The sequence below is a fragment of the Lepisma saccharinum genome, chromosome 2 (assembly GCF_977018435.1).
Source record: "Lepisma saccharinum chromosome 2, izLepSacc3.1, whole genome shotgun sequence".
NCBI classification, from domain to species: domain Eukaryota; kingdom Metazoa; phylum Arthropoda; class Insecta; order Zygentoma; family Lepismatidae; genus Lepisma; species Lepisma saccharinum.
Genome location: NC_139230.1, coordinates 134,020,685 through 134,266,117, shown reverse-complemented (window position 1 = coordinate 134,266,117; position 245,433 = coordinate 134,020,685). Strand labels below are relative to the sequence as shown.

Sequence of the window (245,433 nt, the reverse complement as noted above, 5' to 3'; positions counted from 1 at the left end):
CTACTGTAATTAATCATTAATCAATTTGTTAATAATTGAAGAATGTATTTTACAGTCTCCATTTTATTAGTTACATCAAAAACGAACACACCTTTAATTATAATAAAGATAATTACATTATACATATATTTACTTACACCCCATATTCTAAAGTTACACATTTTTTTGTATAATTAGATCCAGCCACTATAATAGCAGTAACTGGGGGCCCCCCACTAAAGTACTCTGCCCCGGGGCCCCCAGGTGTCTCGTTACACCAGAGGTCTTCTGGTTATATTTTTCAACAATTGGTGCAGTTATATCTATTTTTTTCGGAAGTAGATTATGTTTAATAAACGCAACGGGATATAATTTATTTAATGTTTCTGAAAATAATTAATTTAATTTCAAAAATAAAATATCGTAATTATTTGCAATATGAGTAAAGCTAGATAAACTGTGAATAAAGTATGCGAACATTCCAATTGATTGATTTAGTTTATTTTACTTCGCGTTTTGTGCCTCTTGGCTGATTTGCGAAGATGGGTATGAGTGATGAAATGATGAAATTGATGAATGGACATTCACAAACAACCAAGCCCGACCGGGATTCGAACCCGGGACCCTTGGCGTCGCAGCGCGATGTGCTAACCACTCGGCCACAGGGTCGGGCGCGAACATTCCAAGTTGTTAGAGGGAGCCTTGGGGCTAGCTGCGGATGTTCCTATAGTTTAACATGGGAATGGTGTGACAGTTGGGGGATGCTTTACGAGAGATTTGCTAACTTGGAGGATACCATCCCACTCACTTCGAGCACTGAATATTCCAATATCAAACAATAGAATGATTACTTAATATATTATTCCTATTGGTTAATAGAAGTTTCAGATAATCAGGTCGGGAAATAAGGGTTCGTTCTGAAATATATGTGACCACCTCCGTAGCGGCGGATTGGTTAGCACAGCGATGTAAAGCGCCTGGGGTCTGGATTCGAATCCACGTCTGAGCAAGAGTGTTTTTGTGAGTGTACCTTGATCAGTTTCATCATATCATCATTCATCATATATAGAGGCATGCATATTTCATTTTTGAGGAAAACACGAAATGTGAAACAAAACATTCTAATGTTATCTTCAATGTTTCTGAAAGTTGTGAGGTGCATTTTCCTACATTGTTTTGTCACGAAATGATCCTCAAAATGCGAAATAGACTCTTAAACACGAAATTTAGAGTTTATTCACCGAAGCACACTTTCTGAAGTTTCTAATATCATGTGAGTTATGCAATTCACGAAAAATTGATTAAATCTGCTGTGAATATTTGAGAAGCAAGCATGGGCTCCTATATACAGGAACTAACTTAATACTCTGGTAACTACATAAATGTGCTATTAGAAGAGATATCTTTATTTTGTCATAAGTGCAGTTTTTAAATCAAATTTAGGATTATATTCACAAGTTTCAAACCAAAATGTCATTATATATATATATTCCTTTTGATCCGTTTTTTCACCGCAATAACACTGAAATTGTATTTCATTTACAGCTTTTGAACCCGAAATTTACTGCTTTTGTACCAAAATTTTGATTTGTTTTTACCAAAAATATGTTCCTCTGATCATGTAATATTCGCGATTAGCAAAAAGTGGCAGAACGGTGAAGTAAAATCAGCAAAATCAATCTCAATCAATCAAATATGTATGTATGTGTAAAACAATAAACGTAGTAGTTATATGTAGTTGCTACTCCCGGGTGCAGAAACGAATAGAAAAATATGAAGAGAAAATACAATTTATATTTACTATGCTGCTCGCAATTTAAATTTTGTTATTAATGACACAATTAAGAATGTCAATGGGGTGATAACATGTTTCTGCATTCTTCCCGACTTGTATTTCTTTATTCATTAAATGCCGATTTCAAGGTGACTCGGAAAAAACTTTGTAGCACTGGATAGGCATCAAGGTACTAACCGACACTTGCTTTAAGGCTCACGTTTTCAGATATAATGAAATGTCTCAGAAAAATCAGTATTTGTAGTTTCAGAGTAATGGGATTATAGAGGTAAACCGTCCTGCAAAGGCAATAGAGTGCTTGATTAGCGTATATAATTTTTTTTCAGAGGGGATTGCGTTCATTGGGGAGCAAGATAGGCCTACACAATAAAATATTTATTCATTACCACTTTGAACCTTCCTTTTGAATGTTATTCAAAGGCAGATATGTTAATTAGCAGTCATTTTAAGGAGGGTTTGCATACCCTCGGAAATTTTCTGGACTACAACACTGCATCCAAAGCGGCCCGCAGGATTTTTCTCAGATGGAACAGCAGTGCTCAAGTAGCGGAACGTGTAAAGGTCCGGTCCCCTTCAAAAAATTCTCATAAAGCCTCATCCACTAAGATAATTTACATAGGCATCCATCTACCTACTACATTTTCTCCATGTTGATCTTCCCAGGCATCTCCCCATCTTTTTCCGAAATGGGCAAGGCATCCCTCAGCTACACCAAAAGAGCTTTTTCTTGCAGCTAATTACTTCTGCTCTAAGGAAGCGCTAAGAAAATAGTTAACAGTGGTTTAGAACACTGACTAAGCACTAATGAATGGAACTATTAGATTCGTTAATGGTCTATGTGGGAGGCAACGTGAACTTAACCCAAATTTTTATTTTCTAATTACTCTTGGTCTAATAAAGCACTAATGAAATGGTTAACAGTAGATTGGAGCGCACGGAACAGTCGTACTGTCAAAACCATTAGTGTTCTATGCCAGGATGCCAACGTGAACGGAGCCCCAACATATCTTTTTAAATTACTCTTGCACTAATGAAGCACTAGCAAAATGTTTAACAGAAATTTAGATCACTAACGAATACTATTACATTCGTTAGTGCTCTATGTGGGGGGGGGGCAACGTGAAACTATCACACAGTAGCTTTTTGTTTTTATTTTTATTTCTAGCGAAGTGGCACTAACGAAATGGTTAACAGTACGTTGGAGCACTAATCAATGGCACTGTTAGATTCGTTAGCACTCTATATGGTGGTCAACGTGAACTTAACCCCAGAATTTTTTTTTGGTAATTACTCTTGTTTTAATGATGCACTAACAAAGTGATGAATAGTGGTTTTGATCATTAACGAATGGAAACACTAGCGACTCTGGCAATATTTTTTCACCTATGTATTCTATGTATGCATGCCAACTCGCCTCTTGTAAAAATAATGTTTTGCTATCTTCCACAGGCTAAATTAACCTACAGGGATAAACACACAGTAGCGGCTCTGGCAACAAAAAAAAATAATAGACGATGCATATTAATACTTAAGTGTCATCTATCGCTCTCCGTTATGCAACTTTTAAACCTACTTGTCATTTCTCCCACTCCCTTTATACATATGTATTTTCTAACTCGTGATAATTAAGATTTTACATTTTGAGTTCCCTTTCGCGATAGAAACTAACCTCGAGGGTTCGAAGACAAGGAGATAAAGTGATCAGCTTTTGTAACATTTCTTTTTCTATCATATAACCCATCCGCAATATCCCCCCTTACCATCCTCGGCTGGAGTACAAAAATTTTAGATTGATGAGAAAGGGCATCCATGTTAATTTGCAGTTGTCAAAAATACAACGGATTGCGTGAGCGCCGACGGATGTATAACGGTACTCTCTTTCTCTTTTTCGCTATTCAGTGACAACCGACAGCCAAGCGTTAGTACAGGATTCTCGCGTATTTTTGTAATGTAGAAATCTTCGATAACTGTTGAAGGTGCACGTCACTATAAAAACTGTGTGTCCAGAATCAATCTATCAATTCAAGGATGCAACTTTGTGCAGGGGTACACTCTCAGCCTCCCTTTGTTAAGCCTGTGCGTTCTTGTTAGAACCCAACGCAATTTCTTGAAAACAACAATGTACTTACTTTCGCATCACGCCAAGGGCGCGTTTGACAACATACTTATCTTCACTTTCGCTAACTGCAGCTATTTAAACCTGACGCAAAATTAGTTTGGTATTGAGAGCTGAAGGAACACGCGTCACGATGTTGTTTTATCGTGTGGTATGGTACGCAGTGCAGCCGTCTGACGCTGTGTCGAGGAAAACGTGTTATGAAAAGGAAAAAAACAAGGATGAAATGTGTTATTGTTTTCTCTCTTTATTTCCATCTCCCTTAGAACATGAACGAATTAACGAAACGAGCATTGTTTACAGGTTTCCTTTTCAATCCATTCTGAAAATATTAAATATATACACTTGCAATAACCATTTCGTTCCGAAGTCGCCGTTAAAGTCTGCCCATCTTTCAATTATACTGCAACTGAAGTGCACAAAAGTGCAGTTGGTGGGGCGTTTGACTTTCAAGCGGGAGACTAACGGTGGTTTGTGGAACTTTTTCAAACATCCCGAGCGGCTCCGGGGTCGACTCAGCCCAAGTGAGTACCTGGGGCAAACCTGGCCTAGGTCGAGAGTAGAGATAATGGTTCGTTTGTAAACATTTATTTGCTATTTATTTATTTTATCCTGATTTCAGCTAATTTTCTAAGGGGGGAAAGATCCAAAAAATCCAATTTTTTACTATTTTATAGTATAAAAAATAATTATGTTTTTTTTTATCAAAGCTCACTCATAGGGGACAAAATTTACTTTTGAGCTTATAGTAGTATATTTTAAGAATATATTTACAATTATTAGTCCTCCTCCGTAGTCGAGCGGGTTAAGGCGTTCACTCGTCTTGAGATCGTTCGCTGCGGGACGGCGTAGGTTCGAATCCGGCTCTGGTCGGAATTTATTCGGCCTACGTATAGGGCCGGTGGCCACCCACCATCGTGAGGAAATTGGGGAGCTCCGAGTGAGTGAGCGTAATCCGGTCGAGAAGACCTACTATAACGGCTGGGGATACGTCGGGCTGACCCCCCGACTATTCCAATACTGGTTGAAGATCTCCACGCTTAGAGGTGACGAAGGAAAGCGTGGGAGGGAGATCGGCAGTCGGTAGGTATGCCTAGGCCCTTCATGGGCTGTTGCGCAACGGATTATTATTATTTACAATTATTATATTTTTTAAGAGAAATAGATATATTGATAGTGATTTTCAATTATTTTACAATGCTGTACAGTGCTGCGTATATAATTATTTTTCAAATGTGTGTATTCTGATTAAGTTTTATGTTTGAAAATGTGTAGAAATGTTGCAGGAATTCTCATGTAACCTGTTTTATTTTTTTTTTTTTGCTCAGACAAAATCAATAGTTTTGTCGAGAGAATTCTTTGCTTTCTAAACATTCCTGAGTGTATGTGTGAAGATTGACGTACTTACGGGGCATTGAGGCATTGACCTGTTAAGAAGGAAATGAATCTATACCGCGTTTGTTACAACCTGTCCCGGTTCCCGCGCTAGCTGGTCGCTGGCTTTTCTCCGTGCTGGGGAAAGTCAAAGCCAGGCAGCCAATTAAAATACGCAACGTTTCAACAGTGTCTACGTAAGCGCCTCTCTTCTGGCTTCCATTCGCTCCTCGCTGCCCAGCAGACGATTTTTTCCTCGTTTCTCATTGGCACCGAAACTGTCGAGCGATCGCTAACGCGGGAAACGGGACAGGTTCTAACAAACGCGGTATAAGTAAGGTCATAGGTTTTCGTAGTGTTTCTTTTTCTAATTAAAAAAAAAGTTTTCCTTAACCAGTAACTTTAACCAAATTGAATACTAACAGAAATATTGGCAAGAATTCTCATGTAACTTAGTTGTTTCTACTCAGACAAAATCAATAGTTTTGCATTCCAAACATTCCCCGAGTGTGCGTGCATGTGTGTAGACGTGACGTCGACCTGTTAAGAATGTCACGTCAATAATACTAGCTTGGATATGTCATGACCTTATTTTATCTCTATAAAAGAGAGAGAGAGAGAGAGGGTCATGTAACTTGCTTGGCAAGAATTCTCATGTAACCTAGTTGTTTTACTCAGACAAAATCAATAGTTTTGCATTCCAAACATTCCCCGAGTGTGCGTCAGTGTGTGTAGATGTGACGTCGACTTGTTAAGAATGTCACGTCAATAATACTAACTTGGATATGTCATGACCTTCTCTTTTATCTATAAAAAAGAGAGAGAGCTTTATGTAACTGGTGATTTGCTTGGCTAAGGGGAATTTCCTGAGAATTCTTTCCATTCCAAATATTCATGTATGTGTATGTGTGTGTGTGTGTGTGTGTGTGTGTGTAGAGATTGATGCGCTTATGTATGTGTGTAAACATTAAGGCATTGACTTGTTAAGAATGTTACATCAATAATACTGTCTCGGGAATGTTATGTCCTTCCTTTTTCTCCATAAAAAAGATAGATTTGTGTTGATTGCTTGGTTAAAAAGAATTTCCCGATTACTTGTTTTGTCACGAGAATTCTTTGCATTCCAACCATTCCTAAGTGTTTGCTTAAAGATTGATGCACTTACAGTTATATGTGGGCATTAAAATGTTAAGAATGTCACATCAATAATAACGGCTCGGAAATGTCATGCCCCCCCCTTCCTCTATAGAAGGTCATGTAAATGTGCTGATTGGTTGACTAAGGGGGAATTTCCCGATTAGTAAATTGAGGTTATAAATATAAAGGTTTTGCTAATGTGGATTGCAAAAGCTCAGTACTTGGTTCCCTCAGGGATTCGAATCCTGTTAAGTTAAACATCATAAAAATTTCACAGCAAGAATTCTCATATGGACTGACGATTTTTTTAACAGATCTAATAATGAGTTATAACCTGTGTTGTGATTCCACTATAAACTGTATACAAAATATGCAGTCTCTGGAATGAGATAGACGAGGCTTATGAACCTCGACCTATACAGTTGTACAATCTGGCAATGAATGGATGTTTCTCTTTATTAAGCATAGCAGTGTGTTTTCGCTTATTTTAATATCAGGCGACAATGTTAGAAAGTGTGTGCATGGCCCCAAGAATACAATTTAAAATTACTAATGTAATATGAACTTTTTTCACTTGTGTGTATTTGAATATGAAAGTGAGATACTTTGAATAATTGAGGAGAACAATCACAAATAAGCTTGAAACGGTATTGGGAGGGGTCACGAGTTCAAACTTCAGACGATTTCTGTTAATCTGCTAAGGCCCAGGGTGTACGGATATCAGTACGAAAATTTGTAAAAAAGAAGAGGCAATTTTGGCTAATGGCAACGATGAGGATGAATAATGATAATTATGATGAAATTGATGTGTAGGCACTTAGAAAACAAAACTTCAAAGTGTATTGTACCAACAGCTAAAATTCCCCCCTCCCCCCACACAAGGTAGTTAACAGAGGTGTACTTTTGTTGGTTTACGACTCTGAGGGCTTAAGTTACTATGTTCACCTATAGCTGTACATATTAAAAAAAGAAATGAACTGAGCAATAAAATATAACAATACCGATTCTGGCTTTTTGTCGGATGACGTAGTGGTAACGTTGTTGCAATCACACTTCTGATGGTGTATACACTTAAATATTTTGCATAACATGAAATACTGTTAATGGAAATGTGTTGTTTCTAATATTCTATATAGAAAGCAGATAACAAGAAAAAGAAGAAAAGAAATGTTTCGGTCAGATACGAAGCTTCAACCCAAAGACATATATGATCAGACAGGATGTCAACGATGCGTTTATAACTAACATGTGATTATTCAAAATTCAAATAGTGCAGTGGGAAACAACTAACTAACTAACTCTCTAGACTTCTTAAACCCGAAGAGAGCAAATACAAGCACAAGTGTAAATAATTAAATAAGTTACAAGGGGTTGAGACATGGTTCGAATCTTTTGATCTAGGTATGGATGCAGATAGGTACTAAGTTTTGTGTGTGGACACAATTGATAATGGAAAAATCCCCTTCAACACAATAACATAGTGGTAATGTTGGTCTTGCCTTGTTCCCATCGATAACATAGTAGTTACATGAAAGAAAGAAAGATAAAAAAAAGAAAAACACTGTCCACTATTAAGAAATACTTCTCGAAATTATTCAACTACTATTTTTTTCTCTTTCTATCTTCGTAACTAAAAAAATGTTTTGTCAAACGTTTGGATGACTATGAAAATATTGAAACATATGATGTAATAATAAAACGTTGTTGCATTGTAATCAAATGAATTTGTTGAATATGTAGAATATGGTAGGATATATTTTAAAATTTCAGAAGCTATTTGTTATGGTATTCTCTCTCTCTCTCTCTCTCTCTCTCTCTCTCTCTCTCTCTCTCTCTCTCTCTCTCTCTCTCTCTCTCTCTACTTTTTCTTAAATTCTCATCCTCATAGTTACAATTAATCCAAGAGAAAATATATATTTTGTGTAAATATGAAAATCGCTTTTGGGATGAAGACAAAAGGAAATGTAATATGTTTAGTAGTCCAGGCAATTTACACTTTTCACTGGGCAAAAGTGCTTCAGAAGGTTTTTAAAGAGTTTGTAGCTCAAATATCATTGCTGAATAACATATCCAAAATCAGACAAAATCGGACAAATGAAAAAAAAGGATTTAAAAATGGCGGACTGGCTGTTTTCTATTGAGGCAAAAATAAAGTAATTTACGCATTATAGAGAAGGATAACGCTTTTGCTTACATTTAATAATATTTAAATTAAAACTATCTTTCAACAGTATACGATTTATTATATAATTTTGATATTAAGAGTTATTTTAATAATTTAGAAATCGACAAAATAACCATTACTTCAAATAAAATTATTTTTTAAGTTCTCTTAAATATAATGTCAACTTCTAAGTATGGACAAAGCTCAATTAATCGTCTTCATCACTGTAAACACTGGCGAACACATGGAGGGGGGTAAGCGGATGATGCTACGGTCCCTCCCGAAATTTTGAAAATAATCAAAATTTTTAAATGAAAGCAGCAAAGAACTTGAGAAAACCAAAGTGCTAAATTCAAATCCCTCTAAAATTAATCCTCAGATTACAATTCTGAGTGAAAGTTCCAATATACGAAATATTTTATTGTGTTCCTCCCAATAGATCATAGGTAACGCGCATTTTTACAATTCCAAACCCCGCCAAAGAAATACAATCCTGCGTACGCTAGTGACTGTCACCTTAATATTTTTGGAACCACTCGCCACGAGTGGTTGAAGAGGACAATCAATTACGCTTGCATCCACAATGTGAAGTATCATTTAGGTTCGTCGTGGAGGAAAAGCAAATCATCTTAAGTAGAAAATCTGCATTTAGTGGATTTGCAGCCATAGCAGAAATTATTCTTCACATACCAACCGTGACAAACACTCAGATGTAACAAACTATATATCTGCAGCTATGTTTTTAATTAACATTCGACCATATACGTAGTTGTTTTGTGGATTCCTACGGTTCGCAGTCATACAACAGAGGTATTTTTTTCTTCCAACGGCTTCAATATCTGAATGTTGATAGAATAACGTAAACAAAATGAATTTGCAGCTGAACGGAGCTCAGGTACCTTCATCAGTTTGTCTAATGCTGAGGATTTCCCAATTGAACTCATTCTGGAAGTTGTTTTGAGTTCATGTTTTAGGTCCACTTTATTCACAGATACGCTGATCAGAACTGGACATGCAGTTTTAAGTGGGATCCTAATCACTACGTGCCTCCACCAGGTAACGAACCATGAGCCCATTCAATACAAGATGGCGAACGTTATCACTACCACATCGGGGGGCCAGAAAAAATGTGGCTGTAATATTATAGCCCGTGTAAACATAGAGGAAAAGGAGCAGCTTGCGGATGTCTCGACCCAACAATGATTGAGTTCCGAGGATCTCGTACAGAGTATTGGAAATGCTCCCTGTCTTGAAATCATTGTCCTTGACATGGTACAGAAGCAAGTCGGCCTCTTCCTTCTATTACTGTTGTACAAATAACCTACATGCATTTTGTGATGATGAGATTGCAGCACGAACTATGTGGGCATCCTCACCTGCTGTACAGTGGTAGAAAAAAGTTCTTCCCCATAAGACTTTAATGGCAGTAAATAATGCCGGAAGGGTAGGCAACACACATTGCACCATTAGGTGATCGGGTGATTCTGTCTGTCTCAAGAGCAACTCGTCTTTCATGCAAAAGCCAACAGGCACAGGAAATGTATGAAAGTCACGTGACTTGTCAGATGGAATGTTGTTCGTAAGAAAATCGCCTTTTCTCAACCCAGGTCGCAGAACCGACAAGAGCTACCCGTTATATCTCCGAAAATGATTCCCCTAAAAACGTTGAACGAAACGCTAAAACAATTCTTGCCTTAATTACTGTATGTGCCGCAGTAGCACAGTCGTTAGGGCGTTTTATTACCATGCGAGAGATCTGGGTTCGATCCTCGACGGGGGATAATCGGGATTTTGTCCACCTGTTCAAGCTGCTTCGGTGCCCACCCAGCGTCGTATAAAGTCGGTACCTGGAGGAAACTCTGGGGAAGGGGTGGGGGGTATGGCGGCCAGGGGTGTGGTACTGATCACATCATTCCCACCTTCCGCCTGATGAAGAAAGCGTGGGGCCCTAACTCCACTAACTCCACACCCCCTATACGCCTTCATGGCTTGGTGCAAAGCACAAGGTAGGACTTTGCATTTTAATTTACTATACATCCCAATTTTGTCGTAACAAAACTTCCCAATCTCTAGGTGGGCTTTCTTCCAAGTTCCGTAGGGATGTGAATAGGCTCCAATATTTCTTGAGACAATTCATACATGTTATATTTCCTTATAAGAACAACACCCGATATATATTTTGTGTCTTTTTTTTGGCGGGGAGGTATAATCCAAACATGTGAGGTGATCCTTTTCCCACTACTTACTCCATTCTCAGAAATAAATCACAATTACAAACACTGAAAATGCAACACTTTCTACATCTTAGCATGCAAATATCTACATAGTAGCAAAGTAATGTGTGGAAAGAGAAAAATTAACGATTTGTAACGGCACTCTCGAAATCTTTTACAAGTAGTTTATTTTTTTCAATTTGAACTGCCATTCATAACAATCATTAACAATTCCAATATTGACAAAATAATAGCTTAGGCGTTCTGCTACTTTCAATTCTTCATTATCGTAGTCACCGCCGTAACTCTCTCTCTCTTTCTCTCTCTCTCTCATCCTTACCGATGGCGCTGTAGTAGAGGAGTCGCATTGTAATCAAGGAGTCCCCTGTTCGATACCCGGTGGAGACACAGTGGTTAGGATCCCACTTTAAACTGTAGATGCAGTCTCGATTAGCCTTTGTGTGCATAAAGTGGACTTAAAATACCAAATGAAAATAAAAATAAAAATCACCGTAACTCTCTACAAAGCCAGAGGATCCATTTTTGAAACCTGTTGAGGCTTAGATGTAGCATTGCATTCGTATCATTACCCATCATCTTCGTCGTCGCGATTATCGCAAGAGGTAAAAATGCGACACAAAATAACCCAAACAGAAGCTTGGAATCAATCTGAATATTGGTTACGTCGGATACGTGGTAGAATTATTTTAAATATCACTTCCTGTGATATAATAGGGTTTTTGATTAAGGACCATTTGTATAATGCATATCGTTGATGCGAACAATAAGTAGTTTCACGTTCACCACACTCTTCGGTTGTTTAGAAATCGTAAGGAAGAAGGATCTCTAAATTTCCGCTTTCACATGTCAATGAAACTTTAAAATAAGTTCAGTGTAGGTCACAAAAGAGATTTACATATTGTTATGATATCTTTTAAACACCACGAAATCTAATTCCAATAGAATACGATACTACTCCTTACGTTTCTGTAAATGTTCACCATTAGTCTGGCGAAAGAAAGTAAGTAAGATTTCCGTGTTTCCTTGAGGAAAGATAAGGCGCCTGCTTGTAGTAAGCATGCACCAACTGCTTCGATCAGTGACCTTCACTGCCAGAATGACTCACAGCAGGCCTGCGCTCGTTCCAGTGTGCGTATAAAACAGTATTTTATTTCGTTCGTTCCAACCCACAGTTATATCAAGCTAACATTCTAATATTTTCGTAATATATGTAGTAAACAAGTTGTATACATTATGGTCTTCCAGAGTGTTGTTGCCTGCTATTTACATGCGGGAGATGGGGGTGTTGTAAACATTTCTCTGAACCCAAAGGTCGAGCACGAAGGAAAAGTTGTGTAATCATTGGAGGTAATAACAAGGTAATAGAAGTTGAAGGAAATGCTGGAATAAATTATATCAGAAATTGAGTAAAAACAGTTCTCATCACACATAGGGCTATCAGATCACTCGTCAGCGGAAAGTAGGACAAATTGTCTCAAAATGTTGAACACGATCGTATTTGCAGTAACTATAATAGGTTACTAGGACATCTTAGCATATAACGAGAATAGGACACATCTTCAGCTGAAAAATTAATGTTGAAGTGAACGGTTGACTTCAAAATTCCTCAACTGCTAATTAATAGCACGGCTGTATGTGATTTCAACTTGTGTATGTAAGACAGAACGTTTTTCGTCGATGTGGGGCCAGGAAGAGAAAACAATCCATGAATTCGGGAAGGAAAAAAAATCACAATTTCGTAAACAAAGTCTGAAAGTTCTTGTTTATTAATATGTAAAAAAACTACTATACACTGGGAAAAAAATATTGTGTGTCTTATTTCTCCAATAACGAGAAAAATTACTTGTTACTTCGAACAAATTACCGACACTTATATCGCTAAAACTTCACAAAGTAAGCATTTTTATACATATATCCGGACTTTTTCGGATCTAGAAAATCGTAAAGTAATTTCTGAGCTGGGATTGTAATTGTTTTTCCGAACATCCAGTAGCAACCATGCACACTCTTTGATTTAAGCATACTTCTCCAAGGAACCACGTTATCTTAGACTTCCCTCAGTTTTTCTGTTTCTCCATCTAATTTGAAGTTACGTGATGCTCAAAATACGTATAAGACATTTGAGATTTCTTTCAAATTCCTTCCGGAGGCCAGACACAACTATAAAATGTAGGACACGTCCGGAAGTAAGATTGATTCTTATAAGTCTTTTTATTTTCTTATTTAGCGTCGTTTTTCTTTCACTTCTTGCTAATCGCGACGACGAGGATGAGTGATATGATGAAATTGATGAAGGGGCACTCACAAAGAACACCCATACGCACGACGGGATTCGAACCCAGGACATCAGACATCGTAGCGCACTGTGCTAACCACTCCGTCACGGACGGAATTCTTATAGCCCTAATCGTTCCTCAAGCATATTTCCTACCTTTAACTACACACGAAACATAATGAACAATCTAAATAAACAGGTGCCAGTTCACACTCTAACCGTAAAAATACATATGCATGTGAAAATGCAAAATAATATTTATTTTTAGGTAGTTGTGACTTATTATTGTATATTAAAGAAATATATTAGTGATAAAATGACGGAAGTAGAGGAACATCTCCAATGAAACACTCATACCTTATGGATATTTTATTTCTTGCCGAAAAAGGTTTCGAGTTGGAGTTCCGACCAAAATGGATTCATTGTGTATGTTCATTCATGTCTTTAATGTAATCATAAATCGTCGTCATGAATAATTTAACTTCAGAGGAAGAAAACTGAGGTAATTACTAAAAAAAACAATAACAAAACAAATTTGATCTTAAAGCCCTGGCTTTGCGCTACATATTCCATCACGGGGATCATAGGCGTGCGCCCATAGGGCCAGGGGGAGGGCAAATGCACCCCTAATCATGGACGTCTGCAGATTTTTTCCACGAAGAGACAAGCAAGGTATTTTTCCATGGGGCATATTACCCCGATAATAGTGTTACTTTATCGCATTCCTGCATCCTAATTATAATAATTAATGTAAATTATTATGATTGAAATCAAATTATACATGTGAAAACGTACTTTTTGGTTGACATTCGTTTTCTAAGGGGAAGATGTGGCAATCCTTGCCTCCCTTTCAGACATCTATGCCCCTATATTATTAGTATATTTTCACCTAGAAATTTAGGATAGATGAATCCTATCGCCGTTATTAAACTATATTATACTCTTAAAGAAAATTAAGTATTTTCAAGCCGATGAAAGTTCAAGGCAACTAGCGTTGCCCACGGGACGAGACGGGACAGGCTTTTAAAAATTCGAGACGAGACGAGATTGATCATGTGTCCCGAGACAGGCGAATATTTTCGAGACGAGACAGCATTTGACAGCATTTCCACGAGACGAGACAGGCCAAAGTCTCGTCTCGTGGGAAACACTAAAGGCAACTACGGGGGAAGGGGGTGCAGTGGCGAAACCACAGCCCCACCTTGAACGAAAATCAATTTTAGGGGGCAAACATGGAAGTAAAGGAAAGCAAGAGTAGCAGAATCTAAGAGTAGCAGGACAAAAGGATACTCAAGATGGATTTTGTTTTCACGTCTTTCTTGCATTATTTCTTCCTGACTGCCAAGAGCACCTGCGGGGGGAGGGGAGGGACAGAGCTGCAATTGCCCCCTTGATTTCAAATTTTATACAAATATAAATACCTTTTGTAAAATGTTCTTGCTCGCTTCGCTCGCAATGTCTGCTTTTCTTGCAGTCTAGTCAAGTTCAGACCCGTAGCTAGGGGTCGGCGGGAGTTAACCCTGGACGCCAAACGATCTAAATGAAAAAAATTGTAAAAGAGAATAATATGGCGCTCCATGAATTTTTTCCCCATATTAAATCGACATTGTTTTCATTTTGCAAAAATTTGGATGTGAAAATTTATTGGTCGCTTTGCTCGCAATTTGTTTTCTGTAATGCATTTTATATTACCGAGGAGAGAAGTACTGCTGCTAAAAGATTTTCTCTTAAGTGCATGAACAATTGTTGGGAGGAAAAGGAACGCACAGATTTGAGAGACAATTTATATGATTTTTACTGTTGGTATATATATATATATATATATATATATATATATATGTGTGTGTGTGTGTGTGTGTGTGTGTGTGTGTGTGTGTGTGTGTGTGTGTTGTATATATATATATGTATGTATGTATTTATATGTGTGTGTGGGGCGGGGGGAGGGGTGTATATATAAACACACCCATCAATGCACTAAAATTTAAACAAGTGAGATTAAATTACGTTATTCTTTTCCGGCCTGAAATATAATCAAGGCTATCCCCCTCTAATCAGAGGGTCTGCGCACGTCTATGGCGGAGACTAACACTTAACGTAGGTGTAGACACGCTTCGTACAATTTGATGATATCGCGATTACGTAATGGATGTGCAGCCACTTAACTGAAGTCCCCAAAATTCACATTTTATTACTAAATTGTAAATTAGCATAATATCACATAGTTTACCTATTCATAATATGCGCCGCTTTGGTGCACTTTGCGGATTGTGAATTAATCAACATCAGGTTAATCGCGACAGGCGAAGTGGAGGAAAAATGTCAATGAAGCACAACGAGGGGGCCCTTGCTTCCCGATTAATGAAACTTTGTCTACATGCAACTGAGTCGCGGCGTGAAATCGCTGAAAATGTCATTTATTAATTTCTTAATTTTGCTTATTTTATATTGCTTTTCTAGCACTTGGCGTCAACAAAGGCGATGAGGATGATTAATGAAGTTATGAAATGGATGATAGGACATGATGATCCATGTCTTACACAAAATTCTAAGTTGGGACTAATGAATATCGATTCGTCTTATCATTTGTCAAGTAGTTGTTTTTAACTCCAATCTTTTTCAAGGACTTCTGAGTTGACAGCATGTGTGTTGCGCGATGATGATTCGACTAAAACCACCATTTCAGTGAACTTTCTTGACAATGACTCTAATATCAGTAAAGAGAACATTTTCTTACGAATAGCTGTTGTTAAGAAACCAATTCCTGAAACTTTCTCTGGTGGTCTCACGGCACCCAGCTGTTGTTTGTTATGGCTGGGCCTGGGGGTATGACTCACGCTGCTGTCAATACTCAATCATTCCCGAGAATCCAGGTCCGCCAGGCAAACCCAAGCGACAATTTTGTTATTTGGGTTGCATAGACAACAGGCTTTAAGATGTTACGATATCGTAGGTCTCGTGGCCCAAGAACTATTTTCCATGACTGTACACAGCACATCGGCGCTTCTTCAACATCTCGCCTGCAAGGTAAATGCTTCCTTCTTTGTTGTTTTCACTAGCTAGCAAGTGTTCTTTCTTGCCAGCACTTAAATAACATTTCTACTAGTCTTGATGCAGAATCTTCTGAGGGTTCTGCCCTTGATCATAGGATAGCCACTGTCGCAATCAGAAACAACTATATCCTTTCAATCGGTTTTCAGAATGAAATCTACACAAGAGATTGCAATGTTCTTCTATGTTTCTTTGTTATGCGGAACTCAATGTACGAGAGATCCAGCAACCCAAACGCACTGGCTTGTACACAGAACTTTCTCCATTCGTAACTTGTTGGTGTATTTGAGTACTGCATGAACTGAGAGTATATAGATCTTGCTCAAGATAGGGACAGATGGAAGGCCTGTGTTGCTGCAGCCATGAACCTTCGGGTTTAAGAAGGCTAGAGAGTTAGTTAGTTAGTTAGTTATGAACTGAGACCTGTCGGTTCTCCTTAACATACTTTATCATTCGAATAATGAACGAGAATACGCAAAGCTCGTAAGACATGGCATCTTCCAGTAGCACCACCAGTGGCAAAAGACGTCATTCTCTGAAAAAGTGATGCATATACTCGTATATCGTATTTGACAGGGTCACAACAGCAGCAGCAGAAGTAGAACATCGTATAGTTTTCACTTTGTCAACCTTTTGGTAGAGTATTTGAACACCTCTTTCTCAATTTTTTTGAAGACGATGTCCGTACCGATGTAATGCAATTCATCAAGATTAACTCTTGAATCAGCTGTGACTTACTGCTGTACTAATGTTGCTCAAGCGTGAGTCAAAATAGAATGGAGATATGGATTTCAGTCGTTAGATTGCTTACTTAATATCATTAATGTTCCCCCGTTTGTATACTTTCTCGCATCTCATTGTGTTGTTCACTACTCTTCAACAAAACTCTGACATATTCTTGCATTTGCTACGTGGAACCCAGGTGTATGGAAAACAGCCATGTTGCCTTATGGATTTCTGTAAATCAGCTTCCTCGTGTCAATCCTCCACTGCTTTGCAAGAAATGCATTAGTACTTGTTCTATTAAGAAGTCCCGTATTCGATAGCTTGTGGAGAAACACAGTGGTTCGGATCCCACTTTAAACTGTAGGACTAACCCTAATTAGCCTTTCTGTGCATAAATTGGACTAAAATCAAAAGCTCAAAACTCAACCCGAGTCCGGTCCATAATTTTTCACTTCATCTTGTCACAAATTTACCTCCCAGGAACATTTTCTCTACAGTTGGATTTTCAGACGACAGACCAAGTTTTCTGCAAATACAGGTATAGGAGCTTGAGATAATTGTGATATATGGCTGCTGCAATGATGAAGAGAATCTTCGGCATAGTTGGCAACTGCAACTCGTCGACGAGCCGGTTCTATCGGCGATTATCAAGTTACATGCAATGCGGGTCATCCGTGGTGATCATATTTTAACTACCTCTTGTTCATTGTCCAATTTCTTCTAACAAATCGCTCCAAATTTAGGGATTTTCATTCTTGAAAGGCAAAATATAATTTGACACAACAAGAAATCACAAATTATAAGTAATAATATACAAATTATTAAAATTTATTCACAAATAAACAATTTATTCACAATAGTCAGTCTGCCATTTTGAAATATGGTTTGAGGTGTTTTCCGGTGGTCCGATTTTGTCTGATTTTTTATATGTTATTCTGCAATGATTCTGAGTTTCTGAGTTAGAAACTCTTCAAAAACCTTCTGAAGCAATTTTGCCCGAGTTTGAAGGGAAATTGCTTTAGTTTGCCTGGACTATACTGTAAACACACTTAAATTTATCTTGATTTAAAATTCAATACTTTTATACGAAAAAATAACAAACATTTTGTGTGGAATAATGTACAAAAATACTAATCTTGTTGAACCGTAAATAGTGTCATTATCATTAAACTGTAAATAAACATGTCAGATGATATTTTGCAAACTACCGTAAAAAAATCACCAAAATTCAGTTCAGTACACCCATAATGTTTTACTTTCACTGGAAGAAAAGTTACTGAAAGTATTATAGTTTCTTTAACACATTTAACAAACTTTTCCATAGTACGTTCACATACATAGTATCTGAAACAGAAATATGTATATTTACATATGTATCTTTATTTGCTTTAATCAAGCTGTTCAAATATTTTACAGGGCCGTTTACCACAAATAGCATTTCTGGGAAAAAAACAAACAAAAAAAAACATATCTACAGCTCACCGCTCAGGAGAAGATCCCCAAGCGAGGGTAGATGGGGAGCGGGGGTGAAGGGGAGGAGCAGTCCATTTGCAGATTTTAGGGGTAGCAGAAAGCCTCCCGCTGCGGTCTAGTATCCTTTTCGAAGTGCGTGGGAGTTGATTTGCGTCAATTACGCAGAGCGTGTGTCCGCAGCAACAGCTTGCTGCTTTTCTTCCAGTGGCAAGAATACTTTTGTATTGCTTATCCTGTGCATTATTTAGACTGCATTTCAAAGAATTTTGAAAAGAATATACGGCATTTGGTGAGCTTATAGATCACACACCCCTGTAGAACAATGTCATACCGTTTCCATATAACTAATAATAGGTCTCATTATAGGCATATGTCTGAATATTCTAATATTTATTCACTATGCCCGCAATATTATACGGTTGTGAAACTCGGTCTCTTACTTTAAAATAATAACATAATTTGACATTCTGCAAGACATTCTGCCTTGGAGTTGTTTCTTCCAGGCCTAAAGTCAGGAAACCGTTTTTGTAAGGTAAGCCGTTACTAAAATCACATTTGCATTTCGGCATGGTTCAGATCACTGATCCACAGAACTTCACTTCTCCACTGCCATGTAAAAACTAAGAGAACAGCAGTTAAAAACTATTGTTTATTTCTGAATTCTGATGTCCTGAAACTCAAACAAAACCGCGGCGTATTGCACGCATATTCTTACCTATTGTTAGAAACTTGCTGACCACCATGAGGCGCGGTAGATATCACAATTCTTTGAAATCAAAACCTTACGCAACAAGCGGCGACAACAGAAGTGACGCAAGAGTCTAACATTTTTTTTTATTTTTTGGAAGAAAAATTTCTTGGCTTTGCGCTTGCAACTGAGAATGTTGTATTTCTTTACTTCGAAATTGAAGACGGAAATAATATTAACAATTATTATTAAATAACATTTTGTTACCAATCTTGAAGTTAAGCAGTTGTCTTTATCTCAGAAAAGAGAACTTTTCCAAATTTTGCTACAAATCTGGCCAGACCATTTTTAGGACTCGAAAGCAGGATTAGTGCAGGTAACCCTAAACGACTTGTATCACTACATCGGTTACAGCGAGCCCACATATGTTTCTCACTCAGGATGCACTCCCCTAACCCTAATAGTGGAGTCGCCTGTCGCTACGTCACTGCACTTCCGTTGGGGATCATCTCCTGAGCGGTGAGCTGTAGTTGTATGGTGCCAAAATCCATAAATGCAATTTTAAGTGTTTTGTTTAATAAATACATCGATTTAAGTAAAAAATCTGATTTAATTTTAGAAAATCATCAAAAATGATTTTTTTATAATATCAAACATGCTTTTTATCCACCCTTTATGTATATATACATATACAGATAAAAGAACACCCAGAAAGTAATGCTTCACCTTTATAACTTTTTGTAATTTGCAATTGATTTTAATGAAACTTTGCTGACATAAATAGGGTATGCATTTTTTTTCAGATTCGCAAATAAACAAAATGGATGACAAAGGAAAGTAAGAGACCATGCTTGAAATATTAGTCAAATAGCTTCCTAGAGAGTGTAAGTTCCTTGTCGAATAAACAACGGGAGTGAGAGACACACAACTGAAGTGAAAGATATGAACAGGCAAGGACTGAATTACCTTTTTAGAGCGGATCGTCGTGTAACCATACAGGAGTTGTGTAATGGAATTAATTGTGATCATAGTGCTATGAAATATTAATTAATGCCCTCGGATAGAGAAAAAATGTTTTCAAAGTTTATCCCCAATTCACATAACCGAGTGGACAAAATGTGCAAATAGTGGACGTGTGCCAGAACCTTTTGGACTGTTATGAGATGGAGATGGAGGGTTCTTTTCTCCAATGTTGTTGTGGTGGAAGATGAAACCTAGGTGTTTCTACTTGACTCAGAAACAAAACATGAGTCAATTAAATGTTCAAGTCGACAGAAAAAGGTGAAAACGATGGAAAGTGATGGAGACAATATTCTGGAACAGGCGAGGTGTCATGTTGTCTGATTTCCTTTAAAGGGGAACAACAATAAACAGACACTGAAGAAGCTGAAGACATCTATTAGAAAGAAATGAAGTGGTATTTCACTTGATAATATTGCTTTAACGCCATGATAATGCATGCCGCAACACCTCATCGCAGACTTCACAGCCTATGTGAAAAGGGTTAGACTGTGATGTCTCAAGCCGCCTTTAACAGTCCCAATTTGATTCCCTCAGACGTTTCACTATTTCCCCTTTGAAAAATACTCGTCGTCAGGAACATTTCGACCATGTGGAAAATGTCAAAGCAGCTATGAAATCGTTGGTGAAACGACAATCACAACTTTTTTTGTCCATAATGGATTTGAACATTGGGTTGAAAGATGGCGGACATGGATGCAATCTCATGGACATTACTTCGAATAGGCTTAAGTTATTCACAAAATTTGTAGGTATTTTGACATCATGTTTTACATCTTTGCTGCTATAAATAAAAGTTTTATGAAGGAGAAGACTTTAGTTACTGGACGCCCATTGTGTGTGGGGGGGAGGGAAGGGGTATACATAAAGCAGTTTCGCTGATGAAAAGGGCTAAAGATCAACACTGTATACATTCTACCCAACATACTGTAGCAAATAACAGCACTGATCGAACTTCGAGGGCTGCATTACAGTTGTGTCACTTTGCGGTCATTATTATGAGAGACGACTTGAAAACAACAAATGCGAACGAAGCCTTAGCTAAGCAAAAGCCTAAAGAAAAATGATACTTGCAATGTTTTAGAATACAAATTGAACCCAAAAAAATGATTTCGAAAAATTTGGACAGAAATCCAAGAAAGACGATGGCGTTTCTAGCGTCAACCTTCCTCGGTTTTGGAGTGTTCTGAGTTCCGTGCTGCGATGCCATGGTGGAACCTTGGTAAAAACACATGGACGTATCATGTGCTGAGCCTATCATCAGATTCATCTATTCATCATTGCTGCGATTAACGCAAAAAGGTAGAAAAGATACATTAAATAACAAAAAAAAAGATTGTTTACAAAACTCCACACAAGATTGCCTGTGATAGATGTTGACAAACTGGATAAACGAGTAAATAGCACACCGTTTCAATCACCTCTTTTCACACAAACAAATTTTAAATGCCTCCTAAAATCTTTGCAATTTATATAACTTTATTTATTTTAAAGGTATAGCCATCCTCTGTTGCGGAGTGGACAGCATTGCGCACTACGACGCCAGGGGTTCTGAGACCGAATCCCGGACTGGGCATGGCTTGGGTGTTCTTTGTGAGTGTCCCTTCATCAATTTCATCATATCATCACTCATCCTCATCTTCGCGATTAGCCAAAACTGGCAAAAAACGAAGTAAAATAAACCAAATCAAGTAATCAATATTTTAAATTTATAGGTATGAGAGCAGAATGGCCTTTTGATCGGGTCATATAATACATGAGCAAAGCTTTAATGAAATCCAAATAAATGTAACGACCCCTGCAATAATATGAATTAAAGTAGTTTAAAATTTCATTAATACGCTGTTAACACCATGCTAGTGAGCTGAAAGTGTATTAATCTCATATGCAATGCTACATGACTACGAAAAATCGTCTGTAAACTTACCTAATCTTCAATTATAGTTTTCTCTTTGCAGATACTGATAAAAGCATAAACACGTAATCAAACAAACAAATCCAAACATTAGTAGACCATAGAGGATAATACAGGCCGAGCATATTAATAGTAGTAGTGCAGCTGACATCATTATGGAGTAATATACTACTTCAGAGAACGTGATGATTCTGGGATGTTGGCTCTCTAAAAGTACAGACATGGAAACAATTATTGAAATACGATCCAAAGTAATTGGTAATATTTTTTCAGTGATATCATAATTTCCAGAGAAACAGTTACAATTGATTCCTTATATTGTCACAAGCTTACAATTTGCCATTATTTATGCCACATATTTTTGTATTGGTTTTGTTCTCATTATTAATAATCAGGGTGCTTCTTGTGGAGGATGAAAGGAATTTATTACTGTAGATATTGTGTGGATGCTATATATATATATATATATATATATATATATATATATATATATATATATATATATATATATATATATATATATATATATATATACAGGGTGTCTCAAAAGTAATAGCGCAAACTGACACAGGTGAAAGTCCACGATAATTGAAGCAAGAAAGTCTCAGTAAACATGGGTCTGCAAACGAACCGTTTTCGAGATAATCGCGAATGTGTGATTACAAGCCTCCACTGACTTCATTGTTTGTAAACGTCGTCCTAGTTGGTAAAATGCTAATAATGTGTGCGAATGTGTGGTTACAAGCCGTCATTGATTGCATTTTGTAAATACCAAGGTTTGCTCTTTGTTTACAAAACAGAAGATTTCCGAGAGGTGGCGTTGTAATCAAACAGGATTGATACAATCAGTACACAGTCTAATCGTACTGTGGGAGTCACTTTCTTTACTGTATTTTTAGCATTTTACTAACTAGGACGACGTTTACAAACAATGAAGTCAGTGGCGGCTTGTAATCACACATTCGCGAATATCTCGAAAACGGCTCGTTTGATTGATTGATTGATTTAGTTTATTTTACTTCGCGTTTTGTGCCTCTTGGCTAATTTGCGAAGATGGGGATGAGTGATGAAATGATGAAATTGATGAATGGACATTCAGAAACAACCAAGCCCGACCGGGATTCGAACCCGGGACCCTTGGCGTCGCAGCGCGATGTGCTAACCACTCGGCCACAGGGTCGGGCTCGGCTCGTTTGCAGACCCATGTTTACTGAGACTTTTTTGCTTCTATTATCGTGTAATTTCACCTGTGTCAGTTTGCGATATTACTTATGAGACACCCTGTAGATATATTGAAATTAAAATGTATTTTTTTTAAGTGTTGTGAACATATTTACAACACCATGTATTTAACATACATGCACAAAGGCGTGCGCAGATCCTCTGATCAAGGCTGCAAAACCCTTGATGAGTTGTCAGCGGGGGAAAGAGAAACCCCATTCCATCTCATTGTTTTATTATATTTGTGAGTACGAAACATGAAGAGAGGCATATAGTGTGTGTGTCCGAATCCGTCTAAAATCCCGTAAGTGGAACTTTAGGTTTAATTTAATTTATATGTAGCTACCATACCCCTAACGTAGATCTGTAACTCTTATTTATTTACTAAGTAGAGGAAAGCCGAATCTAAACAAAATACAAATATTGGACAGTGTAAACAATATTGGTCCAACATTAGAATGAACTCCTGGAGTCTTACTAAGATATCCTATAAAGGCTAAATCACAAAAGGCTAGATTTGCTGCTTGGGCTTGGAATGCACTCGGACTCGGAAATCTCTGGAGCAAGTGAACGAATGCAAGTCTCTGCGTAAGTAGTGACTAGTATTTTCTGTCACTTTCGTTTAATAGCAGCAATGAGGATGAGTGATGATGATTATGTGAGCTGAAACAACGAATCTGAATATAGTCTAAAATCCCACGTTCAAAGAAAGTTAAAAGTAACAACCTTCGAAGGTCGATCACTTAACGCACTTTCGTTTAATTAAAGAAAATCCCCAATCAGCAGATTCCCCTGTCATTCTCTTTCACAGGTCAATTTGATTTCTCCGCTCCTTTTCTCATTTAAGACAGACAAACACAGTTATCTCTGGCGTCTTGCAGTGATGTGATCATTTTTAAAACCTTTTCTTTATTGATCATATAACAAATTTAAAAAATAATACATTCATTTGTTGCTTTGTTGACTTTTCATATTGAGGTACATAATGCAGTTAAGAAATTAGCATAGAATTTGTTCCTGTCTATTGAATGAAATCTCTCGAAGTTTTCTTTGAGAACTAGTGGCCACCAAGCGGCCGCGGTGGCTCAGTCGGTCGTCGACCTCCGTGGCGAAGTGGTTAGCAGAGCGCGCTACAACGCCAGGGGTTCCGGGTTCGAGTCCCGGGTAAGGCATGGGTATTTGTGAATGTCTGTCCTGAAAAAGTCCTGAAATAGAAATGTGAATGAAATGATATGAGTGAATGTGATGGGTGAAGCTTCCGCTTAGGGGGCTTTCCTTTTTATAAAAAGAAAAAAAAAAAAAAAAAAAAAAAAAGTCGGTAACGCGTCTGACTACCATGCTAAAGGTCCCGGGTTCGATCCCCGGCCGGTTCAAATCCGGGAACTTTTCTAACGGTGGAAGCGGCCCCGGCGCCTACCCAGCGTCGAATAACATGGGTACCTGGGGGAAACCCTGGGGGGTAAAGGCGGTCAGGGGCGTGATGCTGATCACATCACCCCCACTCACGACCGGATCAAGAAAGTGTGGGGCGTTACCCCCACACCCCCTATACGCCTTCATGGCGTGGTGCTAAGCACAGGGGAACACTTTACCTTTTTACCTTTACTAGTCAGAAGTCTCTTTGGTCATTACAGTGTATTTTAGAAAAGTAACATAATATATAACCAAAATAAATCTCGCCGTTTGTGATCGTCAGAAACACAAAGGTATACAGCAAATGTCACATACTGTTAGTCCTCAAAGTAATCGCCTTCGGCATCCAGCACCTTTTACCTACGTACCTCCAGCTGTGCAATGTTCTAGCAGTAAATCTTGGGGTTTTGGAAGCAAAGAAGTCCGGGAGTGCTTGCAGCAAGTCTGCCTCATTTGCGATGGATTTCCCACGAACGAAAGTGGTTGTCCATGGAATGGAAGAGGTGATAATCTGTTGGCGGAAGTTCCAGGGAGTACGGTGCATGGCACAGTGTCTTCCAGCCAAGTCGCTGTATGGTATCCCTGGCCACCCATGCCGCATGAGGCCTGGCATTGTCATGAAAGAGCAGTACACACTTGCGATTAACCAATGCTGGCTCCTTCTGCTTCAGTGCCTGTTGCACACGTTCCAACATCTGCGAGTAGAGGTCCCCAATGATGGTTTGGCCCGTTGGTAGCAGCTCGTAGTGCACCACTTGGCGACTAAGAGCATGATCTTGCGTTGGTTTAGAGGTGGTCTTGGGCTGTGAGGCACAGGGTACTGCGTTGAACAACGAATGTCTGGCACGCTTGGAAGTGTCATACATGACGTAATTTTCGTCACTGGTGAGCCCTCGATCGAATATGGGTGTGTTGTGATACCAAGAAAGCAACGAAAAACATGTTGTCACTACGGTCAGGCAGAATTAACTTGAGAGAAATGGCCGCTCTGTGAGTGATGCAACTGCGCTTGAATTGGCTAGAGCGGGGGACTCCCCGCTGTAACGGGCCAACGGAAACTCTAATGTTCGAGCACGCGAAATGTTACCAACTGTTGAAAGGACTCACGTGCAGTGACTGGTGAAGCAAGCGAAGCGGTAGTGCATAGAGTCTCGGTGTTTTCAAATTACGGATTAAAGGTAAAGAATAAACTTTTTATCCGTTTATTGTGAAAGATAGTATATATATATATATATATATATAATTTTCTTAGCATGTCCTCTTAATACAGTGATATTTCCGTTACACAATGCAATTATTTTTCAAATCTTCCATCTCCCGTTGTCAGCTGATTGCCCGTGATTCGCGTGAGAATCAAGCGTTCGCTGTAAGTTGGTACTCCTGCAGCGGCGCCGGCAGCCATTTGTCTCAAGTTTATTCTACAGAAATGTAGTTGTTGCTTGTTGGCTTCCGAAAGTGTATGGGGTACCCACTTGCTCAACTTGAACGTCTTCCCTATGCTGTGCAGGTGCAGTCTGGCTGTTTCATCGGAAACTTGGAAGTGGTTGGCAAGCTCACAACAATGCCATGTGATTTCATAACTAACTAACTAACTAACTCTCTAGTCTTCTTAAACCCAAAGGTTCGTAGCTGCAGCAACACAAGCCTTCCATCTTTCCATCTATATATTCTTAACCATCCCTAGCAATTTCCTTTAAATCCATCTCAATATTGTCCTTCCATCTTCGTCTAGGTCTCCTCTTACCATCAGGTCTCCCAACAAGAATCTTGTAAATTCCTCTTTCTTCTCCCATTCGGGTTTTGTACCACATAGTCTGTCCACTTAAGTCTTCTTTATTTAATTGTTCTAATAATATCTGGACATAAATATCAATTATGTAATTCTAAATTATGTAACCTTCTCCACTAACCTATTTTCTCATCCCTTTTAGGTCCAAATATTTTTCCCTTTCCTTCGGCCACGTTCCAGAATCTCGGAGGCAGCGTGTTGATAATTTTGATCAAGTAACCTATGCCCTTGTCGTCGTTCACGATGAAGTTGGAAAGTTTGGTGCTGATCATGTCCACGATGCCAACCTTCTCGTTGTAAAAATTACGATTGCCTGCATTCTCTTCACCGGCTATCACTAAGAATCTGTCGATGAGTTTTCTCACGTCGTCCACCCAAACGAGTTCTTTGGGTAACGTGTTGTAGCGTTTGACGCCGCTTCCACTTTTCACCTTTCACATCCATATAATACTACAGGCAGAATTACTGTTTTGTATATTTTAACTTTTAATTTCTTAGAGAGAAGTAACATGCATTTCCTGAATTAAGCCTACTTTTTTGTTTTATTTCCTCTTTAATATAATTTTCATTTGTTAATATCTTTTATCAATATTCCATAAGATTTGGTTGCCTGCAAAAGTTAATCCGTTTATCTCCTTGTTAGTAATACTATTTTATTTATATATCATGTCAGGTTAGAAAAAAAAAAGTTCGCGCCTCAGTCAGTGCAATGAGTTGTGAAATAATATTGTCTGTTTCAGCGTTTGACTCATACCAATTTCAAGATATTTTAGCGAATTACGCCGGCTTAAGCTAAGTTCGTATTGCTAGAAGGCCTTCGTCGTTGCAAGTCACCTAGCCCATTCACTAAGAAATAAGAGAAATAAGAGAAAAAAATGTTGACGTACTGAAAAAAGTTGACTTGTTCACCGAGTTCAGATGTTTACTCATTGATGACTCCGTCGTTGTCGTCTATCAAAAACCTAAGTACCTTGGAAACAGTGAGAGTTATCGAAAAATCTCCCCTTGTCGATTTTTTTTTTTGGTGACGTAGAGTACGCGTAGAGAGGTCGGGTTTAGTGTGTCGGTCGAGTCTCGGTGTCCTCTGTCCTCCCATACCAAAATAAACATAGGTCGTCATGGAACCAATTTTTCATCAATCGAAAATTTTCCAAGTCCACAGCGTTAAAAAAATCTTAAATTGCAAATATCTCGAAAATGGTAAGAGTTATCGAAAAAATATATCGAAAAACAGCCCCATCCGGTATCGTTAGATACCCCCTGTCGATTTTGGAGGTGTAGAATACGTATACCAAGTTTTGGTGGACCTGGGGTCAAGGGGTAAGAAGTTAGCCCACCCCCCTCCCAAAACTTTGATCACTCGTAACTTTTGAACGAATAGTCGTAGAAAGGTCGGGTTTAGTGCGTCGGTCGAGTCTCGGTGTCCTTTTTGATCTTCTAACAAAATAAACATAGGTCGTCATGGAACCAAATTTGACCCCTCTGTCGAAAAATTTTCCAAGTCCAGCGTTAAATTGCAAATGTCTCGAAAAACAGTGAGAGATAGCGCAAAAATCCTCCCGTTGACCCTTTTGTCGATATTGGTGATGCAGAGTACGTGTACAAAGTTTTTAGAGGTCCTGGGTCAAGGGTGGGCCAATTGCCAAAATATTTTTCGTAACTTTCGAAAGGATGATCATAGAGAGCTGGGATTTCTTGCGTTAGCATCGTCTAGGTGTCCTCTGTCCTCCCATACCAAAATAACCATAGGTCGTCATGGAACCAATTTTTCATCAATCGAAAATTTTCCAAGTCCACAGCGTTAAAAAAATCTTAAATTGCAAATATCTCGGAAATGGTAAGAGTTATCGAAAAAATATATCGAAAAACAGCCCCATCCGGTATCGTTAGATACCCCCTGTCGATTTTGGAGGTGTAGAATACGTATACCAAGTTTTGGTGGTCCTGGGGTCAAGGGGTAAGAAGTTAGCCCACCCCCCTCCCAAAACTTTGATCACTCGTAACTTTTGAACGAAGAGTCGTAGAGAGGTCGGGTTTAGTGCGTTGGTCGAGTCTCGGTGTCCTCTGTCCTCCCATACCAGAATTGGCATAGGTCGTCATAGAACCAATTTTTCATCAATCGAAAATTTTCCAAGTCCAGCGTTAAAAAATCTTAAATTGCAAATATCTCGAATTTTTGACAAACAGGGTCATAGAACCCTCCAATTCATGACTTGGGAAAAATATGTTTGCGGATTCATCATGTACACCTATACGTGAGAAAAAGTATGAATAGAATGTATGTTCGGAAATCCAAAATGGCGACCGGAAGTGGGGTTATCTTGGAAACGGTAAGACTTGGGAAAAATCTGTTTGCGGATTCATCACGTGCACCTATACGTGAGAAAAAGTATGAATATAACCTATGTTCGGAAATTGAAAATGGCGACCGGAAGTGGGGTTATCTTGGAAACGGTAAGACTTAGGAAAAATCTGTTTGGGGATTCATCATGTACACCTATACGTGAGAAAAAGTATGAATAGAATCTATATTCGGAAATCCAAAATGGCGACCGGAAGTGGGGTTATCTTGGAAACGGTAAGACTTGGGAAAAATTTGTTTGCGGATTCATCATGTACACCTATACGTGAGAAAAAGTATGAATATAACCTATGTTCGGAAATTAAAAATGGCGACCGGAAGTGGGGTTATCTTGGAAACGGTAAGACTTGGGAAAAATCTGTTTGCGGATTCATCACGTACACCTATACGTGAGAAAAAGTATGAATATATCCTATGTTCGGAAATTGAAAATGGCGACCGGAAGTGGGGTTATCTTGGAAACGGTAAGACTTAGGAAAAATCTGTTTGGGGATTCATCACGTACACCTATACGTGAGAAAAAGTATGAATAGAATGTATGTTCGGAAATCCAAAATGGCGACCGGAAGTGGGGTTATCTTGGAAACGGTAAGACTTGGGAAAAATCTGTTTGCGGATTCATCACGTGCACCTATACGTGAGAAAAAGTATGAATATAACCTATGTTCGGAAATTGAAAATGGCGACCGGAAGTGGGGTTATCTTGGAAACGGTAAGACTTAGGAAAAATCTGTTTGGGGATTCATCATGTACACCTATACGTGAGAAAAAGTATGAATAGAATCTATATTCGGAAATCCAAAATGGCGACCGGAAGTGGGGTTATCTTGGAAACGGTAAGACTTGGGAAAAATTTGTTTGCGGATTCATCATGTACACCTATACGTGAGAAAAAGTATGAATATAACCTATGTTCGGAAATTAAAAATGGCGACCGGAAGTGGGGTTATCTTGGAAACGGTAAGACTTGGGAAAAATCTGTTTGCGGATTCATCACGTACACCTATACGTGAGAAAAAGTATGAATATATCCTATGTTCGGAAATTGAAAATGGCGACCGGAAGTGGGGTTATCTTGGAAACGGTAAGACTTAGGAAAAATCTGTTTGGGGATTCATCACGTACACCTATACGTGAGAAAAAGTATGAATATAACCTATGTTCGGAAATTGAAAATGGCAACCGGAAGTGGGATTATCTTGGAAACGGTAAGACTTAGGAAAAATCTATTTTCGGATTCATCATGTACACCTATACGTGAGTAAAATATGAATAGAACCTATATTCGGAAATCCAAAATAGCGACCGGAAGTGGGGTTATCTTGGAAACGATAAGACTTAGGACAAATATATTTGCGGATTCATCATGTACACCTATACGTGAGTAAGATATGAATAAAACCAATAGTCGGAAATCCTCACAGAGCGGACCTTTACCTTCAATTCGAGGTGGTGAAGAAAGAAAGCGGAGACGCCTTTCCCCCAGCAGCAGCAAATTTGATACTCGTGGACAACTTCGTGCCTCACCTGTTCTCGCAGGTGGAGGTGAGGAAACACAACACCGTCATCGACAGAATAGATTATCCAGGCATCACGTCGACGGCAGTGGGAACATTGAAATTATCCAAAACGGACGCAGCATACTATCAAGCGGGAGGATTCGAAGCCGGGACGAAAATATCGACGAGAAGTCACACGGTGCTCTTTCCCATGCGTCTGCTTCCGGGATTCTTCTCGGACTACAAGGAGATCATGTGGAAGGGAGGACTGAGGATCACGTTTCGAAGAGCGGCCAACGACAACGACGCACTGATGCGATACACCAACTTAAACGCGGACGGCACGCCGATAGCCAACACTTTACCCGAAGCAGCCAAGTGCGTCATCCGGAGCATGGAATTGAGAATGCCGATCGTGGAATACGAGACGAACTACGCCCTCAAGTACAAAGCCGAGATATTGAAAAGTCCGCAGGTACAGATTCACTTTCACGGTTACCAGTGCGTGCAGAAGATAGCGTCGGGAAGTCACATGGAATTCGACGTGACGACGCAGTTCAACAACATACAGTTCGACATGCCAGATTTCGTCGTAGTGCTCTTTCAGACCGGACGCGATAAGAATCAGGAAAAAGATTCCAGCAAATTCGACGACTGCAAGATCAAGAACGTTTATCTCAAGAACGGTAGGAACGAAGTGTTCCCGCGCGAGAATTACAACCTCAACATGACCAAAGACGATTACCTCAAACTTTACGAAGCTTACACCGCTTACAAAAGGGTAACAGAGGGAAACGTGGACATGTACTACACGCCCAGCGAATTCAAAACCCACAGGCCGATGTTCGTCATCAATACCACGAAGCGGAAGCAGGTGGTGGTCAACGATCGAACCAACATCAAGATCGTCTGCGAGTTCCACGACGCGCTGCCTGCCGATACTCTATGCAGCGTCATCCTGATCGCAGAGAAGTCCTTCGCGTACGACGTGAAGAACGAGAGGGTGACGGAACAGTTTTAAAATTCATAAAAAAATTGCCACATACTAAAAAAAAATCAACAAGGTTATATAAAATATAATGTAAGTTAGTTCGGTGTGCAAATAAAAGAAAATGATAGATCACTGAAGATCGTAAAAAAAAATCGTAAGATAGGTTAAGTTATATCACGTAAGATCGTGATCGAGTAAGATGTTGGCAACATTGCGAGAAAATAAGGCTTGTGTATTACAAGAGCAAACCATTAAGTCGAGCCCCACTTTCGGTTGGTGAACTCTCTCTCCATTTGGGTCTACTACAGTTCGGTGTGCAAATAAAAAGAATAAATGATAGGTTAAGTTATATCACTGAAGATCGTAAAAAAAATCGTAAGATAGGTTAAGTTATATCACGTAAGATCGTGATCGAGTGAGGTGTTGGCAACACTGCGAGAAAATGAGGCTTATGCCTTACAAGAAAAAACCATTAAGGCGAACCTCACCGAGCCTCACTTTCGGTTGGTGAACTCTCTCCATTTGGGTCTACTAAAAAAAAACAATTATTATTTTTGTTTGTTTGCTTGCATCACAATACAGGCACGCGCGCATATGTGTGTGTGCGACAGAGAGGTTTACAAAGGTCACGATATATAAACATTGGTCCCGGACTTGGAAAAAAATTATGATAAGGTGCATTCATCCTTCAAGGATGAGAGAGTGCATTTACTCATCACGCTGTGTCAGCGCAATAAATGAGGAGCGGAACGTGGAAAGAAAATGAGTTTTTTTTAAAGTTTTTTGATGCTGTTTTCATCGCTGTGAAACATCGTCAGCGCAATAAATGAGGCGCGGAACGTGGAGAGAAGGCGAGTTTTTTTTTGAGGTTTTGGTGAACCCCAAATGAGTAAAGTGAGTTTTTGATGTTTTGGTGCTGTTTTCTACGCTGTGAAACATCGTCAGCGCAATAAATGAGGCGCGGAACGTGGAGAGAAAGTGAGTTTTTGAGGTATTTTTGAACCCCAATTGATGATCTTCAACCCGTGCACCTACACTACTGTAAAGTAGGTCAAAGCATGTAGAGGCTCTCGTGTAGTTTAGCACGTAATAATAAAAAAAAGGATAGGTTAAGTTATATCACGTAAGATCGTGATATACCTACCAAGTGTGAGTGGGAAAAAAGGGAAATTTTACTAAAACATCGCTAAACGCTAAAACATCAACAAAAAATTGTCAAAATATGTTAAAAACTGATATTCAATTGATAAAAAAAGAGGCTACAAATGCATACCTACCAAGTACGAGTGGGAAAAAAGGGAAATTTTACTAAAACATCGCTAAACGCAAAAACATCGACAAAAAATTGTCAAAATATGTCAAAAACTGATATTTGATTGGTAAAAAACAGAGGCTACAAATGCATACCTACAAAGTACTGCGTAGAAACGATACACTTACACTACTATAACTATTGGCATGATAGGTGTGAACCTTCAGTTAAAACGTGATAGCACATAGTATGCAAGCAACATCTGTCTCAAAATAGTCTGATCAATCCCCGGATGCGGCAGTGTCCGTTTACCCCGCACGTTCGGGGCAGAAGGACATTTGATCGGGACAGATAGACACGTGATGATTTATGCACTATCATCACTCTCACAATAACAACACACATAATATGTGTCATTTCCTTTTGCAACACAATTTACATGGAACCAGAGAGAACACTCTAGGCACTGAACCCAAATTTGACCCTGGTTGTACACATCTTTGCATTTACGGCACTCATCACATGTGGTGCGTTTAAACTTCTTTGATTTTTTGCTGCAGGTTTCAGTTTTTTGTACTTGAGGCAAGAAATTAAGGAAGGATCCCTCAATACATGTGATTGCCCAGTTTTGCGTTTCCTGCTGCAGGTCCCAGAAGTTGATGGCAAAGGGTTTAGCTCCTCAAAACTTTCACGAGATGACACATTCTCTTCTCTTGCTGTAGGCTCTGATGATCGCTCATCTTGAACATGGACAGTTGCAGGAACAAAGACATGCCCAGGCAGTCGTTCTGGATTGCAGGGATATATTCCACAAGCATTGAACCCACTTACAGAATTGTTCGTTCTGGATGTCTCACCATCCTGTAATAAGGGCACATTGTATTAGAAACACAAACATTTGAAGTGTACAAAATGCATTCTATACAGTTCACACTTGCCATTTCCATTACTGAGTCAAATATACATTAGTATCTCAATCAAAAAGTACCTGACGATAGTCAAATGCAATACAAGTCGTGGGGCCTCCCCGATGGCGCAGTGGTTGCGTCATTGCCTTGTAATCAAGGGGTCCCGGGTACGATACCCGGTGGAGGCACAAGTGGTTCGGATTCCACTTTAAACTGTAGGTCCAGTCCCGATTAGCCTTACTGCACATAAAGTGGACTTAAAACACCAAATCAAACCAAACCAATACAAGTCGTCTACGTCCGTTTGCCACAACGGCAACCTGTCCATCTGCCCCACTTGTAGCCTCTGACTTTACATTCCGAAAAAGTCCACCAGATGGCAGCACAATGTTGTCAACACGTGTGTATATATAGAGGAATCACTGATTCACCACACTTCGAATCACAACTTCGGCGGTTCCATAGTAACCTATGCAATCCTTGTGTTCGCAACACATTGTTTTAGTATTCAAGGTTGTACGTACATTATCTGCTTACCTGATCAGGTTTTTATGCTGGATTCGCGTTTCTTCTTTACGATTTCTTCCGCAGCTCAACACAACTGCTCGCAAACGTTGAGGTTCGTACACAACTCCAACTGCTGCACTGTTGCTAACTTCAAACCAAAAAAATATTCGTATTTTTCTTAGGGGATGTCCGTTTGCCCCAGTGTCCGTTTGCCCCGTCCTTACCCTACCCATATGTGTAGCATCTATCCTCTGTGGCTATAACTTGCTGCATTACTTTGTTCAAAATATATTGTCCTTTATCCTAGAGGTGTTTTGCTGTTACATTATCACACTTACGTTTCCAGTTGTGATTTCTATGCTCCCTTACAAAACTTTCATCTGTATTAATTGCACTGCTGAACTCAGTATATAACACTTTAACCGACGGTACTATGATTACATTTTGTAGTAGTCAGTAGATTATATATAAAAGACAAGTCCTCTATAAAACAGAAATTTCCTGCTTAGTAATTGAATTCCATGGGAGCTATTAATGGGATTTTTCGTGGAAAAATAAGATCAGTTCCTAGGATATAGTATCCTGTAGTGAGAATGTTATGTGAAGTGCCTTTTTTGGTGAAGATCGTATCGTGTCACAAAAACATACCAACGGCTTTTTTAACTTTCGCTAGGTGCGTAATTCCAATGCCAGGAGTTTCACGACGTAAGTACCTTAGTTTAGATAAGACAAAAATATCGATAAGCGCACTCTTAATTTTAAACTCAAAAAGTGCAGTGTTATTCACCCTGATGACGTAATCGCTCTACTAAACATGAGCTTACTGAGTTTACTGTCGCTTCAATAGTGATATAGAAATATACTCCCAAAATGATAGTTTCGTAGCAAGTGGCATTTCGACGAATTCACTGGATAAATTTTCTTCCTCTAGGGGTATTAGAAAGGATTTCCTTTGGGTGAGTTTTGAGCCTGAAAAACTTTCGACAATGGGCACACAGAAGATCACTTCCACCTTTCAGAAAAACAGCCACGTTATCCATTATTCGCGTACTTTTGTCGATGATTACGTCAGTGAAATGCCCCGGAGATAGTGTTAGAAGTTGCATAGAGGATAAGCCATCGTGAGCACATGCAAGGTGCTACTCAGAGGGCTTCCTTGGAGCACTCGCAGCGCACTCGGGACTATTAATTTGAGTTTCAGAAAAGTGTTGCCATGCATCGTGCGGCTCCACTTTATTTCCACTGTCACGGAGGTCGACAACAGAAAGTTTTCTGACTTGAACGTCTTACCAAATGCTCCATACGATTACTGCAGTGATCTCGGCCACCTATTCCAACTTAACTTCCTTACGTGCGAGTTAGCACTTCTTTCATAAGAAATTGTGTTTGTCAACCTATGTTCTGTTCTTTTACGAACAGTAGGCCTATATTTGTCAACTAACTTTCCTTGTTTTATTTGCAAGGTAATTTAGTTACTAAATCAGAGGCGACGAGATTTTATGTGTGTGTTTAGATCAACGAGGCTTGAACACTTGAGTACAGGGGTAGATTGCTAGGAACAGACAGTCTTTTGCTGAGGCAAATTGAAGGAGAAGTGTCCAAATAAATATATTTCTACTAACAAGAAGACATACAGTTTGATTTAAATTAATGTTACTTCTCGAAAGCTTGATTGCAGCCTTTAATTGCAAAGTATGCACCGTATTTTTAGCAGAAGCATACCAAAAAGTGGATGAAAAGACTTCAAAGAAGTTTTTGGTTCATAACTCAGTCATTTCATTGCATATATGTTTCTAAATATTTTGTAACGTTTTTTAGTGGACGTTTCGTACAGCCTATCTATTGGGAATACAGAAGTTATGCTGCCGACTCCATTGTTGGCAAAGGAAACAGTGACGTTGAAACCGACTGTACAAGTGGTGCATCGCACAAGGGGACCCCATAGAGCACGGCCACCCTAAGTGGTTCTCGGGGGAGAACTTGCCCTCTTGAGATATCTGAGAAGAGACAATGTAATTCGAATGGTGAAATTTTATTATAAATTATACTGTTCTCTGTGATTTGCACACTGTAAGTTATAGCAATTAGTGCCATGTCGATCAAAATCGGGAAAGAACGTTTTCTTCACAGGCATTAGAATCATCTTGACTGCCATATCTACAGGTGTGAAGGACGACAATTTGTGGTTGGCACGGGATTGGAAAGGAAAACTTTTATAATCCCGTCGTTCCGAAATGAAAAAAAAATCGAAATTTCCAGAGCAGTATCCGGAAGGGAAACTTTCAGAATTTACGGATGCGGTGAAAATCTCGAATTCTACATACTATTCCCTCCTCCCTTAAGTGTTTGGTTTTGCACTTCTGGAATAAAAACCGTTTATTTCAAGAAATGTTTGACTTTTTTAGCGCAAGAAAATCAATAATTAATAATCCCTGTTCGGAATCTAGAAAAGTCAAAAATAATTTCCCCAAGTCGGTATCTGACTTCGATAATTCATGCACCGTCGTTTTTAATTACTTTCATTATACAGTAGCTAGCCCTTGACACGTAAAACATGGATCATAGGTGCCATGATAGTGATTAAGTAGCCTGTATTTGATATCTATGGATCGTGAAAATGTACAAAAGATGAGTTGTTCATAACAAATGTGATAGATGCTTATGGAAAGGAAGCAAGGTGAATGCAGTCAACAGCGCCAAAGTATTCTCACTCAATTTCAATTTAATGATTGATAACATAATAATAATAATAAATATAATGATAATAATAATAAAATGTAAAACAAATGTTCTATGATTGAGGGGCAAGATGTGAAATCTTACTCTCATCCCTTGAGAAAAATCCTTCGGACGCACTTGCCATAGAGTAAATCTGAGAAACAATATTCTACTTTTGTGCTACAGCTAATAAAGATGAAAGTGGGGAACGATAGTATATCGCTTATCATCTGCAGTGCGTTCATTTGGGAATTGTGCATGCAACTTGACCGCGCGCCGTGTGGCAGCTGGAACAATGCCGCTTTCCGGTGTCACAGTGTAGATGTTCCTTGGTAAATGTTCCCCAGAAAAAATAAAATATCCCCAATGATGAAATACAATAGATTAAGTGCACTGTAAACTTTTCCCCCGCATCGCAGATTTTTCTTCCCTTCAAAACACAAGAGAGACAAAAACAATTAGCCTTATTATCACGCTCCGGAGGTACTTTTACATTGATAGCACAAACAATTATTGTTATCCCTCTTCGCCAGGGTAAGTGCCTAAAGGTCGGAGCCCAAGAGATTCATATAGGGTAGACTATTGCCTACCGTTGTAAATTACACAACCAACAGGATTAGTTTAATATATCTTATATAATTGATATATTAAGACAACATGAAAAACACTTACATGAATGCCCCTTGCATTCATACATCCACACTCTCATGCTTCGGCAATTGAAACACATTATAAGAAATACAACTTCGGCTTCCTGCTTTGATTAATTAATGTAGTCCTGGTTATATTTTATGCATTCGTGTTTCCTTTATAGATATCTAGTAATCAGGTAGGAGTTTATATATGGACGAAATTTTATTCTACTATTCTATGCAACCATAATTGAACATTACTTATTATAGCATAACATTATATTCCTATATTTCAAAATTTCTCACAAATACTCTGATTACATTGGCGGTTGATGGTGCCGGACAATTCTGAAAGTTCTTTTATGAAATACTATTTTACTGAAATTGGTGCTCTGAGTAAGATAATAATCTCATCACAAGTAAGATACTAATTGTCGTAATAAGCAATGTCAATTAAAAACTGGTAATGAACGTATCTCAGCGAGTTACTGCGGGTGAACGAAGCTTCTTCATTTTAATCAGATCACACTTGGTCACTAGAGACATTCCGTGGCTTAGTTTGCCGGATCTAGTTGACGTATCTTTTCTGGGCTCTTTTGGGCTGCTGGCGGCGTGATGAATCAGGGTGGCTTTTTGTTGTTACAGCTTCAGCATCCAAGATATAAGCATCCTCCGAATAGGTAAGGGGGGAACGAAATCCACGGACCTCTTTCTCTTCTCTACTCCATGGCGACTTGATACACTCCCGGGTGATAACTATAAACAACACGGATCGGTATACGCGGAAGATACGCGTCCTTGTGACGTAGCGTATGGTCGTGAGAGATAAACTGTGTCTTCTTACTGCTCAAATTCCCTATTTATGTTGTATTAAAAATTGTCGTTATCCTAGCCTCCTGGTTTAGGCCTTGCTAAATTTTTCTGCAACCGTGTCTTCAAACCCTTCTATCATCGTCTGTTCCGTTCGAGCTCCTTGACCCCTTGGAGTCCGTATCCATTGTCAATCACTCATATTATTTATCCTTTGATATCTCGCTTGATTCGCCTCCTCCTACGAAGTTCTGCTTTTGGAATCTTGACGATTACAATGTGATAAGGTGCTCTATAAAATTTCATTCAAATCCGATCAGTGGTTCTTAAGTTCATATTTTGGTAGTTTACGTCCGTAGACTGGCCTCTTCGAACGTGAAATGCTTCTTTAAACCCTGTGAACAGCGTATCTCTTGTGACTTTTCTGAATTTTAATTGTAATTTCCATTGCTTATTACGGTGAAATTAATTTATGACGTTAAAATTATTTAATGATACCTGATCAGCTTAAGCAAGATTTGATCGTTATATTATGTATGGTATAATATCCACCGATCATTCTACACTGGTTAACTTTATGTTATTTTGCCACCTTACCCCCTCAAATTTCAACATAGGTGTTTCTATCAGTAGAGGGGCGTCTAGAATTAGTGTACTTTGTCCCACCGATATTCTCCCTTACGTGACTCTTGGTAAATCGCCCCTTCAAATCTTTAGATAGGTTTCTCTATCATTCTACCATAGTTGACCATGGTATTTCACCTACATTAAAATTCTTAGATAGAACGATGGGAATTTTTTACATTTCTTTGCTCTCCGGACTTTCTACGACAGGTGTAATACCCTCTTAAATTTGTACATGTGGGCTTAGGTCTCCAGAGAAACTGTTTCTTTATTCGATTACTATTTGTCAATTTACACAAGTTTTTGTGTCAAATTTATTGAAAATACACAAAGTACAGGGTGGTCGAAAAGTCGCAGTACAGCCTATCTGATTCCAGAAATGAATTCCTGGCAAAATTTTAATGTGTTTTGATACTCCACATGACCCCCTTCGCATTTAAAATAATGGACGGCAATTCAAAATTGCGCATTTCAAAATGGCGGCCATTGTTGTGTTTTACCCCAAAAGGTGGGCCCTCATACCCAATTTACATTGGTGTATTCAAATGTATCATTTCCCTTACAACTTCTGAAATAATAGGCTGTACTTCGACTTTTGGACCACCCTGTATATTCTAACTTTGTGTAGTTCTTCAAAAGGATCAGGAAGAATTCTAGAGCATTTACGTATTTCTGTTACGACAAGATCTAAACACCGACAAAGCATTTATGTATCGGATGTTGAGAGGTGTGTTTTTCATTACCTAATCCATCCGTTAAAACAAAATCTTGTAATTTCGTATTTCGTTTCCTCTTCTTTGTGTGGTGTTCAACAATCTCCTCCTGAATCTCATCCTCTTCAAGCAGTGCATTACATTCTTGCAGAACGCCATCTTACACATCATTCTGATAACTAGCGTACGCAATTTTTTTTTTTTCGGAGAGAGATGGAATTGTAAAGGTGGATATTACACACCTGTCTTCTAGGTGTAGCTCCTTGATGCACAATAAAATATTTCGAAATTAAAATTTCGTTCTAAAAGTTCTTGAAAGTTTCTTATCTGGGGTCATTTAAAGGGGGTTTGCATTTACCACTTCGGATTTTCCCTAGATCATCCCTGTTTTCCATTGAAATAAAGGGATTTTCTCATTTCGGGAAGGGTTGTATCCCCTATCAGCTCCCTCTGCTTACGCCAATAATGATGGCTCATGCTTCTTATAATGTTTCTGTAACAGGTTTCATCATCTTCTACCAGCATTCATATGAACATAATGTTAATTTTATCAACTGGTCTTAGTGTTCCAAAATCTTTTTAATTAATATTAATTAAAACTGAAACTACGGTTTTCTATTATACCACCACCAACCCAACACTGCCTGCTACATCGCCTTCATATAAACGTCATTTTGCACCAACTGAAGCGCGTGAATTTTTTCTCTGTAGTATTCAAATATTGCCCCACCCACTTTTAAATATCCTAACCAACGTTGTTTTAAAAGTCACAAAATACACCCTCTCTCCTGAAATTTGGCAACTTTCCTCCTTTTTTTAATATCTGCACAACATAAAACTGTACAACGTTGTTAAAGCAGTGAACATATGGAATTGGGCGTACAAGTCGTTGCTGGATTAGAGCTTCCACCCCCCCCCCCCATAACGGAAGCCGTTCATAAAAAAAATGAACGAATGTAATCGCTGCTCTTCATGCTCTGTGAATTTATCATTCATGACGTTATGAGCATCTGCCTACATTTTCACTCGCCACTACAAATTTTACAAAATAGTTTTAACAAACGTCGGGGGGCTGAGGAAGTTCCAGGAGAGTCAAACCCTGGCCCCTGCCTGGCTACGGCCCTGGTCTAGTGTTATTAATACAGAGACTGCAATTATTGAAAGTGAAGTTCCATGATAAAAAAAAAAATAATAATAATAATAATAAATGTTGCCGGCAGAGTTCAAAACAAATAATAGCTTAGAAGCTCAAATTTTATAAATATTCTCCTGGAAGCAACCAAAAATTATATCCCTTGGTTTCATTACTCATACTTACCAACCCCATGATCAGAAATTCAAATTTAAATTCAAATTCAAATTCAAATTTTCTTTATTAAGCTGATACTGGATGTTGAAAGAAATCTAAATTTCGAGGTTGTCGTTAGTTCCGTTCTAACAACAGTACCAAAGGAACACGAGGGAGTCGCTGGCGTCGCTTCTAAGAAATTTCACTTTTTCCCAGCCATGCACCTTCCCATATTATCTTACCATAGGCTACTCAGTTTCGCCAACCCGACCTCGCGGCTTTTACGATCTGGCAGGGAGGAGAAGAAGGGAATGGTCGTGCCCACTGGCCATTGACAGATGTGCCTGAACCCTGAAATATAACTGTTTTCCTTTCCTGAGTTGAAAGAAAGCTTTCACATCACCCTCTGAGATCACCAGCCTATCCACTGTGATGCTGCATTTTTCTTCGTTTCTTGCGAGTTTTTGTTTCTGTCGTACATTCATTTCGTTACACCAAGTAAAATGGCAAAGTAACATAGATTATGTAGTAAAATAACTAAAACATAAATTTTCCGCTTTGTAATCAGGTTTCTGTTGTTACTATCCTCGTGCAAAAAGCTACACACTTTGTGCTTTCAGGGTCTAGTGGCGTAGTGATGACGTCGTCACCTTGTAATCAAGGGATCGATACCCGATGGAGGCACGTAGAAGTTCAGATCCAACTTTAAACTCCAGGTCCAGTCCCGATTTGCCTTTCTGTGCATAAATTCGTCTTAAAACAACAGTTTAAACAAACAAACAAACTTTTTCTATCAGTTGACAATTATTTTTGGTTGTGCTCTAGTAGTTGGAGATATTGGTGAGTGTCTAAAATGGATAGATGCACGTAAGAGTGTGGTACTTGCAAAATCCCCTGTAACTACGCTTGAATCATCGACATATTATAAGTTGTACATATAGTCTCCCCACAATAACCAAATATTAGCAACCAGATGGGAGGACTTCCCCTCCCTTTCAACTACCATTCCGTACATAACAGCCGAATCGGGACATCAATTACTCAAGATTAGTCAAAAGTAGGCACATATCAAGAAATATATTTCGGGGGCGGGTTCCGAACGAAGTCTCAGAAATAATAATAGTAAAAGTGATGAAATTAAAGTATTCTCATTAAATTAATGACACTGATTAAATATGTAAATTAATTAATAATGTATTATTATTATTATTATTATTACTTAAATAGGTAAAAGGACGGTGTAAGAACAGGGATATAACAGCACGTATTCATTGTCTAGCTTAGGTGTAGTTAATATCGCAAAAAAATGTGTAGAAAGAACTGGCCTGGCTAGGAAATCAATGTCAAGAATCGAATATTTATTGAATAACAAAAAGGCATGTTAAATCTAGTAGACGAAAAGTGAAGTTCTTGGTTAGTTCCGGATGCATAAATCTTATTTGATACTGACCTTCACACCTGTATGATCCCAATATAATCTCTGCCTTCCAATAAGTTCGGCGGAAATAAATAATCTTCGATTATACAACAAATACTAAAAAAAGTGTATTTTTATTATTTAATTTCAGTACTGGATAAGTCTTTCGGGGGGGGAGATGTCAGGACCCTCTGGATCCCCCCTAAATAGTCCTCTACTCGAAAGTGACAGAAAAGCCAAGGTGAATTACTTTTTATAATCTCTAATTCTCTGAAACTATTATTTTTGGGATAACACACATATATGACGTCACTATATCCTAGTTCAGAACACAATTTTTCGAGTCGGACCCACCTCCAACAATTTGAGCGCATCGGTATTAGATAATCTGAATTGTACATCTGTACAACAATATGCCGACAATAGATAATGATATAAGCATTCCTCATGTTTTCATCAGTGTAAAAATAATTTGGAGCTACGCTTACAATGGGGCACCGCGATGGTCTAGTCAAGTAGACCTCCGTTTCTGAATGGTTAGTATAGAGTGCTACGATGGCAAGGTTCCCGGGTAAGACATAGATGTTTGTGTTTGTCCTAAATGAGAAAATAGATAATTGATTAAAGTTGATTTTTTTAAAAAAGTATTGAAGGAGAATGACACGGAAGATTTATTTTTATAGAAAAAGAAATCTACTGGGCGTCTCACTGGCCTGCGGGAGACTAGGATTCGATTCCTGGGCGGGTTATTTAAGGTGGGATTTTTCCGTCCTTCTCTCTGCATAAAGCGGCTCTGGTGTTCGCCCATTCTCAAATAAATAAGTACCAGTGGAGGACGACACCCATGGGGGCGGTTGGAGGCTAAAGGGGGCTGGAGCTTGGTGCTTCCTGATTAAATCTAAAATGAAAAGAAAGGATAGAGAATGAAAGTGAAAATCAAGAGGCAAGACAAATTAAAAGAGAGGGAAATAGAGAGCAGAACTAAGACAGAGTAACAGAGAGAGAGAGGGAGGGGGAGGCGATTGACATAAATGAAGATAAACATTTCTCACGATAAAGTGAGAAAAGGAACAAGGAAAAGAAACACAGTACAGAATGATAAAGAGATAAAGTAAAGAATAGAATCTAAAAGATAGGCATACAGAGACATCTAGAGAAAGGAAGACAAAAAAATGCAAAAGGGATAAAGCGAAATAGAATTGAATTGTTGTTGAAAGCCCCTTCCGAAATAAAATTCTGACTACCGGCCTGACCACCAGCGATCGAACCTTGAACCTTTCGATTGACTGATTAATTGAACTAGTGTTTTAAGTCCACTCTATGCACAGAAAGGCTAATCGGCACTGGACCTACAGTTTAAAGTGGATCCAAACCACTGTGCAATGCACCTCCACCGGGTATCAAACCCGGAACGCCTTGATTACAAGGAGTCGACGTTACCACTACGCCATCGGGCAGGTCAGAAAGCGAAATAGAGAAGGAGGATGTTCAGGGAGAGAGAGAAAGACAAGGGCAAGAAATGAAGGAAGATCTGAAGAGCCAGGGAGCAAAGAAGAACGCAGGAGGGAAAGAAACAAAACCTAATCGCAAAAAAAAAGGATACTATGATTAAGAATAGAAATCGGAAAGATTTTACACACACAGAAAAATAAAAGAGTTATAAATAAAAAGGAGTTTTCTGTATTACTCATACAAGTTCTAGGGACTCCCAAGTCTCATTCCGGATCAAATGATGCGATAAACTGGAAAAGAAAATCGCCCTAGTTTCGAGCAAAAGCGAAATTTTACAATTCTACTCGCTAAACTGCTGGAAAACTAATAGAATTCAATTGTATTAAAATATTATGCACCATTACCAAGGAGGGCCTACCAGATGGCTTAATGGTAACACCTTAAAATCAGAGGGGCCCCTGGTTCGATAGCCGGTGAAGGCACACTGCTCCCGAAGAGGTGGTTTGGATCCCACTTAAAACTGAATATTAAGATTTCGCCAGATTTCTGATTGAGATGCACTGCAAAGTCATAAGTCCTACAGGCTCGAATGTCAGTTAATGAGAGAATGCTTCCTTAGTTAATGTTACGTATGTGTTGTCACTGTTCGAATTGAAAGGGATTCCAGGTAATTGTCTTCTGTCTCATTTTTCCCAGCCTCTATATCTTCCAACCAGTAAAATAAATTTTCGCCCTCGTAAATTTTATGTTATTTTTGTAATTATTAATTTGTCCTTTAATTTTTAGGTTCATGTAATGCCGATACGTCAGTCAAAATTGTTAATTTTTACATAAAATCTTACATTGATTTTTTGTATTAAGTCCAATTTTATGCACAGATAGGCTAATTGGGATTGGACCTACAGTTTTAAAGTGGGACACGAAATACTATGTGCGTCCATTGGGCATCGAGTCCGGGACCACTTGATTACAAGGCGGAGACGTTACCAATATGCCATCGGATAGATCATGAATTTCAGATGAAATTATGGTTTGGAAATAAATTTATTATAATTTTCTTACTGCACACCAAATTTATACAGAGCATTGTCCTCCTATTAGATTTTGCGCATTATAAGTTTCATAATAATAATAATAACAATACATTTGATGATGATGATAATAATAATAATATAATGAACTTAAATTGAAATTTTTCTGTTATTACTTACTTTGAGCATCAAGAAATGAAAAAAATCAGCTCTTTGCAGTCGAGCTTGGCAATCTCAAGAGATTTAGTAAGTTTTTTTTAATGGTATTCCATAAGAAAAAAACAAAATAAGAATCTCCGATTCTACATTTTCTTCAATTCCCATTATGATGCATAACCTAGATATGTATAAAAAACCGGAGAGCATCACATAATAAGTGAACGAAATAACTGGCTTTCATATTTCCGATCAGACTTGTAAACCGACGTATTTTGTGTAAACTATAATAATGCCCAGAAGCGACATCAGCGCCATAGGTGGAAAATCCTCGAATTTTCAGAACCCGTGAGAACAGGTCTTACATCAAATTATTTTATTCTTTGTCGCAAAATTATGTAACTTCTATGGAAAATATTGTCAAAACGCTTGGGTTTATCTATATAAATTCACGACAGCATAATTCACAATATTGAACCTAATTGAAAACAAAATTAAAACTCTTCAAACGCCCCATTTTAAGCTGCTTTTCACACCCCGTAAATGCTATTTTACTATTTTTTGTACGCTTAAAAAGAACCCCAAATTAAATGTTCATAACTTACATCACCTTGTGGATCCCTCTAGAAAAGTCCTGCAGAGTATCACATAAATTGGATTCATATGTTGGGAGATTTTTTCAATTGAAGGAGGGGCTGTTTTCAGCTGTTGAAAGAAAGGTCCAGCCGAGGCTTAACGGGCAAGGTTCAGCCTGTGGCTGTTCTCCCACCTAACCCAGTATATACATTATCTCGTGTACATAAATAAACCAAAGAGAAAAGAAAAATTGTTACAAAGAAAAGAACAAAGAAAAATTTTAAAAATGAAGAAGACATACGAAAAGAAAAAAGAAAAGAAAACATTTACACACACACGCACGCAGGCACACAGACATACATACATACATACATACATACATACATACATACATACACAATGAACATTTCTGAGCAGGAGATTCACGCAAGCATATTGATATATGAACCTACTACAGAAATGTTGTGGAATGTGTTAATGAAACTATAATAATTTCAGTAGTTTTTCTTCCAGTGAAAATGAAACATTCTGGATTAACTTTATAATTGTAACTTATAAAGTCTTTTTATCTTAATTATGGCAATTTTTTAAAACGATAGTTAAAAAAATATTAGTTTCCATGTATATTTACAGTTTAATGATAATGGCACTATTTATGGTTTAACAAAATTAGTATTTTGTATATTTTTCAACACAGAATGCTTGCTATTTTTGCCTATAAAAATATTGAATTTTAAATCAAGATAAATATGTATTTACATTTCCTTTCGTATGAGGTTCACGTACAGTTTTCTTTCTATTATTTACCTTTCTTATAACCTAATTACCACCATTAAATGATTACAAGATTAATGTACTTTCACGAAAAGTGATTCTGATATCTATAAAATCCTTATCTACCAGTACATTATTCTATAAATTATTTATTTAAAGTAATTTAAATCAATCCAACTTGATCACCATTGTATAGAAACTTTACACACACTCAATATAAAATTATACTCATATTTTCTATAATTGATTCACTGGGACTAAAAGACAAAAGCAACAGAATATAGCAATTAGTGACTTACGTACTTTTTCCCGAACACCATAGAATTCAAAATTATTGCAACTGGAAAGAGGAGGGGGGGGGGGATAGTAATGTAAGTCTCGAATCATATTTCCACGTGACATCCTATCGTCATAGTTCCGTAAAATGGATTATCATTTTCTATGAATCCTTCATCGTCTGTTGCTGTTGTGGACTAGCAACAGTGCTCACGTTACCTGGGAATGAGTAGTCTGTGTCGGAATATGGCGGTCTCAAGTCGTAGACGCTAATAAAATGTACAAGGGTCGTTCAAGGTTGACCGGGATTTTCGTACCTAAAAAATCGATGAATAGCCGGATCATGCTGAAACGTGCGGGTGACGTAATGTATTCCTTCGCGAGTAACTAGCGCCCGGCATGACGTATTTCGCGCATGCGCAGCAGCTGCAGCGAACATGGCGGCAAGCAGTGTGTCTGTGCCTGTGGAGCAGCGGTGTGTAATCAAATTTCTCGTGAAGGAGAAAGTGAAACCAGCTGAGATTTTCAGACGATTGCAAGCACAGTATGGTGAACAAACGTTGTCGCGGACAAGAGTGTACGAATGGTGTGAGCAGTTTCGCGAAGGACGGGAGCTGGTGACAAATGAAGCGCATGGACACATTCGTCCGACTGCAGTCACACCAGTGAATATCGCACGTGTTGAGCAAATGGTTCTTGAGAACCGGCGAGTAACAGTGCGGGATATTGCTGCCGAGGTGAATATCAGTGTCGGGAGTGTTGAGACAATCATTCACGACCACTTACGCTTCCTCAAAATCTGTGCAAGGTGGGTTCCCTGCCAGCTGACATTCAATCAGAAGTGGACAAGCAGGACGGTCTGTGAACAGCTTCTGAATCGGTTTCGAGCAGAAGGTGATGAATTGTTGCAATCCATCATCACGTGTGATGAAACATGGTTGCACAATTCAACCCCAGAGACCAAAACACGCAGCATGGAGTGGGGGCATAAAGGTTCCCCGCCCCCCAAGAAAAGCAAAACGCAGCCGTCCGCTGGAAAGATCATGGCAAGTGTCTTCTGGGACATGAAGGGCGTTATCCATGTGGATTTTCTGGACAAAGGGAGCACGATTAATGCCCAGTATTACTCCACATTATTGAGTGGTGCTGTACGAAAGTCCATTCTCAAGAAAAGACCTGGAATGTTGTCTGGAAATGTCATTCTTCTCCATGACAATGCCCGCCCTCACACGGCCAATGTGACAACAACAACTCTGGCCGACATGCGCTGGGAAGTTCTGCCCCATCCCCCCTACAGTCCAGATTTAGCCCCCAGAGATTATCATTTGTTTGCACCTCTTAAAGACCATCTAGGAGGGAAGAAATTCACGACAGACGAAGCACTGCGGAGCGATGTCCTCCAGTGGCTACGACAACAACCAAGTTCTTTCTACGCCAAAGGAATTCGGGAGCTGCCATAACGATTTAAACGGTGCCTCGGCGCGCACGGAGAATACTTTGAAAAACTGATATAGTTTGGTGTTTCTTCTGCTACCTTTTTCCTCTGCAGAAATAAAAGTCCCGGTCAACCTTGAACGACCCTTGTAATCCTTGTATATTACAAATAACGATAATAAATAGTTATTGTTGTTCATCTATGCGTCGCTGTTTCTGTTAAGGACCCTGAAAAACAGAATTACAGTGATAGCAGGCCCATGGTTGGCAGAATGGTGGACGTGAGCAAGATTGAATTACTGAACAATAGGTACTATCATGCATGGGCACTAAAGGTAAGTGCAGTGCTGCGAAGCAAAGGATTGTAGAGAGATGTAATATTGAACGATGAACCAGAACAAGAAAAGGCAAAAATAATGTTGGAAAAGAAAAATGATGAATCTTTCGGTGTCATAGTGGTAACTCTATCACCCGACCAGGCTGGTCTGTTCATCAACGAGACTAGGGCAAAATCAGTGTGAGGTGAACTTAAACGCATCCACACGGGAAACACACAGGATAAAACCATAGATACGAAGATGGGAATGAATGATGATATAATGAAATTGATGAATCAACACTTAAAAACATCCATGCCTAGATCTGGATTCGAACCCGGACCCCTGGTGTCGTAGCGCTAATCACTCCGCCACGGGGACAGGCTCGTCTTGAAAAAAGAAGAGGTTAGGTTACAAACAATGGACTACATTGAAAAATCTGAATAAGCATATAATGCAAGAGACAAGAAATATTGGAAAAGAAAGAATCTGTGCGAAGGTGCTGGACATGTGGAAAAGTAGGACATTTTTCGAAAGAATGTTTTCACAATATAGAAGGTGGGAAAGATCAGGCTAGGAGACTTTCTATATCTACTTCTACATCTCCTAAAACATCGAAGGTAGAAACGACACAGACAAGATGCACATGCGAGAACAACATGGAAGCTGCTTTCAGTGTGTATAACATGCAGGAAGAAAAAAGAGAAGTGCAGATATGGTGTACAGACTCTGGCTGTACATCTCACATGACACATAAATAAGACTGGTTGATAAGTAAAAGACAAGTGCAGAGTGAAGCGTAAAGAACTCTGAGGTTCGTGGGATCGAACCAAGAACCATTAATCATTTAGGTGGGTGATGCACTCAATTATCATTCATCCTCTTCATATGAGCACTCGCCCCAGGTAGATAACTTAATGGTAATGGGCAAGAGGTACTAACTACACACTTAGAAATGGCAAAACACAAGCATTTGGATTTATACCTTCGAGTCTAGATCAACATGGTTGGAAAGGACTATACCTGTCTGTCTCTGATGATAAAGTTCTGCTGGTGGCTGATCGAATTGAATCGTGATCGACCGCTAAATCTCCTCAGTTGCTACTTCTTCGACGACTCCAGGAAAAAAGACCCCACACCGCCCGTTGCTCTCAGTTCTCTTCCCTGTAACCCTGGTCATTGTTCTGCAAATGCCAGTTGCTCAGCACCTTAACTCTAGTAAATCAGGAAGTTTTGTTAATATCTGACATGGCATTCTTTTAATGCATGATAGAGCAACGGCCGATGACTGAGGGTTAGAATTCTGGCTTGATATGATTCTCTATTTAGAGGAGATTGAAACGGAAGTGCAAATTGGGGAGGAAGGAATGTCAGTGGTGTCCAAAGTGCAAGGTGACATTAAAGTATCAACAATCACGAATGATGGTCAACAGTGCGATGTGTGTATTTCCGATGTGTTGTATGTACCAGATTTACGTTTAAATTTATTATCTGTCAGGGATTTAGTAAATCATGGCAATGAGGAGTTTGTAAAAATAAATGTGCAAGGGTAATTGACAAAAATGACACGTTAGTAGGGGAAGTGAAAGAAAAGAATAGAATTTATACTTTAGAAACATATGTAAGATCATATGTAAATCAAACTAATGATGCATGTTTAACTATTAAAAGTAATGTAGTACAAAATGAAAAATACGGGTTGCACAGAATGTTAGGTCACTTAAATGAAAAGTACTTAAAATAGACTGAGAGACAGTAATATGGTAAGATATCTAGATTTTAAGCACACTTTAGAAAAACTAGAACTATGTAAAGCACGTACATACAAGGGAAAAAATTATGCAACTTCCCTTTAAATAATGTAATGATGGTAGTGAAAAAACATTAGATTTGATACACATGGATTTATGTGGACCTATGAAAATGAGTCATTAGATGGTGCCAAGTATATATATGTTATTGTAGATTCATAGTAGAAGGGTGTTTGTATACTTTCTGAAAACAAAAGATGAAGCATTTGATTATTATGTAAAATTTAAAAACCAATATGAAAAGAAGTTAATAATTGTATAAAAGGTGTAAGATCAGAAGGTGTAAGATCAAACAATGGTACTGAATTTGTTAACAATAGGTTTCAAAGTCTGTTTAATAAGGAAGGTATATACCACGAGTTAACTGTTTCATATGGTCCACAAAGTAATGATATTGCAGAGAGAGCAAACAGGTCACTATTAGATATGGGAAGGGCAATGTTAATTGATGCAAGGTTACCCATGAAATGTTTGGCTGAAGCAGTGGCAACGGCAGCATGCATAAAAACTTGTATCCCTACTAACACAAAACAGCAATGGAAAGGTGAACGGGAAGAAAGCCTACGATAAAACATATGAAATATGGATGTGTTGCAGACAAATACATTCCGAAGAAGTATCGAAGCAAATTAGAATCGAGAGGGGTAAAAGGAAATATTTGTTGAATATTCTAGAAAGAGAAAAGCACACAGACTGTACAACCCAAAACAAAGCAAATACATGAAGCTAGGAGCGTTGTGTTTGATAAAAGAAACTTGGGAGGTTTATTTCTGAATTGTAATTTGGAAGAGCAACTAGAATTCAACAACTTGAAGTATAAACATGAGGAAGACAGTGAAAGTAAGCAATGTGACAACAGTAGTGTCCATTTACATGAATCGAAGGTAGAAAAAAGGGAACAGGATATATTTCTTGACTTAACACCTGAAGATGCACCACAAGAAGTACAAACTGATGAATTAACCGAAGAAAACAGTAGAACCAAAAGGAGAGGAAGGAAGAAAGGAGAAACAAATGATGTGTTAAGAACAAGGGGCAATGAAAAATGAAAAGGAATGAAGATCAACTTAAAAGTCTGTGTGGGAGAAGATCTGAGAGAAAAAAATCAAGAGAACAAACAAATGTAGCACAATAAAGTATCTTGTTTGTTTTTGAAAGACGCCCTCTGCTGACAGTAATCATCTCGATGATTCCGATGGAACCCTTATGTGTCAAACACAGGTAAATCTGTGATGTCAGCAGACAACGAAGATAGTGAAATTGACGTTGAATGAATGTCCCTTACCTACTTGGTAAAGTTCACCGTGATCAAAGAAAAAAAAAAAAATCAGAAAAATGCATTAAAGTGCATTAAATTTTTCCGAAGGTGCCATGCAGTGTGTTCCTCCGGAAGTGCTAAGAACTTTATCTTGACATTTGCTTTGAAGGTTATATATTTTGGAATGTTTGTTGATAAGACTCTACGTTGTTGCCAAGAAAAGTGATACTTTAACGCTTAAAGAATCAAGATATTTTAAATATTATGAGTTCTATTACTAAGCTAATTACAATGTTCGCATTGTTTCTCTTTGTTTTTAGTGTAATTTTATTTGAATTTTCATTAAGGCGTTACAGAAATTGTAGGAAATAGAACGCTTGTGTTAAAAACTTTAAATTGCACTTTTTTATACTTTTGTGTCTAACATTTTGTAATCAGTATTTCATAATGTGTTGATATAGCTGTTGGAATACATATTGAAGCTAATTGTTTAGAGTTTCTGCTTTTTTGGTCCCAACCACCCTATTGTTTAACAAATCACGAAAAGCTTAAAGGGAGAGGACGAAAAGGCAACTTAAGTTTTGAATGAACGGTGCCGTTTTAACAGTTGGTTTATTTGTCTTGTAAACATTTTAAATTGTAATCAAGGGGAACTAGGTTCCATAGCTTGTGAAAGCACATAGTAGTTTGACAACATCTTCAATCTGCGTATCTGAGCATAAAAGTGGACCTAAAAGAAACTTTAAATAAAAGAACATATCTACTTATGTAACAGTTGCCAGATAAGCAACAAAATATTAAATTAATATCCTCCTTTTGATAAGGAGGGGAGGTACTAAAAACGTATTGCTTCGAGCAAGTAAAGGAGTGTGTAGGTAAGACTGCGCCTCGCGTAAGACTTCGCCCGTATTTTTATGGCTACTATCATACACAATTAGCACCACTTCTCCTCTGTAACTTCATTCAAGATGTGAATTTTAGTGAAGACACAATGGAAGTTCATGTTGTTGAGAGAAATAAGTGAGAAGAACATGAAGGTATTTGTTGTTAAGTTTACTGGAAATTTCTTCACTCTGAATATAGGCAATAGCGCGATGTTTGTATGGCATTGTGTAAAACTCAATATCATCACATGATTATTTTTGCATGGGTACTATACACAGTTTTGCACCACAAAAGTAGTGCTTAAAACAAACTAATTCATGTGGCCATTTACTTCTTTGATTTCAGGAATAAGTTATATCCCGTCAAATGCAGATGAAATGGATGAATATTTAATAATTTCACCAGAAAGTTATTACCAAGGGGAATAAGTGTATTTATGCACGAAAATTCACTTCACATGAAAGTGAAACTTCCATTCATGATTCTCATTTGTATTATCAGGTTATTTCAAAGTTTTTCATAGATGATGTAGCATTAATAGTATTGGTATATATTTTCTTACTCGAAGATGTGAGAGGGCCTCCCCGATGGCGCAGTGGTAGCGTCGCCACCTTGTAATCAAGGGGTCCCGGGTTCGATACCTGGTTGAGGCACATAGTGGTTCGGATCCCACTTGAAACTGTAGCTCCAATCCCAAATAGACTACTGTGTATAAAGTGGACTTAAAACACCAAATCATTCATTCATTCGAAGATGTGAGCAAACTTACCCCAAGACTGCATTTTTGCAGGGCTATGAATTTTGATTCTTTTCAGCTCAAACATTCTTTGCTAAGTTATCAGAATGTAACTGTATGTTTAGAAAGGGTAGTATACCATGTTCTGTATTGTTAATTTATTCCTGTACACTTATAGCTGAATAGATGAAGATTGAACTCAAAGGGGGCACAATTGCTCAACATTACTTTACATCAGTATAATGGATGAAAATACATTAATACATGTTGGGAATGTTCTGTACTCGTCAGACTGATTCCTTCCCTTTACACAACTTTCTCACTGTCTGATAGCCGACCCCCCATGGCGGAGTGATTTCCACATAGCGCTACGAAGCCAGGGGTCCCGGGTTCGAATCCTCCCCTGGGCATGGATGTTTGTGTCTATTCATCAATTTCATCATATCATCACTCATCCCCATCTTCGCAAATTAGCCAAGAGGCACAAAACACGAAGTAAAATAAACTAAATCAATCAACCAAATGTGACACAAAAAGCGAAGTAAAATAAAGCAAATCAAACCAAACCCTGTTTAGAAACTGGTTCAAACGAGTTGTTGTCAATAATTAGATTTTGATTATTACCTAACACTTGGTTTCGGCCTGTAAGCATATATTTAGTTTTATCTTTGCTAACTTCCAAACCTATCTCTTTAGCTGCTTTGAAAATTATTTTAGCATTATTCTTAATTGTATTTATATCATCCCCTAATAAGTCTACATCAACTGCATATGCTAACAACTTACTCACGCCATTTAATTTTAGTCCTTCGTTAGTTTCTTTTACCTGAGCATGTGTGTTTGTGAGTGTCCATTTATCAATTTCATCATCATCAATCCCCCATCTTCCCAAATTAGCTAAAAGTGGCACAAGAAGCGAAGTAAAATAAAGCAAATCAATCAATTCAAATCAAATCACTCATTGATATTTTGTGAAATGTTCTAAATTATCCACATTCAAGACAATAGACTTTTCTCTTCTTACCTTAGCCGACCTCCCGTGACATATTGGTTGATCTCAACCAGGAATTTTTCAAACCATTTCCCTGTTTCTGGCCGGCTCCGAGGCTCACCCAGCCTCGTATCAATGGGTACCTGGGGGCAACCATGGGGGGTAAAGACGGCCGGGCATGATGCTGATCATATCATCCCAAGTATGGCCGAGATGGCATTACTAATGTGTTCTTCGTTCATGGACGTCCGGAAGGGGGGCAAGGGAAGGCCATGCCCCCCCCTGGAAAATGAAAGTCAACCAAAAAATATGCATTTCACACATATAATTTCATTTTAGCCACAATAATATGTGTTAATTATTGCATGAACAGCATAAATTCAAATTTAAGCAATGTTTTTTAGGGAAGAACACTATTTTTGGGGAAAATTTGTCTTCCTTGGCCCCCCCTGGAAAAAAATACCTTCCTTGCCCCTCCCTGGAAAAAATCCTGCGGACGTCCATGTGTTCGTTAATAATATAATTGAGAACTAGGTGTTACTATTTAATTACTTCAAGTACACACACACATTAATGTAATTTGGTAATTTAACAAAATGCTTTCTGATTAATCTCACATGTATTGTACTCTCTTGTTGTGAGAAATATCTATATTTCTCTCGTGATAACTACGAATACAATATTTTCATACATCATAGCAAGGAGTAACTATACATTTCTAAGCAAATAAGATACTCAATTGGAAATAATTAACGCTTTAGTGCAAATCTGATGGCATTCAGTAGTGAGAAGAGCACAACCAAAAATTTGCGAATTACTCTTACCCGTGCAGTACATTTCGCTATCCATTGTGTATAGCCTGCAAGGTGAGTCTCGTTCAACTTCTGTTCCTGAGAACTGGTAACAATCAGTAGAATCACAATAGATTACATGAATATAAACCCAGATAAGTGTACCTGGAACGTGAGTTAACGCGTTTTCAAAATACGATCCCATTTTATGTTCTCTAGCAATGAAATCAGAACGTTCCTAACAATACTCCACCGTTGATTAAAAAAGAACAACAAAAAAATAAAATCCCTATTGTTTTATGTGAAGCTGAATACCATGGCCAATTATAATGGTTTATGTATCTCAAACGTTAGGCGCTTGTAAATCGACAGTTCTGTATTCGAATTATTAAATGTTTGTCATTACATTCATTTACACAATAATAATCAGCGCTTTATTGCAACCGTTATAACCTAATTTGAATGCAAATATAGTGTGGGGCTGTTCATGGGTGTATGGATTTACTTCAGGTGGAGCGGTTGCTTCTCCCCTCGGAGCAAGGGAGACTGGTGATAATTATGACAGTGTGGATGGTAATGATTCGCACGTTAATTAGTCAAAGACTAACTGATTAGTCTGATAGGCTTTAGACTCATATTTTCATATGTGAAAATTAAAAGTTTACTACTTTTATACATACTTATTTTACTTGTAACTAGTGGTCCGCTATTACTTGGCGAGGTGGATTTGAATCTTCATGTAATCGCGCGGGAACACTCTAAAAATTTAGGATAAAACAGGGATATGCTGAACAGATCATTGAAAACAATAACTGTTTTTGTTATTTTATACAGTTGCTAGAGAAAATATTTCGAATGGTGAAGTGTTGTAATTTTTGCATTCCACGGAAGGTAGAGAAACTCTCAGCTGTAATATTTTTTAGTTAGGTATTTAGCTTATTAAAATTGCAGTTTATGTTGCTAATTTATTAATATTATTCCTTTAGTTTAGTTTCAGTTAGAATAAGTTCTTAATTGGGAATACAATTATATACACCTCATATTCATCATAGTTTATTTTGTATGGTCATGATTTGGAAGAAATTAGAAGGTATTAATTGAACAAGTATGGGCATTTGTTGATACTATAATAATGAAAAAACAAAATTTGAAATATGTTTTTCTACTGTCATAGGCCTCATACTAAGAGATAATATCAAAATGAAAACACAAAACAATAACAGTAATAATGAAAAACAAATATTAATAACAATCACTGTTTAAACCAATTTATCGATTTTTATCCACGAAAATATGATTTATATTATGTCTTACAAAACTTTGTATCAGATAAATTTATGGAATATTTTACTTGATATAGTTTAAAATGTAGAAATCGTAGTTCTTTGACCTAATGTAAAGACGTATAATGTTTCAATTATTTCAGCATGTTTCTTATTTCTGTTGCTGTTGCATAATTGTTATTACTTAACGGATATTTAAGCTCCAACAGAATACAGATTTTTTTTTAAAATTATAAACATTTATTTTACATTATTTTCTTATTGAACAATACATAAGCTGAATTAATAATATTTAATTATAAAATGATTACAAAACAGACATATAAAAATAACAAAATCCGTTCATACGAATAAAACAAGGTGTTCTGTATATTGCTGTGGAAATCAGGGAATGTCCTCTTCCTTGCCTGTTCCATTATTGCATTCAGCAATCTCCTTCTTCTCGCAGCAAAATGGATTGTTGTCGGACATGCCAGTGTACTCCCAACCAATTCGACAAACTTTTACGAACAACATAGCCTGTAAATACTGATAAGAAAGCATCATCATTTCTTTTTACAAATTGTTGAAAAATTATTATTACAAAGTTATATTTCCTAGAGATAGTAGTCATTAAATGATAAATCAATCCCTATTTTAAAGTGTACAATATAAATGTGCCATTTAATTGCAAAAGCTTGCGGCATATAATATGTATCACTTATGTTTGGATGATTTATTTTAGAAAACATATCTAGCAATGATGTGTATAGCATGAAAAGTTAATGCATGCAGACAGTGTGAATATCTTAAAAATTAAAATTTCCAGAATGAAAAATTATATTCGTGTGATCCCTAATTTTCGTGACTTAAAGGTGGAAAAGCGACTAAAAATACTCCAAATTAAAGAAACAAAATTACTAGGGATGATCAGATAAGGGGTTACAAGTTTCATAAATTTCAGTGTAATTGTAGTAGGGTCAAGTACATATGTGTGTATAACGAAATCATGAATATCTCGTTGCACGTGTAGGCTTGTCCCGCTCAGAACGGAAGTAGCTGAGTAGTGACTCTTCAAAATAGCAGTAGGTTTGAAAAATTGGTCAAGGGCGGAAGAGTGAATTGTGATTCTTATTATCTTGTGGGACACAAATGTTTCTGCAGCACAGATTTATAGCAAACTGATGGAAGTTTATTGTGAAGGCGTGATGTTAAGGCAGAATGTAGCGAAGTTGAATCGTGCCTTTAAAGCACCGCTTTAACAAGTTTAAAGATCCCATCAGCCAGAATAGTCTTAAATATTGTTTTCTGAGACCTGTCTCACATCCTGCTGGTGAAATACCCATCACCTGTCTCCTCATATCTTTTAGGTCCAAATATTTTCCTAAGGATCTTATTTTCAAATACTCTCAATTTATGTTCCTCTTTCAATGTAAGGGGCCAAGTTTCGCATCCATATAATAATACAGGCAAAATTACTATTTTGTATATTATAGCTTTTAGTTTCTTAGATATTAAACAAGAACACAAAATTTTATGACGAGAAAAGTAACATGCATTTCCTGAATTAAGCCTATATTTTATTTCCTCTTTCATATCATTTTCATTTGTTGGTATTACTCCTAAGTACTTGAGCCGGCCCGTGGCGAAGTGGTTAGTACATTGCGCTACAACGCCTGGGGTCCCGGGTTCGAATCCTCCCCTGGGCATGGATGTTTGTGTCTATTCACCAATTTCATCATATCATCACTCATCCCCATCTTCGCAAATTAGCCAAGAGGCACAAAACACGAAGTAAAATAAACTAAATCAATCAACCAAATGTGACACAAAAAGCGAAGTAAAATAAAGCAAATCAAACCAAACCCTGTTTAGAAACTGGTTCAAACGAGTTGTTGTCAATAATTAGATTTTGATTATTACCCAACACTTGGTTTCGGCCTGTAAGCATATATTTAGTTTTATCTTTGCTAACTTCCAAACCTATCTCTTTAGCTGCTTTGAAAATTATTTTAGCATTATTCTTAATTGTATTTATATCATCCCCTAATAAGTCTACATCAACTGCATATGCTAACAACTTACTCACGCCATTTAATTTTAGTCCTTCGTTAGTTTCTTTTACCTTTCTAACAGCATATTCTAAGGCAAAATTAAAGAGCAATGGAGATAATGTTTTAACCCATCATGAATTGTAAATTTGTCAGACACATTAATACCCACACGAAATTTACTTTCTGTTTCACTGGTGCATACTTGTATCATATTAACAAGCTTCTTAGGTATTCCAAATTCGACTAATATATTATATAATTTATCTGTTTTAACTGAATCATATGCTGTTTTGAAATCAATGAATAACTGATAGACACTTTGATTATATTCCCACTTTTTCTCAGGTGTTTGTCTGATGGGAAAAATTTGATCTGTAGTTGATCTGTTACTTTTAAATCCACATTGATAATCACCTATAATTTCATTAGCATATGGGGTTAGTCTTGTTAAAAGAATGTTAGATAATAGTTTATATGTTGTTGAGAGTAGAGAAATTCCATGGTACTTATTGCAGTTCATTTTATCACCTTCTTTAAACACAGGAACAATTATGGATTCTTTCCACCGTTGAGGGATTTATTGTTTATTCCATATTAAACAAATTAATTTATGAATTGACATATTAACGAATTCCCACCATATTTAATTAACTCAGCTGGTATTAAATTAATGCCAGGCCCTTTCGGGTGTAAATGTAGTGAAGCAGGAAAATTAATTTGTGAAAATTACAAATGTATTGAGCGTTGCTTATACACTTAATTCTTAATGTAAAATGACAATATTTATCACGTTTTCCAATTTCTCCTTGTTAGTCTGAATTCTTAAAGCCATTCAAGGACATGTGAATATCAAATTAGTAACTATTTAGCGTTCCGCACTAAACTAATGCTAAGGTTTTAGTTTAATACTGTTTAAAGAGTATTTGGACTAATTTTACTTTTTAAGTGGTAGGATCACTTTGTCATGGATTGGCCCATTTATCAAATTATATAGAATTGCACGACCAACTACTCAATGTAAAGAAATATTCTAACTAATAGAATTATTTTGATAAGATACCAACCAGGCACACCTTCCGGTACGACAGGCTTTGGAACCCGTTTATCTCATCACCTCTCGTATATTCGCAGAGTTTTATATGGGGAAGTATGACTTCTTTATTCTTTATGTTGTCTGTATGATTTACATCTAACACAGAGAAAACTGCCGCCTATGTAACATGTTCGTTTCCATATCTCCCATCTATGCGCCATTCTAGTCACATGTGGAAAGTAGGACAAAATGGGGATGCTAGTGTCTTTTTTTTTTAATTACGAACATTTGAAACATCCCGGAATGAACTTGCATTTTCTGCAATTCGAACACTGCCTCTGCCTGAAATCGAACCCTGAATCTTTGATAACAAGGCCAGAGATATTACCGCCACGCCATTAGGGAGCACCGGTACTTTATTCAAGTGCAAGATATCCAATATTTCAAGTTACTTTATTTACCTTCGCCACCTTCCTCGCGTCGGTAGTATGTGCACACATCTCCACCTGGACAATTCGAAACAGAAAATAGTTTTCCTGAAAGGAAAATAAAAATAGCTAAAATAACTGAAAATATATCGCCAGTGTATTTTCTGAAGGTAAGAAGGTAACTACATAGAAGTGCATTCATTCATTATGTGTGCAAACGAATCTAAGAGATCGATCGCCACATGTGGAACTTATTTACTTTGAATTGTGATCATGACTACCTGATCAAATTCTTTAAAAAAATGTGAACAAACTCCAAATTTCTTTGTAGGAATAAGACTAGACCTTCGTGTCATAGTACTACACGAAAATTGCTGTGCGTGAATGATCGATTTCGTTTAATTTTACTTCGTCTCTCTGTCACTTTTGGCTAATCGCGAAGATGTGAGTGAATGGTGCTAAGATGAACTGGATGAAAGGACAATCACAAGCACAAATGGACAGAACACAATACCAACGCCAAAGAGGATTATTATGCTAGTCTTGGGTCTAGGCGTCAGAGCCTGGTTGGCCTGCAATGGCGTTTTGCAAAATGCGTTTGCATTTTATTTTACTTTTATACACTCGCAATTGAAAGAAATATGAATGCTTTACCACATTCAAAGTTATTTAGTGTCCATGGGATTGATACGAAAATAGAAGTGAGAAAAGAATATGGAAAAGGCTAATTTTTGTGGCCAATAAAATTAAAACATTTTGTTTTAAACTGGTTTAAAATTCAAGTTAAACGTTACAATTTGAATGAATACGTCAAATCAGGTACGTGCAGGCAGGACCTATACCCAAGGGGGTTCGAAAGAAGTAAAAATTATCGTCGTATTTCTCATGTCAAATATTTACGCAAAAATTCACGATAACTTGCTTGGACATTTTTTCAATTTAATATTTTCTTGAATAAAAACACTTTGTCTTGTATTTTCTTCTTTCATTTGAACTTGCACTCCCGATTTTAGTAAGTTAACAATAAAGCACCTCCAAGTGCCACGAAGCAAGTATAAGGCAGGCTAAATGCCTCACAATCCGATAATTTTTCCTTTTTTTTTAAAAAAAAAAAAAAATACCTTATGCTAAGGGCCCGCCTGCACATCCCTGATGTGACGTATTCTTTCAAATTATAACATCTAACTATAATTTTAAACCAGATAAAAACAGAATGTTTCAATTTTATGGAGGAGGAGGAGGAGGCAGATCCAAAAAATATGTGAATCAAAAGAAATATTGCTGTTGGATTGATTATGTTAGGTAATTTAAAATCGATTTTCTGACACGTTTGGCTAATCGCGACGATAAGGATGAGTGATGATATGATTAAATTGATAAAGGAACACACATAGAACTCCAATGCGCATCCCGGGATTCGAACCCGCGACCCATGGAGTCGTTGCGCGCTGGGCTAATCACTCCGCCACGGTGGTCGGTGAAATGCTGTTGGAGTATTACATGTGACCACCAATGTTATGGTAGTATTACATCTAGTGTTAAGTGTACAATCAACAGCAAAAGTAATATGTCCATTACTAGTTTCATTCTGTGTTTTTCACAGTTTGATAATAATGGGTTGAAATAAAAGCACCACTAAGCAGGTGTCAACATCTACTTCGCATCAACATAATTCTATCTCTTAGAACAACACAATATATAGAGTAAAAACATAATGAAAATACAGATGAGCAATTTGCGTACTATTTTCTTTGCTATTGGCTGTACTATTGTAGAGTTGCAATGCTATGGTCTAGAGTAACCGAAAAAATCAACTCACCGATAGACCCCTCCCCCTGTCCACCGATCCGACAATCACCAACACAGACAAAGATGGCGTACAGCTTGGTTCTTATTGTTTACATTCAATTTTCAGAAGTATTCGAGTTGTACTGTGTTTTTCAAATTAACATTGTTTTCAGTCTTTAAAAATGTTCATATTCCAGCACCAGCACCATTGCACAGCCATGATAATTCCATGGTCAGATAATAATATATTTATAAATTAAATGATACGTATTAGCAATGATTATTAAAATGAAGAACATGTCTAAATGTGAGTTAATCAAAAAAAAGAAACATTTAGTTATCCATGAAGATTTTGTATCGATTGACATTTAGATTTCAAATTTTTAAAAAAAACGGATGGAGGCCTCGCATTCTAATCTTGACCAGGGCCTCGTCATATGTTGCTACGCCACTGTTCACACTTAGCCCACGGGAGGTGAGCAGGCAGCTAGGAATTCCAAGGTCGACTGTTCACTAAGTCGTGCACAAAAGGTGCAGTTGTTGCACGAAATTAAGCTAGATGACAGCCGACAAGACGTTCATTTGCGATTGACATTCTGTAGAAGATTGATTTGCCCAACTTTTCTATCGAGGATTGCTTTCTCAGATGAGGCAACTTTCCACTTGTCAGGTTGTTGTAGCAGACACAATGTTAGAAGAATATGGGGCTCAGAGAAGACACATACTCATTTGGAACACATCCGAAACAGTTCAATATTGAATGTTTGTTGTGCTTTGACGCATGATGACGTCATATGTCATTCTCTTTAAAGGAGCAAATGGTAACAGGATAGACGTTCTCACATATGACATTGCGGTTCCCCAATTGCATCATTTATAACCGAGGGCGATAGATATTACAACTGGATGGGTCCCTGCCACATTGGAGCCGTCAGGTGATGGAGTATCTTCCTAGAAAATTTCCTGAATGTTGGATCGGACATGGTGTGCCAATTCCCTGGTCACCCCATTCTCCAAATGTTATCCCTCTAGACTTCTTTCTTTGGGGTACATCAAAAACATTGTGCATTCTGGCCATAAGATAGATGATCTACAAGAACTGCAAGACTTTATTCGGAATGCTCTTGCTTCTGTAACCCCTCAGATGCTACTGAACACGTGAAGGCAGATTGAATACAGGCTGGACATTTTCCGTGCAACACACGGAGCTCATTTGGAACTATACTGAGCTGTAACTGCTTACAATAAAACTTTTTGTTTCTAGCTATTCTTTACCATATTAAAATAATAACACACTCTTAAAAACTGTCAGTCGCACTCCGACAGTGGTGTGCCCAAGTGGGTTGTGTTGGTGGGGTCATACCCCCCTTTGAAACCAATATTCAAAAGAAAATAACGTCAAGGCAAAATGGCAAAATAAAGGCAAACTACTATGAAAAATGTAAGTAACGTCTCCCTTTCGAAAATCTATGGCACGCCACTGAACGTCGGACACCCAATATTGTATGAATATTCTTCTTGTGTATAACATAACATTGTGAAAACCAGCAAGCAGTGAAACTTAATTAAACCAGAGTTTTCTGTGATGTTCCAAAAAATAAACCAATACATGGGCCTTGTACGTACAGCAAATGATCTCTAAGGCGTGTAAAATTGCCCTCTTTCCAAGTATATTTTCTATTATGCCCGAAAACAGTTTCCACATGTAAAAAATTAAATGCAAATATTGTAGAATTGTGTGTGTTTGCTTTCACTACTCTTATGTGCAGTGATTTATATGGAGTGCAGCATAAATACATTTCTGCATACCGGGTTTTCCTAAAGTTCTTCCCACATTTAAATTCACTATAACTTCATAAGGAACAAAGATATTTCAATGAAATAAACTTTGTACTTCACAGCAGTCTTTAAAATTTTACCTGGCAATACTGCCTTGCTTAATGCATTCCTGCAATCTTGTCCCGAACCCCACAATGACTTTCCGGCGCTGCTCATCCGAATGTCCCGCCATGACTGCAGATATCTTTGCTTTGAGGTCATCCAGGTTTCTTGGCTTCTCCGAGTACACATCCATCTTGACATATTCCTACAGTCAAAAGTCACACTGAGTCAGATCTGGCAACCTTGCGGGTCATGATATGGGTACTCTGCAGCCAATCCACCTGCTTCTGAATTCTTGACCAAGGAAGTTTCTGACTGTAAGAGCGAAATGGGGAGGTGTCTTGTCTTGTCTTGCTGGAAATGTACGTCATCCTTGATACCAAGTGTAATCAGCTGGGGAAGGAAGACGTCTGCAGCATGTTGAGGTCGGTAGCACCCGTCATGATATCTTCCTCTCAGAAGAAAGTCCCGAATAGGTGATCTGTCGACACAGATCAATTATGTGCCATTGGAATTCCTGCTCTGCCTACCACAAAACGCACTGACTTCTCCTGAATCCACGTCATCTTATTAACACCTGATTGCTCGCAGTCACGTGATTTTCTCAACGTGCAGTTTTGCCACTTAACATTTTAAAGACTGCTGTGCAGTACAACATTTATTTCACTTAGATATCGCTGTAAGTTACAAAGTTATGGTGAATTTAAATGTGAGAAGGACTTTGGGAAAACCCTGTAGAATTTAAATATGTGTTAATTTTGCCTAATATTTCTTACAATGAGATGCACACAATATGGTAACTTGTAGTCCGTCCTCCCCTTCAGAGACCCTACCAGTCATACCATGTTATTATGGTAAATTAAGATACAAGGCTCCATATGAGGATATGTACTATCGTTGTTCACATTCACATTACACATCACTACCTTGGCGACCAGTAGCTCGAGATCTACTGTGGGAAAACACATGGAAGTACTAACTCAATGGAAGAATTGCAGATTGGTCTAAGTAACTAACTCCCTAGCCTTTTTAAATCCGAAGGTTCATGGCTGCAGCAACACAGGCCTTCCACCTGTCCCTATCCTGAACAAGATCTATATATTGTTTTCCATCTCTACCGATCTCACCATTATCCCTTCATCTTAGTTTTGACCTTCCTACTGGTCACTTACCATCGGGTTTTCCAACAAGAATCCTGTAAATTCATCTTTTCTCTCCCATTCGTGCCACATGACCTGCCCACCTAAGTCTTTTTGATTTAATAATTCTAATAATATCTGGACATGAATACAAATTATGTAGTTCTAAATTGTGTAATCTTCTCCACTCACCTGTCTCCTCACCCCTTGTAGGTCCAAATATTTTCCTAAGAATCATATTTTCATACACTCTCAATTTATGTTCTTCTTTCAATGTAAGGGGCCAAATTTCTGTTATTATTACAATTTTATATTTTAACGTTTAGTTTCTTAGATATTAAACGAGAAGACAAAAGTTTATGAAGAGAAAAGTAACATGCATTTCCTGAACTGAGCCGGCTTTTTATTTCCTCTTTAATATCATTTTCATGTGTTACTATTACTCCTAAGTACTTGAATTTGGAAACTGGTTCAAACGAGTTGTTATCAATAATTAGATTTTGATTATTACCTAATACTTGGTTTCGACCTGTAAGCATATATTTAGTTTTATCTTTGCCAACTTCCAAACATATCTCTATAGCTGCTTCGAAAAATATTTTAGCATTATTCTTAATTGTATTTATATCCTCCCCTAATAAGTCTACATCATCTGCATATGCTAACAACTTACTCACGCCATTTAATTTTAGTCCTTCGTTAGTTTCTTTTACCTTTCTAACAGCATATTCTAAGGCAAAATTAAAGAGCAATGGAGATAATGTTTTAACCCATCATGAATTGTAAATTTGTCAGACACATTAATACCCACACGAAATTTACTTTCTGTTTCACTGGTGCATACTTGTATCATATTAACAAGCTTCTTAGGTATTCCAAATTCGACTAATATATTATATAATTTATCTGTTTTAACTGAATCATATGCTGTTTTGAAATCAATGAATAACTGATAGACACTTTGATTATATTCCCACTTTTTCTCAGGTGTTTGTCTGATGGGAAAAATTTGATCTGTAGTTGATCTGTTACTTTTAAATCCACATTGATAATCACCTATAATTTCATTAGCATATGGGGTTAGTCTTGTTAAAAGAATGTTAGATAATAGTTTATATGTTGTTGAGAGTAGAGAAATTCCATGGTACTTATTGCAGTTCATTTTATCACCTTCTTTAAACACAGGAACAATTATGGATTCTTTCCACCGTTGAGGGATTTATTGTTTATTCCATATTAAACAAATTTATTTATGAATTTGATGTATTAACGAATTCCCACCATATTTAATTAACTCAGCTGATATTAAGTATTCTTCCGGAAAATATCAATTTACCGGTTCTGCCAGTGCCATTGCAAGCTGGGGGCCGTTCCTCACATACCATCACTCGAATCATTAGTCAAAGCGTCATTCAAAAGAAATGCTCACAGCTGCATCCTCAGCGCCCATTGACGGGAAACCCCCGGAAAAGATATTCCGGCGGCACATCCGCTCGATAGATTTCCGACTCCACGCACTTTTCTCCTCTTCTTTTCATTCTTCTCTTTTTCTCTCCTTTACTCTACTCTCCACTCTTCTCTCATCTCGTTTTCCTTCTCTTTTCTCTTCTCTCCTCTACTTTAATTTTGTTTTTTATATTTAAAAGGTTAATCCAGAAAATATTTACTCCTTTGCATATTTAGAACCAGATGCAGAGCACGCCATTTTTGACAGAAATTGAAGGGGGAATTACGAAAATGAACGTCAAGTTGTAAGATAGAATAGATCTAGTTTCTCAAAACTTGAAAATTTCACAGAAATTGGCAAATTTTCTGTGAAGCCTTGCGTATACAGAACAGTTGGTATAAGTTAGTGCTGAACGTGAATATATATGGCAAAGGAATTCCACGTCTAAAAATGTGTTGATGTCCCATTTTCATTTCTAGCACAGGGGATATGGTCCTGCCTTTAAACATTACTGGATAACGTGTGAAGGGAAGGAAATAAGAGTTCAACGCAACTCGTGTAGTTGAACCCAAGATGAACATTTTGATGTGTGTGAATGAGAAAAAATTGTTTTTATCTTTTTAGTGTGTTAATTACTGAAATATTTAGAAGTGAAAATGTAATGGTATTCTTATGTTATAGTAGTAATTATATTTTGTTTGTTTTAGTGTACTAGATTTTGCGGGTTAAGTGGTAGAGCAGCCACAGGCTGAACTTCTCCCATGAATAAGTAATTTGTAATTTCTAATTTCTAATTTTCAATTTCCTGGATCGGTAAGCATCACGAAAAATATCGGTAGGCGCAAATATCCCTGCGCAACTTTCACGACACCGTTTATTTGCGTTGCACGTAATGACCGTTGGAATGTGTTCGTATCTAACACTATAACACTAGCTTGTCCAAGGTAAAAATATTCATTTCAGTGAACGACGACTTCAATTTCCAAAAACAAAATGTTTATCTTGCTTGTCGAACAAACAAATATTTATTTTTAAGGCTACCCTAACATAAAAAGAAAAATATGTCACAGCAAAGAGAAAATAATTGTTTACCCGAACAAAGTAAGTTGTATAAAATAAAACAAATTGATAGCCTACGCGTACCAACGACAGAATACCATGTCAGCAAAATTTCGTAATTTGTTAACATGTATTTCCACTTACACACACACACACACACACACACACACACAAACACACAAACACATATGTATATATGTAAATTATAAATAATTCCTCTTGTTAAAAATGCTTACCTCCTCCACGCAGCTGTCAGAGCAATTCTTCACACCAATTACACCGCATGGGACTTTGTGACGAAGTCTCGTTGTAACTAATGGTGGTCCTCTTGTGTTGTATCGACTGTCCACCTGACTTCTTCCGAAGATACCGCAAATGCAAGTGGACTGCTTCTTACTGAAGAAATAACAATAGTAAACTCACATCAAGCAAATCTTATTGGGACACATTAATATATTCTACTTCCATGTTTGATATTTTACGTCAAATTTCTACCTCCATAGAATAATTGCGATGATGAAAATGTATGATGAACTAATGTTATAGCTACATGATGAGGCAAACATACATCCATGTCTTAACTAGATATAAAATCTGGAACCTCTAGCATCAAAGCGCGCTACGCCTAGCATACCTCGGGGAATGAGCTATCTTACTTATAATATTGCAATTGTATCAAATATTTCCGTAACTTGATGCCAGGATCCCTGGGCTTGATTGCTGGTGTGTACATATGCAGGGTGATTCATGAATACTTCCAGATTTCTACTACAATATTTGAATCTGTTACACGAACAACGTTTAAACAAAAAAATTGGAGGAGACAAAAATAATTTATCAATTGCTTATTTAATATTATTTGAAGTAAATCCTTTAATTCTCTCTTTTTGACACTATCGTACACTGACCAAAACATTTTCCCTTGTTATTGAGGTGGTATGTATTTATAAGAAACATATAGTAAAAAGATGTTCTTTACAGAGAGAACAACGTTGTAACTACCTGCCAGAGTATTAATTACAACGTTATTCTTGATACAGCAAACAGGCTAAAGAAAAGCTTCTTAAGGTATCTTTGCTTTATTTAAGGTAACAGAAAATAAGAAAATAAGTTGAAAGCAAAATGTGTAGTGAATAAACGGAGGGAAATGTTTAGCTTCTTATTTTTAGTTTGTCGCCCATCAGTATCGTAACGCAATCTTAATACTTCGTTTGGATCGAACTAGAGATCTTAAGATTGTATTGGGTGGTGTAGTTATTCATCATTCATCTTTCAGATGGTTATCACTCGCTTGGCCTAAATGTGATGTATGCAAGAGGTTACATTCAAAGTTATGGCAAAAGAACTTACATGTACAATAATTGGATTTCTGTACTCTCCGTGACTGAACCGATATAGATTTGTCTCGAAAAGGATATTACTTGCCTCACAATTACATGAAGGTTATTTCCACACTTGTCCTCTCAATTGTCACATGTCTGACCTCCCTGTCAGAATTCACTCTGTTCACACACCATTGTCTAATAATCGTCCCCCACTTCCATTCTCTCTCACCATCCGCGATTTTTACTCTGTCTCGTATCCTGGCCAACTGTCCTCGGTCCCTCTCGATTCCAATGCTCATTCCATACCCGTATCTCAAGTCAATAACCTAATGTTTGCCTAATTGCTTATTCCGCATTCTTTTCTCTGTTTCCTGCTATGCTAAGAATGACAGAAGACTTGTCACTTCTACCCAAAACCTCGTGTACGATACGGTACTGACAGTTTTGCATAGTTTCACACACAGAAACACAATAAAAACAAACAAAATGGAAGCACTTAGACTCTCATTATCTATTGAACACTTTCACAATATATCAGTGGTAAATTTAATTAAATTTAGCTCAAATAGAAAACAAAAATGGTAAACTTATTCACTCTACATAGACGTGAAATGTACATATATCAAGCAGATGCCGTTACTCAGCTCTCTTCGCAGGTATGAATTTCTTTTATACGTTGATTACGTTCACGATGTTTGCTGGCGAGCAATTATATGTTTCCAGATCCTCGCTGTTCTTTTGCCACACTGTGTCAAAGGCACAGAGTAATGGGGATAAAAATAGTGAAGATACAAAGTTGATCTACTCACCACTTTTGGGGTAATTTCTCACGCACTGGCTTGTTTCAATTCGATATAAAATACAAACATTTCCACTATTCCTGAAGGATATCTTCATTCACTTTTTTATGCTTTCTGCCCTTACTAGGTTCTTTTCTCTCAGAAGACGTCAACTATACTTCACTAAAGTCAGCAATATTGTGTTCTGTTGTTTCCAACACATTTGCAGTGTCACAGAAAGTGGTGTTATTTGTGAAGCAAATTTAATACTAATATCACTATTGGATTCAGCATGTTTAATACAGTGTTGTGCCGACCTCCGTGGAGGAGTGGCTATCGCAGCACTCTACGACTCCAGGGGTCTAGGGTTCGAATCTTGGGCTGGGCATGGATGTTCATTGTGAATGACACTTCATGAATTCCATCATATCATCACTCATCCATCATCTAATCATTAGCCAAAAGTGACAGAAGAGCAAAGTAAAATAAACCAAATCAATTAAAGAAAAATAATGCAATGTCCTTCCATTTTTACATAATTTTCACCAAAAGACGTTGCTTCCAACGTTGTTCGCGTGACCGCTCCAATCCAGCTGTGCGCACGCTGGCGGTCGGTGACACACGTGCACCAGTGCACAGTGATCCATAATGCCGAAAAAAGCGGAAAAAATCTGGAGCTTCCTACTTGACCTCTAAATCAATACAAATTCGTAAGATTAGCAACTTTAAGGAAAAGTTTACACTTTGGGTCCACAGATTTGACGCAAGATTGATAATTAAGATTCTTACACAAATGACTATAATTTATAGCATATTTAAATAAACACTTAGAAGCACAGTAATACTAATCAACACACGAGAAGACTGAACTATATTCCCAAAAATAATTAAATAATAATAATAATGATAATAATAATATTAATAATAATAATGATAATGAAAGTTATCATTAAAATTCATTTGTGCACAATAAATGTTCCACGTCAGGAAAACAAAGATTTGTTATCAAATCACTTTCACGATAACTTAATATTTTTTTAAGGAACATATTTATTCACTATTTCCGATGCCTTTGCTTCTCCTTTAAATTTATTTTGGTTGCGAATGTGAGTTCCTTGGACGTATTTTCCCTGACGAAGTTCTTCAGTTTATCACTTTATATTTCTCTCGCTTCTATATTCAAAACTGACACTACTTTTCAGAGTGCATAGCGTAACGATCCGTAGTATCTTTTAATTATTATGAACAACGAACTCCAACTTCCAGTCATTCAACCATCGTTTTCCAATCAGGAAATATTCAGTAACATCACAGGAATGCAGTGTCAGACAGCACTGAAGCTCTTCCTGTTCATCAGCGGTATAAACATGTAAACGGACGAAATCCAGGAAGAGGCTACAGTCCTGACTGTGCATTTGTTTAGTAAATTGAATTTTAATAAATGTCTGGGAGGCAGAGATTTCGGGGTCAGTTCTAATTCAGTTATTAGGAGCAAGTTACGATTGAATAGAGAGAGAGAGGAGGAGGTTCTAGGGAGAGTGTGTTAACGCTAGTCGCAAGTCAGACTCTACGTACAGTCACAGGCATAACCTCTCACGGCAGATCTTCAGTTGCAGTACAGAGACAGGTATATCCTTACATTACCCATGCTTATCCAGTCTTTATGGGTGTGAAACTCAAGTGTCATGCGTTGCCATTCATGTGTGTAAATTTAGTACCTCTAGCGCCTTACCATCAAGCTCACCACGAGCAGAGAGTGCTTTACCATCAAGGATGAATGATGATTAGTGAGCTACATTCCCAAAAGATCCCCCCATACCTAAGGGTATGAGACGATAGGTTAACAAGAACAAGCAACACTTCATTCTCTTCAAACAACCTGAAATTATTTTTAAAGAAAATTATCTTCAATTTGTCGACAATTTTCATATCTATATAATATTCTGCTGCAGAACCGAGTAGTGTTATTTGTGATATTACTATCTCGATAAATGATGAGCCCCCCTCAGGCAGATTTGGCTACACTTAAAACTAGCTCAAGATGTGCATATGAGCTTATTGCTCAAGTGTGGTACTCTGTCTAACCCAAGATTTTTGTAAAAATGCCCTCGGGAATTTCCCGTGAAATGATGAGCCCCCTCAGATTGATTTGCCTACACTTACAAAAGCTACATCTGTGAGATTGTTGTCCATAAGCTTGTTAAAAATATGCTCTTCTTGATATTGCTATGGCTACACTTAAAACTAAGCCAAAAATGCTCATAAGAGCCACCCACATACACCCACACCCACCCACGCCCACACATATTTACTTCCGGTCCAATTCCGGTCCACTTCCGGTTTAAGTTCACACACACACACACACCCATACGTGTAAACGTGGTCTTATAAGGCCCGAGTGAGTGTACATATGTTGTTGGAACCACTATAATTTGATAAATTAGCATAATCAAATTCATTTTAAAATGTCGAGACCATGCATGTGATCACAAATACCACCGTGGTTTTTGAAAATTATCATTTATGCAGTTTCCCTCACGAAAAAATGGTTACTATTCTTGTTGGAACCTGGTGCCAATATCACCTGTCTAAATTACGTGTTGTAATTTTAATAGAATTGCATCCGTTGTGGGTACCAATCAATATTGCACAAACCGTCCAACCAATCACAATTCTTGAAGGTCACAGGATTTCTTCCTGTGTGTAAGCAGCTACGTGCCATACCGAATTGGGCAAATAGTTGTGAAATGCGCTTTACGGCGTCAATTGAGAGCGCGTAGCTTGGACGTATCTGTCTCGCCGCAGAGCATTCGGAAGGGGAGGGGGAAAAGAAAAGTTCCTCTCGCGGCGGTCGGAAGGGGAGGGGGAAAAGAAGAGTTCCTCTCGCGGCGGAGTTAGGAAGGGATTAACTGTTGTGCAGTCAGTGCCGTACTTAAGGAGTTTTTGCCCCACTGTGGAATTGAGAAAATAATCACATTTACCTTAATCGCTGAATCTTAATTTTTACTTTGCATACTTTTATGTGTTGTTTGAAGATTTCAGAAATCAAAGCAGGCTTGTGCGGCCTATCATGCCGCAACTGTGTGAAACGGAGCTCTTTATTGGCATGCTACCAAGCGAAATGCAATAGGTAACAAGCGACAAGAGATACGTATCGCTTGGAAGTGAACCCTTAGTAATCAATTCGACCTTTCGAATTGCTGCACATGTCGCTTGCGGGTTGATGCATTAGGTTTTTCGCGCATGAGCGGTGAATTTCTTGCTTTAGATTGAAGTCGCCAGTGTTCATGTGCGTCCGGAAGGGGGGCAAGGGGGGACGTGTCCCCCCTGGAAAATGAAAGTCAACCAAAAATTATATATTTCACACATATGATTTCATTTCAGCCACAATAAAATGTGTTAATTAATGCACGAACATGATAAATTCAAATTTAAGCAATGTTTTTTGAGGGAACATTGGGGAAATTGTGGCTTATTTGCCCCCCTGGAAAAAATACCTTCCTTTCCCCTCCCTGGAAAAAGTCCTGCTGACGTCCATGTCAATGTTGCCTGTCGATTGTCGCCTGCCACTTGTCGCTTCAATCTGAAGTCTCCTTGAAGGGGTCAGGGGAAGAATTCTGACGGAGGCGACAAGCGACAGTGTGCTTCCACATCGACCAGAGACATGGGTTCCTTTTGTCTTGTAGACTAAAACATTCACCGCCCGTGCACGACAACAAGTTGAGGCGTCACGATGCACAACATTGATGAAATAGCCAGTTTGAATGACACAACCAAGCGACATGAAATATTTGCAGCTTACTGTGCTGTATCAGTTCGAAACGTTTCATTGATTACCGAGGCTTGTCGCTTGTCGCGTTACGCTTCGGTCTAGAAGCTGCTTAAACGGCATAAACGGCAGGCGACTAGCGACATGGAGATTTTATACCAAAGCGACAAGCGACATTAGACCATTCAATATAAGGCAAAACATTCACCGCGCATGCGCGAACAAAAGTACGAAGCGGCATGATGCACGGTATTAACAAAACTGGCAATCGGAGACACGCAAGCTTCAAGCGACACCTGCATCTTGTCGTGTCGCTTCTGTTCGAAAGGTTCAATTCATCACTGCGGGTTCGCTTCCAAGGGACACGTGGTGGTTGTCGCTTTCGTGTGAAATATCCCTTACAAATCCAAAAAGCTACAAATGACAGGCGACAAGCGACACGGAGAATTCACACAGAAGCTGCAAGCGGCAAGCGACACTAGCACAGTTAGTTTAAATTCAAATATTCACAGCACATGAGCTAACAAGAGCACGAGGTGACAGGATGCACGGTATTGAGAAAATTGCCTAATCAGAGCGACACGTGCAGCTTGTCCTGTCGCTTTGATACGAAAGGTTGCATTTATTTCTGAATACTGGTTTCCAAGTTAAGCGTGTCGCGTGCCGCTTGTTTTATTGAATTCTTCTCAGGAAAGGAAGAGATGTTTTTACAAACAGAGTTTCCCGCATAATTGTAATAATGAATGATCGACGTATAAACTTGATGTGAAGCGTGTTTGTTTCGCGAATGGAGCGAACAATAAAACGTTTTATAAATCTTATTCCTTGCAACAACCCAATCACAGTAACTGTTCATCCCCTGACCTCTACTTCCACGTCACCCATGAAGTCTGCTGGTGTTTCTTTGCACCTGGGCCACAAGCGTTTCGTTCTCGCGCCTTTTTTACCGGACAACCCGGTCCTTTCTTACTTCGGTAGTTCTTCTCGCAGTGAAGTGGGAGGGGTAAGTTCCACTTAAAGCCTCCCCGATGGAGCTGTCGACCTCCGTGGAGGATTGGTTAGCACAGAGAGCTACGACGCCACAGGTTCCGGGTTCGAGTCCCAGGTAAGGCATAGGTATTTGTGTTTGTCCAAATGAGAAAAACTGAAAATTGAGATTAACCGAGAAATGAATATCTTGAGAATAAAGTGAATAACTTCCGCTTGGGGGTATTCCTTTAAAAAAAAATGGCGTAGTAGTAGCTTCGTCGCCTTGTAATCAAGGGATACCGGTCTGATACCCGGTGGAGGTACTTAGTGGTTAGGATTCCACTTCAAACTGTAGGTCCAGTTCCGATTAGCCTTACTGTGCATAAAGTGGACTTAAAACACCAACTCAAACAAACGAGTTCCACCTGCACCAAGAGCAAGCATACAGTCAATAAGTTTAAATATCGTATGTCTTCATGTCGATAAAAATAACCCATTTCACCACCTTGCTACCTGGATATCACAAACACTTCACCCTTGCAATACGCAACCACGATTAAGAAAGAGAAATGAAGCAACGTTCTCGAGGCAGATTTGGGAGGAGTATATTATTGGTAAATAAGCATATCGTACAGTCACGGACACTTCTGTGTTGTAGCAACATTATTGACGTTCAATGGGATCATTACTACTGTGCGTCCATTTCGATCTGCAGCCGAGAGATCGGGAGAAGCGTGGCGGGCGGCGCTGACGGAGAAGCCGACATTTGCGGCCAGTAATGCCCGCTTATTTTTATAGACATATGCAGACATTTATATAAATATTGCAAAACGATCACTAACCTGTGTTATAACACGCAAAAGTTCTTCTGTAATTCATCCAAGTTCTGCTCTTATATACACAAATAAATACGCTTTAGAAACGATGTTAAGAGCCACAGATAAAAAAGCATTTTAATCATGGTTTTGATCAGTAACGTCCTGCTTAAGTTTATATCCTTGAAAGAGTTTTGTGGCGATGGGAATCGTTTGGAGGTTTCGAATGTGCAACACTGTATCAGGATTACACTGCAGACGAAACCGATAAAAGTGAATGGTTTTCGTGAGCTTCCTCGCAATCCGAAATATCCGAGCTCGAGTTTTTTGTTCCTTCGCGACTAGATGAAGACAGAGTTGTAAATATAGTGGCGAGCAATGTAAACCAAGAGCGTGTTAATTTCGTACTGTGCGCAAGAGTGTTATTCTTGGTTACTTGCAGTTACTTGTTTGTGTTATTGTAGTGTGTATGTGTGACGTGTCAGTGAGACGATTGGAATGCCAGCCGCAAGATTCACGTTAGAACAAAGATTTTTTATGTATGACACGTACCTACGTGAAAACAAACTCGTGTAGAGACGTGTGTAGGTAATTTGTACAGAAATTCCCATGCTTTTCAACTCCACATAGAGATACGGTTAGATATCTTGTCCTTAAACTACGAGAAACTGTATCGTTAAATTTTAAAACACCTAAGCAAAAACGACGGATTCTAACCGAAGCAAAACTCGATGATATTGGTGCAGCTTTAGAACGTTCTCCAAACAAACCTCTACGCCGTGTTTCACAAGAGGTGGGCGTGTCAAAATCATCGGCACATACAGTCACTAAGCTAATAAAATTCAAACCATACTCTTATAACACAGGTTAGTGCTCGTTTTGCAATATTTATATAAATGTCTGCATATATCCATAAAAATAAGCGGGCATTTCAGGCCGCAAATGTCGGCATCTCCGTCAGTGCCGCCCGCCACGCTTCTCCCGATCTCTCGGCTGCAGATCGAAATGGACGCACGGTACCCCGACTGTACAACCCTAAACTGATGTTGCGTTATATTTTCTTGCAATGTCGGCTGTAATAACTCTCATACATGTCGCAATAAAACAAGTGGCTACACCAAAGTGAGGTAGAGGCGAACACACTATTATTCTGCACTGTTATCTCAAGAATCCGATATTAGCAACAGAGGTAGACATTTCTTAGTCACAAGAAATGCTTTCAATTCACTACTTATAAAAAGTAGATGGTGTCGTCTAGGCAGAACAAACTGACTCGACTAGAAAAGCACAAGAAGCTAAATGTCTCGATCATTGCGATCATACGGTCTAGTTTCATTATTGTGTGTAGTTTTATCAACTAACCTTGAAAGAAACAGTTTGCATCGACGTACACACGAATCATTTCCAACCATTGACAGCACAAAACATGTCGCTACTAATACACAGAGACGTAGTGCAACAAGCCTACGAGCGCAAAATGAACAATCTCTATTTTATGGTGGTATTTTAAGACTTTAGATTTGAATGTCGTTGGAGGGAAAATGGATTGTGCACTTAAGCATATGCCGTGTTTCAGGATATCTTTTACGGAAATGAAGCATTACAGCCGTAATCCATCGTTAACAATAACTAAATTCCATCAGGTTTCCTCACTTTGTCCTACATTGCGCAAATCTTTGTAACATTTAATTACATCGATGAAACTTTTATTTCTGTTATTTATTTTTCTAAATAAGCATTCAAACCAGAGACCTAAACCAATACGTACATGTGGGCATGTTAGAGATTTATCCTATAAAGAAATATTCTTCGTAATAAAGGAGTTAGTTAACACGAACAGTTTTCTTTCTCTTCGTCGTATACGGTGCACAGTTCACTTTTCCCTTCAACGGTTTCTCATGAGCAGACCTGTCATAAAAAACTGCAAATAGCTAAATATTGATTCGAAGTATTGAATTAATTAATAATAAAATCCTAGGTAGGTCACCCCGTGATAGTCAGACACCATACCACGTTCATTATTGCACTTCAGATATTGCATTATAATATTAATTGTCAGGAAGGTGTGGAATATTTATTGATGATTATAATGTGAATCATGTAAAGGTAAAATAAAATTTATTAAATCGTTGCACGAATGTAGCTGTTAGAGCCAACACTTCCTATCTCACTTAATGTCCACTATTTTGGACAATTACTTGATTTAGGAATATTTGAATAATACTGGCCAACGACGAAGCTGCTATGCCTGCGGTCGTTTGTAGAAACCACAGAAAATCTCAGTCCGGGTACGAGTGCATCAGCTTAATCTATGGCGTAAACTTGATCTGACATTTTGTAATTGTTATTTGAAAGCACCACTGATGAGTGAGCGTGTCATCCGTTTCTGTTCCTCAAATCCTAACTTATGTTGACGGGATCTCACCTCACGTAAAAGTGTATAATTTTAAAGAGTGGGAAGTTGCATGAACGTTTACTATACCCTAGCTAAGAATTGCTGATTACAATGACAGAAATATATTAATGTTGTAACAAAGTTATCGTTGAGAAATCACATCTTGTAACTTGGATATCTAGAAAAGTAATACAAGAAAGTTTGAACATTGTAATTTTTGACTTCATTGAAACGTGATGAAAAATGTGGGAAGATTTTTATTAGATTCTTGTGTTTACAGTCAAAAATACAATTAACACCTGTTATTGTAAAATATTCTGGCTGCGAATATGAGAGTTGTTGAAAGGTTCCCTATATAGCTATATCGTTCTTTGATTTATTGAGCTGCTTTAAATAGAATTCGTGAAGGCAACGAGAGCAAGTGAAATATTCATTCGAGAATTAGACTGCAACAATCACTAGCAGAGTTGTCTGTTTCCATTCGAATCGTGCCCGCGACAAAAGCAAGTTCCGAGCGACGCAGCTGTCCGCTGGCGCCAAAGTGTCGAGAATCGTCTCAAGCAGACCTTCAGTGAGCACAAGGCAATGAATTCGGTTTCTAACTGACACGTATACATACAAGACCAGGGACGTGAGTGGGGTTGGAGGATTGGGACAAAATATACTTTGTTCAATTTGGACCAAATTGTCTGTTTTTACCATGTATTTAGTAACAATTGATTTGCTCGCTCACACTCTAAACATTAGTTTTTATGACCCGAAACTCAAGATTATGCTTATTACTTAAAAATTGCTATTACAAAATTGTTAATTTGACTTCACGTAATGGAAATTTTCAGTTTTCAATATAACGCAGGTGCTCTGCATAGCCAACAGCCTTATGAAGACCAAAGCCTATCAATGGGTTCTTCGTTGAGAGCATTGAGTCCCATCGCCGCTGTTATCAGACTTTTTCAATAGCAGCCAGATCGTCCTTATTAAGTTTTCCGAACTATATTCATTCTTTCGAGTCATCACCCAAATTTTGGAGCTCTGACCAGAGTTCGAACCCGGGACCGCGGATAATAAGCGGGAGACCTTTCATGGTAAGAGTATGATAATTACAATGGAATGAGAGCCCCGGAGCTAGATATTTTGGCGCCCTAGTAGTAGGGTGACCATAATATTTTGGCCCAAAAACGGGACATTCCAAGGAGATCAGTTTACCTCCTCCCCTCCTGAAAAATAAGTTAGGCCTAATTATAAAATTATTTTTATAATTATACTATCGTTATTATTATTTGAAATATGAACTGTCGTTTTTATAATCTCGGTGTGACTTACACGGTATTTCTGGTTCCTTCTGATCAACCTTTGATGTTAGCGCTACGCTAAAGTTGAGGAGTGCAAGAAGTATTTATCAGAACAATCAATCTTCTTGAGAGCAGCTATATTTTTTCATCAACCTTTTATAAATCTCCTTGAAAACCTTACCCCACACATCTGACGCGAGATTTACCATTTGAGTTTTTGGTTTGTGTCTTGTACCAAGTCCCTATTGAAACTGCAAGTACGCTTCTTGGACATGCTTATGCACTGCTCTACAAATAACGGAACACACGCAAAACAATACAAATTTTTTTACCATGAAATGTCTCAACTTTATACTTCGTTTTCAAGCTAACACCTAGACTTTTATAAAACGGGACAAATAGTGTTTTTAAATAATATCGAAGGGACGACCGGGACACGCCTCTCAAAGGGGACTGTCCCGGTCAAAACGGGACGTACGGTCACCCTATATAAATGACAACATCAATAAGGACCTAATGAGTGAACTGTTGAAATGAAGAGCGTGTCAGGGCCTCCCCCCATGGCGCAGTGGTAGCGTCTTTGCCTTGTAATCAAGGGGTCCCGGGTTCGATACCCGGTGGAGGCACAAGTGGTTCGGATCCCACTTTAAACTGTAGGTCCAGTCCCGATTAGCCTTACTGTGCATAAAGTGGACTTAAAAAACACCAAATCAAATGAAGAGCGTTTCAAACAGCACGGTGTATTGAAATCGAGAGGTTAGGTTACGATGAAATGTTGCACGCAGAATGAAGCAACAACTGTCTACAATTTATCACAACCGAAACTAAGTCTTGATGGTTATTTATATTTCGAGGGTAGCAGCTTTGATGACGTCAGTGTTCATATAATGACGAGTAGATAAATGGTTACTACGAAGTCAACGTTTGTGAACTCGATTTACTTGTCGCCCGGCGTCCAATGTTCCGAATTCTGGACTGGGCATGGATGCGAGTGTCACTTCATCAACTTCATCCTCATCGTCGCGATTAGTCAAAAGTGTCCGAAAAGTGAAGTAAAATAATAAAAATGAATAAAAGTTGAGTCAGGTATAACGACCTGAGCGTTTCTGTGTGTGTTGAATCCATGTATCATTGAACTCCTCCTTTAAGAGGCAGATCTTCAAAGTAATCACCTAGGATCTTTCAAAAGTTCAATACCTGTTCAGGAAAAGAAGACCGTTCTAAATCATACTTTGGATGGAAAGTCACAGCAGTAACAATCCTTCTCATAGGAGTGCGCACGGAGGGCAAGGGAGACATTACAATATGTGTGTATTGTCCATCATGAGAAAAAATCACATAAGCACAAGAAGACCAATACAATTCACAGAAAGAAAAAAAAACAATTTCGTGGTTGGTCGACACGTGAGCGCCAAGTTAACATAGAAAATGTGTTTACAAGATAACGGCACAGCTCCGAATGACGATAGGAAATGCTTCACCCCAGTGGCGGCGATTGGGTTCCAAAACCGCGGGGCAAAGACAATATTTCCCTTTGAAGATAAGGTTTAGCACAGTGCAAGGACAAAAGTGACGAAGAACAGGGGGCAAGTACCCCCTCGCACCCCTAATCGCCACCACCGCTCCACCATATTATGACCCCCCTTCGGCCCGTGACAAAAGAAAAGACTTTCGAATTTTACAACAGATATACAAGCACATAAATTTCAATGTTAGAGCAACGCTAACAAGTAGACCAACGTCGGGTTGACAAACATGAAGCAATTTTTAATGTTTTGGTTGCTCCGTCACTCGGCCCTTGCATACGCGGACTATGCATTCGGTGATTTATTTACATACGAAATTTAATATTTTGAAACTTGTTTCGTTCTTGATAAGTCGGCCCCCGTGGTGGAGTGGTTAGCACATCGCGCTACGACACCAGGGGCCCCGGGTTCAATCCCGGCCTTGGTCTGGATGTTTGTGAGTGTCCATTCATCAATTTCATGATATCATCACTCATCTCCATCTTCGCAAATTAGCAAAAAGTGGCACAAGAAGCGAATTAAAATAAAGCAAATAAATCAATCAATGGTTCCCTATAATTAGACATTAATTTCAGCAATATCAATTTCGAACGATGTGGTTTGTCCTGCAATTATCAGGCAAGTTATATTCACGATATCTATTGTTTCTAGATGTTACAGTCACCTAATGCTTCCAAATTAGTTTGTGTGAGATAATTTCTCCCCCAATTTCTGTTATTAAAGCTTTTACATTCCTGTGATTTGGCATAAGCAACTGGACAAACTTAAAAAAAAAGAGAAACTACGAAAAAAAAGTCACATTTTAAAATTAATATACGATAGGTAAAATGGCTTTTTCTAGCATCGTTACAACACTGTATGGTATAACCAAATAATTTTGATTGTAAACTACAATAATGTCTTCAGCAATGTATGAACTTTGTTCGGCAACACATAACGAAGTGTTTTTCGCAAGGTTTTTTAGTAAGGCCGTATAAACAGCATTTGGATAAATTTTCAGAAGAATGATAAAAGGCATCTGTCTGTACTATATGTCTCTAAATTTGCACTGAAAGACCTCCAGGGACTTCACCTGCACCCTGACGCTGACTCTAACTGACTCATCTTGAAACGAGCAAAGGGGCAATGTGTTTTCAAGCCGTTTATATTGATGGTGCACTGGTAATGCTGTCAACTTTTTATCAAGGGTCCCGAATTCATGTCCGGTGGAGGCACATATTTGCTTTGATTCCGTTCAAACCCGATTAGGTTTGAACGAATTCTCTTCATTCTCGGGACTTAAATCAACTCTTTAATTATTATCATTAGTATTCAGAAAACGTCACCCACCATTCACTTACTCTGTACGCATTTCTGTGCGGAATTTACTTCCAATTCCAAGTTTTCTTTAGGGCACCGCCCTGCGTAACGAAGTGGGTAGTACGCCACGAGTTCTTAGTTCGATTCCCGACCTGGGAATTGGGGTTATTTGAGAGAGTCTCTTCTTCAATTTCATTTCTCATTCTTTTCTTCGCGATTAGCCAGAAGTAGCAGAAAAGCGAAGTAAAATAAACTCAATCAATCAGTGAATCGAATCAAACTTTTCAAGGGCCTCTAATCAGGTAGTTCTCAACCTTTTTCAGTACGGGACCCCCCTGAAGAATATTACTCTTCACGGGACCCACAAGTATGGGTGCCGGCAGAATTACTTGAAGGGGTGTGCACCCAGTTTATAATAGTACGTGTTTTTGCTAACATCGAGTAATTTACGAAGCCCTCTTTTACGCTTGCTTAAACAAATTTCACATACTTCAGTCTAGAAAAGTGCCATACATATATAATTTTAAAAGCTGAAATTGAGAGATGCCGGTGAAAAGCAATGGTAGGGTGCGCATAACAGAAATGTAAAGCTTAGACTACGGACAACACGGGTTGAATTTAAAATATTGAAACAATATATACTAGTATTTTAAATGTAATAGTTTTGTAAGACAGTAAGTAAATTCTCAAGCTCGACTTCGCTACCCATAAAACACCCTCTCGGGACCCAGCTGCGGGTCGCGCCCCATAGGTTGAGAAACGATACGATCCAATGCTTTATTCGCCCTAGCACTTGAGTCGGACAGAAACAAGTTTGGGAAGAATGCTTCTGCAAGTTGTGTCAGTGTATGACGCCTCGAAGTCTGGAGAAGGGTCGGTGAAGGGTAGAAATGAAGGAAGGAAAAAGATAACGTTTGCTTCCACAAATTAAACCTGCAATAGCATAATTTTACTTGGATTCTCTTATTTTAAGTTTGCAGCTGAAGCAGCAGGCAAGTTGTCCATCACTATGTTTATAACTATGCCACATGCAATACAAAATTTGAGGATTGAAAGAAAATCGCTAAGGAGACCGAGGACAACGGTAAACTATAAAATAACACGACGTACTTCGCGACAACATCAAGGGGGTAAGGTGTATACAACCTCTCGCCTCACAGAAAGCAATTTCAAGAGAAGTACAATCAATAAACGATTTTTCAAACCCATATATTTTATCTTCCTATGGTTTTTATGGGTATGTCCAATGATATTTTGTCCCTAAAATACACACCCTTCTGTCTTCCTATTTTTCCTGTTGTATTTTCAGGTTAGTGTTGCCCACGGGACGAGACAGGACAGGCTTTCAAAAATTCGAGACGAGACGAGATTGACCATGTGTCATAAGACAAACGAATATTTTCGAGACGAGACAGCATTTCCACGAGACGAGACAGGGCAAAGTCTCGTCTCGTGGGCAACACTATTTCTGGTACAATGGAAATATTACGGGACGGTTTCCTTAACTTCATATTTACCATGGACCCTGCAGTACGTGCTCAAGACACTCGATCCAAATAATCTTTGCGATTAACTGAAAGTAAGCGAATGAAATATATCTAATCAAACCTATCATTATAAACAATTGTATTGGCATACGTACATTCACTAAAGTTCCAACCAACCACGGTTAAGTGGTGAGATTAACAGCCTCCAGAGGTAAGCGGGTTCAACGCTGGTTAGGCACAAACGATTCATTGTGTTTGTGCGATTTTAATGCCATTACTTCATCTTTCTACGGTGAAAAGCAACGTAAAATATCCAAAATGGGACACAAAAAATGAAGAAACTCTCCCCATTAAGCGTAAAATAGCCTATGCAATTTAAATTTAGTCATGGGCGGATTAACTGGGAAATGAGATACTCTCGCCCGAAACGTCTCAAAATATTATTATAAATTGGATGGCCGAGTGACATTAAGAAAGTATCAGCCCTTGTACCTCCATCGGAGTAGAGGTCGGCGATCCTCTATGACTAGGGATCAGCATTATTCTATATAGTTCACTTTGTTCACAGATAGGTTGTTCGAGACTGGATCACGAGGAGAGGGGAATGCTGCCACTCCTACAATATCTTGTTATCAAATTTTTAACTGTAAATATTTTAATGAAAAATGAAAATAAATTACACTGTTCTCTAGGGATGTTACCTGCCAATGTTTCTAAATTTCTTTTGTTCATAAAATGATTTAATGTAACGTGTATGGAAGGGAAATTCACTTAGTAGGCTTAGCAGTAAGGCACAGTTCTTGCAGTAATAATAAAATATTACTAATTGCCAGAGCTTAACCGTGATCGATTGCGTCGCCATCGATGTGGCAACAGATGGGAACGAGTAATACAATTCGACAAGAAGTGAATTTTGACGTGAACCAAGTTTCAGCACCGTTCAACGTGAAAGCTTTATGGGTTATTTTCAATGAACGCCGTTTCAAAGTACGCGAGCTATATTTCCGCATTTCTATTCGTAATGTCACTGATTGGGAATGACATTCTAAGAACGTGGATTTTCATGAATCATTAGGTGAGTGAGTGTGTGAAGAAACGCGTCTCCTCTGACTAAAAGCGCAAAGTTAGAGTACAGACCCGTGGTAGCAGCGTGCCAAAGATTTATTGGCGGTAGAGGAGAGGGGGTTGCACGAAATTTTTAATATATCCCATAGGAAACTTCAAGTCCGTGCTTCTTATGTACATGGATACAATACGATATCTCCACCCTTTCCCTTGCAGGAATAATGCGGCGAATTCAGCAGTCCTTCAAAAGCCGCCCCTTCGCACTCTGTGATGTCTCAAACTGAAAATACTAATATCTAGGTATATTACCTTTAAATAAATGGTTCTCAACCTTTTTCAGTTCGGGACCCACCTTGAAGGATATTACACTTCACGGGACACACAAGTATGGGCGCCGGCAAAATTACTTGAAGGGGTGTGCACCCAGTTTAAAATCATACTTTTGCTAACATCGAGTACTTTAAGAAGCCCTCTTTTACATTTCCGTAATGAAATTACGTATACTTACTTCAAGAAAAGTAAATATGTGATTTAAAAGACTAATTTACTCTAGTCTAACTAAACACGCATGATGAAATTGAGAGATGCCGGCAAAAAGCGATGGTAGAGCGCGCAAATAATCGACATGAAGAGCTTAGACTTCGTACAACAAGAGTTGAATTTAAATTGTTAAACAATGTATCTTAGTAATTAAAATGTAATAAGTGTTTGAGACACAAAAAATACATTTTCGAGCCCGACTACGCGACACACCAAACGCCTTCTCGGGACCCTGCAGTGGGTCGCGCTCCATACGTTGAGAAACGACGCGTTTAAATACATTATTAGCTATTGGTATGAAGATATTTTACCAAGAGTTTTACTTAACTACAAAGATTTAAATTTCCATACATGTAATTGTGACAGTCAGTTAACAAACAACACCCTTAATCCACCATAATGCACTTATCATTTCTATTATTTTAACGGTTATCCCAACGTTAGCATTTTTCACATGTCCCTGCGCATTAACACTATGTTACACACGCATATCTCTAATTTGGACGACAGAAACAGACAGAATGACCGGAAGTATGGGCTTGCTTACTATTCACCCTGAAACCACAAAATCAAGTTGGGTGATTGATACTGATATGGTTGAATGCTCTGCCCAGACTTGAAGGCGCCAATGCAACAGTCTCTTTTTATCTTCCGAGTTGTATCGTTTACGTGTCGGGAATCACTCGCCCAAATAAAAAGTATTTCAGTTCGGCTCTGTTTTTGTATTTTTTATTTTGTTTTGATTTGATTTAGTTTATTTTACTTCGCGTTTTGTGCCTCTTGGCTAATTTGCGAAGATGGGGATGAGTGATGAAATGATGAAATTGATGAATGGACATTCACAAACAACCAAGCCCGACCGGGATTTGAACCCGGGACCCTTAGTTCGGCTCTGTGACTGAATGGTTAGCGTAACGTGCAAAAAAAACCTTGGTGTCCTAGTTTCGCATCCTGGATAGAACCTGGACATGAAACTGTTTCATTATTCATCCTAACCTTCATATTATATGCGAGACTTGCCATATGAATCCTCAATATGGGAAAGGCACATCCATTTGCTGCTCTTTTCTTCTGATTGATTTGATTTATTTTATTTCTTCCTTCTGTCTCTTTTGGCCAATCGCGAAGATTAGGATGAAATTAATGCAAGGGCAATGACAAATACGCATGGGCAGTGCGGAACAGACAGACTGACTGCGAGTCTAGAAGCCAAAGCCCCGTTTGTCGTCCAGGCAGAGCGGGATTGATAACATTTGGTCTCGTTGACTATTCCTTGTTTTGGGCAGTATCGACATTATCATTATTATTATTATTATTATTATTATTATTATTATTATTATTATTATTATTATTAAGAGTTTTCTTATCATGAAACTTCACTTCCACTAATTGCATGATCTGTGTTAATAGCACTTGTAATCTTTAAGATATAGACATCTGATTAAAAATTATTCTGTAAATTTAGTTTCTTTTAAAAAAAACTGCGACTTGCAAAATGCATTTCACCATACCACACAAATACCGCACACGCACTAAAGGGAAATAAATGAAAACTACTGGTAAAATTCTAGCCAATTTTGATATGTCGCACGACCTCCTTCCCATTTAAATTTCTGAAGTTCAATTCAAGATGGCGGACATCAGGGTGGCTGCCGACCATGCGGGTGACGTCAATATGGTTCCCCCTTGGCCAGTCAACGATTGGTCATTGCCATTTTCACGTTCCACGCCGCAGTGGCCTTGTACTGGCGGTGTTAAGTGACTTATTGAGCCATAACTTTGTGGTATTGTTAACTCTGCAACAATTAAGTTAGGTGAAAACAAATGTCGCAGTTGTTTTCCTGGTGAAATCTAGCCCATTTTGATATGTCGCATGACCCTCTTCCAATTTTAATTTCTGAAGTTGAATTCAAGATGGCGGACATCAATATGGCTGCCGACCATGCGTGATACATCAATGTGGTTCCCCCTTGGCCAGGCAACGATTGGTCATCGCCATTTTCACGTTCCATGTCTCAGTGGTCTTATACCGGGGGTGTTAAGTGACTTATTGAGCCACCCTGTATGTATATTTATACATATAAATTTAAATATAAAAATCCACGGTCAGTTTTATTTATTTTTTTGCTTTTGACGTCAGTCCACAATAAAACTTCAACTTAGATTCTATTTTGTATAACCTTACTTGGTGCCTTGTACCCAGGATATCCTTCTGGTTATTTGTTGAGATAATACATTCAACTTAAGAAATCGTATTAATAATAAGTTGAGATAGGATTATTTGTGTGTAAAATATTTGTGCCCTACGTAAGAAAGTGACAAAGAACTGTACTGTTTGATCGGGTGAGCAGACTTTTTCGTTGCAGCTGTACGGGATTAAGGGATTAGCGAGCTAGCGACAAGTAGGTCAGTGGTACAGTCATGTTCAAAAAATCTGTCGAATGGATTTCTTCTAAGTCCAACGTCTTACGAAATTATGTTGGTAGCTCTGAAACAATGAAGTGTTGTGAAATATACGATCCTCCAATCAGAGTGAAGTTCGATTCGGAGGAACAGGAGGCGTGACTCACGGTCTTGTCCACAGGAAGTTCAACCAATGCAGCATTTCCAAATACGAGATAACGTCCCCATTGGTTAAATATTGTTTCAATAATGCGAATCGGCAGAAAGATTGCGCAAAAGTTTACTTTGTCGTTTTAATTGCCTTTAATCGTTTCAAATTAGTATTAAATTTTCCCAATTATAGTTCACGAGCTTAATATAATGTATTCATGTATGTGTTTGACAATCATATATCACTCATTAGAACAATTTTCACATTGTTTTCACTACGTGAGATGACATTTCATTTACATTTAAAATAAAATAGTGGTTTGGGTGCAATAACAGTTTTCATTAATTAATTTAGAGATGCATTTTTATTTGTTGAGTTAATGATTAGGTTAATTCGTTATTTCTCGCGAAAAGAGGGAACCACAGCTGAAAGAAAATACACAACTTGTATTATTGAGGTCAAGAGTTCCTTTTAACATCACTTTTTGCACACATAGGCTAATCACGACTCGGGATACATTTAAATTGGAATCTGAAACATTATGCGACCTGACTGGAACTCGGAAAAGGACACACTGATTACAAGACGTCGATACATTACCACTTGGTCTGGCGAACGACAATAATAATGAGGGGTTGTGGGAGTGGGAGAGGGGTGACGGAAAGTAGAAAATAAATAGTATTTTGGGGGGTATTTAATGTTATATTTATACACATACAAACCTAAGAAAATATTTATTTTGATACATGTGTGTGGGGGGTGAGGAAGGGGGAAAAGAGAGGGACAGAAAGATATTGGGAGAGATGGGATGAAAAGGTGATTGTGGAAAATGTTTTATTTGACGTTCAGTAATAAAAACAATCAAATCAATGATGATTATCTTATAAATACCATATTTAATGTAAATTTGTTTTAAAAATGGGGGCGGGGAGCTGTTTGTTTTACGTTCAGTGCAGGATAACAAGTGGAAACACATAGTGGTTCGTATCTCACTTTAAACTGTAGGTCCAGGCCCCATTAGCCTATCTGTGTATAACGTGGATTTAGAATTCAGTAGAAAATAACGTCGATCTAGTATTTTGGATTTTAGATGCGTTGAGACCACTAAAATTTCCAATTCTTATAATAAGAAACCTGTCCTCATATTACCATTTTGAAAGAGAGAGAGAGTTAATTGTATAATCTTTCGTTTTTAGTTTCAAAGAAGACTAATTCAAATAGTAACAATGGGATTGAATAAAGCTTACGAAAAGTTTTTGCCATCGTGAGGATTTGAACCTACGACCATTAGAGTGACAACTCAGTGCGATAACCACTACCCCACGAGTTCGTTCCTTCTTACGGCATGATTATGAGATAAGACCAATCGTTCTATATGCATTAGAAATATAATCCCCACCCGCCTCTTTATAAACAACACACCCAAACGCTCCTTTGTAGCAAATGAAATAAAGGTGGTATGAATGTCGCAAAACATTTAAGCAAAATCTACTATATTTACGACGCAATCGTTTTACATGGAGAGGCTACAGCTTCGAAAATTGAGGTTGTGACGTGGCTTCTTATAGTGGTAGGGTAGATATTCGTATGGCAAGGTTCCAGCGTGCACTAGCCAGTAATTTCCGAGAGAAAAACTTCAATTATTTTTATGATGGTAAATTGGTTCGGTGATAGGCTATCAGTATTACACGCCGAAGATTATAGGTTTGACTTCTGTTCGATTACCCCTATTATTATTATTATATAGCAACTAAGTATTGTATTTAATTAATAATTTAAAGAAATAAAAATGTTATATATATTTTTAAAAAAATAACACTCCTTTCTAATGATTTGTCAATGTTATTTTTGAAAATAATTTTTCAGAATATGTTTTTGAATTTCTCATCATTTTACTAGGATTTGCATAAAAATGATCCATGTGTCATATTCGACGAAATGTCATGTACAGCGAAAGTTATACATTTTTATTTTAGGGAGAATTATCAAGAAACGAAACAAATAAATACTATTGACATGTGAATAGTATTTATTTTACATTATTTTTTGTTCACCATGCATAGTTGTATTCTTGTAAAAAGCATGAAAAACAATATATTCTCTACATTTCGCAAAGCAAATAATATACGAATTTTCGTAATAAGTAAAATGCAATAAATAATTTTTCGGTTTAATAAGAAATAAAAATCGCAGAGTTAACCGAACGGTGAATCGAACACAGAATTTTTCAACCCATAAAATGCCTTGTAGCCTTTGCAATGAAGTGATGTAGATTCAAGTAATAAAATTTCATGCAAAATCGCACGTTATAAGATTGTTGAAATATATTAAATTAATGTGTCCATAAGTTATTATACTGTCAGCCATTTGCCACATCTCGTTACAAAATCTCAGCACATCACCATTCACTAGTTAATCGAATTGAATATTGATTCACTTCACAGTTCAATGTGCAACAATAGTTTCGACTCATATCACGTGAGATGTAAACTCAATTCAATTCTCTCATTGTATTTAACTTGTATGTTGAGCTCATGTAGAAATATCAATTATGAGCTCTAAGCTAAATTTGATGCTACAATCGCTTGATCAACTCTTGCGTCTCGCTGCCAGACATTCTACGTTCCTGTTTGCTCCAGGTCGCTTCTGCATTTCATTATCATTGTTTTTACCTCTGTTTCATTCTCATCGTCGTTATAAACCTACGTAATTTCTACTGTTTACAGTAGACAGAATCTACTGTTATCAATTGTAGTACTCTACTGTGTCTCTCGGAAATCTACTCAAAATCAATGATTTCCTACTGAACACTTTCAGTAGGCCTAATGTGTAATTACAGTTGAGGAACTACAAGTACTCTTCAGTACTACATGTAATATTACATGTAGTGTGTTTGAATTTGAATTTGAATTCAAAATTTTGGGTGCGTCAGCACTTAGGCTATTTTGCACCTGTCACTTTATACGGGGTCCAGCCCCTTACCAGAACTAAAATAACATAACTGTAACGTCGTGTTGTAACTAACATATTAAAATATTCTGAATTCGGTTAAAAGCTGAGGCTGTAAAGAGGCACTCAGCACCCACAAGGAACAAATACAGGACAACACAGAAAATTATACTGGCCATGGGGTCAGTCGCCAGAGCCTCGTTCGTCTGCAAACTGAAGTCCAGGGTGTACTATGTGGAAGCAACAGTTGGGTGTACTTCGTGGAAGGTCATCCCTTACACCCTTGTAGTGTGTTTAGCTCAGCATGTTAGCTGTAAATATAACTTTTTATTCCTCCTCACTAACAATTTGTTTTTATATCTATTTAAAATTTAAACCAACCTTACTTCCATGTAGTACACCCTGAACTGCATTTTGCAGACTAACGAGGCTCTGGTGACTGGACCTACTGTTAGTATAATCTTTGTAGGACTACGTGTGTGTTGTCCTTGTTTGTGCTGACTGTCTGTCGCTTTACAGGCTCAGCTTTTAACCCAGGTAAGGATATTTTAGTTTTCAGACACGCTTTTATTTTTGTCATAAGGGGCTGGACCCCGTATAGCGTGACGAGTGTAAAATACCCTAAGTTTTCAGGCACACAAATTGTAATTCAAATGTAAAAAATATTAACATAGATGTTTCAAAACACCTATTGATCTACTGAAACCAGTACAGTAGAGAAACTGCAAGTGAAATTAATTTATTCAGTATAGTGTATAATATGTTAAGTGTAATATTTTGGCTGTAAATATTAATTTCATACCGCCTTATTATTTTTTGTATTTATATCTTTTTGAAAATCTGAACACAGTAGATGTTTCAAAACACCTATTGATCTACTGAAAACAGTAGACAAAAGTTTCATTGGAGTAAGTAGAAAAGAGTCATGAAATAATACCCAAAGAAGTCAACCATTATGAATTAATGTTACATACTTTTTTTTATTTCACTTTCCAAAACCTAGGAGCTCGAAATAATACATGGCATGCGATTTACCAGACAGTCTGCTTTTCTGTGATTGATTCGTCGTGCCCAGTCGGGGATTACTACCGTTCAAGGTAAAAGGGGAAAAGGGGAAATCCACCACAGTACCATGACGTATGAAGTAACATGTTCACAGGCATCCAATACAACTGATAAGGGTTCACCTGACCTTGGAAGTGTGGGAAACACGTTTCACGCTGGTTTCCAGAATGCTGTCGCTAAATCTGGAACTAACGGTAGAATAAGAAATAGTTTGTAACATTTAACAATGACATTTCGCATTTACAAAATATGAGATATGTAGACTTTGATTTATTTATTATAGTAGACGGTAGAGAATTACTTACCACGAAAGTCAAGTTCTAAATTGCAGACATCAAAATCTACTCCAGGTTGTAAAATACATTTGTGATAGACAGCAGATAGGTTAATAAGGTTTACAAGATTGCTAACGACTCTTAAGACAAACGTTCAACGAAGGTTATTGAGTGAGAAAATGGGAAATTGTTAAAAATATCGGCCTAGTTGAGTGATGATCGAAGGTTCGAATCTCTTATAGAACCGGCTATTTTTGGACACTAATTTTTGGTGCGTAATATATTTAATGTATTGTCGACATTTATAAGAAACAAAATATGAAAAATCTCCTCCTCCGGTGCGGTCTAAGACTCTGTGCTTTGGACTCCGACTGCAGCGGGACGGCATGGATTCAAGTCGTCCTGGGTTCTCGGCCTGTTATCTGTATAGGACCGGTGGCAACCCACCATCGTGAGGAAATTGGGGAGCTACGAGTGACTGGTGTAACCTGGTTTCAGATATCTTCTATAACGGCTGAGGGTTCGACTTGCTGACCAACGTCACCTCGCTGCCAGTTGAAGATAACTCTAGGTAGGATTGTGGAAGGGAGACTGACAGTCGGGAGATAGAACAAGGCCCTTCGAGGTTTTAAAATATGAAAACTATTACTTCCTTAAATCTAATTTCTCGTCATTGTCACGTGAGATTTCTTTTCAGTATGACTCCTGCAATACTAATTAGTTCCTAAGTAGGATAATGAGATGGACAGAGAGATATTAATTATGAGTTCACTGCTTAAAAAATAAGCATTAACACATTATTATATTCACATACCTCCTTACAAATTCCTGAGCACGTCACTAAAAATGAACCAATCTAGTGCACACTAGAGCCTTGGCTTATCGATACCTATGGGGTATCCTACAATTACAGTCAAACCACAACCTCAATTCTCGAAGCTGTAGCCTCTCCATGTAAAACGATTGCGTCGTAAATATAGTAGATTTTGCTTAAATGTTTTGTGACATTCATACCACCTTTATTTCATTTGCTACAAAGGAGCGTTTGGGTGTGTTGTTTATAAAGAGGCGGGTGGGGATTATATTTCTAATGCATATAGAACGATTGGTCTTATCTCATAATCATGGCGTAAGAAGGAACGAACTCGTGGGGTGGTGGTTATCGCACTGAGTTGTCACTCTAATGGTCGTAAATTCAAATCTCCACGGTGGCAAAAACTTTTCGTAAGCTTTATTCATTCCCATTGTTACTATTTGAATTAGTCTTCTTTGAAACTAAAAACGAAAGATTATACAATTAACTCTCTCTCTCTTTCAAAATGGTAATATGAGGACAGGTTTCTTAATATAAGAATTGGAAATTTTAGTGGTCTCAACGCATCTAAAATCCAAAATACTAGATCGACGTTATTTTCTACTGAATTCTAAATCCACGTTATACACAGATAGGCTAATGGGGCCTGGACCTACAGTTTAAAGTGAGATACGAACCACTATGTGTTTCCACTTGTTATCCTGCACTGAACGTAAAACAAACACCTCCCCGCCCCCATTTTTAAAACAAATTTACATTAAATATGGTATTTATAAGATAATCATCATTGATTTGATTGTTTTTATTACTGAACGTCAAATAAAACATTTTCCACAATCACCTCTTCGTCCCATCTCTCCCAATATCTTTCTGTCCCTCTCTTTTCCCCCTTCCCCACCCCCCACACACATGCATCAAAATAAATATTTTCTTAGGTTTGTATGTGTATAAATATAACATTAAATACCCCCCAAAATACTATTTATTTTCTACTTTCCGTCACCCCTCTCCCACTCCCACAACCCCTCTTTATTATTGGCGTTCGCCAGACCAAGTGGTAATGTATCGACGTCTTGTAATCAGTGTGTAATCAGTCAGGTCGCATAATGTTTCAGATTCCAATTTAAATGTATCCCGAGTCGTGATTAGCCTATGTGTGCAAAAAGTGATGTTAAAAGGAACTCTTGACCTCAATAATACAAGTTGTGTATTTTCTTTCAGCTGTGGTTCCCTCTTTTCGCGAGAAATAACGAATTAACCTAATCATTAACTCAACAAATAAAAATGCATCTCTAAATTAATTAATGAAAACTGTTATTACACCCAAACCACTATTTTATCGTAAATGTAAATGAAATGTCATCTCACGTAGTGAAAACAATGTGAAAATTGTTCTAATGAGTGATATATGATTGTCAAACACATACATGAATACATTATATTAAGCTCGTGAACTATAATTGGGAAAATTTAATACTAATTTGAAACGATTAAAGGCAATTAAAACGACAAAGTAAACTTTTGCGCAATCTTTCTGCCGATTCGCATTATTGAAACAATATTTAACCAATGGGGACGTTATCTCGTATTTGGAAATGCTGCATTGGTTGAACTTTCTGTGGACAAGACCGTGAGTCACGCCTCCTGTTCCTCCGAATCGAACTTCACTCTGATTGGAGGATCGTATATTTCACAACACTTCCTTGTTTCAGAGCTACCAACATAATTTTGTAAGACGTTGGACTTAGAAAAAATCCATGCGACAGAATTTTTGAACATGACTGTACAAACATGGTTCGAACGTCGATCTCGCCGTCTCAGAACGAAGCAGCCGAAATAGGCTGGAATAAAACACTTGAATGCTGGGGCAATAGAATGTAGTTTTGTAAAAAGTGGTACCATAAATCTTGCGCGAGAATGAGCGAAGACGAATTTGCGAAATTTGAGTTGCATTTAGAAGATATTTTCTTGCACGATATGCTGCGCAGTGTCAGAAAGGAAAATATCAAGGATGGAAAAGTGAAAGTGCACAGGGTGTTCAAAAATTAACTGACGAAAATGAAAAGAGCATTAGCCTCACGACACTTTCCTTATTTACGAAGCAGAGTAGAGAAGAGGATAGGGAAGAGCAGCTTAAATATAGGGAAGAGGATATCTTTGGCTGCAAGTCGTTTCACTCTTCTAGCTTTAACTTTAGAAAGGTCCGACCAATAAAATTCGAATTTCAAGACAGCAGGGGATACGATATTTTCATTATTGTAATGGTTGTTTCTACATTCTTAATTTTTTGAGGACGCATTTGGAGTCATGCACCACGGGCAACCCCCGTGAACACTATTATGCCCTCACATATCAATTTTAATTTGCTTCATATGTACAAGCTGTTTTTTGAAGGTGTGTTAATATCGGTTGTTTTATAGACCAAAAGAAAGTAAATTGTACACTGTTACTCTTCTGTGTACTTATATAGGCTATATACACTCTCTCTCCATTATTAGAGTTTATCCGCCCTTGTGGCACTCTTTTTCATCCCATTACTGTGTTTATATATATATTGGTTACTGGGACTCCTTGTTGGCGTAGTGGTAACGTCGCCGCCTTGTAATCAAAGGCTCCTGGGTTCGAATAACCAGTTGAGGCATAACATGGTTAGGTTTCCAGTTCAAACTGTAGGTCTAGACCGGTCCATACTGTATGTAAAGTGGACTTAAAACACGAACTCGATCAATCTATAATTTCTTTTTACTGAAAGGTGCTATTCGGAAACGAGCAAAGCGTTTTCGTTACTTACGAAAAATTATCCAACTTTAACCCACAGAATTATAATCGAAACGTTCTTTTATATATCTCGGCTATGACTGCCTGGAAAAGTTAAAGGATGTAACGATTGTTAAATGTCGGTTGACTCATTATCTTAGCACAATAAATTCTGGTTTCGAATTCCTATGTCAGTTTCATCTGTATTACGTGGCAATAAATAATTCATTAGAGCCAGAGATATATAAAGAGACAGTAAACATATCATTTTGGGGGAAGGGGTACTGACTGCATTTACGTACAGTATCGGACAGTATTAAAAAAAAAGTCGGTAATTGCTTTGGTAATATATCAAAAGGTTGATTTCTGGTTAAATATTTTTTTTATTATTTCGTTGTTGTTAATTTTATCGGAAGAAAAAATTCTTACACTCTGCAGAAGATAAATCATGTATTAATTTCCGAATAATAATTAATCACCATTATATATCATATGCATATCATTAACATTCTTCTGTTAAGCCTTGCATGTATCCTGCAGCGAACGACGGAAACCTGTCAAAATACTTCATCGCAACCAAAGCAGTGACACAAAGGCCACGACTGTAGAAACGCAGGATCCAACGAAAGTCTGTTTCAGGCGCCAAAGCGTCTGGATTTGTGTCGCTGAGAGCTCGAGTTTCGGTTTCGCTTGTAAGTGAGTGAACACTTATATACACAAGCAACAGTGGCGTGTGCATGGGGGCAATTGGTTGAGAATACAGTACTCCCCATATGGTTCAAGCTCGCTGTACAATTAACTTCAACTGCAAATAAAGATGGCGAAATGGTGTGAACGTTGTCTGCTATCGCAATTGTCCCCAATGGCGTAGTGGTAACGGTATCACATGTAATGATGCGGTCCGGCGTTCGATCACCATTAGAGCCTTAGCGGCTGTTTCCATTGGATGATATTCAGCCAACAACTTCCCCCACAAGTGTTAGCGCGAAATCACACCCATTGAAATGATTCCGGCAAACGTTTTGGAGCGTGTTGTAAACACACTTTATACGCATTGCTCCTACAGTGCCTGTGGCAGTGATTAAAGGTGCAAATATAACGATTATATTCTAAATGTAGTCCTGCATTTTGTTCAGTCTCTTAACAATGACCAGACTATCTATCAGAATATATAAAACGATGTGCAGGGCCTCACACAACCTTCAATCGCCGCTAATTTGGAGGTGATTTGATGTGAACAAGAAAAAGCATAGATTCAATATTAACATATTACTTTGAGGTTTAGAAAATGATAAAATATGTGTGTAACAATGGTGCAATAATTGGTTCCCTTTTAATTAATGATTATAATTTTGCAATTATTATAATTATTATATAACTGCACTAATATAAACAACAAAGGAAGAAATGATTCATTAGAAAATAGTTTCTTGAATTTTAAGGTTAAAAAATATCAATATCTATTCATGTCACTGCTTGGGAATGACCTACTAAAAGCGCGGATTTTCATGAAAGACTAGCATGCGAGTCAATATGTGCAGAAAATCGTCTCCTCGAATTAATAGCGCGGAGTTAGAGTAGAACCCAGAGAACCCTGGTAGCAGCAGATTTTCCATTTATCCTTTAGGAAAGTTCAATTTGCTGCTTCTCATGTAGTACATGCATGTGAAATATTGAGTTCAGAGTGCTGAAAACATTTCTCCCCTACTTCTCTGTTGTTACTAGCGTTTTAGATGAGAGTATTTACGTTTTGAACGTAGTTTCCCCCTTTCGCTGTAAGTAGGGTTGCGAGATTTCTAAAATAAAAAAACGGGACATATAGACATGGATATAGTTAAATTTATTTTTATAACATTTTGAACATTACAAAATCAATTGCAATTTAGAGCGGGCGTGTTTCGGCCGTCTCTATCGCAAAGATAACAATGAGTCGAAGTGGTTGGTAGATGAGAGCAAATAAATACAGACGCGCAAAAATATTCTCGTAGGTCCTAACGTTAGTGCCTCTACTACTCAACCTTACAAGATATAGGTAAATGAATGTCACCATTAAAGAGAGTACTTTATGTTGGTTACCGAAGATACCGAAAATGTCGGTTCTCAGTATATCGATATTTAGAGGCCATATTTTCGAGTACAGATAACGGATCCCGTCTATCGATGGTTTCAGCAACCGGCCTCCGTGGCGGAGTGGCTAGTACAGCGCGCTACGACGCCAAGGGTCCCTGGTTCGAGTCCTGGCCAGGGCATGGGTGTTTGTTCAAGTCTCTTCATCAATTTCATTAGGTTATATCATCACTCATCCTCAACTTCGCAATTAACCGTAGGAGGCAGAAAAGCGAAGAAAAATAAACCAAATCATCAATAGTTTCAGCAGCACTAAATATACCCCGATTATGCAACCATTACAGGATATTTTTTTTTAATTTTGCCTGCTTTACGGTGCACTATATACACCAGCAAGTTAACCTCAAGGAAATGAAGTAATTAGCTCACAAAGCGTATTATATAAAAAACAACACCATCGTAGATTCTAGCCGAGGCTAGCCATCAGTCGTAGAATCACTTCTTGGTGAACAAGGGAAATTACATTAACATATTATTATTAATAATATTAAACAGAATAGGATTATACACAGTGGCGGTGATTATGAGGGCGTGGGGGTAGTTGCCTCCTCTCAAGTTTTGGCACTTCTTGTCCCCGCAACTGCGTTCTCTAACGAAATAAATTGCATTATTTATTGCTCTATGGAATACAGAATGATTTCTTTCGACGGTTGGTAATTTTCCTTCGTGTGTTAACTTCATTGCTTCTGGCAACTCTTCATTGTTTACCGTTCTCCGGAGAGAGGGCCAGTTTCGCCTAGGGGGTTGGTTTCGGACGACAAACCCTCCGTCCTCCCAGCCCATTCCCAGCCACAGATCCCGCGCGTGTTATTCCGCCAGTTCCCTCGCCTCTTACCCCTCGCGGCAGCGCCTGAAAATGCTCTACGTAGCGTAAGGTGGGAGGACGCCGCCCCGCCAGATTTCTCTCGAAGTTCCGTATTCCCCGTTAGGTGGCGTGCAAACTTCGCAATTGTCCCGGAAGAATGAATACAGAACCGACTAACCAACGATCTATAAGCAACAGAATATTTGCAATTTAGACAATGTAAAAGCTAATATATAAATGTTAAAGTATGTTTGTTCACTTGTGATTACACACGGCAGTGCGGCGTCCGTATCGTCCTTATGAGCGGCCGCCCCTGGTCGAGATTCTAACCCGAGGCCACGTGATCAACAGCTTGACATGCTTTGCCCAGATGTCGGCTCGTTTTCACCGTCGCACGGTAAAACTAAAAAAGGAGCTCCCTCTCCTATCAGGAGAAAGAAAACCTCGCGAAGTGACACACCGTAGACTTCGTGACGTGAGGTGAGGTGATACTCATTAGGGCTAAAAGGGGCTAAAACATCACCCTAGTTGTTGCAATCAATGGCAGAGTTGCGATCCAGTCCCATGTCTTCATCTTTGCTTATGGGTGAGAGAAATCCCCCCCCCCCCCACCGGTTTCCTTTCCCTTCTCATTTCAAGTGCTGGAGAGTAAACTTATACCTTGCAAGTGTCAGTCTCAGAATATTACGAGTATAGAGTGAGTTTTAGATACCGGGGTTCAATATCTCGAAATACCGGTTACATCGAAGATGCAGAAAGTACCGGAAAATAGCGAAGGTACCGTTTCGATATATCGATATTTCGGTGTTGCCAATCCCTGAGATTCTGGTATTTTCAAGTAACGGTAAATCAATAACTCCACCATCTTTAAAAAGTATGACGTTTCTTATCATTCATATTTATTTTCTAATCACACATTTATACATATGCACACATGTGGAGGCTGTGTGCCTGTGCAGTGCTTCTTTCGGAAGAAAGTATTCAGGTACCGTTTCTAAATTCGTAAGCAACATAAAAGGAATATCCAAAGTTAATAAACAACTATTTATACTCTGTTATTTACAGCTCGTTCAATTTAAAATTCTACCGAAGTCCGCCCATTTACGAATACCTAACGCAATGCATGTTTTTTGTTTGTAATGGTAACACGACGGCTGAATAGTCCCGTAGCTTGGTGTGGAACGAAGAGGCAAGGAAATTAATACTTACTCTCATGATGCTTTTCCGGTGGGTTCAATTTTAAATTGAACGCACTGTATATTTTACGTGGCTTTTCTTCCTGTTTTCTTAATCGCGACGATTTTACATTTTGATACTCCTAAGCAATAATTTTGTATATTCACACGTCAACCTGCCATTATCCTTCACATTTATGGTTTTACTTTATCAGTGACTCACTGGCAATTGCCATAATGCACAGTCGAACATCTAAGGAAAAGAAGGGCGAAAGAAAATATTATCGCACAGCGTCTCGGTTTTATTTAGGGGTGAAGCCGTTGCACATTACTCTGTCACGTCTGAACTGAATCTCCTACCTGCCCCAAAGGAACGATTGATTGATTATATTGCTTTACTTTACTTCGCTTCTTGTGCCACTCTTGGCTAATTTGCGAAGATGAGAATGAGTGATAACATGATGAAATTGATGAATGCACACTCACAAACTTCCATGCCCAGGCCAGGATTCGAACCCGGGACCTCTGGCGTCGTAGCGCTATATGCTAACCACTCTGCCTTCTGGGGCCGGCCCAAAGGAACGAGTAGAAGTGGTTAGTTATCTAAATAACTTACATAAGTTTCTTGGACGAATAAACTGGTCGCTGCAGAAAATGGACATTGCTTTGCGTTGATTAAAAAGAGTCTCAAAATATTTTATCATATATACTTGCTTCGAATTAGCAATCTCGTTACATAATTTTGTACAACCTTCATGCTTTTCGCGTATTTAAATATGTTGGCTAAAGAAGAGTAGTTGGATAGCCTCAGGCTGAAGAAAAGACGAATTGATCTAAAGTTAAAATATTTTCTGATCATTTTATAAATGTATTTAACAGTTCTGCTGTACACTCAGCGGCGAAAGAAACAATAGACGAATTGTCCACCACCATTTTCATTCGGTCTGTATTACACAATGTGATGACACTGAATTGAAATAATGACGTCAATAATCAGAGAACAATGCCTGCATCGAACCAACATAGTGTCATTCCTTAAAACAGCACAGGATGTAGAATAAAAAGTAATGAAAATAGCAAAGGACAATTTGCCTACCATTTCTTTGCCGTTAACTGTACAAAGTAAAAAGAAAACACTCTTTGGTGGGTTCCTTTATTTTCCACAGTGGGCTTTCAGAACGCCACAAGCAATAACTAATTCTGTGCAACTTGCTTCTTGACCTCCCTTGCTGAAAGCGTCAGCAGAGTAAAGAATGGCGCCAGGAAGTCTCATACCCCGGTCGGAAAAGCTACAGACGCAAAATTGCATTTGCATTAGCTGCTAGTCACTACGTACTTCGTTTTTGCCATCGTTGGTAATATCTGTCTATCATCCACTTAAGAAGGATATAACTGGAGTCAATACATGCGAACTACAAAACAAAACGGATGAGTGAAGGGTGGGGGGTCAATGTTGTTTCATCGTTTAATATAGCCTACGTGTCATAGCAAAACTTTGGTCAAACCACATTCATCTGTGGTTTAACTTTGTTTTGAGTCCACGTTTTGCATGACAGGCTAATCGGGAAGGACCTACAGTTTAAAGTGGGATTCGAGCCTCTGATCAATCTACCGCAAGCAGGCATGCAAATTCGATCTCGGAATCCTTTGATTACAAAGCGACAGCGTTGGGCATGAAACAATTACGGAGGCCCTTATCTTTGAATAGGCAGAATATGGGTGTAACATCATCATATTGACTCTTCGTCGTCGCCTTGTAATAAAGGGGTACCGGGTTCGATGCCCGGTGGAGGCACATAGTGGTTTGGATCCCACTTTAAACTGTAGGTCCAGTTCCGATTAGGCTTACAGTGCATAAAGTGGACTTAAAACACCAAATCAATCAATCAATACTGACTCTTCTTCTTTTTGCTTCGTGTACATGGTGTGAAATCACTGTTTGAATCTACACGCACGTGCGCGCTAATATGTATACGTAATTAAATACAACATTACTAATTACAAAATCACTAAATATTTAAAAATAACATTATTAAATACATTTAAAGCAATTATCTTTTTACATTTATAAATATCAGATTTGCATCAAGTAGCAAACTGATTTCCTTACTAAGTGGTTAAAGATGTCAATTAGTTTCAAAATTGTTAAAATTGTTTTATTATGGAACAGCTGAAAGATTTATTGATTGAATTGGTTCATTTTTCTTCGCTTTTCTGCCACTTGTGGCTAATCGCGAAGATTGAAATGGCTGATATACAATGAAACCGATGAAGGGACACTCACAAATACCCATGCCCAGGCCGGGATTCGAACCCGGAACCTCAGGTGTCGTAGCACGCTATGCTAACCACTTCGCCACGGATGTGAAACATTGTCTTTAGTTTCTCTATTAATATAAATCAATTACGTTTCATTCTTATATTTATTGTCCTTTCTTGTTTCACTTTAATTGTGAATACGTTGCTATTGCTGCAGATCTGTTAATGATCGTTTGAAAGAGAGATTGTTGGGGAAATACCCCCGTTGGGTCAAGTATAAAGAACAGATTGAACTGTTTGTGACTGTTTGTCACTTACCATGTTTTACACCCGAGTCCTTCATTTAATGAATTTATTTTGACTGTAATTTTAGTTTTACGTTCAGTTACTCAGTTCTGGATCTAAAGTTAACTTCTCAGCCAGGACCTTGGGGTGCACGAGTTTGGGGTGGCAAAATGCCTTATCTTATTTAAATCTTCTTTTCTTCAACATTCGTGAATTGTAGTGATAGTGAGTTGCATGTTATTGAGTATAGGAAAGCAAGCAGAGAACAGCAATTTCAGGAAATCAGGCTGTGATTCCGACCTTTGGAATTATTTCTCACTTATTGCAGACGATCATGTGACCAGAACCTGAGATAACTTGCAGGAAACATCCCGTTTCTACCGTTCTGCACGCCCTCTCATATCCGCGTCGTGGTTAACCAGACGGTACAAATTAGTTACCTTCACCTCGTACTAATCCACACAATCCACAATACTTTCACAAAAAAAAATACTTGGAACGGTAGCCATATTATTGGTATTATAACCTGAGCATTGCATTGGTTTGGTTTAGAGTACGAGGTCGTTGTATTATGAAGTTTATCTAATTTTGTGTCGTGTCGCCAGTGTCACATGTTGGTACAATGCTGAGGATTTCGGTTTTCCCCTTAGTTGACTTATATTCAATGACAACTTAAGGAAAGTTAAGCACTTGTTTATCGCAGAAGAAAATTGTTATAACAATGTAAAATGTGACAAATCCACAACAAAATTATATGCAAGGTAATTTCGTACTTTGTAAGTGACGCGTATATAACCTATACTGAATGAATGAATGAATACTGCATTTAAAGTTCTTTGAATATTGCTCATGTATTAGGGGAGTATACAGACCCCCCCCCACCACCACCGGTACGCTGTCAGACAAAAAAAATGTAGAGTAAAAAGTAAAGTTGTTGTATGGAAATATGACCATTCTATTCAATTGCTATTGCCTTCGGTTTGTAGACCGATTGATTATAAAAAAAAGTGTTTTCTAAACTTTTTTCCGAAGAGCTTGCATTTTCTGCAGCTTGCGTTTGCAATGTACGAGGTTGCAACCAGGAGACAGGACAACCAGGCGATCTTGCTTCTCTTCTATCGGTATCTAAGGTTGCCAGACCTTCATCTTTTATGCTTAACTTCGCTGATTTTAAATAACGTTATTTTTTCAACATTAAAGCATAAAGTTGGTTTACACAGTTTAAATTGAGAATATTTCTGTTATACGTTTCGTGAAGCAATGCAGAGAGAACACGGGAGGGGGCGTTCTTAGTTCTCTCTCTTCCCACACGACTTGCATGTGTTTCTGAGGCAGTGGCAACCATGCCCACTAAGTCCCTCGCCCTCGCAGACAAGGGATGGGGGGAAACCACTTTAGATGTTATCTGTAGAAGCACTTCGCAGGTTTCTCTCGCTTTTCCTGTGTAACTTGCGATAAATGCAGAATTCCTGTGTTGTGCGCACAATCGAAGGCAAATGTAAAAATAGACAAATTGCTAATCATAATGATAATTAATTCTGTGTTCCTCAATGTGATTTCCCGTGTAAAAATACTGTAGGCTTAAGTGTAACCCTACTTCAAATAATATATAAAAATAATAATAATACAGCTTCTTAAAAAAAGCCCTGCCTGGGAAAGTAAATAATGGAAAAACTATGGATATTTTGCCTGCTATAATGTTTCCCGTTGACTGTATATAGAAAAAGGACGTTTTGCTGTGGTCTTCGAAAACGATAGCGTCAAGGGGTCGTGGGTTTGATACCGGTGGGGACACGTGTACAGTGGTACGGATTCCACTTTAGACTGTAGGTTCAGTCTCGAATAGCCTTTCTGTGCAAAAAGTGGCAATTGAATTCTTCGAAAAGTAGCATACATTTCAAATCTTGGTCGTCTAATACACGAATGTTTGTGCTTACAGTTGCCATGCATCGCCAATATCAACACTAAACTAAGAGTTCCAGTGTATTTCTATTTTACACCCATTTTCTACCTATCGGGTTAATCGCCACATATACGCCGAATTTGCATAAATTTCATATAGTCTGAATCTCTGGTTCATTCCGCATACAACGGGATATGACTCATTTCTCTAGGGCAATTAGCCTCCTATCTACACTCATTTAATTGAAACTCTACATTTTACTCAAAATCGGCTCGGGACCAACGGGGTTACATGTGAAAATTGCCTTGGAAATCAAAAGGTTAATGTAAGAAATGGTCGAAAAGTTAACAATGTTTCCCAGTTTTCTTTGTTCAACAAATGTAAAAGAAATATCATGCTAAAACGCTTTAGCAAGTCAGTTTAAATACAGATGTCTGAGAGATATGTGCAATCAAACCATGGCCAGTATTAATGGAAGGACTATTATGCCAACTCATTTTATACAGGCACACTTTGTGCTTGGAGGAAGTGGGTGGTCAGACGAGGCACTTTCTGCATCTCCCAAAGAAATAAATCAAGATTACATTCTGAGCTCCCAGCAGCCACTTACGGTTAACAACTATTTACTTTAGTAGAAATTTTATACTAAATATTTGGTCAAAATTGCCGGTTTTTCCCTCAATTTTGGAAAAAAATATTTCTTGCTTGCTTCGATTGTAATATAAACGTTTCTACACGTCACATTATTTTGAACGAATTGGCGACCTACTCAATTAAAATGTTCCCTACATAGCTATTTCTATTTTGTTTATTTTTTATTTTTTTTTTTGTTTTGTCTATTTCGTGATTGAATCGAGACAATGAGGTGGAATGATAAAATTATGAAGGTACAAACACGATGTCCATGACTCCATATTATCGCGTTTATTCCTTAGATTTAGCTAAACTTCGCGGAAAATTGTGATTAAGTATTAATGCAATCTTTTAAACCAGAATTTTGGTAATTGTTTGACACCCTCAACATTGGCCCATGTAAGCAATTGGATCTCCGACGCTGTGCTTCTTGCTTGAGTGCGAGGGGACGCCAAGGGAAGGGAGGGGGTTGGTGACGCCGTTCTTGGCTGATTCAAGGGTTGCCGCTTGAAAGTACGGAAAGAAGGGAGACAGACTATGCCATTCCTGTTTTCTCTGCTTTCAGGGCATATGGCCTGAGAGCGAATGATTGTCTACAGTCGGGTTAAACATTATGGAGACTCGAGTTTGAACTCCTATTAAAAATTAACCAGTAGAGCTACGTATTTAAATTTCGTCACGATTGGACCACAAGTTTTTTAATTACAGAATGTCGAAGTGAGCATAGTTTGAAAAACACATAAAAATCTGCATTTTTTGTTCTCGTCTTACACATAAAGATCGATATTTAAGATTTATTGGGGATCGAAGGCACTTAATACCGAGAAAGACTTGATTCAGTTAACATGCATTTATTATTATTATTATTATTAGACGTATAACATATAGCGAATACATTACATTCAGTTAGGGAAGTTGTACAGTGAATATTGTTTAAAATTTGTGCATTCATAGAGCCGTAGGTTCAGAATTCTACGCCAAAGAGAACAACACAATTCGACACACCCTTTACACACCATTAAACTTTTGCTTCTGTCGAAAGTATAATTTTAGAACATATATACTCAGTATGAAGGAAAGCTCTCATTGTGAACCGACCGAGGAAATTTACTTCACTCAATGTAGGGTTAAAACGGACAATTCAGACTGGTTTGTTAGCGTAAAAAAATATGTATCTGAAGTTATCCAATATTTGAAGGCATAGAAAACATTTCCAGATCCCTAGCCTCCCCCTTCCCTGCATTGAGGGAGCTGCTGCTGTGCAACTGATCACCGCTGAAACCAACTTTCTTCTATTTTATGTCTTATATTTGTACAGTTATAACCCCACCAAATGATCCCCTGTTTAAAAGGGAAGTGGGGGGAGGGGTGATGGACAGCGAGATTCATTTGTGGAGTTTATGGACAATACGAAGCTTTGTCGTCTTCCAGGCCAGTGTTGTTTAGGAGTCATTTGTATTTCATATTTATTTTACGTCGCTTTTCTTCCACTTTTGACTATTCACGACAATGGATAATGATTATGTTAAATGGATGAAGAGACACTCACAAAACAGTCTCGTCCAGGCTGACGGGACTCGAACTCGGAGTGTACGGTCACTCAACGCACTCTTCCACAGTGTCGAACCTTTAGAAGTGGGGGCATTAATCTTTTCACACCATATTTCTCAGGAAATTACGTTACGACTATGCGTCAATAAGTGATTGAAAATATCATTATATTTTAACTGACATTAAAAGTGTTGTTGAAAAGCTGTGATTTCTTTCTATAAAAATATGTTTCAAAGTATGGATATTTGTATAAGAATAGAATTTAATCGGTAGGTTTTTAGAACTACAATTATATAGTTTAAAACTTTGTTGAAGAGTTTTATTCATTTTCTAAGATTAGTTCATATTAATATGATACTTTTGGAGATTAAGGCTTTTTAAGGCATATTAAACCTAAAATTCCCAATCGGTTGTTCGGTGTAGCCATAGGGTAGAAAACACAACACTGAGCGGCGCATAATATGTTGACGGTAGTGACTTGCAACAACTCTTTAGTTCTTTACCTGAATATCCAGGAAAAGTAACTTGTTTATCTAAAATAATTCACTTATTCTACACATGTTTATGTAGTTTATTTATTTATATTAATATCGTTAGAATAAAATACAAAATTTACTTAAACGTTTTCCTTCTAAATGCTTTGAATTCAAAGCTTTATTCTTCCATAGCATTTGAACTTCAGAGGGAAACAAGCATGAGAGGAATGCTTGGCGCCTCGAAGTCCGGACAAGAGGCCGCGAAGAGTAGGGATGAGCAAGGGAAAGTAACAATTATAACAATACAATTAGATTACAGCAGTAAAAATTAGTTGCATTTTGTTACTTCCAGTTTGCAAATGCAGCAGTAGGCAAGTTGTCATCGTGAATATTGTACACATTGTTGCATGCAATAAAAATCGAGGATTGAAAGAAAAGTTGTAAGAAATCCGAGGACAATATCAGAATGTCATAGAATACGGCACACAGCAGTGACAAGAGAGCGGAGAACGTGGTGCAGTGCGATGTGCACACGAAGCGAAAATTGGTTGCTAAGAGCCCTAAATCTCCTCTCCTAACCTAACAACGTAGAATTGTCATTAGAATCAGTGGCGACGATTGGGTTCCAAAACTGGGGGGGGGGGGCAAAGACAGTTTACTTTGGTGCATAAGATTTAGCATAGTGTGAGGGCAAAAGTGGCATAAATAAGGGGACAACAGCCTCCCTCGCTCCCCCTAATCGTCGCAACTGTTTAGAATTCTAATTGTAAAAATTAAACATGCTAGTTGCTTAGGAGAGTTAAGTTTAGTGCTGTCAGAATATTTTATGATCCTGTGATCCCTAGCGGCTGTCTCTTGATATATTACAGTTTCCTAGATACAGTGTGTTACTTTGTAACATTGTATATCTGACAATTATAATACAATAAAATGTTCAATACATCCACATGTCAACCTCTCTTCCACGCAGTACAACCTCGACTGCATTGTGCAGAAGAAGGAGGTTCTATAGTGGAACCAGGAGCAAAACAACCTGCGCAGACCCGCGAGTCCTGTGCACCGTACCCCCGCGAGTAGGGGAGGGGGAGAGTTGACCATGCTTCCTTATGGCCCGAGGTGGAGGAAAGAAGGGAAAGCTGCACGGGGACTTGTCCTCTCAAGGTTTTTTTCCTTGTGGTCGATCTATAGCGCTTGGATTCACAATCATTATAATCCTCTGTGGGGTTTGCGTTATATGTTTGTCCCTTCATCCATTTCTAACATTCATTTGCATCCTCGCAATTAGCCAGAAATGGTAGAAATGCGACGTTAAATAAACTAAATCAACTAACAATAAAATGCTCAACGTACAAACACAACTGCATAAAATATATGTCACGCTTCGAAAGACGAAACTTTGAATTTATTATCCCTTCCCATGCCTTGGATTGCCTCGAATGTAAATATTCCTTACGTTGCTTAACTAAAATTATACCCTAGGATAGTGAAATGGTAAACATTAATGAAGCGACAGAAAAATGCAACGTATAGCCTTTAACGTTAATCTGAATTGCTTTTCTTCGGTTAATCGTTAATGAGCATTAATGGTGGAATGCAGAAATAAATGAAAGAACGAACACAATGGTATATCTGTGCCTTACTCAGGATTCTAAATTAGGGCTTCTGGCTTCGTAGCTACTCCTTCATGCAGACCGGAAGGTAAAAAAAAATTAATATAATACAGTTGATTTGATTTGAATATTATTATTTAGCGTCGCTTTTCTTTCCCTTTTGTCTAGACGAAACGATGGGATGAGTAATGATACGATGAAATTGATGAAGAGCGCCCACAAAGGAACACCCAAGTAGCGTGGTAATGCGCTGTGCTAACCTTTCCGCCACGAAGGTCAGCTGCAATAGATTGATCGATTGATTTGCTTTATTTTACTTCGCTTTTTGTGCCACTTTTGGCTAATTTGCGAAAATGGGGATGAGTGATGATATGATGAAATTGATGAATGGGCACTCAGAAGCATCCACGCTCAGGCCGGGATTCCAACCCGGTACCCCTGGTGACGTAGCGCGATGTGCGAACCACTCCGCCATGAGGGCCGGCAGCTACAATAGAGTCGAATTTACTGAATGAGAACATATACGCATTGATTGATTGATCGATTGATTTGGTGTTTTAATTCCACTTAATGCACAGTTAGGCTAATCGGGACTGGACCCACAGTTTAAAGTGTGTTCCGAACCACTATATGGCTGCACCGCATATACCGTTTTAAGGGGAAGTTTAACTACATAGCTTTCATTTTTTACTATCCCTTCAACAGAGCGTGCTGTTGACAATATCACCCGCAGTACGGCCGTGATCGAGAATGTGTGGATCCATATCTTCTGCTTGAAAGGTAGCACCGTAAGATGCACAAGAAAGAACTTTACCTTTTGTAGCACTCGCCCGCACAGATTTTAATGGCATAGCCTCTGCCTAGGGCTTCGCTGTTCCCCTAAGTACACTTGTTTGTGTAACTTCGTAAATATTGTCTCAATAAAGCCACACTAAGGAAATGAACACGCTTCCTTTTACTAAAACTGAATTTTTTGTTGGCCCTTTATTTTATTACATAATTTATTTTAATCTCAATCAAATAAACTTCTACATATTATTTACGTTTAGAAACGGGAAGAGTATTTATATAGTTTTTTTTTACCTTGCCATTTTAAAATTAATGGAATTAATATTTTTTTTATGATCGTAGATGGTAAGTACATGTGTAGTTTCCAGGCATTATTTATCATAAAGGAATAAAATCAATGATTTGTACTCGAGGTTTTCCCCTTTCCCCAAAGTTGTCTGTTGTAGAACATTAGCAAAGATACCCTTATTTCATTGTCCTCTCTGTTGTTTTATGTAAGTAAGAATGTGCATTAAGGATGATACGCATATAATAATTCGAATATCCCTGCGTAAGAATTTGTATGTTATCTATTTATATTTTCTCTTGAATACACGCACATAAACAACACGACAACAAGAGCAGGACACAGAATGTAACTTAAATGGAATTCTATCAACTTCAACATACGAAATAATGGGTTTCCTACTTTGTGAAGCTGATACGCAATGGAGAGATAGATGAACGTGATAACGGGCAGCTTAGCAAGTCGCGTTGATCCTTTTCTGCAAGAGGGGAGCGTACTTGTGTTCCCCCGCGACGTTGTCAGGTGAGAAGCTTATCAACTTTTCAAGTAGTTCTTTAAGCAGAGAGGGCGGGAAGTGAAGACGACAAAAAGTGTGGCAACGTAGCAAAAAAACTCATGCACGGCGCAGTGGCCGCAGAGGTGGATCGCATAAAGCAACAGTGTTTCCAAACACGGTCCTTAGAAAAAGAACTACATTGAAGTTAAGGACTCAGACCAAGCACTTAGCTTTTAGACGTATGAAAACTTGTCTCCGTCTCTACAATGTGGATTCTGTGTTCGAATCCTGTACGAGTTTAGGGAACTTCCAGACCAAAGTGAGAAGCGAAGCATATACCTTGAAAACAAACACTCAAAAGTATATGTGACGTTTCGAAGTGACATGACAAGGTGCACATGTCGAGTCGCATTGCGTCGTTCTAATCTGGTGGCGTCTTCTGGTATGCTTGCTTATATTCTTAAGAGGTGCGTGTTGCTTGTTACTTCGGTATGAACCCCTTAGTTTGTACACACTGGTATTCTTAATATGAGCGTTTATATATATGAAATATTCGATAAAATATAAATGAAATATTCGAACCAATACTATTTTGCTATATTTTACTTCGCTTTTTATGCCACTTTTGGCTAATTTGCGAAGATGGGGATGACTGATGACATGATGAAATTGATGAATAAACACTCACAAACATCTATGCCCAGACTAGGATTCTAACCCGGGACCCGTGCGTCGTTTTCGAACCAATGCGACACGACAAACAACATGTGTCGCTTACGTGTTTCTCGCAATGAGCGTTGCCGTATTTCTCCCGTCTGGGGTCGTGCCCACGCGTTGAATGGTTTCTTACGGAGAGACTTCATACCGAAGCTACAGGGAACAAGTATCACAAAACGGCGGCAAGTGACAATTAAGGTTCACATCGAAGTGACAAGTTACAAGACACACGGATCACTTTAAACTATCAGAAATCATTAAAATGCGAAAGCCCGAACACCAGACCGATGCGACATAATTCACGATATTTAGAAAACTGCCCACTCTGTGCAACACGAAAGCAATAAGCGAGACGTGCAACTTGTCACATTGCTTTGTTTCGAAATGTTGAATTCATTAGTGTTGCAATTGTCTCAAAGCGATACGTGTCACTTGTCGCCTTCCACTTCGGTCTGAAAGTTCCATGAATGTTATGCATCATGTCATCTTGGTCTGTTGTTGGCGGATATGAGAAGACTTGCATATAGACCAAGGTACTTGTGTCACTTGTCACTTCGATATAGCCCCCCACCGCTATTGCCCCGTCGATTGTCACTTTTGAACAGAAATCTCCATTCTTATTTCTTTAAAAAAAATATTATTATTTCGTTATCAATTCATTTTTCTTCAGCATGACCGAAACAAGTAACGAGAAGTTACCAATAAAGTTTGAAAACTCTGCTATTTGTTTCTTGGCAATGGAAGAAAATGTGCTTTAGAAATGCATTTATAGTGCATTCACTAGTGTTATATTAAAACCAACTGATAATTTATTATGGATACATAAAAAAGTCACATTTGGAGGAAGAAATTATCTTGTAGAGTATTGTTTGAGTATAGGAATAAAGTATAATAGAAGAACAGATTTGGTTCCAAAGTTTTAAGTTGGCAATATTGACAGCTCGGGAGCAACAGGACGGCCAGGCGGGATTGCATAGTAAACTTGTGTGTGTGTGTGAGTGTGTGTGTGTGTGTATGTGTGTGTGTGAACTTAAACCGGAAGTGGACCGGAAGTGGACCGGAAGTGGACCGGAAGTGGACCGGAAGTAAATATGTGTGGTCGTGGGTGGGTGTGGGTGTATGTGGGTGGCTCTTATGAGCATTTTTGGTTTAGTTTTAAGTGTAGCCATAGCAATATCAAGAAGAGCATATTTTTAACAAGCTTATGGACAACAATCTCACAGATGTAGCTTTTGTAAGTGTAGGCAAATCAATCTGAGGGGGCTCATCATTTCACGGGAAATTCCCGAGGGCATTTTTACAAAAATCTTGGGTTAGACAGAGTACCACACTTGAGCAATAAGCTCATATGCATATCTTGAGCTAGTTTTAAGTGTAGCCAAATCTGCCTGAGGGGGGCTCATGATTTATCGAGATAGTAATAGGACATATTACACTACTGAACCGCGACACAACAACACTGTTCTCCTTAAAACAAACATAAGAGATATTGATTGATATTGTCAGTATTTTTAGAATCTAACACGAATGAAACAAATGCTTAATTTGATCATTCCTAACTTCCCAGATTTTTCACTGAAACACTGCCTGTGTTATTTTCAATGCGTGCTCAAACGTTTCAGTTTGGTATTTCAATATGTTCATTTTTTCTCATTTTTATAAACTGTGTAATACCATAAAAATGTTCAAAATTAGTAAATTTAGTTTAGTCAGTAAATATATTAGTAGTGTATTTTTAGCGGTTCAAAGCAATACTTGGTACGAGGCCTATTATTTTTATTAATTTAACCATAATGGTAAACCTACTTTGATGATGTTTTTGTCGATTTTATACTATTGCAAGGCTGTGTTTTTTCACCTCGTACTTGGTACGAGTGTCATAATTTCTTACTTACTTACTTAGTCGCGTCCTTTTCTACCTGCCGGTGTCGAGGGGTTACAGAGAGTTCTCCAGACGTTTCTGTCCATCGCCTTTTCCTGTGCCTCTTTCCATCTTATGTTTCGTTTCTCCAAAATCTCTTTGACACTCATATTCCATGTCTTTCTTGGTCTTCCTTTTGGTCTCGTTCCTTGTGGACGTGCTTCCCATATCTGCTCTGGCACTCTCGTCTCACTCATTCTGCTCAAATGGCCGAACCATCTGAGTTGATTACGTTCAACTGTTTCTTGTAGTGGCTGAGCATTTAAAGATTGCCGGATATTTTAATTCCTTATCCGATCTTTCCTGGTTTTCCCACTTATTCTTCGAAGGTACCTCATTTCCATTGTTTGTACACTTTGCAGGTGTTTTCCAGTCATTGTCCAATTTTCACTGCTATATGTAAGTGTTGGTATATAAATTGTTTTATATACAGTGAATTTTGTTTGGGTAGATATTTCTTTTTTGCCTATAAATCCTCGGTTTATCATTTGATATAGCTTTCCTGTCTTCATGATTTCTTACGAGTTAAATTACGTAACACCCACCCACACCCACAAACACCCACACCCACACAAGATTCTTAGGTATTCCAAATTCGAATAATTTAACTTCTTAGCATTTTTAACTTCAATCAAGTTAGTTTCTGGAACTATAGGTTCTGCTTCATTTATTTCTGATTTATCTCCTACGTGAACATTTAAAAAGTCATTAAAGCAATTCTCCATCTATTTAAAATAGTAAGCCATTTTTCATCAAGTTTACTTTAGGTTTCCACCCCTTTCTAAATTCATTTGCACCTCTGATACTTTTATTTCAATGGTGTTAATTTTACTTTTCAAGTAATCTTTTTTTGTTACTTCTAAACATGCTGTGTTCTAACCACCTAAGTCTATTTCTATTAGGTTATGCGAACCATTGCTTACTTTTTCTTGGTTTATACATTATTTAACTGTTGATTCTATTCTATTATGTACGTGCTTCCCAATTCTTATTTAAGTCTGTTTCATTTAAATACTGCAGAACGAAAAAAAATGTACAATTGTATAGGTTGAAGTTCATTATTTGGAAATAAGTTTCATTTTTTAAAATTAATTTTATGCCAGGGATTGTAATTTTTTATATTTTTTAGAGTAACATGTGCTTTCATAACTAACTAACTAACTCTCTAGCCTTCTTAAACCCGAAGGTTCATGGCTGCAGCAACACAGGTCTTTCATCTATTCCTTTATTGAGAAAAATCTATACATTCTTAACCATCCCTAGCAATTTCCTTTAGGTCCATCTCAATATTGTCCTTCCATCTTCGTCTTGGCCTTCCTACAGGTCTCTTACGTTCAGGTTCCTGTAAATTCCTCTTTCTTCTCCCATTCGTGCCACATCGCCTGTCCACCTAAGTCTTCTTGATGTAATTATGTAGTTCTAAATTATGTAACATTCTCCACTCATCTCTTTTAGGTCGAACTATTTTCCTTTTTGATTAGTTAGCACGTACCATGTAACCATACACCATACATACACCGCTCCAGAACGTAGTACTACACATGCAGACACCAATTCACGTAACTTCGTCACAGGGGGGGAGTCATGACATTCCCGAGCCAGTATTATTGATGTGACATTCTTAACAGGTTAATGCCCACACATAGCAGTAAGTACATCAATCTGTACACTTCGGAATGTTTGAAATGCAAAGAATTCTCGAGACAAAACAAGTAATCGGGAAATTGCCCTTAGCCAACCAATCTGTACAAATCACATGACCCCCTCTCTCTCTTTTTTATAGATAAAAAAGAAGGGCATAACATTCCCAAGACAGTATTATTGATGTAACATTCTTAACAGGTCAATGCCTTAATGTTTACACACATACATAAGCACATCAATCTCTACACACACACTCACACAGGAATATTTAGAATGGAAAAAATTCTCAGGAAATTCCCCTTAGCCAAGCAAACCACAAGTTAGATGACCCTCTCTCTCTTTTTTTATAGAGAAAAAAGAAAGCCATGACATTCCCAAGCTAGTATTATTGATGTGACATTCTTAACATGTCAACGTCACGTCAATCTCTACACACACACTCGGGGAATGTTTGGAATGATCGTGGCATGAGGTGCGAAAATTTAGTTGCACCGTTGAACGCACAAAAAAATCGTCATGAAAAGCAATCACTGAAATTAAATCGTAAAAAAAAACTCATCCTTTTTCTGACTAGGTGTGAAAATTTAGTTGTGAGCAATCCATTAAGAGCTCCGAGAGATTTGAGGTCCGCCTATGGTACCTGATAGACGACACCTTCGGGTTTCATGGTGATCGTATTTTATTTATATATCATGCGAGGTTAGGAAGAAAGTTCGCGCCTCAGACAATGCGATTAGTTGTGTGATGATGCTGTCTGTTTCCGCGTTTGACTCATACCAATCGTCCGTATATCGTCTCCTTCCTTCCCTCGCCTCATGAAGCTCGTCCATCCTATCGGCCAACTTTTTGCCTGCAGCCCGAAAAAGAGAATCGGGATTCTGCAAGTTTTTCATACCGCTTATTTTGCGAAGATTGTCCATAATAATCATCTCGCACGGTGGACGAAATTCAGGCGCTATTTTGCTTAAGTCGACGAGCCTCGGTAGTGTAAAAGTACCTATTACTGGTGCGAGAAAGTACGAGGTATTTTGACTGAATAGAAATACTTAAAAATAAGGCAAAATGTCTATAAAATCTTATTGCTACTGTGTATAACCTACGATTTTTGTAAAAAAAGCTCCTGAGAAAATACGACCCCCCTCAGATTGATGTGGCTACACCTGAATCTGCTAAATTGTTGTTTATAAACTTGTTAAAAATGTAGCTCATATGATATTTGTTTTGGGTATACTTAAAATTAAGTCAAGATGCTTATATAAGCCACACCTACCCACACACACCCACTCACACCCACACCCACACATACACATACAAGTCTACTTCTGGGCTATTTCTATTGCATCATGTTGTGCAACAAATTTTTATTCAATACTATCCAACAAAATTATTAAGCATGTGATTGGTTGGTTATGATGTAATGGGTGTCTTCTGATTGGCTCACTGTTTCAGATGCGGTTCGCGCTTAGGCTATTTAAAGAGTTCTTGCATTACAGATCAGTTAATATTGTGAGAATAGTTGAAGAGTATAGAGGTGTTGTTCCAGTGCTCCTCATATTATAGCTCTGTTTGGTTTGATATACCGAATTTCTTATTATTTATATTAAACATATTTTTGGTATAGTGAACAAGAATCTTATATTTTGTATAAAAGAGTCTGATATTTGATACATCTAGTTGTAATTAGTTTATATTTAGAGTCTGGCTTGCAGCTGTTGCAATCTGTCCCAGCTTGCTATACATAATCGATACCGGCATTAGGTCATTGCCACATCACGACATGGTGGAGTAGGTCAGTGATTCTGTAGGTCAGTGCTTTTGTAGATCAATACTTATTCTACCTTCGTGCAGGTATGATTAGTTTTACAACTTGTCATAGTTTTATTAAGTATAGAATTTTGATTTGAACCCCAAGAAATCTGATATAATAAACCTAGGACAAAAACTAATAACATTAATACATTAAGTATATACAATAAATATATAAAGCACACTGTTAAACCTAATTGATATTTTATATTAAATATAGAATTTTAATTTAATCCCGAAGAAATTTGATATAATAAACTAATAATAAAAAAATATTAACATATTAAGTATACAAAGCATATTATTAAATACAATTAATATTTTACATTAAGTATAAAGTTTTAATTTGAACCCCAAAAAATATCTTATATAATAAATTAATAACAAAAATGCCAAATCAAAAATATTGTAATCAATGCAATAAAAATATATCTAGCTCTAATTGGGCTAGGCACCAAAAGAATTGTAATCCAGAAAAATATAGAACACCCACAAAAATATGCCCAAAATGTCATAGAAAATATAGTCTGGAATATTTCTTATATAAACATAAAAATACTTGTTCTGCACAGTCTTCTATTTTATCACAACCATCTACATCTTCATCTGGTCTAAAAAGAAAACTTGAAACACCTGTTAATCATAAACCAGCAAAGCAGCTCTGCAATGCACCTATTCAAAGCAGTTTTAATAATCAACTAAAAGATTACCGTTTTATATCAGAGCCAAAATGTGATATTAAGAATTTTTTAAACAATATAAATCCTGATATGCAAGCTATTCTAAATGTACAAAATGGCTCTTATAAACTATCTTTCAAATTATTTACACAATATAAGAAACCAAACGGCACAAAATTTACAAAGCCCCACATAACAGAAACTGTAGCTATATATTCAAATACAAATTTAGACAAAATAATAAGCAGGTTGACAGAGCAATTAAATATTAAACATTCTGAGTTTGCTGCTAAAGAATCAGGATGGAGTTAATGTGGAACTCCACACAAGTTATATATTAATATTTCTGAATTTAGCCCACTACAAGGTTCTACATATCTGCCATTACCTGCCAATGTCAAAAACAAAAAAGCTGTGGTTAACCTAAAAAATAATGATGAGAAATGCTTTCTGTGGTGTAGTTTAGCAGCTTTGTTTCCAGTTTTAAATAATCCAGAAAGAATAAGTTATTATAAACAACATGAACATAATTTTGATGATGCAATGGAGGGCTTAGAATATCCAATGTATGTTCAGAATATTGATAAATTTGAAAAAAAGGCCAAAGATATCAATGGTAAACCATTATCTATTAATGTATTTATTTATTCTACTGGTGCTGGGAATTGCTTGATAGAACCTCTCAGAATTAGTACACTTGATGATGATTTTGCTATTCCGATTGATTTGCTTTTAATTGAAAAAAGATGGCACATACCATTATACTCTAATACGAAGTCTTGAAGCTTTAGTAAGAAAACAACTAGACAAATCTAATACAATATACAAGTTGTGCCGAAGATGTTTAACTGTATTTGATGGTAAAAAATAGTAAATGGGGTTCGTGAAAAAATGAAGAAATTGCTAAAAACAAGTTAGTTGAACATTTAAAATATTGTGGGAATCATAAACCTGTTCATATGGTTATGCCTAAGCCAAATGAAAATGCCAAATTCCAAAAATTTGAAGCCTTGTTGGAACACCCAGCATATATAGTTGTGATTTTGAATCAAACCTCAAACCCCTTGCATTCTGCAGCCCAGATCCTGATGAATCTTCAATTACATCATACCAGTTACATGAACCTTCTAGTTTTTGTTATATAGTTATACAGGATGGTGTTGCTAGTGAACCACACTTATATATGGGACCAAATGCTATCAAAGAATTTGCACATAGAATAGAAAATGAGTGCCATGACATAGCATCTAATATCTTATTAAAATCAAAACCTATGATGCCTTTAAAAAAAATCACATTCAAAATTTCAACAATGCAGAAAAATGTCCGGTATGTGATTTTAAATTTTCAGATACAAATATTAAGGTAAAACACCATTCCCATACAAATGGTAAATTCTTAATGGCTCTGTGTAATAGTTGTAATATTAAGATCCAGAGACCAAAATGTATCCCAATATTTTACCATGGTGCATCCAATTATGATTTTCATCATCTGATCAGGTACGAGGGGTTTGACAAGCAGAATTTAAATATTTTAGCAGAAAATGATGAGAAATATGTAGCTATTAGCAAGATAATTAAAGTTAATGGTGTTCCTATTCACTTAAGATTTCTTGATTCATACAGAATTTTGTCGGCTAGCTTGGCTACTCTGGCCAGTCAATAATCTGATGATCAATTTAAAATTACATGTGCCAAGTTTCCAAATCAGGACTTGAAATTAATTAGGCGAAAAGGTGTATACCCATACGACTTTGTTACAGATTTTTCTAAATTTGATGAGTGTACTCTGCCACCAAAACAAGAGTTCTACAGTAAACTCAGGGCATCCGGAATCACTGATGATGATTACCACCATGCTCAATTGATGTGGGCCAACTTAAAATGCCAGACACTTGGTGATTATCATAAGGAATACTTAAAATTTGATGTAACTCTCTTAGCCGATATACTTCAGGCATTTAGAAAATCTTCAATAGAAAATTATAAGCTGGATCCAATTTATTTCTACAGTGCTCCAGGCCTAGCATGGTCTGCAATGTTTTTGAATACTAAAATGCAATTGAATTTAATCCAAGATCAAGATATGTATCTATTTATGGAACAATGTATACGAGGAGGTATGGTGCAATGTTCTCAAAGATATGCCAGAGCTAATAACAAGTATATTCCTGATTATGATCCAGCACTGCCATCAAATTATATACTTTATGTGGATGCCAACAGCTTGTATGGTCATGCTATGATGGATAAACTGCCATATGCAGGGCTTGAGTGGGTTGAAAATTTTAGTATTGAAAATCTTCAGGATTTTGATGACAGTAACTATGGCCTATTCTTAGAGGTTGATCTGACAATTCCTGATGATTTACACAACAAATTTTCTGATCTGCCCCAATTTATGAGGTTAAGTGTTCACCCGGCTCTAAACAAAGCAAGCTAATGATGACTCTGGAGCCAAAACAGGGTTATGTAATATATTACAAAAACCTCCAGTTCCTGATGCATCACGGTGTTAAAGTAACCAATGTTGGCAAAGTCTTGAGGTTCAGGCATTCAAGATGGTTGAAGCCATATATTGATACAAACACCGAGCTTCGAACATCTGCAGTAAGCAAATTTGATAAAACTTTGTTTAAATTAATGGTCAATTCAGTGTATGGCAAAACTATAGAAAATGTTAGAAAGCATAGTGATGTTAAATTAGTTACCGAACCCAGCCGGAGCAAAAAATTGGGGGCAAAGCCTAATTTCAATTATAGAAGAATTTATGATGAAAATATGAAACTTTTTAATATGAAAAAAACAAAGATTAAGTTTGATAAACTTATTTATGTAGGGGCTGTGATATTAGAATTGGCCAAATTACATATGTTAAAACTCTATTATGATGTGTTGAAACCTTTTTATGGTAATAGTATAAAATTAATGTACATGGACACAGATAGTTTTATTCTTGATATTCAAACAGAAGATGTTTATAAAGATATATCACAGCCTGAATTGTTTAAATATTTTGATACTAGTGAACATACAAAAATTCAACCCCACAACAAAAAGGTACCTGGCAAGTTAAAAGATGAGACCCTTGGCGATGTTATTGTAGGATTTGCTGGGTTAAGGGCTAAGATGTATAGTTTTGAAACATGTAGTGGTGCTGTTACTAAAAAAGCCAAGGGTATTGGTAGAGAAATTGTAGACAAAGAGCTTGAATTTGAAGATTACAAAAATTGTCTCAAGTCACAGAGTTTAATCAGAATATCAGAACGCAGAATCCAGAGTAAAGATCATTTGTTGACCACAAATGATCTAAGAAAAGTGGCTCTAGACCCACATGATAATAAGAGATGCATTTTATCATGTGGTGTACATACTCTACCATGGGGGCATTGTGACTTGATAAGTGGCAAACAATGCCCAATCACAGAGCATGATTTGGAATAAATAAACATGCCAATGAACTTATTTGGATTCAAAAAACAAGCTATTATGGACTTGCCAACACCAGCACCTTCTTCTAATATACAATCTATAATATCTAAACTAAGTGGTTTGTTAATTATTCATCTAAATAGCATACTTACAGAAGTTGATGATAAAACAGGTAAAACATTATACATATTTAACAATAATTTAAACAATTACCAATTACCTATAGGTGGTCAATTACAATTTATTACAACTCCCGAGGGTGATGTCAAGGTTTCAGTAGGGAGAAATCTTTATAGAATTAAGCACTCAAACATGATTTCTGGCACTGTATATACTGTCTCTGCCGGTGACTGTTTATATATTGAGGTCCCGGGATATTATGACAAGCTTATACCTTTTTTTATAGAATTAAGAATTAGATATTTTATAATAAATAACCACTAAAACAAAAAACAAAAATGCCTAATGATATATTTGGCCATACAAGGCATGAAGATCACAGTGATGAGATTCTGATGCTTGATGTCAGAGTCAAAAAATTAAGAAATGATTTACAAGCTTTACAAACCACACTCAATGCCAGTCTTCAACTAGAAATTACAAATTTACAATCACAATCCATGGACCCTCTTCTTAAAATTGATTCAGAACTTAAATTATTGCTTCAGAAATATACTGACTTGGCAACATTGGATAATTTTCAAATTTTAGAGGAGGCTGTAGCAGCTCTTCAAGCCAAATTAAAGACTCAGGCTACTAACTCTGAGCAATTGAAACAACAATTGGAAGAGCAGATTGGTAGTGTCCAGATACAGCTCCAAACAATTGTCAAAAGCATAAAATCACAAGAAGATTTTGATCTAGTAATTTCCACTCTAAAAGAACAAATTCAATCACTGGAGATTCCTAATTTAGACCCTTTGAACAATACCATAGCCGAGGTTAAAGAAAAAATTGAGACACTTGAAACTTTTATGAACAACCTACCATCTTCTGATGCTCTGAGTGCTATAACTCCTAGTGTTGCCAACATCAAGCTGCAGCTTGAGACATATGGAGATTTTGGAAAAATTCAGAGTACCATAACCCATCTTGAGGGTACCATAGCAGCAGTACAAAATGATCTGACAAATGTACAAGAAACTCTAGAATCTCGCTTGCCTGGTATTGTAGACACTCTTGTCAGTGTTCAGCAACAGATCACCAAACTTGAAAACTTCAACACTGAATCTGAGCTATCTCATTTTCATCACTTGATCGATGATATCCAAACAAAACTTGAAATTTTACAACAATCAACACCTACTCAGGCAGACATAGCCCTGCTCCAAGATGCTATGCGTAGTGTGGCTCATGCTTCTGAATGAAATGCTGTGAAATTGGCCCTGGAGTCTTTGCAGAATACTGTAGCCAATCTGCCTACATCTCAGGAACTTAAAAATATTAAGAGAACAGTGAATCGCATACTGAAATCAGAAGATATCAAGAATATCCAGACAGAGATCAAACAGCTTACTCAGACAGTGGCCACTCTACCAACTAATCAACATATTAATGAACTTTATGCTTTGTTTGAGGATATCAGAAGACAAGTCCATGATCTTACAGCCCAAAGTTCTAAATTAATTGTTGTTGAAAATCTACAGCAAATTGGAGCCAACATCAAGCAACAGCTAGGGACCATGGAATTCAACCAAGCAAATGTTCTGTCTGTTGTTGCCACGCAGCTTCAAGAGATTGTGCAACAATACAAAAAACTTGCTGTAGACATAAGAATCAAACCAGGTCATGATGAGATTGTTAGGACTATCAATGAGCATCTTGAATCTGTAATAAGTAAATTGGTTACAGCAGAAAGAGAAATAACTGGCCTAATCGAGAATCCTAAGCATACAGTAATCCTTGAATTGTACAGTATCCCCAACAAAGAATATGATTCACCATTTACACCAGGTGGCAAAATATATATGCTGTTCCCTGCACAATTTTATTACCAGTTTTTTTGTTGGGGGCACACTCAGACCAATCAAAATCAAACATTGGCTACAACCACAGGCTCACCACTACCCTACCTTATCAATAACTAATGCTAACAACAAACCAAAGGTCACCAGTGTAGAGTTAGAGGATTTTACAGACCCCAATACATTAGAGACAGCTTATGCTGAAGATGATTGTTCTCTTGAATTTAATATACAAATAGGAGACAAATTATATTTAGAAAATCCTGTAGTATCAGCTGCTGAACACCCCATTGTTACAATATTCTTGTTTACATACTATGTCTAGACAAATTATTGTTGATGAATTACACAGACAAGCCAGACATAACTATAAGCGACTGCCAGTGGTTACAAAAGGCATAGATGATATATGGCAGTGTGACTTGGTTGAGATGGCCACTCATGAGGGACAGCTGAAAAACTTAGACAAGATCAACAAAGGCTAAAAGTATATACTTACTGTTATAGATACATTTTCAAAATATGCCTGGGCTTTGCCGCTAAAATCTAAGACTGGAAAATGTGTTACAGAAGCCTTCAGGACAATTATTAATCAGAGTGGAAGATCACCACGCTATCTACAAACAGATAATGGCAAAGAATTCTATAATTTGATGTTTCAACAATTTATTAAAAGCCAGTCAATAAAACATTACTCGAGTTACAGTGATCTCAAGGCCTCTATTGTAGAAAGATTCAACAGAACTTTAACAAATCATATGTATAAACAATTTACCCTTCAAGGTAATTATAAATGGCTTACTATCCTACCAGAACTTCTAGATAGATATAAGAACTCAGTCCACACAACAATCAACATGAAGCCCTCTGAGGTAACTTCATCTGATGACCAGCAATTGATCAGCACTGTTTACTATCCTAGATATCAGCCAACAACCAAAAAAGCTAAATACAAGGTTGGTGATCAAGTAAGAATTAGTAAATATAAGCACTTATTCAAAAGAGGCTTTACCAGAAACTGGAGTACTGAATTATTTACAGTGGTTCAAGTTAAACCTGGGACCCGTAACACATATATAATAAAAGACCATCGAGGAGAAATTCTCAAAGGCAGGTTCTATGAAGAAGAACTCAGCAAAACCAAGCAGCCTGACACATATCTTATAGAAAAAGTTATCCGCAGAAAAGGCAACGAGATACTGGTCAAATGGCTAGGACTCCCAGAACACAGCTGGATCGAGGCAGACAAAGTGATACTATGAACACCTGGGATGTTATAAAGAGACTACCAGAGCCTGAACAGCAGACTAAGAGAAATGGCAAGCTGCTGACTGATAATATTAGATGTCTTATTGTTGGGCCATCGGCTTGTGGTAAAACTACACTAATGATTGATAATTTTTTATTGGCACCCAACTGGTTAGACTGGAAAAACAGGCACTTGTATGTTTTCTCTAAGAGCTTAGAACAATTAAAATATCAGCAGCTCATGAGACTATATGATGGACTAGATATAGCCGCTTTTGAATCAGATGTTAAGCAACTTCATGAATGTCTCGATAACTCTGTTGTTGTGTTCGATGATATTATACTGGAAAACCAAAACAAGGTTAGAAATTTCTTTACACAGGGCCGACACAAAAATATAGATTGCTTCTACCTGGCACAGACTTTCTCTAAAATACCAAAACAGCTGATAAGAGACAACAGCAATTTTATATGTGTGTTTCATCAAGACCATACCAACCTCAAACACATACATGATGAATGTGTAGGTGGTGACTTGAGCTACAATATTTTTTCTAAGTTTTGCAGTAGGTGCTGGAACCAGGACTGTTATGGGTTTGTCACAATTGATATGACAAAGAAGCCCAATAGTGGTAAATACAGAAATAAAATTAACAATTTTCTAGACATTGAAACATATATAAATAACCATGAAAAGACCAATTATTGATGATCTTAAATTAAGATACTATCTTGTAAAAAGATTTAAGGGATGGAAATTAGAGAACAGAGGTATCTATGAACAACACAAGCGCACAGAACAGCCTATTATTGATGCTATTACTGAACTAGGTAAAAATATCAAAACTGTTACAGAGCAGAACCAAAATTTGATCACAGAGCTTGTGCCGGTAGCTGCTAGGAACATATTAGATTATCCAATCACCCCACTTTCCAGTATTCATACACCTAGTCCTGTTGCTCCTCGAAGAATTGAAGCTACTCTGCATCCTATTGAATTGGGTCTTCTTGCTGAAAAATATTTAAGCACACCTAAAGACAACAAAGATGAGGTTTTTGGTTTATATGCTGACACAGAGGTTGATGGTAGCATCATACATAGAATTGGCAATTTTAGGGTAACATTTATGGGAGATGAATTGATTGTATATTCAGAATCTCATCTTGGAGAAAGAGGTGGTTTTGTTAAGTATCCTGGCACACTTGGATTGTGGGAACTAATGACTCGTAAGAGACCTGGCAGCTATACAGATCAAGACTATGAGCACTACAAAGAAATATTAATAAAATCAGATGCTCTATACCAGAACAATGATCCCACACAAAAAAGAGTCAAGTCTAGCAGTGGAGCAAAATACAACAACTTAATCAAGCCCATATGGTCACAGATCAATACAGGTAGTGGGATCAAAAAGTACAACACCCTGCCTAAAGAATTTGTCTGGGTTGATGATGTCAGAAAACTTGTAGATAGGTTGCTGGTCATAGCTGGGGAAGAAAATGCCGGTAACCACAATTTTTACAATGAAAAGGTTGGAATTATGGACATCATAAGCACCAAATTGTCTAATTTTATAGTGAATGACACTAAGGGGATTGGATATCTTATAAAAATTATTAATAATCTACCCCCCCAAATTTTGGAATATCTCTGAGGGTCGGGGGTTGGTTAATGACATCATAAACAAGCTGCCATTTGAGCTACACATACCAGGCTATCAGTATTGTGGTCCCGGTACCAAACTAGATCATAGACTAAACAGAGGTGACCCTAGATGCTGCTTGTAGAGACCATGACATAGCATACAACACACATACCTATCTTGACAGGCGACATGTGGCAGACAAAAAATTAAAAGAAGCTGCATTTGGTAGATTTGTAAGCAAGGATGCTTCTTTGGATGAGAGAATAGCAGCATCGGGGACTACTATAGCTATGAACACCAAATTAAAACTGGGGTGGGGGTTGTGATAGATTAAATAAATTGGTTACAACTTAATTGAACTAGTTAATCCCAGAATATGTACATAATAAACCAAGAATGAAGGCCAAAGGTGTTATGTATCAGATACCTTATGCAGGTCTTAAATCACTTAAGACTATTGATAGTCTTCTAACCAAAAAGCAGCGCAAGAAGAAAAGTTCTTGTCTTGCCAAGGGCCATGGTATGAAATTATTACTTAGTACCCCCCAATTAAAAAAATTACAACAATCTAGAAAAAATTAACATATAGGTGGCTTCATCTTTAGTATCCCAGCTATTTTAGCAGCACTCGGTGCTGTTGGCAGCTTAGCTGGGGGATCGGCTGCCATAGCAAAAACAGTAATAGATGCCAAGAAGAATAAGGCTGAATTAGATGAACAAAAGCGCCATAATCTGGCTATGGAAAAACAAGGCAAAAGTCTTAAAAGAGTCATAAATAAGTTTAAAAAAACAAGAGCCGCTTACAAACCAAGATATTGAAGCTTTAATCAAACCACTAGGCATCAAAAATTTTAGAGGTGTGTTCATGTCCGATTCTTTACCAGAACAACCACTCAAAAAAGAGTGTGGCATACTCAATTTGGATAAGTACAAAAATCAGGGCACTCACTGGATCTGTTATATTAAATATTTAAACAATGAGGCATTTGTATTTGATTCATTTGGAGGTATTCCACCTGAGAATTTAGTAAAATATCTAAAATCAACTAATCTTTATTACAATAATAACCGTGTTCAAAACTTCAAAGATGTTAATTGTGGACATCTGTGTTTATCTGTTCTTAGATATCTGTCTCAAATAAATAAACCATCAATTGAAAATTTTCAAAAAGCCTTGTGGTATCTAAAACATCATGGGAGTATTCCATCTTAGCAGCCAAAATTCAATATTGAAGCTCAGACTACATGATGATATAGTATATCCCAAAACAATAGCTCTTAGAGCATTCTATGGCATGTACTTGATCCCCAATATTAAACACCACAACAACAAGATTGCAGTTGGTGACCAAAACATTGTCATCACTCCAGGCCAGTATAATCTGTCTACTCTAAATGCTCACTTACCTAGAGGTATAGTGTTAACTCAAAATTCTGTCACTCACAGAGTAGAGATTGTGTCTGCTACAGAGACAATAGATCTGGGTACTATAGGAGAGCTATTAGGCTTCGCGAACAACACAAAACTTGAACCAGCCATCAAACACACTGCTATTAATATACCTAAGTTCTTAGCCATAGAGACTCTGAATATTCACTGTAATGTGGCAGAGGGTATGATCACCAAATCAGATGGCATAGGCACTCACAAACAAACTGGCATCATTGCAACATTCAAACCTAACTCTGAATTTATGGAGCCCATCATCTACACTCCATCACCAACATTATATTTTCCTGTGTGCCATAATAGAATAGACTACATTGAGTTGATGGTCACTAATGAAAAAGAAGAATTAGTTGATTTTGCTGGAGCCACAACAACTGTTATCATAGAAATTAATATTTAAATAAAAATACATACAAAAATTGGATAATATTGAGAGTTATGAGCTACAATCATTCCCCCAAACCGGAGGACTTTTGCAAATTTAAATCAAGCCAACACAGAGATTGAGGTTGACCTTGATGTAGGAGATGGCTTTATACACCCTCACAGAGCAGACCTATACATCAAATTTGATGTTGTCAAGCTCGATGGTACAGATTATCCAGCTAACTCAAATATAAGACAGGTAGACAATTTTGTCCCACATCTGTTCTCTGAAATTGAGATCAGAAAACATGGTGTTGTTATAAACAGAGTAGACTACCCTGGTATTACATCCACAGCTTTGGCCACACTAAAATTATCCAAAACCGAGGCTTCTTACTACAAAATAGGTGGATTTGAGGCTGGTAATAAAATAATATCTAAGAGCCACACAGTACTGTTTCCTATGCGCCTGTTGCCAGGATTCTTCTCAGATTACAAAGACATTATGTGGAAGGGTGGTTTAAGAATTACATTTAGAAGAGCTGCCAATGATAATAATGCTTTGATGAGGTACAGTTCATTAAATTCTACTGGGGCAGCTCTGCCTAATACTCTACCTGATGAAGGCAAATGCCTTATTCAGACTATGGAGCTAAGAATTCCTGTAGTTGAATATGAAGCCAGTTATGCTCTTAAATACAAAGCAGATATACTAAAAAATACACAGGTGCCTTTACAATTTTATACATATCAATGTGTGCAAGAGCCTACCACTGGTAGCTTTTATGAATTTGATGCTACAAACTCATTCTCTCGTATACAATATGACATGCCAGATTTTGTGGTGGTACTGTTTCAGACTGGAAGAAACAATAACCAAGAAAAAAATTCAAGTACATTTGATAGCTGCAACATCAAGAACATATATCTTAAAAATGGCAGAAATGAGGTGTTCCCCAGAGAAAATTATAATTTAAACATGTCCAAGGATGATTTCCTCAAATTATATGAAGCATTTACAACATACAAAAGAGTCACAATTGGGAATACTGACATGTATTACTCACCAGATGAATTCAAAGCACAGAGGCCCATGTTTGTTGTCAACACCTCAAAAAGGAAACAGGTTGTGGTTAATGACAGGACAAACATTAAAATTATCTGTGAATTCCATGATACACTCCCTGATGACACCATATGTAGTGTTATTCTTATAGGTGAAAAATCATATGTTTATGATGTAAGAAATGAGAGAGTCACAGAGCAATTCTAGAAGACTTCTGCATATTACATTGTCTTAGTACTAGATACACAAGTTGAGCCTGGTCCTGAATTAAAATATTTGGGTTAACATATTAATACTCTAAACTTAAACCGGAAGTAGACCAGAAGTAGGCCAGAAGTAAACTTGTATGTGTATGTGTGTGTGTATAAGATTACACTTTACAGAATATTATATTAAAAGCAATAAGCTCTTAAGAACATCTTGACTTAGTTTTCAGTATAGCCAAAACAAATATCATATGAGCTACATTTTTAACAAGTTTATAAACAACAATTTAGCAGATTCAGGTGTAGCCACATCAATCTGAAGGGGGTGGTACTTTCTCAGGAGCCTTTTTTACAAAAATCGTAGGTTATACACAGTAGCAATAAGATTTTATAGACATTTTGCCTTAGTTTTAAGTATTTCTATTCAGTCAAAATACCTCGTACTTTCTCGCACACCAGTAATAGGTACTTTTACACTACTAGCCTCGCAACATCCTCACCTCCGTCGAATGTGTACGCAAAAATCTTGTGCAGCAGTTCGAGTGGTACGTCGGTTATACGAGTTGTCATTTTCACCAGGTGTTATTTAAATAGAAGTTTCTCGGTATTTATATATACATTTTCTCGGAGAAAAATACAAAACGCACAATCAAGTCAAAATTCAATCTGTGTGAAAAACGACTTGAACTACCTTCAAAATAAAATAATTGTAGCTATTACCATAAAATTTTCAGCTATGTTATTTATACAGATTTTCCGGAGGCAACAAGTAACATCTGATCACATCAAAACTCAATCTGATCGAAATTACTATGAAAAAAATCACTTGATACACTCTTTAAACTTAAAATAATAAATAGTATGTAGCTTTAAAATAAGTTAAATACTTAACTTTTAACACTGCAACAACACATCCGTACTCTTCAAACACTCTCACGATACTAACTGATCTGTAATGCGAAAACCCTTTAAGTAACCTAAGTGCGAATGAAAACATCTGAAACAGTAAGTCAATCAGAAGACACCCATTACGTCATAACCAACAACACGTTAGATACGGGTCATCATAATATTGCGTAAACATTGCATAATAACTTGTTGCATAACGTGTGGGTGTAGGTGTGGGTGGGTGTTACGTAATTTAACTCGTAAGAAATTATGACACTCGTACCAAGTACGAGGTGAAAAATCACAGAGTTCCAATAGTATAAAATCGACGAAAACATCGTCAAAATAGGTTTACCACTTTGGTTAAATTAATAAAAACAATAAACCTCGTACCAAGTATGAGGTGAAAAAACACAGCTTTGCAATAGTATAATATCGACAAAAACATCATCAAAATGGGTTTACCATTGTGGTTAAATTAATAAAAATAATAGGCCTCGTACCAAGTATTGCTTTGAACCTCTAAAAATATACTACTGACATTGTTATTCAAATGCTTTGTAACAATTAGAATTCGGACTTACGAAGTAATTTTGCTTTTGGGTGATATCTACCCAGCACGAATTCTTGCGTCCTAGCGAAGAGCGGGATTCCTTCCGGGTTAATTACTCAGACACGAAAACTTCAGTCGCATTACACAGAGGAGAAGGGGGCGGGGTATAATTTCGAATTTAGGAGGGTGTAAATTTGAAATTAGGAGGGTGTATAGGTAGGTCCATTTAGACCTAAAATCACCATAATTGGGCCTTGTAAAAACACAAACTTAAGAGGGGGTTGTTGATGAAATTTTGGGTAGTGCTATATGGTATTGAGGGGGGGGGGATAAATCCTTGTTACACTACACAACTGCCATATGTATTCAATATCAGCTGATTGCAAAATCGGGGAACTCTCATTTCACAGCGCCCACACACGTGTTCACATTTGGTGCAGGGTTGAAAGATTATCTATTAACGGTGGAGCACGCTTTCTCAAATAAGCAAAATTAACCAAAAGTAGCAAGATGTAGCAAAACTTTTCTCCCGTGCCGGTTTCAGAATACTTTAAAGTATCTCTTGCTTTAGAAATCGTCGCGGGAAATATCGGCCAAAGGTATGTTAACTTAAGATATATATATATATATATTTTATATTTTCAACTCAAAAATAAAAGCATTATAATTCATTTTAATTCAAATTTATGTTCCTTTGCTGTGTATTATCAATAATCTGGGAGTCAACCTAGCACAGTTATGTTGTCCGGCGAAGAAATAATTGCTACAACAAGTCTTAAAAATAATTACAAAATATAGTGTGAAATTTCAATTTTCACGAACCGCCATTTTGCGGCCCGAAATCAACATCAAATAATCGATTTAGAAAGAAATTTCTCTGGCAGATTTACGTCCCATTTAGTTGTTTAGAAAACTGTTCGTGTTTTATTTCCTTACCGAAAAGAAAAGAAAACTATTTTTGCCGACTATTTTGGCACTCTGAATTACTGTGCAGTGTTGGGAAATTCAGTTGCCATTGAGAGGTAGAGTGTCTGTGGTGCTATCCTGTTGGGGTCGTGGAGCTGGTCATTGAATCCAAGTGTATAGTAGCGACCCAACGATATTTGATCACACGATTATGTTTTATCACGATTATCTGATCACAGTGACGTCCCAGACAACCATACCATACGACACTAGATAGCAAAATGGCACGAGAAAGGCTTGGTATGTGATAGGACATCTGGACTGCCCCGATCCGTCAGAACTCAGGTAACTTCGATCATATGCAGGCATCCATACAGAGGAGTTCACAAGGATCAGTACGTTGGAGATCGCAGGGATTGCACCCTACGCCAGTGTTAGTCAAAGTTTCACTGCCTAACCGACACCGTAGTGGTAACGCGTCTTATGTAATCAAGAGCACCCGAGTTCGATTCCCATTGGAGGCACGTATTGGACCTACGTGCACAAGCGTACAATTCAAGTAGTTCAGTCAATGACCCCGCCAACAAATTGGCACGTGCAAAGTTCTGTGGCACATTGGTGAAAAATCAGGAATTGTTGGTAATAGCATGATGTCTGACAAGATTTTTCTTTTTGTACTTGATCAGTCAACAAACACAATTGCATTTACAGGGAACAGGTTGATTGCATCAGCAAGATTGCTGAGTCCGAAGATAACGGTGTTGTGAGGAAGCCCTACATCCAGAATTGTAGTTCCGTGACACTGCAAGATGACAATGGTGCAACATGTATAGTCTATGGGCCCGCCAAGAATTCGGTATAATTTGAGGTACTAATTTTCCTTTATGCCACAGTTACATGGTTACGAATGGATGCCAGAAAACCATGATTGCCATCTCAAAGTGGTAGCTAATAGAAATGACTGCCAATCCAAGATGGCGGATGTTGACATTTGAAAAAAATGACTATATTTCAGCAACCAACGGTCCGATCTCAACGAACGTTTTTTTTTTAACTGAAAGCGTAAAATGTGTTCTATATTTAATGTCATCTTTAGTTTTTCGATAGGAGCAACCGTTAAGTAGTTAATCACGGATTAGTAAAAATATCGTATTTTTTACTATTAATTTTATATTTATCATTAATTTATTAATAATTTGGTCATACGAGAAGAAAATGTTCCCAACAAACATTGTAGCGTAAACGCTTATCTCTAATTTGACATATTACACTTGTTGGTTTTCACTTTAGAATTCATATAAAACAAATTAATTATGTAGTGTGCGCATCAAATTCATCTATAAGCATGTGTCCTTAGTCCTATTTAATTACACGTATTGTAACTGGTATTGACTATTGAATAGTATATTATTTTATTAGTATTGTTGTTTATAGTTGTTTTTGTTGTTGTAGTATTAACTTTCTATGAATTTTGTTTAATTGTTACCGATGTTCATTTATGAATGGTATTGATTGATTGAAATTAAAATTTTGTAGGCGTCAGCACTTAGGCTATTTCCACCGGTCATATTATATGAGGCCAAGCCTCTTACAATGTATAAAAAATCACCATGCGTGTCTCTAAAATATCCTTACCTAGGGATCTGAGATTTTCTCAATAAATAAATAAAAACCGAGGCGGTACTGGAACACTCAGCACACACTGAAAAAAGAGATTAGTTGCAGGTGCAAAATATATTTTTCTGGTGAAGATTTCTTACTGTTAAACAAAGTTTCGTTACTCCTACAGTGCAACTGTTTACATAAACCATTTGGTTGAGTTCCCTTAAGAAAACTATTTGTTTCACCTTATTTCGTTTCACCGAAAGATGCATTGTGCCCCGTGACACTCTCTTGTTACTCTGAAACATATTTGTTGCTTATCGGAAACAAACCTGATGTTTGTACTGGCAAGTGTGACAAAAAGAAACATGGAGGATCCCGGAAAAAGGGATCGAAGATCTTCGATTTTATTTTAAAGTCGTGGGGATTTGAAACCGTGATACCTAAATTTGCTCTTAAGTGCAACAGTATTGATGTTAAATGTTGTAAAATATGTTAAGTAGGAAGTGTAAATTACGTAGTCTTACCATAAATACTGTCCCAAAGTTGTAAGTAAATAGACACAAAATGGTGAGAGATATTGTAATATCAGAATAACATGAGGTGCATGGATGCATTATAAACCAAAATCACAAATAATTATTCGAAATGGCCACCTTTAGCACTGACACACTTCTGAAGTCTTCGTGGCCACGCATCAATTGAATTACGCAACACATCGACTGGAAAATGAGCAACTGGCTTCAGAAGAGATCGACCGCTTTAAGCTTTCAATATTGGGATGTCTCTTCTTCCAAGCCATCTCCTGAAGCTTGTACCACAATTTGTAGTCAAAAGGGTATAGGTCCGGACTTGCAGAAGGCCAATCTGAAGTGGAAATGAAGTCTGGAACATTTGCTATGAGGGCACGCTCCATTTCTGTGAAAAAGGGGTAAAAACATCAGCCAAAGTGTACCAGCAGACAGTGCTTGAGAAACGATGCAAGAATCTTACCGACACCATCTTCCATGGAGAGAACTGGAGCTTCCAGCAGGACTCAGCCCCAGCACACAAAGCACGCACCACCCAGCAGTGGTTGGAGGCAAATGTTCCTGACTTCATATCCACGTCAGATTGGCCCTCTGCCAGTCCAGACTTAAACCCTTTGGACTACAAATTGTGGTCCAAGCTTCAGGAGATGGCTTGCAAGAAGAGACATCCCAATATTGACAGTTTAAAGCGGTCTCTTCAGAAGGCAGCTGCGGAGTTTCCACTTGATGTGTTGCGTAATTCCATTGATGCGTGGCCACGAAGACTTCAGAAGTTTGTCAGTGCTAAAGGTGGCCATTTAGAATAATTATTTGTTATTTTTATTCATAATGCATCCATGCACCTCATGTTATTTTGATATCACAATATCTCTCACCATTTTGTGTCTATTTACTTACAACTTTGGGACAGTATTTATGGTAAGACTAGGTATAGAAAGATTTAAATACAGGCGTATGCAAATTTTGAGGTGGTTTTATCTTATGCAAATAGGTAATATCTGATCATGCTGAATATAAAATACAATAAATCACAAGTGGTGCAAGCGTGTTTTACGTTAACATAGGCGCGATAGCTCAGTTGATATAGGCTAGCATCTTGACTACCATACGGACAACCTGGGATCGATCCTCGGGTTAGGTGATCTGGGCCAAGCAGGCATTTCCCAAACAGTTAAGATAATTTTTATAGCAATTTATCTTTGGATTGTAACCTACTGACGTAGCAGTGCAACGTGTACCGTGTTAGTTTCTATCACATACTGTATCTTGTTACTTTGCGTTTTTTTTAAACGATAGAGTTCGATGTTTTACGCAATATAGAATTATTTCCAGCATGCGGACAACACAAATAACGGAAATATCTAATCCCAAAACATGGTCAGAATATTGCCACGACGAAGTAGTTTCGCCTGTTGTTATTAGTAAAAACCGGTTGTATTCACACTCAAATAGCTAAAGAACAAATCGAAAATTGCTATCAGCCCCTAACCTAAACCTCCTAATCTATCAATGTATAACTGTTGTTGTGATATGTCATATTAGGTGCTACATTCACTTGGCATGAAACTTTCAGGCTGTTCTGCTTCATGTTAAAGTAACAGGTGTGATTTTCTTCACAATATCACATTTCTGCAGGCTATAAGCAAGGGAACAACACAATCCTCATAAAGCATGCAGAATATTTCATTTCCTTGAGAGGGTTAAACACATTATTATGTTGAAAAGGTCAAACAACCTGAAATGAAATTTTTGACATTTTTATTGCATTTTTATTCTTTCACTCAGCAACATTCCACAAAATAAGTATTTTAATCTTGTGCGCATAAAAATGGTGCATCATGGGAACATTAGAAATGTTCTCCCAACTCAATATTTCCTTTGGTTTTCCTCAAAAAATATTTATTTCTTCAAGTTCAATTTTGGTTGATTGCATGAACATTCAATTTAGTGCTTGTTTGCTTTGGTTATTAGGTTCAGTGTCTCTCTTTATGTGTATATATATATATATATATATATATATATATATATATATATATATATATATATATATATATATATGCAATATGCTTAGTATTTTAAGCAGTTAGATAGAATGGCTCTCTTCATAAACACTATTACGGTAATTTTATTTATGCTTAGTGCCATTGATTTTACCTACAAAACATTTAGTATAGTACATTTAGACCTAAATTTGGCTCGAAACGGAAATAATTATTAGAAAGCTAATTCTTTCTGAAATGCGTTCTTTAGGTCCCCCTGTACTTCCCCAGAAAAATCCCAAAAAATCCTGCATGGGGAACACCCTTAAATTTTGAATAAACAGCCGCCATCATGGATTTTTCAAAAAATGCGATAACTCAGTAACGGACAATCATAGGGAGGTGCTGTTTTGCGCTAAAATACATGGTTTGTGTAGTATAATCGATTAAAACCTTTTTTTTTTCTAAAGAAAGTCTAGTTTACGGTAAAAATTTAATGAAATCAATAAGAATTTTGATACGGCATTACCATTATTATTAATAGTTTTTCTTTTCAGGTGTTAATGATCGTATGCGGTTGTTGGAAAGCTGAATAGAAGATGGAGGAGAAGTGCATTTTCTGCGGTGAAGGCGGGATGGTGGACATTGACAGTGTCAATGTGAAAAGAGGGTTAGAGACTTTGAGGAATCTCAGTATAAACAGAAAAGATGGGATTGGGGGGGAAATTGAGGGCGTTAGTCATGTGCGAGTGCATGTACAGTGCAGAAAACGTTATATCAGACATGGAAATTACGTTCCAGTGTCTCTACCTGTAGGAACAAATGCAACAAATCCCCTCGTCAGAAGTAACCTACTTCCCTTCGACTTTAAAACGTGCTGTCCTTATTGCGAGGAGACGGTTGATAAGGAAGCTTGCAACAAGCACCCACATCGCCACCCAAAAATATGCCAAGTGGAAACTTTTTAAAAAATGGGAATAATAGTTCTAAATTGCATTAATAGCGAATGTGACCTGATTGCGGCCGAAGCGCAATATCATAAAAACTGTGATGCACGATTTTCAATCGTTGATTCAAGTATGCCAGGCGAGCCATCTGAAAATGTGGTTGGAAGACCTGTTGACGAGTCCAAGTTAGAGGCTTTCAATAAATTATGCAACTTTCTGGATGACAACGATGACTGCCAGTACCTGCTGTCTGACCTTATGGAGATTCTCTTGAAGTTCAGTGTTGCGCACTCTATCATTTCTTCGGTACGTCCACGTTCATTTGTGTCAGCTGTGAAGGTTGGAATTGGAGTGTTTCTTCATAGGCGTTTCCGATCAAAACATGTAATTAACCTTCTGCATAATTTAGGTTGCTCTGTTTCCTACAGTGAAATCTGTAAGTATGAAACTTCCGTGACAATAAACACTTCAAGTGAAGTTCAGAAACATGGATTTGTGCAGTTGGTCTTCGATAATGCTGATCATAACACTCTGCTGCTATGGGAAAGGCTATAACAATTAATAAGGATCCTGTAGTTGTCAACCATAACCAACTGTTCCACCGCATCGCGTGCATTGTAAGAAGTGCGGACGACCTTGAAGAATGTCTACAGTATGAATTGTCACCTTACCCCCAGTCTTTGTTCGACGACGTTGGTCTTCGCGCGGAACAAAATCGATCATTATTAAAGTCATCGACAAGATGTGCACAATTAGCAATGAATTGCCGGAAAACCCAAGCTATGTTCTCGACGGTGGGGATATTTTGGACAGAGTACATTGGCCCCGTCCAGCAACGTATTGTGATGTGTGCAATGCCTACTTAGATTACGTCAACCGAAATTACGGAACAAATGTCATCGTAGTATTTGACGGATATGAACCCAGTACGAAAGATGCAGTGAATATGCGACGAGCTGTAGGGAAATCAGCTGCGAGGGTTGATGTAACTCCATCCAACCTCGTGACAATTGCACAAGAGAATTTCTTGTCAAACGTTGAGAATAAAATAAGTTTTTTGAAACTCCTTATCACAGAATTCCAGAAAGCAAAGTTCCCAGTTTTCCAGGCCACTAGTGACGCGGATGTTTTGATTGTTGAAACGGCGAAAAAAGAAGCAGAGTCAGGACGATCAGCTGTTGTAGTTGGAGCGGACTCTGATCTACTTGTACTCATTGCTGCCTTGACGCAACCCCAAGGTGCCGTGTACATGTTAGTTCCGGGAAATTCTACAACCGCTAGAAAAGTTTACTGCAGCAGAGAATTACACCAAAGCCTTGGTAACATGACGAAACGCCTACTTTTCCTACACGCTTTTATGGGATGCGACACCACCTCTGCTTTGTACAGAAGAGGTCCAATTTCAGGCTTCAAGAAGCTGCAAAATAACCGTGAACTACAGAAAGTTGTGGAAGTATTTAACAACCCAAACGCGTCGCAGGATTGTGTTGAAGCTGCAGGAGAGCAATTCTTCGTCCATTTGTACAGAGGTAAAAACGTTCAGAGGGACTTGACAAAACCAGATACAAGAAATATGTCCAGACCGATGGTAAAAAACCCTCCAAACTACGTTATGGATCTTGCGAGCCTTCCTCCTACTTCAGCTGCCGCCAGCCAGCATAGTCTGAGAGTATATAACCAAGTCCAGGCGTGGAAAGGTAACGTCTTTTCAGCTAAAGATTGGGGCTGGACCATTGAACAGGGACACCATAAGCCTGTCACATCCACTTTACCCCCGGCGCCAGACAACCTGCTGTATCTCGTGCGTTGTGGGTGCAAAGGAGACTGCTCCCGAAATTGTGAGTGCAAGCGAAGTGGGCTGACATGCACCACTATGTGCAGCGAATGTACGGGAGAGTCCTGCTTCAATCGGAATATTCTGGATTCCGAGGATGAAGACTATATCGAAGGCAACTCCGATACCGAGGATCATGTCGAAGCCAAACGTACCAGCGCCTCCACCAGAGAAGATTATGCAAAACGAAGACGAGTTTAATGAAAGACGGACATTTGTCAGATATTAAACACTACCTGTTTATGTATACGGGTTCATTTTTCATTTTGAAATGTTTCCAAACAAATTCTACAATTCTTTACTGAAAAAATGATGTTTTTGTATGTTTTCAAACCCGTTTTATGCAATAATATGTTAATAAATGTATATCAACTCTCTATTTTACACTTTTTTTGCAGTAATAAGTCCCTTCTTCCAAAACTGAAACGTTTGGCACCAACAGCACCTTCCTATGATTGTCCATTACTGAGTTATAGCATTTTTTTGAAAATTCCAAGATGGCGGCCGTTTATTCAAAATTTAAGGGTGTTCCCCATGCATGATTTTTTGGGATTTTTCTGGGGAAGTACAGGGGGACCTAAAGAACGTATTTCAGAAGGAATCAGCTTTCTAATAATTATTTCCGTCTCCAACCTTATTTTACCCATACTAATTGGCAATATGTGAAATATAGAAAGTACTTGATGAAATAAAATACTGGTGAAAGTATTTAGTCTGACAATTTGTTGTGCCCCTTTATTTTGTTGGCCCCCACTCAACCAACATAACACACAAATGTAAATTGTTTTAATGGTGGTATCAGAAGTTTTTAGAGTACAGAATCATGAAACATATGTTTACGGAGTTATGGTAGTTAGAATGTATTCTGAAATGGTATGTTTCAAGCACAACTGAAATGCCATTTCAAAATTGTGCTTGAAATGTATATATATGAAATCATAATAAAATCATGCAGATATATGTAAAATAAATGTAATTTAAAGAGGTAAGACTAAAACTAACTGCTTAACCTACTCATATGTGAATTCCTCTCCCATAATTTTTAGAAAGACATTGGTAGGCCCAGTCTTGATTAGCCTACCTACAAACTTTCATTCAGAGAAATAATGAAGAATTAATATTGGCAGGAATCAATAGAATTTTGAGCATAGCCTTCTTTTTTCTTTACTTTTATTCTCATTGAGAAAAATTACAATTTAAAATTTGTTTATGAATTCTCAAATAAGAATATTGTGTTTTTACATCTTTTTTCCACTTGTAATGTTGTTCTCGTACCTGTGGTGGATATTATACATATTTCAATATTATTTATATTGTTATTAAAGTTTAGAAATGTATCAGAGTGGAAAGTATAGTTTAATATTTCCTTGTTTTTTGTTTATCTTGAAGATGACTAGTGGCCAATAGCAATAAACCTTGAACATTATAGCATTTTCACAATACCTGCTGGAGCATGAAGCAAGAAGTAAATATCAAAAGTGCAAGAATTATGCATGAATGATTGGCCAGTGCTACAGCACAAACTGAGATATACATTGTTAAGCATTTGTCTAATTTCTTTATGAATAAATAATTATAAAATTTCTAAACAATTAAAAGTGCTCAATACTGTGTACAAATTAAACATTTTTTGAGAATAAAGTTTAACAGTAGGAATTGATAACTCACCAGGTAAAATCATCTCTGGATATGAGTAGGTTAACTATGCATGTATGGTTTGTTAAGATTTCTGTAGCATTAAATAGTATATTTTCCTCTTTCAAATGCACGGCGAATATTTCCAATCGTTACAAGAAACTTTATATTTTTCATTGTTGTTTGTTTGAAAAGTCTCCTAAGATCAACAAACCTCGTATCAAGTGGTATATCACAGATCATTGTTAAGGTTTTTTTTGTAGTTCTACTTTATGCACAAATAGGCTAATTGTAACTGGACCTGCAGTTTAAAGAGGAAGTCAAACTATTGCCATGTGCCTCAAGGTGAATACAACATGGTAGGCTCACACATGAGTGATGCACACATATATCTTTCCCAAGAGCTTCATTTGCATATTTTCTACTGGTGTATGCAATGTTTTCAATGTTATTTATACGTATTAACAGTATTAGCCAAAGGATATACCGTATTGTGACTGTACTTTTATGATATATTAGTTTCGTAATGTTATCATATTGGTAAGGGGTCCTGGGTTCAATACCTGGTGGAAGCACATAGATCCCACCCTAATCTGTAGGTCCAGTCCCGAGTAGCCTTACTCTGTATAAAGTGGATTAAAACACCAAATCAATCGGTTATCATATTGGCGAAATATATTATGTCTACAGAACACATTTATTCACTGATACCTCACAAATTGCATGTATCTCTGGTAATTGTTTAAATATACCATGAGTTTATGAAAAGACAAGGAAGGAATTGTGTAGCCCAGAATAGTAAAAGTGCCTCTTTCTACCACCTCGCCCTTTTCTGTGTTGCAAGTTCAAGATAAACAACCATATGCTCAGGTTGATTGGTGTATGAGGTCAGTTTTCGTGGTGTCCTTATTAGAGCATGTCATAAGATGTACAGGCAATATTATAAATATCCTAGTCATTCATCTTGCAGAACTTCAGATGCAATAAGATATTTACATATACCTGTTGTAAAAAATCCTGCTAATGATGTATTGTTAATATCACAACATGGAATGAAAACACAGATAGATATAGCCATATAGAAATAATATATCTACCTTTTTGTCTGTCTTTTGGCTGTTAGTTATGTTTATTACTTCTGCTTTCATTTATATCTTTTATAAATATTAAAATCTCAAGAAAGCTGGAAAGTTAGAAAGAAAAAAATGAAAATTTAAAATTTTTGCCAGTTGAAGCTAACCTATTTTACTTGCAGTATCAGTTTTGAGTTTAGAGGTTCATAATGTCTTAATTTGGAACAAGCTGAATTATTCTACATGGTGTAGCAGTCAAGATACAGATTTTGGCCGTTGCTTCTTTTACTAATTTGTTTTTGCCATACGTTCATATGTGTGTGTGCATACCAGGTGACATAATGATAACACTTGTCATGTAATTAAGGTGTAACAGGTTTGATTCTCAATGGAGACATATTGCACAGTTGTTGACGTTCCATTTTAAAACTTTTAGTCCTTCTGAACATAAAAAGAACTTAAAACAAAGTTTCACGTGTTTGTGCTTCTTATGTATGTACAATATAATTTGATTACAAAGAACACCCATGCTAGGCCAGGATTCCAAACTCTGTAGACCTGGGGTTGTAGCGTATGTGATAAAATTGTTTCATGTGATAAAATTGTAAACGAATGTTAATACCAACTGGTTAGAGGTTTTTGGAAATTAAAAACTTTACTACTTTTACTTGTACACCTTTTACATTAGAATGCATATGCACACTCCATTTAATAATGAAGGAAGATTTAAGATTTAATGCAGCACATGATGTTGAGAATTTTAACTGGCTGGGAGGAGGGGGTGTTTACTTAGGCCTGGAAGTCAGCTGGGAAATGCTTTGCAAGAATTTCTGCTAGCTGGAGGATACCCCCATATCTCCCTCTCGCTTAAAGACTGTTTTAATGCGACCTGTTGAGACCAGAATTACTTGCAATTTCGAGTATTGTTTTTGGAAAAAGACCAGCATATTGATGAAAGTTATGTGAAGGAATGATCCTTCCTGATGATAAAGTAATGCCTTGTGAATCCTTGTAATCAAGGTGTTCCAGATTCAATCCCCAATGAAGGCGCAGTGCGGGTTCAGTCCCAATCTTCATGATTGGGCATAAAGTGTACTTGCATTTTTTTTTTCTGAGAGAAGGCCAATTATGGACACGTTCGAAATTTACACGAGCTTAACGCGTTATAGTAACTGACTGTCCCATTAGTTTCATCATGCTGTCCCAAAAGTCGCATTTCACGCAAGAACGAGATTCACCAAACGCACGGGCCAGGAGGCTGGTTTGTTTGGTGAGAATCGTCTGCTGTTTGCGGACAACGTGCACGCTGATGGATTGAAACTGCACTAGTTCGGAAAATGTATTATAATTTTAACAGATAGCGATATGAAGCCACGTGCACAAGATGAGTATGCCATAACTGTTCTTGGAATGCGATTAAAATGAGTAACAGTATCCAAAGTAGAGTTTATTTTTGCCATTGGGACATTCCTTCTGCTTGACGCCATATGGAAACTTTCTCTAAAACAAAACGCTGCATCTGCGCTTTCACCTAGAGTGTCCCATTCGCCTGTAAAATAACTGGTTTCACCAGATTCACGAGCCCAGTTATTTCCGTTGAATGCGTTCGTTTTGTTAATACTTTCGGAACACACCTTATGTTTTATAGACCACTGTGCACTAGGCCAGTACTCCTAATTGCTGGGCTGTGGCTGGGTACTAGGCCTTAACATAAATCATACCAGGTAATAAGAGGTCCAGTGGTTACCAATTAATTTAATTCCAATTTTACATTTGTCAACAGGCCTAGACAGAACAAGCTTTTATTATTTATATGTATGTCATTATTTATTAATATTTAAAAATCTATGGTGCAAATGAATGTATAAAGTTTAAAAAATAGAAAGGGGTTAATTGTTTGGGCAGGATTTCAACTTTTATAAAAAGAAGCTGTTGTCTTACAAAGATTGACAAGGAGGGAAAGTGAAGTTCCTATTTTCTTTAGGGGATTGGGGAACAAATATTAATAGTTTTGAACTTCCACAATCCACAATGCAAGTTGAAGTTGGGCATAAGTGCTTTGAAGTGTCTACTAGAATTTGCAACATTATTACATAGAATTTTGTAAACTGACCAATCAGCCAGAAAACTATATTTTATGTTTGTTTTTCTCGTTTTAGATTTCTGGAGACATTCAAAGGCTGAGGGCCAAGAAGAATCTATGCCTTCTTTAAAACAAGTGGTATTCTGACTGCAATTATTTTGAAGTATCTTTATCATCAATAATGTGTCTGTGCCTACAAGCAACTTTCCGTATTCTTGCGTCTATAAGCCGAACTTTTATCCCCAGAAAAGTGGACCAAAAAATGGGGTGCGGTTATACACGCGAAAGATAAGAAAAGCATGTGCGGCTTATACACGCGAATGAAAGGAAGTGCAGCTACTGCTAGGATACTTAAATACGTACGTTGATGTGTTAGCTTTATCACATAACGGATTCATTAACATCAAATCCAACAACAATGCATCTGTAGCAGGCTTTGCAACAATATGATATCTTATCTTTAAATATCTTTTTGCAACAATATGATAATATCTTATCTTTGAACACGAATCATCCTTACTGTCGTATTGATCTGGAAACCATTCAGTAAAGTGCAGTTGTTAAAGAAGGTTGTGGGCCTGAGGTCAAGCTTGGTACTATCAAAGGGAGGATGTCTGGCAGAAGAATCAACTACGATGCTCATTTTAAACTTCAAGCGATACGATATGCTGAAGGAAACGGTAACAGATCTGCAGCGCGATATTACGATGTGGACGAGTCTAACATTCGTCGATGGAGAAATCAGAAGGAACAACTTGCTGCAACAAGTGGCAAGAGAAAGACATTTCGTGGAAAAGGAGCCAAATTTCCACAGGTAGAAGAAAAAGTTTTGGCCTTTGTAATTGAGAGAAGAAGTGCTGACTATGCTGTAACCGTAGACATGATAAGTTTTCAAGCTCGTGAAGTAGCTTCAAAGTTAGACATCAGTCGTCAAGCTTTCCGAGCTAGTGCGGGATGGTGTTCACGTTTTATGCGTAGGAAAAGTTTATCGCTTCGCCGTAGGACAACAATTGCGCAACATTTCCGTGCAGACTTTGATCAGAAAATTGTTAAATTTCACAAATACGTGATTCGAATGCGAAAGTCCAATGATTCTAGCTTGTCTCAGATCGGCAACGCGGACGAAACACCTATTTACTGGGACATGCCTATGTCCAGCACAGTTGCACCGAGAGGCTCGCACACCGTATCGATCATGACCACGGGTGGAGAGAAACAACGATGCACTGTAATGTTGGTTTTTCTTCCGGATGGAAGGAAACTGTCACCGTAAGTTGTGCTGAAGCGTAAGAATGTGCCAAAGGAGGCATTTCCGCCGGGTATTATCATATGTGCCCAGCAGAAAGGATGGATGGAAGAAGAACTGGTATTGGACTGGATAGACAAAGTGTGGAATAGAAGGTCTGGTGCATTGCTGAAGCAAAAGAGTTTGCTGGTGTGGGACAGCTTTCGTTGTCATCTAACAGACAGAATACAGACAAAATTGCAACAGTTGAAAACGGATGTAGCTGTGATTCCTGGAGGTCTAACGTCTGTTCTGCAGCCCCTAGACGTTTGTGTAATTCGCTCGTTTAAAGCTGCGTTCCGGCGTCTGTATAATGACTGGATTAGTGCAGGAAACCACGAGCTTACAGCAACAGGAAAGATCAAACGTCCGACTGTCAAGCAAGTGTGTGAATGGAATCTGGCAGCATGGGAAAGTGTAAAGTCGGAGACAATTGTGAAGGGTTTTCTGAAGTGCGGCATATCCAATGCCCTAGATGGTACCCAGGATGAAATGTTGTGGGATGATGATGTTAGTGATGAAGATGACAATACCTCTTGTGCAGAAAATATTTCAACGAGTAGCAGCAACGACAGTGAATAAGGGCTTTGAGGACTCAAACTGAATGATACGGTATTAATATGTAGATCATTGCGCTAAAATAAAGGTTAAAATACTTTTAAAATACTTACTTGAAATTGGCTACCTACGCAAAAAAAAAGTCAATCGTGCGGCTTATACACGAGGTGCGTCTTATACACGAGAAATTTTATTTTCCTCAAATCTAAGGCCAAAAAAAAGGGTGTGCGGCTTATACACGCGTGCGGCTAATAGACGCGAGAATACGGTAATCGTTTTTTAATAAGAGCTGTACAATAAATTTGTAATAAATTTGTCAGTGTTAATGTATGTTCTATGTTTGGATGAAAGATTTCCTTGTGTATAGCATTTAGTTTAAATTATTTTTGACAATTCTAGCCATATCATGTAAAATTAACGTAAACCTCCCTGTCTTCATATATAATTTTGTGTACTTCTGCATTCGAGTAGTATAATGTAGGATGAAAATCCATATTGGACACTTCATCCCAATTAAAGGAAGATTCATAATGTTTTTCCATTAACTTTTCTTTCTCTGCAACGTTCATTGAATATTACGCTGCATGTTAAAAAGACAATCTCGTCTTACACAATCAACATCCCGCATTACAAACATGTGCACACAGGTTAGAGCTATTGTAATATATACATGTACAGTGTCTCTCAAAAGTTTTAGGACAACGACATTTGAAACTAGGCAACCCAATTTACACAAGGCGTTGGTGGGTTGCGTGTAGAGTTAGGCTCAATTTCAGGGTTGCCACATGCACAATAGATATTTATAAAATACGCGAAAGAAATAAAAACAAGTAATATTGTATAAAATTATTAAAAATATCACTATTATATCGCAAGTGACAAAATTCTTTCTGAAAGAAAAATAATAGGTTTTCTAGTATTTCATCGCTGATGAGTCTACAGAAAGGAAAGGAGGTGAGACAAAACGAAAGGTGACAAAGGAGAGGAGAAAGAGAAAGCGAAAGGAGAAGAGGAAAAGTATAAACAAATAAATGAATTTACACACATTCAAAGGGATATTTTCATGTATAAGATCGTGAATTATGATACCCTAACGATAATTGTGTACTGCTTCAAAGACATTGACAAATATTAATGAAATAACTATTTACATTTGTGGCAATTCAGGACATACTAATTTTACTTCTTTTCCCACTCGAGTTTAATGCAAGGATACCTCCGCAAATATCGAATGAAAAGTTTTCATCATGTGCAATTCTCCATTAAATGTTTTCGCCGAGTCGTACTACTTTTGTTTTCTTTGTTACAAACAAGTATTGTTCGCACATGACATGTAGGAGGAGAGTTGCATCTACAACCTTGGTGACAATGAAGTTCGACCAGAAAGGAATACGTGATTAAATGCACAGAGGCATAGGCGGTGGAATGGGTGACCCGCAGAAGTGAGGAGGCGTGTAAGCAGGCAAGAATCGTGATCCCAGCATGTTGCACCCAAGGTCACGTAAAGAACGAAAACGGGGAACAATACGCGTGACATTGAACTTCGACCAGGCACCAGACCCATACGGAAAATTCCAGATAGTGGCGCATTCGACGGAAGCATGGCGTCACGGACACGATAAGGTAGTCCGCCGTATATAAGCGCGTGCTGTGCACCGAGGAACCGCAGTGAATCATCACCATGGCCAGGGGCAAACCTATTGACAACACCATGAGGAGAAGAGAGGTGGAGTTGCAACGGGATGGACTCAGTGAACGGGAAATAGGGCGCCAACTGAACTTACCCAAGTCAACCGTCCACTGCATCATCAAAGACCACCAAAATATGGGTACTACAGAGCCATGTAAGGACCCCGGTCGAAAACGCCTGCTGAGCGTGCGTGACCTACGGATATTTAGGCGCTATATCCAGACCAACAATCATGTTTCTGTGGCCGAATTACGACTGTGGACTCGGGAGAACGCTTTCACATTGAAGTGTCAACCTGAACCATTCGCCGTTACCTACAGCAATGCGGTTACCGAGTGTACAAGGCGAAACGTAAACCCTACCTTTCCATGTTGAACAAAGGCAATCGACTACGGTGGGCACGAATGTACCGGGGATGGACATTTCGGGAGTGGAACAGGGTTTCGTGGACGGACGAATCTATTTTCAATGTTGTGTACGGGAAAATACGGAAAACAGTCATTTGTCGGAAGGAGGAACAGAATGAAGCAAAATGTTATGCACGTCGGGTACAGAAACCTGCGTCAGTGATGGTATGGGGATGCATGACGGCATCTGGGGTTGGCCCACTACACGTCTGTGAGGGCATTGTGAATGCACACGCCTATACACGCATACTGGAGCGGCATCTTCCCACAGTGCGAAGGCACCTGTTCCACAGGCGGCGTCTCATCTTTCAACACGACAATGCCAGGCCTCATGCAGCGTGGCTGACAAGAGAATGGTTGACTCGCCATCACATGCGAACTCTGCCATGGCCACCATCGAGTCCCGACCTTTCGCCCATTGAGAATGCGTGGCGTGTTCTTAAGCGACGTGTGCAACAGAGGGGACCCACGACAGTGGCTGCTCTTATCGCCTGCCTGCAGGAGGAATGGCACCGCATCGATGTGGAATACCTTGAACGACTCGTCCGCAGCATGCCCCGACGCATTGCCACGGTTATTCGCCGACGGGGCGGCGTCACACCATGGTAAACAGGATCCCCTCTAACAGTGGTCGAACTTCAATGTCACGTGTAGATGGCCGAAAATGTTTTATTTTGTGTGGACACCATACATTGCTGCGTTGCAGCGGAAATTTATGTTTTCCTTTGTTCCATGTAGCCTGCTGAATAAAATATGTTGAGCATATGCATGTGTTCTCCTTCTTTCACAACGCACTCCTATATTTGTGACTGGTCGAACTTCATTGTCACTAAGGTTGTACATTTCACATTGGTCAGCTCCTTCTACTTGCTTTCAGGAGCGAAAGCTCGTAGAGTAGTGTTTACCTTTCAGGACTGTCAATCTGATGGTCGTAGGTTCAAACCCTTCCGGTGGCAGAAAATTTTCGAAAGTTCTAGACATATCCCATTGTGTTCATTGTCCACGCCGTCTGAAACGGAATGATTCAGTTTGGGAGGGGAAATATTAAATTACAAAATCTTCATTTCAACGAACCGAGAAGTGGACAAAAATTGGATAATTCTTATAAATATTCAAATTACATTCATGTTTTTAGTGGTATAATCGCAGGTAAAATCAAAGATTTTACATGGAAGATTTTACCTTGCTCTGAACTAAGCAAAAAGGCATTTCGAACCGATCTAATACATTCTCCGATACATTTCAAAATATTATTGAATGTTTCATCTCGATAATTTGACCAATGCATCAATTCTTGACGCTGATACGATATTTTCTGCAACTACCTCTTCTCTTCAGTCCCTTCTGTTATTCTCTTCTCCTTCACCTCTCCCCTCCTTCTGCTCGCTCTGCTTTTATCTCATATCGCCTTCCCTACTTTTCTCGCATCTTATCTCCATCCCACTCATCTCCACTCCTCGTATCTCCTGTCTTAGATTTCCGACTCCACTGCACTCTTCTCCTCTTCTTTTCGTTCTTCTCTTTTTCTCTCCTTTACTTTACTCTCCATTCCCCTCTTCTTGTCTCCTCTTCTCCTCTTCTCCTCTTCTCTCTTCTTTGCTCCATTTTCCTCATCTATCCTAGAATCTTTATCCATTCTCCTCACTACATCTCCTCTCGTCGTCTATCCTATCTTTCTTCTCTCCTCTACTTTTCCTCTTCTCCTTTCGCTTTCTCTTTCTCCTCTCCTTTGTCACCTTTCGTTTTGTCTCACCTCCTTTCCTTTCTGTAGACTCATCAGCGATGAAATACTAGAAAACCTATTATTTTTCTTTCAGAAAGAATTTTGTCACTTGCGATATAATAGTGATATTTTTAATAATTTTATACAATATTACTTGTTTTTATTTCTTTCGCGTATTTTATAAATATCTATTGTGCATGTGGCAACCCTGAAATTGAGCCTAACTCTACACGCAACCCACCAACGCCTCGTGTAAATTGGGTTGCCTAGTTTCAAATGTCGTTGTCCTAAAACTTTTGAGAGATACTGTACCATATATAGTATAGTACAATATAGTATGTAAATTCATAGCATTTCCAACATTGGTGGTGTTCTTTATATTCCTTTTGTGCTTGTGTTTCGAAGTCTTGGGCCTCCCCAATGGCACAGTGGTAGTGTTCTCGCCTTGTATCCTCGGTGGAGACACATACTGGTTCGGATTCCACTTTAAACTTAGGTCCAGTCCCGGTTAGCCTTTCTGTGCATAAAGTGAACTTAAAACAACAATTCAATCAATCCATCGAGGTGTTGGGCCTGGTTCAGGAACAGAATCAGTTGGCTTTGATATTCAATGCTGCTGCTCCAAACCCCATACATTCTTGATAGTGGTATATAAACTGAATATTACAATAATATATAAAATTCCTGCATTGTCAGTTCGTGTCGTATGACCAATAAACCAGGAGATATGAACTTGTTCTGATTAATGTCCACTCACAGAGCATATCGTAGTTATGAAGTACATGCAGTCAATTTTGCATTTATAATATGTGAAAATACATTAAATAATCAGTTAATTTTCCTAACTTTCTTCAAATTTCGTAATTGTGAGAGTTAACAAAAGTACAATAGACACGTTAATGTGTTTGCGCTTATCTCTTCCCCACGCACAAATTTATTTCAAGGTTTTGAAGAGTTTTTTCATTATTATTTAATCCAAGGAAGGCTCTGATAGACTTCTCCGGACTAACCCTACCGTTTAAAATGTGATCCAAACCACAGTGGAAAGGGGCTCAGCTGTTGGTTGTTAAAGCAATCGGAAAGCGAAAATATAGAAAAGTATGTTATTATTTTCAAGGAAATCTAACAAACTTATAGTTGCCATGAAACTAATGCCATGCTTGTGCACTTATTTGCTATCAAAATTGTAATCAAAAGTTGTAATTTTGTAATCAAAACTTAAGTGCCACAACAAGGAAAAGGTAGTGAATCAAGTTCATATTTGCCTTAATGATTTTGCTACACTTTATTTGAACACTCTCCTCTAACAACTTTTCAATATTAGTATACATTATTAAAAAATATAGTTTTATCTTGTACCTGCATACTTTCCCTTCAATTGCTCTTAAACTAACGGCAATATATTTTATAAAAGTATATGGAGAGTAAAAGATGAATGGAGGTTACTTTGCAAATGAGCTAATTTGTTACTTTTCCATCTTTCATTCTCGCAATTACCTTAGCAACGGTACTAATGGCAAGCTGGTTATGCTCTGACGATTGGAATCGCAAGTAGATTAAGCAACTGTGTTTATTCTTTGTGATTCCTTCATTTTCTCTTCCTTTGTTATGCGAAGGCCCCTGAGCTTTAATGCTTAATTATAGACCGGATCATTTCATTTAAAGAAATCGTCTGAAGGAATACCATTCCATTTGTTCTATCCTTGAAATGAAACTCTAACAATGTTAACACAAAGACATGTATTCTTGATATAGACCCGAGATTTGTTTGCTAATACAATAAGCACCATGCTTTTCCAAGATATCAAAACACTTTTTTTTACCACCAGATTAAGTTGTAAATTTTAGGATGGCTAAGTCAGACACCAAGATGGAGGTGAAATTTTAAAATTAGTTTAAAGTGTGATAAAAACCAAAAAAAGAGTATCGAATCTGGACGTAGAAAAAACTGAAGTAGTCTGAATGGAAATTAAACGAACACATTACCTCTTGGTGAACGTGAATCCAGCATCAGAGGTTGCTAACAGGCAAATGAACAGAAGTACCAGGAAGTTGTCTGCAAGAAAGAAAATAAACAAAAAAAATTATTCTCAAGCTATATGTGAATCATTCGGGTCAATGATCTCCTGCAATTAAGAACAATTTAGTTGCAACTAAGAAGGAAGTATAAGATGGTTTATTGTTTATAAAAATAACCACCTATTGAGTGCCAAAACTGGGGGACAAGGACTGTTTAATTTTCCTTGGTAGATAAGGCTTAGCAATAAGAGACCATAGTACGGGTGTAAAAAGTTGGGGTCACCTGCATCCACGCCCTCCTAAACACCGTCAATGATGGAAAGAAAGCAATGAAAGCAGAGAAAATATTAAGTCTACTGCGCCCAAGTTAGTAGTCAGAAAAACTTCTATTCACCAAGTCATTTGTTTTTCACATCAGTTTTATTCAATAAATCACTAAAATGCTGACCAAGGCAAAATTTATTGTAAAATAAGACATTATAAACGTGGCGTTTCCACCCTCTAACAGGGTCTTCTTGAAACAAAAATTAACAATCAAAAATATTTATTTTAAAAATATTATTATTATATTTTATTAAACATGGAAACAAGGCTTAATAGTGTTACCAGTTTCATTCCTATCTATATTTCTTTCAATTTCGGTTGTAATTCAATTATTTCATTTGTACGGAACCAATTATGTAGAATAGGAATAGATGATTGAATGAGTTCATTTTTTAAGTCCACTTTATGCACAGTAATGTTAATCGGGACTGTACCTACAGTTTAAAGTGATATCCGAACCACTATGTGCCTCCACCGGGTATTGAACACGGGACTCCTTGATTACAATGGGACGACGCTACCACTGTATCATTGGGGAGGCCGAAGAATAGATGAGTTGAACAATATTATGTGTTTGACATGGAAATTCTGGTATTAATGATTTCTACAACAATGTGACTCAAAACGCACTAAAATATAAAAAATATACAATATTGATCAATATTCAGAATATTTTAAATGGAAAATGATGAACATTAAAATTAGAAACAATATCTTCTCTCTTTGTTATAGTTGTTCATGTGGTTGCTTATTTATTATTATTATTATTATTATTTGGCTATTTTAAGTGGCTTTTTTACCTCTCGGATTAATTACAACAATCAACAATGAAACTAATAGGGATAAACAAAATGAAACATTGGTGACTCAAGCGCTGGGACAATTTCGCCACACTGTCCCGCTACAGGAGTTTATTGCAGAACTATTGCTAATAAACCTTCATCAGTTTGATGCAGGCTCTATTACTAGCAGAGTGATATTTGTAAGGTGTTGGAAAGGAATTCCTCCCTCTGAGTTAATGCCTGTTTCTCCTTTTGCCATATCTGCACATAAAAATCTGTTGGTCTACAATGGTCAATTTAAGGCGAAATGGGAAGTCTCCCTTCGTCTTTTCTTGTTTACCTGAAAATCGGAGAAAGGCAAATAATCCACGAGAGGAATAATTCAGGGATGACTTGTCTAAGTAAGATTCGAACGTTTAGTTTATTGCTTTTCTATCTAAGAATATACTGTTATTATTATCAACAGCAGGCTCCTACACATGAGGGGCCATGCATCCCCTCCTAGAAGAAAATAACGATGATGATTATTTTAAATTTTGAAAGAAAATCGATTTTATCTTTGCCCAAATGAGTTGCTTGTTTCTGGAAACAGGTGGGCTCCAGAAGTATGCAGTAACACAAGGGCTGTTCAACCAAAAAAAAAAAAAATGGTAATATTAACCAGCTATTTCGACCTGTCTCCTTCAAAGTACTCCCCTCCACTGTTATGGAATGGCCTGTAGGTCCTGCAGTGAATTCTCCTTAATCTCTTCTATTGTATAGAATATATGACCTTTGAGGGTTAATTTCAACCAGGGGAATATTGAGAAGTCTGCTGGTGCCAAATCGAGGGAGTAGGTCGGTTGCTGAAAAGTCCTGAAATATGAGTGGCTGATCACCTGTTTCCACTCTAAACTCAATGTATCAAGTAAATGTAGCGACGTAAAGCCATTATCATATTTTTTGCACTTTTCATTTTGCAGGTGCTTGTCGATAGAGCCTGTGATAATTAGCTTGGTGAGCTGTTACCAGTGTTCCCATCTTGATACAATGAAGATGAAGGAGATAACCCAGACGAAAGCACGTATACCAACCATGTATTCTATTCAAACCAAATTATTTCCCTCGCATGTGTTGCTCATTTTTCTAGTCTCTTCAGACCTATCTCTTCTGACTCATCAATTACACTGTAAAAAAAAAAATACACTTCTTGTACACTTTTGGTACACTTTCTTGCATATAATATGCACAGGATGTGTACTGAAGGTGTTGCAAAAGTGTACTTAAAGTGTTCTAGATGTGTGCGACCCGAAATGACGAAATTTTGTACACTTGTTGCACACTTTGGGGACACATTCAAAGTTGTGTGCACTTCTTCAACGCTTTCTGTACACTTTTGTTTAAAGTAAGTGTACACTTCTTGTACACTTTTGTAGCACATGATTTCATTTTGTGTTGTTGGTCATATCGATTGTTATTTTATACTTTTTTGACAAATGAATATCTTATGAACATAAATCAATTTCATTATATAAAGCAGTAACACACTTGAAAGCAAGCAACATTAAACAATAACAAAATATAACTATTTTTTACCTGGAACACATGGAAATCGCATTGCATCATGAAACTATTAATACTTTTTTGTTTAATGTACCAATTTGATAATTGGATAAATCTCATTAAAATTGAAGAAGGATAAAGTTGAATGTTCCGAGGAAATTAATAGATTTTCTTAAATCGAACTATTCATCTTTAAAGCACACCAAAACAGATCGTTAACTTCGGGGGGCTGGTTGTTCCTACACCGGCCGCTAGATGGTTCTGTCAAAATGTGTACAAGAAACATAAGTTTTTGTACAACAAATAAAGATACGTTCGATTGTAATCATAGTGAAAAAATGTGCTTTAACACTCTTCGAAAAATAAGTGAACATCTAAGATACAAATTAAAGAAGAAAATGTACTGCAGTGAATAAAAGTGAATCTCCCATGAGCAACCTTTTTGATTCTGGACTATATAAGTAGAAGGTACGTGTGTCGCAGAGACATCATGGCATCCGGTCCGGGGAGGCCCAATCCCTGAGAATCAAGGTGGAAACCTAACGGTGACAACTGAAGCCCTGATTGTATAGGTAATCGTAAGTCGGTCTCTCTTGTGTCACGCATCGTGGGCCAATTATTCCAGGTGGAAGCCGTAAGTCTGGAACGGACAAACGGTACCAATTGTGCCTATACGGTGGTTAGGTGATTGCGAGGAACCTTTTTGGTTGAACACGTTGAGTGGAGCAGACATACGACTTGCAATATTTTTGAAACTGTTTTCCCTTACTACCTTCATCCTTCCTCTTCTTTGTCTTGGGCTCTACAATTAGTTTGGAATTTGGATTCGCTTCTTTGGATTGAGTTGTCAGTTGGTTTGAGTTTGTGCCTCTTTTCCCATAGGATTTGCGTTTGTTCTATTGGATCATATAAACAACTCACGGTTGTGGTCTTCTGATATGCATCATGGTCTTCCTGCAACGCTGCTACGACAGCGAGAAGGGGTGAAAACCTTCACCGGAGGTACTAAACGGACTGACGGTCCAAACTCCGAGACGATGCTCGATTCACGAAGTACCAATGATCCAATGCAAACGTCCAGCTATTCCACAAAACACCGACGTCGCAATTCCTATGAAGGATTACCTCTACCTCAACGACAACGATCTAGATCACCAATTAAACGAGATACAGGAAATACAGCTCATGCAACCCAACTAAAATCCAAACAACAGGATAATAGCTTATACAACTTCCTGCTCACCAATTACGACACCAAATTCAACACAGCAAAACATGTGTTCCAACAAACATCTAAGTATGTACCAAGGGCACAAATTGCACAAATACTGTTCACCCGTAATGGCATCATATTGAAATCACCAGATCCAGACTTTGCAAAACTAATTAGAAACAAAGCTTCTTTTGAAATTTATGGAACCAAAGCAAACATCCAAACACTGAATGCTTCCACTCAAAAACAACCACCACCACCACATAAATCCCCACTACTATCAGTAGTCATCAGGGGTGTAGAACCTGTCTTAACAGACGAGGAGATCTTTGAGGAACTGGAATGCGAAGGTGTACAAATCCGCAAATGTATCCGTATTCGCAATAACAACGGACCCACATACATGGTGCGGGTCCTAACAGACTCACAAAATGCTGTAGACACACTACTACACAGTGGAGCATACATATACAGACGCAGGTACAAAGTTGAACCATCCCGTTCTCAACAACCTCTTCCATTGCGGTGCGAAAAATGCCAACAATATAACAAGCACACTACCGCTGCATGTCCAAACCGAGATAAATGCGGATACTGTTCAGGACCCCATTCAACCAAAGAATGTCAAAACCAAACTGCTCCACCAAAATGTGTCACATGTACGGAAAACCATCCTACATACAGCTACAAATGCAAAGCCAAGCCAGAAGCAATACCTGAACACCCCGACCTAACAGTCCCCCTGCGCACCAATGACACTGCTACGGAACCTGACAACTCACTACGACATCCTGTAACAGTGGAAGATCTAATACGTTTCTTCACACTGACTCTCGAAAATGTGCACCCATTTTTAAGAACGCACATATTAACCCAAGTAACGGCATCGGCAAAAACCATTTTCAACTTGCAACTCCATGCAACATACTCTGGTCCTCACGTGCATTTCCACATATCCCACTTGGAAACTGCGGTTTAAGGTTTTGAATATGGCAGTACGGAATATGTATAATTTTCTATTTTTAAATATCCGATCCGTTTCTAAACGAAAAGCTTTATTGCAACACCTGCTCTTGGAAGAATCTGTTCACTGCTTTGCGCTAAACGAAACCTATCTTGCTCCAAAAATGATCTGTCATATTCCACCATACAACATCTTACGCCACGATGGCCCGCCGGGCTTAAGAGTAAACGGCGGCACAGCAATTGGAGTAGATAGAAAATTACCATATCGAACAGTTACCTTCCCACCACACTTCCACTTGCCAGAACATACTGCTAGTACAATCTACTTTCCATCCCGGGTCGTTACATTTGCTACCATCTATGTAAGACCAGGGGAGACTATTCCATACCAATTCTTTCAACATATCCAAACCCTTAGCAAACATTATATCATAGCAGCGGACATCAATTATCATAGCCGAACCATGCAAGACAAAACAAACTTTTTACAATTTCTGGACCAAAACACTACAGCAGAATTCCATGTACTGCCCAGAGCCACACGTCCCATAAGTAACACTACCCCTGACGTTGTTATAACATCAACATCTCTAAGTGCCTGCTTGAACATATCTGTGCTGGATTCCATCGGCAGTGACCATGACCCAGTGAAAATTACCTTAAATCTTGGTAACCGCAATACGAGCAGTACAATACAACCTCGAAAAATCTGGTGTTACAACAAAGCGAACTGGGAGGCATATAGTGAAAAGATACAGAATGCTTTTTCTCACCCGCATCCACCACCAAACAATTCAGAGGAACTCGATACGGCGGTGGAACATCTTACTGCTCAGATTACCAGTGCGGCAACCACTAACATACCTACGACCACTCTCAATAGTTACAAACGAAAGCTACCTCCGCAATATCTTCACCTAATCACAGCATCACGACGAGCATACAGGGACTATCTCCAGACCAGAAATCCTGAATCCCTTAACTTACACCGTCAATGGCTGCGTACAGTTCATAACTATATAAAAGCTTATAAACAACGTCGATGGATTGAAACGTGCAACCAATTGAGTGACGAAAGCCATCCCACAAAATACTGGAAACGTTTCAAGGTGCTCTCTGGACAATCCAGTAGTACTCCTTATCCGATAACAATCAAGGACGCAGCTCTAAACACAGACACTGAAAAAGCTTATGCCTTCGCAAATGCCTTGCAAGACACTTTCAATCCGACACCGCAACTAGCTCCAAATCTCCGCCTCCAGACCAAAATTGACAGAGTCACAAACCCCAATAACAGGGAACTGCAACCCAGTAATACGCACACTATTGATCCTACAAATGCTCTAACTGTTCCTATCACAACAGACGATATTATCAATACTGTGCGTAGGAAGAGAAACACTGCTCCCGGATTGGACAATATCACATACGTATTGATTAAACAGGCCCCGCTTGCATTGCTGTCCTTTCTGGCCATTATCTACAATTTTATCCTCCGCACAGGACACTACCCGACAGACTGGAAGATTTCAAACGTTCTAATGTTCCCAAAACCAAACAAAGATAGTACCAACCCAACAAACTATCGACCTATTCAGCTCACATCAACCTTTAGCAAAATATTCGAACGCATCATTGTTCGACGCATACACATGCACTTACAAGCACACAGTTTACTTCCGTCGCACCAAGCAGGCTTTAGACCTCAACACAGTGTCCTTGATAATTTATTAAAACTAACGACTCGCATCACAAATCATTTCAACACATCCAAACCATCCTGCCTAGTACTATTCGACCTGGAGAAAGCATTTGACAAAGTATGGCATACTGGACTCATTTACAAGCTCCATAAATTCCAACTACCGCTTTGCTATGTCAGATTAGTACACAGCTTTCTAACAAATAGGGTCGCTTATGTCACTGTAAATGGAGCGATGTCATACCCCATTTTCCCTTACTCTGGCGTTCCACAGGGTGCTGCTTTATCACCATTACTCTACATACTATACGTTGCCGATATGCCAAAACCCCCACAAGTTTCTATCTACCAATTCGCTGACGACACCGCATTTCTCGCCTGTTGTTCAACCATCCAAGCTATAAACAAAACTCTCCAACCAGCTTTAAACTCCTTCCAAAGATGGTGTGACACATGGCGTCTCACAATTAATGCTCTCAAAACACAAGCATTGGTGTTTCTGCAGACAGGCTGTCGCTCGAAGATCCAAAGGAACCCAACATTATTAAACATCAAAATACGGGGAACTCCAATTCTGCCTGCCACCACTGCAAAATATCTGGGAGTCATATTTGACTCCAAGCTAACCTGGAAACCTCAATTGCTCAACATCGTCCAAAAAGCTACAAATCGTCTGAGCTTGCTCAAACGGCTAATTGGAACATCCTGGGGACTCAACTCCCAGGTTGTCCTACATACCTACAAGGCTTTCCTTCGACCAGCAATTACTTACGGCCACACTGCATGGATATCAGCCCCAGACTCATTCTATCACAAACTACAAGTTCTGGAAAGACATGCTCTTCGTTTGGCCTTCAGAGTAGTCCTACCAAGTCCTACACGACTACTGTACGAGCGAATAACCTTTCCCGAAATCACAACCCACATCGAAGCCATCCGTCACAAATATATAACTGGTCGAATGAACTCGCACCATCCACAACTTCTTAGCACAATGTACGAAGATGCTCTACACGACTGCCTTCCCACATACCACTGCACACCATTACAGCATCTCTTAACCATGTACACCTTCCTGATAGATCCACAGCATCCTGACTACCAGCTGTATAATATCCATCATCCTCCGGAACTACGGCACGTGATATATCCAACACATGCCGCACCATAGCAAATTATTACTTTCCTAACAGAAGTAATTTTCCCACTACTGCATAAATAAGATCTAAGTGAACTACCCTCAGAATAAATAAATATGTACCACTTCATTACTGAAAACACTTAGACCATCACCTTGCAAGGGAAAACATTTATGGAAACAATTCACTTACCAAAGAGAAGGTGTACCCTTCTAAATGGAAAACGAGGACAAAGAAAATGTCGCAGAGATCATGGCATCCGGGGAGGCCCAATCCCTGAGAATCAAGGTGGAAACCTAACGGTGACAACTGAAGCCCTGATTGTATAGGTAATCGTAAGTCGGTCTCTCTTGTGTCACGCATCGTGGGCCAATTATTCCAGGTGGAAGCCGTAAGTCTGGAACGGACAAACGGTACCAATTGTGCCTATACGGTGGTTAGGTGATTGCGAGGAACCTTTTTGGTTGAACACGTTGAGTGGAGCAGACATACGACTTGCACTATTTATTGAAACTGTTTTCCCTTACTGCCTTCATCCTTCCTCTTCTTTGTCTTGGGCTCTACAATTAGTTTGGAATTTGGATTCGCTTCTTTGGATTGAGTTGTCAGTTGGTTTGAGTTTGTGCCTCTTTTCCCATAGGATTTGCGTTTGTTCTATTGGATCATATAAACAACTCACGGTTGTGGTCTTCTGATATGCATCATGGTCTTCCTGCAACGCTGCTACGACAGCGAGAAGGGGTGAAAACCTTCACCGGAGGTACTAAACGGACGGACGGTCCAAACTCCGAGACGATGCTCAATTCACGAAGTACCAATGATCCAATGCAAACGTCCAGCTATTCCACAAAACACCGACGTCGCAATTCCTATGAAGGATTACCTCTACCTCAACGTCAACGATCTAGATCACCAATTAAACGAGATACAGGAAATACAGCTCATGCAACCCAACTAAAATCCAAACAACAGGATAACAGCTTATACAACTTCCTGCTCACCAATTACGACACCAAATTCAACACAGCAAAACATGTGTTCCAACAAACATCTAAGTATGTACCAAGGGCACAAATTGCACAAATACTGTTCACCCGTAATGGCATCATATTGAAATCACCAGATCCAGACTTTGCAAAACTAATTAGAAACAAAGCTTCTTTTGAAATCTATGGAGCCAAAGCAAACATCCAAACACTAAATGCTTCCATTCAAAAACAACCACCACCACCACATAAATCCCCACTATTATCAGTTGTCATCAGGGGTGTAGAACCTAGTCTAACAGACGAAGAGATTTTTGAGGAACTGGAATGCGAAGGTGTACAAATCCGCAAATGTATCCGTATTCGCAATAACACCGGACCCACATACATGGTGCGGGTCCTAACAGACTCACAAAATGCTGTAGACACACTACTACACAGTGGAGCATACATATACAGACGCAGGTACAAAGTTGAACCATCCCGTTCTCAACAACCTCTTCCATTGCGGTGCGAAAAATGCCAACAGTATAACAAGCACACTACCGCTGCATGTCCAAACCGAGATAAATGCGGATACTGTTCAGGACCCCATTCAACCAAAGAATGTCAAAACCAAACTGCTCCACCAAAATGTGTCACATGTACGGAAAACCATCCTACATACAGCTACAAATGCAAAGCCAAGCCTGAAGCAATACCTGAACACCCCGACCTAACAGTCCCCCTGCGCACCAATGACACTGCTACGGAACCTGACAACTCACTACGACATCCTGTAACAGTGGAAGATCTAATACGTTTCTTCACACTGACTCTCCAAAATGTGCACCCATTTTTAAGAACGCACATATTAACCCAAGTAACGGCATCGGCAAAAACCATTTTCAACTTGCAACTCCATGCAACATACTCTGGTCCTCACGTGCATTTCCACATATCCCACTTGGAAACTGCGGTTTAAGGTTTTGAATATGGCAGTACGGAATATGTATAATTTTCTATTTTTAAATATCCGATCCGTTCCTAAACGAAAAGCTTTATTGCAACACCTGCTCTTGGAAGAATCTGTTCACTGCTTTGCGCTAAACGAAACCTATCTTGCTCCAAAAATGATCTGTCATATTCCACCATACAACATCTTACGCCACGATGGCCCGCCGGGCTTAAGAGTAAACGGCGGCACAGCAATTGGAGTAGATAGAAAATTACCATATCGAACAGTTACCTTCCCACCACACTTCCACTTGCCAGAACATACTGCTAGTACAATTTACTTTCCATCCCGGGTCGTTACATTTGCTACCATCTATGTAAGACCAGGGGAGACTATTCCATACCAATTCTTTCAACATATCCAAACCCTTAGCAAACATTATATCATAGCAGCGGACATCAATTATCATAGTCGAACCATGCAAGACAAAACAAACTTTTTACAATTTCTGGACCAAAACACTACAGCAGAATTCCATGTACTGCCCAGAGCCACACGTCCCATAAGTAACACCACCCCTGACGTTGTTATAACATCAACATCTCTAAGTGCCTGCTTGAACATATCTGTGCTGGATTCCATCGGCAGTGACCATGACCCAGTGAAAATTACCTTAAATCTTGGTAACCGCAATACGAGCAGTACAATACAACCTCGAAAAATCTGGTGTTACAACAAAGCGAACTGGGAGGCATATAGTGAAAAGCTACAGAATGCTTTTTCTCACCCGCATCCAGAACCAAACAATTCAGAGGAACTCGATACGGCGGTGGAACATCTTACTGCTCAGATTACCAGTGCGGCAACCACTAACATACCTACGACCACTCTCAATAGTTACAAACCAAAGCTACCTCCGCAATATCTTCACCTAATCACAGCATCACGACGAGCATACAGGGACTATCTCCAGACCAGAAATCCTGAATCCCTTAACTTACACCGTCAATGGCTGCGTACAGTTCATAACTATATAAAAGCTTATAAACAACGTCGATGGATTGAAACGTGCAACCAATTGAGTGACGAAAGCCATCCCACAAAATACTGGAAACGTTTCAAGGTGCTCACTGGACAATCCAGTAGTACTCCTTATCCCATAACAATCAAGGACGCAGCTCTAAACACAGACACTGAAAAAGCTTATGCCTTCGCAAATGCCTTGCAAGACACTTTCACTCCGACACCGCAACTAGCTCCAAATCTCCGCCTCCAGACCAAAATTGCCAGAGTCACAAACCCCAATAACAGGCAACTGCAACCCAGTAATACGCACACTATTGATCCTACAAATTCTCTAACTGTTCCTATCACAACAGACGATATTATCAATACTGTGCGTAGGAAGAGAAACACTGCTCCCGGATTGGACAATATCACATACGTATTGATTAAACAGGCCCCGCTTGCATTGCTGTCCTTTCTGGCCATTATCTACAATTTTATCCTCCGCACAGGACACTACCCGACAGACTGGAAGATTTCAAACGTTCTAATGTTCCCAAAACCAAACAAAGATAGTACCAACCCAACAAACTATCGACCTATTCAGCTCACATCAACCTTTAGCAAAATATTCGAACGCATCATTGTTCGACGCATACACATGCACTTACAAGCACACAGTTTACTTCCGTCGCACCAAGCAGGCTTTAGACCTCAACACAGTGTCATTGATAATTTATTAAAACTAACGACTCGCATCACAAATCATTTCAACACATCCAAACCATCCTGCCTAGTACTATTCGACCTGGAGAAAGCATTTGACAAAGTATGGCATACTGGGCTCATCTACAAGCTCCATAAATTCCACCTACCGCTTTCCTATGTCAGATTAGTACACAGCTTCCTAACAAATAGGGTCGCCTATGTCACTGTAAATGGAGCAATGTCATACCCCATTTTCCCTTACTCTGGCGTTCCACAGGGTGCTGCTTTATCACCATTACTCTACATACTATACGTTGCCGATATGCCAAAACCCCCAACAAGTTTCTATCTACCAATTCGCTGACGACACCGCATTTCTCGCCTGTTGTTCAACCATCCAAGCCATAAACAAAACTCTCCAACCAGCTATAAACTCCTTCCAAAGATGGTGTGACACATGGCGTCTCACAATTAATGCTCTCAAAACACAAGCATTGGTGTTTCTGCAGACAGGCTGTCGCTCGAAGATCCAAAGGAACCCAACATTATTAAACATCAAAATACGGGGAACTCCAATTCTGCCTGCCACCACTGCAAAATACCTGGGAGTCATATTTGACTCCAAGCTAACCTGGAAACCTCAATTGCTCAACATCGTCCAAAAAGCTACAAATCGTCTGAGCTTGCTCAAACGGCTAATTGGAACATCCTGGGGACTGAACTCCCAGGTTGTCCTACATACCTACAAGGCTTTCCTTCGACCAGCAATTACTTACGGCCACACTGCATGGATATCAGCCTTAGACTCATTCTATCACAAACTACAAGTTCTGGAAAGACATGCTCTTCGTTTGGCCTTCAGAGTAGTCCTACCAAGTCTTACACGACTACTGTACGAGCGAATAACCTTTCCCGAAATCACAACCCACATCGAAGCCATCCGTCACAAATATATAACTGGTCGAATGAACTCGCACCATCCACAACTTCTGAGCACAATGTACGAAGATGCTCTACACGACTGCCTTCCCACATACCACTACACACCATTACAGCATCTCTTAACCATGTACACCTTCCTGATAGATCCACAGCATCCTGACTACCAGCTGTATAATATCCATCATCCTCCGGAACTACGGCACGTGATATATCCAACACATGCCGCACCATAACAAATTATTACTTTCCTAACTGAAGTAATTTTCCCACTACTGCATAAATAAGATCTAAGTGAACTACCCTCAGAATAAGTAAATATGTACCACTTCATTACTGAAAACACTTAGACCATCACCTTGCAAGGGAAAACATTTATGGAAACAATTCACTTACCAAAGAGAAGGTGTACCCTTCTAAATGGAAAACGAGGACAAAAAAAAAAAAAAAAAAAAAAAAGTGTCGCAGAGATCATGGCATCCGGGGAGGCCCAATCCCTGAGAATCAAGGTGGAAACCTAACGGTGACAACTGAAGCCCTGATTGTATAGGTAATCGTAAGTCGGTCTCTCTTGTGTCACGCATCGTGGGCCAATTATTCCAGGTGGAAGCCGTAAGTCTGGAACGGACAAACGGTACCAATTGTGCCTATACGGTGGTTAGGTGATTGCGAGGAACCTTTTTGGTTGAACACGTTGAGTGGAGCAGACATACGACTTGCAATATTTTTGAAACTGTTTTCCCTTACTACCTTCATCCTTCCTCTTCTTTGTCTTGGGCTCTACAATTAGTTTGGAATTTGGATTCGCTTCTTTGGATTGAGTTGTCAGTTGGTTTGAGTTTGTGCCTCTTTTCCCATAGGATTTGCGTTTGTTCTATTGGATCATATAAACAACTCACGGTTGTGGTCTTCTGATATGCATCATGGTCTTCCTGCAACGCTGCTACGACAGCGAGAAGGGGTGAAAACCTTCACCGGAGGTACTAAACGGACTGACGGTCCAAACTCCGAGACGATGCTCGATTCACGAAGTACCAATGATCCAATGCAAACGTCCAGCTATTCCACAAAACACCGACGTCGCAATTCCTATGAAGGATTACCTCTACCTCAACGTCAACGATCTAGATCACCAATTAAACGAGATACAGGAAATACAGCTCATGCAACCCAACTAAAATCCAAACAACAGGATAATAGCTTATACAACTTCCTGCTCACCAATTACGACACCAAATTCAACACAGCAAAACATGTGTTCCAACAAACATCTAAGTATGTACCAAGGGCACAAATTGCACAAATACTGTTCACCCGTAATGGCATCATATTGAAATCACCAGATCCAGACTTTGCAAAACTAATTAGAAACAAAGCTTCTTTTGAAATTTATGGAGCCAAAGCAAACATCCAAACACTGAATGCTTCCACTCAAAAACAACCACCACCACCACATAAATCCCCACTACTATCAGTAGTCATCAGGGGTGTAGAACCTGTCTTAACAGACGAGGAGATCTTTGAGGAACTGGAATGCGAAGGTGTACAAATCCGCAAATGTATCCGTATTCGCAATAACAACGGACCCACATACATGGTGCGGGTCCTAACAGACTCACAAAATGCTGTAGACACACTACTACACAGTGGAGCATACATATACAGACGCAGGTACAAAGTTGAACCATCCCGTTCTCAACAACCTCTTCCATTGCGGTGCGAAAAATGCCAACAATATAACAAGCACACTACCGCTGCATGTCCAAACCGAGATAAATGCGGATACTGTTCAGGACCCCATTCAACCAAAGAATTTCAAAACCAAACTGCTCCACCAAAATGTGTCACATGTACGGAAAACCATCCTACATACAGCTACAAATGCAAAGCCAAGCCTGAAGCAATACCTGAACACCCCGACCTAACAGTCCCCCTGCGCACCAATGACACTGCTACGGAACCTGACAACTCACTACGACATCCTGTAACAGTGGAAGATCTAATACGTTTCTTCACACTGACTCTCCAAAATGTGCACCCATTTTTAAGAACGCACATATTAACCCAAGTAACGGCATCGGCAAAAACCATTTTCAACTTGCAACTCCATGCAACATACTCTGGTCCTCACGTGCATTTCCACATATCCCACTTGGAAACTGCGGTTTAAGGTTTTGAATATGGCAGTACGGAATATGTATAATTTTCTATTTTTAAATATCCGATCCGTTCCTAAACGAAAAGCTTTATTGCAACACCTGCTCTTGGAAGAATCTGTTCACTGCTTTGCGCTAAACGAAACCTATCTTGCTCCAAAAATGATCTGTCATATTCCACCATACAACATCTTACGCCACGATGGCCCGCCGGGCTTAAGAGTAAACGGCGGCACAGCAATTGGAGTAGATAGAAAATTACCATATCGAACAGTTACCTTCCCACCACACTTCCACTTGCCAGAACATACTGCTAGTACAATTTACTTTCCATCCCGGGTCGTTACATTTGCTACCATCTATGTAAGACCAGGGGAGACTATTCCATACCAATTCTTTCAACATATCCAAACCCTTAGCAAACATTATATCATAGCAGCGGACATCAATTATCATAGTCGAACCATGCAAGACAAAACAAACTTTTTACAATTTCTGGACCAAAACACTACAGCAGAATTCCATGTACTGCCCAGAGCCACACGTCCCATAAGTAACACCACCCCTGACGTTGTTATAACATCAACATCTCTAAGTGCCTGCTTGAACATATCTGTGCTGGATTCCATCGGCAGTGACCATGACCCAGTGAAAATTACCTTAAATCTTGGTAACCGCAATACGAGCAGTACAATACAACCTCGAAAAATCTGGTGTTACAACAAAGCGAACTGGGAGGCATATAGTGAAAAGCTACAGAATGCTTTTTCTCACCCGCATCCAGAACCAAACAATTCAGAGGAACTCGATACGGCGGTGGAACATCTTACTGCTCAGATTACCAGTGCGGCAACCACTAACATACCTACGACCACTCTCAATAGTTACAAACCAAAGCTACCTCCGCAATATCTTCACCTAATCACAGCATCACGACGAGCATACAGGGACTATCTCCAGACCAGAAATCCTGAATCCCTTAACTTACACCGTCAATGGCTGCGTACAGTTCATAACTATATAAAAGCTTATAAACAACGTCGATGGATTGAAACGTGCAACCAATTGAGTGACGAAAGCCATCCCACAAAATACTGGAAACGTTTCAAGGTGCTCACTGGACAATCCAGTAGTACTCCTTATCCCATAACAATCAAGGACGCAGCTCTAAACACAGACACTGAAAAAGCTTATGCCTTCGCAAATGCCTTGCAAGACACTTTCACTCCGACACCGCAACTAGCTCCAAATCTCCGCCTCCAGACCAAAATTGCCAGAGTCACAAACCCCAATAACAGGCAACTGCAACCCAGTAATACGCACACTATTGATCCTACAAATTCTCTAACTGTTCCTATCACAACAGACGATATTATCAATACTGTGCGTAGGAAGAGAAACACTGCTCCCGGATTGGACAATATCACATACGTATTGATTAAACAGGCCCCGCTTGCATTGCTGTCCTTTCTGGCCATTATCTACAATTTTATCCTCCGCACAGGACACTACCCGACAGACTGGAAGATTTCAAACGTTCTAATGTTCCCAAAACCAAACAAAGATAGTACCAACCCAACAAACTATCGACCTATTCAGCTCACATCAACCTTTAGCAAAATATTCGAACGCATCATTGTTCGACGCATACACATGCACTTACAAGCACACAGTTTACTTCCGTCGCACCAAGCAGGCTTTAGACCTCAACACAGTGTCATTGATAATTTATTAAAACTAACGACTCGCATCACAAATCATTTCAACACATCCAAACCATCCTGCCTAGTACTATTCGACCTGGAGAAAGCATTTGACAAAGTATGGCATACTGGGCTCATCTACAAGCTCCATAAATTCCACCTACCGCTTTCCTATGTCAGATTAGTACACAGCTTCCTAACAAATAGGGTCGCCTATGTCACTGTAAATGGAGCAATGTCATACCCCATTTTCCCTTACTCTGGCGTTCCACAGGGTGCTGCTTTATCACCATTACTCTACATACTATACGTTGCCGATATGCCAAAACCCCCAACAAGTTTCTATCTACCAATTCGCTGACGACACCGCATTTCTCGCCTGTTGTTCAACCATCCAAGCCATAAACAAAACTCTCCAACCAGCTATAAACTCCTTCCAAAGATGGTGTGACACATGGCGTCTCACAATTAATGCTCTCAAAACACAAGCATTGGTGTTTCTGCAGACAGGCTGTCGCTCGAAGATCCAAAGGAACCCAACATTATTAAACATCAAAATACGGGGAACTCCAATTCTGCCTGCCACCACTGCAAAATACCTGGGAGTCATATTTGACTCCAAGCTAACCTGGAAACCTCAATTGCTCAACATCGTCCAAAAAGCTACAAATCGTCCGAGCTTGCTCAAACGGCTAATTGGAACATCCTGGGGACTCAACTCCCAGGTTGTCCTACATACCTACAAGGCTTTCCTTCGACCAGCAATTACTTACGGCCACACTGCATGGATATCAGCCCCAGACTCATTCTATCACAAACTACAAGTTCTGGAAAGACATGCTCTTCGTTTGGCCTTCAGAGTAGTCCTACCAAGTCCTACACGACTACTGTACGAGCGAATAACCTTTCCCGAAATCACAACCCACATCGAAGCCATCCGTCACAAATATATAACTGGTCGAATGAACTCGCACCATCCACAACTTCTGAGCACAATGTACGAAGATGCTCTACACGACTGCCTTCCCACATACCACTGCACACCATTACAGCATCTCTTAACCATGTACACCTTCCTGATAGATCCACAGCATCCTGACTACCAGCTGTATAATATCCATCATCCTCCGGAACTACGGCACGTGATATATCCAACACATGCCGCACCATAACAAATTATTACTTTCCTAACTGAAGTAATTTTCCCACTACTGCATAAATAAGATCTAAGTGAACTACCCTCAGAATAAGTAAATATGTACCACTTCATTACTGAAAACACTTAGACCATCACCTTGCAAGGGAAAACATTTATGGAAACAATTCACTTACCAAAGAGAAGGTGTACCCTTCTAAATGGAAAACGAGGACAAAAAAAAAAAAAGTGTCGCAGAGATCATGGCATCCGGGGAGGCCCAATCCCTGAGAATCAAGGTGGAAACCTAACGGTGACAACTGAAGCCCTGATTGTATAGGTAATCGTAAGTCGGTCTCTCTTGTGTCACGCATCGTGGGCCAATTATTCCAGGTGGAAGCCGTAAGTCTGGAACGGACAAACGGTACCAATTGTGCCTATACGGTGGTTAGGTGATTGCGAGGAACCTTTTTGGTTGAACACGTTGAGTGGAGCAGACATACGACTTGCAATATTTTTGAAACTGTTTTCCCTTACTACCTTCATCCTTCCTCTTCTTTGTCTTGGGCTCTACAATTAGTTTGGAATTTGGATTCGCTTCTTTGGATTGAGTTGTCAGTTGGTTTGAGTTTGTGCCTCTTTTCCCATAGGATTTGCGTTTGTTCTATTGGATCATATAAACAACTCACGGTTGTGGTCTTCTGATATGCATCATGGTCTTCCTGCAACGCTGCTACGACAGCGAGAAGGGGTGAAAACCTTCACCGGAGGTACTAAACGGACTGACGGTCCAAACTCCGAGACGATGCTCGATTCACGAAGTACCAATGATCCAATGCAAACGTCCAGCTATTCCACAAAACACCGACGTCGCAATTCCTATGAAGGATTACCTCTACCTCAACGTCAACGATCTAGATCACCAATTAAACGAGATACAGGAAATACAGCTCATGCAACCCAACTAAAATCCAAACAACAGGATAATAGCTTATACAACTTCCTGCTCACCAATTACGACACCAAATTCAACACAGCAAAACATGTGTTCCAACAAACATCTAAGTATGTACCAAGGGCACAAATTGCACAAATACTGTTCACCCGTAATGGCATCATATTGAAATCACCAGATCCAGACTTTGCAAAACTAATTAGAAACAAAGCTTCTTTTGAAATTTATGGAGCCAAAGCAAACATCCAAACACTGAATGCTTCCACTCAAAAACAACCACCACCACCACATAAATCCCCACTACTATCAGTAGTCATCAGGGGTGTAGAACCTGTCTTAACAGACGAGGAGATCTTTGAGGAACTGGAATGCGAAGGTGTACAAATCCGCAAATGTATCCGTATTCGCAATAACAACGGACCCACATACATGGTGCGGGTCCTAACAGACTCACAAAATGCTGTAGACACACTACTTCACAGTGGAGCATACATATACAGACGCAGGTACAAAGTTGAACCATCCCGTTCTCAACAACCTCTTCCATTGCGGTGCGAAAAATGCCAACAATATAACAAGCACACTACCGCTGCATGTCCAAACCGAGATAAATGCGGATACTGTTCAGGACCCCATTCAACCAAAGAATGTCAAAACCAAACTGCTCCACCAAAATGTGTCACATGTACGGAAAACCATCCTACATACAGCTACAAATGCAAAGCCAAGCCAGAAGCAATACCTGAACACCCCGACCTAACAGTCCCCCTGCGCACCAATGACACTGCTACGGAACCTGACAACTCACTACGACATCCTGTAACAGTGGAAGATCTAATACGTTTCTTCACACTGACTCTCGAAAATGTGCACCCATTTTTAAGAACGCACATATTAACCCAAGTAACGGCATCGGCAAAAACCATTTTCAACTTGCAACTCCATGCAACATACTCTGGTCCTCACGTGCATTTCCACATATCCCACTTGGAAACTGCGGTTTAAGGTTTTGAATATGGCAGTACGGAATATGTATAATTTTCTATTTTTAAATATCCGATCCGTTTCTAAACGAAAAGCTTTATTGCAACACCTGCTCTTGGAAGAATCTGTTCACTGCTTTGCGCTAAACGAAACCTATCTTGCTCCAAAAATGATCTGTCATATTCCACCATACAACATCTTACGCCACGATGGCCCGCCGGGCTTAAGAGTAAACGGCGGCACAGCAATTGGAGTAGATAGAAAATTACCATATCGAACAGTTACCTTCCCACCACACTTCCACTTGCCAGAACATACTGCTAGTACAATCTACTTTCCATCCCGGGTCGTTACATTTGCTACCATCTATGTAAGACCAGGGGAGACTATTCCATACCAATTCTTTCAACATATCCAAACCCTTAGCAAACATTATATCATAGCAGCGGACATCAATTATCATAGTCGAACCATGCAAGACAAAACAAACTTTTTACAATTTCTGGACCAAAACACTACGGCAGAATTCCATGTACTGCCCAGAGCCACACGTCCCATAAGTAACACGACCCCTGACGTTGTTATAACATCAACATCTCTAAGTGCCTGCTTGAACATATCTGTGCTGGATTCCATCGGCAGTGACCATGACCCAGTGAAAATTACCTTAAATCTTGGTAACCGCAATACGAGCAGTACAATACAACCTCGAAAAATCTGGTGTTACAACAAAGCGAACTGGGAGGCATATAGTGAAAAGCTACAGAATGCTTTTTCTCACCCGCATCCAGAACCAAACAATTCAGAGGAACTCGATACGGCGGTGGAACATCTTACTGCTCAGATTACCAGTGCGGCAACCACTAACATACCTACGACCACTCTCAATAGTTACAAACCAAAGCTACCTCCGCAATATCTTCACCTAATCACAGCATCACGACGAGCATACAGGGACTATCTCCAGACCAGAAATCCTGAATCCCTTAACTTACACCGTCAATGGCTGCGTACAGTTCATAACTATATAAAAGCTTATAAACAACGTCGATGGATTGAAACATGCAACCAATTGAGTGACGAAAGCCATCCCACAAAATACTGGAAACGTTTCAAGGTGCTCACTGGACAATCCAGTTGTACTCCTTATCCGATAACAATCAAGGACGCAGCTCTAAACACAGACACTGAAAAAGCTTATGCCTTCGCAAATGCCTTGCAAGACACTTTCACTCCGACACCGCAACTAGCTCCAAATCTCCGCCTCCAGACCAAAATTGCCAGAGTCACAAACCCCAATAACAGGCAACTGCAACCCAGTAATACGCACACTATTGATCCTACAAATGCTCTAACTGTTCCTATCACAACAGACGATATTATCAATACTGTGCGTAGGAAGAGAAACACTGCTCCCGGATTGGACAATATCACATACGTATTGATTAAACAGGCCCCGCTTGCATTGCTGTCCTTTCTGGCCATTATCTACAATTTTATCCTCCGCACAGGACACTACCCGACAGACTGGAAGATTTCAAAGGTTCTAATGTTCCCAAAACCAAACAAAGATAGTACCAACCCAACAAACTATCGACCTATTCAGCTCACATCAACCTTTAGCAAAATATTCGAACGCATCATTGTTCGACGCATACACATGCACTTACAAGCACACAGTTTACTTCCGTCGCACCAAGCAGGCTTTAGACCTCAACACAGTGTCCTTGATAATTTATTAAAACTAACGACTCGCATCACAAATCATTTCAACACATCCAAACCATCCTGCCTAGTACTATTCGACCTGGAGAAACCATTTGACAAAGTATGGCATACTGGACTCATTTACAAGCTCCATAAATTCCAACTACCGCTTTGCTATGTCAGATTAGTACACAGCTTTCTAACAAATAGGGTCGCTTATGTCACTGTAAATGGAGCGATGTCATACCCCATTTTCCCTTACTCTGGCGTTCCACAGGGTGCTGCTTTATCACCATTACTCTACATACTATACGTTGCCGATATGCCAAAACCCCCACAAGTTTCTATCTACCAATTCGCTGACGACACCGCATTTCTCGCCTGTTGTTCAACCATCCAAGCTATAAACAAAACTCTCCAACCAGCTATAAACTCCTTCCAAAGATGGTGTGACACATGGCGTCTCACAATTAATGCTCTCAAAACACAAGCATTGGTGTTTCTGCAGACAGGCTGTCGCTCGAAGATCCAAAGGAACCCAACATTATTAAACATCAAAATACGGGGAACTCCAATTCTGCCTGCCACCACTGCAAAATATCTGGGTGTCATATTTGACTCCAAGCTAACCTGGAAACCTCAATTGCTCAACATCGTCCAAAAAGCTACAAATCGTCTGAGCTTGCTCAAACGGCTAATTGGAACATCCTGGGGACTCAACTCCCAGGTTGTCCTACATACCTACAAGGCTTTCCTTCGACCAGCAATTACTTACGGCCACACTGCATGGATATCAGCCCCAGACTCATTCTATCACAAACTACAAGTTCTGGAAAGACATGCTCTTCGTTTGGCCTTCAGAGTAGTCCTACCAAGTCCTACACGACTACTGTACGAGCGAATAACCTTTCCCGAAATCACAACCCACATCGAAGCCATCCGTCACAAATATATAACTGGTCGAATGAACTCGCACCATCCACAACTTCTTAGCACAATGTACGAAGATGCTCTACACGACTGCCTTCCCACATACCACTGCACACCATTACAGCATCTCTTAACCATGTACACCTTCGTGATAGATCCACAGCATCCTGACTACCAGCTGTATAATATCCATCATCCTCCGGAACTACGGCACGTGATATATCCAACACATGCCGCACCATAGCAAATTATTACTTTCCTAACAGAAGTAATTTTCCCACTACTGCATAAATAAGATCTAAGTGAACTACCCTCAGAATAAGTAAATATGTACCACTTCATTACTGAAAACACTTAGACCATCACCTTGCAAGGGAAAACATTTATGGAAACAATTCACTTACCAAAGAGAAGGTGTACCCTTCTAAATGGAAAACGAGGACAAAAAAAAAAAGTGTCGCAGAGATCAAGGTATAGGTAATCGTAAGTCGGTCTCTCTTGTGTCACGCATCGTGGGCCAATTATTCCAGGTGGAAGCCGTAAGTCTGGAACGGACAAACGGTACCAATTGTGCCTATACGGTGGTTAGGTGATTGCGAGGAACCTTTTTGGTTGAACACGTTGAGTGGAGCAGACATACGACTTGCAATATTTTTGAAACTGTTTTCCCTTACTACCTTCATCCTTCCTCTTCTTTGTCTTGGGCTCTACAATTAGTTTGGAATTTGGATTCGCTTCTTTGGATTGAGTTGTCAGTTGGTTTGAGTTTGTGCCTCTTTTCCCATAGGATTTGCGTTTGTTCTATTGGATCATATAAACAACTCACGGTTGTGGTCTTCTGATATGCATCATGGTCTTCCTGCAACGCTGCTACGACAGCGAGAAGGGGTGAAAACCTTCACCGGAGGTACTAAACGGACTGACGGTCCAAACTCCGAGACGATGCTCGATTCACGAAGTACCAATGATCCAATGCAAACGTCCAGCTATTCCACAAAACACCGACGTCGCAATTCCTATGAAGGATTACCTCTACCTCAACGTCAACGATCTAGATCACCAATTAAACGAGATACAGGAAATACAGCTCATGCAACCCAACTAAAATCCAAACAACAGGATAATAGCTTATACAACTTCCTGCTCACCAATTACGACACCAAATTCAACACAGCAAAACATGTGTTCCAACAAACATCTAAGTATGTACCAAGGGCACAAATTGCACAAATACTGTTCACCCGTAATGGCATCATATTGAAATCACCAGATCCAGACTTTGCAAAACTAATTAGAAACAAAGCTTCTTTTGAAATTTATGGAGCCAAAGCAAACATCCAAACACTGAATGCTTCCACTCAAAAACAACCACCACCACCACATAAATCCCCACTACTATCAGTAGTCATCAGGGGTGTAGAACCTGTCTTAACAGACGAGGAGATCTTTGAGGAACTGGAATGCGAAGGTGTACAAATCCGCAAATGTATCCGTATTCGCAATAACAACGGACCCACATACATGGTGCGGGTCCTAACAGACTCACAAAATGCTGTAGACACACTACTACACAGTGGAGCATACATATACAGACGCAGGTACAAAGTTGAACCATCCCGTTCTCAACAACCTCTTCCATTGCGGTGCGAAAAATGCCAACAATATAACAAGCACACTACCGCTGCATGTCCAAACCGAGATAAATGCGGATACTGTTCAGGACCCCATTCAACCAAAGAATGTCAAAACCAAACTGCTCCACCAAAATGTGTCACATGTACGGAAAACCATCCTACATACAGCTACAAATGCAAAGCCAAGCCTGAAGCAATACCTGAACACCCCGACCTAACAGTCCCCCTGCGCACCAATGACACTGCTACGGAACCTGACAACTCACTACGACATCCTGTAACAGTGGAAGATCTAATACGTTTCTTCACACTGACTCTCCAAAATGTGCACCCATTTTTAAGAACGCACATATTAACCCAAGTAACGGCATCGGCAAAAACCATTTTCAACTTGCAACTCCATGCAACATACTCTGGTCCTCACGTGCATTTCCACATATCCCACTTGGAAACTGCGGTTTAAGGTTTTGAATATGGCAGTACGGAATATGTATAATTTTCTATTTTTAAATATCCGATCCGTTCCTAAACGAAAAGCTTTATTGCAACACCTGCTCTTGGAAGAATCTGTTCACTGCTTTGCGCTAAACGAAACCTATCTTGCTCCAAAAATGATCTGTCATATTCCACCATACAACATCTTACGCCACGATGGCCCGCCGGGCTTAAGAGTAAACGGCGGCACAGCAATTGGAGTAGATAGAAAATTACCATATCGAACAGTTACCTTCCCACCACACTTCCACTTGCCAGAACATACTGCTAGTACAATCTACTTTCCATCCCGGGTCGTTACATTTGCTACCATCTATGTAAGACCAGGGGAGACTATTCCATACCAATTCTTTCAACATATCCAAACCCTTAGCAAACATTATATCATAGCAGCGGACATCAATTATCATAGTCGAACCATGCAAGACAAAACAAACTTTTTACAATTTCTGGACCAAAACACTACAGCAGAATTCCATGTACTGCCCAGAGCCACACGTCCCATAAGTAACACCACCCCTGACGTTGTTATAACATCAACATCTCTAAGTGCCTGCTTGAACATATCTGTGCTGGATTCCATCGGCAGTGACCATGACCCAGTGAAAATTACCTTAAATCTTGGTAACCGCAATACGAGCAGTACAATACAACCTCGAAAAATCTGGTGTTACAACAAAGCGAACTGGGAGGCATATAGTGAAAAGCTACAGAATGCTTTTTCTCACCCGCATCCAGAACCAAACAATTCAGAGGAACTCGATACGGCGGTGGAACATCTTACTGCTCAGATTACCAGTGCGGCAACCACTAACATACCTACGACCACTCTCAATAGTTACAAACCAAAGCTACCTCCGCAATATCTTCACCTAATCACAGCATCACGACGAGCATACAGGGACTATCTCCAGACCAGAAATCCTGAATCCCTTAACTTATACCGTCAATGGCTGCGTACAGTTCATAACTATATAAAAGCTTATAAACAACGTCGATGGATTGAAACGTGCAACCAATTGAGTGACGAAAGCCATCCCACAAAATACTGGAAACGTTTCAAGGTGCTCACTCGACAATCCAGTAGTACTCCTTATCCGATAACAATCAAGGACGCAGCTCTAAACACAGACACTGAAAAAGCTTATGCCTTCGCAAATGCCTTGCAAGACACTTTCACTCCGACACCGCAACTAGCTCCAAATCTCCGCCTCCAGACCAAAATTGCCAGAGTCACAAACCCCAATAACAGGCAACTGCAACCCAGTAATACGCACACTATTGATCCTACAAATTCTCTAACTGTTCCTATCACAACAGACGATATTATCAATACTGTGCGTAGGAAGAGAAACACTGCTCCCGGATTGGACAATATCACATACGTATTGATTAAACAGGCCCCGCTTGCATTGCTGTCCTTTCTGGCCATTATCTACAATTTTATCCTCCGCACAGGACACTACCCGACAGACTGGAAGATTTCAAACGTTCTAATGTTCCCAAAACCAAACAAAGATAGTACCAACCCAACAAACTATCGACCTATTCAGCTCACATCAACCTTTAGCAAAATATTCGAACGCATCATTGTTCGACGCATACACATGCACTTACAAGCACACAGTTTACTTCCGTCGCACCAAGCAGGCTTTAGACCTCAACACAGTGTCCTTGATAATTTATTAAAACTAACGACTCGCATCACAAATCATTTCAACACATCCAAACCATCCTGCCTAGTACTATTCGACCTGGAGAAAGCATTTGACAAAGTATGGCATACTGGGCTCATCTACAAGCTCCATAAATTCCACCTACCGCTTTCCTATGTCAGATTAGTACACAGCTTCCTAACAAATAGGGTCGCCTATGTCACTGTAAATGGAGCAATGTCATACCCCATTTTCCCTTACTCTGGCGTTCCACAGGGTGCTGCTTTATCACCATTACTCTACATACTATACGTTGCCGATATGCCAAAACCCCCACAAGTTTCTATCTACCAATTCGCTGACGACACCGCATTTCTCGCCTGTTGTTCAACCATCCAAGCCATAAACAAAACTCTCCAACCAGCTATAAACTCCTTCCAAAGATGGTGTGACACATGGCGTCTCACAATTAATGCTCTCAAAACACAAGCATTGGTGTTTCTGCAGACAGGCTGTCGCTCGAAGATCCAAAGGAACCCAACATTATTAAACATCAAAATACGGGGAACTCCAATTCTGCCTGCCACCACTGCAAAATACCTGGGAGTCATATTTGACTCCAAGCTAACCTGGAAACCTCAATTGCTCAACATCGTCCAAAAAGCTACAAATCGTCTGAGCTTGCTCAAACGGCTAATTGGAACATCCTGGGGACTCAACTCCCAGGTTGTCCTACATACCTACAAGGCTTTCCTTCGACCAGCAATTACTTACGGCCACACTGCATGGATATCAGCCTTAGACTCATTCTATCACAAACTACAAGTTCTGGAAAGACATGCTCTTCGTTTGGCCTTCAGAGTAGTCCTACCAAGTCCTACACGACTACTGTACGAGCGAATAACCTTTCCCGAAATCACAACCCACATCGAAGCCATCCGTCACAAATATATAACTGGTCGAATGAACTCGCACCATCCACAACTTCTGAGCACAATGTACGAAGATGCTCTACACGACTGCCTTCCCACATACCACTGCACACCATTACAGCATCTCTTAACCATGTACACCTTCCTGATAGATCCACAGCATCCTGACTACCAGCTGTATAATATCCATCATCCTCCGGAACTACGGCACGTGATATATCCAACACATGCCGCACCATAACAAATTATTACTTTCCTAACTGAAGTAATTTTCCCACTACTGCATAAATAAGATCTAAGTGAACTACCCTCAGAATAAGTAAATATGTACCACTTCATTACTGAAAACACTTAGACCATCACCTTGCAAGGGAAAACATTTATGGAAACAATTCACTTACCAAAGAGAAGGTGTACCCTTCTAAATGGAAAACGAGGACAAAAAAAAAAAAAAAAAAAAAGTGTCGCAGAGATCATGGCATCCGGGGAGGCCCAATCCCTGAGAATCAAGGTGGAAACCTAACGGTGACAACTGAAGCCCTGATTGTATAGGTAATCGTAAGTCGGTCTCTCTTGTGTCACGCATCGTGGGCCAATTATTCCAGGTGGAAGCCGTAAGTCTGGAACGGACAAACGGTACCAATTGTGCCTATACGGTGGTTAGGTGATTGCGAGGAACCTTTTTGGTTGAACACGTTGAGTGGAGCAGACATACGACTTGCAATATTTTTGAAACTGTTTTCCCTTACTACCTTCATCCTTCCTCTTCTTTGTCTTGGGCTCTACAATTAGTTTGGAATTTGGATTCGCTTCTTTGGATTGAGTTGTCAGTTGGTTTGAGTTTGTGCCTCTTTTCCCATAGGATTTGCGTTTGTTCTATTGGATCATATAAACAACTCACGGTTGTGGTCTTCTGATATGCATCATGGTCTTCCTGCAACGCTGCTACGACAGCGAGAAGGGGTGAAAACCTTCACCGGAGGTACTAAACGGACTGACGGTCCAAACTCCGAGACGATGCTCGATTCACGAAGTACCAATGATCCAATGCAAACGTCCAGCTATTCCACAAAACACCGACGTCGCAATTCCTATGAAGGATTACCTCTACCTCAACGACAACGATCTAGATCACCAATTAAACGAGATACAGGAAATACAGCTCATGCAACCCAACTAAAATCCAAACAACAGGATAATAGCTTATACAACTTCCTGCTCACCAATTACGACACCAAATTCAACACAGCAAAACATGTGTTCCAACAAACATCTAAGTATGTACCAAGGGCACAAATTGCACAAATACTGTTCACCCGTAATGGCATCATATTGAAATCACCAGATCCAGACTTTGCAAAACTAATTAGAAACAAAGCTTCTTTTGAAATTTATGGAACCAAAGCAAACATCCAAACACTGAATGCTTCCACTCAAAAACAACCACCACCACCACATAAATCCCCACTACTATCAGTAGTCATCAGGGGTGTAGAACCTGTCTTAACAGACGAGGAGATCTTTGAGGAACTGGAATGCGAAGGTGTACAAATCCGCAAATGTATCCGTATTCGCAATAACAACGGACCCACATACATGGTGCGGGTCCTAACAGACTCACAAAATGCTGTAGACACACTACTACACAGTGGAGCATACATATACAGACGCAGGTACAAAGTTGAACCATCCCGTTCTCAACAACCTCTTCCATTGCGGTGCGAAAAATGCCAACAATATAACAAGCACACTACCGCTGCATGTCCAAACCGAGATAAATGCGGATACTGTTCAGGACCCCATTCAACCAAAGAATGTCAAAACCAAACTGCTCCACCAAAATGTGTCACATGTACGGAAAACCATCCTACATACAGCTACAAATGCAAAGCCAAGCCAGAAGCAATACCTGAACACCCCGACCTAACAGTCCCCCTGCGCACCAATGACACTGCTACGGAACCTGACAACTCACTACGACATCCTGTAACAGTGGAAGATCTAATACGTTTCTTCACACTGACTCTCCAAAATGTGCACCCATTTTTAAGAACGCACATATTAACCCAAGTAACGGCATCGGCAAAAACCATTTTCAACTTGCAACTCCATGCAACATACTCTGGTCCTCACGTGCATTTCCACATATCCCACTTGGAAACTGCGGTTTAAGGTTTTGAATATGGCAGTACGGAATATGTATAATTTTCTATTTTTAAATATCCGATCCGTTTCTAAACGAAAAGCTTTATTGCAACACCTGCTCTTGGAAGAATCTGTTCACTGCTTTGCGCTAAACGAAACCTATCTTGCTCCAAAAATGATCTGTCATATTCCACCATACAACATCTTACGCCACGATGGCCCGCCGGGCTTAAGAGTAAACGGCGGCACAGCAATTGGAGTAGATAGAAAATTACCATATCGAACAGTTACCTTCCCACCACACTTCCACTTGCCAGAACATACTGCTAGTACAATCTACTTTCCATCCCGGGTCGTTACATTTGCTACCATCTATGTAAGACCAGGGGAGACTATTCCATACCAATTCTTTCAACATATCCAAACCCTTAGCAAACATTATATCATAGCAGCGGACATCAATTATCATAGCCGAACCATGCAAGACAAAACAAACTTTTTACAATTTCTGGACCAAAACACTACAGCAGAATTCCATGTACTGCCCAGAGCCACACGTCCCATAAGTAACACTACCCCTGACGTTGTTATAACATCAACATCTCTAAGTGCCTGCTTGAACATATCTGTGCTGGATTCCATCGGCAGTGACCATGACCCAGTGAAAATTACCTTAAATCTTGGTAACCGCAATACGAGCAGTACAATACAACCTCGAAAAATCTGGTGTTACAACAAAGCGAACTGGGAGGCATATAGTGAAAAGCTACAGAATGCTTTTTCTCACCCGCATCCACCACCAAACAATTCAGAGGAACTCGATACGGCGGTGGAACATCTTACTGCTCAGATTACCAGTGCGGCAACCACTAACATACCTACGACCACTCTCAATAGTTACAAACGAAAGCTACCTCCGCAATATCTTCACCTAATCACAGCATCACGACGAGCATACAGGGACTATCTCCAGACCAGAAATCCTGAATCCCTTAACTTACACCGTCAATGGCTGCGTACAGTTCATAACTATATAAAAGCTTATAAACAACGTCGATGGATTGAAACGTGCAACCAATTGAGTGACGAAAGCCATCCCACAAAATACTGGAAACGTTTCAAAGTGCTCACTGGACAATCCAGTAGTACTCCTTATCCGATAACAATCAAGGACGCAGCTCTAAACACAGACACTGAAAAAGCTTATGCCTTCGCAAATGCCTTGCAAGACACTTTCAATCCGACACCGCAACTAGCTCCAAATCTCCGCCTCCAGACCAAAATTGACAGAGTCACAAACCCCAATAACAGGGAACTGCAACCCAGTAATACGCACACTATTGATCCTACAAATGCTCTAACTGTTCCTATCACAACAGACGATATTATCAATACTGTGCGTAGGAAGAGAAACACTGCTCCCGGATTGGACAATATCACATACGTATTGATTAAACAGGCCCCGCTTGCATTGCTGTCCTTTCTGGCCATTATCTACAATTTTATCCTCCGCACAGGACACTACCCGACAGACTGGAAGATTTCAAAGGTTCTAATGTTCCCAAAACCAAACAAAGATAGTACCAACCCAACAAACTATCGACCTATTCAGCTCACATCAACCTTTAGCAAAATATTCGAACGCATCACTGTTCGACGCATACACATGCACTTACAAGCACACAGTTTACTTCCGTCGCACCAAGCAGGCTTTAGACCTCAACACAGTGTCCTTGATAATTTATTAAAACTAACGACTCGCATCACAAATCATTTCAACACATCCAAACCATCCTGCCTAGTACTATTCGACCTGGAGAAAGCATTTGACAAAGTATGGTATACTGGACTCATTTACAAGCTCCATAAATTCCAACTACCGCTTTGCTATGTCAGATTAGTACACAGCTTTCTAACAAATAGGGTCGCTTATGTCACTGTAAATGGAGCGATGTCATACCCCATTTTCCCTTACTCTGGCGTTCCACAGGGTGCTGCTTTATCACCATTACTCTACATACTATACGTTGCCGATATGCCAAAACCCCCACAAGTTTCTATCTACCAATTCGCTGACGACACCGCATTTCTCGCCTGTTGTTCAACCATCCAAGCTATAAACAAAACTCTCCAACCAGCTTTAAACTCCTTCCAAAGTTGGTGTGACACATGGCGTCTCACAATTAATGCTCTCAAAACACAAGCATTGGTGTTTCTGCAGACAGGCTGTCGCTCGAAGATCCAAAGGAACCCAACATTATTAAACATCAAAATACGGGGAACTCCAATTCTGCCTGCCACCACTGCAAAATATCTGGGAGTCATATTTGACTCCAAGCTAACCTGGAAACCTCAATTGCTCAACATCGTCCAAAAAGCTACAAATCGTCTGAGCTTGCTCAAACGGCTAATTGGAACATCCTGGGGACTCAACTCCCAGGTTGTCCTACATACCTACAAGGCTTTCCTTCGACCAGCAATTACTTACGGCCACACTGCATGGATATCAGCCCCAGACTCATTCTATCACAAACTACAAGTTCTGGAAAGACATGCTCTTCGTTTGGCCTTCAGAGTAGTCCTACCAAGTCTTACACGACTACTGTACGAGCGAATAACCTTTCCCGAAATCACAACCCACATCGAAGCCATCCGTCACAAATATATAACTGGTCGAATGAACTCGCACCATCCACAACTTCTGAGCACAATGTACGAAGATGCTCTACACGACTGCCTTCCCACATACCACTACACACCATTACAGCATCTCTTAACCATGTACACCTTCCTGATAGATCCACAGCATCCTGACTACCAGCTGTATAATATCCATCATCCTCCGGAACTACGGCACGTGATATATCCAACACATGCCGCACCATAACAAATTATTACTTTCCTAACTGAAGTAATTTTCCCACTACTGCATAAATAAGATCTAAGTGAACTACCCTCAGAATAAGTAAATAGGTACCACTTCATTACTGAAAACACTTAGACCATCACCTTGCAAGGGAAAACATTTATGGAAACAATTCACTTACCAAAGAGAAGGTGTACCCTTCTAAATGGAAAACGAGGACAAAAAAAAAAAAAAAAAAAAAAAAAAAAAAAAAAAAAAAAAGTGTCGCAGAGATCATGGCATCCGGGGAGGCCCAATCCCTGAGAATCAAGGTGGAAACCTAACGGTGACAACTGAAGCCCTGATTGTATAGGTAATCGTAAGTCGGTCTCTCTTGTGTCACGCATCGTGGGCCAATTATTCCAGGTGGAAGCCGTAAGTCTGGAACGGACAAACGGTACCAATTGTGCCTATACGGTGGTTAGGTGATTGCGAGGAACCTTTTTGGTTGAACACGTTGAGTGGAGCAGACATACGACTTGCAATATTTTTGAAACTGTTTTCCCTTACTACCTTCATCCTTCCTCTTCTTTGTCTTGGGCTCTACAATTAGTTTGGAATTTGGATTCGCTTCTTTGGATTGAGTTGTCAGTTGGTTTGAGTTTGTGCCTCTTTTCCCATAGGATTTGCGTTTGTTCTATTGGATCATATAAACAACTCACGGTTGTGGTCTTCTGATATGCATCATGGTCTTCCTGCAACGCTGCTACGACAGCGAGAAGGGGTGAAAACCTTCACCGGAGGTACTAAACGGACTGACGGTCCAAACTCCGAGACGATGCTCGATTCACGAAGTACCAATGATCCAATGCAAACGTCCAGCTATTCCACAAAACACCGACGTCGCAATTCCTATGAAGGATTACCTCTACCTCAACGTCAACGATCTAGATCACCAATTAAACGAGATACAGGAAATACAGCTCATGCAACCCAACTAAAATCCAAACAACAGGATAATAGCTTATACAACTTCCTGCTCACCAATTACGACACCAAATTCAACACAGCAAAACATGTGTTCCAACAAACATCTAAGTATGTACCAAGGGCACAAATTGCACAAATACTGTTCACCCGTAATGGCATCATATTGAAATCACCAGATCCAGACTTTGCAAAACTAATTAGAAACAAAGCTTCTTTTGAAATTTATGGAGCCAAAGCAAACATCCAAACACTGAATGCTTCCACTCAAAAACAACCACCACCACCACATAAATCCCCACTACTATCAGTAGTCATCAGGGGTGTAGAACCTGTCTTAACAGACGAGGAGATCTTTGAGGAACTGGAATGCGAAGGTGTACAAATCCGCAAATGTATCCGTATTCGCAATAACAACGGACCCACATACATGGTGCGGGTCCTAACAGACTCACAAAATGCTGTAGACACACTACTACACAGTGGAGCATACATATACAGACGCAGGTACAAAGTTGAACCATCCCGTTCTCAACAACCTCTTCCATTGCGGTGCGAAAAATGCCAACAATATAACAAGCACACTACCGCTGCATGTCCAAACCGAGATAAATGCGGATACTGTTCAGGACCCCATTCAACCAAAGAATGTCAAAACCAAACTGCTCCACCAAAATGTGTCACATGTACGGAAAACCATCCTACATACAGCTACAAATGCAAAGCCAAGCCTGAAGCAATACCTGAACACCCCGACCTAACAGTCCCCCTGCGCACCAATGACACTGCTACGGAACCTGACAACTCACTACGACATCCTGTAACAGTGGAAGATCTAATACGTTTCTTCACACTGACTCTCCAAAATGTGCACCCATTTTTAAGAACGCACATATTAACCCAAGTAACGGCATCGGCAAAAACCATTTTCAACTTGCAACTCCATGCAACATACTCTGGTCCTCACGTGCATTTCCACATATCCCACTTGGAAACTGCGGTTTAAGGTTTTGAATATGGCAGTACGGAATATGTATAATTTTCTATTTTTAAATATCCGATCCGTTCCTAAACGAAAAGCTTTATTGCAACACCTGCTCTTGGAAGAATCTGTTCACTGCTTTGCGCTAAACGAAACCTATCTTGCTCCAAAAATGATCTGTCATATTCCACCATACAACATCTTACGCCACGATGGCCCGCCGGGCTTAAGAGTAAACGGCGGCACAGCAATTGGAGTAGATAGAAAATTACCATATCGAACAGTTACCTTCCCACCACACTTCCACTTGCCAGAACATACTGCTAGTACAATTTACTTTCCATCCCGGGTCGTTACATTTGCTACCATCTATGTAAGACCAGGGGAGACTATTCCATACCAATTCTTTCAACATATCCAAACCCTTAGCAAACATTATATCATAGCAGCGGACATCAATTATCATAGTCGAACCATGCAAGACAAAACAAACTTTTTACAATTTCTGGACCAAAACACTACAGCAGAATTCCATGTACTGCCCAGAGCCACACGTCCCATAAGTAACACCACCCCTGACGTTGTTATAACATCAACATCTCTAAGTGCCTGCTTGAACATATCTGTGCTGGATTCCATCGGCAGTGACCATGACCCAGTGAAAATTACCTTAAATCTTGGTAACCGCAATACGAGCAGTACAATACAACCTCGAAAAATCTGGTGTTACAACAAAGCGAACTGGGAGGCATATAGTGAAAAGCTACAGAATGCTTTTTCTCACCCGCATCCAGAACCAAACAATTCAGAGGAACTCGATACGGCGGTGGAACATCTTACTGCTCAGATTACCAGTGCGGCAACCACTAACATACCTACGACCACTCTCAATAGTTACAAACCAAAGCTACCTCCGCAATATCTTCACCTAATCACAGCATCACGACGAGCATACAGGGACTATCTCCAGACCAGAAATCCTGAATCCCTTAACTTACACCGTCAATGGCTGCGTACAGTTCATAACTATATAAAAGCTTATAAACAACGTCGATGGATTGAAACGTGCAACCAATTGAGTGACGAAAGCCATCCCACAAAATACTGGAAACGTTTCAAGGTGCTCACTGGACAATCCAGTAGTACTCCTTATCCCATAACAATCAAGGACGCAGCTCTAAACACAGACACTGAAAAAGCTTATGCCTTCGCAAATGCCTTGCAAGACACTTTCACTCCGACACCGCAACTAGCTCCAAATCTCCGCCTCCAGACCAAAATTGACAGAGTCACAAACCCCAATAACAGGCAACTGCAACCCAGTAATACGCACACTATTGATCCTACAAATTCTCTAACTGTTCCTATCACAACAGACGATATTATCAATACTGTGCGTAGGAAGAGAAACACTGCTCCCGGATTGGACAATATCACATACGTATTGATTAAACAGGCCCCGCTTGCATTGCTGTCCTTTCTGGCCATTATCTACAATTTTATCCTCCGCACAGGACACTACCCGACAGACTGGAAGATTTCAAACGTTCTAATGTTCCCAAAACCAAACAAAGATAGTACCAACCCAACAAACTATCGACCTATTCAGCTCACATCAACCTTTAGCAAAATATTCGAACGCATCATTGTTCGACGCATACACATGCACTTACAAGCACACAGTTTACTTCCGTCGCACCAAGCAGGCTTTAGACCTCAACACAGTGTCCTTGATAATTTATTAAAACTAACGACTCGCATCACAAATCATTTCAACACATCCAAACCATCCTGCCTAGTACTATTCGACCTGGAGAAAGCATTTGACAAAGTATGGCATACTGGGCTCATCTACAAGCTCCATAAATTCCACCTACCGCTTTCCTATGTCAGATTAGTACACAGCTTCCTAACAAATAGGGTCGCCTATGTCACTGTAAATGGAGCAATGTCATACCCCATTTTCCCTTACTCTGGCGTTCCACAGGGTGCTGCTTTATCACCATTACTCTACATACTATACGTTGCCGATATGCCAAAACCCCCACAAGTTTCTATCTACCAATTCGCTGACGACACCGCATTTCTCGCCTGTTGTTCAACCATCCAAGCCATAAACAAAACTCTCCAACCAGCTATAAACTCCTTCCAAAGATGGTGTGACACATGGCGTCTCACAATTAATGCTCTCAAAACACAAGCATTGGTGTTTCTGCAGACAGGCTGTCGCTCGAAGATCCAAAGGAACCCAACATTATTAAACATCAAAATACGGGGAACTCCAATTCTGCCTGCCACCACTGCAAAATACCTGGGAGTCATATTTGACTCCAAGCTAACCTGGAAACCTCAATTGCTCAACATCGTCCAAAAAGCTACAAATCGTCTGAGCTTGCTCAAACGGCTAATTGGAACATCCTGGGGACTCAACTCCCAGGTTGTCCTACATACCTACAAGGCTTTCCTTCGACCAGCAATTACTTACGGCCACACTGCATGGATATCAGCCCCAGACTCATTCTATCACAAACTACAAGTTCTGGAAAGACATGCTCTTCGTTTGGCCTTCAGAGTAGTCCTACCAAGTCCTACACGACTACTGTACGAGCGAATAACCTTTCCCGAAATCACAACCCACATCGAAGCCATCCGTCACAAATATATAACTGGTCGAATGAACTCGCACCATCCACAACTTCTGAGCACAATGTACGAAGATGCTCTACACGACTGCCTTCCCACATACCACTGCACACCATTACAGCATCTCTTAACCATGTACACCTTCCTGATAGATCCACAGCATCCTGACTACCAGCTGTATAATATCCATCATCCTCCGGAACTACGGCACGTGATATATCCAACACATGCCGCACCATAACAAATTATTACTTTCCTAACTGAAGTAATTTTCCCACTACTGCATAAATAAGATCTAAGTGAACTACCCTCAGAATAAGTAAATATGTACCACTTCATTACTGAAAACACTTAGACCATCACCTTGCAAGGGAAAACATTTATGGAAACAATTCACTTACCAAAGAGAAGGTGTACCCTTCTAAATGGAAAACGAGGACAAGAAAAAAAAAAAAAAAAAAAAAAAAAAGTGTCGCAGAGATCATGGCATCCGGGGAGGCCCAATCCCTGAGAATCAAGGTGGAAACCTAACGGTGACAACTGAAGCCCTGATTGTATAGGTAATCGTAAGTCGGTCTCTCTTGTGTCACGCATCGTGGGCCAATTATTCCAGGTGGAAGCCGTAAGTCTGGAACGGACAAACGGTACCAATTGTGCCTATACGGTGGTTAGGTGATTGCGAGGAACCTTTTTGGTTGAACACGTTGAGTGGAGCAGACATACGACTTGCAATATTTTTGAAACTGTTTTCCCTTACTACCTTCATCCTTCCTCTTCTTTGTCTTGGGCTCTACAATTAGTTTGGAATTTGGATTCGCTTCTTTGGATTGAGTTGTCAGTTGGTTTGAGTTTGTGCCTCTTTTCCCATAGGATTTGCGTTTGTTCTATTGGATCATATAAACAACTCACGGTTGTGGTCTTCTGATATGCATCATGGTCTTCCTGCAACGCTGCTACGACAGCGAGAAGGGGTGAAAACCTTCACCGGAGGTACTAAACGGACTGACGGTCCAAACTCCGAGACGATGCTCGATTCACGAAGTACCAATGATCCAATGCAAACGTCCAGCTATTCCACAAAACACCGACGTCGCAATTCCTATGAAGGATTACCTCTACCTCAACGTCAACGATCTAGATCACCAATTAAACGAGATACAGGAAATACAGCTCATGCAACCCAACTAAAATCCAAACAACAGGATAATAGCTTATACAACTTCCTGCTCACCAATTACGACACCAAATTCAACACAGCAAAACATGTGTTCCAACAAACATCTAAGTATGTACCAAGGGCACAAATTGCACAAATACTGTTCACCCGTAATGGCATCATATTGAAATCACCAGATCCAGACTTTGCAAAACTAATTAGAAACAAAGCTTCTTTTGAAATTTATGGAGCCAAAGCAAACATCCAAACACTGAATGCTTCCACTCAAAAACAACCACCACCACCACATAAATCCCCACTACTATCAGTAGTCATCAGGGGTGTAGAACCTGTCTTAACAGACGAGGAGATCTTTGAGGAACTGGAATGCGAAGGTGTACAAATCCGCAAATGTATCCGTATTCGCAATAACAACGGACCCACATACATGGTGCGGGTCCTAACAGACTCACAAAATGCTGTAGACACACTACTTCACAGTGGAGCATACATATACAGACGCAGGTACAAAGTTGAACCATCCCGTTCTCAACAACCTCTTCCATTGCGGTGCGAAAAATGCCAACAATATAACAAGCACACTACCGCTGCATGTCCAAACCGAGATAAATGCGGATACTGTTCAGGACCCCATTCAACCAAAGAATGTCAAAACCAAACTGCTCCATCAAAATGTGTCACATGTACGGAAAACCATCCTACATACAGCTACAAATGCAAAGCCAAGCCTGAAGCAATACCTGAACACCCCGACCTAACAGTCCCCCTGCGCACCAATGACACTGCTACGGAACCTGACAACTCACTACGACATCCTGTAACAGTGGAAGATCTAATACGTTTCTTCACACTGACTCTCGAAAATGTGCACCCATTTTTAAGAACGCACATATTAACCCAAGTAACGGCATCGGCAAAAACCATTTTCAACTTGCAACTCCATGCAACATACTCTGGTCCTCACGTGCATTTCCACATATCCCACTTGGAAACTGCGGTTTAAGGTTTTGAATATGGCAGTACGGAATATGTATAATTTTCTATTTTTAAATATCCGATCCGTTTCTAAACGAAAAGCTTTATTGCAACACCTGCTCTTGGAAGAATCTGTTCACTGCTTTGCGCTAAACGAAACCTATCTTGCTCCAAAAATGATCTGTCATATTCCACCATACAACATCTTACGCCACGATGGCCCGCCGGGCTTAAGAGTAAACGGCGGCACAGCAATTGGAGTAGATAGAAAATTACCATATCGAACAGTTACCTTCCCACCACACTTCCACTTGCCAGAACATACTGCTAGTACAATCTACTTTCCATCCCGGGTCGTTACATTTGCTACCATCTATGTAAGACCAGGGGAGACTATTCCATACCAATTCTTTCAACATATCCAAACCCTTAGCAAACATTATATCATAGCAGCGGACATCAATTATCATAGCCGAACCATGCAAGACAAAACAAACTTTTTACAATTTCTGGACCAAAACACTACAGCAGAATTCCATGTACTGCCCAGAGCCACACGTCCCATAAGTAACACGACCCCTGACGTTGTTATAACATCAACATCTCTAAGTGCCTGCTTGAACATATCTGTGCTGGATTCCATCGGCAGTGACCATGACCCAGTGAAAATTACCTTAAATCTTGGTAACCGCAATACGAGCAGTACAATACAACCTCGAAAAATCTGGTGTTACAACAAAGCGAACTGGGAGGCATATAGTGAAAAGCTACAGAATGCTTTTTCTCACCCGCATCCAGAACCAAACAATTCAGAGGAACTCGATACGGCGGTGGAACATCTTACTGCTCAGATTACCAGTGCGGCAACCACTAACATACCTACGACCACTCTCAATAGTTACAAACCAAAGCTACCTCCGCAATATCTTCACCTAATCACAGCATCACGACGAGCATACAGGGACTATCTCCAGACCAGAAATCCTGAATCCCTTAACTTACACCGTCAATGGCTGCGTACAGTTCATAACTATATAAAAGCTTATAAACAACGTCGATGGATTGAAACGTGCAACCAATTGAGTGACGAAAGCCATCCCACAAAATACTGGAAACGTTTCAAGGTGCTCACTGGACAATCCAGTAGTACTCCTTATCCGATAACAATCAAGGACGCAGCTCTAAACACAGACACTGAAAAAGCTTATGCCTTCGCAAATGCCTTGCAAGACACTTTCACTCCGACACCGCAACTAGCTCCAAATCTCCGCCTCCAGACCAAAATTGCCAGAGTCACAAACCCCAATAACAGGGAACTGCAACCCAGTAATACGCACACTATTGATCCTACAAATGCTCTAACTGTTCCTATCACAACAGACGATATTATCAATACTGTGCGTAGGAAGAGAAACACTGCTCCCGGATTGGACAATATCACATACGTATTGATTAAACAGGCCCCGCTTGCATTGCTGTCCTTTCTGGCCATTATCTACAATTTTATCCTCCGCACAGGACACTACCCGACAGACTGGAAGATTTCAAAGGTTCTAATGTTCCCAAAACCAAACAAAGATAGTACCAACCCAACAAACTATCGACCTATTCAGCTCACATCAACATTTAGCAAAATATTCGAACGCATCATTGTTCGACGCATACACATGCACTTACAAGCACACAGTTTACTTCCGTCGCACCAAGCAGGCTTTAGACCTCAACACAGTGTCCTTGATAATTTATTAAAACTAACGACTCGCATCACAAATCATTTCAACACATCCAAACCATCCTGCCTAGTACTATTCGACCTGGAGAAAGCATTTGACAAAGTATGGCATACTGGGCTCATCTACAAGCTCCATAAATTCCACCTACCGCTTTCCTATGTCAGATTAGTACACAGCTTCCTAACAAATAGGGTCGCCTATGTCACTGTAAATGGAGCAATGTCATACCCCATTTTCCCTTACTCTGGCGTTCCACAGGGTGCTGCTTTATCACCATTACTCTACATACTATACGTTGCCGATATGCCAAAACCCCCACAAGTTTCTATCTACCAATTCGCTGACGACACCGCATTTCTCGCCTGTTGTTCAACCATCCAAGCCATAAACAAAACTCTCCAACCAGCTATAAACTCCTTCCAAAGATGGTGTGACACATGGCGTCTCACAATTAATGCTCTCAAAACACAAGCATTGGTGTTTCTGCAGACAGGCTGTCGCTCGAAGATCCAAAGGAACCCAACATTATTAAACATCAAAATACGGGGAACTCCAATTCTGCCTGCCACCACTGCAAAATACCTGGGAGTCATATTTGACTCCAAGCTAACCTGGAAACCTCAATTGCTCAACATCGTCCAAAAAGCTACAAATCGTCTGAGCTTGCTCAAACGGCTAATTGGAACATCCTGGGGACTCAACTCCCAGGTTGTCCTACATACCTACAAGGCTTTCCTTCGACCAGCAATTACTTACGGCCACACTGCATGGATATCAGCCCCAGACTCATTCTATCACAAACTACAAGTTCTGGAAAGACATGCTCTTCGTTTGGCCTTCAGAGTAGTCCTACCAAGTCCTACACGACTACTGTACGAGCGAATAACCTTTCCCGAAATCACAACCCACATCGAAGCCATCCGTCACAAATATATAACTGGTCGAATGAACTCGCACCATCCACAACTTCTGAGCACAATGTACGAAGATGCTCTACACGACTGCCTTCCCACATACCACTGCACACCATTACAGCATCTCTTAACCATGTACACCTTCCTGATAGATCCACAGCATCCTGACTACCAGCTGTATAATATCCATCATCCTCCGGAACTACGGCACGTGATATATCCAACACATGCCGCACCATAACAAATTATTACTTTCCTAGAGTCGCAGAGCTATATGAAAGCGGCTGACCTTGAACAAGCCTCGATGCGCAGTAGCAAAAGGAGGCGGTGGAGACTGCCGTTGAAAACGCGCGATGTCGTTCTTTTGTTTTTCGAGCGGCAAGAATCGGTTTGGTTTTCGTTGTGATTGTTCGTGTTTCTTCAGTGTGATCACAAAAATTTGTCAATATACGTGTGCAAGATGGCTACAGAAACACCTAAGCGTCGTGTTGTACACAAACAAGCGCGAGATATGGTGTACAAAGTTTATCAGTTCTTCCAAAGTGAATCTCGCAGTGCAGACAGTGCCTCGTGTTCGTCAGGGAGCAGTGTTGCCAAATGTCAGGGGCGTACAGCGGCTGCATGTGGGATAGGTCTGCGTACAGTTCAGACGATTGCGAAGGAAGCCAGGTCGTCGATTGGTGATACAGGGTCGGTTTCTTTTCGCTCGCCTGGCAAACGTCGTAATCGACGAAAGAATGTTACGCACTTGGACGATTTTGATAAGGGGGTATTGCGTAATATTATATTTGATATGTACGCAAATGGCGAATTTCCTACTGCAGTGAAACTTAGGGCTAAATTGAAGGAAGCTATCGGGTTTGCAGGCAGTACGTGGTCAGTGTTAAAAATTTTGAAAAACATGGGGTTCAGATATAGGAAAGGCAACGACGGGAGGAAATTTTTAATGGAGAGGGGTGATGTTGTAGCTGCGAGAGTGATCTTCCTCAGAACTATGCACGAAATCAGGAAAGCTGGTACTGCAAATATATACTATTTAGATGAAACCTGGATCAACCAGAATCACACGAAGACGAGCTGCTGGAGAATGAGTGATGGTTCTGGTGGGTTAAAGGTGCCATTAGGAAAAGGTGCTCGTCTTATAGTGTGTCATGCGGGTTCAGCTGCTACAGGCTTTGTGCCCCAAAGTAAATTGGTTTTCCGCTCCAAAACAAACAGTACTATCATTCAGAAATGACGTCTGCCGTGTTTCGAAAGTGGTTTTGCGAGCAGTTCTTGCCATTTCTCGTCCCCGAATCCGTGATTGTAATGGACAACGCGAGCATACATTCCTTGCAAGTGGATAAAACGCCTTGTTCGAACACAAGGAAGGCGGATATTATGGCATGGCTCTGTAACAAGAACATTCCCCACACAAGCACGCAAACCCGAGCAGAATTGTTGCAGTTGGTGAAACATCATACACCAATTCACAAAAGTTACGAAATCGATATAATAGCAAGAGAATAAGGTCACAGAGTTGTTCGTCTCCCACCTTATCATTGTCAGTACAACCCGATTGAAATGATTTGGGCCCAGGTGAAGGGGTACGTAGCTGACAAGAACAAGACTTTCAAAATTGCCAACGTACAGAAACTGACTCACGAAGCAATAGACAGAATAGGTGTTTCCGAGTGGGCAGATTGTGTGGCTCACGCAGAGAAAATACAAGAAGATGACTTCCAGCGTTAAATAGTCAGAGACGATATCATCGAGAAGGTCATTATAAATTTGCAAGACACGGATTCCGAAGAACTTGAATCAAGTGACGAGGTTGACAGCAGTACGGAATGAGCGTTATGTAAGTAAATGGCATTTTAATTTTTCTTTTCAGTTCATGTTATGCATGCCAGGCAGTTGTTTTGTTATTACGAGTGCCACAAGACCGACGCATGGTATCTGCGGCAAACGAAGTTGCTTTTGCCGCGCCGCGAAAGAATGAATCAAGTTCTTCTCTCGTTTTCTCAGTAACCAAATAACATATCGCTGTCAATATTATACGAACTTAAAATTTGGAGTTTTCTTTGTAACTTTCTCACTGGAAGTTATTTCAAATCTAATTTAATAAAAATCGGCTCGCAAGAGAACTTTTTCTCTATACAATAATGGTCAATAAAATATTTAATTTCTTTCACTTACTTTCAAAATTCTACACGTTTAATTTACAGCATAATACGATTGTCTAAAGCTTTCTGGTAATACTCGTGCAGGATTGGTATCGATTGTTGCAATAATAGCCGTGCAGTGGCACTTTACAATTGTTCGAATGTAAGCCATTGTTTTTTATTTTGAAAGAGCTGGCGAGAACCTCGAACAGTGAGTAGGTGGCAACAGCGGAAATGTATCTCCCTCTCTCTCTGCGCGGACTTGTCAAGGTCAGCCGCTGTCATATCGCTCGTCGACTCTAACTGAAGTAATTTTCCCACTACTGCATAAATAAGATCTAAGTGAACTACCCTCAGAATAAGTAAATATGTACCACTTCATTACTGAAAACACTTAGACCATCACCTTGCAAGGGAAAACATTTATGGAAACAATTCACTTACCAAAGAGAAGGTGTACCCTTCTAAATGGAAAACGAGGACAAAAAAAAAAAAAAAAAAAGTGTCGCAGAAAAACAAACACGCATCTCACAAAATTTAAGGTTCACAGTTGAAAGTTGTTGCTTTTTCCTCCTTCAATTGTATTTTTATTCTAGAAACTAAGTATGAGTACTGAATTGCGATATATCTCATGTGTGCAAGAAGTGTCGCTCAAGTATTTTCACAAGTGTTCCAAATGTGTAAAGTGTACCAGAAGTGATCAAAAGTAGTTTCTGCAGCACACTTTTGGGATACCTTTATATTGGAAGTACTTCTTGCACACTTCCTGTACACTTCTTTTGCTGCACTTTTTGTACACTTCCTGTACACTTTTTAGCACTTCGTGTACACTATTGAAGCACTTCTTGTGCACATTTAATGTGTACAAGAAGTGATCAAAAGTAGTTTCTAGGAAGTGTTCCAAAAGTGTGCAGAAAGTGTATTTTTTTTTACAGTGTAGTTCTTATAAACAACTGATATACAGTGACCATATTCTCCACTATACTCATACAAAAAAATAAATATTGTCAATGGCATGCGAAAGTTTTTCGAAAAAAACATAACACATCCTATTTTGCATACTCGGCCCAATGTTGCAATACTTTCCTCTCTTTGCCGTTCTTTTTAGGCATACGAGGGGGTATCGTAAAGTTTTGACAATCAGCATGAAGTTTTTTAGCTATAAGCGTGAAGTTTTGTCAGTAAACTTATTAAACCCTATGTAGCTAATGGTGCAAAAACCCAGTGATTGTGTCTTTTTACTTTTTCAGAAATCGCATGAGTTAAGAGGAAAGTGTGAAATGGATAAAATTGAAGCCCGAAGTGTGAACTTTCGAGGCGGATGTTGACCCTTTTGGAGCAGGATGAAGATGATTTCTTTGGTCGTCTGGTAACCATGGACGAATGTTGGGTCTACCAGTACGATCCAGAAACCAAAACCATGAGCAAGGAGCGGAAGCACTCCCATTCCCCCCCACCCCCACCCAAGAAGGCAAAGGTGCAGAAGTCGGCAGGGAAGGTCATTCTCTCAGTTTTCTGGGATTGTCGCGGGGTCGTATTCACAGACTACCTTGCGAAGGGTCAGACCATCACTGGCGACTACTACTGCACACTTCTGGGCAAGTTGCGAGGTGCTCCGAAAGAAAAACGACGCGGCATGCTTACCAAAGGCTTTCGTCTCCTGGCCGATAATGCACCCGCTCACTCTTCGTAAGTTGCGATCGGGAAAGCAAGGCAATGTGGCTATGAAATCTTGCCGCATCCACCCTATTCTCCAGATCATTCACCAAGTGACTTTCTCTTATTCCCTGAAATGAAAAAACCGTTGCGGGGTCGGCGATTTGACACGACAGATGACGTCATTATGGAGGTTGAGCAATGTTTTTTGTCACAATCCAGTTAGTTCTACAACGAGGGCCTTCGGAAGGTCAAGAAACGATGGGAGAAATGTGTGGCTATGGATGGTTACTATGTAGAGAAGTCCTAAGTCCCTCAATATAAAACACCAATTCTAGCTCGTTTAGAACAGGGTGACTGTCAAAACTTTACGATATCCCCTCGTATTGGAGCAAAGGGGATATAAACTATAATTCCAATAAAATTTGTTAATGTTGATGATTATATTTGACATGTAGCCTAAGAGACAAAATCCGATATTGCCACTTCATTTTGAATACGTTGTTTTTCTACCATTTTTCGTATCGTTGCTTCACTTACCACTTCCCCTGGGATGACTGTTTATCTTATGGGTGGTAGGCCAGTTTTACCCTTGATGTTCGGTAAACAGGACGCGTTCCTCCCTTCGTATTACAGATCATAATTCAGTTGGTAGTCTGTCAGTTTTCACAAAATTTGTGTGTCCCTTGCAACACTGCCGTACACTGTTTCACAGTAGGAAATGACGTCACAGATGCGATCACATGTTGTGTTTTGTTGCCAGCATTCAGGCGACAAAACGAGCTTTCTTGAACGACTGTCGCGCCGAAACGACAAAGCAACCAGAAAAATGTTACCGAGAAAAGTTATTTTATGTCCTCTGTGTGTTTCTGTGGTACGTTGGCGCCATTATAATGACACCCTGTATATTTAAGTAAGCTCTATTCTATTTCTGGAACTGTCCCTGTGTCGAGGGTAGACAATTTCCGCTCTTTATTTTCTTTTGTCCACGGAATTTCCAGGTAAATGACAGTTCAGTGAATGTTGGTTGGATGATTTGGTGTTTTAAGTCCACTTCATACACAGTCAGTCTAATCACGACTGGACCTACAGTGTAAAGTGAGATCCAAACCACTATGTGCCCCCATCGAGTATCGAACCTGGAACCCCTTGATTACTAGGTAACGACGCGTTCACTGTGTCATCGGGACATTTACGGAACAACAGATATGCGGGCACAGGAAAATATGAGAAAATCGAATACCCAAGAAATGCCTGCCCACTGTCCAGCAAGACTGAAATGTTGTATGCCAAAAGGGGTAATTTCTCTCCGCCATTGAAATATATATATATATATATATATATATATATATATATATATATATATATATCACAAACATTTGCATACAAATGGCTATTCTACGAACACAATGAAACAACACCACATATTTAAATTTTCCGGAGAAATAGTTCAGGTGTTCTTCAAATGGGACCAGTAAGAACTTCATCGCTTAAAAATCTTGAGGACTTGCTTTTTGACTGACTTCATCATTTCAATCAGAATATCCCTGATCAGAAGTGGAGGAGATTTACTGGTGCCCGCCCACTGTAATACGAAAGCTCGAACTCAAGGTAGATTTGTTAAGTTCGGTTATGTATATATTGCTTCATGCCTTATCATATGCGTTAGAGAATATTTGAACCTAGTATTTTGTGTATAAAGTCAATTTGTGAAAAATGAATTTCTAACCATTGCCTTGTGTTCATTATTCAACAATAAATTCTGCATTCTGGTATTTATAGATCCTACACATTATTGCTGTTTTGCGCTCATTAGTGCCTACCGTACAATTTATGGTACGGGGTTTATCAGCTAGCTGGAGTATAATACTTATATTTGATTCGTATTTATACATTATTTTATACATAAATAATAAGGTTCAATAAGAAAAGAACATACAAATTACCCCTTTCGGACACCACGTTGTCATTTGGCAAGTCAATGTTATATAGAACGTGCTCAGAAGTCTTCGCTTGAGTCGACTCCTTTCAATCACGAATCTGGCACTTGACAACATGTTGCTTTTCTAGACGGGTCAACTTAGCCAAAAAAAAAAAAAAAAAGCCTAACCTAAAACCTAAAATTCCAACAAAAGGTCTGTAAACTGTTTTGTTCCTACTTAATGTACTGATCAACAGGAAAAACGTCTACCAAAATCTGGCAACCGGAAGTGGGTTATTTACAAGATGGCCGCCGGTAACCTTGAAAATCAGAGAAAGTCGTATAACTTGATTATTTTTAAGCGCAGAACAATTGTTTTTTCATCAATTATACGGTTTTTATGGTCAAGGAATTCATTTCAACCAACAAATTTGGTCTATGGGATCAGAAAATAAAAGTACAATATTGTTTTTCTTTCCATTTGGGCGTCTGACGGCGGCACGCTTGGCGGCCGTCCGGAAGCCAACTCTCGTCAAATCGCGTGCGATATCTCCGCTATGCAAACCGCTACCTATTCATGTAATAAAAATACAATATTAATTTGAATATTTTAATTAATACTATTTTAAATAATTTAATATTATTATTTTAGTTTAAACCATATTATTATTATTATGAGACCCTTGATTCGGACACCCTCCCAGAAACATATTTCTAGATACGTGCCTCTAGTGTTAATGTCAGCATTTTGTTCCATTCACGATGAATGTTTTTCGGAAAACAGTGTAGCTAACGCGTGGATAGTGTGGATTAGTTTATCTTTCTCAAACAGCTTACATGCGTAACTAGGTATTTTAAGAAGTTAATTAAGTGTTTACTTTATAACTAGAGACAGTCATGGATGGTTAACATATTCCTTATTAATCATCATTCTTAGAAAATAAGTCTTTTTACCATTGTTTTAAACGCTTCATTTATTTAAAACTTGTTTTTTGTGTGTGTTTGATTAAAACATGTTTAAAACAAAAAATCTGTATCATTTCTTTCTTTCTAATAAACACAAATTTTGCCACCCTTCTTGCCATGCATTTTCACGAAGTATTCCACGTGGGCTGCCAACAAGCTGTCCAGACTGATGCACGTCTCTACACCGCAATGCTGTGGGGACGTCTATTGAGTTCGGCAAAGCAGAACAACTTTTGGGCGCCGTCATGCCAGCTGGCATAGTGGGATGCACCTTAAGACTAACAGAATTGGAGGCTTCATGGCGTCATTCCTGCGGTGTGTGGCAGGATCAGATTTTTGCTCTACGCACGTGAGTAAACTTCAATAAATCAATAAATCATCAATAAATCATCAAATTATTGGGACCGTCTCATCAAAGAAGCAGCAGCCATACACGGGGAAAAGGACAACAGGGACACGGGACTCGAACTGGACCCAGCCTGGTTAGCGATAGTCGACTGGGAGCGCGGACGTCGGAGGAATGCCACCTGATTGGCCCGCCACCTACACCGGACCCCTCCCACACCAAATACATATAACGTCACCCTGACTTAACTGACCTGTGTGTCTGTGGCCGGTTGTTGGCCTCAGCAGCGGGATTAGAGAATACTCCACAGAGGACATCTTATGATTTAGTGCTACATCAGAAGTAGTGTAAATCTACTGAGGAGAATATAGAAGCGGTGTCAACAGCTTTGCTGCAGCAGATGGGAACCAGAGAGAGCCTGCCGAGGGGAAACAAATAGGAAGAGACGAGACGACCCACCTAGGCAACCCGAACGTCCTAGAAGCGAGCAAAAGGCATGTAAGTACACAGAGCGGGTATCTTTTCTTATTAAGTGAAGTGTTTCTGGAGAGCCATACTGAGAGTGAGAACTACTTCAAGAATTATTTGTGAACCTTACAAGGGCTACAAAAAGAGGACTTCCATAAAGATAGCTAATACAGGAAATTGGATTATGATAAAGGAGCCAACAAAGAAGAAAGAAGCAACCAATATAAGGAATGTTCAAAGGGAGCAGATAAAATTGTTCATCAACAGAGAGGAGGCTAATATGGACGTGTTACACAGAAGTTTAAACGAATCAATGATACTAGAAAGAGGAAACAAGAAGAGGCACAGAACGACGAGTGAATACAGCCAAGAAGAAGAAGACCCAGAAAGAAGAACAAGCACACCAATATACGAGCAGAATAGCAAGAGGAATAAGATGGCAAAACAAAGAAATAACAATGAAAATAGAATTCCCATTAGCAATAGATATCAAAACCTACAGGACGACGATTGTGGCGATGGACAAACAAATCTTCCTGGACCCAGCAACGTTAAGGAAAACAGCAGAAAGACCCAACAGACATACAATCAAGAGAGAAACCAGAGAAAACCTCAACCAATATTCATATACAGAATTACTGAAAGATACAACTTCGTAAAATCAATAGGAAGAACACTAAAAGATAGACCGCAAGTTTTCCAAACCAAGGAATATTTGAGATTACAAACGAACTGCAATGAAGATCTGGAAAAAAATTAGAGCTTTTTGCGATCAAACTGGGTACGAATATGCGCTTGGATTACAAAGGAACAACAGACCTTTAAAAGTTGTTATACGATTTCTACCAATCGACGCAATAAAAGACGATATTATAGAAGCCTTACAGGATGAGGGTTTTACTGTAGAAGCAGTAAATCAAATGCACAGAAAAAACAAGCAAACGCAAGATAAAATATACCATCCATTATTCCAAGTATGGCTTAAAAGAACGGAAAATGTGGCAAAAATATACGAGGTAAGAAATATTTATGAATTCCCATGCAAGATTGAACCATACCGTTCAATTGGTGCAATGCAATGAAGGAACTGCCAGAGGATCAGGCACAATCAGGACAACTGCAATGCAGCCACAAGATGTGTGAAATGTGGTGACTATCATATTGCTGCAAATTGCCAGCTAAAAGAAGACGAATCACCAAAATGTGCCAATTGCAGTGAAAAACACCCAGCCAACTACAGGGGATGTGTATACTTTCAAAACTATCAAAAGAAAGAAAATCAGAAGAGAGATGTCCGGAACATAACAAATAAAGTACAAGACAGATGATCAAATACTCTCTCCGCCACAGGAAGTAGCAGTTGTACTAGTGAAGAAGAAGAGGAATTTGAAGAAAATCTTACTAACAAAAATAAACCCTCTACAAAAAACAAGCAAATAAAAGATAAAGTGGAAAAACAAAAAGGAACGAGACCTTCAAACGCCAACAAAATCAAGAAAAATGAAAATCCATCCAATAAAAACAAGAAGAATGAAGATGAAGAGGATGGAAACTTCATGGAAGATATCAAGTCAGTCGTCAACTTTTTGAAAAGTGAACAATTCAAAAAGATACTAAATCACCTGAAGAGAGGAATGAAAAAACTTAAAGATAAAAAAGACAATATTTCTAAAATAACTGCAGCAATAGAAGTAATCTCTGAAATGATAGATGATGGGTGTTTTTGAAAAAGTAATCAAAAGACAACTAAAAATAACTGCATGGAATGCAGACGGAATTAAGCAGCAGAAAGGGATTTTTACCAAATTCTTAACAGAAAATAAGATAGACATTGCATTAGTAAACGAATCCCACCTAAAACTCAAAATACCATTTAAGATAAGGAACTACGCAATTTTCAGAGATGACAGAACAAGTAGTGCAAAAGGAGGCACAATGATATTAATTAAGAAAGAATTAAAGGCTACAAAAATATACCTCCCTACTTTTCAAACTTTAGAAGCAACAGCCATAACTTTAAAAACAAAAGATAGAGAAATTATCCTTATAGCTGGATACAGATTACCAAGCAGAGCGATGGAAGAAGGAGACATTAAAATGATCTTCGATATGGGGAAAAATATAATTTTAGCAGGAGATATTAATGCAAAACACAAACATTGGAATTCTAAGAACCCCAATGAAGCAGGCAGAAAGCTTTACAATACCATATCTGAATTACCGGTCATAGCAACTGCACCAAAAGAACCTACCCTATATCCAAAATGAGGCGGAGAACCGGACGTGATAGACATAATAGTGTCAAAAAACGAATATCTCTGCAATGAACCACGAGTACTGCACGAACTGGATTCTGACCACCTACCTATCATATTTCGAATACCAGCTAGCTTAGAAAATAATACTATAAATCACCCAAAAATAATCCATACGTATTGGAAACAATATCAAAAAAGACTCCATGACAGAACAGATTTAAAGAAAAAGTTAGAAACACAAGAAGATATTGAAAATGCTATAGAATCTTTAACAAAGGAAATGAACACAGCTTTCAAACTCAATTCCAGAGAAGAAAAAAGTCAAAAATCCACAGAAAACGAGGATAAAGTCCTAAGTTTGTTGATTAAAATAAAAAAATGGTACAGGAAGAAATGGAATAACTCCAGAAATAAAAAGTACAAAACGTTATGGAATATTCTTAAGAAGCAAGTGAAAGAGAGAATAATAGAAACAAATGAAAAGCAATGGAAAGGAAAATTCAAAGGAGTTGCTCCCCTAGACAGCAATTTCTGGAAAATCTTAAAAGAATACCACAATACGGAGGAACTGACTAGTGCAATTAAAGACAAGAATGGTCAAATCATGGAAGAAGATGAAATTGCAGAAAAATTAGCGAAAAAACTAGAAGAACAATTTAAAATAAATGAAGATCTGGATAATACGGAAACAACTAGGGAAGCAGAAGAAAATTTAAGGACAATAAAAAGATAAAAGTATAAGGAGAAACCAACTCTTACAACCCCACAAGAAGTCGCAAGAATTTTAAAAAAATTAAAAAGTAACAAAGCAGCAGGACAAGACAAAATCAAACCAGACATGCTGAAGAATATACCAAGAAGAACAATATTATTTCTAACAAAAAATTTTAATGCAATCATGCTCTTAAGCTACTTCCCAAAAAGCTGGAAAAAGGCAAGAGTAACTATGATCCCGAAAGGAAAGAAAAATTCCACAAACTTGGAAAACTATAGACCTATAAGTCTTCTATCCCAGATCAGCAAAATTTTCGAGAGAATATTGATGAAAAGACTGCAAGTTCATTGTAATGAACAAAAGATAATACCAAACACCCAATTTGGATTTAGGGAAAAACATAGTACGGAAGATCTTCTACTGAAAACCACAGATATCATCACGACCAACTTTAATCGAATACATTATACCCTGGGAATATTCCTGGACATCGAAAAAGGATTCGATAGGGTTTGGCACCAAGGACTCCTCCTGAAGCTGAAGTATTTTAAATTTAACGACGCCTACATAAAACTTGTAGCAGACTACCTGGACGACAGAACTTTTCAAGTTCATTATAAGAAAGTTTTATCATCCACTATGACAATTAAGGCAGGAGTTCCGCAAGGTGCAGTAATCTGACCTCTTTTATACTCCATCTACACCAGCGATATACCTTCTTCGGAACACTGCACAATCGTTTTTCATGCAGATGACACGGCACTCTTTGCCTCAAGCAGAAATCAAAAATTTACTTATAAATATATGGAAAGACTTCTCTTAAAATATGATGAATGGACAAACAAGTGGAAAATTAGAGTCAATGCAAATAAAAGCAGTGCAATTCTATTCACCAAAGACTCCCATAGAAAAGAAGAAACCCTAAAAATCCAAGGGAAAAAAATCGAAAGGAAAAATGAAGCCAAATACTTAGGTCTTATTTTGGATCACAAACTAACTTTTGGGAGGCAAATAGCTGACGCTGCAATTAGATCTAAGACCAAACTACATGCAATGTACAGGCTGCTTAAGACGAATGCGATATCGCAAGAAACTAAACTACATCTATACAAAATGATAATCCGACCCACAATGACATATGGATGCACATCCTGGAAGCACGCAGCCAAAGACCACATAAATAAACTACAGAAAGTACAAAACGAAGCAACAAGAATTATCACTGGAATGAGCAGAAAAACAAGAATAAAGACCTTACATACCCAACTAGGTCTCGAAATGTTCGAAGAATACATAGACAGAATTGGGAAAAAGAGATGGGAGAGAAATAAAGAGCATGAAAATGAAATAATAAGAAACATAGGCAAAACAGTGACACATAGGACGATGTATAATAGGCCCAGACCTTAAACAAAAAAAAAAGCGTAATCAACGCTTCCAAAAATAATACAATACAACATTGAAAAAGAAAAAGGAAATTTCATTATATAAAAAGAGACAAGGGCCAGACCCGACACTCACCTATAATCGGAATTAACGCAACGCAACGCAACTGACCTACTGGGACCTGATGGGCTCGTGGCTGCGCGTGCCGGGTCTGCACATGCTCCCTATCTTAGGAAGGAACGAAATGTCTGACTGGGTGTTCTTTTCAGAGCATCTGGTCTCGCCGGGCGTTCTTCTTAGAACGACCGGCGCCATATTAGAAAGAGCAATAGTCTACGGCAACTGTCTTAACAAATCGTTGTCTAGGGAACATGACCAAACGAGCACCAGACTTCACGGCAAAGCGGAACGATCTCAACCCTCTTCACCAGGCTCGTGGGATGTAAGCAGTGGATTCGTCTTCGGTGAGCATCGCAAGGGTTGGATGGCAGTCGGGAGAGATCCAGGACGGACCAGAGACAACCAGGATACGAGACCGAAGCAGACGACACACCCAGACAACGAGCCGCTTAGCCAGACTGGGCAGCTAGGAGGGGCGTGTAGGTGGATACCTTGCGGTGTTATACCAAGCCTGCACTGGGTGAGTTGGTGGTTCTCAAAAGGGCCGCTTGGTCCGACTGGGGGCCGCGCGGAGTGAAGTCGACCGGGGTCGGTCCTTCCGGGGGCCTAGGGGGAAGCCAAGCCAACACCTGCTATCTTTCTAAAGTTTAACTGAGGAGCTCCCCAGTTCCAGAAGAGGACCCCGTTCGAGGAAGTCCTTGTCGTCCTGCGCAAAGCTATTACTTGACTCAGAAGCACCCCGGGTGATTAGGGGGACATAAGCCGGAGCAGCCTACTGGAGTTAGGATCCCAGAAGCTAATCCGCTATCTCTCTGAGAACCCAAAAATTACACTGTCCGCGGCCCTCGAGGTCGCATCCCGCTGAAGAGTCGGGGAACGCTGAGCAAGGGGTGGCTTTGGGCCTATTCAGCGGGGAAGTTGTAAGGAACGCGGTGATCAGGCTGGCGTTAGTCGTGAGCACTGGGAGGCCTGGGGGGTTCCCCACGTGCAATAAAGCAGCCGGCCCGTGAACCAGCTGTGACCCCGACAGCACCGCACTCCTACATGCCTTCTTGAGGGGGGCACCGGGGACCATGTGCGTGCCGCGTCGAACAAATTGGAAGATAATTACTGTCCTCGTCGGAAATTGTCCAAGGGGTATAGGCAGGCACATGGGCACGAAATGTGGTTCCCCCAGGTAGGAGCGCAAGTCCCACTTTTCTCCAAAGTTTTGTTGAGGCGAGGTGGCAGGGGAAGGGGAGGCGACCCCAACTGGTCTCCGGGAGGGCCGGCCGTGGTCGGGATAGCTCTGCGAACCACCCAGTCACTCCTGACTGTCCACCGAAGGGGTACGAATACCCAGACTGACCCGACCCAGACTCCTCTAAGTCCGACAAAGACGTCTATCTCAAAACTTACATTAACCCATCCCAAAAGTACACCATACCAACCAATAATACCAACCTAACCAAACCAATTAATAATACTTTTAGTGTCAGGCGAGTCAACGTAAAGCGGAGTAGTTAGAAAAATCTCCCCACTAACATACCCAATTAGTTTGAAATAATTAGAATCTCTCTTCATAGGATACCTCAACTACCAAAACCTACCTCAACCCATCCTTACCAGGGGAAACCCGCAGTGGTAAACAATCTGGTACCAAAAACCACCACCTAACCAAATCTATATCATCCAAACATAAAGCCACTGTCACTGTAACGCCCAGGTTACCTCCATTCTTCGGGAGGTTTTTACTGGATTAAATAATCTGAAAGTATACCCGCACACGAAAGTTGCGAATTAATTAAACTAGGAGGTTTTTACTGCCAATTTATGCATGCGGCAGGTTTCTTCCTCTATCATGCAAAAAGCTATTGTATCTTTCCTCTCTTCTATCTTCACCTTCACTTTCGCCTTTTAATTACATTTCCGGTAAGTGCCACACCAGGCAGACACCGTTTGATTCATACACACTAGGTGTGCTTTCTAGGTAATCCCTAACAAGCATGCTATGGAGGGCCCCGAGGGGGAAGGGTACTCACTCAGAGAACACCGAACCTTAGGAGGACGCTTACAAGACGAGGCGTTGCCGCAGACCTGTGCTGGGCCCCACTCATCCCGGCGGGCCTTTGGGGGCTGGGAAAACTTAAACATTTCTGATTTCTGATTAAAACTGACCTACTCGGAGGGACTGGTGGCTCCGAGCGCCGACGCTGGACATGCTCTCTATCAAAATTTTGGGACGGGATCTTTCGGCACGGCAAGAGTGAGGGCTTGCCTAGAGAACATGACTGAGTCCAGTACCAGACAGCAGGCAGCGAGAACGACGGCGATTTTCCCGGATAGGAACCGGCGGGTGTGAGGCGCCGGCGAGCATCGTGGGACTTCGGCGGCCACTTCGATCCACACAGCGAACAAAGGGGGGGGGGGGAACGCGTGCGTGGATACCTAACGGTGACATCCCAAGCGCACAGCTCAACACACGACCCACGTATCCGGACGTACGTTCCCGCTTGCCTGCCGGACGAGGCGACTCTGAAGTCCCTTTCTCCGACGGGGAAAGCTTAGAGTAGATTGCTCCCTGGTTGCTACTGCAAGGACCCTAAAACACCTCCCGGGTGGCAACACTCGTGGGGGAAATCAGGATGCCCTCTCGAAGGGAAAACGAACACCGCTTGTGTCTGACGGCCCTTCTTAGGGCCTTAAGCACAAAGCAAAACTCTCCCCCACTAAGCGCTCAGTCTTTCTCAGGACAAAGCACTTTTTGGCGGGATTTCTAAGGAAGAGACGAATGTCAATTGTCGATTAGGGACCAACCAGTGCAACCCAGGGTAAGGTATCCCTCCTCAAAGCGGCTAGCTGCACCTCCGGACGCCCGGCGCAAACCCTAGTGGTGATACATAAGACCGAGGAGTAACGCAAGAACGAGGATGCCGTGGGAAGGGAAGGTTACCTACCAACAACCGCTCAAAAGCTCATCCTGAGGAAAAGGGGGCGCGTGGACCTGGGCAAAAGCGGGGAGGAGGAGGAGAAAGGCGAAGGGCGGCGGAGGCTAATCGGATCCGCCCGGGGTGGTGGCCCTCAAAAGTGCCGTTTCAATATGTCTGTCGGTGGGTGGGATCCCCGGCAGCACCTCACTCCTACATAAATGTCTGGATCGAACAGGCACTGGGGACCATGTGTGTGTCGCGTCGTCCTCGGACGATAATAATCCCGACTCGGAAAAGGACCTAAGTGGTGTAGGCAGGCACATGGGCACCATCGGTGGTTCCCCCGGGTGAGAGTGTGTCGCCGTATCCCTGTAGCGCGAGGGTCGGGGGGGCCCTTTTCCGCTCCGTGGTGCGGCGAGAACCGGTCCCCGGAGAGAAGTCGCCTCCCCCTAGGCTAGGAGAAGCCAATGCTGCTCGGCGCCCGGACCCGAAACCGAAGCGCCGATGCCCGGAGAAGCAGACGAGATGTCTCCCAACGGAATTGACCCGACAACGACTTCTCCTCCTTTTACGCAGACATCTTGCTAATATTCGATCCGGCTAACTTTTCGGCCTTTTCATCAAAATTAATCTTCGATTCGGCATTTGTGTCCAAAATTCGGTTGTCAGTCGAAATGCGTAAGTCCTACTAACATATAGAAATTCCAGATAGCCTTCGGGCTGAACCTACACCTTATCCTAAAATCCCGACCTCATCCTCTCCCCTAGGAATGAACCTATAGGGTGTGCGAAGTTCCTCCCCCTTCTAACGTGGGGGTTCCTAGCACAATAGTATCTAGCTGAAACTCATGCTAATTCAATACGCGGCCGAGGTTTTTCCCAGCATGCTGGGTTTTTACTCGGGAGTTTCCCTTCACTCTCTTGTAGTCTTTTCAACTCTTTCAAATTTCGACACCTGGTAAAAGTCTTTTTTCCAAGACTATACACCTGGAAGCATGACATCAGATGTTTCTGTAGGTAGTTCGTAACTAGAGCATGCCTGCATGAAATGGAGGTTTCCCCAAGGGAGAAATCTGGCTGGACTGGATCTATTCTGAGGGGAAGATCACGCCTAGGCAAAAGACCAGACAAGGGACTATAATGTTCTTGGGGAGTGCATTAGTGTTCCAGGCGAGGTCTACGCCTTTCGGCGTGGTTGCCGGTTGACTTAGGTCGGGCACCACTCACCCCCGCGAGCTTCCTTTGGGGGCGGGTTTTTTTCCTTTCTTTCTTTTTTTTTCTGACCTACTCGGAAATTGTCCTAGGGGTATAGGCAGGCACATGGGCACGAAATGTGGTTCCCCCGGGTAGGAGCGCAAGTCCCCTTTTTTCTCCGAAGTTTGCTGAGGCGGGGAGGCGGGGGAAGGGAAGGCGACCCCAACGGGTCTCCGGGAGGTGCCGGCCGTGGTCGGGATAGCTCTGCGGACCACCCAGTCACTCCTGACTGACCACCGAAGGGGTACGAATACCCAGACTGACCCGACCCAGACTCCTCAAAGTCCGACAAAGACGTCTATCTCAAAACTCACATTAACCCATCCCAAAATTACACCAAACCAACCAATAATACCAACCTAACCAAACCAATTAATAGTACTTTTAGTTTCAGGCGAGTCAACGTAAAGCGGAGTAGTTAGAAAAATCTCCCCACTAACATACCCAATTAGTTTGAAATAATTAGAATCTCTCTTCATAGGATACCACAATACTAAAACCTACCTCAACCCATCTTGACCAGGGGAAACCCGCAGGGGTAAACAATCTGGTGTCAACAACCACCACCTAACCAAATCTATATCATCCAAACATAAAGCCACTGTCACTGTAACGCCCAGGTTACCTCCATTCTTCGGGAGGTTTTTACTGGATTAAATAATCTGAAAGTATACCCGCACACGAAAGTTGCGAATTAATTAAACTAGGAGGTTTTTACTGCCAATTTATGCATGCGGCAGGTTTCTTCCTCTATCATGCAAAAAGCTATTGTATCTTTCCTCTCTTCTATCTTCACCTTCACTTTCGCCTTTTAATTACATTTCCGGTAAGTGCCACACCAGGCAGACACCGTTTGATTCATACACACTAGGTGTGCTTTCTAGGTAATCCCTAACAAGCATGCTATGGAGGGCCCCGAGGGGGAAGGGTACTCACTCAGAGAACACCGAACCTTAGGAGGACGCTTACAAGACGAGGCGTTGCCGCAGACCTGTGCTGGGCCCCACTCATCCCGGCGGGCCTTTGGGGGCTGGGAAAACTTAAACATTTCTGATTTCTGATTAAAACTGACCTACTCGGAGGGACTGGTGGCTCCGAGCGCCGACGCTGGACATGCTCTCTATCAAAATTTTGGGACGGGATCTTTCGGCACGGCAAGAGTGAGGGCTTGCCTAGAGAACATGACTGAGTCCAGTACCAGACAGCAGGCAGCGAGAACGACGGCGATTTTCCCGGATAGGAACCGGCGGGTGTGAGGCGCCGGCGAGCATCGTGGGACTTCGGCGGCCACTTCGATCCACACAGCGAACAAAGGGGGGGGGGGGAACGCGTGCGTGGATACCTAACGGTGACATCCCAAGCGCACAGCTCAACACACGACCCACGTATCCGGACGTACGTTCCCGCTTGCCTGCCGGACGAGGCGACTCTGAAGTCCCTTTCTCCGACGGGGAAAGCTTAGAGTAGATTGCTCCCTGGTTGCTACTGCAAGGACCCTAAAACACCTCCCGGGTGGCAACACTCGTGGGGGAAATCAGGATGCCCTCTCGAAGGGAAAACGAACACCGCTTGTGTCTGACGGCCCTTCTTAGGGCCTTAAGCACAAAGCAAAACTCTCCCCCACTAAGCGCTCAGTCTTTCTCAGGACAAAGCACTTTTTGGCGGGATTTCTAAGGAAGAGACGAATGTCAATTGTCGATTAGGGACCAACCAGTGCAACCCAGGGTAAGGTATCCCTCCTCAAAGCGGCTAGCTGCACCTCCGGACGCCCGGCGCAAACCCTAGTGGTGATACATAAGACCGAGGAGTAACGCAAGAACGAGGATGCCGTGGGAAGGGAAGGTTACCTACCAACAACCGCTCAAAAGCTCATCCTGAGGAAAAGGGGGCGCGTGGACCTGGGCAAAAGCGGGGAGGAGGAGGAGAAAGGCGAAGGGCGGCGGAGGCTAATCGGATCCGCCCGGGGTGGTGGCCCTCAAAAGTGCCGTTTCAATATGTCTGTCGGTGGGTGGGATCCCCGGCAGCACCTCACTCCTACATAAATGTCTGGATCGAACAGGCACTGGGGACCATGTGTGTGTCGCGTCGTCCTCGGACGATAATAATCCCGACTCGGAAAAGGACCTAAGTGGTGTAGGCAGGCACATGGGCACCATCGGTGGTTCCCCCGGGTGAGAGTGTGTCGCCGTATCCCTGTAGCGCGAGGGTCGGGGGGGCCCTTTTCCGCTCCGTGGTGCGGCGAGAACCGGTCCCCGGAGAGAAGTCGCCTCCCCCTAGGCTAGGAGAAGCCAATGCTGCTCGGCGCCCGGACCCGAAACCGAAGCGCCGATGCCCGGAGAAGCAGACGAGATGTCTCCCAACGGAATTGACCCGACAACGACTTCTCCTCCTTTTACGCAGACATCTTGCTAATATTCGATCCGGCTAACTTTTCGGCCTTTTCATCAAAATTAATCTTCGATTCGGCATTTGTGTCCAAAATTCGGTTGTCAGTCGAAATGCGTAAGTCCTACTAACATATAGAAATTCCAGATAGCCTTCGGGCTGAACCTACACCTTATCCTAAAATCCCGACCTCATCCTCTCCCCTAGGAATGAACCTATAGGGTGTGCGAAGTTCCTCCCCCTTCTAACGTGGGGGTTCCTAGCACAATAGTATCTAGCTGAAACTCATGCTAATTCAATACGCGGCCGAGGTTTTTCCCAGCATGCTGGGTTTTTACTCGGGAGTTTCCCTTCACTCTCTTGTAGTCTTTTCAACTCTTTCAAATTTCGACACCTGGTAAAAGTCTTTTTTCCAAGACTATACACCTGGAAGCATGACATCAGATGTTTCTGTAGGTAGTTCGTAACTAGAGCATGCCTGCATGAAATGGAGGTTTCCCCAAGGGAGAAATCTGGCTGGACTGGATCTATTCTGAGGGGAAGATCACGCCTAGGCAAAAGACCAGACAAGGGACTATAATGTTCTTGGGGAGTGCATTAGTGTTCCAGGCGAGGTCTACGCCTTTCGGCGTGGTTGCCGGTTGACTTAGGTCGGGCACCACTCACCCCCGCGAGCTTCCTTTGGGGGCGGGTTTTTTTCCTTTCTTTCTTTTTTTTTCTGACCTACTCGGAAATTGTCCTAGGGGTATAGGCAGGCACATGGGCACGAAATGTGGTTCCCCCGGGTAGGAGCGCAAGTCCCCTTTTTTCTCCGAAGTTTGCTGAGGCGGGGAGGCGGGGGAAGGGAAGGCGACCCCAACGGGTCTCCGGGAGGTGCCGGCCGTGGTCGGGATAGCTCTGCGGACCACCCAGTCACTCCTGACTGACCACCGAAGGGGTACGAATACCCAGACTGACCCGACCCAGACTCCTCAAAGTCCGACAAAGACGTCTATCTCAAAACTCACATTAACCCATCCCAAAATTACACCAAACCAACCAATAATACCAACCTAACCAAACCAATTAATAGTACTTTTAGTTTCAGGCGAGTCAACGTAAAGCGGAGTAGTTAGAAAAATCTCCCCACTAACATACCCAATTAGTTTGAAATAATTAGAATCTCTCTTCATAGGATACCACAATACTAAAACCTACCTCAACCCATCTTGACCAGGGGAAACCCGCAGGGGTAAACAATCTGGTGTCAACAACCACCACCTAACCAAATCTATATCATCCAAACATAAAGCCACTGTCACTGTAACGCCCAGGTTACCTCCATTCTTCGGGAGGTTTTTACTGGATTAAATAATCTGAAAGTATACCCGCACACGAAAGTTGCGAATTAATTAAACTAGGAGGTTTTTACTGCCAATTTATGCATGCGGCAGGTTTCTTCCTCTATCATGCAAAAAGCTATTGTATCTTTCCTCTCTTCTATCTTCACCTTCACTTTCGCCTTTTAATTACATTTCCGGTAAGTGCCACACCAGGCAGACACCGTTTGATTCATACACACTAGGTGTGCTTTCTAGGTAATCCCTAACAAGCATGCTATGGAGGGCCCCGAGGGGGAAGGGTACTCACTCAGAGAACACCGAACCTTAGGAGGACGCTTACAAGACGAGGCGTTGCCGCAGACCTGTGCTGGGCCCCACTCATCCCGGCGGGCCTTTGGGGGCTGGGAAAACTTAAACATTTCTGATTTCTGATTAAAACTGACCTACTCGGAGGGACTGGTGGCTCCGAGCGCCGACGCTGGACATGCTCTCTATCAAAATTTTGGGACGGGATCTTTCGGCACGGCAAGAGTGAGGGCTTGCCTAGAGAACATGACTGAGTCCAGTACCAGACAGCAGGCAGCGAGAACGACGGCGATTTTCCCGGATAGGAACCGGCGGGTGTGAGGCGCCGGCGAGCATCGTGGGACTTCGGCGGCCACTTCGATCCACACAGCGAACAAAGGGGGGGGGGGAACGCGTGCGTGGATACCTAACGGTGACATCCCAAGCGCACAGCTCAACACACGACCCACGTATCCGGACGTACGTTCCCGCTTGCCTGCCGGACGAGGCGACTCTGAAGTCCCTTTCTCCGACGGGGAAAGCTTAGAGTAGATTGCTCCCTGGTTGCTACTGCAAGGACCCTAAAACACCTCCCGGGTGGCAACACTCGTGGGGGAAATCAGGATGCCCTCTCGAAGGGAAAACGAACACCGCTTGTGTCTGACGGCCCTTCTTAGGGCCTTAAGCACAAAGCAAAACTCTCCCCCACTAAGCGCTCAGTCTTTCTCAGGACAAAGCACTTTTTGGCGGGATTTCTAAGGAAGAGACGAATGTCAATTGTCGATTAGGGACCAACCAGTGCAACCCAGGGTAAGGTATCCCTCCTCAAAGCGGCTAGCTGCACCTCCGGACGCCCGGCGCAAACCCTAGTGGTGATACATAAGACCGAGGAGTAACGCAAGAACGAGGATGCCGTGGGAAGGGAAGGTTACCTACCAACAACCGCTCAAAAGCTCATCCTGAGGAAAAGGGGGCGCGTGGACCTGGGCAAAAGCGGGGAGGAGGAGGAGAAAGGCGAAGGGCGGCGGAGGCTAATCGGATCCGCCCGGGGTGGTGGCCCTCAAAAGTGCCGTTTCAATATGTCTGTCGGTGGGTGGGATCCCCGGCAGCACCTCACTCCTACATAAATGTCTGGATCGAACAGGCACTGGGGACCATGTGTGTGTCGCGTCGTCCTCGGACGATAATAATCCCGACTCGGAAAAGGACCTAAGTGGTGTAGGCAGGCACATGGGCACCATCGGTGGTTCCCCCGGGTGAGAGTGTGTCGCCGTATCCCTGTAGCGCGAGGGTCGGGGGGGCCCTTTTCCGCTCCGTGGTGCGGCGAGAACCGGTCCCCGGAGAGAAGTCGCCTCCCCCTAGGCTAGGAGAAGCCAATGCTGCTCGGCGCCCGGACCCGAAACCGAAGCGCCGATGCCCGGAGAAGCAGACGAGATGTCTCCCAACGGAATTGACCCGACAACGACTTCTCCTCCTTTTACGCAGACATCTTGCTAATATTCGATCCGGCTAACTTTTCGGCCTTTTCATCAAAATTAATCTTCGATTCGGCATTTGTGTCCAAAATTCGGTTGTCAGTCGAAATGCGTAAGTCCTACTAACATATAGAAATTCCAGATAGCCTTCGGGCTGAACCTACACCTTATCCTAAAATCCCGACCTCATCCTCTCCCCTAGGAATGAACCTATAGGGTGTGCGAAGTTCCTCCCCCTTCTAACGTGGGGGTTCCTAGCACAATAGTATCTAGCTGAAACTCATGCTAATTCAATACGCGGCCGAGGTTTTTCCCAGCATGCTGGGTTTTTACTCGGGAGTTTCCCTTCACTCTCTTGTAGTCTTTTCAACTCTTTCAAATTTCGACACCTGGTAAAAGTCTTTTTTCCAAGACTATACACCTGGAAGCATGACATCAGATGTTTCTGTAGGTAGTTCGTAACTAGAGCATGCCTGCATGAAATGGAGGTTTCCCCAAGGGAGAAATCTGGCTGGACTGGATCTATTCTGAGGGGAAGATCACGCCTAGGCAAAAGACCAGACAAGGGACTATAATGTTCTTGGGGAGTGCATTAGTGTTCCAGGCGAGGTCTACGCCTTTCGGCGTGGTTGCCGGTTGACTTAGGTCGGGCACCACTCACCCCCGCGAGCTTCCTTTGGGGGCGGGTTTTTTTCCTTTCTTTCTTTTTTTTTCTGACCTACTCGGAAATTGTCCTAGGGGTATAGGCAGGCACATGGGCACGAAATGTGGTTCCCCCGGGTAGGAGCGCAAGTCCCCTTTTTTCTCCGAAGTTTGCTGAGGCGGGGAGGCGGGGGAAGGGAAGGCGACCCCAACGGGTCTCCGGGAGGTGCCGGCCGTGGTCGGGATAGCTCTGCGGACCACCCAGTCACTCCTGACTGACCACCGAAGGGGTACGAATACCCAGACTGACCCGACCCAGACTCCTCAAAGTCCGACAAAGACGTCTATCTCAAAACTCACATTAACCCATCCCAAAATTACACCAAACCAACCAATAATACCAACCTAACCAAACCAATTAATAGTACTTTTAGTTTCAGGCGAGTCAACGTAAAGCGGAGTAGTTAGAAAAATCTCCCCACTAACATACCCAATTAGTTTGAAATAATTAGAATCTCTCTTCATAGGATACCACAATACTAAAACCTACCTCAACCCATCTTGACCAGGGGAAACCCGCAGGGGTAAACAATCTGGTGTCAACAACCACCACCTAACCAAATCTATATCATCCAAACATAAAGCCACTGTCACTGTAACGCCCAGGTTTTCCTCCATTCTTCGGGAGGTTTTTACTGGATTAAATAATCTGAAAGTATACCCGCACACGAATGTTGCGAATTAATTAAACTAGGAGGTTTGTACTGCCAATTTATGCATGCGGCAGGTTTCTTCCTCTATCACGCAAAAAGCTACTTGTATCTTTCCTCTCTTCTACCTTCACCTTCACTTTCGCCTTATAAGTATATTTCCGGTAAGTGCCACACCAGGCAGACACCGTTTGATTCATACACACTAGGTGTGCTTTCCAGGTATTCCCTAACAAGCATGCTATGGAGGGCCCCGAGGGGGGAGGGAACTCATTCTGAGAACCCCGAACCTTAGGGGGACGCTTACAAGACGAGGCGTTGCCGCAGACCTGTGCTGGGCCCCACTCATCCCGGCGGGTCCTTTAGGGGCCGGGAAAACTTAAAATTTCTGATTGCTGGTTCTCTGCACTTTATTTACATGACAGTGATCGGTTAGTTCGTATGAACTTTCCAGCCTGATCATTACTTGTGCGTAATTATAGATCGGTTAGTTCATTGAACTCTCCAGCCTAATTATTGCCTATTTTTGTGGGAGCAGGCAAAGTTTTATTATCCATTTTGCCTTGACTCATCTCACTCAACAGGTCGCTAGGTGCCGTGGCTTGCCGCGAGTTGATAGCTTCCTGGAGATGAGGCCTTGCTCGAAAAGGTTTATTTTCCATTATCCTCTGCACTTCATTGCGTGGAGAGGTCGTTTATGCTAGTACACTCGAAAGTGTGAGAACAAAGTTGATTGCTCATCTTTGTTAAAAGCTTGAGTTTTAGATATCGGCTACTGAGTGTCAGTGGCTGCAAATTCGATTGTCTCTGCAAAAAGATCTGCAATTATTATTGCAAATCCACTAATGAAAATTCTTTTTCAGAGCCAAAAGCACGATTGAAACCTGAGTTCCGAAAGTGGTTAGGGCCTTATTTTAAACCGCGTTCCCTTAGGTGGGACGGTTTAGCTGGTACTGAACAGGCTTTGCCGACACCCAACGATCCACTTCTCGGTTCGCAGTTAGTAGGTCACTGCACGCTAGAGGCTTCGTCGCAGAACGTCAGTGATTTTAGAGCACCTTTCTCTCCTTAACTGATGCAGGTTAATCTCCAAGATTAATTCTTCACATCTTTGCGAAAACGAAAAAACGGTCCCACAAACTTCGACGGCTACCGGCCGAACAGACGCCCCAACAGCCGGGGCTCTGATTGGCCGAGAGTCAAACCAGGATCCGGCACTCTTATTGGCCGGACCGAACGAGAGCCCAGCGGGGCCGCAAACGCCACGAAACATGAGCGAAATGGGGATCCCTCTGAACCCCAAGGGAGAGAAAACCAACATGGAATTCATCGAGATGGTCCATGAAAACGATAATGAGAGCGAGCGCGCTTCTCAAAATGAATCCGATATGGATGAGGCGAGCTCAGAGGAGATCTCATCTAACGAGGAATCGTCTGGGGACAAAAACGGGGAGTAAATCGAAGTCGATCCCTCTCCCACCCAGACCACCCCTGAATCCGACGCACAGGGGCCCAAGCTGGCCGAGTCACAGAAGGTGCTCACGCCAGCACAAAGAAGCCAACGAAGTCCGACCAGACTGGCAGACAATGATAACGTCTTCCAGTTCGGAACCGGCAGTACCTCTATGAAACATAGCCGCAACCAAAGGCGGGTGCGCAAGGGCGCCTTAAGCGCCACCAGCGACAACGACGCGTCACCAACCCAATCCTCCAAGAAGAGGAAACAGTCCCAGCCCGGCACTAGTGCCGGCACCGACTCTGACAAACCTCCAAGTAGAAGACCGCGAAAGAACGAGAGAAAATGATCCTCAACTTTTTTCCGGCCTTAAATGTTCCTGAAGGGTCAAAGAAAAACATGTTATTTGACCACACCCACGATATGGAGGACAGCGCTACATCGTCACGCACTACCAATCCGCCATCAAGCACGCCGGGTGGAAACCAACCCACATAGGGAAACAAAAGGTACGCACTCATAACAATGCACAACCCCTCACGTTTTCTGGCACTATGTAAGTCCATGAACATCAAACATTTCATAGGCACAAACAAGGGGAACATCATGAAGGTCAGCGCCGGAGACGGCACGACCTACAATAAGATCCTTACTGAGCTGCGGGACTCTAATTTCGAGTTCCATTATCTCAAAACAAAAGAGGAAAAATCTTGTAGATACGTAGTCCGAGGGCTCTTACTCACAACCGACCCACAGGAACTAAAGGAGGAAATCGAGGCCGAGACAGGAATCAAGGCCGAAGTCCTCCAGATGACGAAGTTGTACACGAGGTTCAACCCACCAAAAAGGGAAAAGTGCGAGCTTTCCCTCATCAATACGCTCGAAACCGATAAGCAGAAACTACGGCTTCTCAAGTCCACGACTTTGCTTCTCTAACAGAGGGTAGTCGTGGAAGACTACAGGGTTCCAAACAAGGCAATGCAATGCTTCCAATGCTAGGGATTTAACCACAGCCGACGTACCTGCTTCGTTAAACCGAAGTGCGTACGCTGTGGTTTTGCTCACGACGTATCTGACTGTGACGGAGAAACCAACAAGGTCCGATGCGCCAACTGCCGTGGCACGCACACGTCTAACGCGAGAATCATGAAAAAAGTCAACCAGAGGAAAACCCAACGCAATTACAAGCAGGCACCGAAGCCCGCAACACCGACCCGTCTCCCACGGGAAAAGAGAGGCTTAATAAAGCAAATCGAAACACCAGCAGGGAAGCAAGTAAACGTTTGTCCTGCCAAGGGCGCTCAGCCCCAGGTCAGGGACCAACCCGCCGACAGCGCCGCCAAGCGAGGTGCCCCCAATAGGAGGTATCGAAAAAAGCAAATTTTTTATGATGCTTTTGCGGTAGAGCGGAAAAGTTGCCTCTATACATAAGTAACTTCTGTTCAAAATTTCACCACCCTAGGATAATGTCTTCTGTTCTGGCAAGGGACGTGACATTTCAAAAATTTAGTAAAATCGGCAATTTTTTTTTTATTTTTGAATTTTTTTTCAAATTTTACAGCACTTTGCGGTAGTGTGCAAAAGTTGCACCTATGTATGGTTAATTACAGTGCAAAATTTGGCACCCCACGGACAATATGTTCTGTTCTGGCAAGGGGCCTGAAATTACCCAAAAATCGACAAATACACTGTTTTTCATTATTTAACTAACATTTATTAAACATAAACCAGAATTGTCATACACTCGCATACTATTAGATATAAGAATTAAGAAATAAGTATTCAAAATTAAAAGTACGAAAATGTGTGTTTTGTAGGTAATAATAATGTAAAATATGTGTCTTTAGGTTTTGTACTGTCTCTTGCACCTAAATTCAGGCATGGCCTTTCTCGATTTCAGAGTGCAGCGAATAAATCCATCCCGTTTTTTATGACCACACACTTTCTTTGAGGCCTCCGTAACCAATTTTACTGTTCTTTCCACAGCTTGTGTGTGGCATGGGAACTTTGTAAAAGTCCAGTCAATTGGTATTGGTTCTTTCAGCATACTTTTCAAATCTTCTGTAGTCACATCATCGAGTATTGGTGGTGGAGTTACTTCGCTGGACGACCAGTCAATTAGTTCGATATAGTCGTTTGCTTCGAAGATTATTTTTGGAATATCGAACTTTCTAATCCCAACGTGTCCAACCGTCTCACATGATTCTCGTGCTTTTATGACTCTTCGAATGCCAAGGGCTCTGATATGTGTTCTCTTATCAGTCAGCATCGCGAACAGAATGTTTTCTGGAGATGCGAAGTAAGTATTCCGAGAAATCACTGGGTCGATGACGTTGCGGTTAACTTGATCCAAGTATCTGGATGACTGAATGAAATGGTAAAGATGCCGAGCTCCATCCTTAATTGAATGATGGATTTTGATGCGGAACCAAGATGGCACATACACCCTGATAACGAACTTTACTATGGTACGTAAGTTGTCTGATGGTTCCGTGGTGGAAACATACAGTCTTAATATCCTGTTGGCTGTTGTCAACCACGGGACATGTTTAGGGGACCTGGATCGCGCTTAGCAAGACCTGGAGGAGACATGCCTGAGCTAACGGCGAGAGCAATATCCCTCAGATACTTCTGGTCCTTACTCAAAGTGGATATATCATCTGATGGCAAGGTGCAGTTAACTGGCTCAAATGTTACCACTGGAAGCAGCTCACACGCCTTCAAAGATTTTCCAATGCAACCAGTGTAGGAATTGTGTCCGGAGGTGGGACCATCGAGGGACTCGAACAAGTGGCGGAGAGGCAATTCGTTGAAATGGAGTTGACAAACAGCCCATTGCACAGCTATCCCGATCTTCAGTTCAAGACGACGCATACCCCAATGTGAACTCCAGTATTTACGACCGTTCCATCACACCCTAGAACAAGAATATGGTTTAAACCTCCGGGCACTTCTGCTGTGATATAGTCGTAAATACTTTCAGCAATGGCCAGACTTGATCCTGAAGCTGGTGTAACATGACCAACGTAGCTAGATCCTGGTTGTTTCACCAAGGAATAGTGTTCCTCTACAATTGTTCTTTGGTAGTATTTATCATCCTCCTTTTCTGTTGACAATGTTTTGTCACGTCGGCCATCGAAGTAAAGACCTGTTAAATGATCATTGTCAATGTCCGAACTCTCACTCTGAAATCGAGAAAGGCCATGCCTGAATTTAGGTGCAAGAGACAGTACAAAACCTAAAGACACATATTTTACATTATTATTACCTACAAAACACACATTTTCGTACTTTTAATTTTGAATACTTATTTCTTAATTCTTATATCTAATAGTATGCGAGTGTATGACAATTCTGGTTTATGTTTAATGAATGTTAGTTAAATAATGAAAAAACAGTGTATTTGTCGATTTTTGGGTAATTTCAGGCTCCTTGCCAGAACAGAACATATTGTCCGTGGGGCGCCAAATTTTGCACTGTAATTAACCATACATAGGTGCAACTTTTGCACACTACCGGAAAGTGCTGTGAAATTTGAAAAAAAATTCAAAAATAAAAAAAAAATTGCCGATTTTACTAATTTTTTGAAATTTCACGTCCCTTGCCAGAACAGAAGACATTATCCTAGGGTGCTGAAATTTTGAACAGAAGTTACTTATGTATAGAGGCAACTTTTCCGCTCTACCCCAAAAGCATCATAAAAAATTTGCTTTTTTCGATCCCCCCTAGCCCCCAATCAGGGATGTGGAAAAACTTCTGGTCCTGAAAAGGACTCAAAGCGCAGCGCTCAAAAACAACCAAACCAGGCCAACAACAAGCCGCCTGCACCGATTCCAGAAAAACGAACCATAAAGCCGAAAAAAACGAAAAGCCGACAGCTGCCGACAACGAGCCGACAGCTGCCGACACCCAAAAGGAAAAGCCGACAGAGCATACACAGGAGAATGGACTCAGCCAGTTCTTCGCCGCCCTGCAAAACACCATGCAGCAAATGCAAGCAATGCAAGCTGCTATGAATCAGAACATGCAGCACATCTGTGCTCAAATAACCAATTATAACACCATTAAGCTTTGTTTCCATGATATGAAAAACTAAATTTGCTGACCAAGGCAGTAATTTATTTTATTAAAACATAAACTAAACGTAACGTTTCAACCTTCAAGCAAGGTCTTCTTTAGACTCTGTATCAAGTACAAATGTAACAAGATACAAAAACAGGGCATTCTATATACACAAACATTACTCCCTCCAGACTATTAGAAAGTTGTACTGGAACTTTCTAGCAGGTGGCTTTCCCTTGTCAACTGTACTTTCACCTAAAAGGCTAAATATATTTACTTCCATATAGAATGTGGTTGGGCATTTTATCTCACGCTCTTTTTCCTTCATTTTTCTTCCTTCTCCTCTCCTCTTTCTCTCTTGTCCTTTCCACTCTTTCTAACACCTTCTTCTATTCTTTGTTTAATTTCAGTCCCCCATTCCAGTTCATTGTGTCTTCTTCACCTTTCTTCTCTATTTCCTTGGCCTCCTTCCATTTTTTCACTAGCATTTTCTTCTCGCTTTTTATCTGCTTAGCCTCATCCCACTCTATGTCATGTCCTGTTTCTCTCGTGTGTTTAAATATCGAATTTCTCTCTCTCTCTTAAGTCGTACATCATCCCTATGTTGTTTCAACCTGTCTTTCAGCCTCTTTTTCGTTTCTCCTATGTACACACTCTGACATTCTTTACATTTCACTTCGTAGATAATCCCTTCCTCTTCCTCTTCTCTATTTTCCTTTTTCTTGTTTGCATTCTTCGCTATTCCTAAGATGCTTCTCCCTCCCTTCCTGTAAATTTTAATTCCCGTTTTCCTAAGCACTTTGCATATATTTTCTGTGGTCTTCCCCATACTCCTTATTCCAAACCATCTCTCTTTTTCTTTATCTTCCTATTTTTCTTTCTCTTCCAATTCTCCCCTGCCCCTTTTCTTCCTTCTTCTGTTTATGTCCAGTCTGTCCTGTTTCTCATAGCCATTCTTTTCTAGCTGTTTCCATAGGCTATTTATTTTGCCTTCTTTTTCACATTCTTTCATGCATATTTCCTTTATTCTGTCCTCCATATTCTTTATAAAATATATTTTTGTCACCTCACTTACATCACTTCTTTTGTGGCAGAATACCCCTGCTGCACACTTCTTCTGATGCCAAGCGGTTTCAATTTCTTGTCCTCTCTTCCTTTTCATAAATATATCTAGGTAGCTTAACTTGTCTTCTTCTTCTATTTCAAGTTCCAATAATATCCCTCTTTCTTCATCTTGTATTTCTTTGGCAAAAATGTCGAGCTGCCTCTTCGTTCCCTTCCATATGCCAAAACAATCGTCCACATATCTGCAAAACAGAATTATTTTGTAACCTCCTTTTTCTATCACTTTCTTTTCCCATTCATTCATAACCAATTCAGCCAATGCTGGGCTTAGGCTAGAACTTATATTCAGTCCTTCACACATTAACATTATTTTATCTCCCATTATACTGTAACCGTTATTCCAAAAGGTTAAATACCTAGGGGTTACGATGGACAGCAGGCTCTCTTTCAAAAGTCACACCGAAAACGTACTCGACAGAACAAGAGTCAGGTTTCATCAAATCAAATCGTTGATTTATTCTGCAAGCCCGCTGGCTCTTAATTAAAAACTCTTGCTCTACAAACTCATGATTAGGCCAATATTCATGTACGGTTCAACGGCATGGTTTACTGGCAACAAGGGAAATGTCAAACTGATACAAAAGTATCAAAACCGTATATTAAGATACATTCTCAATCGCCCATGGCGAACGAGAATGACTCCCATCCACAATCAACTCAAGTTGCCAAAGATAAATTTATTCAACATCGAAATAACGAGGAAATTCTCTGAGAAAAAGTGCAAGATCGACAATGTGTTAGTCAGAAACCTAGGTTCGTATCCTCGTGCGAGATACAAACACAGGAGACCTCTGAATGTTCTTTGGGACAACGACATACAAAGATAATAATAAAGAAAATAAAACCGACGTGTGGGACCGACAGGAGGCGACCGTCGGGAGTGTTTCTGAACTATGTCCTGCTCCTGGATGGTGCACTTGCGCACATGATGGGGGGGTAGAGCCCCCACAATTCCCAGGTTCTAGTGAGACCAGGGTCCCGGCAGTCCCACCTCCCTAGGCCTCGCAATTAATTAATTAATGAATTACTTAACCAATTAATTTCTTTAATTCAATTCAAATTTAAATTCAAATTCAACTCATTAAATCAACCAGAAACACCGACTTATGAATCATAAAGGTGACGAAACTGCGGGTGCAAAACATAGTCTGGTATATGACACGGGCCCTGGCTGGTGCACTCTCGCACATGATGGGGGGAAGTTGAACCCCCACATACCCAGGTGACCTGGAGCACCAGGCGGCCCGACAGCTGAAAACCAACTTGATCCATAAAACTACGTCACATTCCCCAACAGGGGCACAAGCCCTACGCATACTTCGTTACCCAGTGTCTCACCATTTTTGTGGTCCTTAGAAGGGCCGACTCACCTTCTTTTCAGATCCACAAGAAGGAACTGGGTATGCATGAGTAGATCCTACTAACACTAGAATTGATGGGCCGCAAGGCCAAAATAAACAAAACCTTCCTCTCCTTATCCCTCCCGCCGCTTGTGGCATCTTAAGGCTAGGAACCGTTAGGGTGTGTGTTTTTTGCCTCCCCTTCAACGTGAGGGTTTTTCACACATCAGAATCTAGATGAAGCTAATGCAATTCAGACGCAGCCGAGGTTTTTGCTGGCTCGCCAGTTTTTATCCTCGGAGCTTCCCTTCTCTTTCTCTTCTAGTTTTTTCAACATCTTTTTTTAATTTCGACACTTGGTAAAAGTCTTCTTTAACAAGACTATAAACCAGGAAGCATGAGATCCAATATCCTGTAGGTAGTTAGCTACTAGTGTATGCCTGCATGAATGAAGGTCTACTCAAAGGGGCCACATCCAGCGCTAAACCTGGATTTGACTCTCCGAGAAGGGCTATCCCCCCGGCTGCAAGCAAACCCGGCCGCCCGTATCACCGCTGGTGACGATACCTAAAAAATAGGTTCTTGCGTCGACCTTCTGTGCTCGAACAGTCAAGTGTGTGGCATTTAAATTTTACTGAGTTAAAGATCAAATATAAAATTAGTTATGTCGCGAAGCCTTTTCTTAAATACATTATTTATTACGTAGTTTTCCTTATCTCAATTTCGTAAAATTCACTTGCTCGCCAATTGTATGTAATAACTTAAATCAATATTTTAAAGCACAAGAAAGCTTCAACTGTTCTTCTACAGCAAAGAAATGAAACTGATCTTACATAATTTTCTTTAGAATGTCTGTAGTTTTTCGACGTACAGAGCAATGTATGTAAATTTTAACTTCGACTTTTCTAAGCTGGTCGCGCTAGCCGTTTCCTCCTCTGTACCGCTCGCGCTCAACCCCCCCCCCCCCTTCCACACTCCTCCGCCGTCCCTTCTTTCTTTCACAATCGGCCAGTCTTCCAAGAAAACCGCATTCTGAGAGCTAGCAAAAGAAAAAAGAAGGGAGGGAAAGGTTTTGGGGGAGAATCAATGGTTTGGGCGATGCTTGTAAACAGTTCTTCACTATGCGATATCCTAATACTAAATCACGATGGTGTTGTAGTGCAATAACACTAGGAATAGATCAATTTATTAAACTAGCCCTCTCCTGTAGAACAACTCAAATATTTACTATTACACCAAATGAAGTTTTTTCTCTCGTATATTTTTGTTTCTGTGGCATATACACTTGTGTATATTGCCGCATTGAGGTTTACTTTATGTAAGTGAAGTACTAGTATTAGGATGCTTAGTTTTTGAAGCTAATTATTATGTTGTTTTTTTTTGTTTTTTTTCCATTTTCGAAAAAAAAATACTTTTAAATTTATAATTTTACTTACCACTTTAGTTTGTCATGTGCAAAGGGTTTATACCAATTGTCATAGCCACACTACACAGGAGCCTACACTTCAACCTTACAATTTTTTTAACCCTTATATTTAGGGGTATTAAATGGAGATGAACGTTTTTTACATTATAGTAAATTGCTGATGGTGTAAAATGGTAAACTCAAAACAAAAGCTCTATCGACCGCATATCAAAGTACGTTAAGGGATTAATCTTCATGGTTTTAGCTCTATGTAAAGATGCTAATTACTCGCCATCTGTATTAGAGTAATTTTGCATTTACTAGGCCATAGTAATATGCCAACTTCGTTCCGGTTTTATTTGAAACCTTTCTCAAGCCTAAACGTAAGGATAAATAACCGTGGCTTTCTACGTGTAATCTTAACAGCTAATTTGAACTAACGCCCTAGCATTTACCAACTTTATCGGCGTATTTAGTTACTCATATCCAACCTTTAATGGAGATTGTAACGTATAACGAAATATAAATATTCTCATGTTTCGTAGTTACATCATGCATCTAAACTCCCAGAAGAACAGAGTATGACAAAGCGAAACTGCTGTTACGCATTCTTTCTCTTCTTGCATTTGAACATGAAGCACTCCTCTCCCTCCTTCTCCTTGGCTTTGTGCAGCTTGAAGACTTTAAGATCTTGTGCACAATTTCATAGCGCTTTCGAATTTTGTCGTTTCAATATCCTCCATCTTCTTATTCCTAATCCCTTCAAGCCCTTCTTGACGTTCTCATACAAATTATTTCCCGTGTCCTTGCTTTTGTCTTTGTTTTTTGCTTTTACCATCTGGTTTCTCGCGAAAAGGCTTAAAAGGCACGGCCTGGTTGTTTGTTTTATGTTAGGTTTTTTTGTGAGAAACAAGAGAACATATTGAATAATGACTGTAAAATGGATGAATCTTTTTCAAAGATTTAGTACAGGTTGGGTCAAATTTAAAAGTCAGTGTGCCTCTTATAAAATTCTTGTTTACTTGTCTTGTGTAGTAGCTGCGCTGTCTAGTGTGGTTGTGTTTATCTTGTGTAGTAGTTATGCTGTCTAATGTGTTTCTATTTGTCTTGTGTAGTATCGGTGGTGTGTATGTATGTGTCTTGTGTTGCAGTTGTGCTGTCTAGTATGTTTGTGTAGTAGTTGTGCTGTCTAGTATGTTTGTTTTGCGTAGTAGTAATTTGTTTGTGTTTGTCTTGTGTAGTAGTTGTGGTATGTTTGTGTTTATATTGTGTTATAGTTGTGATGTGTTTGTGTATGTCTTGTGTAGTAGTTGTGCTCTCTAATGTGTTTGTGTATGTCTTGTGTAGTAGTTGTGCTCTCTAATGTGTTTGTGTTTGTCTTCTGTAGTAGTTCCTCCATTCATATTGGGGGTTAGGCGTAGAGCTGACAACTCTGCACTGTAAAAAGCCATGTCAAGAATCAGCAATATAAGGCCATGGATGTTCCCAAGGTAAAATATTCCGGAGGTAAAATAGTCCCCCGTTCGGATCTCCGGGTGGGGACTACTTTGGGAGGTCCCTGGACTAAGGATAAGATCTACGTTAGGAATAAGGATATTAAATTAGGCACCTGGAATGTTCTGAGCCTTTACCGGCCTGGGGCATTTCAGTGTACAGTTAATGAGATAGTTAGGTATAAATTAGATGTAGTAGCTGTCCAGGAAGTTAGGTGTCCAGGAGAAGGGAATTGTAAAACTAAAAATTATACTTTTTTCTATGGTGGTACTGAAAATCATAATTTTGGAACAGGCTTTTTCATAAATAATAGAATTATCTCGGCTCTTAAAACAGTAGAATTTATTAATGATAGGATATCATATGCAGTTTTACAGGGTAGGTGGTGTAAAATTATTTTAATAAACATACATGCACCAACGGAAGATAAAGATGATAATACTAAAGATGATTTTTATACAGAGTTAGAACAGGTCTTTGATAAATTTTCTCAGTATGATATGAAAATTCTGTTAGGTGACTGTAATGCACAGATTGGCAAAGAAGAGACATTTAAACCCACAATTGGTAAAGAAAGTCTTCATGAATTAAGTAATGATAATGGTATAAGATTGATTACTTTTGCAACCTCAAAGAATTTAATTGTGAAAAGTACCACTTTTAAACATAAAGATATCCATAAATATACCTGGTCTTCTCCAGATGGTAAAACTCATAATCAGATAGATCATATTCTCATTGATAAGAGAAGGCATACTAGTATAATTGACGTTCGTACACATAGAGGTGCTGACTGTGCCAGTGACCATTATTTAGTAATTGCTAAATTAAGAGAACGACTCTCAGTGATAAATCATAAGCAACAAAATCTAAAAGTTCTAAAATTTGATACAGGAAAGTTTACTGATGAAAGAATTAAGAAAGATTACCAAATTAAACTGTCAAATAGATTTGATGTTTTGCAGGATTTAAATAATGATGAAAATATAAATGAAACAGACGTAAATAAGAATTGGGAGCACATACGTAATGCAATAGAATCAGCAGCTACAGAAAGTATAGGATACCATAAACCGAGAAAAAGTAAGCCATGGTTTGATAATGAATGTCATAATCTAATAGAAATAAGAAATCAGGCTAGACTTAGGTGGTTAAATAACTCTGATGATACAAATCTAAACAATTATAATAGAATAAAGCGAGAAGTTAACCGCACGTTTAGAAGTAAAAAAAGAGATTACTTGAAAAGCAAAATTAACGAAATTGAAACAAACAGCAAAAATAAAAATATCAGAGATTTATATAAAGGTGTAAATGAGTTTAGAAAGGGGTGGCAACCTAAAGTAAACTTGATAAAAGATAAAGACGGTGATTTTCTAGCTGACCCAAGCGATATTCTAAATAGATGGAAGAACTACTTTAATGACCTTTTAAATGTCCATGTAGGAGATAAATCAGAAGTAAATGAAGTACACACAGCAGAACCTTTAGTTCCAGAACCTAACTTGACTGAAGTTAAAGATGCTATTAAAAAGCTAAAGAATAACAAAGCACCTGGCATTGATTTAATACCAGCTGAGTTAATTAAATATGGTGGAAATTCATTAATATGTCAAATTCATAAATTAATTTGTTTAATATGGAATAAAGAAGAAATCCCTCAACAGTGGAAAGAATCCATAATTGTTCCTGTGTTTAAAAAAGGTGATAAAATGAACTGCAATAATTACCGTGGAATTTCTCTACTCTCAACAACATATAAAATATTATCTAACATTCTTTTAACAAGACTAACCCCATATGCTAATGAAATTATAGGTGATTATCAATGTGGATTTAAACGCAACAGATCAACTACAGATCAAATTTTTCACATCAGACAGACACTCGAAAAAAAGTGGGAATATAATCAAAATGTCCATCAGCTATTCGTTGATTTCAAAAAAGCATATGATACGGTCAAAAGAGATAAATTATATAATATATTAGTAGAGTTTGGAATACCTAAGAAGCTTGTTAGTATGATAAAAGTATGCACCAGTGAAACAGAAAGTAAAATTCGTGTGGGTATTAATATGTCTGACAAATTTACAATTCATGATGGGTTAAAACAAGGAGATGCATTATCTCCATTGCTCTTTAATTTTGCCTTAGAATATGCTGTTAGGAAGGTAAACGAAACTAAAGAAGGACTAAAATTAAATGGTGTGACTCAGTTGTTAGCATATGCAGATGATGTAGACTTACTGGGGGATGATGTGAATACAATTAAGAATAATGCTAAAATATTTTTCAAAACTGCTAAAGAGATAGGTTTGGAAGTTAACAAAGAGAAAACTAAATATATGCTTACAGGCCGAAACCAAATGTTAGATAATAATCAAAATCGAATTATTGGTAACAACTCGTTTGAAACAGTTTCCAAATTCAAATACTTAGGAGTAATATTAACAAATGAAAATTATATTAAAGAGGAAATAAAAAGTAGGCTTAATTCAGGAAATGCATGTTACTTCTCTCTTCATAAACTTTTGTCTTCTCGTTTAATATCTAAGAAACTAAAAGTTAAAATATACAAAACAGTAATTTTGCCTGTAGTATTATATGGGTGTGAAACTTGGTCCCTTACATTGAAAGAGGAACATAAATTGAGAGTATTTGAAAATAGGATCCTTAGGAAAATATTTGGACCTAAAAGGGATGAGGAGACAGGTGAGTGGAGAAGGTTACATAATTTAGAACTACATAATTTGTATTCATGTCCAGACATTATTAGAATAATTAAATCAAGAAGACTTAGGTGGGCAGGCCATGTGGCACGAATGGGAGAGGAAAGAGGAGTTTACAGGATTCTTGTTGGGAAACCTGATGGTAAGAGACCAGTAGGAAGGCCAAGACGAAGATGGAGGGACAACGTCGAGATGGACCTAAGGGAAATCGGTAGGGATGGAAAAGAGTATATAGATCTTGCACAAGATAGGGACAGATGGAAGGCCTGTGTTGCTGCAGCCATGAACCTTCGGGTTTAAGAAGGCTAGAGAGTTAGTTTTAGTTAGTTGTAGTGCAATGACAACAGTGAAGGACGGGGGATTTCCCCAGTATATTTTTTCACAAATGGGAAGGGCTGGTTGCACAGACTGAAGTACACCTTTACAAAAGGTTTGCCTGCAAAAGAAAAATTGTGCCAAATTATAACTTCTTTTTGTGAGAACACGAAAGTCCATTACCAAGGGATTTTTTTTAGGGGGAAGGTGACTTTACCCAAAGTTTTTAGGTAAATATTGTGTAAATTCTAACTGGTGGTGGATTATCAACCAGCCACGCAAATGAATGACTTTTTAGCTGTCGATCATAAATGAGTTCAATGAACGTTCATTGTCAGTTTGAGATATTTCTGAGGGTCAATGGTAAAAAATACTTGATGATCTGTTATGTAAATAGTGCTATTTTTAAACATTTTGAACGTTTATTTTTAAACATTTCGAATTTGACTCCTTTCATGATTTGTAAGTAGGGGGATAAAATATATTTACTTAATACTTTACTGCGTTATTTTATCACCAATTACATATATATATATATATATATATATATATATATATATATATATTACAGTCAGACCCAAAGAAATCACAACATAAGATAGTTCTGTGGCATCATATACAAAAATACTTTTAGGCATAGGTCTTATGTAAAATAAAATACATTAATTATATGTTGTTTTTTCTTTTCCAAAGACATTATTTAGTGGAATAATAATAACAGACTTACTATTGATAATGACCCTACAAAACACACCATAAAAATTTCATTCTCTTTCAACTTTCTGGAGCCGGCCACCGTGGGGGAGTGGTTAGCACATCGCGCTACGACGCCAGGGGTCCCGGGTTCGATTTCCGGCTTGGCCACTAATGTTTGTGAGTGTCCATTCATCAATTTCATCATATCATCACTCATCCCCATCTTCGCAAATTGGCCAAAAGTGGCACAAAAACGAAGTAAAATATAGCAAATCAATCAACTTTCTGGATATACGACAAATAACACTATTTCTGTATAAGGAATTTTAGGCGTGCTCGGATCCTCCGATTATGGGGAGCAAGGGCCTTGATAAGAATTCAGCTGACGAAATAAAGCCCTCATTCCATCTCACTGTTTTTATTACATTGGTGGGAACAAAACAGGGTCGTGTGTGTCCCGACCCACCTAAAATCACTTTATTAGATGAATTTCAACTTCAGTGGCACCATTGTTCTCTGCTGGCGCTTTATTTTCCATCTCTGTCGTTCAAAGACTAATGTACGTATAAACGTGGTTTAGTACCGCAAATTCAAAAGAACTACACATAATTTATTCATGTGCAATATATGGGCAATTTATTCTGCAGACACATACAGATAATACAACTAAAGAATAAAATATGTGGAGGTGTTAATAAGAAATTTGCTAGTGGGAGAGTCCAATTACATAGGAAGTATAATTCACTACCCTTTCCTTACGTAGTTACTTGGAACTTTCGTAGGTTTAAAAATAGTATTTACTTTTATTTCTATAAAAGCATAATGTTGTTTAAGAACGGTTATTAGATTGCTCTGCACTAAATTTCTAAGTGAGACTATTAAGGGGCAACTTCTCCCTCCCCCTCCCCCATTTACTCACCGTATGCAAAGAGTGTGAATACTTTTTTGTTGAAATGGGAAAATGGACCACAGCAAGAAACTAATAAAATACGTCTGTTTTTATGAACAGCTGCAGAATTATCTACAAACTTGTTGAAATTCACAATTTTGCTAGCTTGTACTCATTGGACGAAATACATAGAGCCAGGGACGGCGCTACAAGGAGGTCAGGGGGGATGAAACCCCAACAACAGATCTAAGCTCCCTGTAGCCCCCAGATTTTTATAGTACGGTAGACGCCTTGCGATCGAAAATTAAAGAAGTAGAAGCTATCTTACGTAATATTTTACATTATAAAACTTCCCTTAGAGCAAGGCCATTGCAATGTTCAAGTACATTTCCTGCTTTTATAAGATCGCAAGATTATTACAACGTGTTGTACGTAAAATCGTGGTTGGAGGTGGCAGCTGCAGATCTGCATGGATCAACAACGAACCAAAGGCTCCCCTCTACCAACCTACCACACACAAACATAAACACAATCATACCCTCTACGCTCTATATATAATATGTGTGTGTGTTTGTGTGTCTGTATGTATATTATAATGCATGTGTGTGTGTGAAGTTCTTGATCTCATGTTGACAAAGTCACATCTAAGAGCCTAGAGGGTGATTCAAAAGTCCCTCAACAACTCATATATAAACACATTGGTGTGTTCCAAGTGGACGTCATGGCACGGTGCTATATGCACAGGGAACTTTAACTTTACCTTTACAAAGTGGCGGCGATTGGGTTCCAAAACCGAGGGGGGGGGAACAGTATATTTCCCATTGTAGATACTGTACGGTTTAGCATAGTGCGGGGACAAAAGTGGCGAAAAGTGGGGGCCCACTGTCCCCCTCGCCGCCACTGCCGTTACCTGTATATCTTGTATTCGTTTCTGAACCCATGAGTAATTAAGTTTAGTTTTTAAATACGCATATACGAACCCTTACTATGTCAATCACTGAGGGCCTTCTAGAGATTTACTTGTCTCAGCCCCCACCCCCGCACTGCGGGGTCTTGCGGCTTGTAGATCCGGCAGTGCTTGTTTCTGTGTTCTTCCCCTGTTCTTGTATTCGTGTATTTCAATTATTTTTGTATGAGATCCATATCTCAGTGCCAGTGATGATGATGTATTATTGTCCTGTAAACACATTTCCAAATTATCTCATGAAAACTGAAAATTCTGATTTTTTTACCATGTATTTCCGTCCGAAGTTAAAAAAAAAGCAAATGCTGTCGAAAAGACAATTTTGAGGTTACTATACCTGCCGCAAAATTAGTTTGGCATTGAGAGCTGAAGGAACACGCGTCACGGTGTTGCCATATCATGCGGTACGATACGCAATGCAGCCTTCTGACGCTGTGTCGAGGAAAACGTGTTATGAAAAAGAACAACAATGATGAAATGTGTTATTGTTTTTCGAGGAAAACGGAATAACAATGATGACAACAATGATGAATGTGTTATTGCTTTCTCTCTTCATTTCCATATCCCTTACAACATGAACGAATTAACGAAACGAGCATTGTTTACAGGTTACCTTTTCAATCCATTCTGAAAATATTGAATATATACACTTTCAATAATCATTTCTTTCCGAAGTCGCCGTTAAAGTCTGCCTATCTTTCAATTATACCTCAACTGAATTGCACAAAGTCCAGTTGGTGAGGCGTCTGACTTTTACGCGGGAGACCCGCGGTGGTTTGGGGAACTCTTTCAAATATCCTTAGCAGGCCTCCCCGATGGGGTAGTGGTAACGTCGTCGCCTTGTAATCAAGGGGTTCGATCCCCGGTGGAGGCACATGCCACAGTGGTTCGGATCTCACTTTAAACTGTAGATCCAGTCCCGATTAGCCTTCCCGTGCATAAAGTGGAATTAAAACAACAAATTAATGAATTAATCAATCAATCAATCAAATATCCCTAGCGGCTCCGGAGTCGACTCAGCCCAAATGAGTACCTTTGGCAAACCTGGGATAAAGGCGGTTGCTGAACCACATCACCGCATCACCTCCATAATATGGTCGAGGTCGAGAATGTGTGGAGCCCTACCTCCACATCCCCATATGCCTCCATACTTTACTTTATTTTGCGTCCATTATTTGTTTTTGTATGAGCATCCCAGAGATTTTATGACTGTCCTTAAAGATGTTTTCCTACCTTGAAAAAGTCCCGAATCTTTCAACGAAACGCGCAGTTTCCCTACAGTGGGATGAACTTTCCTCCTATAATAAGAGTAAATATGGCGATGAATAGCGTCTTGCTGAAAGGATCTAAATTTGTTACGCGTTTACTGATATTCCTCTTCTATGCTGGGATTTCCAGTTTTGAAGCCTTGCATTGATTTATTTCTACCACAATATATTCTTCTTTCCCTGTGGTAACAATAGTGTTCTTAGACACGCCGACAGCAGCAGCAGTCCTGTCCAGAACTTTATTTACAGAAATGATTGGACCCCCATTGTTTCTCTCTTGCTCAAAATATTTGCGCACAGAACAAACGTTTTCCCGCGTTTGGCCTTTGAGAGGAATTCCTCGAGTATTGCCTCCTGTGCATGATAATCTTCACACAAGCACACGACATACTCAAGCAGAAAATTATGTACAAAAAAATAACACACTAAAACAACACGCTATATACAACAAAGAATACTCTAAATTCAGTAAACACTAAACAAACGGACCGGTTAAAATATCACAGCAACGCAACAAACAACACGTCCTGTCCCAACAACATCAAAACTGATCGCAAGAACAATCGCCCGATAAGCGGCAACACCGTGATAAACGTTTTCTGTTGCTAGGTAACTAGAGCTTGGGTGAAGCACTGGGACGATTTTGATTGGCTCGCATGCCAGCAACCCACCCTGCCGCAGTAAAGTAGACCCGCTTTCTCCACGTGCTTCCCAAGCGTCAATACCAAACTAATTTTGCGGCAGGTTTAACTCTAGAATTTGTTCTGCACATTTTTCTACCAGAATGTTATGAAGTCTGAATTACTAGGGATTATCACACTGATAATTCCACTTACACATCAGCAGGTCAGTGTTCGCGCAAGACGTGTGAAGTAGGGATGGCCAAATCCAGATTTTTTTGATTTTTTTGATTTTTTTTTATTATTCGGGAATCCGATGGAAAAATGAGAGAATCCGGATTTCGGAGGTAATCTCCCCATTTCGGAGACAATCCGGATTTCGCTACAACCAGAACTTACGTAGAATTTTCAGTGAAAAATGCAGGCTCAACGAGGACTCGAACCCAAGGATGAAAGGATGGAGAGAACATCGCTGACAATTATACGATTGCCAGCAGGCAGGGTTTCGGAGCTAGGTCGCGGTGGTACTAAAGGAGCCCTCCGGAGCGGAGTGATTCAGTTCTTTTTCACATGCATGCTTGGATCCGAAGAGATAGTTCGCAACTATGAATAATAGGAGTGTACAGTTAACAGAATCAAGCATATCTGTAAACTAGTAAGCTGCGTGAAAACTGACATACGTGTATTTCAGGATAACTATGATAGATATGAACAAGGAACTGTATTAGCCTTATCTGCGGATGTTTGAAACGTCCTGCAGTAAATTCACAAATTCGTCGTTCCGGTTCAATATGAGTAATATGCATTGGCTGTAAATACGTAGTTTTAATTGTATCAAAAATGCTAAAAGTACACATTTTACTAACTACACGACTTTCCCAATGATTCCAAATGGCTAACTTGGAGTGATATTCATGTTCATTAGCACTGGCCTCCGTGATGGAGTGGTTAGCACATCCGGGAGTTCGAATCCCGGCATGGATGCTCTTTGTGAGTGTCCGTTCATCAGTTTCATCATATAATTCATCCTCAGGCTGAGCACAAAGCACGACGCCTTAGGTTGTAAGACACGTTTTTATTACGTTAAGAAAAGAAAGAACATCAAAATCATATCATCTAGGATAATCCACCAACTGCAGAAAACACAAAAGAATGTCTTCCGCCTGTTCTGCACATGTGTCGCAACAGGCTGAATAGCTATGCACTACTACAAAACATCGTCATTATTTCCCTAGTTTACAGCACCTTAAAGGAGATATATCCTGCTACTCGATGTTATAAACTATTCCATATATGTTGGTCATAGGCGTGCGCACGGGCGGGGGGGGGGAGGAATTGCCCCCTAATCACGGACGTTCGCAGATTTTTCCACAAAGGGACAAGAAAGGTATTTTTTTCATGAGGCATATTACCCCGATACTAGTGAGGTCCCCTCTAAAAACACCACTTGAATTTGAAATTATCGCATTCCTGCGTCACCATTACATAATAATTAATGTAAATTACTATGACTGAAATATAATTATACTTGTGAAATATATACTTTTAGGTTGACCTTCGTTTTCGAGGTGTGGTAATCCTTGCCCCCCTTCCAGACGTTCCATGCCCCTATATTATTATACTTTCACCTAGAAATTTAGTGGAGAGCAATATTGTCGCTGTTATTAAACAATATTATACTCTAAAAGGAAATGGCGCAACCACAAGGGGAGAAGGGGGGCATTGCCTTATGCCTTTTTCGAACCTTGGACGGAAATCAATTATAGGGGGGGGCATATATTGAAGTAAAAAAAAGCAAGACTAGCAGAATCTATACTAGTAGCAGGACAAGAGGATACTCAAGACGGAATTAGTTTTCACGTCCATCTTGCATTATTTCTTCCAGACGGTCAGGATCACTTGCAGGGGGTTACAGAGGGACAATTGTCCCCTCGACTTTAAATTTTATACAAATAAAAATACATTTCGTAAAATTTTCTTTCTCGCTTCGCTCGCGGTAGGGGAGACCGGGGCACATTGTCACAAGGGGCACGTTGTCACAGTAGCAATTCTGAGAAAAGTCTAAACGTCAGCGAGCTGGTGCTGCTTTCTCTTTTACCTACAAGATATCACTTCCAACTGTACTCGTTTAGAGGTGTGTGGGAAACACGTGGCTGAGTCAGTTGAGCTTTGTCTGTTTTCAGTGCTTTAGTGTAAATTTTTTGAGTCCTGGAATTTTCCTACTGTGTGTTCGTGAAAGCGTGAGCGGTAAGTATTTTCGTGTGTGTTATGTAGGTTAGAAATAGAGCTTCATAATGTGGTACTCTGAATGCGCTTAATCTTATTGTTTGGTACAGTTATTTTCAAAAAAGAGGAACTACGACGCGTGGGGCAAGTTGTCACAAATAAGACGGGGCATGTTGTCACTGTATCAATACGTAAAACTGCCAAAGAATTTCATGTCCACTAAAGAACATTGGCGAGATTTTGTGCACGTGTTACAGATAGTGAACTACAGTCCGGGCAATGCTCATTCACATTGGGTTACTCAACATGTAACAGAGTATTTGCGGAACATGAGGAAGACTTACTAGTATCATTCCTAAAACAAGCTTCGGACATATATATATAGGAATATTTTTGCAATTTATTAACTCTAAAATCACAAGAAAGTTGAATGCCACTGGCAAATTTCGTGTGTTGGAAGTGTAGGCCCTATCTTTTGCGAATGTTCTTACTGAAACAGTTTTCTGTAACCTTTAAGTTTGTAGTTTTGATTCATTAGCTACTCTGTAAGCTAGTGTTGTCTTCATGAAAGTTCTGGTTTACCTACAAAGATTGATGTAACAATATATGTATCTTTTGGAATGAAGAAAATATACAGGCCCACCTACTTTATTTCCTGTTTAACTAGCATAATTTACCTTTTAATTTAATTAGCTTTTAAGTCTCTTTTACATGCTAAGTATTTAGTGCTAGAAACATTGCCAGTCTTTTTCTAGGAGTTGCATTAATAATATATACCTATTTAATGAAACTGCCACTAGAATAGCATGTGACAACTTGCCCCAGATACTGTGACGACTTGCCCCGCATATGGGGTAAATTGTCACAACTGTATTGATCATAAAGAAGAGTTAATAAGTCCAGTTCAGGATGAGTTACATTGTACAGAGGAACATATGTTGTGCACAAGATAACTAAGTATTTGCATGTAAAAAATTATAATTTTCGGCCTTACGTGAGAGCCACAAAAAAATAAAATGTGAAAATTGTGACAAAGTGCCCCGGTCTCCCCTACCTGCTTTTCTTGCAGTCTTGTCAACTTCCAAGCCGTAGCTAGGAAGTAGCGGGAGTTGGCCCTGGGCGCCGAACAATCTGATTGAGAAAAATTGTAAAAGAGAATGCCATGCCGTCCCATGAAATGTTTTGGGCCCTATTAAATGAATACTGTTTTCAACATTCAAAAATTTGGATCGAAAAATTTTCTTCCTCGCTTCGCTCGCACTTTCTTTTCTCCAATACATTGTAAATTACCAGAGAGAAAGTAAGAACAAATAAGTAATGCAGACAGTTGCTGCTATAACAGTTTGGTTTGGAGGAAAACGAGCGCTCACATTTCAGAGACAATCTATATAATTTTTGCTGTTGGTTTGTTAAGGGGCGGATGAATAGATTACGTAATCTATTTAAATAATATGTTAATACCTAGGTATATATATATAATATACACACGCGCGCGCGCGCGCGCGAACACACACACACACACACACACACATATATATATATATATCACATCAATGCAAAAAACTAAAACATGAGGATTTTCTTTCCCGATCTGACTGAATTTTCAAGGCTTTTGCCCCCCCCCCTTATCAGAGAGTCTGCGCACGCCTATGATGTTGGTACCTTCTTCTAATAATAAAAACAAATTAAAATAACTGTAATATTAAATTAATAATTAAAATATTAATTAATATTGTTATTACATGAATGGGAAAAAGACGGCATATGAATAGGAACATAACCGCACATATTCATTATCTAGCTCATGAATAGTTCAGATCGCTTCAATTTGTATAAAAACAACTGCCCTGGCAAGGTGATTGTGAAACAGATAAAGAATTGAATATTTATTGAATAACGAAAAAGGATGTTAGATCCATTTGACGAAATGAAAAGCTCTTAATTTAATATTTAATCATATTACTTAAGTAGTGGTGTGCATAAATCTTATTTGATACAGTCATCCAAAGTTGTTTGACCCCAATGTAATCCTTCCCTTAGAATATGTTTGACGGAAATACACGTCTCTCGATTATACGACAGATGCTAAACAAAACAAGCATATTTACATTATTTAATTTTAGTACTTCGTAAGTCTCTCGCGGAAGATTCGGACTCACTGGACAACCCGCCTCCCCTAAATAGTCCTTGGCTCTCAGTTGCATTGCGATGTTCGTCAATGTGTGTTTTTCTTCTTTCAGACACTCGGAAAAAGTTTTGTCTTGTAACAGGAAACCTGTTATGGTCAGACTCTTGAGCGGGGGGAGAGTAGTGGACAGGGAACCTTGTGGTCTGCTTCTTTCGACAGAGCAACCCTCCCTCCAGCAAAGTCTCAATAGGTCTCCCATGCAATATGGATTTGCCTTCGAAGGGGGAAATGGAATCAATATTGGTAAGACTAGGAAGAATAAATGACATCTCTCCGCTGCTTTTTTCGAGCGACGCTGATACGGGCTCTTAATCAGCCTTAAGAGGCAAAGTTAAGGCACCAGGCGAGATGAAAAGCTGGAAAGGGATAGTTGCCGGTTGACTCAGGCCGGGCACCACTCACCCCCGCTTGCTCCTTTGGGGGCCGGGTTTTTCCATTATTTCTTTTTTTCGCTCTCTGCACTTTATTCCCTGAAGATGAGAGTGACGTTAGCTCTCGAAAACTTGGAAGCCTTTCCGGAAATCACCTGGCTGATTGCCCGAGAAAACCTTTTCAATGCCCGAGAAAACCTCTTCAATCAAACTTTTATTTGTTATTATGAGCAGGGAATATTTCTTTTTAGGTAGAGGATGTGACTAATAGTTGTTAATGTTCAATTTAATGTGTCCGCATATGTTTTTGTGAAATTCATGTATTTTGGGGCAGCTGGATTTTTTTCAAAATCTGTTGTCGTCATTTGCCAACATTGTGAGTTGTGTGTTAAACGATTAAGAGAATGAGTTCGTAAGCCAATATTGTTAGAATATATTTGTTACACGTGAATGTACACAACCTAAGGTTTTCGCTGCTTTTGTGTATTCTTAAGTTATTTTATATCCAAATGTATTTAGTGGTGTACCCAGGGGTTAGTACTAGGGGTCATACCCACACTTTTGATTCAAAATTTTCTAAAAAAAAAAACAACATTAAAAGGAACTCAAACGTAAGAAGAACTGTGAAACCCTTGGGCAAGTCAGTGTATGCGTGTGTTTGTGTGTGCGCGCGCGTGCATGCAGGCGATTAGGTGAGGGTGGCATGGCGTGTGTATGTGTGAGGGGGTTTTGGCGTTCGTGTGTAAGACGGGGCGTGGCGTTCGTGTGTAAGAGGGGGCGTGGCGTTCGTGTGTGCTATTCGTATATGTTTCTAATTTTCATTAGCTGTTATTTTTTACCATTTATGAAGATAAGGAATTACATATATTTTATCCTCTATTGCAGGTTTTAAAGATGTCAAATTTAGACATTAAAAAATTGCAACAAGAACCGAATAGCAGGCAGTGATTTATCCACACAACATGGATGACAAAGGAGTAGAGCGCAATAATAGGAGGTGTTGACAAAATTTACTTTTTTTCCTTTGTAAAGAATATTATTCAAGTCATGATATTGGACAGTGGAAGTAATATTTCATTTCGTTGACTTAGTGATTTGCAGTTGGAATAAGAGAGCCTAATTCATAAAAATAGCTTACCTGGAATATGAGAGAGAGATATGCTACTTGGAGAATCTTCAAAAGATATAATTGAACTGTTGAGCTTCAGACGAGACATTGCAGAAGCTCTAATTATGAGGAATGATAATAGGATACAGGGTACTCTTGTGAAAATGGGACTCTCAGGTCACAAAATATAGAATATGAGGATTTATTTCAAGAGGGCCCTATATTTGATGTGACGCCAACGAAATATGTGCGTTACGATAAGTTCCAAAACATTCCAGAACATTCACATGGTAGACAGGCACGCTGTAAAATGGGGGGTTGTTCATGGGTAAAGTAGGATTCAGGGTTCAAAGTGAGATGGACTGTGTCTTTACAAGAAAAATAATTGTTTTAGAGATTGTAATAGGAAATAATGAGGGAAATATGTTATATTAATCCAAACCAGAAGAACAGTGGCCCTGTAAAGATGATATATTTTATCATGCATTGCTTATATCTACAAAAATTCTACTTCATACAATTTCTAATGATTTGTAACCTGTATATTATTATTTGAATTACTATTATATAATGTAATGTAACATGGGTACTAAATAAACGTTATAAATGCGTCAATATTGCAACAGAAGTGTGTATTAATGGTATTCAAATGTAGAGGGATTACACAACTGTGAACTTCCTTGACTCACAGTGACGTCATTTGCTATCATCCAATTATTCACTCTTTACACACACAATGTATAAAAAATATGCAATATCATTAAGTGACCAATATACTTACGAAAAAAATAGCAACAAAAGAAAATTTTGTGAGCGAAATGGTTACAAAAAATAATAATCTGGGCACTAATGGGTGGAATCCGAACCACTATGTGCCTCCATCAGGTATCGAACCTGAGAGTTCAGTAAATGTGAAAGCTCCAAATGAGTTGTCACGTGACTCGGATCTACTCGTATCCGAAGACTGTGTTTCTACGAGTGGAGCACTAGTACGCGGATGGCATTTTTGCTGGCGAGCAGAAAAGCTCTTGCAGAAATCTTTTCATTTAGAATACGCTTCTTTCTAAAGGGCAATTAGCTTAAGTAAACACAATGGAAAGCCGCTATACGTTCCTATACTCTGTCCAGGAATCTGGAGCAAGGGCTCGCATAACGGTAGAGAAAAGCAAAAGCGAGTGGGCGGAGTGAATCAATGTGCGTTGCTCAGTCGTGTTGCTTGCCCCTTCCATGCCCTCCTCATCTTTCCCTCTCACGTGTTATTTGGGTTAGCACCCTCAAATCAAAACTTGCGCAAATGGCTCGTTTAAATTCGCTTGCTCTACAGATTCCTGGGAGCAAGCGAATGTAATCATTTCATTCTAACTATTTTCAAACTTATTACTTTAAACTGCCGGACAATCAAATGGCTTATTCATTTTTTATTATTTTACGTCTTCAATTCGCGAAGGCAGCACACGATCCTTAAAAATGGTGACTCCACAAACACAGCATACCACTTCGCAAGTTCAGATGCTAATAACTGCTGAAGATTTGTGAAAATAATGTTCTCTCCTAAAATAATAAGATAATAACATTGGCACTGTTGAAAAATACAGCACATGTAACCCGTGGCAGTGAATGTGAGTATATAACATATGTTATTTCAAGTTGATATACCACTTCACGGACACTCTAGCATAAAGTTGCATTACACGTATATTACGATAGAAGTTGCAGATTCTAATGAAACCCTTCTCGTGCGGTTTTGAATTATATTCCCCAATACAAACTAGTCAAATAAATTACGTAAACTTCACAACATTCAAAGTGCAAAATTGTTGTGTTTATATTAAGTTACAATATTTTATTTATATTTCATTGACACTTCTTTGTTCCTAAAATACATATTGTGAAATTTGCTTTGAAGTTCATGAAGAACCACTGTGGAAGAACTAATTACAATTAATAATTTATATATCATTACAACACCAGCATATTTATTTACTGCGGTGCTACACAAAGCACAGTCTACACACAGCACCAGAGAGTACATACATACGTAGCCTATGTGGCTGTTCAGTGTTAACTTCAAAATAGTATTCGCGTCGGTTGCGAAAGTAAAATTACAGTATCACAGTAGGAAATTTAGACATACGAACTAATTATTTAAAACAATAATAACACTGTGCGACAATGAAAATTGCCGCAGAACAAAAACATGTGATTCCTATGGAGTTCAGTGCCCTGATGACGATAGTGAAAACAGTTTTTCGCTATCACCTAAACTTTTCTCTGGAAACGCAATTTTATCAGCGCACGACTGCATGTTATTGTTGTCACGGCACTTATCAGCACAGCCTGTTACTAGGGTTTGAAAGTGCATAGGGGAGGGGGTGGAGAGGGAAGGGATAGATAGCCACTTGGTTGAGGTATAGTGGAGTTGTAGTTATTTGCATCAGTCAGTTGGGATCACTCAGTGTTTGTTCCTGCAGTGCGTGTCGTGCAAAACTCCTAACGTGAAGAATACTGTTTATGTTTGTTCGCGTGTTTCTTGTCTTCAGCGATGTCTAGTAAGTGTGTAAATTAGCCAAACCTTTTCTGTTATGTGTGGCGAGTTTACGACGAACTCCCAAAGGCATCCCAATTCCCCGCTTGTCAAAAAGGCATACGAGTTGTATTTTGAATCAAAGGTAGATGAGGGTAAGTGTTGGGCACCACAGAACTGTTGCCCACGTTGCTCCTGCTATTTAGGAGGCTGGTTGCATGAAACCCACCCTTTTATGCCATTTGCCGTACCACAGTTGTGGAGGGAACCTACAGACCACGTAAAAGATTGCTACTTTTTTAAAACGAAAGTAAGAGGAATCTAGAGTAAATCAAAACACACAGTTTCATATCCAAATTTGGAATCTGCAATGCGCCCAGTTCCGCATTCTGATTCTCTCCCAGTTCCAAACCCACCAGCAGAATGGACACTGGAAGATGAAACAGACGATGGTAGTGACCAACCAATAGATCACGAAGATCTTGATTACACGCCATCTAAATCACAGCCCCAACCACAGCCATTGTCACAGGCAAAATTGAATGATCTTGTAAGAGATCTAAGTCTTTCAAAAAGGCAAGCAGAATTGCTTGGGTCTCGTCTTCAAGAAAAAAACCTGCTACAACCAAACACTAGTATATATTTCCGTAAACGACAGCTTGGTCTTTCCACTTTTTTCTCAAGGGCAGTGTGTCTGGTATATTGTAATGACATAAATGGGCTGCTTACAGAATTTGGAATGATTCACAATCCGGAAGAATGGCGCCTATTCATAGATTCCTCAAAAAGTAGTATCAAAGCTGTTCTTTTGCATAACAGAAACGAGAAACCTTCGATACCAGTGGCCCATTCCATTCAGTTAAAAGAAACCTACAAGAAAATGAGACTACTTCTGAAGTATATTGGCTATTCAAACCACAAATGGAAAATCTGTGGTGATTTCTAAGTTCTGGGATTGTGCTGGGAATGCAGACTGGTTACACAAAATAGTGCTGTTTTGGACAGTAGGGCAAGGAAAACCATTATGTAGTGAAACAGTGGCCTTCGAGAGAAAGCTTCAATGCAGGTGAAAAAATGTATTGACAAAGAAAATGTACTGTTACCACCGCTCCATCTGAAATTAGGCTTCTTGAAGAATTTTGTGAAAGCAATGGATAAAGATGGCACGGGTTTTCAATTTTTACTGTCCAAATTTCCTTCGATTAGTAATGCAAAAAATAAAGAAGGTATTTTCATTGGGCCTAAGATTCGTGACTTGATGAAAGACATAACCTTTGAAGAGTTGCTGACAGATACTGAGAAGGCAGCTTGGCTTGCCTTCAAAGATGTATGCAACAATTTCTTGGGTAACGTCAGGTCTGACAATTACATGGAACTGACGGAACACATGCTAGACTGTTACAAGGCTATGGGGTGCAACATGTCTTTGAAAATACATTTCCTGCATTCTCATTTGGATTTTTCCCGCCTAATCTCGGAGATGTGAGTGACGAACATGGTGAGCGATTTCACCAAGATATCGCTGCCGTGGAAAGACAATATAAGGGAAGATGATCACCAAACCTTTTGGCAGATTACTGCTGGCCACTCCTACAAGAAGTTTCACCATCCACCCACAAACGGAAAGTTTCCAGAACATGTTTCTAACTTGTAAATACATTTCAAGCTTTTTGTAACTTTCTCGTACCTTTTTTATGTTTTGTAATACAAACAATTAATTTTGTTTCCTGAAATGTATTTTATCCAGCTACATATTCCTCCTGTATTGTAATGGAGTCGTTTCCAAGTGTCGCGAAAGTTGCTACTTTGTTTTTCATGAATTACAATATATTGCTAACTATTTGAAATATAGGCTAAGTGGTACATGTGGCATAGTATATTCTCCAGAAAAATTGGTACGTGATGGAACATTTCTGATTTCATTTTTGTAATCAGCGTATTTGATTTAGTAAAGTACACTTTCTTTCATCTCGCGGTAAGACATAAAGTGCAAATTTGTTACACTGTGTAATTAGTAGATTCTTCACTCAACAAAAAAAAAATTCGCCCTAATAATTTATATAGCTGTTTGGTCGAATATTTTTCTTCTCTAAGCTGCCTTGAATAAATAGTCGAACATCTATTCTTTCTTCTTCTTCTACTTCTTACTTCATCTGGCCAGTGTGCTCCTCAATTCTGATTGGTAGTCTATGGTATTAACTATGGATTTAGAGACGGTTTCTAATTCTGTCGGGAACTGAATAAGAGAAAGCTTTCACACAATCGTTAAGTAAGGAGACTAAGAGTCGATGGCGAAGTGAGACTAACTGCCGTGTGAGACTGACTTTAGGGTTAGGTCTACTGAAATGACCTGATTATTCAAAAATTTTCACACACATTTAATCTACTAATGTTGATAATATTTCAATAAAAGAACCTGTTAAGCAACATATGCAAATGACTTAATTTAATGTGGAATAGGTAATAAAATGTAAATACATAATGGCTCCCCTACTGGCAAATTCTCAACCGACTAGCAACACCATAAATGTTTGCTTGGGATTTACCGGTCTTAAAATAATTAATTCACTTTTTCATCTTCTTGGAAGTAAATTAAAATGATGACAAAACGAACCTTATTTCCTGAGTGTAATCATAAGCTACGAAGGGTTACACATCATGTGTCCGATACCTAACGTGCCACTGACTGGACGAAATTGTGTGCTAATGGATATATTTTGACCTGCTTTAAATTGTGATGAAACAAATTAGAAGTTTAAAACTTTAAGCTGCCTACGATTATTTTATTGTTCTTCTTGTTTTTGTTTTCATTTAGAATGTTGTCTATTTGTAATGCTAGCGTACATACCAAGCAAGAACTTTGGTGAAATTTTATTCCAAGTTTACTTCAAGTCCAAAGGGCACCTTCCCGATGGCGTAGTTGTTACGTCGTAGCTTTGTAATCAAGAGGTCCCGGGCTCGATATCCGGCGAAGGTAGTACATATAGTGATTTGGATCCCACTTTAAACTGCAGGTCGAGTCCAGATTAGCCTATCCGTGCACAAAGTTGACTTAAATAAAAAATTCTAACTTAAGCAAACTCAAGTTCAATGGGTACGCAGAATATATTTCTAAAGAGAATCGAACTTGGGACATATATAAGTCCTATTAAAATACTAAAGTGGTGTGTTAGTGTGTGTTGTGCCTGTGTGGGTGTGAGCATTTAATAATATGGCTAACAGCTAACACTGGACAACAAATTTTAACATTTTCTCTTTTAAATGGAAAAGATGAAGTGATTCTTATAGGAGTTTTTCCGCTGAATTCAAATCTGTTTACTGTTTTTCTCTATCGGGTTCAGAATTTTTTTAATACACATTTTTTGTTGTGTATAAATAACTTTGCATTATTGAAACTAATATGTGTTACATAATCTGAATACTGACCTAAAATGTTCTTCTAAAGGATTTTCGGCTTTATTAAGCTTATTAAGCTTGAGTAACATCTCTCTTGAGAGTACAGGAGTAGTCTGCTTACATTCGTGGGCTCCATTTACCTTGGTAATTGTTTCGCGTGGTGTATATTTCCTGATGGAAGCGTTCTCCATATTTGTCACTTACACAGCCATTGTCCGATTGGAATGAGTCCAAATGGATTTTTAGGAACATATTAATCTCAGTTTCTGCAGTTATCAAGACGCTGCCTAACAAGTCTTTGTAGTTACCTGCCTTGTGATTTCCGAGGAAATTCTTTACAACTTCTTGGAGTGATCCCCTTGCTGCAACCTCAGCTATATTCAAACATATAAAGGCTGGGCTGTGAGGCACAGGCCATCTAGCTGTAGTAATATCATAGTATTTCACGATATGCCTAGTCCTCGCAGCTATTCCAGAGATTTTATAAATTCAGAAATAGCAATCCGTTGAGTTGTTTAACGGGTTTTTTTTCCAAACGATGGGCACTCCGAATGGCATGTGACAAACTCTTTCAGCTACACATAACAGTGTCTCACATGAAGCACAGCAGATATGAGGAGCCCAAGATTTATCCTGGTCACTATTTTGAAGCAAAAATATAATTCATATGATTTTCTAATCACAGGAGTTTTGTTTCCTTTCTTAGATTTCGAAGTCGACTCACAGCAGGCACGAATCCACAGGAAGGGGTATAGGGATTACCCCCCCCCCACTGGCATTTTTTTCGATGTATTATTATGCCTAATGTTTTTCAAGTCCCAAATGTTCTATTTATCACCACGTTTGAGTTCGAGAATATTTTTCAAAGTTTGATTTTAATCAATTTTATCTTCAGATAGGTCAATCGCAACAGGACACACAGATTAAATTTGGATCCTAACAACGGTGTAATGTGCTTCAAAATGGGATCGAACCCAAGACCCCAGCGTCGTATAAAGTGGGTACCTGGAGGAAACTCTGGGAGGTAAAGGCGACCAGGTGCGTGGTGCTGATCGCATCCCACCCACCTTCGGCCGTGATCAAGAAACTGTGGGGTCCTAATCCCACACCCCCTATACGCCTTCATGGCGTGGTGCATAGCACAGGGGAGCACTTTACCTTTTTTTACCTGATGGTAATCAACCACTATTTTATCAATGTTGTCAACAATGCCATTGTTGTCATCAGTGATTGGCTTGCGCAGAAACGTTTTAAGCAAAGCAAGTAACTGTTATACATGTTTTGGAACTCATAATCCTTGTACTTTTGCTGCTATAATAGAGCTTAATGGTAAAAATGGGTACTTAATGGTAAAAACTGTAAACGCGTTACAAAATAAATGGAGCCCGATAGATAAATTCTGACTTCATATTCAGAAACAGCACACCAAAAGACATAAGAATAAATGACAATTATTGACTTAACAAAATCATTGTTGACCAGTGTAACAATCCCAAGAGCCTTAAGTGGTTGACTTTCGATCTCGCCACCAAAGTTCTGGGGTTAGAGTCTCGATGGGGCACAGGTGTAAATTCTGACTGTCCCTTCATCAATTTTATGTACTCATCACTCGTCCTCATCGTATCAATCAGCCAAAAGAATAGGCAAAAATAAACTAAATAACAAAAATGCAATAGTAATGAAAAACAGTGAAGTAGTTGGTTAAAGCACCGAATGTCCACTCAATCCATAGGTCCAACGTTAGTTCGAGCCCTACAACTGGCAAAAATAAAGATGTTGGTATAAAAAGAAAATAATGTGTCAGAATATATAAAAGTAAAAGCACTAGAAAATAGATAAGTTCCAATTAATATTGCTTGCTAATAAGAATAGGAAGTTACATACTTACTATTCATTGTGGAATCACTGAGCTGTTTCGACGTAATTTGAACTCGATATGGCTTCAGTATGAAATGTAAAGATGCAGGAATAGGCCTTGCTAACAGGTGGTGTTTAAAAAATTCCACATACTAAGCATTAAATTTCCAAGAACAAGTTCATACGTGATTGGAGAACAACCACTACATGAAATGAGTCGTTATTGTTTTGTGCCACGGTGTGTGCCATTCAAGTTTTATTTTTCCTTAGACTCGCCGTTACGTAAGTGGAAAACGATTTCAGGTGTAGGACATTAAGGCTCAGAGGGCGAGGTAGTCACGCAGAAAAGTCATTTAGAGATTATTTGCCAAAGTAATTCGTCTCGTAAATATTTAATGTTAGGTACGTACCAGTTTTATCAACAATTGCTTATTCACATTAGTACGTTATTACTGCAGGGTTTTGCATTCCTTCCTTAATTTCCATATTGTTCCAACGCACTTAATGACTTGGGTGGTAGCTTTATTGTGCAAAGTAATGTATTTTTGAGGGATTAGCCACACTCGCCCACCAATTTTTACACAGCAACTAAAATACGTACGCAACATTTGTGCTTTCACAGTTGAAGAAACTGTCCTTATGGGTCACTCAATATTATAATCGTTTCAAAATTTTCAAGAATGTATTGGACGATATTGAAAAAATACAATTTAGAGCTACGAAACATAATTATTAAATAAAATATTTCTGTATATGGTCCTACTCAATACAGCAACTTAAATTTGGTTCAATATCTCGAACATGAACAGCTCGTTTCGAAAACATATGTACCATTAACATTCCCAAAAGTAAATCACGAAAATGGTTTATACATGTAATACATAATATGTTACATTATCCAATTCTTAGTG

General features: G+C 39.5%; 1 protein-coding gene across 1 annotated transcript; it reads right to left on the bottom strand.

The window, feature by feature from the left end:
• Positions 1-56,136: 56,136 nt before the first annotated feature.
• Positions 56,137-244,727, bottom strand: LOC145984503 (uncharacterized). Its single transcript, XM_083118159.1, has 5 exons — positions 244,554-244,727; positions 148,565-148,634; positions 66,904-67,063; positions 59,387-59,461; positions 56,137-56,387 (listed from the first exon to the last, which is right to left on the bottom strand). The coding sequence occupies exons 1-5, from the start codon at positions 244,558-244,560 to the stop codon at positions 56,244-56,246; spliced, it is 456 nt and encodes a 151-aa protein (XP_082974285.1). The 5' UTR covers positions 244,561-244,727; the 3' UTR covers positions 56,137-56,243.
• Positions 244,728-245,433: the final 706 nt, after the last annotated feature.

Excerpts from the sequence above, each read along its gene's own strand:
- LOC145984503 (XM_083118159.1), bottom strand. Across the intron at positions 67,064-148,564 it reads GGATTCACGTTCACCAAGAG|TAAGAAGCAGTCCACTTGCA; the intron begins GTAATGTGTTCG and ends TTATTTCTTCAG. Across the intron at positions 59,462-66,903 it reads CTGACAGCTGCGTGGAGGAG|GAAAACTATTTTCTGTTTCG; the intron begins GTAAGCATTTTT and ends TTTTCCTTTCAG.